This window comes from Bos indicus, chromosome 5, assembly GCF_029378745.1.
Source record: "Bos indicus isolate NIAB-ARS_2022 breed Sahiwal x Tharparkar chromosome 5, NIAB-ARS_B.indTharparkar_mat_pri_1.0, whole genome shotgun sequence".
Taxonomy (NCBI): Eukaryota; Metazoa; Chordata; class Mammalia; order Artiodactyla; family Bovidae; genus Bos; species Bos indicus.
This window is the reverse complement of record NC_091764.1, coordinates 65,840,171-66,128,528: the sequence shown is the minus strand read 5'-3', so window position 1 is coordinate 66,128,528 and position 288,358 is coordinate 65,840,171. Positions and strand designations below refer to the sequence as shown.

The window sequence follows — 288,358 nt, the reverse complement described above, 5'->3', positions numbered from 1 at the left end:
TAAAAAAACAAATACTTATCGGGGATTATTACGTGCCACACTTTTAAGTCTTACAACTTTGGGAGAGAGATACCAAACCCATTTTACAGATTACAGAAAGTAGGCACAGAGAGGTTGGGTAATTTGCTCAAAGTTACATGGATGGTAATTGGCAAAGCCAGGATTCAATCCAGGGAATCTGATTCCAGAGTCTGTGCCCTTAGTCACTAAGCTATGGTGCTACTCAAGTAGGAGATACTGAATATAAACTTCAGGTTGACTGGAAATCTCTGGAAGCCTTCTAAGAATCTCAGGGCCCAGAGGGGCTTTTAGAATCACCTCCCAATGATATCTCACCAGCAGACATTCAATTTATTCTATAATACTGCCACCAATGGAAACCCACTACTTCTCAAGGCAACTCATTGAACAGATGCAATGATTAGAAAATTTTTGGTTCTGTTAAGACAAAATCTATTTCCTTGCAGCATCCACCTATTGATTTTGATTCTGTGCTTTACCATATGTAGTAGTAATCTAAGCCCTCCTTCTCATGCCTGTCTTTCAAATATAGGAAAATTTATGTACTAGTGGGTCATTTTCTTCTCTTCTTCAATTTTGCTCTTCTCAGTTCCTTATTCAGTTGTTCCCACGTGTGGCAGAGTTTCAAAAATTATCGCTGGCCTTGTCACTGTCACATGAACACATGCTAGTTTATCTGTACACTCTTAAAGTGGGATACGTAGAATTGAACAAAGTACTAAAGTATGGTGTAATCAGGACTAGATAGAGAAATACCCTCAATTTCCTCAATTCTAGACTTCTTATAATACCATATACAAGAGTAATTAACTTTTTTGAGTAAGCCATATCATATCATCAATTCATATTGAACTTACCATTATTTTTGATAGTAAAATATGGCTTGATTCCAAAAGAGTGTAGAAAACATATGTACAGTTTTAAAAACTGGAATAAAAATGAACATCTGTGTATCCACCACTCAGCTTTGGAACTATGGGATTAAAAGTGGTTTAGAAGCCTCCATATACATCTCTCTAATTGTAGCCCTCTTTCCTTTACCCCAAAGTAACCTCTAATCTGTATATTGTGTTCATCATTTCCACACTTTTTTCATTATCCTTTTACTAACCATGTACAATATATCATTTAATTTTTTAAAATGCATTATACAAATGGAGCCGTAATGTGCATATTATTACTTCATTCAACATTATATCATTGAGATTCATCCATTTAAGTCCATTTTACACCTATTATTGAGTCTTCCCAAACTTTTCCCGTAAGTTTTTTGTTTTTGTTGTTGCTTCAAACTTTTATCGGAGTATAGTTGATCCTATAGAGTTTTATCAGGTTAAAAAAAATAATTTCATGTTCATCTCTATTACATAGAATCTACCCAATGTCTTCCATCTCAGAAAACACCTCTTATTAAATAAGTGCATGCTGTGCATGCAAAGTCACTTCAGTTTTGTCTAATTCTTTGTGACCTGTGGACTATAACTGGCCAGGCTCCTCTGTTCATGGGATTTCCCAGGCAAGAATACTGGAATGGGTTGCCATGCCCTCCTCCAGGGAATCTTCCTGACCCAGTAATCAAACCTGTGTCTCTTATGTCTCCTGTTGGCAGGTAGGTTCTTCCCCACTATTGCCACTTGGGAAGCCCAAATAAGAAGAACCTTAAATTAATACAGATATATTGTTCATACTAAAACCCTTGGATTGGTCCCCTAGGCTCCCTTTAAACCCAGAAGCCCAAAGTTTTAAAGAATTGCTTGTAAACAATTATGCTTCCATGATTTAAACCACATACTGAAAAGAATGATCTTTTATTTAAAAAAATAATAATCACATGCCTAATAAATTTAATTTTGATTAAGTTTAAAGGCAAACAATAATTTTGCAACTTACTTGTCACAGGTGTAAAGCATATATAATAAGTAATGACCAGTGGACAAAAAAGTAAAGGGAATCACTCCCTGAAACATTTCAAGTAGGAGAGACCTATCACTTCAAATTAAATGCCCCTCCTAAACTGGAAAATAAATTCTGATAAAGATATTTACCTCACTATTGCATCTGTTAAAAAGCAAGGCTAGTATATAGTACAGGGTGTTTCAAAAACCACTATCGTGTTCAATTACAAACAACCTCTCTGCCATGTCTATTCATTCCTTCAACACTTGAAGATATATGATATGTTCAATTTTGTGAAGCCACCAAGCCATCTGGAGAGATTTTCATTTTGCCATCAACTTTTTGATAGAATCTGAGTTTAGATATATAGAAAGAAGACATCAATATATTAATCTAGATAAGCAACTGTAGAAACAAACCAACCCCAAATCTCATTAGCTTGTACCAAAAAAAAAGTTCACTATGGCTCACACTACTTATCAAGGAGCTCTAATCACTTGGGTCAAGAGGGTGCCTATTCCAGGGATCCAGTTTAATAGAGGTTCTATTGGCCTTCTAGGTCAACAGGGCAAAGAAAAAGAAAGCTGTGGGTTCTTTTAAACTTTATCTAAAACACAAGCCCTTGCCCTTTCCACCCATAGTCCATTTCCATAATTGGTTATATGACTCAATCCAACTGTTAGACTCTTGGGAAATTTGGGGGAATATTACAGTTGCTGCTATACAAGAGTATCCAAATCTAAATCTAATAGTGTGGTAGAAAGCTAGCAATCTCCTTTTCATCTCCTTCTCCTACCACAAAACACCAATTAAAACCCAGTTAGTAACTGCAAGGGATTCCTAGCTGGCACTAGTGGTAAAGAACCTGCCTGCCAATGCAGGAGACATAAGAGGTGCAGGTTCAATCCCTGGGTCAGGAAGCCTGGAGCAGGGCATGGCAACCCACTCCAGTACTCTTGCCTGGAGAATCCCAGAGATGGGGGAGCCTGGTGGGCTGCAGTCCTGTGGATCACAAAGAGTCAGGCACGACTAAAGCAATTTAGCACGCATGCTGCTGCTGCTAAGTCGCTTCAGTTGTGTTCAACTCTTTGTGACCCCATAGACGGCAGCCCACCAGGGTCCCCCATCCCTGGGATTCTCCAGGCAAGAATACTGGAGTGGGTTGTCATTTCCTTCTCCAATGCATGAAAGTGAAAAGTGAACGTGAAGTCGCTCAGTTGTGTCTGACTCCTAGTGACCCCATGGACTGTAGCGTACCAGGCTCCTCCATCCATGGGATTTTCCAGGCGAGAGTACTGGAGTCGGGTGCCATTGCCTTCTCCATAGCACGCACGCAAGTAACTGCAAAGTTTCCATAGTCCTGGAAATAAGGAGTGTTAATCTATGATCTAAATTCTTTTTTAAAAAACTCTACCAGACAAATGGCAGATCACAACAACACACAATTTGAGAAAGAATCTGCCTGCCAATGCAGGAGATGCAGGTTCAATCCCTAAGCAGGGAAGATTTCCTGGAGAAGGAAACGGCAACCCACTCCAGTATTCTTACTTGGGAAATCCCTTGGACAGAGGAGCCTGGGGGCTTCAGTCACAAAAGAGCCTGGGGTCACAAAACGGTAGGACACGACTTAGCAACTAAACAACAACAACATGGATAAAAATGTTAGAATAAATCCATCTATCTAGTCCAGGTTTTTACCTTTAGAGTTTGACTTGACTGGCATTGATTAATCAAGAGTTGATGTCTAAGGTAGCCCGGGATGTTTTGCTCCCTCCTGTACCCACCTGGATAATCCAGGATAATCTCCCTATTTCAAGATCCTTAATTTCATTGCATCTTCAAAATGCCTTTTGCCATATGAGTCAGTATTCACAAGTTCCAGCAATTAGAACATGGACATCTTTGAGGAAGCCATTACTCAGTTTACCACAATTGGTAAGTTGGAAACAAGAAGACATTATAAATGTTGGATATAGAAGTTGAAAAGGAAAAGCAGTTTTCTCTACTGTACACACAACTTTCAACATCTCTGTTGCTTTTTTGGTTTCCTCCCAGAACAATTTGTTCCGGTCCTCTGCTGGACACTAACTGGGTATTCTGCAATTCAACTCAATTCTGACATTGTCTACGTGAAGCTAACTTCAGATCCCATAAATTACAAGACTGCTCCCACTTTACATACCAGTCTTGAGTAGTAGGTACCCAGATTACCCATAGTTCTGGCTGACTTGACTACGAATGAGGAGTACCCATGATCCCCTCCTTCTGCAAGTTACTATGACAGCTTGCATAGCTAAGGTAAATACTTATTTATATTTACCAGTCTGTCATAAAGGATATGATAAAGGATACAGATGAATAACCAGACAAAGAGGTACATAGAGCAAGGCACATGAGGAGGGATATGGGGTTTCTATGCCTTCTTTAGGCACACCCAGAATCTCTATGTGCTCTTAATCTCCAAACCCCCTACTTTGGAGATTTTCAGAGGCCATAGACACGATCAATGATTAATTCAGTCTCTAGCCTCATTCCCCTCCCCAGAGGATGAGGGGTGAAACTAAAAGTTCCACGCTGCTAATCATGGCTTGGTCTTTCTAGTGACCAGCCCCATTCCAGAAGCCTCTAAGAGTTACCTTGCTAGAATAAAGGATGATCCTATTGTCCAGGAAATTCCATGAGATTTAGGAGCTCTGTGTTAGGAACTGAGTTAAAGACCAAATATTGGAACAAAAGACACTCCTAGCACCTCTATCACTTAGGAAATTACAAAGATTTTAGGAGCTCTATGCAAGGGACCAAGGGTGAATGCTAGACACATATTTCTTCTTTTTGTTGTTTTTTAAAAATTTATTTATTTTTAGTTGAAGAATAGTTGCTTTACAACATCGTGTTGGTTCTTGTTACATCAGAATATCACAGAAGTAGAAACTCTGAATACACCACTAATCATTGGAGAAACTGAAATTAAAGAACTATATTCTTCAAACTCTTTGAGTTTACTAGAAAGTTAAGTAATGTGACCATGTTTGAGAGAATTCTTTTTGTGCTTATATGCATGCTAAGTTGCTTCAGTCATGTCCTACTCTGTGTGATCCTACGGACTGTAGCCCACTAGGCTCCTCTCTCCATGGGATTCTCCAGGCAAGAATACTGGAGTGGGTTGCCATGCCCTCCTCTGTGAGATCCTTCTGACCCAGCGATTGAAACTGTGTGTCCTGCATCTCCTGCACTGCAGGAAGATTCTTTACTGCTGAGCTACCAAGGTGGTTTTTGTGTGCATTGCCAAATGCCCTTCTAAAATTTTTTACCAGAGACTATCAAACATCACTAATTTCCTATGCATATTTTCTACTGCACCTCTCCACTCTACTAAGATGCCTCACAAACACCTTAGATTCAACACAGCCAAGGCTAAACTCATCATCTTTCCCCTCAACAAATTATTTCATACATGGTTTCTTATCTTTATCAGTTTTTAATATATATTTCTACAAAACCTAACCCCTCTGGCTTAAGCCAAAAGACAAAACACTACTATTATAAATCAAAAAGTCCAAAATAAAAGATGGATTCAGAAATGACTGGTTTCAGTACTTTAAGGACACCATCAGGATTTTGCTTCTCTTTCTGAGCTCTGCCTTCATTGGACTGGCTCCGTTCTCAGACAGACATTCCTGTAATGGGTTCAAGATAACTACATTAGTTCTGCCAATTTCCATGTCCATGACGTGTTTAATAGGTCCAACAAAAGCTCAGAGATTCATGCTGCCTGTACCAGTTGAGATGCTCTAACCTATCCTGATATGTCTAGAAAGAATGGAATGCATTGATTGGCTCTGCCTGGATTGTGTGCTTCACTCCCGGAAATGGAGGTAGAGTCCATTCCTTTTAGGAACAAATGGATTGAGATGGAGGAGGGAGCTACATCTGGCAGGAAATTGGGACGTAATTACCAAGAACATATGCTGAGTGGCAACAGCCAGCATTGTGCATCCACTGCACCGTTGCCTGTCTCAGCTCACATGCCATTCACACGCTCAAGCACGAAACCTGGGAATCCACCTTTAGGCCTTTCTCCTGCTCACGCCACATCTAGCACCACACTATTACTACATCCTTTTGATTCTCTCCCTGTAAACGTCTCTCCATCTCTCAAATTCTCTTTATTTTCACTGTTATACTCTAGTTCCAAACCTCCAACATCTCTCTCCTGGATGCTATACTGGCATTTTAACTGACCTCCCCGTATCCACTTTTAACTCACTTTAATACATGATCTTTGGAATCTTTAAAAAACGAAAATCTGAACATGACACACTCCCCTGCTGTGTCTTCAGTGACTCCTCATTCCTCTCAAAATAAAGTGGCCTTGTGTACCACCCCCATCCCCCTGCCCTGAACAGTATGGTACATTTGACCAAGCCTCCTGAAGTCCTTAAATGTGCCATGCTCTCTCTCCTCTATGGAAACTTTTCGTAATAGGTCCTCTGGCTACTCTGTCTGCTTGAAACTCTATTCCTCCACCCTGTCCATGAGCACATGGCAAAAGCAAACACATCCTTCAGATCCTGGCTTAGATACACTTAATCCAGAAAAACCTTCCTCATCTCCTTAGCCTGGATAAAGTGTCCCCCATTAGGTAATGGTGGCACCCTACACTACCCCATCAGAGCAGTTTTTATTGTATTATAACACCCTATGTATTTGTCTGAAGTGAAGTGAAGTCGCTCAGTTGTGCCCGACTCTTTGCAACCCCATGGATAGTAGCCTGCACCAAGCTCCTCTGTCCATGGGAATTTCAAGGCAAGAGTACTGGAGTGGGTTGCCATTTCCTTCTCCAGGGAATCTTCCCAATCCAGGGATTGAACCCAGGTGTCCCACATTGTAGACAGACACTTTACCATCTGAGCCACCAGTATTTGTCTGAATCTTGCACTAAACTGTAAATTCTATAAGAAGAGTAACTATGACTATCTTACTCACTGTGGCACCCCCAGAACTTCTAGCACAGATCAGTGTAATAGGTGCTTGACACATACTTGTTAAAAATAACAGCAAACATTTACTAAGAATTTGCTATGTGCCAGCCACTATTCTAAGTGATTGACATGTGCTAATTCTTTCAGTCCACAAACATTTAATGCAACTCCCAGTTTATAGATGAGAAAACGAAGCACAACAGGTTTAAATGAATTGCAAAGGTTATAGAGCTAAAGGTTACAGAACAAGATTTGAACCTAGGCAGTCTGGCTACAGAATCCGAGTTTTTTAACCACTACACTATATTCTTATGTATATGCAAGCACGCAAAAATGCTGTCCCAGATATTTTGGAGAACACAAAAATGACAAGGGGAGTGGAATAAGAAAGTACAGAGATACATAAAACACCCGACAGAGTATTATGTAATACGAGGCTTTTTCGCTTTTAAAACACACAAACAGTAACAAAATCTTTCTGTTTGGTAAGATGGGATTTGTCCACAGAGAAGTATTTCAGTATAAAAATTCCTGAATTCAAATGTGTTTGTGACTCAGTTACCCAGTGGCAGTTGATATTTATGTTAAAAATGAAAAACAAAACCAAGAAGTTATTCTGGGCACTAAACCATGTTTGAAACTGCTGCATTTATGTTTTTGAAATATTTTTCTATAACTACTAACCTTTCCAACAGGACTAGCTCTTTGACATTTCTTAAGAATTTCCATGCAAGGCCTATGTTTTTCTGCTTTAAAAGAAACAAAGAGATATTATGACCGTCTGGTACTTCAGTCTATAAATAATTAAAATAAAGGAGACTTCACTCAGCATGCCCCCAAATTAAGTTATATCTTAGGAGAAATATTTTATAAGTGTGTCTAATAACAAAAGTTATTGTTTAAACCTCAAATGAGTTACTTCTCTATTAAAAAATTTAATAATTTTAACTCATTTCATTATAACACTGTACAAGGTAGTTGAATCAAATATATAGAGAATAAAAACACACTTAGCATATTCAACTGAAAGAAATGTTGCTGATGGTATAATCTGTGGGTCTCTGAATTCAATTTAATGAGCTGCAGTTAAAACAACAGACTTTTCAATGACTAAGAACATCTTCCAAAAGGAACAATGGCCACTTGCTGATGATAATCCAAAATGCTCTTAGTTCTTTGAACTTTTCTAAGAAGTGTAAAATAATAATACTATCTGCTTACATTGGTGGAAAATGATAAGCTCATAGCCTATAGCATATCCATGATAAATGTAATGTGAGCAAGCTTGATTTCCTTTCTGAAAACTGGAGAGGTGAATGGATTCAATGAGACTTAACTAATATTCTTAAAATAGCAAATGTTAGGATAGTCTGCACAGAAATAGGTATTTAATCTCATTCTCTTTGGAGAAGGAAATGGCAACCCCCTCCAGTGCTCTTGCCTGGAGAATCCCAGGGATGGGGGAGCCTGGTGGGCTGCCATCTCTGGGGTTGCACAGGGTCGGACACGACTGAAGTGACTTAGCAGCAGCAAGAAGTATTTAACTGGTCCAACCACTTGAGAGTAAAAGAAGGCTTCCCTTAAAGACTGAATTGAATGACCACCTTTGAAGCCGGAATGAACATAGCAAATGATTAAAAACTTATTTAATTGGAGTTAACTTCCAATTTGGGCCTATTTAGGAAAAGAGCAATTTGAAACAGATAAAAGGCTGGACTTTGGGGTAATTTGAAATAAGGTGTTAGTATTTTGAATAATTTTTTAGTAATTTGAAAGAATATATTTAACAAAATTTTGGTGAGTAGAGATTCTTAGAATCAAGATTTAATTTTAAAAGAAAATGTAGCCAGGACCCACAATTCACTTTTCCATAGGAAAAGAGTTTATTCCCAGGTTTAAAATGCCCTCTATGCTTTTGTTTTAATAAATATTTCCTTAGGAAACCCTCTGTTCACAGGTAGCCCAAAATTAAACTTGCATTCTATCTTACACAAATGGTTATAAATTTTTAATGAAAAGAATTTCTATGCATTACAAAATTACCATGTAGCCATTTCAACATGTAAGAATATAATATCTGCAAAATAAATAGCTACTGTGACTGGTTCCAAATGGTTCAAGAGTATGACTCGTAAAACAAAAATGCAGATTTTCAATAAAAATTACATTTTTCCTAAGGAAAATGTAATGGCTGAAAAAGAAAACAGAATGTAACAACAACAAAAATTTATATGTTACTGTCTATGAATGCTAAACTTGGATAATTTATTCATTAACTTTGTTAGCTGAAGAGAAAGTAATTTTGAGTAGTTACTGTAAAAGGTCAGATGGAAAACAAATTTCCTCTGTGTCAATAGGTTAACAAAATGTTATGCTTGCTGACTCTGTATAAAAAGGGCAACTCAGAGAACACTTGACCTGATTAGCTCATCATCAGCCCATTAGGAGGTTTTTCTTGGAAAAGAAATGGGGAACCCATTTGCACCATTTTTATTCCCTTCTAGATTTTTGTATACTATTGTGTAGCTCATGTGTAGCTACTAGTAGGTACTTGATGTGAAATTATTGGAATATCTGAGTTCTGCTTTAAAGTTTCAGGAATCCTGGTGGTTTCTAGGTTCTACCAGAAACTAACAGGGCAAAATATTTCACACAAATGTTGTCTTTGTGACTAGCTTCCTTGTGTAGATACAGATTATTCATTTTCCTCTGTATATCCCAAGATATAAGATATATACAGATAAATGGTATAAGTATTTATTAATGTTTGTGTTTATTAGCCCCCAATGAGACTCTGAGCTTCTCAAGAATAAAATTTTTGTACCCCAAGTTCTAACACAGTGTCTGCCACATTGTAAGCTCAATAAATGTTTTCTGAATGTATTCTTTTATGGATTGGATATTCACAAGTACTTTCAAAAGGAATTTATTCTTTTTAAAGTGGTATCAACAGGTACACCCACTTGTTGTCTCTATCTTGCTTTAATCTTGCTCATCCCCATTTCTCTGCTTCTTTTAATGAACAAGAATTAATCAGACAAGCAGAAAGCATCTAAACACCCACATTCCTAAGGCTTGCCATAGGAATTTTCACTTCTGACTTCTTTTTTGATCCAAAAAAACTTCGCACACTTATATATACTGTTAAAAATGTTGTACACAAGTAAAAAGCTAAGGCTTAAGTACCTTCTTCCTGATGTTTAGGTTAAAAAAATTTGCATGTTTGCATGCTTCATTTCAACTGCTTTATCTTTTATTGTGGAGCAGATGTGTACATTTCATTTCCTTAGCTAGTTCTTGTCAATGGAATTCACCATTTAAATGTTTATTTTTATCCTAGTTTTTTAAATGACTATCAAAATTTTGGAAAATAAATAAATAAAATCACAATGGATCAATACAAAGATTCTGAAAACAAGGAAATATATAAGTATAGTGATTAATAACAGAAAAGAAATCATTTTCATAAAGGATTTATACCAGGAAGTAATATCCAATAAAATCACAAAAATCATAGATTCTGTAAGTACATAAAGAAATGTTACTTGAAAACAACTAACTAGTGAGGCAAAAGAGAGGTGGAAATATAAAGAAAAGCTATAATGCAGTAAATAATGTCACATAAATATCTTTACACTCCTAGAAGTAGGAATTAAAATAACAACAATGCTACAAGGGAAAAAAATCACTTATGAGATAGATAAGCCTTAGAACCCTCCTGAAATAGGAAGTAAAAGAATCCAAAAGAAGAAAATGATAAATATAAAGAACTCAGTTTCTGAAGAAGTGATTGGAAGAAAGAGAACAGAAGTGAAAAATAAAGAAATAATAAAATGAAAATTTTATTGAGCATGGAAAAAAATGTATTACGCTGGGGGAAAAAAATCTTGAAATCAAAAGATTAAAAATACTTGCTGTGCACCAGAAGTTTTTATTTTAAAAATTTATCACCTCAAAATATCTTGATGATATTTTTATAGTTCAAGGAAAAGAAAGACTCAGATAAATTTTAAAAGATTTTCTAAAACTTCCAATTCTAGAAATGACAGGCTAGGTATTTCATACCAACTCTGATTGTTAAAATAATTTTCTTAAGAGTATCAAAGAACTCAAAAGATAATGAGGATGAGATACCAAGAAAAACTAGAAAGTAAACATTTATCAAAATAAACAGCCATTAAGTTCCTTTTTTACTGAGGACATCTGCTAATCTAGGTAAGATGGAGGTGCAATTTAAATGACATCAAGGGACATGGAGTATATAAGTCAAAGTCCAGACTCCACCTGACCTGAGAAACTAAAGGGAAAATAAGTACATTAAACTGAAACTCTGCAGTAAATGCACCTTCCTAACCATAACCCACCAGCAAGAAACTTGAGGAAGGTGGGGTTTCATGTTGAGCAGAGTAGAGAGAGAAAACCAGAGAAAGAAAAACCTATTTCTTAAAAATGGTAACCACAAATGAGTTCTTGCACACATTTTTAGCCTTAACTCCTATCAAAATGTAGTCCAGAAAAACCTCAAGCTAGTTTAGTTTAAAATGGTTCTGGACTGTTTATGCCTCTGGAGATCTGACAGAAATAAATGCAAATCCTGATAGAGGGGACAACTTCATCCTAAGCCCTAAAGAATAAGCCAAAGATGGAGAAGCTCTATACAATCCACAAAAACAAGACCTGGAGCTGACTGTGGCTCAGATCTGCTGCTGCTGCTGCTGCTGTTAAGTCGCTTCAATCGTGTCCAACTCTGTGCGACCCCATAGATGGCAGCCCACCAGGTCCCTCGTCCCTGGGATTCTCCAGGCAAGAATACTGGAGTGGGTTGCCATTGCCTTCTCCAGTGGCTCAGATCATCAGCTCCTTATTGCAAAATCCAGGCTTAAATTAAAGACAGTAGGGAAAACCACTAGGCCATTCAGATATGACCTAAATCAAGTCCCTTATGATTATACAGTGGAGGTGATGAATAGATTCAAGAAATTAGATCTGGTAGACAGAGTGCCCGAAGAGCTATGGACAGAGGTCCATAACTTTATACAGGAGGCAGTGACCAAAACCATCCCAAAGAAAAAGAAATGCAAGAAGGTAAAGTGGTTGTCTGAGAAGGCCTTACAAATAGCTGAGAAATGAAGAGAAGCAAAAGGCAAAGGAGAAAGGGAGAGATATATTCATCTGAATACAGAGTTAAAGAGAATATCAAGGAGAGACAAGAAAGCCTTCTTAAGTGAACAATGCAAAGAAACAGAGGAAAACAATAGAATGGGAAGGACTAGAGATCTCTTCAGGAAGGTTGGAGATACCAAGGGAACTTTTCATGCAAAGATGGGCTCAATAAAGGACAGAAATGGCAAGGACCTAACAGAAGCAGAATAGATCAAGAGGTGGTAAGAACACACAGAAGAACTATACAAAAAGGTCTCAATGACCCAGATAACCACGATGGTGTGATCACTCACCTAGAGCCAGACATCCTGGAATGTGAAGTCAAGTGGGCCTTAAGAAGTATCACTACGAACAAAGCTAGTGGAGGTGATGGAATTCCAGTTGAGCTATTTCAAATCCTAAAAGATGATGCTGTGAAAGGGCTGTACTCAATATGCCAGCAAACTTGGAAAACTCAGCAGTGGCCACAGGATGGGAAAAGGTCAGTTTTCATTCCAATCCCAAAGAAAGGCAATGCCAAAGAATGCTCGAATTACCACACAATTGCACTCATCTCACGCGCTAGTAAAGTAATGCTCAAAATTCTCCAAGCCAGGCTTCAGCAAGCAATACATGAACCGTGAACTTCCAGATGTTCAAGCTGGTTTTAGAAAAGGCAGAGGAACAAGAGATCAAATTGCCAGCATTCACTGGATCATAGAAAAAGCAAGAGAGTTCCAGAAAAACATCTATTTGACTATGTCAAAGCCTTTGACTGTGTGGATCACAATAAACTGTGGGAAATTCCTGCCTCTTGAGAAACGTGTATGCAGGTCATGAAGCAACAGTTAGAACTGGACATGGAACAACAGACTGGTTCCAAATAGGAAAAGGAGTACGTCGAGGCTGTATATCATTACCCTGCTAATTTAACTTATATGCAGAGGACATCATGAGAAACGCTGGGCTGGAGGAAGCACAAGCTGGAATCAAGATTGCCAGGAGAAATATCAATAACCTCAGATGTGCAGATGACACCACCCTTATGGCAGAAAGTGAAGAACTAAAGAGCCTCTTGAAGAAAGTGAAAGAGGAGAGTGAAAAAGTTGGCTTAAAGCTCAACATTCAGCAAACGAAGATCATGGCATCTGGTCCCATCATTTCATGGCAAATAGATGGAGAAACAGTGGAAACAGTGGCTGAGTTTATATTTTTGGGCTCCAAAATCACTGCAGATGGTGATTGCAGCCATGAAATTAAAAGACGCTTGCTCCTTGGAAGGAATGTTATGACCAACCTAGACAGCATATTAAAAAACAGAGACATTACTTTGTCCACAAAGGTCCGTCTAGTCAAGGCTATGGTTTTTTCAGTAGTCATGTTGGATGTGAGAGTTGGACTATAAAGAAAGCTGAGCCCAAAAGAATTGATGCTTTTGAGCTGTGGTGTTGGAGAAGACTCTTGAGAGTCCCTTGGACTGCAAGGAGATCCAACCACTTCATCCTAAAGGAAATCAGTCCTGGGTGTTCATTGGAAGGACTGATATTGAAGCTGAAATTCCAATATTTTGGCCACCAGATGCAAAGAGCTGACTCACTTGAAAAGACCCTGATGCTGGGAAAGATCAAAAGCAGGAGGATGAGATGGTTGGATGGCATCACCGACTCAATGGACATGAGTTTGGATAAACTCTGGGAGTTCATGATGAACAGGGAGGCCTGGCATGCTGGATTCATGGGGTCGCAAAAAGTTGGACAAGACTGAGTGACTGAACTGACTGACTCACTGAAATAGATGAAGGAGTAGAGGTAAAGAGATTTTAATTTTTCCTTTTGCATTTACTATTCCCAAAAGCAAATATATTCATATTTTGTTATATAATTAAAAATTAAATTTTTAAAAAGTTTAAGGATGATTGAAAATTAGTAAGCATGACAACAAGAAGAATTCTTGCAAGAATTTTCATCAATGTTAAATTTAAATTCAAAGTGCCATCTTTTGCAATGCCATATTGTATTAATATTATTATTTGTTATCAGTTAAAGTACATTATTTTATGTCCAAGGTCTTTGATTCAGCCTTGATTACAATAATATTTGTATGGTAGCAATGTGTTTCAATGTTATTTAATGAGAAACTTTGAGCTGTTAGCACAAGTGCTTTTAAAAATGCAAAGCACTGAGCTAGCCATTACCGTTTGTTTTAGCTAGGTAATGAAGGAGTTTAGAGAATATTTATATACCAGTTACCATAAAATTTAAATTAAAGCTATACTTATTCTGTATCATGTTATCTTAAAGTGGAATTTCTGCCTAAGTTTACATAAGACAGTTTAAATAAGACAGTTTTCCTATAATATTCAAAAGTTTGTTTTTAATAATTTCAAGGATTGTTGATTTGTAAAATGTTGAGAATATAAATTCTTGTTATAGGAAACTACATTTTTTACAATGTTGGCCCTGGAGAATTGTCTTTGTTCACATAAAACTGTAAACCATGTTTGTCATAGTTTGCATTTGCTCACTAAGTTTACAATAGTTAAACACTCCCTGACCTTCTCCCAGCTCCACTCTTGTTACAATTAACTCAACCAGACTGGTTGACTTCTTTTGAAGAATGAAAAAAATATATTTAAGACTTTCCTTCTTGCAGAATTTATTTTTGCAATTAAACAACTGATTCAAACATCATTTTGAAGGTACAAAGCCAAATCTTATTCCATTGCACATGACTCATCAGGAACCTAATTTAATACAAAAGTTATAAAAGGAATATCACAGGATTGCAATTAACAGCTTGCTTTCCCCTTTACAACAATAAGATTTAAACATAAAAATGAAAACAAAACAAAAAGAAATACTAAGGAAAGCATGAGGTTTAAAAACAAAATATTTTGAGTAGGAAAGGTCTGACTAAAACTATAAAAGAAAAGATTGGTGAATTCAACTATATATGAATGAAAACTCTAAAGTGTCTAAAGAAATAATCAACACAAAATACAAACAATAAACTAAAAGGAAACATTTACAATACAAATTACAAAGGGTTAATTTCATAAAAGGTATAAAGAATACAAAAAGTCAGTGAGAAGAGTGAGCAAAGGTTATAAACACATAACAGAAGAAGGAGTACAAAAGAAAATACAAATTAATTTTTATTTTTTTAATATAAATTTATATTAATTGGAGGCTAATTACTTTACAATATTGTATTGGTTTTGCCATATATCAACAACAAAAAAATTAATTTGTATTTTCTTTTGTTAATTTTTATTAGAAAGAAAAACTATAATGAGATAATAATTTTTGTTTATCAGATAAGAAAAAAATTTTATGTTTGATAATAAGAGGAAGCAGGCACTCATACATTGAGGTGGGAATTTCACTTGGTATAATCCACATGAAAGCCACTGAGCAATGTCAAAATTTTAAATACACATAGTTGTCATTCTTATATTTTCTTCTAGAATCAGTACTTGGTATATTCACATAATATGCAAAGAAGTATATACAAACAATTCATTATAGCACTACCAGTAATAACACAAATCTGAAAACAACCTAAATTCCCACCAGTCGAGATTGCTTAAACAAACCACAGCGTATTTCTAGAATGGAATGTCAAACACAGCCCTGAAATAATATCCAAGACATCTTGTTATATGGATAAGGCAAGGTACAGAACTACATGTGAAATATTACTGTGGGTCTGTTTTTAGATTATATATGCATATGAGAACATGTACACATGATATCATAGGAAACAAAGAACTGATAGCAGGGGTAGGACTGCGAGGAGGGAGACCTATTTTTCATTGTATACTCGCTGATGACTTCTGCATTTTTTTACCAAGTACACATATTGTTGTTTAGTTGCTAAGTCATATCGCTGACTTCGCTGACTTTTGAAATCCCATGGGCTATAGCCCACCAAGGCTCCTCTCTCCATGGGATTTCCCAGGCAAGAATACTTGAGTGGGTTGCCATTCCCTTCTCCAGGGGATCTTCCCAATCCAGGAGACCCAAACCCGGAGACGGATTCTTTACCATTTGCACCATCAGGGAAGCTGATGTGCTGTGCTGTGCTGTGTTTAGCCGCCCAGTCTTGTACGACCCTTCACAATCCCATGTACAGCAGCCTGCCAGGCTCCTCTGTTCACTGGGATTCTCCAGGCAAGAATATTGGAGTGGGTTGCCATGCCCTCCACCAACGGATCTTCCCAGCTCAGGGATTGAACCTAGGTCTCCCGCATCGCAGGCAAATTCTTTACTGTCTGAGCCATCAGGGAAGTCCAAGAATACTGGAGTGAGTACCCTATCCCTTTCTTCAGGGGATCTTCCCAACCCAAGAATTGCACCAGGGTCTCCTGCATTGCAGATGGATTCTTTACCAGCTGAGCTACCAGAGAAGACCAGGGAAGCTGATATCTACATTCAATTCTGATCTTCCAATTATTGCCTATGTGAAAGTTAGCCACAGGCAAGTTACTCAACCTTTCCATGCATCAGGTTCCTCATTAGGAAAATGGAAATAGTAACAGTATATACCTCATAGGATTGTTGCAAGAATCTGACAGGTTCTTCAGCGAGTACCTGCTATACACTATGGGCTCAATAAATGTTAGCCACTCTTGCTATTACTAGCAACAGCAGTGTGTTTTATATAAACATTATTATTACAATCTACACATAACTACTCAGAAAATACCACTGGTTGTCCATTGCACATACTATAGTGTATTATAGCAAATTTTCATCTCCAGACCAACTTAGAAGTACATTGATGGATAACAGGGGTACTAAGGAGTTGAAAATAAAGGCTGATGTCCTGGATGGTTTTAGACAACAGATACAGAAGACAGAATGTAAAAGACGCTGTTCTGCTTACTTTTGGCTTCCTTCATAGCTCAGATGGTAAAGAATCTGCCTGCAATGAGGGAGACCCAGGTTCGATCCCTGGGTCGGAACAATCCCTCGGAGAAGGAAATGGCAACCCACTCCAGTATTCTTGCCTGGAGAATCCCATGAACAGAGGAGCCTGGAGGGCCCCGGTTCAAAGGGTTGTAAAGAGTTGAACAGGACTGACTGACTAGCACAGATACAGAAAGACAGATATAGATGACAATGTAAAAGACACTCTCCTACTTACTTTAACCCCACAGTCAGTGAAAGTTCCCTCTCTTCAAGGTAGATGACACAGTGGGAATGGATAGAAATATGCTACCATTGACCAGCTCAATCCCACATCCTTCCTCAGGCCTCTTTCCACAATCTGATTACTGGAAATTCTTCTTGGTATAGGCTAGATCTTTGGCCATTATGTTTGGGGTTTAGTGCTACTATAACTTTATATTTCCTCTACTATCTTTATTAATATTTTAAAGGGGAGTTTGGAGACTGTTTCTCCCTGCCTCCTTGTTAGGAAGATATATGGGGGAACAATAGTTATAACCTGATGTTTTCCACTAACAAACTAGTGAAAGTGTTAGCTGCTCAGTTGTGTCCAACTGTTTGTGACCCATGGACTGTGGCTTGCCAGGCTCCTCTGTCCATGGGATTTCCCAGGCAAGAATACTGGAGTGGGTTGCCATTTCCTTCTCCAGGGGATCTTCCTGACCCAGGGATCAAACTTGGGTCTCCTGCATTGCAGGCAGATTCTTTACCATCTGAGCCACCAAGGAAGCCCCCATTAAACTAGCCTCCTATGAAATAAATTACTACTCAATACTTCTTCCCACATGCTATGCTGACATCTGCCAACACGGAGGTTCAGTGTTCTCAACGTTTGACAACATGGAGCAAACAGATTGAAACAGAAAATTAAGGTCTTGCAAAGTGAAAAAGGAAAGAAAGTCACCTCAAAAATAATATAAAATATGAAACAAGCCTGTTGGGAAAAGTGGTAAAGCCTTTGAAAATGTTTGCCAAAAAAAAAAAGGACTCTATGTGATTGCACTAAAAAAAAAAAAATTAAAAACATGAAAAGAAATAAGTCATATCCTACCAGCATCATTTATCAGAGAATGTATGCCAAAACACCAATACTTGATCCATTCCTTGCTTTAAATCAATGCATAGTTATGAGCTAAATTTTGTAATGTGAAATAATTTTTAATGATTTTATTTCTTTTTCAGGCTTACACCTTAATTAAATCTTTTTTCATTGTCTTAAAATTTTTGTCACTATTTAAAATGGACTCCAATTAAAAGTACGCTTTTTCTAGGACCCATTTTGTTCTGATTGTGGTGACATAAGAGCATAACAAAAGTGGAGTCTAAGGACTTTTAAACTTAAACTGTTAAGTCCCTTTTCCTTGTTCTCATTTGAGAATCTCACACGAAATGAAAGTCTTGCCTATTTTTCCAAACCTCAAAAAACATTGCACTTAGAGAATTAGGTACAATGTGTTCAACTTTTGAACAATGTGTTCACTTCTAAATTATAAGGACAGCCTCAAAGCCATAATATTTGGAAGAAACACTAGACCAAACTTTGTAAAGCTACTTTCCACTCAAGTGATTGTTACTATATATAGCTCAATTATACATATCTGAAATGTATATGTTTAGAAAACTCAACATAGATTACAGGATTAGGGTTCACTACAGCTTTCTGACTGGATCTAAGCCTATAACAGAAATAAAGTTTCTTTTTTCCCTACACACTATCTCCATTAACCCAAAAAAAGAAACTAAACAAATCCAGACTAGTTGCTTTGATTAAAACCATAAATTCAGAGTATGCTTTGCAGACTAGCTCTGTTAGACTAACTATACCTCTAGGGGCCAGATATCACACCACCCGTCTCTGATTCAGATGTTTCCTTGTGGTTGACAAAGAAAAAGGTTCAACATGGAAACAAAAATGGGCTCAACCTTTAAGTCCTGAAGAAAAGCAGGGCAAGTTTGTTCTTAAGAGCAAGTCACTTTTTAGATCTGAAAACAACCAGACTCCACGGTTTCTGGCCTAGTTCACTCTTCTCAGATTCCACCGACTAGAATCAAATGTCTTTGCCAAAAACACCTTCTTTAAGATTCAATACCAATTAAACTAAAGCAGTATAGCAGAGAAGGATCTGAGATCAGTTCCAATGTTATTGTCTAAAAACTCTTGATTAATATGGTAGAGGGTCATGAGTGAGACTAGAATAAAGAATCTAAGACAAACATGCTCAACCTGGAGTCCAGGGGTAGAACTGGAGAGGTTTGTGATCACGCGTGGAAGACAAAAACTACATCTTTTCTTTTTCAGTAGACTCTAACTTGACATTTCCCTCAAGTACAAATACAGGCAACACATCACAGTAATATTAGCTGCATCTGTAACTGTGTTACCAATAGAAATCACAAATATTTTTATATCACATAGTTACTACAGAGATCTAAAAATATCACTTACACTGCTTCACTACTTCAAAACTATGCTAGTAGCCAACTTGTGGCTAGAATTGCATGTGATTACTATCTTCCTGCTCACATATGCTCAGCATAAAACATGGACAACTACTCACCAATTCTGCAGTTCATAGTCATCCGGCCTCCATATTTTCCAAATGTTTTACCATGGAAGCCACATGGTCTCACACAGGGGACCCAGATCCATGTTGCTTTTCAGTGTTTCCTATCTATAATGATTGGCCAATCACTGAAAGAGATGAATCAGATACTACACCAGAGTTTAATGTTCTCATTCAAGCTAAGCAACAAAAGTTTCTATTCTATAGTAATACTGTCTTTAATAAATAAAATTAGCTTTAACTTAGCTTTTTAAATGCAGTGTCTTATAATTTCATGTGTTAATGAAGTACGTATATGTCTATGCCATGAATTTAATACTTTGATAGCCGTATGTAAAATATAACATTCTCTTTGTAATTCAATGTATTTTATTTTATTCATTTAAGTTCTACCAGATGGCCAAAGGGCCCGTTGGTACCAAAAAGGTCAAGAGATGATGACTAACAGATAAGGCCACATCAGCTTTCTCAAGGAAATTTCGTTCAACCAATATAGTCAATTCTTTTTTCATTGAAATTTTATATATAATCATCCCCTCCTATACCTCAAGTACCAGCTTTTACATCGGGTAGGTAATTGCTAATAAGTTTTCTCTTAGTTATCACTGCAAGCACTATGAACCAAGGTTGGAATCCTAGAGAGTATTTCATTTAAATACCCTTCTCTCAGGTGATGCTAGTGGTAAAGAAGTCACCTGCAAATTCAGGAGATGCAGGAGACATGCGTTTGATCCCTGGGTTTGGAAGATCCCCTGGAGGAGGAAATGTCAACCCACTCCAGTATTCTCACCTGGAAAATCCCATAGATAGGGGAGCCTGGCTGGCTACAGTCCATGAGGTCACAAAGAATCAGACGTGACTAAGCATACACACACACACTCTAACCACTACCCAATATATTATACAGAAGTGCAGACACCAATGGAGAAGGCAATGGCAAGCCATTCCAGTACTCTTGCCTGGAGAATCCTGTGGACGGAGGAGCCCAGTAGGCTACACTCCATGGGGTTGCAAAGAGTCAGACACGACTGAGCAACTTCACTTTCACTTTCAAAAGAGATAATAAATGGCAGGAAGAATTTTGAGGCTCAATTTAAAATGGAATGACACAAAGAAGAATTTATTGGCATTCTGTTTACAGAACTGTTTTTCTATGTAATGTCATTTACTGGCTTTTCCCCATAATGCAATGCACACAGTCCTTTTACTCAGTAAAAGACTTTCCCTTGTTGGCCTCTGATAAATGCTCCTGAACTCTTGTCATGCCTCTTCCTGCCCCACCTGTCAATAACCCTAACCCTAATCCTAACTGTCTTAGAAAGACTTCAATTTACTGTGATACAGTCACAATTTTTTTCTTCACTTCTTTTTTGTGACTCTTCATCTAATCAGTAACCTCTTTAAATCACACTGTATAAGCTGTTTACTCCATTATATATATTAGCTGCATAAAATGTACCTCAAAGGATTTGCAGCCAGGGGAAAAACACAAAACAAAACTTCTTTTGCAAAATGCTGTTAGGGGTGCTATGCTGCTGCTGCTGTTTATTTGCTAACTTATGTCTGACTCTTTGCAACCCCATGGACTGTCACCTGCCAGGCTCCTCTGTCCATGGGATCTCCCAGGCAAGAATACCAGAGTAGGCTGCCATTCCCTTATCCATGGGATTTTCCCTGACCCAAGGACCAAACCAGGTCTCCTGTGTCTCCTGCATTGCAGGCAGATTCTTTACCACTGCACTGCCTGGGAAGCCTGATGAGTGCTATACTGCAGGATTATTTAAAGTCCACTGGAAATACAGAGAATGTAGAGATTGGCTCTGTTTGGGTAGGTCAGATTTGGTTCACAGGGAAGGCAATCTCAGAAAATGGCTTTAAAAAACAGAGCATACTCTATAATCAGAGATAGAATAAACATTTCCTGTGCTAAAAAGACATGTCTAAGGTTGAAAGGTCTCCGAAATCAGAAAGAGAGAGAAAGGTAGTTGTACATAAAAATAAAACTCAAGCTAGACAAATTATAGTTGAACCAAGAAGACAAAATTTAATGTTAATTTTGACTCACTCCTGAAACCTCACTAAAATGGGATTAAAGGAGTTTAAGATTAACAACTCACAGGTATAGAGAATAGCAGAGGACATGAAAGCAATGCAGGTTTGGAAACATGAAAGTTGATGGACAAGCAGAACTGACTAGCAGACCAGAAAAAGCTGAATCCAAACTGAAGCCCAGCACTAAACTGATCTGCGTTGCAGAATCCAAGAGAGTCTCAGAAATTGGACTCCTCAGGTATCCAGAAACTGAATGCTGGAGCTAAATAGGGGTGAACTCAATGAAAAACCTGAACAAGAAGCAGTAGGATTCCTGGGCCGCCAGTTCACTGTACAAGTTGAATGCCTATTCTTCTGCAGCTTTGGCAGAAGTTTGAAGGCTCTCTTCTGTTACACACTGAAATGGACCCTGGGCTTGGGAACACCAGTCTCATTGAGAATTGAGGTAAGGTGTGTTATTAAAAGAAGAAAATGAGAAAATATTGGAAAGAACATACTAAATGGTGATATGTGGGAGATTCCGTTCTTAACTTCATTCCCAGAATACTAATAGCCACACTTTACAACATTCAGGCAGTGAATTAAAGAACTTTGCTCTGGAGAAATTGACCCACTGGGGAAAAATCATATAAATATATATATATTATATGTATAATATGTATATATGAATATATATATATCATAATCATGATATATATACAGTTTTCCCAAAGAAATAGCCCTTTTCTATTACCCAAAAATGAAGCATATCATTTAGAACCTATACACAAACACACAGATACAGAACCTCTTAGCTCTTGAATATGATGGGACTACCAAGTTCAACAAAGCAAACAAAGACACCAATAGAGAAACTTGGAGGAAAAGGTTCAATACTGGAAACAGAATAAAACTTCAAACATAGATTAATATCTTTCATGAGGTAAGATGTAGGCGATAGGTCTCCATACTCCCTTTGATCCCCTCCCCCGTCATTCTGATTTGAATTCACTCCAGTTAGGTTTCCATCCCCAACACTCCATTGGAACTGCTAGTGTCAAGGTCATTATGACACCAGTGTTTGACAAATCCAATGGTCAATTTGCATTCTTATCTTATTTTAACTAATCAGCAAAAGTTGACACAGTCAATCATTTCCTCTTCTTTTAAACATAGTCTTCACTTGGCTTCTAGGTCATCACACACTACTAGTTTTGCTCTTACCCACTTGATGTTTCTACATGTGTTGATTCTTCCTCATCTCCCTGATACTTTACAGTTGCCCAAAGACTCAGTATTTATATTTCCTCTCAATCTATACCAACTCTTTAGATGATGCCACCCACTTCAAAGCTTTTTATATATTATTTATGTTAATGAATACCAAATTTATGTCTACAGCATGGACCTCATCCTTGAACTCGAATTTCATGTATTTAACAGCCAACCACACTTTGCTATCTGGTTACTGAATAGACATCTCAAATTTGACATGTTTAGACATATAGTTCTTACTATGATGAAATAATTTGTATCATATTTATCTTCCCACAATAAACAATTGAAAGTTGAACAAAAATAATTTTGTAACATATACAAATAGTGAATCATTATGTTGTACACCCAAAATTAATGTCAGTTGTACTTTCATAAAAATTGAACAACAATAAATGAAGAAACTACTTTAGGCATTAGACAAAACAATACAAGTACTATTCTCGAGAGAAGAAAAATGCATGAGGTGATCTTCATATGTCTCTTACTTTCTACATTTTACAAATAGCAGCACAAAGAATGGATCACAAATAGAAAGGAGAAATGTTAACAAGTAGAAACAGCAAAGTGAAATTTGTGAGCAAAGATACCAAAGAAGAGAGAGCTATATGGAATAGCCCCATATATCTGCACAGAGATCTCCTTTAGTCTCTGGATGAATACTAAGTTATGCATGGACAGAGAAAGACTCCAAGAGGTCTTATAGGGAGCAACTACTTCAGAGCCATGAGATTAATGCAGATCCCAAAGCTCTCACAATACTGAGAGATGTTCATATTTTCACAAGCCAAATGAAGAGATTTGACTGAATACCCACAGATATCTAGTTGCAACCCCAGAATGGACACACGTTAAAGGAAGGCTTATTCCATCACTAGATTAAGGACTATTCTAGACTCTCCCAAAGAAAGCTTAAAATCAAGTAGGATCAAGCTTATTGAGTAAAGTTCCTGCTAGCTAAAACAAACTTCAACATTGTTTAAAGAAAGACATAATGTTAAACACACTCTCATCAGATTTTCAACATTGTATCTTAAATGTCTGGCATACAATTAAAAATTACTAAACTGATGAAGAAGCTGGAAAAATGTATTAAAACCCAAAACTAGGAAGAAAAAGGCAGTAGAAATTCAGTAGAAAAAGTCAGTAGAAAAGTTGGTAGAGACTGCACTAATGTTGGAATTCAATAACAAGGACTTTAAAATAACTGGGGCTTCCCAAGTGGCTCAGACAGTAAAGACTTCCTGCAATGCAAGAGACACAGGTTTGATCTCTGGGTTGGGAAGATCCCCTGGAGAAGGAAATGGCAACCCATTCTTGACTGGAGAATTCCATGGACAGAGGAGCCTGGCAGGCTACAGTCCATGAGGCCACAAAAGGTCAGACATGACTGAGCAACTAACACTCTTAAAATAACTACAGTTTATCACTGAACAACAGGGATTTACACTGCATGGGTCAACTTATACACAGGCTTTTTTGATGAATATATAGTCAGCCCTCCACACCAGTATGTTCTGCATCCACAGACTGAATTAACTGTGCATCATGTATACTACATTTACAATCTGCAATGGTTCAATCTGTGGACACAAAATTTGCAGATTCAGAGCACTGACTATAGAACTTGAACATCTACAGATTTTCGTATCTACAGTGGGTCCTGGAACCAATCAATCCTCTGTGGATACCAAGGGAATACTATATTTTAAATATGTTTAAGTGTTGAGTGAATAGATGCAGAATCTAAAAAGAGAAATAAAAATCAGTGTGGGGGTGAGGGGGAGGAAAGAATGGACATTCTAGAACTCAAAAAGGAATATCTGAAATACTTAGGCTTAACTATAAACTACACATTGCAGGTGAAAAGATTAGTTTTGGAGACTGGACAAAAGGAACTATATCTAAACCAAAGCTCACAAAAAATAAAATAAGACTGAAGAAAATTAATACAGCTGCAGTGGCCTGTGAAACAATATCAAGTTATCTAACAAATATATAGTTGGAATTCTAGAAGGAGAGGGGAAAAACAGGAGCCAAAAAATTTTAAAAATTAAAGAAACAATGACCACAAATTCTTCAAGAAGCTCAACTAACGCTAGCCAGATAAACCTAAGAAAAACTAGACCTAGGCACATAATAGTCAAATTGCTGAAAACTAAAAAGTAAGAGAAAATTTGCAAAGGGACCAGAGAAAAAGAGTCCATTACATAGAGATAAATAAGATGATTGCTCACTTCTCATTAGAAATAGTACAACCAGATAACAATGAAATGGCACATTTAAAGCACTGAAAGGAAAATATCATTGACCTAGAATCCTATATCCAGAAAAAAATATGCTTTAAAATTTGAGGCAAAATATATAGTCAAATAAAATCTGAGAAAATTCATGAACAGTAGACCTGCACATCAAGCCCAAGGAAAATATCAGACAGAAATTTAGATCTGCAAGGAATGAAGAGTGACGAAAATATATATGGGCAAAAATAAATGACTTTTCTCAATTTCTCTAAAGATTTGACTATTTAAAGTAAGGATAATAGTTTCCTGTGGAGTTTATAAGATGTGCAGAACAATTCATCAAGAAGACATGACAGTTTAAAATGTGTATGTGAATAGTAACAAAGTTTCAAAAGAAATGAAGCAAAAACTAGCAGAACCAAATGAAGAAATATGTAAGTCCATACTCATAGTTTAAGGTATTAACCCTCTTCTCTATTGTCAACAGAGTAAAAAAAAAAAACAAAAAAAACCCCAAAAACTGGCAATATTAGAAAAAGATTTGAACAATATCGTGACAAGTTTTACTTTCCACAAATGTCCTCAGCAATATTCACAGCCTCATATGCTCTTCTAGAACCTCCTCACACCCCCATCAAGAGATGGAGTCAATGGACTCTCTTCTAGACTGAACAGACAGCATTCTGAGACTGCCGCTACAAACAGAACATGGCAGAAGTAAGCTTTATGACTTCCAAGGCTAAGTCAAAACAGGTAATATATCATCTACTTAGCTTTCTCCCTCTCTCATAACATGCAACTTGAGTGCTTTAAACCAACATCTTCCCTGAGCCACCATGCTGCAGAGGTCACACACTGAGACCACATTAAAATAGAGATGCCTAAGAAGCTTAAGATGATTCCAGCTTCCAACCCAGCCCCAACCAGCTAATGCTGAGTGGAACTTGCCTTTGAGATGTCCCAGCTGATGCTGGTTGGGGCACAGTAAACTGTTCCCACTAAACCTTGCTGGAACAACATTTGAGCCAAATAAATGTTGCTGTTTTAAACCACTAAATATGGGGGATATATGTTACACAGCCATTGATAACAGATATCTTTACCAGCCAACATGATCTAACTGAAAAATATAGGATGCCATACCCAAACAACTAAAGAATCTAAGTACTCACAGTACATTTCATCAATATAGATCATATGTTGGGCATAAACAAATATGAATGAGTTTAGAAGGACTAAGTCATACTAAGTTAGAAATTAATAAAGAGGGAATTCCCTGGTGGTCCAGTGGTCAGGACTCTAAGTTTTCACTTCTGAGGACACATGTTCCATCCCTGGTCAGGAAACTGGGATCTTGTGGACCATGTGGAATGGCCAAGAAAAAGAAAAAGAAATTAATGAAGAAACCGAATTAAAAATTAATAACAAATAGATATTTTAAAAATTCCCAAATATATAAAAAAATTTTTTTTAAAAAAAGGCTTCCCTGGAGAAGGAAATGGCAACCCACTCCAGTACTCTTGCCTAGAAAATCCCATGGACGGAGGAGCCTGGTGCAGGCTACTGCCCAAGGGGTCACAAATAGTCGGACACAACTGAGCGACTTAAAAAAAAAAAAAAAAGGCTTCCCCGATAGCTCAATTGGTAAAGAATCCGTCTGCAATGCAGGAGACCCTGGTTCAATTCCTGGATCCGCTGGAGAAGGGATAGGTTACCCACTCAAGTATTTTTGGGCTTCCCTTGTGGCTCAGCTGGTAAAGAATCCACATGCAATGCAGGAGACCTGGGTTCGATCCCTGGGTTGGGAAAATCCCCTGGAGAAGGGAAAGGCTACCCACTCCAGTATTCTGGCCTGGAGAATGACATGGACTCTATAGTCCATGGGGTCACAAAGAGTAGGATGCAATTAAGCACCTTTCACTTTCACTTCACTTTCACTTTCAACACTAAAAGAAGCCAACATCAGAGAAGAAATCAAAAAGAGAATTTGAAAATACTTTGAAATAAATAAGGAGAACAAATGTATCAAAAACTATGGGAGGCATCTAAAGTAGCATTTAAAAGGAAATTCATAGATGTACTGGATCTTTTCCTTTAAAAGGAAGGTTGAAAATTAACTGTCTAAACTTATACCTTAAAACTCTAGAAAAGAAAGAGTAAATGAAACCCAAAATATGAAAGTGTAGAGAATTAATAAATACAAGAGAAGAAATCAATGAAATTAAAAAGTCAAACAGTATACAAAAATCAATAAAACCAGAAGCTAGTTCTTTGAAAGTTTAATAAACTTGACATTATCTTGCCAAAACTGATCAAAAAAGAAGAGAAAACAGAGTGGGGTGGGAGAGGAAGACAGAGCATCTAGAATGAAAGTCATAACAAGCGTGATACCTCATGACTAAGTGGGGTTTATCCCAGGAAGGGAAGATTCGTTGCAGTGAAAACCAAATCAACACAATTCACCAAGTTAATAGAATAAAACAATTAACTCAGTAATTTCCCCAATAGAAGTAGAAAAAACATTTAACAAAATTAACACTTTTTCTTGATGAGAACTCGCAGCAAAATCATAATAGAAGGAAATTCCTTTAACTTTTTTCTTTATTGGCAAGTCTCCCTACTTTAGCCTTTAACTCTTAGAGCCTATTCTCAACAGAACAACAAAGTTATCTTGTTAAAATACAATTAGATTAATTTAGCTCTGTTGCCCCAAACACTCTGTTACTCCAAAGTTTGCTTCTGCATTTTGCTTAAATTGAAAAGATATTAACTTAGTTATGTACATCATAATCTCTAAAAGAAGCATTAAAAATACTAAGAGATATAGCAAGTCAATGAATTAAAATGGGTTACCAAAGAAAGAAGGTAGGAAAAGGAAAAAGGAACAAAAAACTACAGGAGACAAGCAATAAAAGCAAATAATTTATAAAGGAGACTTAAATGCAATAGTCAATAGTTACATTAATGGTAAATGATCCACATACCAATTAAAAGTCAGTGAGTATTAGATGAGAAAATCAAAATATTCTAATAGACAACTACAAAAAAGCTACTTTAATAGTAAAACAGAAGCATCCCTACTATAATCAAGAACAAGTAAAATATGTCTGCTAGATCTATTATTAGTTAACATTGTTCTGGAAAAGTTTACCGACATAATTGGGAAAAAAAATCTAAAAGTACAAATATTGGAAAGAGGAAGAAAAAGTAACATTATTTGTAGAGGACATCACTGTGTAAGTGTAAAACTGATCAAAATAATCTGAAAAGCAACCAGGGTTTATACAAAAGATTAGTAGAATAGTAATTAAAAAATAAATAAAGCTCAATATGTGTCTACATCCCAGCAATAAGAAGTTAGAAAGTAAATTGCATTCCTAATAGCAAAACATATATCACCTAAGAGTTAAACTCATGAGAAATGTACAGAATCTCTGTGAATAAAAACACAATATTGTTATTGAAGAACATAAAAGAAAACTTGTCTAAACGGAGAACTATATCATGTTACTGGGTCAGAAGATTTAATATTATCAAGATGTCATTGCTTCCCAAATAAATAAATAAACTCAGAGTAATCCCAGTGGGTTTGAGGATTTATTTTTGGAAATGCAAGAAATGATTCTGAAATTCATCTGGAAGAATAATACATGAAACTAAGTGGGATATTCAGGAAATTATAGAAATGAGAGGACTTTATTCTGCTAGGAAATAAAATGTATTCATATATAAAATAATAATTACAACATTGTAGTACTTCCATAAAAACAAGCAAGAGTGAGAGAGAATTTAAAGCTTAGAGCAATTTCTTCATAAGCATATGATTAATTTGTTAATAGTGGAATCTTAAATCAGTGAGAAAGTTAATTAGTCTATAAATAGGAATGGAGAGCTTGACTATCAATTTTGGGGAAAATAAGTTAGATTAATATTCAACATAATTCAAAATAAAGTCCAGGATTATTAGAGATTTAAATAGAAAAATAAGATCTATGCCACTAAAGAAATACATATGTGAATATATAATCTTGGTATGGTAAAGAAAATGACACCCAAGGCATACAGGAAAATATTAAACTTCTTTATATTTATTTCTATAAATAGGTTTTATTTGGCAAAATAATACATTGAATATAAAACCAAACATGCAGGTGATTAACTGAGAAAAATATACCTTTAAGAAAAAGCTCATATTAATCCATAGAAAGCTGACAAAGAGTCTTTGTCACAAATAAAAATTACTAACAGACACTGATAGAAAACTCTCAAAAGACGTAATTACCTGCCACATAATAATTAGAAGTGCAACTTAATGAGTATGCCATGTTAGAATATCAAACAGGCAAAGCTCTATATATGTATTAGTAAGGGTATAGGAAAATATACTAGTGAAAGGGTATAGATTTGTACAATTTTTTTTGAAAAATAGATTGGAATCCTTGAAATTTTGTAAATATACCATTTAAGGGAGTTAATCCTAACAAAACAATAACAGATTCCTCTAAATGGATATCCACAGTACCTGATTATAAAACATCAGACCAAAAAATGGCTCTATTCGCTTTGTTTTTTAAGAAATCAAATCAAAACAACAATGAGACAGAGAGAGAGAAGGATGATCTTTGGTGAAACCAGGATATACTTGTAACTTTGAACTATATTTGAGAAAGAGCTACCAAAGCCAGGAAAGTCAAACAGGAATGCAGGGAAATGCCTAAAGAGACATCTGCGGGAGAAGATCTCAAACAAATGAGGCAGAGCCCAGTTAATCAAAGCACGGAGCACAACATGAGGGGCAAAACCACAAGTGTTGTCTGGAACAGTGGGAATAGGATGCCTGGGTCTTTAGAGGATGTTTCCCAAACCCTGTAGAATAGAAAGACAAAAAGAAAATGAACGAGGAAACACACATTTTTTTGAGAAAAGCAATGTGTTGTTGAGGAAGGGTAAAGGACATAGAGCTTGAATTATGAGCAGTCCAGAAACTGCTGATTTCTTTGCACTGGGGAGAAATGAAGGTTAGAACAATTCACACACACACACACACACACACACACACACACACACACACTGCTGAGCCATAAAGAGCTTTACTGTGAACCAAGGAAAGTTAATGCTTGCCTGGAACACTACTCTAGGGTCTTCCCTGAAGAAATATCTCAAAAATAACTGGAAGAATTTACCTTATTCACAAAAGTAATAAGCAAAAAAAGAACCAGACAAGTATGCATGCAAAGTGATTCCAGAAAAAGGAAGAAAAATGTGGGAAAAACACACGGCAGGTGATGAACACACACCAGAAAAATATGGCCACTGCTCAGATAAAAATCATGACCAAATACATGGTCATAAATACAAGGCACCTAATGAATCAAAGAGCTTAAAGCAGAGAACTGGAGGAGATGAAACCCAAGCTGGCAGATTTAAAAAATGAATAGAAAAAAAAAAATCCATCCAAGAAATCATGGCGACATTAAGCAGTACAAAGAGCCATCATTGAAATCACACTAAAGGATAGAAGAACAGGATTAAGGAAATCAAGCAAAGTGATAGATACGAATTAGAAATGAAACCATAAATCAATACAAACAAAAAGAAAAAACAAAGGCATAATTTTGAAAAACCTGAAAACTTTAAATCTATAACTTGGCTAGCAATCCATAACACCCACCACCAAAAAAAAAGAAGCCCTCATGCAATATGATCTACACTAAAACGCATCCTAGTGATAGCATGGGACTTCAAAGATGAAGAACAAACCAGAAAACTTCGGGCGTGCAGGCAAAATGATTAAGTAACCTACAAGCCTGAGACACATTCCAATTTGTTACCCCTAAATTTACTCTTATTTCTGGCTGTATAACCACCCAACTAGACACTGCGTCTCCTAACCTTCTTTGCAATTAGTTAGGGTGGCCGTACTCTTGCCTAGAAAATCCCATGGATGGAGGAGCCTGGTGGGCTACAGTCCATGGGGCTGCGAAGAGTCAGACACGAATGAGCGACTTCACTTTCACTTTTCACTTTCATGTATTGGAGAAGGAAATGGCAACCCACTCCCGTGTTCTTGCCTGGAGAATCCCAGGGACGGGGGAGCCTGGTGGGCTGCCATCTATGGGGTCGCACAGAGTCGGACACGACTGAAGCGACTTAGCAGCAGTAGCAGTAGCAGCAGGGTGGCCGTATGAGTATGTTCTGGATAACTGGATACACACTAAAATGAAGTGTGCAAAGTAATCGAAAATTTAAAGAAAAGCTACTTTCTCTGAATGTTGCCACTTCATCTCTCTTGCAAACTGGAATATAGATGTGCCAGCAACACACCTTTAATCTTGGGAATGAAAATAATGCCCTAGGGGATGCTGGAGCAATAAGACAATAAATTGCTCCCTGGATGACTATGCAGTAGTTGCTCTGATAACAGACCAGACCAGATAGATGAGAGAGATATAAAGTTCAGTCTTATTTAAATCACTGTATCTTATACTTTGTTTCAGTATCATATTCTTTCTCATACCTAATACAAAGAGAAAAGCTAGACTGGCCTCGTATTTCACAATAATATTCAATGCTGTAGACTTAGGTATGATACTGTCTTAGTTAGGGCTCCTCTAACAGAATGGGGATTCACTGGTGGCTCGGACGGTAAAGAGTCTGCCTACAGTGCAGAATACCTGGGGTTTGATCCCTGGATTGGGATGATCCCCTGGAGAAGGGAAAGGCTACCCACTCCAGTATTCTTGCCTGGAAAATCCCAACTGGCAGGCTACAATCCATGGAGTCGCAAAGAGTTGGACATGAATGAGCGACTTCACTTTCTTTGTTTCTTTTCACTCTAATAGAATTCCATACAACGGGTGCTTATAAAAAACAGAAATTTATTTCTCACAGTTCTGAAGACTGGTAGGGCTAAGATCAAGGACAAATTAGGTGTCTGGTAAGGGCCTGCTTCCTGATCTGTAGATGGCTGTCCTTTCACTGTATCTCCCTATGGAAGAACCGGTGAGGGAGCTCCCTGGGGTCTCTTTTACCACAGCAGTAATCCCATTCCTGACAGCTCCACCCTCATGACACCATCAACTCCCCAGATCTCTACCTTCAAATACTATCACTTTAGGGATTAGTTTTCAACAAGTGAATCTTGGAAGGACACAAGCAAGACCCAATGAAAAAGCTATTACAAGATGCAAATTATTATATATATAAAAGATAAACAACAAGGTCCTACTCTACACTACAGGGAACTATATTCAGTATCCTTTGATAAACTATAATGGAAAAGAATACAAAAAAAGGATGTATACATACTGTATAATTGAATCACATTGCTGAACACTAGAAAATAACACAACTTTGTAAGTCAACTATATTTCAATAAACTAAATTTTTAGAAGAAGCTATTATAGACATATGGTATATAGATGGTATTATAAGAATACAATAGATGGTATTATAAGAATAGATAATATATAGATGGTATTATAAGAATACCATCTTTAATAAGATACTGCTCATCCTTTTCTTTTGGAGAAGGAAATGGCAACCCACTCCAGTATTCTTGCCTAGAGAATCCTGTGGACAGAGGAGCCTGGGGGCTGCTGTCCATAGGGTGGCACAGAGTCAGACACGACTGAAGTGACTTAGCATGCATTATAGACAGTCAGTTCAGTTCAGTTCATTCACTCAGTCGTGTCTGACTCTTTGCGACCCCATGGACTGCAGCACACGAGGCCTCCCTGTCCATCACCAACTCCCAAAGTGTACCCAAACTCATGTCCATTGAGTTGGTGATACCATCCAGCTATCTCATCCTCTGTCGTCCCCTTTTCCTCCTGCCTTCAATCTTTGCCAGCATCAGGGTTTTTTCAAATGAGTCAGCTCTTTGCATCAGGTGGCCAAAGTATTGGAGTTTCAGCTTCAACATCAGTCCTTCCAATGAACACCCAGGACTGATCTCCTTTAGGATGGACTGGTAGGATCTCCTTGCAGTCCAGTTCAGTTCAGTTCAGTCGCTCAGTTGGTTCCAACTCTTTGCGATCCCATGAACCACAGCACACCAGGCCTCCCTATCCATCACCAATTCCCGGAGTCCACCCAAACCCATGTCCATCAAGTCAGTGATGCCATCCAACCATCTCATCCTCTGTCGTCCCCTTCTCCTCCTGCCATCAATCTTTCCCAGCATCAGGGTCTTTACAAATGAGTCAGCTCTTCACATCAGGTGGCCAAAGTATTGGAATATCAGCTTCAACATCAGTCCTTCCAGGACTGATCTCCTTTAGGATGGACTGGTTGGATCTCCTTGCAGTCCAAGGGACTCTCAAGAGTCTTCTCCAACACCACAGTACAAAAGCATCAATTCTTTGGAGCTCAGCTTTCTTTATAGACAGTAAGAGAATTTAATAAAATGCCTAAGTTAAAAATTAATATAAAATTATTCCAGTTACAGCTTTGATAGACATTCTTATATTAAACCAAACCATAGAAAACAAACAAACCATACAAAAGCAAACAAAACCATAGAAAATTTGGATAAAATGAAAAGTACATGTTTGAAAGCATGAAGAACTATCGTCACTAGAACTTGAGAGGTGAAGTTCTACAAGAGGCAAGAAGGGTGTTGAGATAAACCCCAAATTTTGCTCCATTATTCCTCTGAATGCATTTGCTGATTCACAAGCAGTTTAGAGTTTCATGTCTGAGAATCAAGCAGAAAGGGATGGTTCTGAGGCTGGAAGCTGAACGAGACTTTCTGTGGTCTCACAAGACTGAAGGAAAAAACCTGGAATTCAACAAAACAACTAAGACTTGAAAACACAAGATCATCAGGGGGAATGGAAATGTATTAATATTAAAATGAACCCAACGTTCAGCAATGCAGTTAACCTCTAGGAATTTGCTCATTTGTAAATAATATGGAGATGAGAACATAAGAAGCCCAGCAGAAAGTGGCAACCAGGATCCTGTATCAGTTTGCTTGGGCTCCCCAAAAAAAGGACCTCAGACTAGGTGGCTAAAACAACAGAAATTTATCTTCTCAGCAATGCAGTTAACCTCTAGGAATTTGCTCATTTGTAAATAATATGGAGATTAGAACATAAGAAGCCAAGCAGAAAGTGGCAACCAGGATCCTGTATCAGTTTGCTTGGGCTCCCAAGAAAAAGGACTTCAGACTAGGTGGCTTAAACAACAGAAATTTATCTTCTCACCATTCTGAAGTTAGGAAGTCCAGGATCAAGGAGGGTATTAGCAGAGCTGGTTTCTTCTCAGGTCTCTCTCTATCTGATAGATGACCATTTTCTATCTGTGTTTTCACATGTCCCTGTGTGCATGGCTCTGTCCTAATCTCATTTTATAAGGACAGCAGTCAGATTGGACTAGGGTTCAATGTATTGACTTCATTTTTAACATAATTACCTCCTTAAAGGGTTTATCTCCTTTATCTCCCAACAGAGTCTCCTTCTGAGGTACTAGTGGTTAGAATCTCAATATATGATTTTAGGAAGGATACAGTGGAGCCCATAACAGGTCCTAAGAAGTAGAGAAAAACTTTAGGCAGTTCACTGATGGTAGAGAGACAAAAATTGGGCCTCAAGGCCCATAAAAGGGAAGGAACTCTAATAAACATGCTCAACATTTAGTTAGGTCCCCTGAGAGATTATATCTTAAAGCCAAATTGGAAATGGATTAGTCTTCACAGTGGAATCCATCTTTGAATCAGCTCAGTCCAGGCTGGATTGAAGCAAATTGCCTGTCAGAAGCAACTGCAAATCTTCTCTGAAGGAACGGACAGTATTTAGACCCTCAAATTATTTCTAAAATTTTTTCACATGCAAGTCTTATCACTCAATAAAAAATTATAAGATATATCGGGAAATAGAGACAAATAGCTGAAAATCAAGAGGAAAAGAAATAGAAGAAATACTGAAGATCCAGAGTTACTATTCTAGATAAACTATATATTTTATTTTAGTCGCTCAATCATGTCTGACTCTTTGCAACCCCATGGACTGTTTTGCAATCTCCAGCCTCCTCTGTCCATGGGATTCTCCAGGCAAGAATACTGGAGTGAGTTGCCATTTCCTTCTCCAGGGGATCTTCCTGATTCAGGAATAGAACCCAGGTTTCCTGCGTTGCAGGTAGATTCTTTACTGTCTGAGCCACCAAGGAAGCCCAAGATACATTATACTGGTTTTCAGAAGGGCCTCAAAGATATCAAATATATCTGCAAGTAAATTAACCACCTGTTGAAACAAAGTCTAACAATTCCTTAAAGAAGACAATAAAAGAAAAACACTCAACAATGTAAACCAGACAATAACCTGTGTTTAATACAAAATTAGTGGGCATGCCAAGAACAAAAATTTGACCCTAAACAAAAAATGTTTTAGAAAGACACATGTTCAGAAATTATAAAGATGATGGAACTAGCAAACAAGAGTGTTAAAATAGCTACTGTAAACTACACTGAGGGCTTCTCTGGTGGCTCAGTAGTAAAGAATCCTCCTGCCAATGCAGGAGATTCAGGTTCAATCCCTGGGTGGGAATGATCCCTTGGAGAAGGAAATAGCAACCCACTCCAGAATTTTTGCCTGGGAAATCACACAGACAGAGGAGCATGGTGGGCTACAGTCCATGGGGTTCCAGCAGAATCAGACACAACTTAGCAACTAAACAACAACACTACACTGAAGTATTTAAAGCAAAACACACACATAGTAAGAAAAGAAATTTTATAAAGTCTGGAGACAGTTTCAAAGATAGGAGAAAGCTGATAAGTTGTAGGAAACCAATGATGAAGAAAAAAGTCTTAAAAAAGCAGCTAGAAAAAAATTATGTGATAAACAGAGGAACAAAACCAGAAATAATTGAACTTATAGCTATGTAAACTGGAAGATAATTAAACAACATTTTTAAACTACTAAAAGAAAAAAGAAAACATGTCAATATAGAGTTCTACAATCAGTAAAAAATATCATTCAAAATAAAGATGAAATAAACACAGTATAATTAAAGACATACATGTTGTTGAAAGCATTTATCACCAGGATATCTGTATTAAAAGAAATGTTAAAGCTTTTCAGACAGAAGAAAAATAATACCAGGTAGAAAGTTGGATCTACAGAAAAGAATGAAGAAAAGAATAAATGATAAAGATATGGTTAAATATAAAATTTTATCTCATTTTAAAATTTTATTTAAAAGATGTCTATTTAAGGTAAAAGTCATAATAATGTATTGTGGAATTTGTAACATCCAGAAGTAAAGTGCATGGCAACAATAAGATAAAAGAGCACAGGCAAATGGAAGCATACCATTGTTTCTTACATTACATGTGAAGTGGTATATTATTTGACAGAAGAGTGTTAGAAGTTACAGATGCATGTTTCAAACCTGGAGCACCCATTAAGGCAATGAAGTTAACAATGAAGAGATACTGGAATTTGAAAAATACTCAAATCAAAAGAAGGCAGGAATGAAAAAAAAAAAAGGTAAAGACGGAAATTTCCAGATCAAATAAACATGAAAGTAACTCAAACTTCACTCATAAATTTATTAAAAAAAATTTTTAATTCAGCTGCAATGAGAAGTAATTTTTAACTTCAGTTTGACAAAAAAAAAAAAATGTCTGCTAACACTATCGTCACTCAGAAGTGGGGAAACAACCACTCCTGCATTGTTAGTAGACAGGTAAACAGGTACAACCTTATGAAGCTCAATCAGCTACATTTCTAAGGATTAGAGATGCACACAGTATTTGACCCAGGAACATTGCTTATAGATATTTACGCTACAGGTAGCTTTGTTCACCCATGAAATGATACATATGCAAAAATATGCAATAATATTAACTGCAAAATTATTTCTAATAAAAATTAGATTGGAAGCAATCTAAATGACCATCAAGAGGAGAATGGCTGGATAGGAGTAAAACTATGAACATACATACAAATAGACTACTACATATAGTAATCTACCCAAGTAATTCCACAGACTGTCTCCCTAGTTAATATGTTCCTGACAAAACAACTCTTGGGTTTTAATAACCAAACCTCAGAGATGTGTGAATCTTCCAATACAATATTTTCTAGCCAGAGTTTATATAGGAACATTTAATATGTACTTCATAAAACACAATATATTTTTTACCAAAATTACAAGCAGGGAAAGCCTCCAGTACTGTGAGACAGTAAATTTCTGTTATGTTATCCACTTTGTGGTATTTTATTACATCAAACTAACACAGCAAGGTATTACCAGAAAGAGTGGGGCTCAGAAAAGAACTGATCAATGTATAAGCAGGAATAAAAGAGAATATGTTCATAAATTTGAGGATTTACAGGGTTAGAGAAAGCAATTGCTTTTTGATACCAAATGGTAAAAATACGCAACTTAGCAATAAATACTGGTTAAAACTCAGCCTCAAGGGAAGGAGCAAACCAAAGGTATGGCCATCATATTCTTTGTTAACTTTGCTGAATAAGTGAAGATGTCCCAGAGAAAAATTGTGATGGATGCCCACTTAGTCTTTTCAGTGATAGGAAATAACTTACAAAAAAGAGATTCAGGGCACAATCTCACATCTGAAGAGTAGGGAGACAGCTCAAAGAATGCTCAGCTCTTCTCCATCCCACAGCCCAGACTCGGATAACATTAAAACCTTCAACAAAGGGGTTACCTGTTAAATAATAGCAACAGGAAAGAGAAAGGGTGGTATTTTTACATGCAGCATAAACTTCAATGGCAGTACTTTTACCCAAGGAGTTAAAATAAGTTCACCAGGAGGGCTTTGTTTTGTCTGCAATTGCATCCCCATCACCTAACCCAGAACACCTAGACTAGTAGCTGCTCACCAATATTTGCTGATTCCAAGAATAAGTAATGAAAAGGCAGCCAGAAGAATAAAGGCATTTTCTCTGCCTGCTTCTCCTAGTCCCATGACGAGGAGGGAGGGGGGAAATGGGAAGCCCACTTGAGCAGTACTCTCAGAAAGAACTGAATTTAGTGACAGTAAAAAGGTGGTGCATGTGAGCTAAATTGTGTCTGACTCTTTGTGACCATATGAACTGTAGCCCACCAAGGCTCCTCTGTCCATGGGATTCTCCAGGTAAGAATACTGGAGTGGGTTGCTATGTCCTCCTCCAGGGGATCTTCCCTACCCAAGGATTAAACCTGAGTCTCTTACATCTCCTGCATTTACAGGTTCTTTACCACTAGAACCACCTGGAAAGCCCATAAAAAAGAGGGGGCTTTTATTTGAGAAGTTTGTCTAAGATTATGTAGAAGTTCTTTGACCTTAGCCACTAATAGGCAGCCTTGCCATTAATTTATCATTTCTTCCCTAGTTTACTTCTCCCAGAACTAGTCCAGACCTCTTGTGAAGCTCACAAACTTCTTTAATCCCAACTCTAATTCACTTCACTTCACTGAGAGGACAGAAATTATTCAACATAAGTGTTCTCAATGAATCCTGTTATCATCTAAGCCCCTAAAATGGGACTCTCCCATTTCCCTACCACAGATGAGGACATGGCCCCATTTTTTTAAAGCCAGCATAGCTGTATTCATAATTCTCTGCAAAGAGGACATTTTTGCTCTTTTTTCTCTTTACATTCATGTAAAATGTCTGTTCTTTTCTGAATTTAAATTAATGCCTTGGTTCTGTGCCTTGCATCTCCCCATCCTCTGCTCCTTCAGACTAAGAAAGCTTTCTCAAGATCTTAAAGTATTTCCAAATATAGAAAATTCTTCTTCTTGGTTCTGGCTGTTAGATTAAAACTATTAAAAGTCCACATGAACTACCGTTACATATTGCATATAGGAAAGGGAACAGAAACACTAGATCTTAGTTAAAATCATTCTTCAACTGAAGCCAAAGCTGGAAATGCTTCTGAAGGTTCTTTATCTTTCACCCACTCTATTTGCAAACATTCTTGTTCACATTCACTTTCTCAGTATGCACCTTTATTAAGACAGATCTAATCACACCCCAGTTCAGCTCAAGCCATGAGAGTACTCCACAAAATAATGTTTTCTATAATGTCCTCATGCTAACTCTCGTATATTCACCCAGATGCCACCTGATCATATCCATCCCATAGGTATCTAGGTGCAGTGAGTTTAAGCCTGCAATTCTAGCCTGAGTTCTCCCCAAGATTTCTTCAAATCACCAAGAGTTCTTATGGTCTCTTCTGCTCAGTTCTCCATTATGTCAATTCAGAAGTGAAATTCAGTCTCTTCATTAATTCCCATAGAAAAGCCTCCATTCACATAAAATACAGCTTAGCTGAATACAGAAGGACCACAAGGAAGGATCATAGCCTGCACCCAGAGCAAACAGCTTCACATCAACCACTCCTCTTCACCGGGGTCCTTTCTAGTAATCCCACCACCAGGGATTTCCCAGTTGGCTCTTTACATAATCAGCACTTTACTTCATGTCTTTTTGTAAATTCCCCTCTATTCTTACTCTTTTCCCTCTCCAGAAAACTCAGACCCTGGAGGTTTCATTTTTCCCCTCCAAGGTATTTTTTCCAGACAGATACTGCTTCTTCCTTAAGAGGAATTCCAATGTAAGCTGTTAAATTTAGATTAGAATCTAAGTTAATTTTTGAAGATAATTTAATAATTCTAGTCTTGTTTCTTTTGTTCTTTGAATGAGGAAACAGAGGCCTAGAAATCTTAAGTGCCTTGCTTACTTTAGCTCTTACAACACTATTTACAGAGACCATCTGATTCAGAAACATGTGGGTGGTTTTTATAAAAAAACACTAAATTTGAGGCTGCACCTTCCATCTGCTAAACCAGGATCTACTGAAGAGCTCCCCAAATAACTTTTAGGCACACAAAGTCACTGCCTTAGAATTTAAGGACTGGGCGGGGGAGGGGGGTACAAAAAAATACTAAAGCTGTTAAAATTTAATTAAATCTGAGCTGTAAGAATGACAGTTTGGTTTCACGCAGCACCTGAAAAGACCTTAGACAATTTTGACACAGGACAAAGTAAATACTAGTGTCACTTGAGCGGAAGTAACAGCGGACTAGGAGTCAAAGCTAATGTGTAACCTTGAGCAAGTTACTTAACATCTCTGGACCTCGGGTTCCTAGGGGAAAATACTGCTTTCCCTACTTAACGCCAAGGACTATTTGAAGGGTAAAATGAGATCATGTATGTGAAAACACTTGTAGAAGGAGGAGAAAATAAATAGCTCTCTACAACTGCTAGGTATTGTTTCAAAGTCCTACTTGGGCCTGGAAAACATCAATCTTCTGCCTGTTACCAGTGTGCTAGTAATACAGGCTATGGAGTTTCTCAAGAAGCCCGCAGGATCCAAGTTAGGCAGCTCATTGCTCAGGCTGAGTAGCCAGAGAGGGGAATTCTTGATTCAAAGCAGCATCTGTTAGTGATTAAGGTTTCAGAGGCATGTGCCTGAACTGAAGGCAATGCTACAGAATTGGTCATAGCAGCAGTCCCAGTTGTAAAACAGATTCCATCCTTAAAGTGGATATGAAAGGTAAACATGAAAGCACTATTCCACAGTCACATGAAACAAAAATGATGCTTGTTTAACATCCCCCACAGCACACGTGCAAGCACACACAACAGGAAGCAACAGCCAGAGGCTTATGGGAAAGAACGAGGTTCTCCCAAGCGACAGCCACCACCATCAAACTCAGAAGAGCTCACTTGCATTCTAACAACTGCACATAATGTTTGCAAAGTGGATATCTCTGCCATTCACTCTCTGATGCTCTCTTCCTTGAAAACTCAAGTTTGATCAAATTGGCAAAAAAAAAAAAAAGAATCCCCATATCCAAAAATTACTATGAATTCTGTCTGTGTCAGAGATCTGACTATAGTTAACATGACCATGTTCACTGTGACTTAGAAGACAGGATGGACCTTGAACAAAGTCCGAAGATCTGGGCCTGGTGTGAAGAGTGATCTTAGGACTTCTAGGTAGGCTGGGTGAGAAATTCTGAGAGTGTTTGGGATAGCGGTAGAATGAGACCCCAAGATTTTTATTAATGTTGTTTTGGGAAAGTGTGCACTATCTATAAAAGTGGATGTAGTGTGTGCTTGAGTTGAACTTAGAAAGCTTAGAGAGAGGACTGTTAAAAAATTTAAAGAAAAAGTCAAGATGAGCAGTTTAAGGTGAGTCAGAATTTACTGTTCAGGCTATAAATTTCAGTTGAAGGTACATGAATAAGAAACATGATGTCCCACACCAGGGGAGAGTCCTGGTTTTTATGGGGAACACCTTGAACATACCCAGAAAGTCAGCAACTTGGATGACCTGGCTGGTTTAAGTTCAGCCTTTCTGGAAGCACTTGCGAAAAAGCAGGGAGAGCTGTACCCAAGGCCAAAGCAAGTGACCAATAAGAAAACAGAATAAGAAGCAAAAAACTGGGACTTTCCTGGTGGTCTAGCAGTTAAGACCTCGCCTTCCAATGCAAGTGGTGTGGGTTCGATATCTGGTCAGGAAGCTAAGATCCCACAGGCCTCTCACCCAAAAAAGCCAAAACATAAAACAGAAGCAATATTGTAACAAATTTGATAAAGACTTGAAAAACTTGTCTACATTAGAAAAATCTTAAAGAAAAATAAAGTGAAAGTGAAGTCGATCCCACAGGCCTCTCACCCAAAAAAGCCAAAACATAAAACAGAAGCAATATTGTAACAAATTTGATAAAGACTTGAAAAACTTGTCTACATTAGAAAAATCTTAAAGAAAAATAAAGTGAAAGTGAAGTTGCTCAGTCGTGTCCAACTCTTTGTGACCCCACGGACTGTAGCCTATTAAGCTCCTCCGTCCATGGGATTTTCCAGGCAAGAGTGCTGGAGTGGATTAGCATTTCCTTCTCCAGGGGATCTTCCCGACCCAGGAATTGAACCCAGGTCTCCCGCATTGCAGGCAGATGCTTTACCATCTGAGCCACCAGGGAAGCCCTGGTAAAAAAAGAAAAATAAAGAGTATGTTTATTTAAAAAAAAAAAAAGCACCAAAAGCTGACTGTATGAGAGATGGATCTAAGGACAATCTTAATACAAGAAAACTGCTCCAGGAAGGCAGAGCACGGGGCCTACAGGCCAGTCACTGAGGCCAAAGGAGAAACAGAGGTGAACCATAGCCATCTCTTTGGTTAGAAGTTTGTTTGTTGGTTTGTCTATTTGCTTGTTTTCCATCAGAAAATGAATGGTCATCTTGTAAACTAAATTTGCCCATAAACCACTTGAATCTATCTTATAGAAACTGTTTCTTTAGGTCATGAAACAGGCTAAGAAATAAAATTGTGGGATGCAGCAGAAAGGTCATTTAACCAGGACTGAAATACCTGGGCTCTAGTCCAAGTTATACCAATCCCTGGCTGAGGTGGTGTCTCAGGTGGGGCATTTAGCCCATGCATCTTCTGGAAGCCTGCCATGGCGGGGCTAGGAGGGAGTAAAGAGAGATGGAAAGATGATCTCCAAGGTCCCATCCAGTGAAAACAGTCATGGTTCCAGTTAGTGTATAAAATAATTGAGGAAGTCTGGAAGGTTATATATCAAAACATTACTAGAATCTACCTCAAGAGAATGGGATTAGGGCAGAGGCAGAGAGACAAAAGAAAACAATTAGGGAACCCTTTCAGTGGCGAAAAAATGCAAAGGGAGAGGGGATTATAAGTGAAATATTAAACAGGAAAAGTTCCAGTTAGCATATAAAATAATAAAGTCTGGAAGGCTATATATCAAAACATCACTAGTAGTCAGAGCATAAGCACGAATTAGAAGGAGCAAAGGCACTTGGGGGAGCTGACAGAGTGATTATTTTATTTCCCTGCTTTCTCCCCTGCCCTTCTTGGAAAAGCTCATGGTAGAGCCATTGGAAGCCTGTCAATCCCATCTAACTCCTCTTCATCCTCTGGGGCCCAACCCTCCCTGCCCACTAATGAGGGAAGGGGACATGAGAGGGAATTGCCTGGGAACATGCTCTGATGCCTCCTTTGCAATACATTGTCTGATTTTCTGGCACAATGTGAAGAAAGCTGAGCTTGGATCTTGGCCCACACTGATAGTGCTGCTTACCCTGGAGATTTCAGCATCATCAGTGTGGCTTCTTACATCATCCTGATTTCCCTCTTTCTCACTATCAACTTCAGGGTCTACAAGTTTGTCATCCAAGCTGTACAAAATTCAAAAGATCATGCAATCGAGCTAATTTCAGAAGTTTTCCATAATTATGAGAGTAACCCCATCAACATGGTCAACATGGTCCCAAAACTCATCATGTGTGTCTTTCTGGTGAAAGATCTGGCTGTCTTCATGTGGCTAATGACCAACATTGGTTTAGCTCCAATGGGATTGCCCTTCTGATCTTTGCCTAACTATAAATTTTCAGTATTCCAATGAAAAGTACAAATCCCAGTCTGACTACTATGTTATGACCAAGCCAGATGTTAAAGGGCCCAGGCAATGCGCTCTGGCATTTCAAAGAAAAAAAAAAAAGAATAAGCACATGGAAATTAAAAATCCAACAGTTACCAAAACACCATTGAAGAGTTATAACCGTGCTCTTGTGCCATTAAGGAATATGTCCAGTGTTCAACTCCAAACTTTTTTTATCTGGTGTTTTCTCACCTTCTTTAACTTACCCAAGTACTGGGTTTTAAACCAATGTCTTATAAGAGTTTTGTGCTTATTTTCAATTTAAGGAATCATGATTCCAAAAGTTGATCTGGGGGTGGGAGTGGAATAATGACTATGGAATTAACTTTTATATCTTCCTCAGACTATTCTTACCCTCCTCTGACCTCGTAACCCTGTTTCATAATATGAACAGCTACTTGTGTTATTGTCTGTCTTCTCCCGCCTCATTGGTACAAAATTTTCAATTCTGTTAATAGCTCATAGGTGATACGGATAGTCACTGAATCCTAGAATTGTTGTTATTGTTGTTGTTTAGTTACCAAGTCATGTCTGATTCTTTGTGGCCCCATGGACTGTAGGCAACCAGGCTCCTCTGTCCATGGGATTTCCCAGGTAAGAATGCTAGAGTGGGTGGCCGTTTAGTTCTCCAGGGGATTTTGTGACCCAGGATCACACCTGCGTCTCCTGCATTGGCAGGCAGATTCTTTACCACTGAGCCACCAGGGAAGCCTGAATCCTAAAACATCATCTGATAAATGAGATCAGAAGCATAAAATTGGCCCACTGAGCTGACCACCACTCCCTCTATGCTCCTGCTTAGGAAATGAAAAACCCCACCATTTGGGAAGGGGGTTTCTATTTCATTACATCTGGACATGAGTTCTGAGCTTGAGTATGAGAAAAGTGCTTCCTACCTTCTTAAATACCTGCCTCAAGCTTAATAGACAAGGCTGTGCTTATTTGTGAGCTGCTGACTCAGAGGTTAAAGTGTCTGCCTGCAATGCAGGAGACCTGGGTTCGATTCCTGGGTTGGGAAGATCCCCTGGAGAAGGAAATGGCAACCCACTCCAGTACTCTTGCCTGGAGAATCCCATAGAGGGAAGAGCCTGGTAGGATACAGGTGCTTTACTTGGGAAATTAAATGTATATAATTTCTATAAAAATAATATTAGCAGTTGCTTCTAGGTACATGGACACACACAGTTCAGTTCAGTTCAGTCATTCAGTTGTGTCTGACTCTTTGCAGCTGCATGGAGTGCAGCACGCCAGGCCTCCCTATCCGTCACTAACTCCCAGAGCGTGCTCAAACTCATAACCATCGAGTTGGTGATGCCATCCAATCATCTCATCCTCTGTTGTCCCCTTCTTCTCCTGCCTTCAATCTTTCCCAGCATCAGGGTCTTTTCCAAGGAGTCAGTTCTTCACATCAGGTGGCCAAAGTATTGGAGTTTCACCTTCAGCATCAGTCCTTCCAATGAATATTCAGGATTGGTTTCCTCTAGGACTGACTGGTTTGATCTCCTTGCAGTCCAAGGGACTCTCAATAGTCTTCTCCAACTCCATAGTTCAAAAGCATCAATTCTTCAGTGTTCAGCTTTCTTTATAGTCCAAATCTCACGCAATTCACTGTAAGTTATTTGAGAAGGTACACATGAATAAGTGATTGTAGTCAGGTGATTCATGATTTGGAAAAGAGCTTGAATATGATTAATAGAGCAGAATTTCTAGATGCTCTGTCCCTGATAAAGAAAAAATACCTACAAACTGAGGTTTATGTTCTACCACGTTTTAAAACTACTTAAAAATGGTTTAAACACTATCACCATGAACACCATGGAAAGAAGTCTTATATTTGGCCCAGTCATTGCCCTCTGGTCATCAAAACTCACTTGCCAGGGTCAGTGGTCTCCATCAGTCTGTATGGTAACTGACTGTTCTCCCCAAACATCAACACAAATATCTGATGTTTTTATGGAATGAAAATGAAATGAAAAGATGCAGAAAAATGGTGGAGTAAAGCTAATAAAATAAATAACTATACTCTCGGTCTCTTTGAGTTGATGATACTCTTAGACCTAGTTTGAAACTTCATCTATCTTTAAAGCCCAATGGATGAGACTAAATAAAAAAAGACAAGGTCAGCATTCTGGTCCACACCAATACTAATTCTGATTCCAAGATATCGTATGTGGTTCATTAAGGGAGATGTAATTTAAAGATGCGAATCCCTAAGCTTATCAAGTCTAAAACAACAATAATTAAATACATGTTCTGATAATACTAAATGGAAAAAAATCTCATGAAGCCCATGTAGCCAAGCACTGTCCTAATCTAACTTTGTTTTCCTTTCAAAAAGGTTACAGAACCCACAGAGGCAGAAACGAATGGGTTTTGTATAACCCTGGCCTTCTCTTAGAGCCTAATTATTTGTTCTCAGAAACTCAAACCACTTCACTATACCCAAACAGGCCAGAAAGTTTGCAGGTAGAGCTGAGCCAAAGAGTCTGGTTTGGTTATATTAGCCAAAACATGAGTCGACCCATTTGAGATGACTAGACACCAAGACAAAAGAAAATACAAAAATGTGTATATGTGTGTGTGTTGCTGTGTGTCATGTTTGTGTGAATGCTCACTGGAGTTGACAGGGAGGAATGACAGAGTATTTTCACTGGATTGTCTTTTCTTGGCTCATCTTTACTGTTGGAGGTAGAGCAGCAATGCTAGGTCCTGACTGATTTTAATTTGCTTACCTCATTTCTTGACAAGCAGGACGGGAAATTACAGTACTCTTTGTTATTACTGCAGCTGATAAAACCCTTTCAGTGGTGTCCCACCCCGACTCAAAGCATCCTTCTTCTCACCCAAATAGGCTTCCAAGAGTCCATGTAGTATTTGCAGCAAGAGAGAAAGTTATGTTTCATTTATTAAATAAATACTTGAGCTTCAAGTTTCATTGAACTATGCTAGGCACTGTGAAAATAAAATAAGCAAATAATAAAAAAGAAAGAATAACATAAAGTTATAAAATCTAAATGTAGGATAAGAAAGTGTTTTTAAAAAATATTTAGTTGCTTTTAAAACTTTTATTTTGTATTGGAGCATAGCCGATTAACAGATGTGGCAGTTTCAGGTGAACAGCGAAGGAACTCGGCTGTTCCTTCATACATGTAGGAACATACACATGTATCCATTCTTCCCCAAACTCCCCTCCTAATGCTTGTTAATAATGTAACATTTCCTTTAAAAAAAAAAAAAGCCCAATACAAATCCCTCTTTGATGAGCTTCCCATGTGACTGCTAGTGATAAAGAACCCGCCTGCCAATGCAGGAGATGTTAAGAGACATGGGTTAGATCTCTGGGTTGGAAAGATTCCCTGGAGGAGGGCATGGGCACCCACTCCAGTGTTCTTGCCTGGAGAATCCCATGGACAGAGGAGCCTGGCAGGCTACAGTCCATAGGGCCACATAGAGTCAAACACGACTTAAGCGATGTAGAACATATGCATCGGTATAGATGTAAATGTATAGATACAGATGAGAGATACAGATAAATAACTCCCTGTTACATAAGGATTTTCTTTCTGCATCCCATTTAGAAGCTTTTGCACACACAGTTCTGGCCCTGGACAAAAAATGAAGTGAATGACCTTCACCTTCATCACCTTCAGGGTTTCCCAACATTCCTGTAGCTTTCCTGTCCTCTCAGGGTCTGTTTTGCTCATAATTACCCTGGCTTCGAGGGGTCCTCTACTGTACCCCTTCACTCAACAGTCCACTGTGGTCCTTATAAATTTCTTTTCTTCCCATCTCCGCTGTCCAAAGAGTGCAGCTTTGTGAGGATAGTTTTTCAGATATACTAATTTTGCTAGATTACCAGAAGGCAGAAAGGTGTGGTTGTAAACATCAGTCCTGGATTGAGTTAATTATAACTGTGTGGAATCCTGGCTCAAATGCTTATCAGTTCTGTGACCTTGAACAGTTTACTTAGCTTCATGTCCCAGTTTTCTTTTAGGTAAGGTTGGATGAAGAGGAGTGGTGGCTAATACCATATTTCATTTAATCTATGATGCCATCTCTTGTCAGTCTCACCATGATTTGACAAGCCCCAAGGCTTGTAAAAGAAAAGAATGTTCTAAATTATGCTTGTAAAGACACCATTCATTCTAAAATACATCCTAATTTCACTGTGAAAATGTGGGGGGGGGGGGGGAATGAATCTTAAAATGATTAAATACAGTAGTATCAACTTCATAAAGGTATGGTAAGTATTAACTAAGATTTAGGCACTTGAATGTTAGCCAGTATTATTCATATGTTACTCCTGCCAGATAATATAGTTCATTTTTAACATTGGTTCTTTAAACACAATATACAAAGAGTCACTCAGGGCTGGGTCTGGGGTTTTAGAGCCAATGGAAACATACCTTATGGGTGGCTTAGACTTTTTTGATGCCCTCATTCAGATCACATATCTTGGAAGTCATTTTTAGGATTGCTGCTGCTGCTAAGTCACTTCAGTCGAGTCCGACTCTGTGCAACCCCATAGATGGCAGCCCACCAGGCTTCCCCGTCCCTGGGATTCTCCAGGCAAGAATACTGGAATGGGTTGCCATTTCCTTCTCCAATGCATGAAAGTGAAAAGTGTTGCTCCCACTCAAAAACTAGTGACACAAATCTGGAATCAGAACTTTTATCACAGTTTAGAGAGATTTATCCCTACATTAAATAATCAAATCATTCAAAGACTTTCATTATGAGCTGAAGTTTATAATTGCCTCGCCCAGATCACTTTCCAGGCTAAATAGCTTTCAAATACTCTTTACATCTGGAAATTTAGTCAATGCACCTATGACTATTTATCCTCAATATTCTAATTTCTGTCTTTTGATGTGTTAAATTGAAAAAGAATGTAGAAACACCAAACATGAAAGAATACCTTTTTCACTACCATAAAACATAGCTATCTTTCAGATGAGTGACATTATAGAGCAAGAATATTTTAGCAAGCACTCTAAATGACATAAATGTCACATATTTATTTATAAATCTAACTTTGTCACCTTTATGTTAAATTCAACACAGGAAATCTAAAAATGACACTCATCCAGAAGTTGGATATAATATATGTAACAAATATGGTATTCATAGAATGTTCTGTAAAGCATCATTCTTTTATAGGTCTTCAGTTTAGTCTGCAGCTTGATAACTTGTTTATGTCAGCATGCCTGTCTGCTAAGTAGTATACTGACAATATTGATGTGATTTTCCAATGATCTGAATACTAGTACAACAGTTGACAATATCTTGCCACAATTGTATAACTTCATAAAAGCTTTCATCTGCATCTTGCCAAAAATGTAGTGTCTATTTATAACTAGTCAATCATTTTCAGTGAGTCAGTCCTTTTGCATATCTCACACAAACAATATGCTGTGATCTAAGTTGATTATTAAGATAGAGTAAAAGCTTTCATAGACATTTGCTCAAAATAAATCAGTCACCCACTTTAGACCCAAGACTTGAAGGATACTGATTAACAACCACCTGCTCAGGCAATTTAGGAACAGCACATCCAAGAAGATAGTTATTCCAGTTTGCAACAGGAGGCTAGCATCTCAGTCACCCTACACTCAGTACGTCCTTCTACTGTACTACCCTTTTCATGTACTCATATGGGCTATTTACTTGCATTCCAGGTTCTCCTATGAACCAGTATGCTTCCTTGAAGACAGAAATTGTACCTTATTCATCTTCGTATGTTTATTTATTTATTAATACCTTTATTCTTCCTTTCCACAATGCTTTATGTCTAGAAGATACTTAAAATTTGCTGAATTACATGTCTCCAACCTTTTAAACATCCATTGGATCATAGAAAAAGCAAAAGAGTTACAGGAAAACATCTACTTCTCCCTTATTGACTACATCAAAGCCTTTGGCTGTATGCTGCTACTGCTGCTAAGTCGCTTCAGTCATATCCGACTCTGTGCGACCCCATAGACGGCAGCCCACCAGGCTCCCCCATCCCTGGGATTCTCTAGGCAAGAACACTGGAGTGGGTTGCCATTTCCTTCTCCAATGCATGAAAGTGAAAAGTGAAAGTGAAGTCGCTCAGTCCTATCTGACTCTTAGCGATCCCATGGACTGCAGCCTACCAGGCTCCTCTGTCCATGGGATTTTCCAGGCAAGAGTACTGGAGTGGGGTGCCAGCTGTATGGATCACAACAAACTGTGTAAAATTCTTAAAGAGATGGGAATACCAGACCACCTGACCTGCCTCCTGAGAAATCTGTATACAGGTCAAGAAGCAACAGTTAGAACTGGACATGGAACAATGGACTGGTTCCAAATTGGGAAACAAATACGTCAAGGCTATATATTGTCACCCTGCTTATTTAACTTATATGCATCATGTGAAATGTCAAGCTGGATGAAGCACAAGCTGGAATCAAGATTGCCAGGACAAATATGAATAACCTCAGATATGCAGATGACACCATCCTTATGCAGAAAGTGAAGAGGAACTAAAGAGCCTCTTGATGAAAGTGAAAGAGGAGAGTGAAAAAGCTGGCTTAAAATTCAACATTAAAAAAAACTAAAATCATGGCATCTGGTCCCATCAGTTGAGTTCAGTTGCTCAGTCATGTCTGACTCTTTGTGACCCCATGGACTTCAGCACGCCAGGCTTCCATGTCCATCACCAACTCCTAGAGTTTACTCAAACTCATGTCCATTGAGTCAGTGATGCCATCCAGCCATCTCATTCTCTGTTGTCCCCTTCTCCTCCTGCCTTCAACCTTTCCCAGCATGAGGGTCTTTTCCAAGGAGTCAGTCCTTCACATCAGGTGGCCAAAGTATTGCAGTTTCAGCTTCAGCATCAGTCCTTCCAATGAATATTCAGGACTGATTTCCTTTAGGATGGACTGGTTGGATCTCCTTGCAGTCCAAGGGACTCTCAAGAGTCTTCTCCAACACCACAGTTGAAAAGCATCAATTCTTTGCCCCTCAGCTTTCTTTATAGTCCAACTCTCACATCCACTGGAAAAACTATAGCCTTGACTAGACAGACCCTTATTGACAAAGTAATGTCTCTGCTTTTTAATATGTTGTCCAGGTTGGTCATAACTTTCCTTCCAAGGAGTAAGCATCTTTTAATTTCATGGCTGCAGTCACCATCTGCAGTGATTTTGGAGCCTGAAAAAATTAAGTCTGTCACTGTTTCCACTGTCTCCCCATCTATTTGCCATGAAGTGATGGGACCAGATGCCATGATCTTAGTTTTCCAAATGTTGAGCCTCAAGCCAACTTTTTCACTCTCTTCTTTCACTTTCATCAAGAGGCTCTTTAGTTCTGCTTCACTTTCTGCCATAAGGGTGGTATTATCTGCATATTTGAGGTTATTGTTATTTCTCCCGGCAATCTTGATTCCAGCTTGTGCTTCTTCCAGCCCAGCGTTTCTCATGATGTACTCTGCATATAAGTTAAATAAGCAGGGTGACAATATACAGCCTTGATGTACTCCTTTCACAATTTGGAACCAGTCTGTTGTTCCATGTCCAGTTCTAACTGTTGCTTCTGGACCTGCATACAGATTTCTCAAGAGGCAGGTCAGGTGGTCTGGTATTCCCATCTCTTTCAGAATTTTCCAGGTTGTTGTGGTCCACACAGTCAAAGGCTTTGGCATAGTCAATAAAGCAGAAGTAGATGTTTTTCAGGAACTCTCTTGATTTTTCTATGATTCAGCATATGTTGGCAATTTGATCTCTGGTTCCTCTGCCTTTTCTAAATCCAGCTTGAACATCTGGAAGTTCATGGTTCATGTACTGTTGAAGCCTGGCTTGGAGAATTTTGAGCATTACTTTACTAGCGTGTGAAATGAGTGCAATTGTGCAGTAGTTTGAGCATTCTCTGGCATTGCTTTTCTTTGGGATTGTAATGAAAACTGACTTTTTCCAGTCCTGTGGCCACAGCTGAGTTTTCCAAATTTGCTAGCATATTGAGTGCAGCACTTTCACTTCACATCTCTTCATGGCAAATAGATGGGGAAACAATGGAAACAGTGAAGGACTTTATTTTGGGGGGCTCCAAAATCACTGCAGATGGTGACTGTAACCATGAAATTAGAAGAAACTTGCTCCTTGGAAGAAAAGCTATGACCAACCTAGACAGTATATTCAAAAGCAGAGACATTACTTTGCCAACAAAGGTCCATCTAGTCAAAGGTATGGTTTTCCCAGTAGTCATGTATGGATGTGAAAGTTGGACTATAAAGAAAGCTGAGCATTAAAGAATTGATGCTTTTGAACTATGGAGTTGGAGAAGACTCTTGAGAGTCCCTTGTTCTGCAAGGAGATTCAACTAGCCAATTCTAAAGGAACTCAGTCCTGAATATTCATTGGAAGGACTGATGCTGAAGCTGAAACTCCAATATTTTGGCCACCTGATGTGAAGAACTGACTCCTTGGAAAAGACCCTGATGCTGGGAAAGATTGAAGGCAGGAGGAGAAGGGGACAGCAGAGAATGAGATGGCTGGATGGCATCACTGACTCAATGGACATGAGTTTGAGCAAGCTTTGGGAGCTGGTGGTGGACAGTGAGGCCTGGAATGCTGCAGTCCATGGGGTCACAAAGAGTTGGACACGACTGAGCAACTGAACTGAACTCAACCTTCTAAAAATGATTGTTCGTGAACAATGCAGGGGTTAAGGGTGCTAACTCCCCATGTAGTTGAAAATCCACACGCAAGTTTTGACTCCTCCAAAACGAACTACTAAGAGCCTATCTTGACCAGAAACCTTATCAACAGCACAGTTGGTTAACATATATTTTGTATGTTATATGTATTATATGCTGTTTCTTACAATAAAGTAAGCTAGAGAAAGAAAATGTTAATAAGAAAACCATAAGGAAAATAAAATGCATTTACAGGTCTGTACTATACAGCATTGATACTGTAAGTTTACTTCATCTGTTTATCAGATGAAATCATTTGTCTGTCAGCACCTACATTAATATTGTCTTATATAATATAAAATATAGATATCATACATATCACTAACACTAGACATCAAAAATAAAAACATAATATGCAACATAAATTCATATATATTTACAAGTACAACTGAATTCATGAATTGATGATGAGGAAGCAACAATATGATTACTTTATGGTTTTTATTTTTATGATAGCCCATAATTGATATGACTGTTTTACAGTAGTGTATCTTATACGCTAATGGCTGTATCATTATAAATTTTTATGCGATACAGTACTACTGTATGACTATATTCATAATACAGTTTTGGAAACTCATTTAAAATAAAAAACAACAGTTACCTGTGCTAATAGGCTAATTAGGCTAATAGGCTTATAAGCTTCTCCAGAGGCATACAACACAGTGACATAATTATTTGAAAGTCATAAAACCATAAGAAAACAAACACATTATTAAGTTTATATTAAATACCATTCACCTTATGCTTATGTAAAGATAAACTAGCATCTACATATATTTTATTCATTTGTGAGATACTTTTCCCTTATTTTTAAAAATATTTCTGGCTACCTGGCTTACCTGTGAATTCTTCAAATTGTTGTGAATTCCAAATTTTTTTCAATATACTTATTGAAAAAGATATGTGTGTAAGTGGACCGACACAGTTCAAACTTGTATTGTTCAAGGATCAACTGTACTTCAAAAAATATATATACACTCATTAGTTGACACCAAGTTCTTGAAACTAAAATTCTAGAAGGACTCAACACTGAATCTACCTTTAAGTTTCTCCTAGTAGAGAAGCCTTGGGTAGAGAAGAGAACATGTCAGGTAGCTGCTGCTGCAGATAAATCAAGTCAGTTGTGTCCGACTCTTTGAAACCGTATGGACCATAGTCCACCAGGCTTCTTTGTCCATGGAATTCTCCAGGCAAGAATACTAGAGTGGGTTGCCATGCCCTCCTCCAGGGGATCTTACCAACCCAGGGATCAAATCCACATCTCTTATGTCTCCCGAATAACTAATTTGTCACAAACAGCTTTCATTAACTCAAAGATTTTTGCTTGATATCCAGCTACTGGAGATTGAAAAAGGCCTCTAAAAGGATTAAAAATATAAGACATTTTCCAAGATAATGTGGGTTTAGGAACACTACTAAGAACACCCCCTAGACCATCAGTCCTCCAAAGAGATAGCTATGCCCTCAAGAAATTGTGGAATAGTCTGCTCCCTGCTGGTAAGACTCAAGTCAATCAGCTAAATACCCTAGAAACCGACACTAGAGAAATACCCTAGAAACCGACACTAGGATCGAGGAACTGGAAAGGACCTTAGAGGTCATCTGAGAATTCTAGTCAACACCCTCATTTTACAAATGAGAAATTTTTAGCCCCAAACTGGCTATATGACTTGAACAAGTTCAGAAAACTTATCAGAGGCAGAAACATGGAGAAACATTTATAAAAATATTTTCATTGAGTTGAATTTTTATTTATGTATTTTTTAAAATTTATTTATTTTAATTGGAGGTTAATTACTTTACAATATTGTATTGGTTTTGCCATACATCAACATGAATCCGCCACAGGTATACACATGTTCCCCATCCTGAACTCCCCTCCCACCTCCCTCCCCGAACCATCCCTGTCCCAGTGCACCAGCCCCAAGCACCCAGCATCATGCATCAAACCTGGACTGGCGATTCATTTCGTATATGATACTATACATGTTTCAATGCCATTCTCCCAAATCATCCCACCCTCTCCCTCTCCTACAGAGTCCAAAAGACTGTTTTATACATCTGTGTCTCTTTTGCTGTCTTGCATACAGGGTTATCATTACCATCTTTCTAAATTCCATATATATACATTAGTATACTGCATTGGTATTTTTCTTTCTGGCTTACTTCACTCTGTATAATAGGCTCCAGTTTCATCCAACTCATTAGAACTGATTCAAATGCATTATTTTTAAATGACTGGGTAATACTCCATTGTGCATATGTACCACAGGTTTCTTATCCATTCATCTGCTGATGGACATCTAGGTTGCTTCCATGTCCTGGCTATTATACCTATTTGACCAGGACACAAATTGATAAAGTTGTCTCCTAGACATGTTATGTATGTTAAAAAGAATACACTCTTCTGAGTTTGGCATCGCAGAAGAAAATACTCCAGGGGCAAATAGTAGGCTCTGCACATAAACCTACTCCAAATCACAGTGCTCCAGGAGGCAGTTCCTCAACTTGCACTGCTTGTGCATATCCTCCTCTAAAATATATCTGCCCAACTTCAACTGTTACTTAATACAGACAATATCAAAATCTTTATTACTAGTCCCAACCTTTGTCTGTCTGTCTCTGTCTCTCACAAAATTGAGCCCTGCATTTCCAACTGCTTACTTAAGAGTATGCCATCACCTCAAAAGCAATGAACCTAAAACAAAACCTATTTTTCTCCTCCAACCCCAACCCAAGCTACTTTTCACATTTCTCATTTATGAACATGAGAAATGTTTTGCAACCATTCTGACACCCAGGTCTCAAATCACACATTAAACCAAAAGATGACATTGTAAATTGTCCCTTACTTCCCACATCATATAATCTTACAGCTGTACTGATTTCTCTTTCTCTTCTTAATGATGTTTTTCTTTTCCATTTTCCTTTCCACTACTGTACACCAGACTTTTATCATTTTTTTAGGCAAGTGAAAGGGTTTTCTAATCAATTGTTCTACCTTCAGCCACTTCCTTTTCCATGTATTCAACTTATTACTACCAACATTATCTTCCTAAAACATTACTTCATTATTTCATTTCCCATTTCAAAAATATAGAATAACTCCTTGTATCTATTGGATAAAACCCAAGAGTCCTTGGCTAGCCTTCCAAAATCTGACTTTACCCTTTCTTTCAAGCTCTAATTCTCACTATTCTCTTACATTAATTCTCCCCTTCTATACTGTATTTTCAGGTCTCTGATGCCCTGATTCCTCACATATGAAACATGTAAGGAATGTTTGTATACCAAATTTGTATACCCTTCAAAGTCAGTAAAGAATTCACCTGCAGTGCAGGACATTCAGGGTCCATCCCTGGGTGGGGAAGATCCCCTGGAGAAGGGAATGGCTACCAACTCCAGTATTCTTGCCTGGAGAATTCCATGGACAGAGGAGCCTGGCGAGCTACAGTCCACTGGGTCACAAAAAGAGTCAGGCACGACCTAGTGACGAAACCACAACCACAAAGGCCAACACAAATCTCGTATTTTCCATGAATCCTCTGACCATCTCCATCTGGAAATGATTATTTCCTTGTTCAGAACTGACTGTCCCTGACACTTAGTAGGCATTTAACACTTCTATTTATTTCATTTTCTCAACCATCAGTTCACTCTTTGAGCACAGGGCTCTACATAGAGTATTTATTGATTGCCTATTAATAGCTTTGATAAATATTCAGTACCAAAAATTTAAGTCCTCAATTATTAAAGAATGTTATGCTCCTATATTTCCACTGTTAAACTGTAAACATTACAGTATCACTATTTGTTCAGAAAATAGTTCTAGGGAATCTCCAAATTTTAAAAAATTAACTAGATGTATTTACATTCTGAGAAGCAGACTTGCTTCCTGTAGTTCTAAAGTTCAAACATGAAGAAGAAAGAGTTAATTATTTATGGCATTACAGAGTGATATTTTAACAGAAACACTAATAGAAAAATTTCAAGTTACAACAAATATCATTAACCACAGCTCATCAGCTTGTGATGCGTATCTGATTTCATGTGAATTAGTTCAAATTTCACAGTAACATGATTCCATGTAATAGCAGAAACAATCACTTCAAAGGATGGTGAATGCCTAATATAATCCAACTAAAATCACGAATGAAATGCATTCCCAATTAAGAGAACCAGCCAGTTTGATAAGAATATAGATACTTTGGGGAATATGTATGTTATTTGCCAACTGGAACTTTGTCAACTTAGTCACTTAATGGGCCCAGGCAAAGTCTCTACCTAAATAAGAAAAGGCATACTTTATTAAATTCTTGGTATCTCTGAGCACACTGAGGCCCCAAATCTTCCTAAAATCCTTTGAGATTGTGTACTTCAGAAATTCAGCAGGCCCCTCTTGACTTTTTGCCCCTCCAGGCTGTCTTCTACATCTGCACAGCCTGAGGCTTGACCTCATTTTTGCTTTGCCATATCTGTTAAGTGAACAGCTATAAACAAGGTGAGCTACTCTATTGGGTATGTTTCAAAATCAACTTAAGTTTTCTAAATTATTGCAGAATGAATCCTTTTTGTATTTGTTTTTGTTCTAAGAGGTCTTCCTTGCTGATTATAGACTGGTCCATAGATACTTGAGAATCATATATATATTTTTTCTATGTTATATACCCTTGCCTGAAATATATTCTCCTGTGCTGGATATAATAAAGCCACTCAAGAAACAGTCATTAAATTGAATTCTTATCCCTGGAATAAATAAGTGGTATCCAAGTAGGATAGGGTCTAAATTATTGGGCTCTCTGTAAAGTGGAAAATTTGTTTCAGAAGTCAGCTAGGTAAAGAACTACAGTTGTTCTCCTGGGATGACTTTTGAAATGAAAACTGACCATGAGGGGAGATCACTATGACAGGCCTTAACCCTGTTGGATTTAATCACCTATGAACGATCTTTCCCTGTTGTGCACAGGAGGCTTATAAATTGGATGCAGGCAACTCAGTTGCTTTCAAAAGTGAGCTCTCTCTGAAGGAATTGGAAAGAACAGTTTCATAATTCCTATAGTAAGAGGAGCTGCCGCAGTGAAATAGCACCAGTTGGGGTTAGGTAGGCCCCTTTTCCCATGCAGATTCCCCAGTAAGTGTTTTTGTTTCTTGGTTTCGTTAAAATAAGATCCAAGTTATGGTTTCATAATTTCCCCGTCACTAGCCCTGAAATGAAGTTACTACAGCCCTTAAACTGGAACGACTCCACTGGCTGCATAGCAAACCTTTGTCCAAGATTCAAACCAAACTGAATGTTTGAGGGTTTGGGTTGTTTTGAGTTTTCTAAACTTCAAGCTTAAATTTTCATGAACCTTGTGGCACTTCCTGATCCTTTCTGGGGGAGAGAGTGGAAAAACTGACCTCCTTGGTGCCAGTGTGAGCAGCAGCCCTCCAAGCGTGGTGACTAACTGCAGGGAGAGAAGGTAGGCCTCGATAGAATAGCAAGGCGGTCAACTCTGGAACTAATTTTTTTTTTTTTTAATTTTCTATGAAGGCTTCTCTTATATTCTATTCTCCTAATATCTACCACATGATTAAAACATCCAGTGGCAAAGCTGGAGTGCAATGTTTCTAAAAACCATAGCATAATGAAAAAAGCAAGCCAGTAACTTTAGTTCAGACTTGAAATAAAATAGCTATTACCCATCATAACAATCATAACTAAGAATTAAACAAACATGGTAACATCCTCAATGCCACCTCGGAAAAAGAACTGGATAGAAAAGAGAGGGGTGCCCAGATTTAAGCCTTTGGACTTGGAACACTCACTGAAATCTACAGACCCAAAGCACAGAGAGTAAAGGAAGGAGAAATAAGATTTCATGGCAGAACCATTTGCTGTGGTGAAGACAATGTAATCCATGGATCAGACATGCAATCAAGAACTGTGTCATTCTCAATAAGTGTACTCCAGTCTATTCCTGGCTTGGGTGCACGCCAGCTCAGGGATCAGCTCCATCAATGAGAGCTCCAGAGTTCCATATTGATGGTCAAGAGAGAGTTTCAAGGAAGACCGACTCCCCAGAAAATCAAGGATGAAAAGGGCAATTGTAACCACAACATCACTAGCACTGTCTCATTTTTCATCACTATGATGATAAGTTGCTCATACAGAAATCCACAGTGTGGCTAAATACAAAGTCAAATGCATTTGAAGTTGCCATGAACTTTTGTTTAATAAACAAACATCATACTGACCCAGCCAGAGACTCTCTCTTAGGAATTGTAAAGGGAGTCATTTGCAAGCAAGCCAAATTCAGAATGAGATGCTCCACAAGTCCTACTGAACATCTTTACTGTGGAAATACTGGGACCCAGGTCACCTTATATCGTCTGATAGAAACCCCATAACCAATATAACCTAGATGTTTCTCCAAAGAGCTTAACTAGGGCAAGTCTGGTGCATTAGATTCAGATTCTTAATCTCCCCTTTCCACCAATATTGAAGAGATAAAAACTTCTTTCATTCAAATCTTTGTAAATATTATCATGAGCAGTCATAACTATCTATAACTGCTCTCTGAAGAAGAGAATGTCCAAACAAAACTGACCATAGGGCAATCATCAGATGTGCGGAATTCTAGCATCATGATGAAAGGGTCACTGACAAATCAGGAATGTTGACAGTCCAGGGAGTAGATCAAACTATGCCTCAGTACAGGAGGAGGGCAGTCTCAATCTAGAATTGTGGAATCATTGAAAATCAGTAACAGGATGGCCAGGAATAAAACTATATGAGTTACCAATCTCTACATTAAAGCACATCCCTTATATGAATCCTGATTCGATTAAAGGGAATAGAGGAGAGTTGGTTTGTTTACAGTTTATTGTTTTTATGTAAAAGATTCACTATAGAAAATATAAAATACAGATAAGCACAAATATATATAAATACTATAATCCTACTACCCAGAAATAACACTGAATATTTTAGTGTATAATATATGAGACACACACACACAAATAAATATATGCTTATAGTTTTTAAAAGCTGTCTTATAATGGTTTTATCATTTTTCCATTAAATAATATACAAAAAACATCTTTATACAAATACATACCTACATCATTCTTGGTGACAATATTGTATCATAATTTGCATAGCCAATTTCCTATTTATAGTCATTTTAAACAGTTTATAAGTTTTCAAAACACAGTTTTTTTCAGAGGTGAAAAATAAAAGTGAAGTCACTCAGTCTTGTCTGACTCTTTGCAACCGCATGGACTGTAGCCCACTAGGCTGCTCTGTCAATGGAGTTCTCCAGGCAAGAATATTGGAGTGAGTTGCCATTTCCTGCTCCAGAGGATCTTCCCAACCTAGGGATCGAACCCAGGTCCCCCACATTGCAGATTCTTTACCATCTGAGCCACCAGGAAAGTCCATGTTATATGTATACTGTACTACAATTTGATTTCATATTCTTTTCCTTTATGGTTTATTGCAGGGTATTGAATATAGTTTCCTGTGCTACACAACAGGACCTTGCTGTTTTTCCATTCTAGGTATCATAGTTTGCACCTGCTAACCCTGAATTTTCAGTCTAACCCACCCCCACTCCCCACCTCCTGCTGGCAAAACCACAATCCATTTTCTCTGTCTGTGAGTCTGTTTCTGTTTTGTAGATAAGTGCATTGTGTCATATTTTAGATTCCACATATAAATGATATATATGGAACGTGTCTTTTTTTTTTTTTTGTCTTACTTAGTGTGATAATCCTTAAGTCCATCCATGTAGCTGCAAATGGCATTGTTTCATTCTTTCTTATGGCTGAGTAATGTTCCATTGTGTGTGTGTGTGTGTGTGTGTGTGTGTATACATGTATATATCCCATCTTCTTTATCCATTCACCTCTTGATGGATCTTTAGGTTGTCAAACATATTTTGTATATATCTTGTGGCATATCTGATGATACCCTTAGCAAGGATTTCTAGATCTGGAATAGTAAAAAATACACATTGGTATTTGATAAGGATTTTCAAATTACTCCCAGAAATGCTATATCAGTATGTTTCCACTGGCAGCATATGAAAATTCATATTTACCCACATCTTCACTAATCCTAGCTTTTATCATTATTCTAAATCACTGCCAATCTAGTAGGAAATATCTAGGAGTTTATTGGAGTTTAACTTGCATTTCTTTATTGGAGGGATGGCTTCTTTTCAGTTTTGTAGATCTGCCATAGGAATCAGATTTGAATATTTACAAGGTATAAATATTTTCTCTAACAGTATAACTTTCAGATTATATATAGGTCTTTTCCTACCATGAGATCATCTAACCATTTTATGTTTTATTCAAGTCCTTTTACACTTTAGTTTTTCCTAATTTAAATATTTACATCTGGGCTGGATTTTCCTAAATGGACTAATAGGTTTCTAATTTGACTTTTCCCAAAAAGATCAGCCCACTTACTTAACACCAGTCATCAAATAAAACAACTTTTCCTCATTGACTTGAATGCAATCTTCAGCTTATACTAAATTCTAATGAATATCTGGGTATATTTCTGAGCATTCCATTTAATTCATGTATATATCTATTCCTGGCTTTCTTGGTACTATACTAATTATTATAGCTTTTAAAAAAACAAGTTTTATTATCTAGAGGTAAGGCCTTGCCCAGAACTCTTTCCTTCAAAATGTATAGGCTATTTTCTCATATGATCAAGTTTTTTATTGGGACTGTGTTAAGATTTTTAATACTCTCAGGAGAATTGATATTTTCATAAGTGCTCTCCCCTTATTCAAGTCTTCTCTTAAATTTCTCAGAAAAATTTTTACCTTTTGTTTCATCCTACTTAAAATTTTTTATAGTATTTTATAAGTGGAATATATATTACAAAGGGGCTTCCCCAGTGGTTCAGATGGTAAAGCATCTGTCTGCAATGAGGGAGACTGGGGTTCGATCCCTGGGTTGGGAAGATCCCCTGGGGAAGGAAATGACAACCCACTCTGGTACCCTTGCCTGGAAAATCCCATGGACAGATGAGCCTGGTAGGCTATAGTCCATGGGGTGGCAAAGAGTCAGACATGACTGAGAGACTTTACTTCACATCATATATTCTAAGCATTGTTTTATCACTCGGGTAAATGGGATCTTATTTTTTATAAAGGTATTCCCAATATACAGAGATGTGAGGAGTCCCCAAAATCATCCTCAAGCTCAATGGTTCACTAGGACTCCTATATAGGACCCAGAAGTTGTTATAGCCATGGTTATGGTTTATTTCAGTGAGAGAATAGAGAATAAAAGTAGGAAAAGAAAAGACCATATGGGGCATTTTCAGAGGAAACTGGGCTCAGAGTTTCAGATATCCCCTCCCAGTGGAGCCACACTGAACCCACTTAATTTCTCCAGTAACAATATGTGACAACCATACACAAAGTGTTGCCAATCAGGGAAGTTATCCCAAGTAGGCTTGAAAAGCTGCTTGAGTTTTTACTGGGGTCATTCATGTAGACATATAGCATTGCCTCACAGATTTGTTACCCAAGTTTCAGACTCCATAAAGAAAGCAGGTGTTCATCCTAAATCACATTGTTAGCATCAGTTATTTGAACAAACTGGCATAGCAAGGCTCAAGGCCTTGAGCATGGAAAGATATTAGACAGAACATTCTAAGATCTCAGCTCCCAGGAACCAACTAAAGGCCAGTCCTGAAAATGGGCCTTTCTTGGGAAAGTGCAGGGTTTGAGCAACCCAGGCTGTTAAGTTAACCCTTTCCTATATAATAGGAGCACTAATGACTTTTATATATTGACATTAGCCAGGTATTATACTGAACATATTTGTTTCTTTTTTGTTGATTTTTGTAGTCTTTCTAGCTAGACATTCATATCATCAGTGAAACACAGCAATTTTGTCTCCTGAATCCTAATAAATACCAGAATATATTATTTCTTGTTATTAAAGCATTTCCAGAACAATGATGAATAATAGCAATAACAATGAGCATCAAGTCTTGTTCCCATCAATTCTGGAAATGTTTCAAAGTTAATTATCATATTGATGTTGTTTTCTGGCTTATGTTCTTTGTCATGTCATTTCTAATTTATTTTAAAAAATTTTGAGGGGAGGAAGTCCATGGCAGTCCAGTGATTAGGATTTGGTGTTTTCATTGCTGGGGACTAAGTTTGATCCCTGGTCAAGAAACTAAGTCTCACAAGGCTTGTGGTGAGGCTCAAAAAAAATTTTTTTAATGACCATCTGTGAAGTTTAATCAAATGTTTACAGAGTATCAGTCAAGATAATCATAACTAACATGCTCAAGGAAATAAAATGTGACCTAAGAATTTTATACCCAGTAAAACTGATCTTCAATGATAAGGGGTACAAATGATTAAAAAATGGAGTGAGCATATGGAAAAAATCATACACCTTTAAAACTCTTCTCTCTATATTGGTAGTGAAAATATTAGTAATAGATTAATATTTTGAGATTGCTATATATAATTTAAAATAAATAAGTATTTACAAGATAGTCTAATATCCTTTGTATCCTTAAGAACTAGGATTTTCAGCAGGAAGAAAAGAGGAGATACAGATAAATATAGAAGAGGTAAATTAAAAATCCTGATAGCTGAATTTTAACTGGAAGCATCAGTATGAATGCATCAGATATTTTATTTAACATACTGTTTTTATTTGTTCTATCCACTGAAGAGTCTTAGAAGAAATGATCAGCCCATTAGCAATGAGCATCTCTGCTACCCAGATTGTGGCACTGAAATTCCAATTCTAACTTCAAGACTTCTTGAAGAAATGACAAATTCCAGGTTGGAGGAAAGACCTGTACAAGATGAACCTGGAATAGAATGTCACATTCTATTCCAAGATAGCAAAAAGGCTGTCAAAGACTCAAGATTCACATAAAAAAAGCTCCCATTGGCAAAAAAAAAAAAAAAAAAAAGGGACAATTTGAGTTACAAATTGGATAGTAATCTCAATGGATTGAAACACAGAAAATATGCTTAAATCTATGAATTCATATTGAAACTTAGAGAAAAGAAAGCAAATAATCACCTTTTGAGGGATGAAAGGGAACTAACTCATTGTTTTGAACACTGTAAATAAAGAAGAATAATCAGGCAATATTCTGAATATCAGCAGGGTCAGTATGTAACAATAAAAACTACACACAGATCCACCACTTTAGAGAAGCTGAAATGAAGTTGCAAAAAAAAGAAAAGAACCCTCAGAGGTGGAAATTGCATTTCATACTTCCTTTCATATTAAAGAAGAGGTACTAGAACTGAATAGCATAAACAAGCCTTGATAATTTGAAGGGGGAAATGGAACTTAAATAATCAACAATGTTAAAGTGCCAATCTTGATGGTTTATCTTCTAGAACTTTCTTGAATGTCATTGGCAACATCAGCAGCAGCATCAAAACATTTATTAGGCATCTGATTAGCTACAAATTATACAGAGTTAAGTACTGCTTGAATGAATTTGACAGCACCATCTCTGCCTCCTAGGGAACATTCATATATGCACACGTCACAACATATGAAGAATTTCAAAGACACAATGATTGCCATTAACAAGAAAAACATACTTTTTGGCAACTTCCAGGGCACATCACTTCTTTCCATCATTGGCAAGACTTTGGCTGAAATTCTTTTGGATCAGTTACTGCTCAGTGATGGCCACTGTGTACTCCCAGAATAACTGTGGCTTTAAACCACAGGGCAACTGACATAATCTTTGCTCTATGTCAGAAATAAGAAAAATACAGAAAACAGCCTGAATATTACTAAACTTATTGACTGCACTGAAAATTTTTATGTTGTCTGTAGACCTCAAATATGAATTACTACATTGCTTTTTTTGACTACAATTTGTCAGGATCTAAGAAGCAAGTAAGACTGGGCACCTTAATTAATCAGCACTCATTTAAACAGCTACTATGCACTCAGCACTATGCAGATTATAATTATTTATATGATTGTTTAATTATGGTCTCTCCCAATAGAATATAAACTTCACAGAGAAGGGTCTGAGGCTATCTTGTCCACTACTGAATTCTCAGTGCCTAGCATATATTATTAGATCCATAATAACCACTTGCTGAATGAATAAATGTACAAGTGAATTACAAGACACAATACTTATATTTCCCCCCTAGAGAGATCAAACATAAAATAATATCTTATTATCTAGATTAATCTTCAGTTTGCACTGTCTAAGGCAGTAAATCCTTCATGGATCACAGCCTTGGGGTGGCGAAGAGGCTTGTATAATTCAATGAAGCTATGAGCTATGCCATGCAGGGTCACCTAAGAAGGACAGGTCATAGTGGAGAGTTCTGACAAAACATGGTCCACTGGAGGAGGGAATGGAAAATCACTCCAGTATTCTTGTTGCAAGAACCCCATGAAGACATGGCACCAGAAGATGAGCTCTCCAGATCATAAGGTGTCCAGTATGCTGCTGGGGAAGAGCAGAGGGTGACTACTAATAGCTCCAGAAAGAAAGAAGAGGCTGTGCCAATGCAGAAATAATGCTCAGCTGTGGATGTGTCTGGTGGTGAAAGTAAAGAACAATATTAAATAGGAACCTGGAATGTTAGGTTCATGAATGAAGGTAAATTGGATGCAGTTAAGCAGGAGCTGGCAAGAATGAACATCGACATCTTAGGAATCAGTGAACTAAAATGGATGGGAATGGGAGAATTTAACTAAGATGACCATTGTATCTACCACTGTGGGCAAGAATCCCTTAAAAGAAATGGAGTAGCCCTCATAGTCAACAAAACAGTCTGAAATGCATGCGGTACTTAGGTGCAATCTCAAAAACCACACAATGATCTTCGTTCATTTCCAAGCAAGCCATTCATCATCACAGTAATCTAAGTCTATACTCCAAACAATGATGCCAGAAAAGCTGAAGTTGAACGGTTCTATGACCTTCTTGAACTAACACCAAATACATATGTCCTTTTCATCATATTTCATCAAAAATATGTCCTTTTCATCAACACCAAAAAAATATGTCCTTTTGCATTTCACTGGAATGCAAAAGTTAGATGTCAAGAGATACCTGGAGTAACAGGCAAGTTTGGCCTTTGAGCACAAAATGAAGCAGGGCAAAGGCTAACAGAGTTTTGTCAAGGGAACACACTGGTCATGGCAAACACCCTTTTCTAACAACACAAGAGATGACTCTACACATGGACATCACCAAAATGTCAATACTGAAATCAGATTGATTACATTCTTTACAGCTGAAGACAGAGACACTCTACAGTCAGCAAAAACAAAACCTGGACCTGACTGGCTCAGGTCATAAGCTCCTTATTTCAAAACTGAGGCTGAAATTGAAGAAAGCAACATGGATGGACCTAGAGATGATCATATTAAGTGAAGTAAGTCAGACAAGTATCATACCACTTATATGTGGAATCTAAAAAAAACAAAAAAGATACAAATGAACTTATTTACAAAACAGAAACAGATTCACAGACAAAGAAATAAACGTATGGTTACCAAAGGGATAGCAGGGAGGTCGGGGGAGACATAAATTAGGAGCTGGGGATTCACAACTACACACTACTATATATAAAATAGATAAACAACAAGAACCTAGTGTATAGCATAGGAAACTATATTCAGTATCTTGTAATAACCTATAATTGAAAGGAATCTGAAAAAGAATATACACATTTTATATATAGTGTTTTATATATGGTGGTATTTTATATATGGGATTCCTTGGTGGCTCAGAGGGTAAAGAGTATGCCCACAATGTGAGAGACCTGAGTTCGATCCCTGGGTCAGGAAGATCCCCTGGAGAAGAAAATGGCAACCCACTCCAGTATGCTTGCCTGGAAAATCCCATGGTCGAAGGAGCCTGATGGGCTACAGTCCATAGGCCACAGAGAGTTGGACATGACTGAGTGACTTCTCTTTCACTTATATGTATGTATGTATGAATTACTTTGCTGTACACTTGAGACTAAAACATTATAAATTAACTATACTTCAAAAGCCTCTTGATGAAAGTGAAAGTGGAGAGTGAAAAAATTGGCTTAAAGCTCCACATTCAGAAAACGAAGATCATGGCATCCGGTCCCACCACTTCATGGGAAATAGATGGGGAAACAGTGGAAACAGTGTCAGACTTTATTTTTCTGGGCTCCAAAATCACTACAGATGGTGACTGCAGCCATGAAATTAAAAGATGCTTACTCCTTGGAAGGAAAGTTATGACCAACCTAGATAGCATATTCAAAAGCAGAGACATTACTTTGCCAACAAAGGTTCGTCTAGTCAAGGCTATGGTTTTTCCTGTGCTCATGTATGGACGTGAGAGTTGGACCGTGAAGAAGGCTGAGCACCGAAGAATTGATGCTTTTGAACTGTGGTGTTGGAGAAGACTCTTGAGAGTCCCTTGGACTGCAAGGAGATCCAACCAGTCCATTCTGAAGGAGATCAGCCCTGGGATTTCTTTGGAAGGAATGATGCTAAAGCTGAAACTCCAGTACTTTGGCCACCTCATGCGAAGAGTTGACTCATTGGAAAAGACTCTGATGCTGGGAGGGATTGGGGGCAGGAGGAGAAGGGGATGACAGAGGATGAGATGGCTGGATGGCATCACTGACTCGATGGACGTGAGTCCGGGTGAACTCCGGGAGTTGGTGAGGGACAGGGAGGCCTGGCGTGCTGCGATTCATGGGGTTGCAAAGAGTCGGACACGACTGAGCAACTGATCTGATCTGATACTTCAATTTTTAAAATGGTTTTTACAAAAGGCTATACTGATTCATGGTTTTGATTCCAATTCACATCCTCCATAAATCTCTGGTTTTCCTGGAAATATTAATAGCCAAAAGAAATCTCACAGCAATTACTGTAAAATAATAGCAGCACCAGCAGAGAAGCTATGTATGAAGTGGTTAAGAGCACAGACTATGAGCTTGACTCTTACCTCTACCACTTTCGAGATGTGTGATCTTGAGCAAATGGCTTAGTCTCTACCTCATAGGGTTGTGAGGATTAAATTAGCTAAGATAAAAAATGTGTTGAACAGAGAGCTTGGCATATTAGAAATACTCAGTAGGTGTTGCTTTACAACTGTAATGATAAGTATCAAACACATACCATGTCCTATCAATTCTCACAACAATCTTTTAAAGAAGCTACCATTGTCATCTGGATTTTGCAGCAGAGGAACTAAGCAGAGAGGTTAAGTAACATGGCCACATGCATACAATAAGTGGCAAAACTGAGATTCAAACCCAGACACTCTGGCTCCACAGCACAGGATCTTAAACTATGCTGTTCTGCCTCCCACGTGCTGGAGTTGATCATATTTTGTTGTTGTTTTAGTCATTGTGTCTGACTCTTTTAGTGATCTCATGGACTGTAGCCTGCCAGCATCCTCTGTTCTCCCGGCAATACTGGAGTGGGTTGCCATTTCTTTTCCTAGGGGGTTTCCTGACCCAGGGATTGAACCTGCGTCTCCTACATTGGCAGATGGATTCTTTTACCACTGAGCCTTCTGGAAAGCCCCATATCTATGCTTACTGTAGGCCAAAAAATGGCCCCCTCACTCATGCAAATGTATTCATATCAAAAACCATCTTTGCAGATGTGACTAACTTAAGGATCTAGAGATGAAGAGATAATCCTAGATTATCCTGGTGGGCTCTAAATGCCATCACATGAATCAAAGAGGGGCAGAGGGATATTAGGGACAGACACACAGAGGACAGACACAGGTAGAAGACCATGTCAGAGCCTGTGGCCCTGACTACAGATTGACTTCAGACTTCTGGCCTGCAGAACTGTGAAAAGTAAATTTCTGTTGTTTCAAGCCATTGCATTTATGGAAATTTGTTTCAGCAGCCCTAGGAAATTAATGTAATACTCTATCACATTCTAGAACCTATATACCTTGTCCCATCTGTCCTCTTAATAAAAGTTTATTCATATATTTATCTCATTTATTGAAAGTCTGTTACATGCCAGACTCTATTCTTGATGTGCTGTGCTAAGCCGTTTCAGTCGTGTTCAATTTTTTGTGACTCCATGGGCTGTAGCCCGCCAGCATCTCTGTCCATGGGATTCTCCTGGAGTGTGTTGTCATGACCTCCTCCAGGGAATCTTCCCAACCCAGGGATCAAACACTTCTTTTATGTTTCCTGCATTACCAGGAATGTTCTTTACTACTAGAGTCACCTGGGAAACCCCTTATTCTTGATACTAGGGATAAAAAAAATAAACTCCCTACCTCAGGAACATTGGGGAAGATGGACAATAAACATGTAAATAAATAAGTTGAGAAAATAATAAGCACAGTGAAGAAAACACAGTGAAAAGAAACAGGGAATAGCTGGGAAGAAGGCTTCTTTAGGCAGTGGGGTCAAGGGAGCAATCTCAGAAAGTAAGACATTAAAAACCTCATGATGATACCCCCACAAATAAGAGAAGGAAGATGCTCCTGACAGAGGGAACAGGGCAAAGATCTGAAGCCAAAAATTATCTTGGCATATAAGAGGAAATAAAAGAAGGCCAATATGGCTGGAGAGTGATGAAAGAAGTAGAGAAGAGTAAGAAATTTAGCAAGGAAGGCGTGGGTCACACTATTTAAGATATTTGTATCAATTATCTACTGCTATAGTAATGCTGTGAACACACACAAAACTTCATTCTTGTAGCTTATGCTTCTGAGGTCAGCTGGGAGTCTGCTAGGCAGCACTTCTGACCTCAAGCGACTGACTTGCTGCACTGTCTGGTGTTTGAATGGATGACTGCTGACGATGGCCTCAGTGTGACAACTGGTGCTTTGCTCCATGTGGCCCTCTCTTCTGCAGGCTGGCAGGGGAATGACCTCTTGGTGATGGCAGAGGTTCAAGAGGGAATCCTCCAATGTACAACACTGCTTCATTAGTTAAAGCAAGTCATCCACCCAAGGCCAGAGTCAAGAGTGGGCAGGTGATCCTGCCCAAGTTGGTAAAGCAAAATTACATGGCACAGATATAGGAAACAATGAACAATTGAAGCTATCAATGCAAGTTTCTGCGGGTATGTAGGGTCTTGATAAACTTATGAATATAAACAATTATTTTCTGAATGGGATGATATTGCATTACAAATATAAGACTTAAGAAAAAGAGAAGGGTCTTGAAGAATATTTGAGATTTAGATGCATGAATCAGGGCTTCCCTGATCGCTCAGTTGGTAAAGAACCTGCCTGCAATGCAGAAGACCCCAGTTTGATTCCTGGGTGGGGAAGCTCCACTGAAGAAGGGATAGGCTACCCACTCCAGTACTCTTAGGCTTCCCTTGTGGCTCAGCTGGTAAGGAATCTGCCTGCAAAGCAGGAAACCTGGGTTCGATCCCAGGGTTGGGAAGATCCCTTGGAGAAGGGAAAGGCTACCTACTCCACTATTCTGGCCTGGAGAATTCCATGGACAGTCCATGGGATCTCAAAGAGTGAGATATGACTGAGTGACCTTCACTTTCAGATGGGTGGAGGGACAAAATGAGGGAACTGTAAGAGTGGAGAATGACATGAACAAATTTATGAAAGCAGAATAGAGTGCTGTACCTAAACAGAAAGAAAAGAATGTCATGTATATCAAGATGCTTCTATCTTGTCTAATCTGTATCACAAACAGAAGAAAATGAAGTAAAACAACTGAATCTCATATTCATCCTACATAGTAGAAACCACTGCTCTTAAAAATGTCATGAGAGTATAGAGTTCTCAATGAATGTGATAACCAGGTATGTCTGAGGCCTAGAGACAGCCATGAAGAGTACAAATATTAGAATTCCTAATACGTGTGACAATGAAGATTCAATGCAGTATTCACTGAAATGATGAAGCCTAAAATTATAAATAAACATAATCAATAATTTGTTTTGGTAACCCAATGTTAAAAGCTATAATCGGATTGTTATTTTGGAAGGATGCTATCATATGTCTCCAAAATTGCCAACAATCAAAACAATATCCAAGGATCAACTTTGAAAGAAATTGAAAAATTTATCCAGAAACATAATCTCAAGTATGTTCATAAAACTCTTGATTTTAGTTGTATCTTGATTTGTGGCATTAAGGTTTTAAGGCAATTATCAAGATACCAGTCTAATCTCTAAAATCTGGTAATGCATAATTCACTAGTTCTGGCTCTTCATTTGGCTCTTTAAACATGCTATTAATTCTGCTTATATGAAACTAATAGCAACATCTCATCTCATTATGAGACTCAGAGAAATGCCAGTCCACTAGCCTTCATAGACAAAAATGAATTCAAATTTTTATATAATTAACTAAGAGGAAAATGCATGTGAGGCAGGACCATAATTCAAATATATATTTGCAATATAAATATTTAGATCAACTCACATTTAGCAGTTGCAACAGTAGAACAAAGCTTGAGGATACCAATATTCCTACTCACCTGGGCTCATATTCACTGAACTAATTCCGATAGAACATCACCAACTCTCTCCACATCTCCCATCTACCATACCACAAACCCCCTGCATGATGGGAAGAACCCCTACCTATCTCTACTGTTTGAGCAAAATTGAAGAGTTTTATGGCCTCCACAACTCTCAGCTGGGCCCCATGCACATGAAGAGTCTCTAAACACTCCCTGCAAGGCTGGGTTCTGGAAGCCTTCAATCTCTTCTCTGAACCCTCAAATTAAAGACAGATTCAAATTGATTTTTTCTGGAAAGAGAGACAACAAAGTAACCAGATTCAAACTCTTTCAGAAGTGTAACCTCCTAATTCCACTGCAGAATTCTGAGTGGCATAAATGCCCACCCGGAGATATCTTTCTCTGCCAACTACATAAACATCAGAGAAAGAAGAGTGAACCCCCCTTCTAAGGAAATGCCAGGACTAATTCTCTTGCCAACCCAATCTACCACTCCATATACCATTATCCTTTCTCTCCATCTAAATGTGGCCCACTCCAGCCATCCATCTCCCCCATACTCTCATCTCCAAACAGCTCTGTGCTTCTCCTCTCCTCCTTCTCCAGTCTTTGCCCTGCCTCCTGGGTAATGAACACCCTATGGCCTCCATTTCACTGATCTTTTTACCACCACACATACTTAATTGTTTGGAATGGGGATGAATGTCCTTTTTATTTCATACTGTCAGTAGCTTGTAAAACCTTGTTAGTTCAATCCCACAAATTCAGCAATGCCACTTCTTTCTCTTCCTTATCATCAGGCTATATCTTCCATCTTTAAATAGAAATCTTCCCTTGGTGTCACATCCCTTTTCTGGATCCACAGCCTAATTTTTCTTCATTCCTCAGTGTAAATTATTGGCACGCTGTCTGTATTCACCATCACCACTTATTCTCTTCCCATTCTTTCTTAAATCCTCTCCTATTGGTATTTGATCACTACCAACATTGAGAAACTGCATTAAGGTCACCAATGGCTACAACACGCCCAAATCGAAGATAAATTCTCAGTACTCATCTTATACACTCAGCAGCATTTGGTGTAACTGATGCCACTGTGCTTTTCCTCACTTACTAAGACAATCATGTTTTTTCTCCTTTATTCATTTAATGTGCTGAATTTCATTGAATTTTTTTAAAAGTTAAACCATTTTACATTGCTGAAATAAACTTTACCTCGTCATGAAATGTGATCTTTTTCATAAAACTACATGAAGGTAAATGGGTTTTGCACTGTATAAATCTGAGAAGGAATTCTAAGTTTACCTATATTTTTTTGATAATGTAAGGGAGCAATCTTTGCTTTGGGACTTATAAAATTAGCCATTAAGAAATTCCGGGTTCTCAGTAAAACAATGACCAATCTCTAATTTGGGGTGCAATGAATTTATTGGCATCACATGGCAAAGGTATGTTAATTGAAGGAAAGAGAATTTTGACAAAGTGACTTACAAATATACAGTGTTAGTAGTAGTTCTTTAAAAAATTAAGATTTCATTTGATATAAACTTTTTGCCTTTCCAAGGTTTTCTGAACCACCCAAGCCCATCTGGCAATAGTTTTTCTTCTTCAAAGTTCCTCTCTACCACTTGGGGACACTTAATTTTCAGCATCAATGGAAAAGAAATCTACTATGCTCCATTGCACATCAGAGTAACCAATGTTTAAAAAAATTATCATTTAAAAAAATTGGAAACTATCTCCATAATTAAATGGTTATGGGAAAACCTCATAATGTTCAGAGACTATGACAATTTAAGCAAAATAAAGGAAAACATTAACTAACTTTTCTAAACTGTCAAAATGGTTTGGATTTGGTCCCAATTTTGGGTGAAGATCAGCCAAACCAATTCATCTGGTGGAAATTTAAAACAAAATACATAATTGCTAATATTTATTACACTTCCAGAACAACAGCTAAGAAAAAAAGGTTACCATTAACAAGGACTTTTGTAGCTTAAACAACAACCTCCAAAGCAGGTTCATACCCTGGGAAACAAACCAAGGCACGATTAGCTACATTAAAAAAATAAAGAAGCCCTAAGAGCAAAGAAGTCAGAGGACTTTGAAATCTTTTATTTATACATGTTTCATTGCCATTCTCCCAAATCTTCCCACCCTCTCCCTCTCCCACAGAGTCCATAAGACTGTTCTATACATCAGTGTCTCTTTTGCTGTCTCGTACACCGGGTTATTGTTACCATCTTTCTAAATTCCATATATATGCGTTAGTATACTGTATTTATGTTTTTCCTTCTGGCTTACTTCACTCTGTATAATAGGCTCCAGTTTCATCCACCTCATTAGAACTGATTCAAATGTATTCTTTTTAATGGCTGAGTAATACTCCATTGTGTATATGTACCACAGCTTTCTTATCCATTCATCTGCTGATGGACATCTAGGTTGCTTCCATGTCTTGGCTATTATAAACAGTGCTGCGATGAACATTGGGGTACACGTGTCTCTTTCCCTTCTGGTTTTCTCAGTGTGTATGCCCAGCAGTGGGGTTGCTGGATCATAAGGATTTATAAATACACTCTCAGGAAATATGTGCCTAATTAGATTTAAATAGTCTCCAAGAGAATTAGCAGCTAACTATACCCATCTCTGATCCAATATAAAGAAATCAGAATATTAAACACTACCATTTAAGAACCTGTAATATAGCCCCATAACATGAGTTTAAAAGGAAATAATTTAATATGCAATATATATGTACACATTTTGTGCAAGTGGATTCAAACTCACTTGTAGAGAGTATTTTCCACTGAAGAATGAACTGAGACATCCATTGCCAGCAATATGGCAGACTACTTGTGTAGAGAACACCTCTCAGTAAAAAACACCTTAAAATGCTAAGTATGGCTAGATTGGTGGTAAAATAAGGAAAGCAACAGAGGACCAGAAAAAAGGAAGTACAATATTTCACAGCAGTTAACAAGGACTAGAGCCTGCATTTTCTCTGAGAGATTCTGTGAATTCCTGGTGCCCTAGCACTTGGTGTTAATAGCCCACATATGCTGGAACAGAGGACAAAACTTAGGAATCATGTAAAATGAGAGACCAGATCAGAAACTCCCTCTTAAAGCTCAGAACCCCGCTAAGGAAGTACACTAGAAAGAAAATCAGCTAGTAGAAGGAAATGTGCCTGTGTCAGGAGTGGTTCTGAGAAAAGAGGGATAAAATTATATACACACACACATACACACACACACACACACACCCCTACATCCCAAAGAATTCATAACGACAAAAGAATATTCACTTAGTTTAGGATTTGCACTGACTCTGGGGCCTAAAAAGCCTCAAGAAGAAATTTTGGTCTGAAGTGGCCCTGGACTGATACTATTCCAGGTCCCTGGCTGAAGAAAACACAGGAATTTCAAAAATTCCTTGGGATGCAGTTCAATGAATATATGCACAAAATGAAAATTCACTGAATACATGAAGAAGATACCATGAGCTAGGATCAGCAGAAATAACAAACTGTAGAATCAAACAAGCAAAGACAGCAGACACTGGGTAACTAGATACAAATATAAAATGTTTAAAAATAAATATTAATGTTTAACAAATTTAAAGCAATAAAATAGATTGAAAATATGAGTAAAAATAGAAAATCTAACTGAACCAGGCAGATCTGAAAAGGAACCAACTAGAACTTTAAAAAAATATAAGAAGTTAAATTAAAAGCTCAATACACAGTTTAAACAGCAGATTAAATACAAGTGAAATTGTACAGGAGAACTGGAATACAATGCTGAAGAAATTATTTAAAGTGTAGCACAAAAAGAGAAAGAAAAACAGGAAACAGAGAGATATGGAGCAGGCAGGTCCAATACAATAGAACAAGAGAGAAGCAATATTCAAAGAAATAATAACTAAAAAATAAGCAAACAAAGAAAAAACAAACATCTCTTTGGGACTTCCATGGCAGTCCAGTGGTTAAGACTCTGCCCTTCTACTGCAGTGGGCATGGGTTCAATCCCTGGGCAGGGAACTAAGATCCTGCATGCTGCGCAGTGCAGCCATAAAAAAAGAAAGAAAAACAAAGAAATATTAAGTAATACTTTTCTAGAACTCATGAAAAACATCAACCCTCAGATTCAAAAATTTAAGCCGGGATAAATTTAAGGAACTCATGCCCAGACACGTCATATGAAACCGCAGAACACTGAAGCCAAAGAGAAGATTTTAAAAGCAGCTAGATAGAATACAGAGATTACCTATAAAGGAATCATGATTAAAACCAATAGCTGAATTTTCTGCAGCAACAATGAAAACCAAAAGAGCTGAAATAAAATAAAGTACTAAGGGAAAACAATTATCAAGTGAGTAATTGTATAGTCATGAAAGTATTTTTCAAGAACAACAGCAAAAGACATTTAAACAAAACTTAAAAAAATTTTTTTATCTTGTTTATTACTAACAGAACTTCACTAAGTTAGCATCTAACTTAGTATACTTTAAAAACATGTACTTCAAAAAGAAGATAAACGGTTATCCAAAGAAGATCTCAGCTATAAAAGGAAATGGTGGGAAATTATAGTAAACCTGTAGGTAAATCTAAATCAATGTTAAATGTATAAAATAATGAGTGAAAGTCACTCAGTCGTGTCCGACTCTTTGCGACCCCACGGACTGTCCATGGAATTCTCTAGGCCAGAATACTGGAGTGGATAGCCTTTCTCTTCCCCAGGGGATCTTCCAAATCCCGAATCCAAGTCTCCCACATTGCAGGTGGATTCTTTACCAGCTGAGCCACAAGGGAAGCCCAAGAATACTGGAGTGGGTAGCCTATCCCTTCTCCAGCAGATCTTCCCGACCCAGGAATCAAACCGGAGTTTCCTGCACTGCAGGCGGATTCTTTACCAACTGAGCTATCAGGGGAGCCCATAAAATAATAAAATAATCCCTAATTTGTTTCATTAAAAAATCAAGATAGAACTTAAATCTTTGAAAATAATAGCATACAAATTAGGAATAGTGGTGACCAGATTTAAAAATTTTAAGGTCTTTACATTATTTGGGAGGAGGACAAAAATACTGATAACTTTAATAAATGTATATAACTGAAGATGATACTATAATGTCTAGTGAAGTGTTAGTGAAAGTGTTATTCGCTAGGGTAGTCCTTAAAAGAATGTATATATATGGGACTATCATTGATTTACAATATTGTGTTAATTTCAGGTGTACAGCAAAAAGATTCCGTTATACACCCATATATGTATATAACTATATCCTTAAAAATTTTTTTTTCCATTTTAGGTTATTACAAGATATTGAATACAGTTGCTTCTGCTACAGAAAATCCTTCTTTACAAAGTTGGCTTTAAAACAAACCAAAAAAACCCAAGTACAACAATAACAAACATTAGTTAAAATCAATTCTACCTGAAAAGAACAAAAATATATTAAATTTAAATCAGAAGGCAATAAGCGGAAGGAGAAAATATATTAGAACCAATAAAAATCGCAAAAGAAAGTAGCACATAATATTAGTAATTCAATAAACAAGGTAAATGTAAATGGACTAAACTCTCCAAGTAAAAGACAAAAACGACAAAGACAAAATATTCCAAATTCAGCTATATGATATTTACAACAGACACATATAAAACATATACGTGATACAGGAAAAGTGATAGTAAAAGACACATTATTAAAGCTAGAGAGGGTCATGATACATGGTTTAGTTTATGGGAAAGGCAAAACAATTTCTACTTTTAATGTCCTAATAACATGCTCAAAATAAATGAAGGAAAAATTGCAAACTAGAAATAGAATTAGATAAATCCATTATCATAATGAAAGATTTGCAAATATTTCTCTATAACTGATAATTCATGCAGACAAAAAATCAGTAAGACACAAGATTTGAACAACATATTATCATGTTGGCAATAAAAGAAATAAAGGAAAATTATAAACCAGTCTCATTCGTGATAATAAATGCAAAATGTATAAATCAAATATTACCAAATTGAATTCAATAATATTTTAAAAGGTTTGTTTCATAAATACATGGTTGGTTTAATATGGGGAAAATCTGTTCATTTTCTAAATGAAAGACTGGCAGAGAAAAAATACAGTCATCTCAAGAGATGCAGAAAAAACATTCAATAACATTTAATAATTCATGATAAAAATTATTTGTAAGCTAAAAATAGAAAAGAACATCCTGCAAGTCATAAAGGGAGCCTACAAAAAAATCTAGAGCAAACATCATGTTCAAAGGTGAAAAGTTGAAAGCATTCTCTGTAAAATCAGTAATACTGCAAAGAATTGTTATTTCCATATCCAACATTCACAGGTTTCAGTCAGTCTGTTTGCACACATGGACAGACACAGAGATAAACACACACAAACACACACACTTGCAAGAAGGAAATAACATATCATTATTATTTATATAAACTGTCTTCATGGGAAATCACAAAGAATTAATATAAACTACTGATTTAAAGAATTGTTACTATTGAGTTCAAGATTTTAACAAGTGTTTTGTATATAAGAACACTAGAGAAAAGCCAACTGCATGTGTTCAAACCAGCAATAAGGTTAGAAAAGGTAAATTTTTAAAAGAATACAACTTATAATAACTAAAAATAAAGAGCTTAATTAAATTATGTAATTAATTGCCCAGTTAAGTCCGAATCTTTGCGAGGCCATGGACTATATAGCCCACCAGCCTCCTCTAACCCTGGGATTGTCCAGGCAAGAATACTGGAGTGAGTTGCCATTTCCTCCTCCAGGGGATCTTCCTGACCCAGGGATCGAACTCTAGTCTCCTGCATTGTCAGATGGGCTCTTTAGCACTAGTACGAGCTGGGAAGATTATAAACAATTATAATTCTTGACACAAAGGTATATAAGAAAAAGATATGAAGGAAACAATAAAATATCATTAAAAGATTAAGGAAGATATTAATAAATATGTAAAAGTACCATGTTCATGAATAAGTAAATTATCTTAAGAGTGTCAATTCACTTGCAAAATTAATCTGTAGAACGGATGTAATTCCCTTCAAAATTCCAAGATTTATGTGGAAAAGAAACGGACAAAATCAGCCAAGAAACTTCTACGGAAGAAAAACTGGTCACTGAGTAGAGGGCTGAGAAACTTGACCTACCAGATATCAGAAGTTATTTCAAAGTTATAACAATTAATACTGTGGATTTGGCAGTAGAATAGAGAGTTCAGAAAGAGACCTACACATACATAGGAACCTAATACACTGCAGAGATGGCATTGCAGATTGGCAGGAAGAAGATGAGTTATTTAAGAAATTAAGGACGTCTGGAGAAAGTTGAAATTTAGTTCTTAAACAGGAGATTCTAGATGAATTAAGAATTTAAATCTGAAAGTCAAAACATTTAAACTTTTAGAAAATATAGAAATAAGTTAATGATCTCAGGGTTTGGAAGGACTTCCAAATAACAGCATATTAAAAATATTAACCACAAAAACCACAAAGAAAATTAAAACATTAAAATTAAGGAGCTTGGTTCACCAAAAGACATCATGAAGGGATTCAAAAGATAAGACATAATGTAATAAAAAAATGTCAAAACACAAGAAAGAATTAATATCCAACATATATTAAACTTACATAAATCAACAAGAAAAAAATAAACAACCCAATAATGAAAATTTTTTCTTTAAATGGTATAAGCATACGAAAAGACATCCAGCCTCCTTGGTAATTAGAGAAATAAACATTAAATGACAATAAGATACCCACGTGTTAACTACAACCTACAGCAGTAAGAACTCTCATACCTTGCAGGTGGGGGCTTAAACTGGCTACTACTATTCTGTAGCCATTTCAGCATTAATAAAGCCGAAATGCACATAATATATGACACAGCAATGCCAGAACTAGAAATATGCCCTAGAAAAACTATTGCACATGTATACCAGAAGAATATATACAAGAATGTATTCTCTTACTTGGTAGGGTCACCATTAGAAATTAACTCTGAAATGTTTAACTAAAAATTATACAACACACTCATTATCTAAAATTAAGGTTTATGGATAATGTAAATATTCTCTTTGTGGACCTGCTAAATTCACTAATAAATATTAGTAATAAAAGCATCACTACGAACAAAGCTAGTGGAGGTGATGGAATTCCAGTTGAGCTATTTCAAATCCTGAAAGATGATGCTGTGAAAGTGTTGCACTCAATATGCCGGCAAATTTGGAAAACTCAGCACTGGCCACAGGACTGGAAAAGTCCCATTCCAAAAGTTTTCATTCCAATCCCAAAGAAAGGCAATGCCAAAGAATGCTCAAACTACTGCACAACTGCACTCATTTCACACTCTACTAAAGTAATGCTCAAAATTTTCCAAGCCAGGCTTCAGCAGTACATGAACCGTGAACTTCCAGATGTTCAAGCTGGCTTTAGAAAAGGCAGAGGAACCAGAGACCAAATTGCCAACATCCGCTGGATCACCAAAAAAGCAAGAGTTCCAGGAAAACATCTATTTCTGCTTTATTGACTATGCCAAAGCCTTTGACTGTGTGGATCACAGTTTATTGGTGTGAAAATTGATGTGAAAATTCTGAAAGAGATGGAAATACCAGACCACCTGACCTGCCTCTTGAGAAACCTGTATGCAGGTCAGGAAGCAACAGTTAGAACTGGACATGGAACAACAGACTGGTTCCAAATAGGAAAAGGAGTACGTCAAGGCTGTATATTGTCACCCTGCTTATTTAACTTCTATGCAGAGTACATCCTGAGAAACGCTGGGCTGGAAAAAGCACAAGCTGAAATCAAGATTGCCGGGAGAAATATCAATAACATCAGATATGCAGATGACACCACCCTTATGGCAGAAAGTGAAGAGGAACTAAAAAGCCTCTTGATGAGAGTGAAAGAGCAGAGTGAAAAGTTGGCTTAAAGCTCAACATTCAGAAAACGAAGATCATGGCATTTGGTCTCATCACTTCACGGGAAATAGATGGGGAAACAGTGGAAACAGTGTTAGACTTTATTTTTGGGGGCTCCAAAATCACTACAGATGGTGACTGCAGCCATGAAATTAAGACGCTTTCTCCTTGGAAGCAAAATTATGACCAACCTAGATAGCGTATTGAAAAGCAGAGACATTACTTTGCCAACAAAGGTCCATCTAGTCGAGGCTATGGTTTTTCCTGTGGTCACGTATGGATGTGAAAGTTGGACTGTGAAGAAAGCTGAGAGCCAAAGAATTGATGCTTTTGAACTGTGGTGTTGAAGACTCTTGAGAGTCCCTTGGACTGCAAGGAGATCCAACCAGTCCATTCTGAAGGAGATCAGCCCTGGGATTTCTTTGGAAGGAATGATGCTAAAGCTGAAACTTCAGTACTTTGGCCACCTCATGAGAAGAGTTGACTCATTGGAAAAGACTCTGATGCTGGGAGGGATTGAGGGCAGGAGGAGAAGGGGACGACAGAGGATGAGATGGCTGGATGGCATCACTGACTCGATGGACGTGAGTCTGAGTGAACTCCGGGAGTTGGTGATGGACAGGGAGGCCTGGCGTGCTGCGATTCATGGGGTCGGAGTCGAACACAACTGAGCGACTAAACTGAACTGAATCTTCTGTAAATACAAAGATAGAAACACATCTGACAGGCATATATACTTTAAACACCAAAGACTACTCCAAGCATTTATGTGTTGGGGGCCAGCGTGAGGCACTCCGCCCGTGGCAAAGGTCATGAGGAAGGAGGCTCAACATATGCAAAGGCGGGATCGAGCCTCAGGAGTCCCCCTGGAAATCCTCGAGCATCTACCCCCATAACCAGAGCCTGCCTACTTTACTACTTTGTGCTCTCACCTACACCTCTGACTTTATGGGGGGCTGTCCCCCACCACTTCTTTAGGAGAAGGAGTTAACTTAGAGCTCCAGTTAATAAAAACTCCTGGGAGTGACAAGAGTGTTTTAACCTACAAACTCCTCTGAAGGTTCTCTGGCCTGCCTGACAGGCTTGTCCGGCCACATGTGATCGCTCACAGCCTCCCAACCGTGAGAGACATGAGATGCTTTAAACCTTCTAAAAACAGGTTCCTTAGAAAAGTTAGAAAACCATTAGTATAAGTATAGTGGGCTGATTAGAAATTGTATTGAAGGGTTTTTCATTTGTTGAGCCAATGTTTGTTGCTAAGTCTCCACATCCCCTGCCCTTACACACATTAATGAATATATAGAAGAAATAAGTATTAACCTTTGATATTAATCACGTTAGACCTTAGGCTAAGTAAATTCTTTCCTTAATTAAAACCCACTACACCCTCACCCTATAGGAATGTAACTTTAACTGGTACCTTCGGAAGGTGGAGTCTTTTTTAAGAATAATCACCCCTGGAGAAATAAGTGTCCTGGTTGACTGACCGCTGTCACAAGAAGAGGGTCATAAATTGTCAGCAGGCCCCCTGGCCAGAAGATGATGTAACACCCCTAAGACCTCTGTATACATTTGTATGAAGCACCTGACTTTGATAAAAGTCAGGACTGCTGACCCTGCATGACTTTTGCATAACATCTCAGTGTATAAAAGTAGACCATGGAAAATAAAGAATTGGGATCAGTTCCTCGAAATACTGGTCTCCCCATGTCGCTCTCTCTCTCAAACTCTGGCTGCGTCTCCATCTGGAGCACGGAACCCACCAAGCTTACTAATTTTGCGCGGGCTTCTAAGATCTGACTGGGGAGGCCTCAGTGTCTCCTCTCCTTTGGGAGAACGGAAGGACGCCTGCGGCCTACGTAAGTGATGCAAACTTCTTGTCTTGAAGTTTTATTGGTCTCCCGCATAAACCAAGCTACTCAGCTTCTTTTCTCCACTGAATTTTCCTACTGAGCTATCCTCATTCTATTACTCTTTACATCTCTAATTAATATCTAACTGAAGCTATTGTATCCTGATCCTCGCCGACGCCGTCCCCACTTCGAAATCCCTGGATCAGCCGGGGATGGACCTCGGCATTTATGGGAAAAAAAATCTTTTTGAAGATTATTTCAATTTAATCAGGATTGAAAGTATTTAAACTTTGACCCTTATAATCCTAAGTGAAGGGCTTAGGTGTCAATAGTGGTAATGAATCCACCTGCCAATGCAATAGTCACAGGTTCTATCTCTGTGTTGGGATGATCCCCTGGAGTAGGAAATGGCAACCCTCTCCAGTATCCTTGCCTGGAAAATTCCAGGACAGAAAAGGCTGGTGGGCTACAGTCCATGGGGTCGCAAAAAGTTGGGCATGACTGAGCATGAGCACATACACACACACATTCTGAGTAAAAGAAGTAACTTTAGTTTTAATATTGTACTTAATTGAAAATATACAGAAGGAAACAATATAAATAAACAAGAAAAGAATATGGAGAGTCTGATGTCCTGTGGTCTTCCTTAATAAGAACTCACTTTCAAGAGACTATAATCTCCTCAACACAAAGCTTTCTACCAAGGATCCTAATAAGATTCTGAGAAAATTCACACTTAAACAATATGCCACTAAAACCAAAACAAGGTATTACCAGCTCTACAAAAGGTTGGTTTCTATCTGATGAGTCATTTCTAAAATGATGAAAGTTTTTCAAGTGCTTTCTATTCAAGCTGGAAAATATATAAAGGCAAGAATCATTTACAAAGCAGGATGACTGAGAAATTTCACTTCATTTTATACATCCTTGTTTGACTCTATGCAAACATCAAACTAAGGATGGCAAAAATGAGTTTCTCTTCCTACATATTAATACTAACTTTTTCTTTGCTTTCTCAAGGCATTTCACTTTCAGCATCCAAGTCGATAAGAAATTTAGACGATGACATGGTATTTAAAACGTTGAGGCTGGGGAAAGCCTTTCAGAAGGAAGATACCGCAGAAAAATCAATTGTTGTTCCTTCCCTGGAGCAATATAAAAATGATGAGAGCAGTTTCATGAATGATGAAGAAAACAAAAATTCAAAGGTAAGTGATAATGCGACTTGTCCTTTATTTCAATGGAAATTTGAATGATCTTTATGAATCCTTTGAAAGTAAAGTTGATACTTTTATAAGCAGAAGCACGTGAAAAAAAGTTACAGTATGCATTAGAACAATTAAACAAATTTCATACATACCAGGTTGTTCTTCCATTCTGGGAAATATCTCTTATTCAAAAAGTTTTTATTCCCTGAAAATCTTGTATCTAAAGTATTTCTTAAAGGGTAAAAACAGTGCAGGGCATATTTAAATTGATCAATAAGAATATTACACAATTGTATTATAGTTCCATTCCAAATAGAACAGTTAAAACACAAATCAACCTTTTCTTTACAGAATGCAGGTTCCAAACATAATTTCTTAAATCATGGCCTGCCACTGAATCTGGCTATAAAACCTTATCTTGCACTAAAAGGATCTGTAGCTTTTCCAGCTGAGAATGAAGTTCAAAATACTGAATCAACACAAGAAAAAAGAGAAATTGGGGATGAAGAAAACTCAGCTAAATTTCCTATAGGAAGGAGAGATTTTGACAGTGAGTAGTTTTTTTAAAATTGAATTCTTATACCTTAATATCATAAAATAGAACTTTGAATTTAATGGAATTTGGGTCCAATCATAACAAAATCAAACAAGACCATGATTCAACTTGTACTTGATACTACGTGACTCTTGCAAAAGATGTGAAATTAAAAAGTATTTAATTAGTTATTACAATTGTAATTTACTCAGATTTAGCTATACTAGATCCATTCTTTTATTTCTAATCAACTTTGTGTGATACTAGTCTTCTAAACAATTTTGTTTTTCCTTCAGTGCTTAGGTGTATGCTGGGAAGAGTCTATCGACCTTGTTGGCAAGTCTGATGCCTGTTGGTCCACATCATCATTTAAAAAGAAAGCAAAATCATTTAATTGCCTCTCGGGAAAAAAGCCCTTAATGTTGCTATGACTTGTATTATTTTAAATGTCTGTTTTAAAAGAAAGTGGTATTGTTATGCCTAAATGATTGCTTTACTTGTGCATTAAACTTTATGAATTTTATGCATAATTATGACTTACTAGTATTTTTTAAAACAACGCTTAACATGCTAACCATACGTACACTGCAGACCAAAATAATAAAGCACTATAACTTACACCTTCATTGCTTAAAAATTAAGTAGAAGAATTTGGTAAATGGTTTTATATATATATATATATATATATATATATATATTTATATACACACACAAACCTAAAGAACATAAAAGATAATTTCATAGTCTAAAAAACTGAGTCAACTTTGTCTGGCCAGTAATCAATTTGTCCTTGGTGGTACATCTATTGCTTTTTGCAACTCTGAGTAGTTTGCCATCCAATTTATTCTGCAAATCTTTTGATGTCTTAGGTATCTTAACAATTTTGTGTTGAAGTGGTTCATTTCCATTATCACAGAGAATATTTTCATCATCCAAATCCACCTGTTTCCTTTTTGAGCTTGTATTTCCTGTCAGACTACTTGATTTTCTTGCTACTTTTTCTTTTTCACTTCTGCCCAGATGAACATTTCCAGAACTTGTTCCAATTGTTGGTCTTCCAACAGAAGAATTTACACCTTCTGTTATGCAAGATGAAAAGAGGAAAGAAATTACATAATACTTAAAATTATTACACATGAGATTTTATAAACTTTTAAAGTAAAGAATATTTTAAAATTTATGATTTACAATCAAATATAAATTACATTACTAACAGATACAGCAATATTACTATCACATTTCTTTTCATTTTACCGTTTCACTTTTCATCCCTACAAACAATAAATTTGCTTTGTCTGAATGCACAACACAATCCTTAAATGCTACTACAAGTTATTTCTTAAATACATTTAACTAAATCAAACTAAGTCCTAATTCTATATACCAATTTGTACTTAGATATAACTTTTAAAATAAACTCAAGTCTTTAAAAATATAAACTTTTACATTACAAAAAAAAAATCTAGTTTTACTTAAGTTAAAACCATCAGTACACTAGAATTAAATTGTTATTCAATTGTTCAATTAGGTCAATTACCAGAAAGGTCATTTTCCATGTGAAGAACACACAAAGGCTCTGATGCTGAATTAACATTATTCCATTTATCCTTGCTTATCATGCAGTCATCTTTATAAGTACAGGCAAACTGAGATCTAATTGAGGTTTGCTTCATCTGGTAACAAGAAAGAAGAAGAAAATATGCAATTTGCCCTTTATTTTTACTTACTTTTTCATCTATATAGAAATATACTCTGTAGTAATTGAGGTACCATAAAAATTTCCCTTAAAAATTTCATTATCTATTGGGAACTTTTAATCCTTAATATTCCATAGTTTGCAAACTCATTCACTGCTACAATTAGCTTTTTTTTTTCCCAGTAATATCAGTTTTGTATATGTTTTTGATAATTTTTGTAAAAGCTTACCAAATCAATTATAAACTCTACAAAGGCCTTTGTTACACATTCCTATGTCCGAGTTGCCTTAGAAAGTGGATTTTACTGTAAGTTTAATAATGACATACATGATATACATAATCCTAGAAAAATAGAAGCTTTTAATCTTAACAAATTAACACAGTAAACTCTTTTAGGGAAAAAAAAGAAATTAAAGAAACTAAGGAAGGGAGAGACACTAGGATGAAATAGAGAAATAGGAGAAGGTAAAAGAAGCAAAAATAGGCAACTAACAAAGAAACAAGATAAAACAGTGCTGAATGAAAGGCTTTATTTCTTAATTAAAAACTTGAATATTTACAAAATTAAGAAATAAGATGGGCTTCTCTGGTGGCTCAGTAGTAAAGAATCTGCCTGCAATGCAGGAGACGTGGAATCGATCCCTGGGTTGGGAAGATCCCATGGAGAAGAAAATGGCTGCCCACTCCAGTATTCTTTCCTGGGAAATGCCATGGACAAAGAAACCTGCAGGCTACCGTCCACAGGATTGCAAGAGTCAGACAGGACTTAGTGACTAAACAACAACAAACAAGAAGATCTGACCAAGTGATTTAATAGCTGAGTATTCAAAGTATACTCCTGTAATTATCTTAAAACATGAGAAACAGGAGAAAATTAGAAGGCTAAATTTAATTCTTAAGCACTGAAAAGGATGTCAAGAAAATACTTTTGGAAATGCATTCTGTAAACATAAAACCAGTGGCTGTTTTAAGAAGAGGAATTAATTTCAAAACAAAGTAATCTACACAGATAATGCAAATTTCAACAATTGCAGCTGCTGTATAATGCCATTTAGTTATTATAATAGTGAGATTTCTCCAAATAATTAGAAATCATCTCAAATCCTTTTCAGAAATAGACAAGTTTAAATTTCAAATACATGATTAAATAAAGAGGACTTCAACAATTCAAAAATTAATACTTCAAAGTATAACTAAATCATGCTGAACAAAGCTCACAGAGCATATATTGATACATTTCACGAAGTCTAAAACAGCAAGATTTTATATTATATATTCAGTAATTATATATTGTGTTTTATATTCAGAGAGATAACTGCATTAACCCCCTCTGATGTTTGCAGAGATAATGGCAATGAAACCCACTGACTATAATTTAGAAGAAATGAGAATAGTCCCCAGTCCAGCTGCTTCATAAAAGCAAGTTTTCTCAGGATGACAAATTTTATATCTTTTTGAGTAATGGTATTTATGAGAGCCTCTAGCTCCCAGAACACTAAAAATTATGTTTAATTTGCTTGAAGATTCAGACAATTAGAATTTATCTTCCATTTAAGCACAAAAATACACAACATTGAAAAAATGTGAAAATGTAAAAGATCAAAAACTATGTTTTTAAAAAGTGAAATACAGTAGGCTTTGACAATGGATGGAGCTATAGTGCAAGATCTTCATGAATCCACAAGAATGCAACTACTCTCAAATAGGTTCTACCATGAGATGCCCTAAAATACAACTGAAGGCTTTAACTAGGGATTTAACTTTAATCCCTTTCTGGATAGTATTAATTTCATAAGTAGAGAATTAAAACAATTAGTAAAACTATTAAAATAAATAGTTAATAAAATAAAATTTATATTACATATCATTACTGTAGCAAATTATCCAAAAACTTTTACTTCCATCTACAAAACAAATACTGTTAATATATTTTTATACAATGTTTCTTTCATTTCACCAAGGTAACTGCCTATATAGAAAATTATAAATTTATTGCTTGCAAAGAGTTATAAAGAGTATGGTAAGACCATGAAAGCAAACAGACGCTAAGTGACTGGCAAGGAGCACTCCCATAATATCCAAATAGTGATGGCACCTACAGGTGGCTTGAGGGACTTCAACCTCCCACCGAAAAACCTTCATCAGTACCACTTATGTATGCGTGCTTAGTCACTCAGAAGTGTCAGATTCTTTGCGACTCCATGGACTGTAGCCCTCCAGGGTCCTCCGTTTATGAGATTCTCCAGGCAAGAATACTGGAGTGGGTAGCCATTCCCTTCTCCAGGAAATCTTCCTGACCCAGAGATCAAATCCAGGTATCCTGCAGGCAAACCCATGATCTGCAGGCAGATTCTTTACCGTCTGACCAGGGAAGCCCTAGTATCACTCATAAAACACTCTACATAAAAAGACAATAATTATATTATTGAACACAGACAACTGACATTGTCTCTTATACTTCATATGAATCTTACACTTCATATGAATAAAAATTTCTTTAGAAAGTTATTTTTACTAATTTTAAACTTACATCTGAGTAAAAACCTCTTTTTGCTATATAAATACAGTTGTAAAATAAGTTCAATAGCCCTCTTGACAACTAGATTTCTTCTCTTCAGGCCTCCAATAGAAATTCTCTAGTCCTTAGCCAGAGTAGGCCAGTTTCAGAAAACTAGAGTTATAAGGCAATGGATTCTTAAAACACTGATAACAAGTTGATATGAGAAAGGAAATTAGTTAGCCACTATATTTACCACGAAAAACATTATTTATAAACATAACAAAATACAAGAGAGAACCATAATGGTGCTATGGTAATATTGCAATATTTATATCCAAAACTGAAAGTAGTTATATTGAGGATATATTTTTTTTTTTTTTGGTAAGAGATTCTATGTGAGTTTTTTCTCTGCCCTGTACAAATATCTTTTTAAATCAATTATCACTTATTAAGTTCCAACTATGTAACAGGCACACAGAATACTAGACTACTAGGATGTATTCTATAATCACAAAGACACTCTACTTATAAAATGTGCTGTTGACACACAGCTGGAAGAAATAATAAATTGGATAACAGAATCAAGACTGAAAAGATCTCAGAAGGCTAGAACAATAAGTAGAAAATAGCAAAATGAAAATGAATGAGGATAAACAAAGTCCTATATTTAAGTTCAAAATACCAATTACAGATGTACAGGATGAGAATCTGACTTAAAAACATATGAAAAAGACCCACAGATTTTAATTGATCATGAACTTCACTGAAGCCAACACTGTGATATTGAACTAAGAAATGCACGTAAAAAGACAAGATGATATGATGCAAAAGGCATCAGATTTGCCATCAAAAGACCTGGCTTCTTATACTGGCCCTATCACTTACTAACTAGATGATCTTGGGTAAACCTAAAAATCTCTCACTTATCCACACATAAATGGGAATATTTGCCTCACAGAGTTGTCGAGATTAAGTGAAGTGAAAAATATGAAAGAGTTATATATAACTCTATATAGAGAGAGTTATATGTAACTCTAAAGATATATGTAGATACTATATAGTTACTAATGTAGTAACACATAAAGTTACTATAGAGTAGTATAGAGTAGGAAATTTCCTATAGAGTAGGAAATCTGTTGAATTAGGTTTCTCAGGACCCAGTCAACTCTAAAATGATTCTAGGAATGTAGTTCAAAAAATGAATTTACAGTCAGCTTCTTCATTTTAGTTATTAATACAATACAAGCTACACTGACTTGTATTTATAACTTAAAAGAGATTGCTTTTCCTTTGTTCATAAAAGTTGAATTTTTCTGCACCAGATTAGTGGCTACATAGAACTCAGATTACTTCCTGTTGCAAATTTTCCAAATCTCTCTGTGTATTTGATTTGGAATCACAAATAAGCAAAACAATTCCCTTCTGAAAGTGCTTTTGAAGTACTAAACAACTAAGAATAATCTTCAGATTCATACATGGCTGTTAAAATCATTTTATGTTCAAGTCACATGAGAGAAAAGGATTCAAAGTTTTCCTTTGTAGAGTGATTTCCCCTCTTTGGAAAGATTTCTATCCACAGTAAAATTGCAATGAACTTCAAACCTGCCAAGAATTGGAAAAGTCCTTTTGCCACAACTTTTTTTAAAACTGAAATTATTAGTAGGTTCCCAGTTTAAGGAAAATAGTACTTCACAAAGGAAAGCCTGACTCCAGTTAAATTAAGACAAATGAGTCAAAATATTGAAAAGTCATAGAAACTTCCAGTTAGCTGTATTAATAAGAGAATAAAATTTCTAAGCCCCCATTATACAGATATATTTCATTAACAAGTTTGGAAATTACTCAACATACTTATTTGACATATAACTACTCAAAATTTATCATTTCACTCTTACAATACCACATTTTCAAAAGAAAAGAGATCTGCTATGATTTTTTTAAAATAATTTTCTTTATTTATTTTTGATTGTGCTGGGTCTTTGTTGCTGCAGGCTTGTCTCTAGTTGTGGTGAGTGGGGCTACTCTCTAGTAGCAATGAGAGGGCTTCTCATGGTAGTGGCTTTTCTTGGTGAGGAGGACAGGCTATATAGGGCTCCTGGGCTCTAGTGCACAGGCTTAAATGTTGTAGCACATGGACTTAGTTGCTCCATGGCATGTGGGATTCTCCCAGGTAAGGGATCACACCTGTGTCTCCTGCACTGGCAGGCAGATGCTTTACCACTGAGCTACCAGGAAAGCCTGAGATTTGCTATCCTTAGTGAAATATGAACTTGTGAGTATATCAAATGATCCATTTCTTCATCAATAAAATTCCACTTAACTTTGCTAAATAATGGTAAGATAATATTATGACCTAGGTAATAGCATGATATTTTTATGACTCCTTATTATAATTACTATGCCTTCATTTACTCTTTAGAAACAGCACAAACTTTGAAGCTGTTATTGTTCAGTCACCAAGTCCTATCTGACTCTTTGCAACCCCATGGACCGCAGCACACCAGGCTTCCCTGTCCCTCACCATCTCCAGGAGTTTGCCCAATTCACGTCTATTGAACTGGTGATAACCTTCCAACCATCTCATCCTCTATTGCTCTCTTCTCCTTCTGCCTTCAATCTTTCCCAGCATCAGGGTCTTTTCCAATGAGTCGGCTCTTGGCATCACGTGGCCAAAGTATTGGAGCTTCAGCAACAGTCCTTCCACTGAGTCTTCAAGGTTGATTTCCTTTAAGATTGACTGGTTTGATTTCCTTGCTGTCCAAAGGACTCTCAAGTCTTTTCCAGCACCACAGTTCAAAAGCATCAATTCTTCAGCACTCTGCCTTCTTTATGGTCCAATTCTCACATCCATACGTGACTTCTAGAAGTTTTACATCTAAATACAATCCTTACTCTGATACTTACTAGGTATATGGACTGTAAAATAATGCCTTTTAGACTTCAGCAAGGATTAACTGGAATGAGGTATATAAAATGTCTAGTATAACACTTAGAAGGTACGCAATAAATCCCATCCTCATTCCTTCAGTCAAAATGTGTTCAAATTTTAGTTCAAACAAATATAAACATCCCATATCCATTCTAATGAAAAATACTGTTCAGTCACCTTCTTAAAGAGACTTGTACTGATCATTCTCTTTAGAACCAAAACACACACAAAGGAACATACTCTCCTTATAACCCTTCCCAGCTTTATTTCCCTCCATAGCACTGATAACCATCTAATACATTGATACAATATAATTATCTTATTTATTTTCTGCCTCTCCCAACTAAAAGGTAAGCTCCATGAACAAAACCTTAGTTTGCCAACCGATGGTGTGCTCTGGTCCTCTTATGATGCTCTTCATCCCACAGGGTGAGGAGTTAAGAGACTATGACCTCACTTTATAGATCCTGTTCCAAGTATCTAAGGGCCCCAGAATTCCTTGCTCAAACTGCCAAGGGGCTGGGCCAGCATTGGCCTCTTCCTCTAGGAAGGGCTTACTGCTTATGACAAGGGTGTTGGGGAAACATGTGTATGTTTCTGGGTGGAGGGTCTCTAAGAGCAGGGAACAGAACCAGGATTAAAGGAATTGTAGGGGCAGATCAGAACCCACTCCAGTGTTCTTGCCTGGAGAATCCCAGGGACAGGGGAGCCTGGTGGGCTACCATCTATGGGGTTGCACAGAGTCAGACACGACTGAAGCGACTTAGCAGCAGCAGCAGCAACAGGGGCAGACCAGAGATTTCCATTTATATTCTTGCACCCCAGTCCCATAAATACTGGGGGAAGACTTGTCCATCAGAGCAGGGCAGGGAGTGTCTGTTTTGTTTGCAGATGTATTTCCAATTCTTAGGACAGAGCCTGGTACTCAGTAGGCATTTAATACATGTTTGTTGAGTGAATTAAGTAAAATTATAACAGACGCTAACAGGTGTAGGCATCCGCTGCATCATGGAAAAAACCAAGAGAGTTCCAGAAAAACATCTATTTCTGCTTTATTGACTATGCCAAAGCCTTTGACTGTGTGGATCTCAATAAACTGTGGAAAATTCTGAAAGAGATGGGAATACCAGACTACCTGACCTGCCTCTTGAGAAATCTGTATGCAGGTCAGGAAGCAACAGTTAGAACTGGACATGGAACAACAGACTGGTTCCAAACAGGAAAAGGAGTACATCAAGGATGTATATTGTCACCCTGCTTATTTAACTTATATGCAGAGTACATCATGAGAAACGCTAGACTGGAAGAAACACAAGCTGGAATCAAGATTGCCGGGAGAAATATCAATAACCTCAGATATGCAGAGGACACCATCCTTATGGCAGAAAGTGAAGAGGAACTAAAAAGCCTCTTGATGAAAGTGAAAGTGGAGAGTGAAAAAGTTGGCTTAAAGCTCAACATACAAAACATGGGCCAAAGAACTAAATAGACATTTCTCCAAAGAAGACATACAGATGGCTAACAAACACATGAAAAGATGCTCAACATCACTCACTATCAGAGAAATGCAAATCAAAACCACTATGAGGTACCATTTCACACCAGTCAGAATGGCTACGATCCAAAAGTCTACACGCAATAAATGCTGGAGAGGGTGTGGAGAAAAGGGAACCCTCTTACACTGTTGGTGGGAATGCAAACTAGTACAGCCACTATGGAGAACAGTGTGGAGATTCCTTAAAAAACTGGAAATAGAACTGCCTTATGATCCAGCAATCCCACTGCTGGGCATACACACTGAGGAAACCAGAAGGGAAAGAGACATGTGTACCCCAGTGTTCATCGCAGCACTGTTTCTAATAGCCAGGACATGGAAGCAACCTAGATGTCCATCAGCAGATGAATGGATAAGCTGTGGTACATATACACAAAGGAGTATTACTCAGCCATTAAAAAGAATACATTTGAATCAGTTCTAATGAGGTGGATGAAACTGGAGCCTATTATACAGACTGAAGTAAGCCAGAAAGAAAAACACCAATACAGTATACTAACGCATATATATGGAATTTAGAAAGATGCTAACAATAACCCTGTGTACGAGACAGCAAAAGAGACAGTGATGTATAGAACAGTCTTATGGACTCTGTTGCAGAGGGAAAGGGTGGGAAGACTTGGGAGAATGGCATTGAAACATGTATAAGATCACGTATGAAACGAGTTGCCAGTCCAGGTTCGACACATGATACTGGATGCTTGGGGCAAGTGCACTGGGATGACCCAGAGGGATGGTATGGGGAGGCAGGAGGGAGGAGGGTTCAGGATGGGGAACACATGTATACCTGTGGCGGATTCATTTTGATATTTGGCAAAACTAATACAATCTGTAAAGTTTAAAAATAAAATAAAATTTTTTTTAAAAATCAAAAAAAAAAAAAAAGCTCAACATTCAGAAAATGAAGATCATGGCATCTGGTCCCATTACTTCATGGGAAATAGATGGGGAAACAGTGGAAACAGTGTCAGACTTTATTTTTTTGGGCTCCAAAATCACTGCAGATGGTGACTGCAGCCACGAAATTAAAAGACGCTTACTCCTTGGAAGGAAAGTTATGACCAACCTAGATAGCATATTCAAAAGCAGAGACATTACTTTGCCAACGAAGGTCCGTCTAGTCAAGGCTATGGTTTTTCCTGTGGTCATGTATGGATGTGAGAGTTGGACTGTGAAGAAGGCTGAGCGCTGAAGAATTGATGTTTTTGAACTGTGGTGTTGGAAAAGACTCTTGAGAGTCCCTTGGATTGCAAGGAGATCCAACCAGTCCATTCTGAAGGAGATCAGCCCTGGGATTTCTTTGGAAGGAATGATGCTGAAGCTGAAACTGCAGTACTTTGGCCACCTCATGCGAAGAGTTGACTCATTGGAAAAGACTCTGATGCTGGGAGGGATTAGGGGCAGGAGGAGAAGAGGATGACAGAGGATGAGATGGCTGGATGGCATCACTGACTCGATGGATGTGAGTTTGAGTGAACTCCGGGAGTTGGTGATGGACAGGGAGGCCTGGCATGCTGCGATTCATGGGGTCGCAAAGAGTCGCACACAACTGAGCGACTGAACTGAACAGGTGTATGTGAGCAGAAGGTATGAGGTAATAGAAACCAAGAGGAAGCAAAAGCTTAGAGGTAGAAAAAAAGATGTTCAGAGAGTAAAGAAACCACAGGGTACAGAAATGAGAGAAGTAGACTGGTAAAGAACAGCTAAATTACCCTAAGGACAAAAGCTCTGAAATAGAAAAACAGGTACAGAGTAAACTCTACTCTGTTCAGTATAGTAAAACCATTTGGTACAGAAACAAGAGAGAGATATACATGCACAGAAGAGTTATATCACATTCAAGTGGAGAGAACCATGCAGCTAAAGTCCTTAAGCCCCATTGTATCCACCATTCCTTTCAAGTTCTTCAATATTCCGCCTTTCTTAGGTTCTCATGTACATATCCTTACAATAAGCCCTACAAAAAATAACTGTTCCTTAAAACCACAAAAGCCACACCTTCCTTAATCTTCCCCACATTATTTATTCACTCTTTTTGTACACTACCGAATATACAGCTTCTTTATACTAGTAAATAAATCTAATAATTTCATCGGGTTGTTTGCTCAGCCTGAAATGCTCTCTTCCATCCTCTCTTCTTATTTAAATTCTATTTATTCTAGTCTCTCGTGGTCAGACACCATTTCTTAGTCTTATAAAGGGTTTCTAGTTATTGCATTTGCGTGTATCTTTAATCTACTAGAACTGCAACTATTTAATATGCTGGAGCTAATTAATTAAAATTCAGTTCAGTCGCTCAGTCGTGCCCGATTCTTTGTGACCCCATGAATTGCAGCATGCCAGGCCTCCCTACCATCACCAGCTCCCGGAGTTCACTCAAACTCATGTCCATCTAGTCGATGATGCCATCCAGCCATCTCATCCTCTGTCGTCCCCTTCTCCTCCTGCCCCCAATCCCTCCCAGCATCAGAGTCTTTTCCAATGAGTCAACTCTTCGCATGAGGTGGCCAAAGTACTGGAGTTTCAGCTTTAGCATCATTTCTTCCAAAGAAATCCCAGGGCTGATCTCCTTCAGAATGGACTGGTTGGATCTCCTTGCAGTCCAAGGGACTCTTCAAGAGTCTTCTCCAATAACACAGTTCAAAAGCATCAATTCTTCAGTGCTCAGCCTTCTTCACAGTCCAACTCTCATATCCATACATGACCACTGAAAAAACCATAGCCTCAACTAGACGGACCTTCTTTGGCAAAGTAATGTCTCTGCTTTGAATATGCTATCTAGGTTGGTCATAACTTTCCTTCCAAGGAGTAAGTGTCTTTTAATTTCATGGCTGCAGTCACCATCTGCAGTGATTTTGGAGCCCCAAAAAATAAAGTCTGACATTGTTTCCACTGTTTCCCCATCTATTTCCCATGAAGTGATGGGACCAGATGCCATGATCTTCATTTTCTGAATGTTGAGCTTTAAGCCAACTTTTTCACTCTCCTCTTTCACTTTCATCAAGAGGCTTTTTAGTTCCTCTTCACTTTCTGCCATAAGGGTGGTGTCATCTGCATATCTGAGGTTATTGATATTTCTCCCGGCAATCTTGATTCCAGCTTGTGCTTCTTCCAGCCCAGCGTTTCTCAGGATGTATTCTGCATGTAAGTTAAATAAGCAGGGTGACAATATACAGCCTTGACGTACTCCTTTTCCTGTTTGGAACCAGTCTGTTGTTCCATGTCCAGTTCTAACTGTTGCTTCTTGACCTCCATATAGGTTTCTCAAGAGGCAGGTCAGGTAGTCTGGTATTCCCATCTCTTTCAGAATTTTCCACAGTTTATTGAGATCCACACAGTCAAAGGCTTTGGCATAGTCAATAAAGCAGAAATAGATGTTTTTCTGGAACTCTGTTGCTTTTTTGATGATCTAGAGAATGTTGGCAATTTGATCTCTGGTTCCTCTGTCTTTTCTAAAACCAGCTTGACCATCTGGAAGTCCACGGTTCACATATTGCTGAAGCCTGGCTTGGAGAATTTTGAGAATTACTTTATTAGCGTGTGAGATGAGTGTAATTGTGCAGTAGTTTGAGCATTGTTTGGCATTGCCTTTCCAGTCCCGTGGCCACTGCTGAATTTTCCAAATTTGCTGGCATATTGAGTGCAGCACTTTCACATCACCATCTCTTAGGATTTGAAATAGCTCAACCGGAATTCCATCACTTCCACTAGCTTTGTTTGTAGTGATGCTTTCTAAGGCCCACTTGACTTCACATTCCAGGATGCCTGGCTTTAGGTGAGCGATCACACCATCGTGATTATCTTGGTCGTGAAGATCTTTTTTTGTATAGCTATTCTGTGTATTCTTGCCACCTCTTCTTAATTATACAATATTAAAAATGGAGTTCTTCAGTAGCAGTAGCACATTTCAAGTGTTCACGAGACATGTGGCTAACACCTACAATACTGGACAGCAAAAACTACACAACATTCCCACAGAGAGTTCTGTTGAACACTACTATGTAACAAAGCTTTACAATCTATTTCCCATGGTACATACATGAAGGGCAGATGGATTTTCAAAAGACTCAGGGACATTTTTTAGTTTTCTGGGTCCATAATATTGGAACCAAGATGTAGCTTTACATTGTTAAAGGATGCATCTGTTCCTCCCATCTTTAACTACTACCTGATGTGAAAGGGCCAGTTAAGCTTCAGTAAACACTACAATCATTATATCTTCAAATACTATTTCAATCCTATTTTCTCCTCTCATTCTGGGGATCCAATTAGGCATATGTTAGGCACACTCTGTGTTCTTATCTTCTCTTTTGTTTTTGCATTCCTTATTCTCTCCTTGCTTTAGTTCGTATATTATTCTAATGACCTATCTTCATGTCCACCTGTACTACCTAACGCTATGTCTGGTTTACTATTAAATTTACCTAATTATTAATTTTAGATAATGTTTTTACAGTTCTGGAAATTCTATTTGGTTTTGATTTAAAATGTTTGGTTCTCAGGAGATCCAGGTGGTCTAGGAATTAGGATTTGGCATTTTAACTGCTATGGCCTGAGTTCAAACCCTCGTCAGGGAACTGAGATCCCACAAGTTGCATGGCATGGTCCAAAACAAAAAAAAAAAATTTGCTGTTAGAATTTCCCAATTTTACATCCAATTTGCCCATATATTCCTTTAATTACTTTTAAGTGTTGAAGGACTCTGTCTTTCAAAGGTTTTTACATTGTGTTCTTTGGTCTCCCAACCCACTTCATTTCTAAATGTGGCAAATATCTTGAGAAGGCAACAACCATGTGTTTGAGGCAGGTCCCACTCCTCAAGTGAAGCCTTGTCTTCTGAGCAACTGCAAGACTGCAGGTGATTTTAGTCTACTGGACTGAGACTCCTTAACTTCCTACTCTCTCTAAAATTCAGCATAGGTATCCTAGGTAAAAATAAGTGTGCATCCAGCGCCCCAGTGTTTCCAAATTGTTGCCAGCCCCTCAAGACACCAATACATGTATTAGTTCCTCTTTGCTTCAATGAAATTCCTTTATATGGGCCAAGAGCAAACCCTGGCTCATACCCAAAATTGAAAAACTCATCCCAGAGAAGAAAACTCTGATAACAGACTGTTCACCTCAGAACTTTACCCTCTCCAGATTTTTCGTTTATTTAAACTGCTTTGCTTACACAGCTTTCCTATGTCTTTTAAACATATTTTCCCCAACTTGTCTGCCTTTTATTTTGTTACTGTAACAGAAACGGTATTTTGCAATGATCTACTACATCCTAGTTAGAAACAGAATCCTCCAAGTCTGAGTGATTTCGTGATTCTGTTCCCTCCTTGAGAGCATTTTACTTTCTCTTCAATAACATCTTGAAGACTGCATATTTTCTGTTATCCCCCATTTTTCTGTAGCCTGAAGAATGACAGAGGTAGAAGTAATGCTCAATAGAGGAGACAGATCATCTGAAAAAATATCTGGGTTGGTTCTGCACTTTCTTCTAAGAATTTATTATGTATCATATGTACTAGAAAAAGTCCCTCTACTTAGAGTCTGTATTTCATTCAAATGGAAGGTGATCATTTGGATAATTGCCACAATTCAGTATGCAGCACTAGAGCCTCCAAAGAGTCAATGTGTGAACTCCAGAGTTCATTTTCCACATTACTATGCAGTTACCACTTCTATTATTTCTCTAAAAAGGAAAAAAAATAAAAAACACCACATACTTAGCTGGCTTCTCAGTTTTGGAAATATTTCAGTAATAATTCTCAGGACGTTGTCAACTCACTAGCACACTGTATGGACACTGGAGCTAGACTGAGCTGCTGAATCATGTTGTGCCTTTTCGCTCTGAAATCAGTTTCCTTGCTTAGCCATCATTTTTGAAGTTTACAGTATCCAATTACATTACTTTCTGTTGTTTGCTTTTGGTGAATATTTTTACTAGTTTTGCTATTCTGTACTCATTTTAAGTATTGGGGAGGGAAATTCTATGACTTGAACTCAATCCACCATTTTAATTTGGATATACTCAGTTTGCAAGTATCCTAAAGGTTAAACACAGATGTCTAATTTTCTAATGCCATGAGCATTCTATTGCCTGGCTGCTTATAAAGGTACTAGAGTTAGATCCAGCCTATTTTTTCACACTATCTATGCTAGTTTTTACTGTCCCAACTATGCCAAGCTTTAAGGATCCAGTGTTTTTCTGATCTGCTGACTTAAGCTATTTAGTTAACGCTTATAATTATTCTGACATACATATAATATGAAGGAAAATACTAGACTCAGAATAAGAAAAAGAGATGTATAAACAACTTTTGAGTTGCATCTGATAAGCAAAATACTGCTAAATCAAGCTGGAAGGAACAAAACTAATTAATTTACAAGAATCTAAGAAGGTAAATATCTCTCTAAAAAATATTGTAATAAAAAAGTACGAAGGTACTTGTATAAACCACTTGGAAACTGGCAGTAAGAATGGGGATAAAGCATTTTCTAAAGGTTCCTACCAAAACCATGAAGGTTCAGGAAGAACCTTCTAATTTCCTTCACAGGGGAATTTATTTGACCATCATAGACAATTTTCCAAATAAGGTACAGTAGGAAATAAAACTTGAGCACTTAAAATGAGTTAATGAACACTTTCCAAAGTGGTTTCATAGGATTTTGTGATCAGGAGTGCCTACTTCTATTTATAAACAAGGAAATGAAAATCCAAGAAAAGTTAATTTGCCCCAAATACTAATGACATGGATATTTCACAATCAAGTATGATCTACATCAAAATTCTAAGTTCTCTAATATTATCTACTGTTGTCTTTCCAAGACAGTATTTCAAGTACAGATCATATCTTCTTTCCATGACTAAAAGAAAAGAACTAAATACCAAAAGAGAAAAAGTAACAGGATAATAAAGTAATAAAAGTTGTTAAACTACTTTTCCATAGTTACTCAGTAGTAAATATTAGCAGCATTTTTTTGTTATTCCAGCAAGTATTCAACCTGGCCATGGTTCAGCTATATACCTGGCTAAACCAATTATTTTCACACTTTGCTTTCATAAAGAGTACTGTACTATAAAATATAACCATAAACACCAATTCCTTCCTTTCTCTATTGCCATTTAGTTTCAGAGCTATGTAGACTAAGCCCACTTCACTATTAAGTAACAAAAGCAATGTAATTACAGTCTCATTAGTACTTATCCATAGCTTCACACAATGGCATAAGATACGTCCTGGTAGTTATGATACCTTGGATAAGGTGCTTTCTCAAGGATTTTGATTTCCTCATTTATAAATAAGACTGGATCAGATAAGCTGTTTTCTACTTTCCAAACTTTACAAATTGGTTAATAAATTTTATAGCAATTAGTTGACTCATCAATTTCTAAAAAGACCTTCTCTTTCTTCAGATAGATCATCTCATTTTGATTTACTTAGTTTAACAAAATATCCCAATGATCTTTAAATGAAAATATTAAAGTTTGTCATTATCCATAGAAGGAAAAAATTAAAGAATTTGTTACATTTCTGTTTCTAATCAAGCCCAAAGGATAGATTGTTTTTCAAAAATCTTATGCCTTGGCTATAAGTACTTGGGTTAACAAAGAATTGGAAAGTTTTTCCAAAGAAAAATTATGCAAAAGTCAATGATGTATTCCATAGATGTTATTTACTAATAGCTACTAATAATCAATAGAAAGATCAGGCTTATTAATCTAAATAAACTAAATGGATTTGCAGTATGTAGATGAAACAGATAACTATAAGTTTTACTAACTGGGACTAACTTGCCAAATGTGAATACAAAGAACAAATTAGAGTTCTCAAGTTTTATTAAGAGATGAATAATTATTTGATAATTTAAGGATAACTGTAAATTTTACATGAAAATTTTGTTAAATGAACAAATTCCCAACCATAGAACAGTGTCTGACATATAGCAGATATTCAATAAATATATATATATTAAATGAATAAATGAGTTAAAAATAAGCTTCTTTTTGAGACAAAGATTAAGAAAAATTTAAATGCCTAAAAACATGTTATTAACTACATATAGGCACAATGTTTCATATGTGAACAGGGATGCTAAATGAAAATATAAAGAATAGCTTTAGTGAATGAACAATGTGAAATGTTCTCCTTGTCTCAATCTACAATCAATTACATTCTGCCATTATGTCTTCAGACAGGAACAAAATTGAAACTACACAGACTCTCAAGACTCAGTTTAAGATACGAGAAATGTAAATGAGAAAACCATGTTCTCTTTATTTTCCCCTTCATTCACTGAACAGATATTTATTGACCACTTACCACAGCAGGTGCTTATTCCTTTCCTTCTTTTAGGTCCAGGGTATTGAATATGTCAGATACAGATTAGCCAAGATTGTATTAAAAGGAAAGTTTCTGTATATCAACTGTCATAATTTATTTTCCATTTAATCCCTATAGTTCCATGTATAATGTATATTTATAATATCCAGCTCAGCTTTATATATTTATTTCTTCTAAAAGCAAAACAAATTTTTATCATTTTCATGATAGTACATTAAATTGTACCTTGATTTTTTTCTCTTCCATTGACTTATAGATGCGTTCTCTTAAGGGTTTCATTGGTGAATTATCCACTTGTGTGGGAGATCTACATCCAAAAAAAGTAAACATTTACAAACCAAAGTAGCTTTTAAATTTGTTTTCACCTCTCCTCAACCCTACAGTTAGAGAATAAAAGTTTATTCTGAACCTAGTGGTTTATAGTACTATATAAAAAGTGTTCATATTCCTATTCTGAGAGTTCTAAATTTGCTTAATTCTAATAATTTGCTTAATTAATTAGTTCAGTAACTAAACACTTGAGCTTCTATTATATGTAAGGCATTGTATAAGATGTTGTGAAGAACAGAAAGTTCACTCATTCACTGACTCTGAATTCAGGAATCTTGACCTAAGCGAAATAAGATATACACATAACTAAAATTCAAAGTAAAAAAGGACAGATGCCATAGCAGGGAAATTCAAAAGAGAAGAACATAGTTTAGAAATAGGAGGGTCAGGGAAGACACAATAGAGAAGTAGACACTGGCACTTTGGAGCCAGTCAAACCTGGATTCCTCAATAAATCCATTTTTAGCTTAATAGAGCCAGAGTCATAACCCCTTGGAGTCAAAAGACCATTATATAAGAATAAAGGATAGTCTATTATAAGAAAGACTAGTTTATAACACTACATTGACTTACATTCATATACTCTGTCCTTAATTTTAACATTTCAATGCAGACCATTATTTCCTAGTGGCTCAGATGGCAAAGAATCTGCCTGCAATGCAGGAGACCTGGGTTTGTTCCCTGGGTCGGGAAGATCCTCTAGAGAAGGAAATGGCAACCCACTTCAGTATTCTGGCCTGAAGAATTCCATGAACAGAGGAGCCTGGTGGGCTACAGTCCATGCGTAGAGAGTCGGACACACCTGAGCGACTAACACACACACACACCCCCGCCATGGACTGGTACTTGTCTGCACAATGACAACTGAAAATGCTAAGGTAACTATAAACATGTGTTTGGATACATGATTGAGTAAAGAAAAGTATCTCTTTAAAATGGATATGGGGATTAATTTTGTTTAGAAAATCCTATAAACACAAAATAACTTTTTCTTAGAAAATTATATAATTCAATCTAAGAGAAAACTTAAACCATTAATATTTCTACCTAAAAGCAAACTTTGTTAAACAGAAATAAATTAACAGGAGGAGAAAAAAAAATAAGGTTCATCTTCTTTATACTGTTCTCTGGACTCCAACCCATGGTATAAGTAAATCACTGATAAAATAAACTTTTATTGTAAAGGAATTAGAAGACAACATTGAATGATAGAGAATCATGAAGTTAGTCTTTCAAGAGAAAAGACAGTGAAGCACAGGAGAAAGAGCATAAAGCAATCATGGATGGCTCTGAACAATTTTGGATGAAAGTCAGATTTCTAAAAGGTAGTTCAAGCAGAAAATAGAAAAGATCAAACAGGTCAATTTTGTAAAAATCTTTTATAATGTACTAAATACAATTTTAAATGGTTGTTCTAAAATTTTAAATGTTTCTATAAATGAATATTCATTAATTAAAATATCACCAACTTAGTGTTTTGACTAAATTGTTAAAACTGGAGAGTACCATAATGTCTTGTACAGAATACCAAAGGTAATTTAGTATTTTCTTCCTCATGTGAGGAAGAACAAGTAACTGTCAATTCCAGTGCAAGTCTGGAGTATAGCAACTCTCCTATTCTCAGGCAAAATAGCACAATCCTTGGAGCAGAGACCTCAGGTTCTGGAGAAGGACACCTCTGCCACTTGCTAACTTGGACAAATTGCTTACTATCTTTCTCAAGTCTAATTCTTTACTTATAAAGTGGGGATACTACTAAAAGAGACTCTTGTGGAGGTTGATACAAGTGAAGCATTCAGCAACATTTTTGACACAAATATCTTAGCAAACAAATATTTCCAAAACAAAAAACAAGAACGAAGAAACAAAAATTACTGGTCATAATCTCACAAAATAGCATTTTATATATGACTTCCTCACATTCAAATGTTAAATCTCCCTTTAACTAACTTTTGTTTTTTCTCTTCACACATTTTCTGTAGTTCCCAAGTTTCCTACCATAACATATAATTCTTTTATAACCAATGAGGGGCTTTTTCAAAAATTTCCTTTATAGACCTAACATTCACATACATATAACTTCCACATTACTTACCGAAAAAGTGTAAGAACAGAAGTTCCATTAGGATGAATTGTGTTTTCATTGTCATACAAAAGCTCTGCTTTGTTTTTGGTAGGAGCACTGGCTGCTTCTTCATCCAAAAGAACTAGTAAAGCTTTCACAGTATCTCTGCCACAGTATGCAGTGCCATGGTTTATGGTATGAGATTTTGGCTAGAACAAGAAATAATTTCAAGTAAATGTAAGAATCACTCCAGCTGGGTCAATCAACCATTCTTTTCCATTTCATGTGCTATTGTTATCCCTCCTCTTCTATTAAGCTATAAAAAATCAGCCACAAGAAGTGGCTTTAAGGCTTGTGAATATTTCTCCCTCGAGCCATATTAAAATCTACCTTATGAGCTTCCAGAAGCACCAAAAAATACAGAAAATAATATTATCAAATGAAGACATTAGATTTTGGACAAAATAACACTAAGATTTACGTCAAGAAGTTTAACTACAATTTATGTGACCGAGAAAGGTAACATCCAAAATCTTTCAAGCTATGCTTCACAATATGTGAACCGAGAACTTTCAGATGCACAAGCTGGATTTAGGAAAAGGCAGAGTAACCAGAGATCAAATTGCCAACATCTGCTGGATCATAGAAAAAGCAAAAGAATCCCAGAAAAACATCTACTTCTGCTTCACTGACTACGCTAAAGCCTTTGACTGTGTGGATCACAACAAACAGCAGAAAATTCTTAAAGAGGTGGGAATACCAGACCACTTTACCTGCCTCCTGAGAAACCTTATGCAGGTCAAGAACAGGACATTTAGAACGGGACACGGAACAACAGACTGGTTGAAAAATTGGGAAAGGACTATGTCAAGGCTATATATATTGTCACCCTGCTTATTTAACATATGCAGAGTACACCATTCGAAATGCTGCACTGGATGAATCAAAATCTGGACTCAAGACTGTCAGGAGAAGTATCAATAACCTCAGATATGCAGATGATACCACCCTAATGACAGAAAGTGAAAAGGAACTAAAGAGTCTTTTGATAAAGGTGAAGGAGGAGAGTGAAAAAGCCGGCTTAAAACTCAACATTCAGAAAACTAAGATCACAGCATCTGGTCCCATCACTTCATAGCAAACAGGGAAAAAATGGAAATAGCGACAGATTTTATTTTCTTGGGCTTCAAAGAAAGTCATGGACATTGACTGCAGCCATGAAATTAAAAGAAGCTTACTCTTTGGAAGAAAAGCTATGATGAAACTAGGCAGCGTATTAAAAAGCAGAGACATCACTTTGCTGACAAAGGTCCATATAGTCAAAGCTATGGTTTTTCCAGTAGTCTTGTGTGGATATGAGAGCTGGACCAGAAAGAAGGCTGAGCACTGAAGAATTGACTTTTTCGAATTGTGGTCCTGAAGAAGACTCTTGTGAGGCCCTTGGACAGCATGGAGATCAAAGCAGTCAATTCTAAAGGAAATCAACCCTGAATAGTCGTTGGAAGGACTGATGTAGAAGCTGAAGCTCCAATATTTTGACCACCTGATGTGAACAGTCAACTCACTTGAAAAGACCCTGATGCTGGGAAAGATTGAGGGCAGGAGGAGAAGGGAGCTGCAGAGGATGAGATGGTTGGATGGCATCACTGACTCAATGGACGTTAAGTTTGAGCAAACTGTGGGAGATAGTAAAAGACAGGGAAGCCTGGCGGGCTGCAGTCCATGGGGTCTCAAAGAGTCGGACATGACTGAGCACAGAACAACAACAACAGATGTGACTTCAGCCACATGACTTAATCTGTTTATTTTTTCTCTCTTATACCAGAAGTGGGATTCTGGTGATCTGAATACCAACCCCACAGATGGCTGTAAAGATCTACTCAAATGCAAAAATAAAAAGACTAGTTGACCTTCATTCTTTCAGTAATCAGCCATAAGTACATCCTAAGTCCCAAGAACTGTGTTTGAAAGGTAAAAACCAATACCTCAAGGGACCCATAGTCTCTTTGACAAAATAAACAAGTAACCAATAAAGGCATTACAGAGTGCTAAGTGCTATTTTGAAGACCATGTATACCTTATGCAGTAGGAGCACATCAAAGGAAGCACACCAATTTACCCTGGTATCAGGGATGGTTTCACAAAGGAGACACACAGGGGTAAGGAAGAATATGGTATTTTCAGTGACCAGGTAGCAAAGAAGGGTAACATAGAGGGAGTCATGTGGGATGAGGCTGGGAAAGCTTTGTATATCGGACAAAGAAGTTACAAGTCAGTCTGTTACAAAGTTAAAACCTCTTACTTTATTAAAAAAAGGAAATAAAATGATACTTCTTACATTTTAGAAAAAAGATAGCAATGATGGCAATGTATAAAATATATTCCAGGCTAAGACTGTTATTAAACATGGAGCATACATGTGTGCTCAGTCCCTAAGTTTGTATCCGACTCTTTGAGACCCTGGGGACTGTAGCCTGCCAAGCTCCTCTGTCCATGGGATTTTCCAGGCAAGAATACTGGAGTGGGTTGCCATTTCCTTCTCCAGGAGATCTTCCTGACCCAGCGATCAAACCCACATCTCCTGCTTGGCAGGCAGTTTCTTTACCACTGAGCGACCTGGGACACAGGACCACAAATTAAGAGACTGTAATAGTCCAGCTCAGAAATGAAGAAGGTAGTAACAGTGAACTAAAACAGTAGCAGTGGAGATAAAGAAATAGTAGATTAAAAGGGGAGAGCTGGAAAAACTTAGTAACTAGACAGAAGAATAGGGAAAATATATGATAATACTACACATAGATACACATTAAGAACAAACTTTGATGGCATTTCTGGCTGGGTTCATACCAACTAACTAGCTGTGTGTGCTGTAAACCTCTGGGAAAGTTGCTCAGCCTCACTGTGCTTCAGTTAAATCATAGGTAAAATAGGGATAATGATAGTGCCTAACCAGAGTGTTGCTGGACATTGTGCTATTTAAGAGCAAGAGTTGCCCTTTCGGGGTCATCTGTTATAGATGTACCATTTTTTTCAAGTTTCATCAACATGGTCTTGGCCTCCTTTCTCTACTTGGCTGACTCAGGCTACCAAGAATTGGTAGCCTGACTCTAGCTAGCTACACCAGAATTTTAACAAACTGCCTATCAAAAACTGGTACTTAATATACATGTATCATTGGCACCAAATACGTCCATACTGTTTAATACTAATTTGATTGAGAATTATAGAATTTTATTTTTCAAAGATTTTCAGTTTGGATGAAACATGAAATTAAGAACCAAGTTGTCTACATCTTCACTTCTTGTGATAGGAAATGGCAAAGACTGATGCTTTTATATATCTGCACTGTGATAGCTCCTGACATAATAAAACCTGGTGGTCATTTGAGCCAAGTTAGCCATAGGAAGTGTTAACACACACAAAATACAAGGGAAAACAACCCAGAATCTCTCCTGCCTTCAAATTAAGCTAAAAGCATGCACTGATACAGAAAACAGCTAAAAATAGTGCACAAGGACTGGAGATAAACAAATGAATTACAAAAATTAAGTGAAAGTCTTCCTTCATACACAGGCTATCACAATTACACCTAAGGAAAAGAGGATTTTGTTACCTGAACAGTTAAATTGCAACAAATGAATTATTGTAACACATACTCCAAAATTCTGTTTTAGAATTAAAAGCACAGTAGTCAATTTCCCCTATAAAACTATACTTACAAAACCTTATAATGTTTGACTATCTATGTTAAAAAAAAAAAAAAACAAGAAAGAGGTAAATTTTCTGGAACATATAATTAAAAGATTACTAAGTATAGGAAAAATTCCTAATATTAGCAGTAAACTGGCAACAGAGGTAGAAAATAAGAGATCATGGAAATAGAAAAATTCTATAGAAGAAAAATAAACTGCTGAATAAAAACCATTTCTGTGGTTTTTCTATGGAGTGCCTAGCCCTGGGATCACAACCAGAGAAACCACTCTTCTTTCACATCTGAGCATGAGGAAATAATTGTTCTGTAAAAATAATTATTGAAAAATATGACAAAACACCTTAATATCCCTCAAGAACTATAAATTTCTAGTGCTACAAGAGATGCTGAAGATTATCCAGTGCCTTCCTTTGATAAACAGAGATAATTTGTCCCATAGATGTTATGATTTCCCCAAGTTGAACATAATCCTGCATAATCCTATTGAGAAACTTACATTTTCAACAGTCTTCTGATTTAAGTAGCAATAGTAAATCATTTCTACAGCCACTAGAAAAGATAATGTTTTGTATAGAAGGATAAAATAAAAACCTCATTACCCGTGCAGGACTGATGTCAGTGGTACTAAGAGCCACATCTCCTTGTTGAGAATTGATAATATTTTTAATCCTCAAATCCAAATCTTGAGCAACTTCCTCTACTGCTTTATAAAAAGGATCCCTGCTGTTCTGGCCTTTAATCAGCTGCATCTTTATCACTGAGAGTATCCGACCCCCCGCAATGCTGAAAATAGAAATAAGATCACTTTTATAATAACATTTTGAGATGACAATATGTTTATAAGCTTGAAAATATAATGCTCAGAGTTAATCAACACTTTTCAGAGAATATGGCTTTGATCTTACAGATCAAACAGTAACACATTTAAGAAAAGCATAAGAACCATTAGAAACAAAATTTAAAAGTTTTTCTAAAAGCAAGTTACTTCAATAAGGTAAGTTACTTCTTCCTTGATTTGAAAGCTGAAGGAAATAATTTAGTTATATATGATATCTGATCAACTGGAGCCCACCCTACTGAATCACAATCTCCAGAAAAGGGTACTAAAGAGTTGCATTTATTTTGCAGTTACCACCAGTGATTCTTATGACTAGACAAGCTTGGGAAAATTTTCATGAAAAAATTAGCTCCTTGAGAAAGGAACCATATTTTACTAATCTTCACACTAACTTGGCAAACAGGAGAAATAATTGATATTTTTACTGAATAAATGACCACTATCACATGCAACAGCTTCCCTGGTGGCTCAGATGGTAAAGAATCCACCTGCAAGGCAGGAGACCTGGGTTTGATCCCTGGGTTGGAAACATCACCTGGAGGAGGGCATGGCAGCCCACTCCAATATTCTTGCCTGGAGAATCCCCATGGACAGAGCAGCCTGGTGGCCTACAGGCCATGGGGTCGCAAAGAGTTGGACATGACTGAGCAACTAAGCACAGCACAGAATAGCATCACATGCAACGGGGCTTCCTTAGTGGCTCAGTGATAAAGAACCACCTGCAATGCAGAAGATGTGGCAGCAGCTGTGGGAAGACCCCTTGGAGAAAGAAATGGCAGCCCACTCCAATATTCTTGCCTGGAAAACCACATGGGCAGAGAAACCTGGCGGGCAGCAGTCCATGGAGTCATAAAGAGTCAGACATGACTGAGCAACTAAACAACAACAATCACAAGCAACAGTCTGAAGTTTTTACTTGTAAGACAAAAGACATATGTTTTACTATTTTTATATTATTATTTGTGGTAGAAAAGCACTTAGTTTCAACTTACACTATGGCAGACTAGTTACTCTAGGGGAACATTCCACTAGGCTTGGTAGGAATCAGGGAAAATGTCCAAGTATAACCCAATTTCATCCCTAAAAAGTGACAAACAAAAGTTGGAGTGGAAAGCTGGAAGCTGTGAGTGGTAAGTAGGATGAATGAGGGTTTTCCTGAGGACAAAAAGCAATGTGATCAGGACCCAAACCCTAAGTGCAAGAAATTTCCAGAGTCTGAACCTTCCAAGTGGGTAGCAACTAGTATGAGTTTTATTTATATTTATTCTACAATATTTTGTATTTTTGAAGTTAAAAAAAATTTTTTTTTCTATTTGGTTATGGCATAGATATAAAATTTTTTATATTGATATGTGTCTAGCAACACTGTTAAACTCTACTGTTAATTTTAATAATTTGCATTTAGATTCCTGGAGTTCTCTACACATACAATCATATTCATATTATCACTAAATAGACTTTTATTTCTTTTTAATTGTTGTATCTCCTATTTCTTTTTCTTACCTTAGTACACTGAACTGGACATCCAATGTTATGCTGAAAAGAAATGAGAGCAGGAACTCTTGTCTTGTTCTAAATCTTAAATAATATGCTAAAACATTTTATCATTAAGTAGGTTTTCAAGAAACCCTATATCTTAGTTCATTTTACACTGAAAGAGTAGTAGCCCTATAAGTTGGGGATGTCCCAATAGACATCTCACCTTCAGCAATCCCTGGGCTTGTCCCCCTGCCCCTTTAGACTTTGGTGGCTATAAAAACAGACCCTCCAAATCACCAAATTCAGCAAGTACTTTCAAAATAAAAGCTGGCTTCCCTTCTTGACTTTCCTCTCTGGCTTTCTTCCTTCCCATTGTTTTTGGCCTGTATTTTCATTACATTCACCTCCTAATAAATACATTTAAGAATTGGTTTATAAATATGTTATCCAGCAATATTATTTTCAATGGAAGGGTCAATCAGGGGACCTAGTCTGCTATATATCTGTAATCAGAAGTCTGAACAAACTCTAAGAATTCTTTTATGTAAACAAACATTCATTTTACAACTGGTTTTTCTTCTTAATTTTCAATTAAAACCATACAAAATAATTGGATGAAATGTAGTCAAAATGAAAACATAGTTAAACACTGTGTGCTTTTTCTGGGAATTAATCTCTAATGGAAGAGTTCTGGCAAAGATTCAAAAGCATAATCAAATATGAAAGAGTATCATAGTGTCAGTTCTAAGAACAAAAGAAAAAGCTTTCAATAATATTAAAGGTAAAAGTCACCTTTGCCTTCTTTTCTCATTCCTTCTATAAGACCAAATATTCTAAATTTTAAAGATGATATAATCCCCTGGATGAACTGTACTTAGGAAAAATTTGTAAGATTTGTATTTCAGATGCTTGCCAAGCTCAGCATTTTGACCCTTAACAAAATCCGCAAACACTGGTGCTATGACTTCTATTGCTATACATTCATGACAAGAGCCAATACTAGCTCTTGAAATATCTGCTCAGCAACACAGTAGCATAATTTAAATTCTTGCTTCTAGTGTCTAAGAAACTCCTAAAGTTTTAACCCAAATGATGCCAGGACATTTGTGCTAAGCACTAGAGATACAAAATGAATATTTCTTTTTAAAAGGTCACAGTTGATCATTTGATACAATGAGATACGGAAGGTACAGCAGTAATTTAAGTACGGAGGTAAGAAAGAAGGGGTCTTCAGGAAAGCACTCAGAAGAAATTACTACTCTGGAAGAATGTGGGTGAGAAAGAAATAAACTAAAATTCCTGACTAATAAATGCATCCCATTAAAGCCCTGAGGCAGAAACAGAAAAATGAAGCAAGTCAGGAAAAACACAACTAAAACCTTAAAACTGAATCAAAACATAGTGACTGAAAGAGGATAATAGGCAATAATAACAAATAATTGGCAATATTTTACTATAGTTATTGACTATCTTTAGTGTATAGAATGGAGAAGGAAATGGCAACCTACTCCAGTATTCTTGCCTGGAAAATCCCATGGACGGAGGAACCTGGTAGGCTACAGTCCATGGGGTCGCAAAGAGTTGGACAAAGTGACTTCACTTTCTTTCACTTACTATATAGAATGGCTTGCCTTTTCCCTAACATCTTTAAGAATTTGGTAACTATTTGCCATAGTAAATTATATCTTTAAAAATTGAATGTGATTAAAGGTGCTATATGAAATATATAAAAATGCTTCTGAACTATTTTGAAATGAGAAATGTAACATTAGGATTCTGGACTGGCTAATTTCAATCAGACTTAACATTCTATAAATGCACAATATTTAGTCCAATAAATATAATGCAGGTGTGCACTGAAAAGTTGTGTAATAAAAATGGAAACATAGAATTTTAAACATTTGAACAACAGGGAACTAACTAATTTATGTAACCTGAAACCCCTAATTTAAGATGTTTTTCAGGTGAAAGTATAGAGTGCATTTTATGGTGGCACCTACTGGCAAAGTATAGAAATGCAGCCATACTATAGCTCAGAAGGCCTGATCAACAGCTGGCAGTGGGGAGGCAAGCGTGATCTTGATTCCTTCCCTGTCTGTCTATAGTCCACCTTTCCTTGAACTCAAAGATTACTGTGATTCCCTACCACCACCATCCTATTATAAGACAAGCTACAAGGGTTAAACATATTTTTCTCTCTGAGTTTTAAGGTTGAGAGACAGAGGCCAGGGTAAGATACAAGCAGGGGGTGGAGAGCATAGAATGTGTACATCACACTGACACTTCTGAAGTTTCATCCTGTACCTAATACTGAATCATTGAAGGGTTTTAATTAAGTGGGTAACATCTGTTGTTTTAAAAACCCTGGCAGCAGTGAGGATGACAGGATGGAGCAACTCAAGACTGGAGGCAGAATGAACAACTCAGAGATAAGTAAACAAAAAAATCCAGGCAAAAAAGGATGAAAGACTGAAAATAGACTTTCGATGAAAAAGGGGAATACGATAGGAGCAACAGGAATAGAGATTAAAAAAAAAAGAGTATAAAAAATGCTAAGTAAGAAGAATTGATGGATCTTCGTGACTGAAGGGATAGTAAAGGGGAAAAAAGTAGTTTAAGATTTGTTCCAAATTCTGTTTGGATGGCTAGAGGGAAAGAGGCTTCATCAAGCTGGGTACTTTAGGAGGATAAGCAGACTCGCCAGGACAAAGATTTAATTTGGGAGGTGCTAAGTCTGAGGTCCCTTTGAGGTAACAACATACAGGAAGTTAAAAGATGTATTTTTGAAGCTAGGAAAAGAGTTTGAATTTCACTGAAATATGGATTAGAATTTACATATATAAGTCAGAGAGGCAGATGGAAAACAAGAGAATGACACCTCAGAAGTTAATGGGAAAAGAGTTCTATGAAAGAAAACGATCAAATTTGAGGACTCAAAAGAGACCAGAAGCTATGACAGCTAGAAGATCATAAAAGATTTTTGGTAGAATAGCTTCAGTAGAGTGGAAAAGTGAATGAGTGTGAGTCAATTAAACACAGATAAATAAATATTGAGTGCCTACTCTATGCCAGAAACTGTGCTAGGGCTAGGGAATATTGGTGAAGAAAACCAATAAAGCCCTCAGAGTTTACAACCTCACGAGAAACATATTTCAAACTATTAGCACTTGGGAGGGAAAATAATTGGGAATTGGAATAAAAAACAGTATTTTTTCAAGAATTTGAGCTATAAAAGAAAGGAACTGACAAAACCAGAGAAGATGACTTGTTTTTTCTTATAATGCTTATAGACTGGGGCTAAAGGACTAGTTGGGGAAGGAAATGGCAACCCACTTCAGTATTCTTGCCTGAGAAATCCCATGGATAGATAGCCTGGCAGACTACAATCAATGGGGCCACAAGAGTCAGACACGACCAAGTGACTAAACAACAACAGAAGGGCTGGCAGAAGCTGAAATTACGAAACAAAATGAATAATCAATGAAACTCTGTCTCAACAGGTTACCTACATTAATTGTACTCACTATAGGAAATTCCTCCCTTTTCCCCATCTGAACTTCATGTCACCCCCATTCTCCATGTATGTTTAACTCTTTCAAGTTCATCCTTCAAGATTAAGCTCAATTGTAACAACCACTCAGGTAAACTCTCCTGACAATCTTATCCCTGGCTCCCACAAACTAGGTCAATTGTCCTTTCCTATGTATATCCTTCTATTATTATATAAACAGAATTTATTGCTTTGGTTTGTAATAACTTTACTATTTAAAATCATGAAATGAATATATACTTAACACATAAAAAAATCACATTATAGAAGAAAATAAGGACTACTCAAAAAACTATTTAGACACCCACTTCTTCAGTATCTTCTCTAGAATATAGAATATTAATAATTACTTGTTATGACCAAATAATCCTAAAGGAAATCAGTCCTGAATATTCATTGAAAGGACTGATGCTGAAGCTCAAACTCCCAATACTTTGGCCACCTGATACGAAGAACTGACTCCTTGAAAAAGATCCTGATGCTGGGAAAGATTGAAGGCAGGAGGAGAAGGGGACAACAGAGGATGAGATAGTTTAATGGCATCAACAACTCGATGGACATGAGTTTGAGCAAGCTCCAGGAGTTGGTGATAAACAGGGAATCCTGGCATGCTGCAATCCATGGGGTTGCAAAGAGTCAGACACAACTGAGCAACTGAACTGAACTGATGACCAAATAGGACATTCAAAATAATTGGCTGCTAAACTGAAGAACTGAAGGCTATTCTCTTATCCAAGGTGCCTCTAAAACATACTTCTACCCTGTGTACAAAAGTGTACGTACAAATGTACTTTTACCCTGTTAACTTACGCCAACCAGAAATTCCTCCAAAAAAGAATGTAATTACAACAAATGGATTAAATATATGCACTTATATCTGCTCTCTTCTAAAGTACCATTAAAGCAACAAAAAAAGGCAAAGATTTTAAATCCATAAAGAAAAAGAGTGTGAGAGAGGAGACAATAGTCGAGAGCAGAGACATGTTATGAAACTACAGAAAGACGAAGAGCAGATGGAAAAGTATAACTGACTACCCAGAACAGAGAAAGCTACAAGCCAAGTAACTGCTCAGAGAGACACCAAGAAGTAGTAATCTCAGAAACTGAAGGCAATACTGAAGGCTATGGTGAAGGTGTCACTGCAAATAAGAAAACTGATTAACAGTATATACAAGGAACACTTAGATCCCTAAATCTCCTGTCTTATTCTGAGCAGTCAGGACTAGTGAATTTCTCTCACTTCAGAATGGAAAGCAGGATCATGCTTAAGAAACTAAGCCAGGGAGGCTCCAGACCTAGAGGCACCAACAACTGAAAATAGAGAGACTGAGTACAAGTCTGCATGTTCAACTGGGCGACTCAGAAGCAAGTTACCCTACTTCAAATCCCAGAATATTGCTAGCCAGATGGACTATATTCAAAAGGAGACTAAAGGATGCCATTGTGGAAATTTGGGGATAAGTTCCAAAGGAAAGACCTGTAGTTATTTACATTTGGAGAATCCCCAATAAAAAAGCCAATTGGTGTGACTATGCTGTTCTAATCAGGCCTCATTCTTAAATATAAAACAACAGTCTAGAATCATACCACATTTTAGGAGCACCTTTAACTTGAAAGAGGGCAAAAGAAACAAAAACACTCAACTTAGATAAAACAAAGACTATTCAGGAAGCAGATAAAAATAATCTTAAAGAGATAAATAAAACATAAGACCACATACAATCACATGTGAGAATGATGATATTTTCTCCCATTTACCCTTTCTCAGGAAACTACTTGAGCAAAATAAAAGGTTTAACCAATAAAAAAATAAAGTCATGAAATCCAGGAAACAAGGCAGAGGCAAAGAAAATTCACAAGGTGATAAAGCTTCATGGGTGACACTCTGAAACAGGCCTGGCAAGCAAAAGTACATAGACTGAATGAAGAAGACAGATGACTTTCCAGAAAAAAAAGTCTGCAAGGGCAAAAATCAGAACTGATAGATGACCTAATAAAAAGAAGAAAATGTATAGTTTCACCAGCAAACTTGATAAAGAATTAATGATAAAAAAAAGAATTAATGATAAATGTATAAAAAGCAAAGCAGAAGAAAAAAGTAGATAATCATTGACTTTAGAAAAAACAAAAATGTACACAAGATAGGAAGTATAATAATAGTATATAATATAGTTTAGCTGCAGGCAATATACAGAGCTGTAACAAGTGTGCATATGTGTCTATGTGTGTGGAAGGAGGGGGAGAGGAAAAGAGGAGTGTTGGGAGGTTAGTGAGTAGGTGGCAAATCCTCATCTCCCATGGTAGGAAGTTAACAGGTAATGTCTAAACTTGAAACTCAAATATAGCTGCATAGACTGACAAGGGTTTAATACCCAAAATATACAAACAGCTCATAGAACTCACTATCAAAACCCAAATAATCCAATCAAAAAATGGGCAGAAGACTTGAATAGACATGTTTCCAAATAAGACATAGAGATGGCTAACAGACACATGAAAAGATGTTCAATATCACTAATTATTAGAGAAATGCAAATCAAAACCACAATAAGGTATCACCTCACACCTGTCAGAATGGTCATCATTAAAAGTCTATAAATAACAAGTGCTGGAGAGGATACGGAGAAAAGGGAATCCTCAAACACTGGTAGAGGGAATATAAACAGGTGCAGCCACTATGGAAGACAGTATGAAGGTGCCTTAAAAAATTAAAAATAGAACTACCATTATGATCTGGCAATTCTACTCCTGGGTAGAACTGAAAAATCTGGAAAAATTGAAAATACTAATTTGAAAAGATATAAGTAGCCTAATATTCACAGCAGCTCTATTAACACAGCCAAGACATGGAAGCAACCTTAGTGCCTAACAACAGGTAATTGGATTAAGAAAATGTGGTATATATTCACAATGGAATATTACTCAGCCATAAAAAAGAATGAAATCTTGCCATTAGCAGCAATGTGGATGGACCTAGAGAATATTATGCTTGGTAAAGTCAGAGATACTAAATGATAGCCTTCACATGTAGAATCTACAAATGAATGTATATACAAAACAGAAGGAGATTCACAGACACAAAAAACAAACGTATGGTTACCACAGTGGGTAGGGAATAAATTAGGAATATAGGATTAATAGATACTACTATACATAAAATAGATCAGCAAGAAGTATTTACTGTATAGCACAGGGAATATACACAATATCTTATAATAACCTATAATGGTATATAAACTGCAAAAATACTGAATGCTTTATACTGGAACTAACATTACATTGTAAATCAACTATTGCAGGAGACCCTGGTTTGATACTTGGGTCAGGAAGATCCGCTGAAGGGACAGGCTACCCACTCCAGTATTCTTGGGCTTCCCTGGTGGCTCAGCTGGTAAAGAATCAGCCTGTATTGAGGGAGACCTGGGTTTGATCCCTTGGTTGGGAAGATCCTCTGGAGAAGGGAACGGCTACCCACTCCAGTATTCTGGCCTGGAGAATATACAGTCCATGGGGTTGCAAAGAGTCAGACACGACTGAGTGACTTTCACTTTAGTTACTTCAGCTTTAGCTATGTAGAGACGTGGATAGACTTAAGAGTCTGTCACACAAAGTGAAGTACGTCAGGAAGAGGAAAACAAATATCATATATTAACACACATATTTGGAATCCAGAAAAATGGTACTGCTAAGTCACTTCAGTTGTGTCCGACTCTGTGTGACCCCAGAGACGGCAGCCCACCAGGCTCCCCCGTCCCTGGGATTCTCCAGGCAAGAACACTGGAGTGGGTTGCCATTTCCTTCTCCAAAATGGTACATATGAACCTATTTCCAGGACAGGGATAGAGACACACATGTAGAGAAAAGACATGTGGATGCAGGGGGGATGGGAATAATGGGATGAATTGGGTGATTAGGATTGACATACACACACTACCATGTGTAAAATAAGTAGGCAGTAGGAACCCACTACAGAGAAGCCAATGGCACCCCACTCCAGTACTCTTGCCTGGAAAATCCCATGGACGGAGGAGCCTGGTAGGCTGCAGTCCATGGGGTCGCTAAGAGTCAGACATGACTAAGCGACTTCACTTTCACTTTTCACTTTCATGTATTGGACAAGGAAATGGCAACCCACTCCACTGTTCTTGCCTGGAGAATCCCAGGGACGGGGAAGCCTGGTGGGCTGCCATCTGTGGGGTCGCCCAGAGTCAGACACAACTGAAGCGACTTAGCAGCAGCAGCAGAAACCCACCATAGAATACAGGAAGCTCAGTTCGGTGGTCTGTGATGACCTAGATGGTTGAGATGAGGGTGGGAGGGAGGTCAAAGAGGGAGAAGATATATGTATACATATAGCTGATTCACTGTATTGTAGAGCAGAAACTAACAAAATGATGTACAGCAATTATATTCCAATAAAAAAACAGTATAAAATTTCATAAAAACTGTATAAAAATTCCATTTAAATGAGGTAAATATAGAAACAAACACAAAAAATATTAAAAGTCGATTCCTCTGAGGACTTTATTACTGTAAGTCTGTAGTACCATTTGATTTTAACAAAATATACCTATTTTGTTTTACTAAAAATAAAATATTCTTTAAAATTGGGGGGAGGAACTAAGATGGCAGAGGAGCAGGACGGGGAGAACACTTTCTCCCCCACAAATTCATCAAAAGAACATTTAAACGCCAAGTAAATTCCACAAAACAACTTCTGAATGCTGGCAGAGGATATCAGGCACCCAGAAAAGCAACCCATGTCTTCGAAAGGAGATGTTTTATCAATGGTGCTGCATAGAAGGAGAAGTTTTGAAACTACTGTAAAAATAAAACCGATAACTGGAAGCAGGAGGCTTAAGTCCAAACCCTAACTCCTGGGAACTCCGGACTCCAGGGAACATTAATTGACAGAAGCTCATTAAGCACCTCCATACCTACACTGAAACCAAGCACCACACAAGGGCCAACAAGTTCCAGGGCAAGACATACCAAGCAAATTCTCCAGCAACACAGGAACACAGCCCCGAGCTCCAAGATACAGGCTGCCCAAAGTCACCCCAAAACCATAGACATCTCATAACTCATTACTGGACACTTCATTGCACTCCAGAGAGAAGAAATACAGCTCCACCCACCAGAACACTGACACAAGCTTCCTTAACCAAGAAACCTTGACAAGCCACCTGAACAAACCCACACACAGTGAGGAAACGCCACAATAAAGAGACCCGCACAAACTGCAAGAATACAGAAAGGACACCCCAAACTCAGCAATTTAAACAAGATGAAGAGACAGAGGAATACCCAGCAGGTAAAGGAACAGGATAAATGCCCACCAAACCAAACAAAAGAGGAAGAGATAGGGAATCTACCTGATAAAGAATTCTGAATAATGATAGTGAAATTGATCCAAAATCTTGAAATCAAAATGGAATCACAGATTAATAGCTTGGAGACAAGGATTGAGAAGATGCAAGAAAGGTTCAACAAGGACCTAGAAGACATAAAAAAGAGTCAATATATAATGAATAATGCAATAAATGAAATCAAAAACACTCTGGAGGCAACAAATAGTAGACTAACAGAGGCAGAAGACAGGATTAGTGAATTAGAAGATAAAATGGTAGAAATAAATGAATCAGAGAGGAAAAAAGAAAAACGAATTAAAAGACATGAGGACAAACTCAGAGACCTCCAGGACAATATTAAACGCTACAACGTTCGAATCATAAGGGTCCCAGAAGAAGAAGACAAAAAGAAAGACCATGAGAAAATACTTGAGGAGATAATAGTTGAAAACTTCCCTAAAATGGGGAAAGAAATAATCACCCAAGTCCAAGAAACCCAGAGAGTCCCAAACAGGATAAACCCAAGGCGAATCACCCCGAGACACATATTAATCAAATTAACAAAGATCGAACACTAAGAACAAATACTAACAGCAGCAAGGGAAAAACAACAAATAACACACAAGGGAATTCCCATAAGGATAACAGCTGATCTTTCAATAGAAACTCTTCAAGCCAGGAGGGAATGGCAAGACATACTTAAAATGATGAAAGAAAATAACCTACTGCCCAGATTATTGTACCCAGCAAGGATCTCATTCAAATATGAAGGAGAAATCAAAAGCTTTACAGACAAGCAAAAGCTGAGAAAATTCTGCACCACCAAACCAGCTCTCCAACAAATACTAAAGGATATTCTCTAGACAGGAAACACAAAAAGGGTGTATAAACTCGAACCCAAAACAATAAAGTAAATGGCAATGGGATCATACTTATCAATAATTACCTTAAACGTAAATGGGTTGAATGCCCCAACCAAAAGACAGACTGGCTGAATGGATACAAAAACAAGACCCCTACATACACTGTCTACAAGATACTCACCTCAAAACAGGGGACACATACACCGAAAGTGAAGGGCTGGAAAAAGATTTTCCATGCAAATAGGGACCAAAAGAAAGCAGGAGTAGCAATACTCATATCAGATAAAATAGACTTTAAAACAAAGGCTGTGAAAAGAGACAAAGAAGGTCACTACATAATGATCAAAGGATCAATCCAAGAAGAAGATATAACAATTATAAATATATATGCACCCAACATGGGAGCACCGCAATATGTAAGGCAAATGCTAACAAGTATCAAAGGACAAATTAACAATAACACAATAATAGTGGGAGACTTTAATACCCCACTAACATCTATGGATAGATCAACTAAACAGAAAATTAACAAGGAAACACAAACTTTAAACGATACAATAGACCAGTTAGACCTAATTGATATCTATAGGACATTTCATCCCAAAACAATGAATTTCACCTTTTTCTCAAGCGCACATGGAACCTTCTCCAGGATAGATCACATCCTGGGCCATAAATCTAGCCTTAGTAAATTCAAAAAAATGGAAATCATTCCAAGCATCTTTTCTGACCACAATGCAGTAAGATTAGATCTCAAAAACAGGAGAAAAACTATTAAAAATTCCAACATATCGAGGCTGAACAACACGCTGCTGAATAACCAACAAATCACAGAAGAAATCAAAAAAGAAATCAAAATTTGCATAGAAACGAATGAAAGTGAAAACACAACAACCCAAACCTGTAGGACACTGTAAAAGCAGTCCTAAAGGGAAAGTTCATAGCAATACAGGCATACCTCAAGAAACAATAAAAAAGTCAAATAAATAACCTAACTCTACACCTAAAGCAACTAGAAAAGGAAGAAATGAAGAACCCCAGGGTTAGTAGAAGGAAAGAAATCTTAAAAATTAGGGCAGAAATAAATGCAAAAAAAACAAGAGAGACCATAGCAAAAATCAACAAAGTCAAAAGCTGGTTCTTTGAAAGGATAAATAAAATTGACAAACCGTTAGCCAGACTCATCAAGAAACAAAGGGAGAAAAATCAAATCAATAAAAGTAGAAATGAAAATGGAGAGATTACAACAGACAACACAGAAATACAAAGGATCATAAGAGACTACTATCAGCAATTATATGCCAATAAAATGGACAACGTGGAAGAAATGGACAAATTCTTAGAAAAGTACAACTTCCAAAACTGAACCAGGAAGAAATAGAAAATCTTAATAGACCCATCACAAGCACAGAAATTGAAACTGTAATCAGAAATCTTCCAGCAAACAAAAGCCCAGGTCCAGATGGCTTCACAGCTGAATTCTACCAAAAATTGAGAGAAGAGCTAACACCTATCCTACTCAAACTCTTCCAGAAAATTGCAGAGGAAGGTAAAATTCCAAACTCATTATATGAGGCCACCATCACCCTAATACCAAAACCTGACAAAGATGCCACAAAAAAAGAAACCTACAGGCCAATATCACTGATGAACATAGATGCAAAAATCCTTAACAAAATTCTAGCAATCAGAATCCAACAACACATTAAAAAGATCATACACCATGACCAAGTGGGCTTTATCCCAGGGATGAAAGGATTCTTCAGTATCCGCAAATCAATCAATGTAATACTCCACATTAACAAATTGAAAAATAAAAACCATATGATTATCTCAATAGATGCAGAGAAAGCCTTTGACAAAATTCAACATTCATTTATGATAAAAACTCTCCAGAAAGCAGGAATAGAAGGAACATACCTCAACATAATAAAAGCTATATATGACAAACCCACAGCAAACATTATCCTCAATGGTGAAAAATTGAAAGCATTTCCCCTAAAGTCAGGAACAAGACAAGGGTGCCCACTTTCACCATTACTATTCAACATAGTTTTGGAAGTTTTGGCCACAGCAATCAGAGCAGAAAAAGAAATAAAAGGAATCCAAATTGGAAAAGAAGAAGTAAAACTCTCACTGTTTGCAGATGACATGATCCTCTACATAGAAAACCCTCAAGACTCCACCAGAAAATTACTAGAACTAATCAATGATTATAGTAAAGTTGCAGGATATAAAATCAACACACAGAAATCCCTTGCATTCCTATACACTAATAATGAGAAAACAGAGAAATTAAGGAAACAATTCCATTCACCATTGCAACGAAAAGAATAAAATACTCAGGAATATATCTACCTAAAGAAACTAAAGACCTATATATAGAAAACTATAAAACACTGATGAAAGAAATCAAAGAGGACACTAATAGATGGAGAAATATACCATGTTCATGGATTGGAAGAATCAATATAGTGAAAATGAGTATACTCCCCAAACCAATTTATAGATTCAATGCAATCCCTATCAAGCTACCAACGGTATTCTTCACAGAGCTAGAACAAATAATTTCACAATTTGTATGGAAATACAAAAAACCTCGAATAGCCAAAGCTATCTTGAGAAAGAAGAATGGAACTGGAGGAATCAACCTGCCTGACTTCAGGCTCTACTACAAAGCCACAGTCATCAAGACAGTATGGTATTGGCACAAAGACAGAAATATAGATCAATGGAACAAAATAGAAAGCCCAGAGATAAATCCACGCACATATGGACACCTTATCTTTGACAAAGGAGGCAAGAATATACAATGGATTAAAGACAATCTCTTTAACAAGTGGTGCTGGGAAACCTGGTCAACCACTTGTAAAAGAATGAAATTAGACCACTTTCTAACACCATACCCAAAAATAAACTCAAAATGGATTAAAGATCTCAATATAAGACCAGAAACTATAAAATTCCTAGAGGAGAACACAGGCAAAACACTCTCCGACATACATCACAGCAGGATCCTCTATGACCCACCTCCCAGAATATTGGAAATAAAAGCAAAAATAAACAAATGGGACCTAATTAAACTTAAAAGCTTCTGCACAACAAAGCAAACTATAAGCAATGTGAAAAGACAGCCTTCAGAATGGGAGAAAATAATAGCCAAGGAAGCAACTGACAAACAGCTAATCTCAAAAATATACAAGCAACTCCTACAGCTCAATTCCAGAAAATTAAATGACCCAATCAAAAAATGGGCCAAAGAACTAAGTAGACATTTCTCCAAAGAAGACATACAGATGGCTAACAAACACATGAAAAGATGCTCAACATCACTCATTATCAGAGAAATGCAAATCAAAACCACTATGAGGTACCATTTCACGCCAGTCAGAATGGCTGCGATCCAAAAGTCTACAAGTAATAAATGCTGGAGAGGATGTGGAGAAAAGAGAACCCTCTTACACTGTTGGTGGGAATGCAAACTAGTACAGCCACTATGGAGAACAATGTGGAGATTCCTTAAAAAACTGGAAATAGAACTGCCTTATGATCCAGCAATCCCACTGCTGGGCATACACACTGAGGAAACCAGAATTGAAAGAAGCACGTGTACCCCAATGTTCATCGCAGCACTGTTTCTAATAGCCAGGACATGGAAGCAACCTAGATGTCCATCAGCAGATGAATGGATAAGAAAGCTGTGGTACATATACACAATGGAGTATTACTCAGCCATTAAAAAGAATACATTTGAATCAGTTCTAATGAGGTGGATGAAACTGGAGCCTATTATACAGAGTGAAGTAAGCCAGAAGGAAAAACACCAATACAGTATACTAATGCATATATATGGAATTTAGAAAGATGCTAACAATAACCCTGTCTACGAGACAGCAAAAGAGACACTGATGTATAAACAGTCTTTTGGACTCTGTGGGAGAGAGAGAGGGTGGGATGATTTGGGAGAATGGCATTGAAATATGTATAATATCATATATGAAACGAGTCGCCAGTCCAGGTTCAATGCACGACACTGGATGCTTGAGTCTGGTGCACTGGGACGACCCAGAGGGATGGTATGGGGAGGGAGGAGGGAGGAGGGTTCAGGATGGGGAACAGGTGTATGCCTGTGGCGGATTCATTTCGATATATGGCAGAACGAATACAATATTATAAAGTTTAAAAATAAAGTAAAATTAAAAAAAAAAAGAAAAATAAAATTAATTATCTGCTGTCTGAGAAGAAATGGCCAGTCAATATATTATTTGGATGTGCAGAAGATGTCACTGATATTGACTATAAGTCATATTCAAATCCTCTTCCAAATTCACTTCACTATAATAGATATCCATATAAGAAAATAGGGATTTCCCTGGTGGCTCAGCAGCAAAGAATCCACCTGCCAATGCAGGAGACACGGGAGACGTGGGTTTGATCCCTGGGTCAGGAAGACTCCTTGGAGGAGGAAATGGCAACCCACTCCAGTATTCTTGCTGGGAAAACCCCATGGACCGAGGAGCCTGGCTATAGTCCATAGGGTCACAAAGAGTCCGACACAACTGAGTGATTTAGCACAAGCATAAGACGATAGAAGGAAACAATTCAGAACAAAATCCTGAGTATAATTCTTCCTGGAATCTTAAAATGGAAAGAAGTTTCACAGAATAAGAAACAGCGATTAAGAGAATGGGTTCCAGGGTCAGAACTGAATTCAGGTCCCAACTGTGCTACTTAACAACAATGTGACTAAATTCAGTTTCTTCCTCTCTAAATTGAGTGTTTATCTTGAATTTAGGTGGAATAGCCATGTGATTATAATTTATTAATCTAGATTTTAAAAACTGAAGTACAGTTGATTTATATGTATTCATTTCTGGTGTACAGTAAAGGGATTCAGTTACACATACACATATTCTTTTTCATATTCTTTTCCAATACAGTTTATCACAGGATATATAGTTCCCTGTACTAAACAATAGGACCTTGTGGTTTACCTGTTTCGTATATAGTATCCAATAGTTTGTATCTGCTAATCCCAAACTCCTAATTTATCCCTCCTTCCTAAATTCTGCCATCCTCCTTATCTGGACATTTTGTTTCTCATTCCTAGTTTGGTTTGATGTTTGATCATCTCAATAGCTCCTATTTTTCTATCCACTTGATTCTGTGAAGTTTTAAAGACAGACTAATAACACATATTTGTCATACCTTGGATTTGAGACTTCTCCAAGAATTTCATCTAATTTGTCAATGAAATTAATAAAATTAGACAATCCTTTTATATGTGCCCTTAAAGGATCAGATGGTGATGGTGCATATCCTTTCCCTCCAAGCTCTATTGTTCTAATAAACGATGTGGCCACCTATGAATTAAAACAGATGGTTATGTTTAATGATTTAGTAAAACTACATCTTATTTTATGAACCTAGGCACATTTACATATTTCTATGTATATAGGTAAGGTGACTCATTTTTTTATGATTCATGCTACATTTTCATTCAGAAGCAAATTAAAAAAAAACAGGTGTCATGCAGAAGCTGTGCTAGCCAGAGTGATGGCAACATACAGATAGAAACTGAGACTGAAGAGTCGAGTTAGGGACAAATTAAGGGCATAAGAATACGTTCCCAAGAGTATATCACTGTTGAGAATTCCCTGGTGGTCCAGTGGTAGGACTCCACAGTTCCGCTGTAGAAGGGACAGGTTCAGTCCCTGGTCTGGGAGCTTTACAGTGCAGCAGCAGCAAAAAAATAAAAGAAAGTATATCACTGTCTATAAAGCATTAGACAGTGATATTCTATAAAGAATAAATATATTCTTCAACAGATTAACTACTGGCTACTGGAATTGTTATATGGAACAAAAGGATTTTTCAGTGCCAACTGTGTTGAGTTATTCAAGGTTGGACAATTAATTCTACTCTCCTAAATCTTAGCTTCTTTATTTGTAAAATAAAGATTTAGATGAGATAATTACTAAGCCCCATCTAGCTTTCACATTTCAGGATTATTTGACCATGTGTAGTTCAAAAGGCCTTGCTTTTACTATGATAAAAAATACATGCTTGATGGTTATACATTAGGCCATCTCCATCTAAAACAAAATGTTATAAAGCTGCATTTTCCAAAGTATATCCAAAGAAAGAAAAAGAAAAATCTCTGAAATTTAAATAATCTGAGAAAAGTTCCATAGTTAAATTATTTAGGAAACAACAAATTAAATAGCAAGGTTAACTTAAGCCGAGTTCCTTATGGCAGGACTTCTCAGAGCTTTTGATATAAACTCATGCGTTCTGTATATCCAAAAAGGGTATACATGATTTCCAACTTTTTGCCCTTGGAAATATTTATTCAAAGAACACTTAATAGGAAATTCTGCCTCTGGAAATTATTTATTTCAGGAAAATTTAACTGCACTAGCATTCTACAGAACACATGTAGGCAAACACTGCTTTAGAAAATATTCCCTTATTAACTTTGAAGGATATAGTAAGGAAAAAAATACCGAAGACTTTCAAATACATGAGGTAGAACACATATTCACAATTTAAAAGTTGTTATATCATAGTTACAAGAACTCTACATTAAGGTACATGGATCCACAGTTCAGAATCTCTAAAAAATCTTGAAAATATAACATGTCCATACCAAAAAGATAGACATCTGTTTCTCTCGAGCAGCATGTTTCAAATCAGTGAAGGCTTCTCTTCCAAGTCCTCTATCAGGAATATTGAGAATATGAGCCAGAGCCAAGTCATTCTTCGAATTCACTAGCAGGTTTAAATATGAGTAGATAATTTTCTTTGCTAGTAACTGTACCTGTACAATAAAATATTTCCTTTATTGAAGATTTCTAAATTCACAAATAATCTTTTTAATATGCAGTAAAATACTTATGATCACTCAATGACAAATGCTTACTCAGCTCTTTGGGAAATGAGAATTGCCATATAAACCAAAAATTTGGTTTGAACAAAGAACATATCCTTGCTCATGAAACTAACTTGCCATCAATGAAAATCTATAAATAACAACTATCATAATTGCTGGAAAATGTCTTCTTAGAAATGATATAAAAGGTACAGCTGCATTTCTGATGAGACCTGATCTCATTCCCCTACATACATTTGCCACTAAATAGTAACCAATAATGAAGTCCCCTGAAGCATAAGGGACGGGCCTATGGGCACTATTTGGTCCTATACCCATGCCTCTTTACAGGGCAAGATATAAGGGCTGAAGTTAACTTGCTCAATTTTTTAAGAATTACAAGATACTGACTTTCATAATACCAAGAAACCAACTGAGTATTAAAAGAGATTCAACCAAATGTTAGCAAATAATAGCAAGTAGCTGTTGTTGGCATTAACTACCCTAAAACACAGAACTATAGACTGTTGAAGCACAAGATAAAAATAATATTTGGGAGAACTTGATATGTTCATCAGTTCTTTCATATATGAATAATCCTTCACAGTCAAATGATAAACCAGGGCATTCAAAGATCTTTTTTGTTCAAATTAGCTAATCATAGCTTTTCAAGGCCTTGCAACTTCTACTACTACAGAATTAATAATATGAATTCCCACAGGTAACAACTACAAAATATTAGGTAAATTTTTTAAAACCTAACTATGTAAAGACATGGACAGCATCCAAGAGCAGACACAAGCTGGAGAAGAACTTAATTTTAGAAGAACTGCAACAAATAGGGTAAGAATTTCAAGTTTGTGGTTATTCAATAATAGGGGAATTGTGATTTCCAGTAATAGTGACTGATCATGTGAACCCCTTAAATAACAAACATTAAATACTAAATTAAAATTTTTAAATACTACTAAAAGATACTGGGAAGTATCCAAAAAATAGAAGCTGGAGAAACATTTGGTTTTAAAAGAATTGCAATAAGAAGGGTATGAATTAAGTTTGAGGTTTACTGGCCCAAGTTTCATGACTGTGGCTGTGGAAAACAGACGTGACTAAAGGTGCCAGAGATTAGAATTCAGGGCTGGGAAAACAGCTAGAAATTTAAAATAGGAAATTCTGGAAACAACTGAGATTATAAATAGCCAAAATCCCTAGCTGACAGCAAAACTATGCAAGCATAGGGAAGATTTCACAGGCTCCATCTAAAACACAGACAGTAATCAGAAAGAAATATATGCTAGAAAGATTGAATTATAAAGAACTGGAGCTATGGGTCTGAAGGTTTCTTAAACCAAGTGCACTCCACAACTGTGTATAGCTTAAGTGACAGAGAGCTGAAGCTGGACAGGCTTGAAATATTAAATATACAAAGCCAAAACCTGTCCGAACAACTGGAAAATTCAGGAAAATCCCTAGGAAAAAGGAATCCATGGAAAGAATAAGCTCCATATCATTCCCAAATACTTGGCTAACTGCCAAATTTGGCAGGCAGAGGGAAAGGTTACAAAAGCCAAGCTGAAAAAAAAAGAAAAACACACACACACACAGTAAAGGGAAATCATAAGAGAGTTATTCAAAAAGCTGCAAGCCACCAAGGAGACAAAATATAAAGTTGGAATCCAGGCAAGTCACCTGCATACCAGAACAAAAAACCAATGTTCACAAGAAAAAACTAGAGTTTGTATAAAATACTACCTATGTCTTGGTTTCATCCAAAAATTACTAGACAGTCAAAGAAAAAGGAAAGTGTGACTCCTTTTCATGATAAAAAGCAGTCAATAGAAAATGTCACCAAGTGGACCTACGTATTAGAATTTAGCTGAAAGAAGATCAAAGAAACTGCTATAGTCAAAGAACTAAAATAAAATGTGTTCAGTGAATTAAAGCAAAGTATGTTATTGGTGACTGAGAGGAAATGACAACAGAAAAGTGGACACTATAACGGAAGAAAATTCTAGAGATAAAAAGTACAGTAACCAAAACACAATATTTGCCAGGTGTGCTCAACAGCAATTTGGAGAAAGTAAAAGAAACTATGCAAACATACAGATATATCAATAGAAATTACCAAATCTGAAAAACAAAAGAGAAGGAAAAAAAAAAGAAGAAAGAATCAACGTATCTGTAATTGAAATCTCTGTAGAGGCGTGAAAGAGACAGAAAATATATTTGCTGAAATTATAGACAAAAGCATCCCAGATTTGATGGAAAACATCAATTTATTGATCTAAGAAGCTACTCAAGCAGGAAAACACAAAGAAACTCACTCCTGTAACTTACAATTGAACTCTGACATCCAAAGATGAAAACTCTTAAGAGCAGCCAGAGCAAAATGACATATTACATATGCAAGATAAGGTTAACAGATCATCAAAAATTAAGTAAGCCAGAAGAAATAGAAACAACATATTAAATATGCTGAGACATGATCTTAAAAATTACAATTACAGTAGTCAAGATGGCATAGTATTGATTTCCTTCCCATGGCAGAAACTTTGGAACCTAAGTGATACTCAGTCTTAACTTTCCTATTTCCTTGAGGCACTAAGGGGTGCTCCCCCTCTTATTTTTTAACAGATACTTTAAATAGACTGGAAAATATGTTTTAATGAAAAGACTTCTCACAGGAGTATATATATTCTTGGAAAACACACAAATCTTATTATAAATTGCTAATATGTTACAATTTAATTCCACCTTCTATGAAAAAAAGGAAAATATATTACATAATGAGCATCAGGAAATTTTCAGGCCTATAAAGATGGACTTGACCTGTCTTCATATAAACACTAATATAAGCATTCTAATATAAAAACCTTACAATTTAGTCATTCCCCTAATGAGGATCATTTAGATTCCTCCAAATTTTTATTATAAACATTGCTGCATGTATATTCTAATACATGATCTCCCAGTATACATGTTGAGTGTTTTTACTGTACTACTTTTTTAATTTTAATACATACTGCCAAGTGTTGTTCACTTGTACCTACTTATACCCTCACCTATAGTGTAGGAGAGTTCCCATTTTCCTATACCCTGGCCAATGCTTAGTGTTGTAAAACTAAAATTTTTACCTATTTCCTCTCATTACCAAGAAGACTAAGCATCTTTTTAAAATTGTGGTGGCCATCTTTATTTTTTTTCATATTAATTGACTGCTCTTTCTTTTGCATAACTTTCTATTGTGTAATTTGTTTGCTTTCTTATTATTAACAGTAGTTCTTTTTATACCCCGGCAAAGATCTTCTCTCAGTCTGTTGCTTACTTTTTACTACTGTTAACAGAACAGGTCAAGAAATTTATACTTTGTAATGATTAAATTCATTAATCTTTTCCCTAATCTTTTTTGCTTTCTGGGTCTTAAGAAGCCTTCTCAACCTTGAGATTATAAATATTTCTTTTTAATAAGTAAATAAAAATTGTTAAAAAAAAAAAAAAGATGGCACAGTATTTACAAAGAGACAGACACTCAGATAAATGAAACAGAACAGTCCAGGAAGACACCCAACTCAGAGAGTGGCGGCAATTGATAATCTACATATAAAACAAATGAACCTCACCTATACCTCACATCTTTTATAAAAATTAACTCAAAGTAGACCACAGACCTAAATGTACCAGAAGAAAACAGGACAATATCTTCATGAATTTGAATTAGGAAGAGTTATTACATATGACACCAAAGGTACAATCCATAATATGAAAAAAAATTGATAAATTGGATTTCATCAAAATTAAATTACCTGTATGTGCTCTCATCTTATTCTCACCCTTTCAACTACTTTCACCTGCTCTGGAATCCAGTTTTTATTTTCTTCTTTTAAATTCTTAGATGTTTCTCTCAGAATCTTCACTTGAAATCCTCCCCTTGGCTATTATCTTAGGAAAATGGACTCAGAAAGTCTAACCTCAACTTGTGTTCAAAACTTATGAAATTCATAAACTATGCAGTGACTGATAACTTAGCTAAAGATTCAATAATTTATCATCTGTAAACTCTAAGAAAATATTTTCCTTATTAAAATTAAGATTTCTTCATATTCTGTCTAATCTCATTAAGAAGCATAAGAGAGTTACAAGGTAGAAATAAAAACTTACAAATCAATAGCAAGTTTCTTAGACAATTATTAAGGAAGCTTCAAGTTCATATACATACTAAAAGCAATTTTAAAGATAACATGCTTTGGGATTACTTAAGTTTTATGTGAAAAAAAAAATTATTGAAACATGGGAGGCAGTCAAGGTCAATTAAAAAAATCTCAATGGACAGGAAAAGGTTACCTTAAATATGGACTCAAAATATAATTTAAGCAAATCTGATTAAAACAGTTTGAATATTAACTCTACAAAATTATTTTTCTTAAGTATTAAAGAAACTAAATGTTACCTTTGCAGAGAGGATCTCTGACTTTCCAGTATAAAGTAGCAATTCACATATTCTCCTTCTTATTACCTGTTATAACTCTGCATATCAATCAATTATAATTCTCTACATAAGTATCAATACTTTCTAATACTTTGTTTTCTTAAGTCTTTCTATTATTTTATGGGTTCCATGAGAGCCAATGATGTATCCTCAGGGCCTAAAAGAATAACTGGCATTATAGCAGGTAATTAATCCATTTTTATTAATAGGTTCTCAATCTGCTTTTATTCAATGGTAAATGAAGGAAAAACTAATACATGTAGCTGGCCCTTTTAGATTATTTCAAAATTGAAATTAATAATAAAAACTTGTGTGCTAAGTCACTTCAGGTGTGTCTGACTCTTTGCGACCCAATGCACCATAGCTAACCAGGCTTCTCTGTCCATGGGATTCTCCAGGCAAGAATACTGGAGTGGTTTGCCATGCACTCCTTTGAGGGATCTTCCAGACCCAGGGATCAAACCCATGTCTCTTATGTCTCCTGCATTGGCAGGTGGGTTCTTTACCACTAGCATCACCTGGGAAGCCCTTATCTGGGATCAAATTAGTGCTTACATATTTTTTATTACATTGGCTTACAAAGAAAAGTACTGAGGTACAACTAAATTAAAATCATCTTTAAGATCTATTCTAAAATTTTATTTTAATAAAAGGTATAACATAGTTTTCTGCTTTATTTCAAAAGTCCTTTTATCTCTACTTTCACAGTAAGTCATAATATATCATGTGCATCTATAATACAAGTTACCATTTTAACCTCACAGTGCAACAGTCTAAAACACACAGCAAGGGTGACACAAATTCCCAAAAATCAGAGCAGAGAAAAGAGACATTGTAATCAGAAACTTTTTTACTCTTTCTACATTTAATTTCATGCAATCTCTGTTTCCCTTTGCTTCTCCTGTCCAAAAACAATGAGAGTTTACCAATATGTGTATGTGTGATCCTCACTGGGTATAAAACCAGGGCTTAAACTCCCACATCTCCAGCTATAGGAGATTTTCTTTAGAGTTAGAAAATTCTGTCCTTTTGTGATGTTAGGAAAACATCAGGCAAAAACATCTTGGAGTCCTCACAGAGTGTTTCTTTTAACTCATGGCTACAATTGGAAATCTATCCCTATCATTATGGTCAGATAACATGGCAGTTATGGTTTCCCTGCTCTTGTATTTGCAAGTGGGTTTTAAAGTGGCTCTCTGGAAAAGCATTCCACATAAATACAGTTATGATATCCAGAAGCAAGGGCCTAAATTGAAAAAATCCACAAGATTGAAGCTTTTACCAAGATACCAAAAATAAAGATACTGTTCCATTTATTTGTTTAATAAACTGATTCTATCCATACCACAAAATACTTGCAATGTTTGTTTAGAAGTTGAACAATTTTTTTTAAACTTTCTGAGAACTTCAAGTTTCTTTTCCTATCCCTTAACTATTATTGAAATGCATATATACTCAATCTTAATTTAAAGAAAGTCAGTTTTTCTAAGTTGAGATTAAAATTTATACAAGTATTTTTTTTATTTCTTGGTCAATACATAAATTCTTACATTTAATGAACAAAAAAAATTGGACTAGAACTAATATACTTGTAGAATTTTTTATTTAACTGATTATTTTCTTTTGTGGCCTTTATTCTATTTTTCCCTTCATTACTACAGAATTTCTAAAGCAATAGTTTAATACTTCAGGGGGGAAAAATGAAGCAAAATAAAATAAGGAAACAAAAACAGTGTTTCTCCAACTCATTCCATTCATCTACTTGAGGAACTGGTGTGGCATTAGTAGGCACACTTGGTGATCAAAATATATGTTTGCAAGAATACAGCCCAAAAACTTATTTTGGAATTTTAATAGAAATATATTGCCTTCCAAAAATACTCTGCAAAAGAAAAATTAGAATTCTGCAAGTAACAGAAAAATGGTTGAGAGGATGGCTGTTACTTTAATAGTCCTCATAAAATTGAATTCATCAGCTAACTGGTGGATAAAAATCTCTCAGAAAATATAATCCAAGAAGGCAAAAGATTAAAAGTAGAGGATTAACACTAAGAAACTACCATTGTTATTGTTTTTTTGTTTTTTGTTTTTTAATTGGAGACTAATTACAATATTGTAGTGGTTTTTGCCATACATTGACATGAATCAGCCATGGGTGTACATGTGTTCCCCATTCTGAACCCCCCTCCCACCTCCCTCCCCATCCAATCCCTCTGGGTCATCCCAGTGCACGAGCCCTGAGCACCCTGTCTCATGCACAGAACCTGGACTGGCAATCTATTTCACATATAGTAATATACATGTTTCAATGCCATTCTCTCAATGCTATTCTCTTTGCCTTCTCCCACAGAGCCCAAGAGTCTGTTCTTTATATCTGTGTCTCTTTTGCTGTCTTGTATATAGGGTCATCGTTACCATCTTTCTAAATTCCACATATATGTGTTAATATACTGTATTGGTGTTTTTCTTTGACTTACTTCCATTTTCATCCACCTCATTAGAACTGATTCAAATGCATTCTTTTTAATAGCTGAGTAATATTCCATTGTGTATATGTACCACAGCTTTCTTATCCATTCGTCTGCTGATGGACATCTAGGTTGCTTCCATGTCCTGGCTATTGTAAACAGTGCTGCGATGAACACTGGGGTACACATGTCTCTTTCAGTTCTGGTTTCCTTGGTGTGTATCCCCAGCAGTGGGATTGCTGGGTCGTATGGCAGTTCTATTTCCAGTTTTTTAAGAAATCTCCACACTGTTCTCCATAGTGGCTGTACTAGTTTGCATTCTCACCAACAGTGTAAGAGGGTTCCCTTTTTTTTTAATAAAAAACTAAAGGCTTACAATGAAGGCCTTCAGTTTCTATGTACCAAGTACACAAAAAGTTCGTTCCAGTTCTCCTGTAGGCTATTAATAAAATCCTTTTTCATGGTTATCCCTTTAAGATAATTTTTTATTGTAAAATAAGTTTAGTGGTGATAACTTTATATAATTCACTCCCAGAATTTGAAGCTACAAATATTAGGGTCTTTGAGTTATGCTGGATTCTTATATGCAACTGGCATAAACCCCATTATTTGAGCTCTCTTAATCACTTTTATAATTTCTTTTTGTTTCTTCTAACAAAGACCTATTATATCCCTTCCATAAATTCATCTAGTAAATAGAGAAATAAACTGGGATAAAGCTGTACATTCTTATAATCTACCCATTTTCCACATAAGATACAATTTTTTAAGAGGCTCCTTAATAGGATTTTCCATTGGAACAGGCAGGACCTCACTGCTGGTCATTTAGGTCATTTTACATGTATAATCCTCTTAAGTAAAAGGCACAATAACAATTATTGCTTCCTCCCTATAGTCTTTAAGATAGATCAAAAAGATCTATAAGTGATCTACCATCTTGAGGGGGAAAGTACTCCTTAAGTATCACAAGAAAAGATGAGGCAATTTGGTAAGCATCTTGTCAAGGTAGGAGGAAAAAACAAGCAAGCAAGAGAAAACAGTTACAATCACTAAAAGAAACTATGCCTAAGCAGGAAACAATCAAAGGTGGGCTTGGATATTTTCTTGTACCAGAAAAGAAGGAAGTGCTCAAAAGTCTAAGAGGGCCCAAATTGAAGTGGACCTCTACATTTTAGCACCAAAGATTAATGACTAATTGATTTTAAAATTCTGAATAAATAAAAATTTCTAAGTACATAGTAATATAAACACACATAAAAAGAGAAAGAAAATATTAAAAAAATCTATTTGCTTCCTATAAGTAACTATTACACTAACTCCTAAACTGGTAATTAAAGGGAAAGAATTAAATAGTGATCATGCCATTTTTAGGGAACTGCACTTCATCCCAGTTAATGAGATAAAGCTCTTCTTCACTGAGAAATGACAGCAAATTAGTGCAAAGACATGACAGACTTGGAAACTAACCATTCTGCAAATTCTAAAATAATAACTGATTCATACCAGGATTATCAATGCACGCTCAAAACCATGTGGTGAAACGTAATTGGGAAACGGGACATTTACAGTGTCAGACTATCACTAGATCTTTTTTGACAGCAAAAGAAAAACTACATCTTTATATTGGAAAGACCTCACAAATTCAGGACAACTTGAGTTTGTTATGCCCTCATTTTTAAATTTTTTCTTAAAAGAGTAAATGGCATTTCTGGAAAGATCCATAAAATACTATTAAGGGACCGTCTTTGTGGAAGGTGACTGGACACCTAGGGTGGGAAGGAGATCAAGTTTTCAGTGTTCATCTTTTAAAAAATCATTTTAACATACCACATTTTCAATTTAAAAAGAGAATAAAAAATAAAGCAAGTATGTTAGTGATACACAGCCTTTGACTCTCTTCAACTGTCATCTTGAAGTGACATTTAAATCTTTTCTTTTTTGGGGGGTGGGGGTGGGGAGGGAACAATGCTTTGCCACTTGGCATGTGAGATCCTAGCTCACCTGTGAGACCAGGGATTGACTCTCACGCCCCCTGCAGTGGAAGCAGAAATCTAACCACTGGACTGCGAAGGATGTACCTAAAGTGAAGTGAAGTCGCTCAGTCATGTCTGACTCTTTGCCACCCCGTGGACTGTAGCCCACCAGGCTTATTGGTAGCTTAGTTGTGTCAGACTCTTTGAGACCCCATGGACTGGAATCCACCAGGCTCCTCTGTCCATGGAATTCTCCAGGCAAGAATACTGGAGTGGGTTGCCATTTCCTCCTCCAGAGGATACTCCCCATCCAGGGATCAAACTCACATCTCCTGCTTGGCAGGTGGATTCGTTACCACTGAGCCACCTGGGAAGAACACAAAGTACATTATTCAGTTTAAAAAGTAAGCATACAGGTATTTACCTGAGGGTTAGTCACTCAGTCATGTCTGACTCTTAGAGACCACATGGACTGTAGCCCACCAGGCTCCTCTGTCCATAGGATTCTCCAGGCAAGAATACTGGAGTGGGTTGCCATTCCCTTCTTCAGAGTAACTTCCCAAACCAGGGATCGAACCCAGGTCTCCCACATTACCAAAATTTTTTACTATCTGAGCTACCAGGGAATCCCACAGTGATAAAATATATTTTTAAAACTGCAATCTGGAAAATATCCTGGTAGTCCAGTGGTTAAGACTCCGTACTTTCACTGCTGAGGGCCAGGGTTTAATCCCTGGTCTGAGAACTAAGATTTCAAAAGCTTCAAGGAGCAGTTTAAAGAAAAAAAAGTGGGGGGGAGAGGGGGGGAGCCGGAGATTACTACTGTAATTAGGAATCTAGTATACTGTTCAACTGAAGGCAAATTACATTAGACCAAGCCTGTATTACTTTTCTATGGTTTGTTTGCACAACAAATCCTGTTATCAGAACTCATGATACATCAGTTGTTCTGCTGCAAAGAGTAGAGAACAGATTTTTCAATTGTACATATCCTCCTAAGAATCAACCATTTAAAATGCTAACTGGGAAGTATACCAAATACAAAAATTCAAAGAACTCTGGCAACCTGTATCTTTAACTACTTTTCTGATACTTAGAGAGATACCTATTTTGCACAGTGCCTGTTACCATGGTACAAAACAATAAACTGATTATTATTGATACCATGCTCTTGCCAGTCTCTAATGTACTATTCTTTGCAAATATTTTTACTCAACAAATTAAAAACTTGTAAAAAGTAAAAAAAATAACTGTAATACACAATCAAATTCATAGTGATTTGAAGAGGATCATATCCAGCTTTCATTTACTCACCTTTTCATTTTCCTGGTTGTGTTTACTCATTGGTGATACTGGTTCAGAAAAATCAGTCTCATCATCTACTGTGTATTCTCTGCCAGACAGAAAATCCAATAGGCGACTCTGTAAGAATTACACAATATTACTACAATCAGCTGAGAATTCCACTGCTGCTCCATAAGGAGTAGTACATGTGTGCTAAGTCACTTCAGTTGTGTCTGACTCTGTGCAACCCCATAGACTGTAGCCTGCCAGGCTCCTCTGTCCATGGGATTCTCCTGGCAAGAATACTGGAGTGGGTTACCATGCCCTCCTCCAGGGATCTTCCTGACCCAGGGATCGAATCTGCATCTCCTGCATTGGCAGGCAGGTTCTTTATCACCAGCATCACCTGGGAAGCCCCCATAAGGAGTAGAGATCATTTCAACTTCCATTATTCATAGAACTGTCATCATTTAATATACCTAAACAGTCAACTGAATCCCAAAGAGCTTTTTTTCACTAGTTCTTTGAGGCTCAGCTGACTGTAGAGAAATAAACAGGCTGCCAGTCACCTGCTTAAGCTGAGAAAGTCTTCTTGTGGTCTCTCAAGCCTCACCAACAGTAAAACCATCTGTTGGGCTACTTAATGGCTTCCTGAGAGTCTGGGAACCCTGGCACACTCATAGAAGGCATGTATTGATCTTCCCGAGATCTCTAAGGACTGCTAAGCTCGTCTCAGGACTTTTCTCATAGCCCAGTTGGCAAAGAATCCGCCTATAGTGCAGGAGTCTGCCTGCAGTGAAGAAGTGTGCCTGCAATGCAAGAGACTGGGGTTCAATTCCTGGGTTGGGAAGATCCCCTGGAGAAGGAAATGGCAACCCACTCCAGCATTCTTACCTGGGAAATCCCATGGACAGAGGAGCCTGGAGGGCTACAGTCCATGGCATCGTAAGAGTCAGACATGACTTAGTGCCTAAACCACCACCACCACCACCACCACTACCAACAAGCTCTTCTCAAGATTCACCATATTTGCTCCTCAGCCTAGGTCTCTGATTTCGTCCTCCAGATAATTGCTCAGCTTATGAAAGCAATCGCTGTTCCAGTTCTCCCTAGAGTTCAGTTAGAATAAAGACTTCTATGCTCCTAGACGGGGCTTCCTTACTAGCTCAGAGGGTAAAGCGTCTGCCTGCAGTGCGGAAGACCTGGGATCAACCCCTGGGTCAGAAAGATCCCCCTGGAGAAGGAAATGGCAACTCACTCCGGTACTCTTGTCTGGAAAATCCCATGGTCAGAGAAGCCTGGTAGGCTACAGTCCATGGGGCTGTAAAGAGTCGGACACAACTCAGCAACTTCACTTTATGCTCCTATATGCCCATGGGGCCCTGCACCCATATCCCTCAGGAGAGGAATTATAAAAGTAGGAAATAAAAGGGAGAGGGGCATCATTCAAATTATGTTCCCAGAACTTCCCTGCATTATCTTTATCTTAACTCCTTATAATTCTTACCTTATTTAGGCTACAATAAATCAAAAACAAAGAACGCCTTTCAGGATCATGAAATTTCAGGATCTTTCAGAAATATTTAGAACTTTATGATATGTATCTTTAAAGATACTTTAAATTAAGATATTTAGCATTATTTTTTTAAAAAATCAATCTAAGAATATTTTCCTGCTCATTTTTTCCTCACTGAAAGTTTCCTTTGCGTAATGTAAGTATCAACCAAGTTGTTAGTCTTCTAAGATTTAAATGCAGAAAATGTTCTACTTCACATATTACTATCTCAGCAGTTCCCACTTCTTTCCTGATGTTCTACAGAGGAGACATACTGATATTTGGAGGCAGAACATCTTCAAATGCAGAACCTTATATATCTCACACTATTAGTTAATTCACTTAAATGAAGAAACATGTTAGAGAACTTAGAGGCAAAGGATAAAATGAAAACAAAGACCTCAGACAGATAATACTCTCACTGGCTTTTCAGAAATTCTTGTTTGTTATTCCTACAATCTAAAACTTGTGTTTCATTAGTCTCTCTAAATTAACTTTGTGAAAAATAGTTAAAAATCATCTCTAAAAGTAAGCAAATAAAATATAACTAGAGGGGAATTATAAAAAAAACTGTCTTCATTCACAAGTATCCTTAGTATGGTGGGGGTGTGTATGCCAAGGTATGCATGTACGTAAATGTATTTTGAGAAGGTTAAAAATGGGCAAGGATTCTCATGATGGCCCCATGAGGCAAGGACAACAAACCATATGCCAGTATCCATTCTCCCCTTCTTCCTTAGTATCTGAGCTTTCTTTTCGTTTCTGGCATGTTACTACACAGAATAAAAACTATATTCTCCATCCTGGCTAGCATCTTGGTGTGGCCATGTGACTAAGCTTTGGCTAGTGAGATGCAAGCCAAAGAGGTACACCACTTAAAAGGAAAAGAGACTGTCCTCCCTTACCACTTCCTGCTGCAAGAAATGCTGATACAACATCTGGAGGTCCAACAATTACCTTGAACCACAAGTGATCTTGAGAGTAGAAGTGAAGAACTAAGATGGGAGAGAGGGCAGAATGACAGAAAACTCCTAGGTATCTGATAACCATGAACCAATCATACACGTCCTAGATGCTTACTTACCTTTAGACATCTTTTACAAAAGAATGAAACAAACTTCCATTATCTTAAACAACTGTTATTATGGAGGTTTCTATTCTAAGAAGCCAAACATTACTGCCAAGTTATTGAAAAGAAATATTTGTAAAATATTTTATATGTTAGAAATTCCAGTAAACATTTTCTTCTAATTATGGCTACAATTTTTTTTTTTATTACCACTGTTTAATTACTACTTTAGTGGCACTTGGTAAATATTAAGATAAATATCTTTTCAATATGTTAAAACATACTAGATATATTCAAATATATTCTAGAATAGTATATCACCAAGCTATGAAGGATGATACTACATTAACTTTAAAATTTATACTCTATAAAAAAATAAGGCAATGAATATGTCTGCAAAAAATGAATAGAATATTACCTCATGCAGAGAGTATCATACTGAACATTCTCATTAAATCATACTCCACCCTAGTAAAAAACTATTAGTCCACAGTCATAGCAATTATTTATACTATATATGCCAAATGAACAGATGCACCCTAAACCAAGAAAGTAAAATACAAAAGCAATCCTTGACATTATTCAAAAAGAAATCACACATTTGGTATTGATTTACTAACAATGTTTTAATCTAATAAGTAGCTGTTCTTATAATTTAACAAAATATTAATAACACAAGTTCAACAAAATTTACCACCAAAATATTCCCCTCAAGTAATGACTAACTTTCAGGTAGCTAAATTTTCCATTCTTAACATGATCCAAAAAGCAAAAGCATTATCAAGTTACTATAAATGCTAATACCATCACTTAAAATAAAAATAAATCTAGCCAAATTTTAATTCAACTAAGACAGAATTATTTAAAAAATACTTACAGGAGATATGTTCGCATAATTTTCACAATTCGAAGTCAAATCACTACATTTTTTATAAACATCAATCAGATCTAACATGTTACTATTCTTTAAGAAATCATCATAAATCTTCCTGATGTCCTCATAATGGTCAATCACTTTTATATTTTCAACTGGTAAGTTTAATTTCTCATGTAGAAAGTATTTCCAGGTCAATATGATATCACTGAGAGAGACTGTAAACTCTCCACTATGCTGAAAGAGAATAAAAATTAAAAATTACCAAAAATAAAATGATTAAGTTGGATGCTAGTTACTCATTAACTTACAACTAAGATCAGTTCAATTCAGTTGCAAAGTCATATCTGACTCTGCAACCCCAAGGACTGCAGCATGCCAGGCCTCCCTGTCCATCACCAACTCCCTGAGTTTACTCAAACTCATGTCCATTGAGTCGGTGACGCCATCCAACCATCTCATCCTCCGTCGTCCCCTTTTCCTCCTGCCTTCAATCATTCCCAGCATCAGGGTCTTTTCAAATGAATCAGTTCCTCGAATCAGGAGGCCAAGCTACTGGAGTTTCAGCCTCAACATCAGTCCTTCCAATGAACACCTAGGACTGATCTCCTTTAGGATGGACTGGTTGGATCTCCTTACAGTCCAAGGGACTCTCAAGAGTCTTCTCCAACACCACAGTTCAAAAGCATCAATTCTTCGGCACTCAGCTTTCTTCACAGTCCAACTCTCACATCCATACATGACTACTGGAAAAACCAAAGCCTTGACTAGATGGACCTTTGTTGGCAAAGTAATGTCTCTGCTTTTTAATATGCTGTCTATGTTGGTCATAACTTTTCTTCCAAGGAGTAGCATCTTTTTATTTCATGGCTGCAGTCACCATCTGCAGTGATTTTGGAGCCCAAAAATAAAGTCTGCCACCATTCCCACTGTTTCTCCATCTATTTGCCATGAAGTGATGGGACCAGATGCCATGATCTTTGTTTTCTGAATGTTACAAATTGAATTTTGTCATAAAAAACTCTACATTGAATTCCACCGGATTTTAAAAGAATATCCAAACTGAACTAAAGAATAATATTAATACCTGATATAAAAGAAAAAGATTTTGATGATGTAAAGTAAAAAATAATAATAATAAAATAAATACTATCAACTATAAAAAGTTTGCACTTGATAAAGTTAACAAATATGAAAGAAAGTGAAAGCGTTAGTCGCTTAATCGTGTTCAGTCCTTTGAAACTCCATGGTCTGTAGCCCGTTAGGTTCCTCTGTTCATGGAATTTCCCAGCCAGGAATACTGGAGTGGGTTGCCATTCCCTTCTCCAGGGGATCTTCCCCACCCAGGGATCAAACCCAGGTCTCCTGCATTGCAGGCAGATTGTTTCACATCAAAGCCACAAAGGAAAGCCTTAACAAATATAGTCATCTTATTTCCTTAACTTTACTAAATTTCTCTACCAAAAGTGGGGGAGGATGGGTGAGTACTGAGCTGTACTTAAGTGCTATTGATTAAGGAAACATTAATTCCTTTTAGTTCTTTTTGCTAAGGTATTTTTAGTCTCTTATTTAAAACTTCAATGCCACACTGGATTCCTACATACCACATTATCCCAAATGTTAGTCTTAAAGCATGATCATAAAACTTAAATTTTTAAAAATTATGTTTTATTACTATTTCCAAGGAAGCTAAAATATCTGCTAAAATTTAGGGTCAGTGAAGAATTTTGAACCTTCCCTGCTTATCATCACACATAACTATCACAAATAAATGCTAAAAAGCAACAGGTCAGGTTTCTTTCTATAAGTTGTCAGATGTTACTATTTAGGCAAAATTGTTCTTTTTTTCCTCTTCTTCAATATCTTCATGATAAATTATCTCAGTGGACATGTTGAAGATTTTTTTTAATTGACTGTATTCTGTTCCACTTAAGTATCCCAGATATTAACAATGATGCCCTCCAAAACATGCTAGACCTAATTTAGTTAAAAAAAAAAAAATCTAACTACTGTTTTCCAATGCAGTATGAGTAACAAATATTTTTAAGTATCTGTATGTGGTTTTGAGAAATATATTTTGCTGCCCTCTTCCACAGCTAAGTTTAACATGTTAGCATTTTTTGCTAACACCAATATCTTTCCATTAATAAAGCATTTTAAAATGGCTGGGTATTTAAATACCATTCATTGGAACTAATACCATTCATTGGAACATTCACTGGAACATTAAATACCATTCATTGGAACTAAATTGTAACATCATCTTTAGCCAATGAAGATAAATAGAAAGAAAGAAAAGGAAGCCAAATAATATGTTATTTTCTACATATCTGATTCTTTCAAATCTCTGTATCTTTTATAAAAAGTAGCCATATTTTCTAATTAATATCCAAATTTAAGACAAGGTGACCAAACTGCCTTAAAATAAGTAACTTTTTATTTATCCATATGGCAGCAACTAAGAAAATTATCTTTATTGTCTTTAAAGTAAGGATCCATTATATAAAAATTATTAAAATTAATTATATTTCATGAAATTAGTTCAATGTACAATCAAAAAAAAAATCATTAACTCTCAAACACTGGAACCATAACCCAGATGTAAGACAGATTTGTAATTTCTCAGCATTGCATCAAAATTGTATACTTTACTTCCCAATCCCACAAAGGTTACTTACACACCAAAGAATTTCCAAATGGTATTTAAGTTAAACTAACTAATTTAATTAAATTAGTTAAATTAATTCAATTATTTAGAGTTTCAAAACTAAACTGTTATATCTCAAAAATTCCTAACAACTATTTTGGAATAACAACCTTCATATTAAAAATAAATTAAGATTTTGCCTAATATAAATGTACAGATTTCATCCTAATGACTCTGTGCTGTCCTCAGTCATGTCTGACTCTTTGCAACCCCATGGACTGAAGCCTGCCAGGCTCCTCTGTCCATGGAATTCTCCAGGCAAGAATGCTGGAGAAGGTTGCCATTTCCAACTCCAGGGGATCTTCACAACCCAGGGACTGAACCCAAGTCTCGTGTGTCTCCTGCACTGGCAGGTGGAGTCTTTACCACTGCACCACCTGGGAAGTCCTATCCTAATGACTATAACGAAAGGAAACCATACAAGTTCTTAATCTTGTGAGAAAAGGTTTTGACTACGTTAACAGTGTTTATACTGGGATTGTAAAAACATTTTAAATCCAAATAAAAATGCACTCCAAATATCAGTTTTCACGATCAGGTGCCCATCATGACAGCATATTCTATTATTCAAACCAGTAACAACTGATTGAGAGTTTGCAGTCAAATCAGAAAATGTTTTGCTAAGAAAACATGCCAGCTGGCGAATATTTGAAGGAAGTTCAAAACGTTCAATCCTTTAGTTCTCTGATGGACATAAGAAGGATTGTATTTCACAAGAATAAAATGAGAAAAAGCGAGTTACACTTATCAGAGTACTTGTACTTTTTACATTTTCCCGAATATATACTTGTATAATTATTATACTTATATAATTATTCAAAATTTTAAATAAACTTTATTTTTTAACTAACTGGAATTCTTGTTATTGAAAGAGAATAGATAGCAAGTTTACTTAAGAGCATTAATTGGATGTATGACCTTGAATGAGATATTGAAATCCCTGAGTCAGCTTCCTCGGTTATAAAGTAAGATTGTACATATTAAATAACACATGATAAACTGTAAGCAATCAAAACTGTCAGTTTCCTTTCTCTTTTATTATTCAATGTAAAATAACAGTTTGTTGTGGGAAGTGTGGTAGATAAATAGAATATAATTTTTAAAACTCTTTCTTCCTATTTGTTATATCACTATTGGATCATTTTCAAATCTGACAGTCAACCGCAGGTGCTGCGACAGCTTTCCACAAAGTTATAAAATTAATATCTTTGTTTTATTCAAAGGAATATTCATAGGGTTCTTAAGGCTAGTTAAGTTGAAAAACAGCCCTAATAGGGCAACGGCCAGACAAATTAAATCTATAGAACCAATTCCAAAGAAAGGAAAGGCTAAAATTTTATTTGCAATGTAGTAATGAAGATCTGATAGAGTGCCTGATGAACTATGGACAGAGGTTTGTGACATTGTATAGGAGACAGGGATCAAGACCATCCCCATGGAAAAAAGCAAAAAAGCAAAATAGCTGTCTGAGGAGGCCTTACAAATAGCTGTGAAAAGAAGAAAAGTGAAAAGCAAAGGAGAAAAGGAAAGATATAAGCATCTGAATACAGAGTTTCAGAGAATAGTAAGGAGAGATGAGAAAGCCTTCCTCAGCGATCAATGCAAAGAAACAGAGGAAAACAATAGAATGGGAAAGACTAGAAATCTCTTCAAGAAAATTAGAAATACCAAGGGAACATTTCATGCAAAGATGGGCTCGATAAAGGACAGGAATGGTATGGAACTAACAGAAGCAGAAGATAATAAGAAGAGGTGGCAAAAATACACAGAATAGCTGTACAAAAAAGATCTTCACGACCAAGATAATCACAATGGTGTGATCACTCACCTAGAGCCAGACATCCTGGAAGGTGAAGTCAAGTGGGCCTTAGAAAGCATCACTACGAACAAAGCTAGTGGAAGTGATGGAATTCCAGTTGAGCTGTTTCAAATCCTGAAAGGTGCTGCTGTGAAAGTGCTGCACTCAATATGCCAGCAAATTTGGAAAACTCAGCAGTGGCCACAGGACTGGAAAAGGTCAGTTTTCATTCCAATCCCAAAGAAAGGCAATGCCAAAGAATGCTCAAACTACCGCACAATTGCACTCATCTCATACGTTAGTTGGAGAAGGCAATGGCACCCCACTCCAGATCTCTTGCCTGGAAAATCCTGTGGACGGAGGAGCCTGGTAGGCTGCAGTCCATGGGGTCGCTAAGAGTCGGACATGACTGAGCGACTTCACTTTCACTTTTCACTTTCATGCATTGGAGAAGGAAATGGCAACCCACTCCAGTGTTCTTGCCTGGAGAATCCCAGGGATGGGGGATCCTGGTGGGCTTCCGTCTATGGGGTCGCACAGAGTCGGACACGACTGTAGTGACTTAGCAGTAGCAGCATATGAAATTTAAAAGTCTGGGAACTACTGACATACAGAATTAAAATAATTCATCAGAATGTCATTTCACTATCTAGCCCAATAGACCCATTGAAAACATTTTACCCTTCAAAAATTTTCTTCTCTAGTCAAGATAATGCTAAGTCTCCTGACCATTTTCAAACCATCATTATTTTAAATCCCCTGGATGCTTACTCTGAACTGATAATCTTCTTCCTTCACCACTTCTTCAAATTCTTCCCATCTGAAGACTTCCCTCTTTTAAGTATATTATATAAAGTCCAAGAAGACTTTCCTTACCACTCCAACCTAGATTCATCCTTCTTTCATCTGAACATCTCTCAACCCTTAAGCAGAACTTATTCCAAACACTCTTACCCAAGCCAACTGTGCAAAAATCACTTCCGGTTATAAAGATTAAAAATTTGCTTAAAAAATAAGACAATTTCCAGGGTCTCAGTCAAGATCAGGAAAATCAGTGTCCAAGATTAGGGCACAGGAGCCAGTACTTTTTAAAAGCCTTCCCAAGTGATTCTGCTTCACAGCCTGGCTTAGGAATAATTAATCTATACCACAGAGTCTGAAATTAGTCATAAAATACTTGATTACATTTAAATAAACACTATTTATGTGTGTCTTCTAGAACTTTTTGCAGAAGTCTTATAAAAATAATTTTTAACCATAATAATCATAATAGTTGTATGTTTACCTTAAAATTGGCATCACCGACTCGATGGACGTGAGTTTGAGTGAACTCAGGGAGTTGGTGATAGACAGGGAGGCCTGGCATGCTGCGATTCATGGGGTCACAAAGAGTCGGACACGACTCAGCGACTGAACTGAACTGAACTACCTTAAAATTATAAATTAAACATCAAATGTGCACGTCACACATTAAATTATACATATAAAAGTTTCACTTTTGACAAATTAACAAATCATTTCAAATCCAATGGCAATATTTTGACACAGACACACAGAGGCATTTGTGAATATAGTATAATGACATTATCATAGAAGGGCACATATTGCTCAGAAATTAATGCAATTAAGCTTATTCAAATGGGCAGCAACCAAAATTCACTTTTAAAAAAAAGTTAACCTAAATACAGTCTACTAACCTGTTTGTTGTTCTCTGCCATGGAAAGCTGCAATGCCAAGAGCATGGAGTCTGCACCACACACAGTAGTTCTCTCAGAGTTACAAAGAGTGTGCCAGTTCCTTCTGAACTCTTTAATCATATCCAAGATAGACTTCTGATTAAGCCCAGCCATGCTCTTAATGTAGGACAGAATGCAATGTTAAAAAGCCATATTTTAATTGGAAATTAACATTTAACATGTGTAAGGAAGCAGAGTAAGAGAAAAATAGTGAACAAGAGGTCATTTCATATTTACTACGACTGCTTTTAATTAAATTTAGAAAAACAGAGTGATACAATTTCCACCCAATCATACTTTCCTCTCCTTTAGTTTTCTTAAACCAAATTTTGTAAAACAATGAAATCCAACCATCGATCTGAGAATACAAAACAGATAAAGGCAAATTCTGCAAACATGATTATAGACACAAACATAGCAAGCTGTATTTTTTAAATATTTATTTTGAAATAGATGGTGATATCTACGGCAGAAGACAAAACAAAGAAAGTCAATTTCCTCTCATCCCTGTGTTATCCCAAAAGGGGTGGTCTATTTTCCACCCCTTTGAATCTGGGTTAGCCTTGTAACTTGATTTGATCAATAGAACGTGACAAGAATGACATCACAGGAATTCCAAGCCTAGATCTAGTTCCCAAAGGCCCATGCAGAAAGAGTTAATATGGCAGACCCGACTATTATCTTTTAAAAAGCATGTTTACAGGGTTGGCCCTTGGTTGGCATCTGGAAACTTAAGATTTCAGGAAGATTTTCAGTAAGAATGGTTCATTGCACTTAAACTATTTGTACAAACAATATAGCTTATGCTGATAGGCTTTTCTTTTTAGTCTAGAATTTCGGAACATAGAAGATATATACATGTTCAAACCCCAATAAAAAGCCTGGGCACTGAATCTCTAAAGAGCTACCCTGACAGACAACATTTCATGTGCTGTCATAACTTGTTGCTGGGAGACTTAACTATATCCTATGTGACTCCCCAAAGAGAAGACTTTTGGAAGTTTGTGCGTGATTTCTCCTGGAGTTCACCCCCATGTACCTTCTCCCTTTGCTGATTTTGCTTGGCATCTTTTTGCTGTAATATATTATAGCATGAGTACAACTACATGCTGAGTCCTTTGAGTCCTCTTAGCAAATTATCCAACCTGGGGTAATCTTGGGGGCCTCCTGACACAAGCCTACAGTTTTAGCTCTTACTCTCTCATTATTCTCAGAATGCCATATGAAGAACTGCAAATGAGCCTGCTGGAAAGGCTGTGTGGAGGAGAATCAGCTGATAGGCTGCTGCTGCTGCTGCATCGCTTCAGTCGTGTCCGACTCTGTGCAACCCCACAGATGGCAGCCCACCAGGTTCCTCCGTCCCTGGGATTCTCCAGGCAAGAATATTGGAGTGGGTTGCCATTTCCTTCTCCAAGCTGATAGGCACTCCAGCTGATAACCAACACCATGAACAGACATGTGAGTGAAGCTATCACAGATTATCTAGACCCAATCAACCTGTCAGATGACATACAGCACCCTAAGTGACCCTAGGCAAGACCAGCAGAACCATGTAGCTGAGTACAGCCCAAATCGTTGATCCTCAGAATCATAACATTTAAAATGGCTGTTGTTTAACACCACTTAAACTTCAGAGTGGTTTGTTACACGGCAATAGACAACCAAAACAATAATAGCTAATACTTAGAAGGTTTCTTGGAGCCAGGTACTTTTCAAAAGCTTAATATTTATTACCTCATTTAATCTTCACAAGAGTCCTGAGGAAGGTCTGTTATCCTCATTTTACACCTGAAGAAACTGACACCCTATGCTGCTGAGGTAGCAAATGGCCAAACAAACCTAAATTCAAGACGCCTAACTCCAAAAGTGGTGCGCTTTTATATCACTACGACTTTTTTTCCCCACTTTATTTTAAGTACCCTAGTCTCCAACATAGTCACATGCCATTATCTTATTTTGGGTATTTTACTATTCACATTCAATCAATTTACTCCGTTATCTTTTTCTTCCTTTTTTTATATGACATAAACAGAATCCAGGATGTTTACTAGGTATCTTGGGTTTGCATGATTAAAAAAAATAAATGGGTATGTGCCATTTACAAAACAATAATTTGCAGACATAATCAGGGATGCAATTTAAAGATACAGGTAGAAGACTATAAAGTATCTACAAAAATACAAATCCAAGTAAACAATAAAATTGTCTTCAAAATATCACCTTCATCTCTTATAAGAAAAAAATATAAAGTGAAGAAATAAAGTTTCAGTAACATGATCAGTTTGCCTAGAATCAATATTTAGTAGTAAATTATTTACTGGTATTATTTAAACATACTACGAGTTCGGATTGCTAAGAATGAAAACTAATCTGGAATTAGACTGTTTTGAATTCTAGCTCCACCACTTACAAGCTGTTAGAACTCCAAGTTATGTCCCCTCTCTCTGCCTCAGCTTCCTTGTGAAGCTTCCTTGTGAAACCTTCCTTCCTTTTGTTTTCCAACTGAAAACAAAAATAATAATAGTACTATCTCAGAGGGTTTTGTGAAAAGTAAATGACATAAGTACAAGGTAAGATTTTAGAACAACGCCTCGCACATATAAAAGTCCATCTTATTCAGGAGTTAGAACACTTTTGGAAAGGTTCCAACAGTAAACAGTGAGGTGTGCAGGACATAAGGTCTCTTACAACTATTCAAACTTCACCTTGCAGGGTGAAACTAGCCACAGACAATACATAAACAAATGAGTACAGCTCGGCTTTAGCAAAATTTTACAGAAATTTAAAGATCATAAAATTTTCACATATTATAAAATATTATTCTGCTGGACTTTTTTTTTTTTTTCCCAACCAACCAAACACGTAAAATTAGCTCACGAACTGGCTGCACAAAAACAGGCAGTACCACCAGTTAGCCAAGCCTCTAGCCTTGACTCTTTCAGTAGCTAGCTGGCTGTGTGAGTCTAAGCAATAAGCCCTGACTGCCTAGGAAGATGTAGAATACTTCCAGAAATCAAGGAGACAATAATTATGCAAGTGCTCTGAGTGTCAGGCTGCACCATACAAAGAGTAGTAGAAGATAGCAGCAATAATAAACACTTGTTTTTAGCATTTGGATTCCAAGCTGGACTGCAGCAAAAATTGTAAGGCAGGAAAATGTCACTTGGGAGCCAGTGTGAGATGGATAAAAGAGATATACCAAGGTCCCCATTTACTGGCTGTATGTCCTTCAGTATTTAAAACCTCTGATGAGCATAAATTTCTTCATCTGTAAAACGGAAATGATTATCTCCTAGTTCATAAAATTAGGACACGTTAGTGAGACAGTAAATAATCGACCTAGTGCTGGACACTTAGGAGGTGCTCAGTAAAAAAAGGGCATCGTTGCTGCTCATGGTATGCAGGTCCTAACAGTTCTTTGGGCGGAAGTAAAAGGGAGAGGGAGAAAGTGGAGTCTACCTAAGCCTGGTTTCCTGCCTAACTAAGTAATCTAAGTAGGGCTCTGTAGACCTTATTCTTCCAGTCAGCAGATGATCCCTCAGCACCTTCCAGCTCCATCAATGGAACATAAGAACTCTGTTCAATACCCCCAGACCAAAACCAGACCCCGGAGCAAAAACACTCCACAAATATTACTCTAGGCAACCACATGGCGCTCTGCTGTTACCGAAAAACCCTCACAAGTCGCAGCTTAAAGCCTGCAGACGGACGAGGAAAAGGTGACACTCACCTGGCTCGGGGAGAACCCAAGTAGGTGCAGACTCCCCTGAAGAACGCTCCAGCTGGCTGCACAAGGGCGACTGTTCCAGAGATCGCGGGTTTACATTTTAAATCTCGCGGGAGGGCCCGACAGCCAATCGCAGCTCCCGCCCTCTGACCCGGAAGCAGAGCCGGCGCGCGCCGCAGCAGCCCAAGGTGAACAGCAGCTCGGCTTTAGCCGCTTCCAGGCGCCCTCCGGTGCGTATCGCGCGTGAGCCCAAGGGGCATCCCTGCTCGGCTGCCGGTCGCCACGCGCCTCCAATCTATCCCTGGGAGTTCCTCCTCTCTTTGGGCCGTTCCCCACCCCTGTTCCTTTCGATCTCGGGCTCCGGGAGGTAGTGGCGGGGTCTCGCGGTATTTGCGTGGCTCTGAAAGAGATGTCAGGGCTATGCGGGGACTTCTCTTGTTCCCTCCCTCCCCTGTTTTCGCAATTTTAGAGGGGCGAGTCCAGCCCGCTTTGTACAGTGAGACCCTGAGACTGTAATTAGACTGGTCACTGCTTTAATGAACAGTTAGAAACCAAGTTTCCTATTCTGGAATCTTTTGCACTTCCCACCCTGCTGCCTTACCTGTTGGTCACTTTTTACAACTGTTTAGTCCCAGATGCCCACTCTTAAGGTTACTAGGTTATAGACTTCCCGAGGTGGAACTCATATGATTTCTTAGTAGATACTCATCAGATACTTGACGTGTTTGCTATCAAGCCCAGCTGTTTTCAGGACAACTACCGTCCCATTAAAAAAAAAAACAAACCAAAAAAGTGACCTCTTCAGAATCTATAAGTCTCATCTGGGAATGCTACTTTCAGAATGCACACCAGGCCATGAAACATTAGCTGAAGTTTTGTGCCTGGTTTTATGAATACTATTTTGTGTCCCATTTTGGCATTCCTTTCTCCAGATTGTATATTTTGTATCTGCTTATGTTATAGTACTGTTCACACTAAATCATAAATAACCCTGGATTGTGAGCTCTTTCAAAACAGGCTTTTGTGTTTCTCTTTATTGTACTGGTGCCCAGCACTTAGAAAGTCTCACATTCTGGCTCCTCTTATGAAATTGGCAAGCGAGTTAACCATGTGAAGTCTCGATTTCTTCATCTGTAAAAAGGGGATCATAGTACCTCCTTCTTAGGTTTGTGCAAGTATTAGGCATGGTAATGTTAGTAAAATACTTAATGGTGGCGCTTGCAGGTAGAGCTCCATAATGTTAATGATCATTAATTTTTTATGAGTATATTTTCTAGTAATGTAATTCCATCTTTAAGTACTCCCTGTCCTTTAAATAATCTAAACAGAATTTTGTAGTGACTTTCTCTGCAAGTACCATTCACAAAGTAGTTGAATAATTTTTTTTTTGAGCTGCCTGTCATCACATCCTAACACTTTGATGGTTTCTGTTTCTGTGCTGTAATCCACAGTTCTGTGACCTTGTCCAATAGAAGGCCGTTTTTGCAGCTGCACAAGTTTTGCCATACAAGATGAAGCAAGATGCCACAAGAAATGCTGCCTACACTGTGGATTGTGAAGATTATGTGCACGTGGTAGAATTCAATCCCTTTGAGAGTGGGGATTCAGGAAACCTAATTGCATATGGTGGCAATAATTTTGTGTTCGTTGGCACCTGTACATTTCAGGTTAGTGTACAAAACTGCACTGAGTGACAGTGAAGATGTTACACTGAAAAGAAAACTTATACAAACTTTGGTAATTTTCACTAAACTTTGAAAGCATGCTGAGCTTAAATGTAAAAAAAAATGAGATGAAGAACTACTGAGAAAGACATTCCTAGTAATATATGCCTAATATTTGTGCAAACACTGAATAAGTATTGAAAAGGAAGAATACAGTTGACCTTTAAACAACACAGATTTGAACTGCATAGTTCACTTATACATGGATTTTTTTTTTTTTTTTTCAGTAATAAATACTAGGATACTATGGAATCTGCAGTTAGTTGAATCTGCAGATGCCGAGGAACTGCCCACAGGGAGAAAAATGAAAGTATTAGTCTCTCAGTGGTGTCAGACTCTTTGCGACACCATGGACTATAGCCTGCCAAGCTCTTCCTCTGTCCATGGAATTCTCCAGGCAAGGATACTGGAGTAGGTTGCCATTCCCTCCTCCAGAGGATCTTCCTGACCCAAGGATCGAACTGGATCTCTCGCATTGTCGGCAGATTCTTTACTATCTGAGCCACCAGGGAGGCTTACTGCAAGTTACACCAGGATTTTCAACTGTGTGGAGTCACTGCCCTAACCCCCATTATTCAGGGGCAAGGCCATATACATATATAAGGCTCCTCTTATGCTTCATGATTAGAAATGGAATATTCTAGTAATTGAAGGTTATAATTAACTATACCTTGTTATGTGCAGGGAAAATACCAATTAAATGAGATCTGATTAATTACTAAATCCAGCTTTTCTGTATTCCACTTTGACATAGAAAAAAAAAACAAAAACAAGCTAGTAGTATTGAGAGCTTAAAAATGATCTTCCAGGAGACTTTATAGCTGTGATGATATCAGCTTTCCTAGTTGCTCTCATGCTTTTTATATATCTAGAGTATACAGAGTATGAGATCTACAATTGAACAGGCAATTCAGCATAGTCATTAAGACCGTGAACTCTGGAGCCAAAATGCCTGGGTTTTTGTGCCTGCCTACCTCTTAATAGCTAGATGACCTTGAGCAGGTACTTAACGTCTCTTCTATAAAAATGAGAACAATTATACACTTGACTCTTAAACATTGTGGAGGTAAGGGCTGCCAATGGATGCAGTCAACATCCAGGTGTAACTATAGTTCCCTGATTTCTCATCCATGGATTCAATCAACAGCAAATCATATAGTCCTCTAGTAGGTATGTTTTGAAAAATATCTGTATATAAGTGGACACAGTTCAAAATCATGGTTTTCAAGGGTCAGCTGTACTTAACAGGGTTTTGTATGAATGTCATAAGTTAGCATGTACAGTTCCTACGTAGTATCTGACACATTTAATACATATGACTGTCATCGATTTGGTCAGGCATGCTCAGGCACAGCCCCATATTTAATGGTGTGGCACACATCACATTTTCTCACAGGAAAGCTAGTTCTACGTGTCAGAGAGAATTTGAACAATGGGAGGTCAACCCTCAGGAACCTCTGATTAATCCTTTGTTTATCAGAGTGTTATCTATATAACACTGTTTCCTAGATTAAGGTTAATCAGTGAGGTAATTTGGCAATGACCAATTTTCAAAGATTTTAAATAACTTTATCACCAAAGTGATATTATAAACATTGTAAATATTATTTCCTCTTTTACTGAGGAGGCAGTTTATTATCTTACAGTATTTTAACATCATAAATGCAATTTGACATTTTACAGTGGCATAAATGTATTAGGTTATACACAACTAGACTGCATGTATATTTATCCTAAAAAGAAAGTATGAATTAAAAGCTTCCGTTGGTTGGTGTCTGAGTAGAACACATGAGTTCTTACATTATCTCACATTGCCTCTTAGAGTTGGGGTAGGAATTTCTAGCTTTTAGGCTGAATATGACCTTCAGCCTGATCTCAGCTGGACCAGGTTAAGATCTCATCAGGTTAGGATCATAAAAAGTCACATAGTTAGGAGAAATAATACAACACACTCTTGAAAAAAACCAAAGGGAAACCATTTTTCTAATGCACACTACTAACCTACAAAAGAAAAAAGCAGCCTCCTACAAATGAAATTAAATTTTGTTTCAGTGCTTTAGAAATTAATAGCTAATTGTATTCAAAAGTACTGAAAAAAAATATGCTTTGCTTTATGTTCACCTAAGAAATTCTGAGGGAGAAAGTCAAGAAGAGAGGAAAAAGAAGGCAAAGAAGTGATGGGTAGCAGAGAGAAAAAGGGAGCAAAAGGTGGAAAGTGACAAAATGAGGGGAAAAAAAAGAGCAAAACATTTGTATTGCTCTGTAACTGTGGTCATAGACATTATCCCTGTGGACCCTTAGACTGTGAGGCTGGCAATGTGGGTCTTAACCCCAAATAACCTAAGGAAAGAATTAGACTTTTATTAACTTATCAAGCAGTGAACACAAATTATCTTCTGTGCCAGGTATTGGGGATACAGTTAAACAACTGTCTCTGTCCTCATGGAGTTTCCATTCTACTTTAAAGGAATGCAAGGATTTATCTGACTAATAACTGAAAAAACAAACTCTATACCAGATTTTTAAACCACTGTTCTTTTCCTCCTATGCTGCTATTCAGAGAGGTTGAAGCCATAGTTCAAACAGTTCTAGAGAAATGGTTCCAGTACTTTGCCAGGGGAGATTCAGATTGCTTCTTCTGAAATTATTTTTTTATCTAATTAAGCACTGTTGAACATTGTTCCTAGTCTCTCATGTTAGAACTTTCAAGTTCTGTAGCGCTCAGTTCTTATCTTCAAAAAAAAAACTAGGAAAAACTGAATTGAAAGATTTCACATTGCTGTCAGAAAGGCAATCCTCACTCTAAGACTATTAGGAAAACACTGCTGATATAGTAAATTTGAATTTCAACAAAGCATTTTTCAGAATTTCATGATATTCTTTTGAATATGTTGGAAATTTGAGCCAAGTGATAGTACTGTTGGTTGGTGTCATATATTTGTCAGATACTCATTAATTGCAGATCAGGTGCTGGGAACTAACAATACATATTTTAAAAAAATCAAGGACCCTGCCCTCAAGGAGATGTTTAAATGTAATGCAATAAGATAATACTATAAAAGTAAAGAGTAGAGGGAGCATGAAGGTTTCTAATTCTGTTTAAAGGGTGGTCAATAATAAATTGCATACACCTGAAACTAATACAACATTGTAAATCTGTTGTAAATCAACTATACTCTAATAAAATTAATTTAAAAAAATAATGAATTGCAACCTCTACTGGGACTTGGATGAGAAGACTTGGACAAGCACATTGAATTTATATAGAACATGAAGTTGAAAAGGCTACCTAATGCTTTGGGTGACAGACTTAATTTAACAAATTTTTATTGAGCACCTGTTATATGCCAGACTCTCTGCTCAGAATCCAAATATTGTTTTAATAGATCCAATCCAAAATTAGATTAAACTGCCAAAGGAACTTAATTCAGTGCTGTCCAATAAAAATAGAATGTGAGCCACAAGTATAAATTTCAATGTTGTAGTAACCACATTATGAAAAGTAAAAAGCAGGTGAAATTAATTTTAATAATGTATTTTTTACCCAGCATATCCAATATATTTTATGTGTGTAACGAATATAAAAATTATTAATGAAATCCTTACATATTCCTTTTATACTAAGTCTATGAAATCTGGTGTGGATTTTGCACTTTATAAAGTGTGCGTCTTGGACCAGCCACATTTTTCCAGTGCTTAATAGCCCCATGGGGCTAATGGCCACCAGATTGGACACCACAGCTCTATATCCTGTGCTGTAAATTGACAGTAATATCTAGTGTTTACTTCAGTTCTTAGCAGTGTATTATGATTCAAAGGAGATAATGTATTTGAAGACAGATTTCAAAGTGGCATTAAAAAGTTTAAAACCGTCATGTGAAAGAGGGATTAGCCTCAAAATGGTAACTTTTATGTCATCAATTCTTTTTGAGTGGAGTTGTTACTTACGGTGCTTTAGGACTAAGGCTGAAACTGCCTGTTTGAGTGTGTTCACCTAGTGAAGGTCAGTTAATGACCAGACATGTGTTGTCACTGAGTTAAACTACCTCAGTGATGGTTCCAAAGAGCAGAATTCGGAGCAATGAATAGAATTTACATGGAAACAGATTTTGGTTTAATGTTAACGAGAACTGTTGTAATAATTAGAACTACCCCCAAACTGAATAAAGTCCCCACAAAAGTAGCTAGTTCTCTCTCACTTGGAAATATTCACAGAAGGATTATGTAAACTTTTTTAAAAATGTTCTAGTAGAGATTTAAGCATTAGATGAAAGAAGGAGACTAGGTAAACTTTACAGTCTCATCCAACTAAAATTCTATATTTGGCCTTAAATGGGTGTGGTGGGAAGAACAGCCAATTTCAAACCCTTAGAATAGCCCTTTCATCAGCCTGGCTTTGCCCCAACCTCAAATATACTGGAGACTTGTATAATGATGCGCATTATAGCGAGTTTTCCAAAGTATCTTAATTTCCTGCCTATACAATACTGCCTACACCTCAAGCTAAACCCAAAATAGCATTCATCTCTGCCTATACCACACGCACACACCCTGGCCTTTTAGTTGGCTCAGTGGTAGACATTGCTGCCAGGAAAAATGGTTTCACTGGTGATACATAAAATGCAGACTGTATAGTCACTGGGATTTCTTTATCCCCATGACCACCCAATAACTCCATATGTACTTTAATAACAAATTATGTTATTAATTGTAACCTAATTGTCAATACTGTTGTTACATTAGCAAAAATAGTGTGTTTGATGGTAAAAAGTTCATTTTTAAAGATTAGTTTGTCAGTGTGGAAAGATAGATATAACCCAATCTATAAAGTCAGCTGTGATTAGGCTCCTAACCTTATTTTTAAGTTCCTTAGTGATTGCTGCCTTGGCATATCTAGCTGTTAACTATACAGTTAATATACAGACAAATTATGAAGTAATAAAATTTGACTGTTTTTTTTTTCCTTGATAAATACATTTGTTTCCCTTTTTATGGTTTTATGGAAAAACTTTTTTCTGTTAAGTTCACCTGAAATGTAAAGTTATTTTCAAAGGGTATCTGAATCATGTAGAGAAAGGTATATGTAATGTTTGTGAAATGATTCTGCTAGGATTCCAAAGGCTATCCTGGAAAAATCAACACATCCACTAGGATCCAATTAAAGTACACATTGTAAAACTTTGGATTTAGATTCAGGATGAATGGAATTCTTAGAACAATCCTTCATATAACTTCTATCTATATAGACATATCAGTCAGTCAGTCAGTTCAGTCGCTCAGTTGTGTCCAGCTCTTTGTGACCCCATGAATCGCAGCACGCCAGGCCTCCCTGCCCATCACCAACTCCCGGAGTTCACTCAGACTCACGTCCATCAAGTCAGTGATGCCATCCAGCCATCTCATCCTCTGTCGTCCCCTTCTCCTCTTGCCCCCTATCCTCCCAGCATCAGAGTCTTTTCCAGTGAGTCAACTCTTCGCATGAGGTGGCCAAAGTACTGGAGTTTCAGCTTTAGCATCTTTCCTTCCAAAGAAATCCCAGGGCTGATCTCCTTCAGAATGGACTGGTTGGATCTCCTTGCAGTCCAAGGGACTCTCAAGAGTCTTCTCCAGCCCCACAGTTCAAAAGCATCAATTCTTCGGCGCTCAGCCTTCACAGCCCAACTCTCACATCCATACATGACCACAGGAAAAACCATAGCCTTGACTAGATGAACCTTTGTTGGCAAAGTAATGTCTCTGATTTTGAATATGCTATCTAGGTTGGTCGTAACTTTCCTTCCAAGGAGTAAGCGTCTTTTAATTTCATGGCTGCAGTCACCATCTGCAGTGATTTTGGAGCCCAGAAAAATAAAGTCTGACACTGTTTCCACTCTTTCCCCATCTATTTCCCATGAAGTGATGGGACCAGATGCCATGATCTTCGTTTTCTGAATGTTGAGCTTCAAGCCAACTTTTTCACTCTCCACTTTCACTTTCATCAAGAGGCTTTTTAGTTCCTCTTCACTTTCTGCCATAAGGGTGGTGTCCTCTGCATATCTGAGGTTATTGATATTTCTCCCGGCAATCTTGATTCCAGCTTGTATTTCTTCCATTCCAGCATTTCTCATGATGTATTCTGCATAGAAGTTAAATAAGCAGGATGACAATATACAGCCTTGACGTACTCCTTTTCCTATTTGGGACCAGTCTGTTGTTCCATGTCCAGTTCTTACTGTTGCTTCCTAACCTGCATGTAGGTTTCTCAAGAGGCAGGTCAAGTGGTCTGGTATTCCCATCTCTTTCAGAATTTTCCAGTTTATTGTGATCCATAGAGTCAAAGGCTTTGGCATAGTCAATAAAGGAGAAATAAATGTTTTCTTGGAACTCTTGCTTTTTCGATGATCCAGTGGATGTTGGCAATTTGATCTCTGGTTCCTCTGCCTTTTCTAAAACCAGCTTGAACATCTGGAAGTTCATGGTTCACATATTGCTGAAGCCTGGCTTGGAGAATTTTGAGCATTACTTTACTAGCGTGTGAGATGAGTGCAATTGTGTGGTAGTTTGAGCATTCTTTGGCATTGCCTTTCTTTGGGATTGGAATGAAAACTGACCTTTTCCAGTCCTGTGGCCACTGCTGAGTTTTCCAAATTTGCTGGCATATTGAGTGCAGCACTTTCACAGCATCATCTTTCAGGATTTGAAATAGCTCAACTGGAATCTATCACCTCCACTAGCTTTGTTCGTAGTGATACTTTCTAAGGCCCACTTGACTTCACATTCCAGGATGTCTGGCTCTAGGTCAGTGATCACACCATCATGATTATCTGGGTCGTGAAGATCTTTTTTGTACAGTTCTTCTGTGTATTCTTGCCATTTCTTCTTAATATCTTATGCTTCTGTTAGGTCCATACCATTTCTGTCCTTTCTCAGCTTGTGGGCCATACCAAAGCAGACCATAGGCCATATTTGGCTCCTTGGTCATAGTTTGCCAGCCCGTGCTTTAGAAGATCCTTTAGTGAGACTTTATTGATGCCAATCGTTGGTTTTGGTTTTTATGAAAATTCCTTTAAAACAGCTTCATTCTTGAAACACTAGTTTGTTGTGGCTACAGTTCAACAGTTTTTTGTATCATTTTGAAGATATTTCACTGACTTCCTGCATTTGTTTCTGCTATGAAGCTGATGGTTGTTCTAATTATTACTCTTTTATAGGACATCTACCTTTTCTTTCTGATTGCTGTTACTAAGACCCTTATCTCACTCTTGCTCCTTCTCCCTCACTCCCCCCTTCTCACATATATGCACACCCATATGTGAGAGAGTGTGTGTTCTGAAGTTTTACTGTATAGTGTCTAGCTGCAGATTTCTTTTTAAGCTGCCTGGGATTTATTATTTTTTATGAATATACATATTGGTGCTTGTAATCAAGTATGAAGAATCCTTTACCATTATCTCTTCAAATCTTGCCTCTTCCCCCATTCCCTTGACTGCTTTCTCCTACAACCCAAATTAGCTATATGGTGGAACTGCTCACTGAATCCCTCTTAACATCTCTTTTTGTCTTAACTACATTCTGAATAAGTTTTTCAAATCTGTCTTCCAGCTTCTCTGACCATTGTTTATTTTTTTCTCATGATAGTATTTTCATCTATATGTTTTCATTTCGTTCTTTAATACCTGTCTGGTCACTTTGGGTAATCTCATGTTGCTTAGTCATATTTTTTGATTCTCTCATCTACATCCTCAAAAATACATTTTTTTAATCTGATTTTTTAATGTCTCCAGGTTGATTCTTCTGTTTGTGGTATTTTGTTTTCATATGTAGTAGTGCATGCATGTAAGATCATATTTGATTGAACTATATCTGTGAGAATTTTGAGACCTGGGTAGAGGAAGTTCATCCAAAAAGAATGTGCCTTTATCCATCAAGTGCTTGGGGCCACTAACAACATATGGACATTTTGAAATAAGTTTTCATTTTCTGGAGCACATAGTTAATGGGAATTCAAGCCCCAAACTTATGTTAGGGCCAGCCAATGGTTGAGATTTCTCACGTTACTTTTTTCTTTTTCTTGGCCTTCAGCCATGGTACATATTTTGCATGGCACTTTTGATTTTGATTTGAAGTAGTTTTCCCTACTTCCACTTTAAAGGTCCTGGATCTATGCACAGGTCCCTGATCCCCATCCCTCTTTGTGTAGGCACTAAGTTTTGTCTTCTGTCCCCTACAAACAAAAGTTATTAATTATTGGATGTGGGCAGATGTCCTTAAGATAGCTTTCTGCCTCTGTGCTAAGTTGCTTCTCTGGATTTGAATTTTTGCATTATTTTTGTGGTCAGAAAGCTTTTCAGGTTATTGTCCATATTGCCAGACAAAGATGACTTGACTTTTCAAAATTCATTCTTGTCTTCCCATGAGAATAAACTGAAATCATTTTAGTAGTACTAAATCAAATAGATAAGCTGACTTTATTAAACAGCTTATCCAGAATCAAATATCTAAAAGACTTATCAGTAATTTGCACATCCACTGTTCATAGTAATGGTATAGATGAACAACAGTTTGTTCAGTCCCACACATGTATGAAAGTGAAAGTGTTAGTTGCTGAGTTGTGTCCAACTATTTCCATGTATAATACTATGTGAAAATCATTGATACTCTTTATAATGACTTTGAGGCATCGTAACATAGTAGTAGTAAGGTACAAGGTATCTTATACATAATCAAAACTGTGTTCAGTATATATTTTTGATATTGTTATTTGATAATCCATGCATGTTACTTCATTTACCTAGAACGTTCTGATTCTTAGAGCATTCCATTTTCATTGTGTTTGATGTGAAATATATTTTCTATTAGGAATAAAATGTCTTTTTAGATAAAGTATAACAAGTATATTGTTTTTAGTTATCTTAGAGAGTTATTTTGTAACACTTAGACAGCTTTGAATATTTTTGTTGTTCAATAAACTGGTTGAAAGAAAGTAAAAGTGAAATCACTCAGTCGTGTCTCACTCTTTGCGACCCCATGGATTATAGCCTAACATCTAATCTGCTTAATATCTAATCCACTTTTTGAACTTCTCAAAAGAATATTCATGGCCCCCTGACAAATTCTTCATTATAATAAAATACACGGTTTTATACTGTTTTTCTCATGACTTATTTAAACACTTACTGTGTATGCTTAGGAGGAAGAAGCAGATGTTGAAGGAATTCAGTATAAAACACTACGAACATTTCACCATGGAGTCAGAGTTGATGGCATAGCTTGGAGCCCAGAGACTAGACTTGATTCATTGCCTCCAGTAATCAAGTAAGTTGAAAGTTATTAAATGCAGCATTTATTAATATCCTTTGTGTTAAGTGATCTGAAGCCTCTGATCATGGGGACGTTTTTCCTCCATCACCGCAACTCCAGGTATTAGGTATTTTAATATTTGCTATTATTTCATAATTTAAGCTTATTGTTTACATTTGTGACTTATATGCAGACGTAACAGTGATGCCTTGAAGCATGTGTTTGAGCCTGACTACAAAGCTGTTTATGTGAGATTCCTATGAATCATAAATTCTTCACTGATTTACCACTTATTGAAAGTGCAGCTTTGTTAAAATAACTAAATTTGATTGAGTCATTAATCACCCTTACTGCCCCATACATAAAATGAGGAAAGAAAAGTGAAGGCGCTCAGTCATGTCCAACTCTTTGCGACCCCGTGGACTGTAACTTACCAGGCTCCTCTGTTCATAGGATTGTCCAGGCAAGAATCCTGGAGTGGGTTGCCATTTCCTTCTCCAGGAGATCTTCGCAACCCAGGGATTGAACCCGGGTCTCCCGCATTGTAGGCAGATGCTTTACCATCTGAGCCACCAACTGTAGTTCTAATCCTTGGGCTTCAGTTTTGTGGAAAGCATTTGAAAAGAATGACTGCTTTTTGAGAAAAAAATTAACACACTTGCTGAGGCCTTCTTCACAAAGGCAATGATATGTCAGGTTATTTAAGGTCTGTTACAAAACACTAACCTTATTTCCATAAATGTCAAATCTAAAATGTATGTCTTCTTTTAGTAAACAGTATTTAACAATCATAATTTAGCTCTTACTGAGCTAACCTAATTTTTTTAAATTAAGGAATAATTTACATACAGTAAACTCAATTCTTAAAGGAACAGTTTGATCAGTGTTGACAAATACATGTACTTTTATAACCTAGATGCTAGTAATACATAGCATTTCTGTGACCCCCAAAAGATTCTTTGTGCTCCTTCTGGTTAATCTCTGTACCCCGTCCCCTGCCCAAGCAACTATTCATCCAATTTCTGTTATCAGAAATTAGTTTTGCCTAATTGATCTATTTCTGCCAATGACTCTTAATTAATCATTGAAAAGGCATGGTACCAGAGATTTACCAACATATCTGGATTTCTAGATTGGGAGACTTGTTTTAACTTAAGCTTCATTTAAATTAAATTAGATGTTTTAGGTGAGAAAAAAATATTAGCTTTAATGCAGTCAAAACTTGAGGAATTTAGATCCATATGATACTCATTTACCTAAAGACAATTGGAAATAAGCTCTGTTTTTCAATATAGACATACAAAGGCTTCCCAGCTGGCTCAGTGGTAAAGAATCCACCTACCAATGCAGGAGACATGGGTTTGATACCTAGAGGGAAGATCTCCTGGAGGAGGAAATGGCAACTGTTCTGGTGGAAATGGCAACCCCCTCCAGTATTCTTGCCTAGAGAATCCTGTGAACAGAGGAGCCTGGTGGGCTGCTGTCCATAGGGTCGCATAGATTCGCACACGATTGAAGCGACTTTGCATGCATGCATGCATTGGAGAAGGAAATGGCAACCCACTCCAGTATTCTTGCCTGGAGAATCCCAGGGACGGAGGAGCCTGGTGGGCTGCCGTCTAGGGGGTCACACAGAGTCGGACACGACTGAAGCGACTTACAGCAGCAGCCAGTGTTCTTGCCTGAAAAATCCCATGGACAGAGCTGCCTGGCAGGCTATAATCCTTGGGGTCTCAGAGAGTCAGACACGACTGAGAGATTGAACAGATACACGTACATACAGATGTATAAGTTATTTCTTCCTCAGCCATAATCTGCCATGCTAAGAATCTAAGAATTTTAGGATTAATGGCAAACTAGTTAAAAAATAGTTGTTTATTGCTTAGTTTGTTTTGTAATATACATTGATGTACATCTAAACAATAACCTTAATAGGGTCAATATGATAATACTCCAACTTTTAGTAATAAATACACCAGCGTTATTAGGTATAAAAAGATTATTATCTTTCATCTAATTTAGTGAATTTAGTGTATCTTAAAGTAAGAAGGCTTAAAGATAACTGAAGGAGGCAAAGACTAAGATAGATGTATAACTATATTTTTATACCTTATATTGACCTAGCTAAAAGAAGATACTTTTTTAAACCCATTATTTTAAACCTTTAAGAAAAAGTTAAATGTTGTGATTTATAATAAAATTCTATGCTTTTATAATTAAAGAGACAAATCTAATATACTAATATTTTTATGTTTTCCAAAAGAAATTTGTGTCCCCTACTTTCAGCCATAGTTGTATAACAGATTTTACAGTGGAGCCATAGCATCCCCCTTCTGCCCAAACAAAAGCATGATTATGAGTCATGAAGATAGCTCTGGTGCTTAAAGGTGGGAAGCACTTACCTAGACTAAAAATGGCCTTATTTTTGTTTTCTTACTTCCAGATTTTGTACTTCTGCTGCTGATATGAAAATTAGATTATTTACTTCAGATCTTCAAGATAAAAATGAATACAAGGTATGTTGACAAGTTTAATTGTAAATCTGTTTTAAAACACTTATTATTTCTGCTTTTTTATTGAATTTATCCCAATTTAAAATGGCTTTATGGTTGTCTTTGAAATATGTAGTTTAGAATCTCATTAATTCTATTTTAGGCTATAGTAAGGAACTAGTATCATAGTAAGGACTGCGAATTATAAATCTAATATCACTTATTAAATTACAGTAGTAGGTAAGCACAGAAATGAGAGGGAACTAGAAACTTTGTGTAATAGACATGAACACACATAGAGTAAGAGGTAAACTTGACAGGAACAAGCTCAGTACAGCGCAGTGCAAGGCAGGACCACAAAGTGGTTAAAAGCACAGACACAGGAGCCAGAACATCTGGTTTGAAGCCCAGCTGTGCCACCTTAGTAACAGTATGACTTTGGTCAAATTCCCAATCTCTTGTTCTCATTTCCTTACCTGTAAAATGAGGATGATCATAGCATCTGCTTCATGGGATTATGAGCATTGGCTAAGCTAATTCATATAAAACACTTAGAACAGTGCTTTTTACATAGTAAGCCCTGTATGTGAGTTTTCTATTGGTATGATCAATAACCCTGTAAGATAAGTCAGATGGAGAAAGACAAATACTATATGATTGCACTTACGTGAGGAGCTCTTCTTAAAGCTGAACTCATAGAAACAGAAAATAGAGTGGTGGTTGTCAGGGCCTGGAGGGAGGAAATGGGGAGACAATGATGGAAGGGTACAGACCTCCAGTTTTAAGAGAAGTAAGTTCGGGGGGGGGGGTCTACTGTATGTCATGATGAGTATAGTTAACAATACTGTATTATATCTTGCAAGTTGCTAAAAGACTAGATCTTAAATATTCTCACCGCAAAACAAAAGTAATTTTGTGAGGTGATAGAAGTATTAACTAACCCTATCATGGTAGTCATTTAACTAACCCTGTTACGGTAATCATTTCACAGTGTATGTTTGTATCATCATGTACTAATCATCATGTTATACACCTTAAACTTACATAGTGTTATATATCTCAATAAAGTGGGGAGAAATTCATTAAATACCTCTCAGTTTGGATTGAAATTGAGTCATGTTTTTTTATAAGAACAGTATTGCCTTCCTGACTTTCTAGTAAATAAAACCTATGAATAATATTATAAAACAAAGGTAAACTATAAACCTAATCATTTAGAAAACAGTAAAAAGTTATGCTCTAAGTTATATACAGTAGGCTATATACAATTTTACCGTAATAAATGCACTGTATATATTAGTTTATTTAAAGCCATATCAGTGAACATCTAAGTGTACAGTGACACATAGAATTTTGACCCATTAAAAGTCAATAGTTATTAACTATTATTGCCAGTTTGAAAAGACATTAAATAGTTAATGTGATGTGGCGTAAAAACTGTGAGATAAGCTCTGAAGAAGGACCTGGACTTGTTAAACTTACACCAGAATGTTTGAATGAAATCCTTTTTTTCTCCCTCATTTCCAAATAGTTCAGTTCAGTTCAGTCGCTCAGTCGTGTCTGACTCTTTGCGACCCCGTGAATCGCAGCATACCAGCCCTCCCTGTCCATCACCAACTCCCGGAGTTCACTCAGTAGTACCAAATAGAATTACTTTATTAATCTTAGAACTAAGATCAAATTCAAGTGTCTAAAAGGTAAATAGGAAACAAAAACAATATCCATTAAATTATTTAAATATCTGATATCTGACAGGCCTGGTCAGGATTTCAGTTTTAAAGATTTAGACTAATTGGACCTTAACCTGCATGCATAGTCCTCTAACTTACAACTTCCCATTTGCTCCTTCTGTGGCCAAAAGAGGGTTTCTGGGTTATTGTGATAATGGGCTTATAATTCTAGCTGTCTAAAGTGCTGGCAGTCACATTGAACAAATAAATAAAAACTGTAGAAGATGAAGTCCTTGCTATGTGTTTATTAGGTAGCAGCCAGTGTACAGAGCAGCAGGTATGAGATAGAAAATCAAAAGGGGACTCTTATTTCAGGGCTCCTAGAAAGTTCTCCTGGCTTTAACTTTTGTATAAGCTTTATGTAATAAGTGAGAAATGAGGTGATTTGAGGACAGGTACAGTTAAAAAAATAAAAACAAAGAATGTGTGTTTTTGTAAGAAATGCATACTAGAAAAGATCAAGCTAATAACAGTGTGTTGAATGATCAGCTTCTTTCCAAGATAAACCTTCCAAAAAAGTGGGTGTATAAATCATGTTTTAAAAATAGCAGATTACTTAAGAAATATTTATAGAAAAGAGAAGCATGCAGTGAAGTAAAAATATTAGGTCGGAATATTGTAGATTATTTTCTTGTGTTCTTACTAACTTTTCCCCTGATGTCAGGTTTTAGAAGGCCATTCAGATTTCATTAATGGTTTGGTATTTGATCCCAGAGAAGGCCAAGAAATTGCAAGTGTGAGTGATGATCATACATGCAGGTATGTTGCTTACAACAAAATTTTTGAATTTTCATCTTATGTTAATGAGAATTACATTTTAAAAATTAAAGAATGTAAATTTCTACATATATTCCACAAAATGTTATAAAAGAAGCATACTTTATTTAAAGTGTAAGTATGGCACCAACAGGAGTTTCAAAACCAGTACGTTGAATTCTCATCTCAGTTAATGGAAAATTCCCTAGCTAGTTCTTGAGTGCCTCTCTCCCTCTTATTTTAGGTTTGCGCGTTTATGAAATCTAAGTATATATCAGGTCAAACATTGAACAGGATCAGTAGGCTAATAAAAGGCATTTGCCATTCTGTGAAATTATTTCACAGATTATATCTGGTAAGTTAATGTTTAATAATGAACTGAGAACCTCATTTACTAAAGCAAGACTCATAAGGAATTTAGTGTTTTGACAAATTCAAAAGTCTCTTTCTAAAGCTTTTCTGTAGATATTCAATATTATATTCTTCCACCTTACCACCCCCACCCCTCACCCCTGCCTAGATTGAACAGATGAGGTAGCTATAACATTTTACTAGTGCCTAAAGCTGGAGAATATCACAAGTAAAGAACAAGATGAAGACCAAGTGTAGGAGGTGGAAATAAGCTAAGGAATCAGAAGTAAAGCAGTCATTAGAGGAATGCCAGTTGCCTCGTTTGCTTTAACAGTGCTGTGAGCAAACTGAACGCCACACACACACACACACAAAGAAAACAAAAATCACTGCTCTGCTATTTTGCATAGTTTTAATATTTGATAAAACTATGTCAAAATTGCTGCTGCTGCTAAGTCGCTTCAGTCGTATCCGACTCTGTGCGACCCCATAGACGGCAGCCCACCAGGCCCCACCGTCCTTGGAATTCTCCAGGCAAGAATACTGGAGTGGGTTGCCATTTCCTTCTCCAATGCATGAAAGTGAAAAGTCAAAGTGAAGTCGTTCAGTCGTGTCCAACTCTTAGCGACCTCATGGACTGCAGCCTACGAGGCTCCTCCGTCCATGGGATTTTCCAGGCAAGAGTACTGGAGTGGGGTGCCATTGCCTTCTCCGTTGTCAAAATTGCTAGTATTTATAAATACTTGTACAAATATAAAACTACTAAGTATGTGTCCTTTCACATTGGAAGTAAAGCCACTAACTTCTTTTTAAATTTTAATCTTCTCAGTAGCTCTTTTTAAAGTTATAGAGTCATAGGCCATCATTTTTTATGTACTGCCTGTTAAGATTTTCATGTCAGAGACATAAAAGATTTACATAACATTAAGATACTAGAGTCCCAAGTGTTAAAAAACTGAGTTTGTATAGAGACGAAAGAGTTAGTGGGACTATTTTTTAATGTAAAACTTAAATTAGATCACTAGAAAGAAATAATGACACTTTAGTTCTCTAACACATGGAGTTTCCTAATCACAGCATTTGGAATAATGAAATCTTTGAAGGGGGAAAATGAGTGTCTTTGCAAGCCAAGGAATATCCTTTGAATAGTGAATACCCACCAGAGACTTGGGATTACATTCAGAGGTCTGTGATTTTTTATTTCTTGTAGGATACTTTGGGATCTTTGTAGAATAGTAAAATTGTCCTAAAATTTGGGGGACTAGCAGAGGGTTGCCACCTTTTTATTTTGTCAAGTGATAAGAATTTTTTTAAAGTCTACTGCCTTCTATTATTATCATTTTATTTAAAAAAAATCATTATTACTCTAAATAGGAGAAAGGACTTAACTTCAAAATGAGACCTTTAATTTAAATCAATTTAACTTAAAATTTATTATGTTGCTCCTAATTGTCTTGCTTTGCTAGCCTGTGGTTGATGGTATTACTGTTGAGTAAATACTTACTCTCCCATCCATGCTCCTGCGGACAGAGACTTTGCTTGCTCTGTTGACCTTAGCCATGAGACTTGTTGAAGCCACTGTAATGTTAGCAGATGTGACTCAACCAGACACTTTAAATAAACATGTCCTAGATAGCTACTGGCCCCAGAGTGAGAAATACATTAAGCAGAGATGGACCCATCTGGCATTATGAAATAAGAGTGTCCCCAGACCCATAAGCAATAAATGCATGCCTATTTTTGTAAGTCTGAGATACTTGAGGTTGATAATATCATTGCAGCAGTGGCTGGGGAGCTAAATATAGTATTTATCAGCTTAATTTGCCAACCAGAGGGACAATTCTGATTGGCTTTCAGAGTCAAACCTCTTGGACTAAAAGCTAAACTATATAGATAAGATCTTTAAAAGAAACAGAAGATGTAGCTAAATCAAGAAGTTTAAGAAAGAGTAGTAACATGCACTCTCAAGTAACAAAGAAAGTAGGAATTCTGAGGGGACAAACTACCATAGAAAAATGTTTCAGTACAACTGTCTCCATTAACTCAAAGTATACAATTACCGAGTGACAAAGACACCAGCCAAATGGCAGCTCTGCAATTTGGGTAGAAGAAATAGCCAAATATATCCCAGGAATCATTCCTATCATTGTACTAAAGTGATGTCTACTGGAGTCTGGATCTGTGTATGTTGGTGATAAAGGTACCTTAGTGAAATCCTTGTGCAATCATATTCAAAACCTGTGTCATCTTGGATTTAGAATTGTATGCCGGTGATACCATGCTTTTAAAGAACATGCTAAATAGAATAACTAGGTCAATAAAGAAGTAGAGGATTTTAACATTTTAAACAAGCTGTACCTAACAGACATATATAAAACATCCAAACACTCCCAACATCAGCCAAATGTACATTCTTCTCAAGTGCACCTGGAACACATAAAAATAAACCATCTATTAGTCCTCAAAGCTAGGTTTTTAATCACACAAAGTGTCTTCTTTAATCACAGTGTAATGAACTAAAAACCTTTAACAGAAGGAAAAGCTACAGGTACATGGAAAGTGAATAACACACTCTCATTAAACAGCCAATAAGTCAAAAAGGAAATCACAAAGGAAATTAGATTTCACTTTGAGATGAGTGAAGAAACATAATATCCAGAATTTATAGGATGCAGTAAAAGCAGTGCTCAGAGGGAAATTTATAGCTGTGAACACTTACATTAAAAAGAACTCAAATTAATAACCTAAATTGATACCTTACAAAGCTTAAAAAGAAGAAACCCAAAACTAACACGAGTAAGGAAATAAGAAAGATTAGAACAAAGATTAACAAAATAGGGAATGGAGAATAATAGAGTCAATGACATCAAAAGAGGTTCTTTGAAAATATATAACAAAATGAGCAAACCTTTAGCTAGAGAAACAAAGAGAGAATACTATAAGTGGTAAAAATCAGGAAAAGTGGGAACATTACTACTAACCTTACAGAAATAAAAAGGATTATAAGAGAGTACTATAAATAGTTAAATACCAACAAATCAGATAACCTAGGTGTCTTGGACAAATTCTTAGAAACACAAAACTGCCAAAACTCAAGGGGAAAAAAAAAAGAAAATCTAAATAGACCTATAAAAAATAAAGAAACAATCGATAATCAAAAATTGCTCAACTAAGAAAGCCCAGGACAAGATTCTTCACTGGTAAATTCTGCCAAACATTTAAGGAAGAATTAACACCTGTCTCTCAAATGCTTACAGAAAGTAGAATAGGAGGAAACACTTTCTGACTCATTCTGTGAGGCCATCATTATCCTGATAACCAAAGCCAGACAAAGACTTCATAAAAAAAGAAAACTGCACACCAGTATTCCTTACAAATATAGATGCAAAATCCTCAATAATACACAGCTAAAACTAGAAAACTCTTAGAAGAAGAAAGCAGGGACAAAGCTTTAGTATCTTGGATTTGGTAATAGTTTCTTAAATATGACAAAAAAAAACACATCTATTAAAAATAAATAAATTGGGCTTCATCAGAATTTATAACTTTTGAATACCAGAGGACCCTGTCAAGGGAGTGAAAAGATATTCCACTGAATGGGAAAATGTATTTGCAAATTATATATCTAATAAAAGTGTCATCCAAGATATACAAGAAACTCTTCTAATTCAATTATAAAGAGACAAACAACCCAATTTAGAAAAAAATATATGCAAAATACATGAATAGATGATTCTTCTGAGAAGATATATAAATTGTTGACAAGCACATGAAAAGATGCTGAATGTCATTAGGGAAATGAAAATCAAAATAAAGTACCACTGAGCACTAAGATAACTATAAACACAAAGGAAAAAGCAAGTGTTGACAAGAATGTGAAGAAACTGAAACCCTGAAACCCTCATACTTTGCTGGTAGGAATGTAAAATGGTGTAGCCATCATGGAATAGAGTTTGGCAGTTCCTCAAAATGTTAAACATGTAACCCAGCATTTCCAATCCTTGGTATAGACCCAAGAGAATTAAAAACAGGTGTTTATTCAAATGAAAACTTACAAAGGAATGTTCCTAGCAGCACTATTCACAATAGCTAAAAGGTGAGGCAACCCAGATGTCCATCAGTAAATGAATGGACAAATAAATGTATATCCATACATGGGCTTCCCTGATGGCTCAGATGGTAAAGAATCTGCCTATAATGCAAGAGACTTGGGTTCGATCCCCTGGGTTGGGAAGATCCCATGGAGGAGAGTATGGCAACCTGCTCCAATATTCTTGTCTGGAGAATCCCCATGGCCAGAGGAGTCTGTCAGGCTACAGTCCATGAGGTCACAAAGAGTTGGACATGACTGAGCGACTAAGCACAGATATCCACACATTGAAATACTATTCACCTGTAAACAAAAATGAATATAGATACATGCTACACCATAGATGAAACTTGAAAACACTATGTTAAGTGAAAGTAGCCAGAGATAAAATACTCTGTGTTTCCATTAGGTAAATTCTCCAGAAGCAGCAGATCATTAGACAAAACAGATTAGTGGCTGCCAGGAAGTTGGAGGACCAGACATAGGAATGACTGCTTAATGAGTCCAGTGTTTCCTTTTGGGATTATGAAAATGTTCTAGAACTAGATAGTGGTGGTGGTTGCACAACATTGTGAATGTGCTAAGTGCTCCTGAACTATTTTAAAACTATTTAAATGGTGAATAAAATTTTTTAAATACTAAGCTTTATTATGTAATTCAACAATATGAAACAGTGCTACAAGATGGATTCTTAACGTTTTGTACTATAAAGAGCAGAAAGAATGTTTCTTTCTGCAACTCAAAAAAAAAAAAAAATTCTTTTTCATACACTGTTGATCTGTGCATATCTTCAGATGTTTGACTTTGACCTTTTCAAGGAGACACAATATTATAATCAGCTAAGAGATTTGTGGCCTTAGGGACACCATTTCAAAACACTCTATCCTTTCAAGAGGTTCATAAAACTTAACCTATTTTATTGAAAATTCCCAAATTCTGATTCAGAATGAAGATGGTCTCACTTGTACTAATGTCTCAATCTATCCATTAAAAGTTGGCACTTGTTTGTCTCTTGATACAGAGACTGAATGTATAGCGAATAAATGAATATGTAGACTAATTCATCCAGACAGCCAATGTCAAGTATCTACTATGTGCCAGGCACTGTGCTAGGTTCTTGGTAATCACCGATATATTTTTAAACCTGTGAATAATCATTTCAGAACCATTTTAAGCTTCTCTAAGACTCACACAGGTGTTTTATTTCCTGTAAATGAATTATAATAAAAATAATATTACTAAATATTTTATGGAGTACTTTACTGCATACTAACCAACACTGAGTGCCTTACCTATGTAAGTTTATTTAATTTTTACAACACGTCTGAGATAGGTTATATTTTTACCTTCCATTTATAAGATGAGGATACAGGGCATAGAGAGGCTAATAATTTGTGGAAAGGGACATAGCTGTTAAGGAGAGGAACTCGAGTATCAGGCAGTCTGACTGTACTACCTGCACTCTTAATTCATTCACCCTTCTCAGTGGCAATTTTCAAATTCATCCTGTGAGAAGATAGTATTTGTATCTAATAATATTTTAGATACTTCTTACTAATGTGCATTCTGTAATATGACTTTTTATTTAAGATTTCATCTAGTTTTAATATTCTGTAATATCTGCAAGTTCTTAAGAAAATTGAGTTCTCATTTAAAAGTTCTTTATCTGTCCCAATATTACCTTTTTTAAACATTTTCTAAAGTGTACTATACAATTTTGGGGGGCAGTCCTAAGATGGCAGAGGAATAGGACGGGGAGACCACTTTCTCCCCCACAAATTCATCAAAAGAACATTTGAACGCTGATTAAATTCCACAAAACAACTTCTGAATGCAGGCAGAGGACATCAGGCACCCAGAAAAGCAGCCCATTGTCTTCAAAAGGAGGTAGGAAAAAATATAAAAGGTAAAAAGAGAGACAAAAGAGGTAGGGATGGAGATCCGTCCCGGGAAGGGAGTCTTAAAAAAGAGAGAAGTTTCCAAACACCAAGAAACATTCTCACTGGTGAGTCTGTGGCAAGCCTTGGAACCTCAGAGGGCAACATAACCGGGAGGAAAAATAAATAAATAATTAAAACCCACACATTAAGTGCCCAACAGTAACTCCCAGCAGAGAAGCAGCGCAGATGCCTGTATCCACCACTAGCAAGTGGGGGCTGGGCAGGGAGGCACGGGCTGCATTGCTTAGAGTAAGGACCCCGCCTGAATTGCCCCGAGGGCTATCTGATGGAACTAACTAGAGATAGCAAACCAGACTGCAGGATACCCACCCCGCGAAAAGCCCTAACGTAAAACACTGCCAGGCCTGCTCACCAAACAAAGGACTGATTAGAGCTAGCTGGCTGTGGACAGACCCATCCCCCACTGGAGACAAGCAGGTGAGGGCAGCCAGAGCCAGAAGGGATCAGTCATGCCCCAGAGAGGCATCATCTACCAAACTGCAAGCAGGCTTCGTTGCTAACCAAGACTTCTTGGGATTCTGAACGGTCAACATCCACCTGAGAAGGTGCGCTGGTTGTATACCCAGAAAACTGAGTGGCAGGGACGTGGGAAGCCATAAGTCACAGAAACTGCACTAGCCAAACACCTGGTCACCTGAGCTGGTCAGACCTGGGAACAGCACAAAACGCAGGCCCAACCAAGTCTGTGCCTTTGTGGACTACCTGAGTACCTGAACCTGAGTGGCTTAGACCTGGAAAGTGCATACAACCCAGGGCCGGCCTCAGACAGTTCTCAGCAGAGTAACCTAGAGCCTAAGCAGTGTAGACAGGAAAACACACATACGGTGAGCGGGGGCAAACCCAGTGTAGCCGAGACACTGGGACCACTCCCCACAGATGCCAGTGTTATTTGTTTGCAGTGTTCCTCCCTCCCCACAGCATGACTGAACAAGTGAGCCTAAAAAAGTGTCTACCACCACCCCCTTGTATGAGGGCAGAAATTAGACACTGAAGAGACCAGCAAACAGAAGAAGCTAAAACAGATGGAACCGCCTTGGAAGTGACAGGCGACTTGGAGAAGTCTTGAGGCTACTGTAAGAATGAAAACCAGAAGCAGGAGGCTTAAGTCCAAATCCTGAGAACACCAGAGAACTCCTGACTCCAGGGAACATTAATGGACAAGAGCTCATCCAAAAGCCTCCATACCTACACTGAAACCAAGCTCCACCCAAGGGCCAGCAAGCTCCAGAGCAAGACATACCACGCAAGTTCTCCAGCAACACAGGAACATAGCCCTGAGCTTCAATTTACAGGCTGCCAAAGTCACTCAAAACCCACTGACATTTCATAACTTATTACTGGACACTTCATTGCACTCCAGAGAGAAAAAATCCAGCTCCACCCACCAGAACACCCGACACAAGCGTCCCTAACCAGGAAACCTTGACAAGCCACCTATCCAACGCCACCCACAGCCAGGAAACTGCACAATAAAGAGAACTCCACAAACTGCCAGAAGACGGAAAGGCCACCCCAAACACAGCAGTATAAGCAAGATGAAGGGGCAGAGAAATACCCAGCAGGTAAAGGAACAGGATAAATGCCCACCAAACCAAACAAAAGAGGAAGAGATAGGGAATCTACCTGATAAAGAATTCCGAATAATGATAGTGAAAATGATCCAAAATCTTGAAAACAAAATGGAGTTACAGATAAAAAGCCTGGAGACAAGGATTGAGACGATGCAAGAAAGGTTTAACAAGGACGTAGAAGAAATAAAAAAGAGTCAATATATAATGAATAATGCAATAAATGAGATCAAAAACACTGGAGGGAACCAACAGTAGAATAATTGAGGCAGAAGATAGGATAAGTGAGGTAGAAGATACAATGGTAGAAATAAATGAAACAGAGAGGAAAAAAGAAAAACGAATTAAAAGACATGAGGACAATCTCAGAGACCTCTGGGACAATGTTAAATGCCCCCACATTCGAATCAGGAGTCCCAGAAGAAGAAGACAAAAGAAAGACCATGAGAAAATACTTGAGGAGATAATAGTTGAAAACTTCCCTAAAATGGAGAAGGAAATAATCACCCAAGTCCAAGAAGCCCAGAGAGTCCCAAACAGGATAAACCCAAGGCGAATCACCCCAAGACACATATTAGTCAAATTAACAAAGATCAAATACAAAGAACAAATATTAAAAGCAGCAAGGGAAAAACAATAAATAACACACAAGGGGATTCCTATAAGGATAACAGCTGATCTTTCAACAGAAACTCTTCAGGCCAGGAGGGAATGGCAGGACATACTTAAAGTGATGAAAGAAAATAACCTACAGCCCAGATTACTGTACCCTGCAAGGATCTCACTCACATATGAAGGAGGAATCAAAAGCTTTACAGACAAGCAAAAGCTGAGAGAATTCAGCACCACCAAACCAGCTCTCCAACAAATGCTAAAGGATCTTCTCTAGACAGGAAACACAGAAAGGGTGTATAAACTCGAACCCAAAACAATAAAATAAATGGCAGTGGGATCATACTTATCAATAATTACCTTAAATGTAAATGGGTTGAATGCCCCAACCAAAAGACAAAGACTGGCTGAATGGGTACAAAAAGAAGACCCCTGTATATGTTGTCTACAAGAGACCCACCTCAAAACAAGGGAAACATACGAACTGAAAGTGAAGGGCTGGAAAAAGATATTCCATGCAAACAGAGACCAAAAGAAAGCAGGGGTAGCAATACTCATATCAGGCAAAATACACTTTAAAACAAAGAGTGTGAAAAGAGACGAAGGACACTACATAATGATCAAAGGATCAATCCAAGAAGAAGATACAACAATTATATATGCACCCAACAGAGGAGCACCACAATATGTAAGACAAATGCTAACAAGTATGAAAGGGGAAATTAACAATAACTCAATAATAGTGGGAGACTTTAATACCCCACTCACACCTATGGATAGATCAACTAAACAGAAAAGTAACAAGGAAACACAAACTTTAAATGATACATAGACCAGTTAGACCTAATTGATATCTATAGGACATTTCACCCCAAAACAACGAATTTCACCTTTTCTCAAGCACACATGGAAGCTTCTCCAGAATAGATCACATCCTGGGCCATAAATCCACCCTTGGTAAATTCAAAAAAATTGAAACCATTCCAAGCATCTTTTCTGACCACAATGCAGTAAGATTAGATCTCAATTACAGGAGAAAAACTATTAAAAATTCCAACATATGGACGCTAAACAACACGCTGCTGAATAACCAACAAATCACAGAAGAAATCAAAAAAGAAATCAAAATATGCATAGAAAAGAATGAAAATGAAAGCACAACAACCCAAAACCTGCGGGATACTGTAGAAGCAGTGCTAAGGGGAAGGTTCATAGCAATACAGGCATACCTGGAGAAACAAGAAAAAAGTCAAATAACCTAACTCTACTCCTAAAACAACTAGAAAAGGAAGAAATGAAGAACCCCAGGGTTAGTAGAAGGAAAGAAATCTTAAAAATTAGGGCAGCAGCTGCTGCTGCTGCTGCTGTGTCACTTCAGTTGTGTCTGACTCTGTGCAACCCCATAGACGGCAGCCCACCAGATTGTCCCATCCCTGGGATTCTCCAGGCAAGAGTACTGGAGTGGGGTGCCATCGCCTTCTCTGAAAATTAGGGCAGAAATAAATGCAAAAGAAACAAAAGAGACTATAGCAAAAATCAACAAAGCCAAAAGCTGGTTCTTTGAGAAGATAAATAAAATTGACAAACCATTAGCCAGACTCATCAAGAAACAAAGGGAGAAAAATAAAATCAATAAAAGTAGAAATGAAAATGGAGAGATCACAACAGACAACACAGAAATACAAAGGATCATAAGAGACTACTATCAGCAAGTATATGCCAATAAAGTGGGCAACTTGGAAGAAATGGACAAAATTCTTAGAAAGGTATAACTTTCCAAAACTGAACCACGAAGAAGTAGAAAATCTTAACAGACCCATCACAAGCACGGAAATTGAAATTGTAATCAGAAATCTTCCAGCAAACAAAACCCCAGGTACACACGGCTTCACAGCTGAATTCTACCAAAAATTGAGAGAAGAGCTAACACCTATCCTACTCAAACTCTTCCAGAAAATTGCAGAGGAAGGTAAACTTCCAAACTCATTCTATGAGGCCACCATCACCCTAATGCCAAAACCTGACAAAGATGCCACAAAAAAAGAAAACTACAGGCCAATATCACTGATGAACATAGATGCAAAAATCCTTTACAAAATTCTAGCAATCAAGCAATCAGAATCCAACACATTAAACAGATCATACATCATGCCCAAGTGGGCTTTATCCCAGGGATGCAAGAATTCTTCAATATCCACAAATCAATCAATGTAATACACCACATTAACAAATTGATAAGTAAAAGTCATATGACTATCTCAATAGATGCAGAGAAAGCCTTTGACAAAATTCAACATCCATTTATGATAAAAACCCTCCAGAAAGCAGGAATAGAAGGAACATACCTCAACATAATAAAAGCTATGTATGACAAACCCACAGCAAACCCATTATCCTCAATGGTGAAAACTGAAAGCATTTCCCCTAAAGTCAGGAACCAGAGAAGGGTGCCCACTATCACCACTTACTATTCAACATACTTTTGGAGGTTTGGCCACAGCAATCAGAACAGAAAAAGAAATAAAAGGAATCCAAATTGGAAAAGAAGTAAAACTCTCACTGTTTGCAGATGACATGATCCTCTACATAGAAAACCCTCAAGACTCCACCAGAAAATTACTAGAGCTAATCAATGAATATAGTAAAGTTGCAGGATATAAAATCAACACACAGAAATCCCTTGCATTCGTATACACTAACAATGAGAAAACAGAGAAATTAAGGAAACAATTCCATTCACCATTGCAATGAAAAGAATAAAATCAGATCAGATCAGATCAGTCGCTCAGTTGTGTCCGACTCTTTTGACCCCGTGAATCGCAGCACGCCAGGCCTCCCTGTCCATCACCAGCTCCCGGAATTCACTCAGACTCACGTCCATCGAGTCAGTGATGCCATCCAGCCATCTCATCCTCTGTCGTCTCCTTCTCCTCCTGCCCCCAATCCCTCCCAGCATCAGAGTCTTTTCCAGTGAGTCAACTCTTCGCATGAGGTGGCCAAAGTACTGGAGCTTCAGCTTCAGCATCATTCCTTCCAAAGAACACCCAGGGCTGATCTCCTTCAGAATGGACTGGTTGGATCTCCTTGCAGTCCAAGGGACCCTCAAGAGTCTTCTCCAACACCACAGTTCAAAAGCATCAATTCTTCGGCGCTCAGCTTTCTTCACAGTCCAACTCTCACATCCGTACATGACCACTGGAAAAATCATAGCCTTGACTAGACGGACCTTTGTTGGCAAAGTAATGTCTCTGCTTTTGAATATGCTATCTAGGTTGGTCATAACTTTCCTTCCAAGGAGTAAGCGTCTTTTAATTTCATGGCTGCAGTCACCATCTGCAGTGATTTTGGAGCCCAGAAAAATAAAGTCTGACACTGTTTCTACTGTTTCCCCATCTATTTCCCATGAAGTGGTAAAATACTCAGGAATATATCTACCTAAAGAAACAAAAGACCTATATATAGAAAACTATAAAACACTGATGAAAGAAATCAAAGAGGACACTAATAGATGGAGAAATATACTGTGTTCGTGGATTGGAAGAATCAATATAGTGAAAATGAGTATACTCCCCAAAGCAATCTGTAGATTCAGTGCAATCCCTATCAAGCTACCAATGGTATTTTTCACAGAGCTAGAACAAATAATTTCACAATTTGTATGGAAATACAAAAAACCTCAAATAGCCAAAGCAATCTTGAGAAAGAAGTATGGAACTGGAGCAATCAACCTGCCTGACTTCAGGCTCTACTACAAAGCCACAGTCATCAAGACAGTATGGTATTGGCACAAAGACAGAAATATAAATCAATGGAACAAAATAAAAAACCCAGAAATAAATCCACGCACCTATGTACACCTTATCTTTGACAAAGCAGGCAAGAATATACAATGGATTAAAGACAATCTCCTTAACAAGTGGTGCTGGGAAAACTGGTCAACCACTTGTAAAAGAATGAAATTAGAACACTTTCTAACACCATACACAAAAATAAACTCAAAATGGATTAAAGATCTAAACGTAAGACCAGAAACTATAAACTCCTAGAGGAGAACATAGGCAAAACACTCTCCGACATACATCACAGTAGGATCCTCTATGACCCACCTCCCAGAATATTGGAAATAAGAGCAAAAATAAACAAATTGGACTTAATTAAAATTAAAAGCTTCTGCACAAAAAAGGAAACTATAAGCAAGGTGAAAAGACAGCCTTCAGAATGGGAGAAAATAATAGCCAAGGAAGCAACTGACAAAGAATTAATCTCAAAAATATACAAGCAACTCCTGCAGCTCAATTCCAGAAAAATAAATGACCCAATAAAAAAATGCGCCAAAGAACTAAACAGACATTTCTCCAGAGAAGACATACAGATGGCTAACAAACACATGAAAAGATGCTCAACATCACTCATTATCAGAGAAATGCAAATCAAAACCACAATGAGTACCATTTCACGCCAGTCAGAATGGCTGCGATCCAAAAGTCTACAAGCAATAAATGCTGGAGAGGGTGTGGAGAAAAGGGAACCCTCTTACACTGTTGGTGGGAATGCAAACTAGTACAGCCACTATGGAGAACAGTGTGGAGATTCCTTAAAAAACTGGAAATAGAACTGGCATAGGACCCAGCAATCCCACTGCTGGGCATACACACCGAGGAAACCAAAATTGAAAGAAACACGTGTACCCCAGTGTTCGTCGCACCATTATTGTTTACAATAGCCAGGACATGGAAGCAACCTAGATGTCCATCAGCAGATGAATGGATAAGAAAGCTGTGGTGGCCCTGGGGGCGGGGCCTCCGCCGCCTCCTCAGCTTGGGCAGAGCAGTGATGGCGGCCACCACCGGGTCGGGGAGGCCGCAGGGGGTGGGGAACCAGGTCAGCGGAAGCTGCTGCCGCCGCCTCCTCAGCCCCATACTCCTCCACCGCCTCCCCAGCCGCTGCAGAAAGAGGCGGCAGCCCCTATGGATGATGGGTTCCTGAGCCTGGACTCGCCCACCTATGTCCTGTACAGGGACAGAGCAGAATGGCCTGATATAGATCCAGTGTCACAGAATGATGGCCCCAATCCAGTGGTCCAGATCATTTATAGTGAGAAATTTCAGGACGTCTGTGATTATTTCTGGGCTGTCCTGCAGCGGGACGAGAGAAGTGAGCAGGCTTTTAAATTAATCAGAGATGCTATTGAGTTAAATGCAGCCAGTTACATAGTGTGGCATTTCCAGAGTGTTCTCTCAAAGTCACTTCAGAAGGATCTACATGAGGAAATGAACTACACGTCTCGGCAATAATTGAGCAGCGGCCCAAAAACTATCAAGTTTGGCATCATAGGTGAGTGCTGGTGGAATGGCTGAGAGACCCATCTCAGGAGCTTGAGTTTATTGCGGATATTCTTACTCAGGGTGCAAAGAATTACCATGCCTGGCAACACCGACAGGTTATTCAGGAATTTAAACTTTGGATAATGAGTTGCAGTATGTAGACCAACTTCTCAAAGAGGATGTGAGAAATAACTGTCTGGAACCAAAGATATTTCATAATTTCTAACAGTACGGGCTACAATGATCATGCTATATTGGAGAGAGAAATCCAGTACACTCTAGAAATGATCAAACTAGTCCCACATAATGAAAGTGCGTGGAATTATTTGAAAGAGATTTTGCAGGGTCATGGTCTTTTCAAATATCCCAATCTTTTAAATCAATTACTTGCTTTACAACCAAGTCACAGCTCTCCCTACTTAATTGCTTTTCTCATGGACATCTATGAAGACATGCTAGAAAACCAATGTGACAACAAGGAGGAAATTCTTAATAAAGCATTAGAGGTAAAAACAAAAAAAAGGCTGTGGTACATATACACAATGGAGTATTACTCAGCCATTAAAAAGAATACATTTGAATCAGTTCTAATGAGGTGGATGAAATTGGAGCCTATTTCAGAGTGAAGTAAGCCAGAAAGAGAAACACCAATACAGTATACTAACACATATATATGGAATTTAGAAAGGTATTAACGATAACCCTGTATGCGAGACAGCAAAAGAGACACAGATGTATAGAACAGTCTTTTGGACTCTGGGAGAGGGCGAGGGTGGGATGATTTGGGAGGATGGCATTGAAACATGTATAATATCATATGTGAAACGATGAAACGATGAACCTGAACCAGTCCAGGTTCAATGCATGATACAGGATGCTTGGGGCTGGTGCACTGGGATGACCCAGAGGGATGGTATGAGGAGGGAGGTGGGAGGGGGATTCAGGATGGGGAGTGCATTTACACCAGTGGCATATTCATGTCAGTGTATGGCAAAACCAATAGAATATTGTAAAGTAAAAAAGAATGAGGAAAAAAAAAGTGTACTATACAATTTTGAATGAACCTCATAGAAAATATAACCTATCAAAATATATAATGATAAAAATATTTTGATTGTACATTTCTCTAAAATATTTTAATATTACATAAGTGTTTTAATTATATTACATATATCTATAAAAAAACAAGTAGTTATAGAATAGCAGTACAGTGTATATGTGTTCAGACATGACCACATAAGATATAGTAACATGTAGTCTTTGTCACTCTTTACAAGGAATAAATTTGAGTATTAGAAACATAAGATAACAGGAAAATGTAAGGCAGAGGCAAAGCTGCCAAGCTGCACAATTCCAGGGCTATGGCTTACAGAGTACAATGTAAATAGTGCCATCTGGAGTTCTGCAATGTGATAACCTTGAGCAAAACTTGGTATTAGACTAAAAACTGAAGTCAGTAGTAATAATAAAAAAAAAAATGTAGTATGGGAAGTGAAAGAGTATGGAAATAAAGGCTAATCAAAATAGAAATAACTTGACAAGACAGATTATAGGATGTCAAGTTGAAAAAATAGGGAAGGATAATATTCTTGCAAAGTAGCCAATTTTTATATGGATGGTGTCAGAGTAATTCACTGTTATGACATGGGATGGAACACTAACAAAGATTGAAAAAAATATATTTCCTATCTTGAAATGGCCCCACCTAGTATTTCTCAATTTTACTGTGACATGCAAAAGTCATGTAGAATGGCTAGCATCCCTGATTCCCTTTCACTAAATGCTTGTAGCACCCCACTCATTAGGACAATCAGAAATGTTGTAACTAGGTGTTGGAACCATGCCCTGTTGAGAAATTTTGATTCAGTTAATAGTAAGTGATCATACTAAGTGTTTTATATAAATTAATTCATTTACTCCTCAAAAATACTATTTGGTAGATTCTCCAATTGAAGTTTTGATCTTTTTATATTATTGAAAAAGCAAATGTTCATATTATTTCTATGCCCTGATCAAAATCAAGCGTTATGTAGGGTTTAATAAAATTGATAGAATTATACTTAGTGTAATGTGTACAGACATGTTATCATCTTCTGCTTGGGAAGAATTTATCATTTTTGAAAGATACCTTTGCTAAAACACTCCAGTACCAACTCTTGAAACAAAGATGTCATATTCATTCATATGTCATTAGGCCAACTTTCAGATAAGGAGCAAGAAAGGAGAAACGGAGTTTTGTAAAGGACAAGGAAAATGATCCTAGAGTAGACTGCCCTTTTCACTAAGGGATTTTACAGGATCAGCCATGCTTGACTACCCTAGAGTCATCCCAGCCCTAGAAGAGTACCCTCTTAAGTATTTAGTGAGTGAGTGAAGGAATGAATACAATCCTTTATCTGTCACCATGTCTTTATAAAAAAAATGCCATTACCAAACAAACATCTGACAGATGTGTTTAAGAAAAGAATTCCCAAGTAAATCATAGGATTGCTAGTCATTCGGCCTCATGTTAGAACACCATTCTTTTTATGGTCCCTCTTCATGTTCTCCATATATAGATCTATCATATACATACATTTATGTACAGGAAAATATAAGTACTAGTACTTCAAATTATGACCTAGAATCATCTGAAGAAAGTTAAAATTATTATTTTTGAGAGGTAAGTAAATGCATATTTAGAAAGATTTATTATCCCCCTCCTTCCCAAAGAAGGTAAAAATGGTGTTTAAGTATTTACTGGGTTAAGCTTATTATTTTAAAAACTCACTAATACAGAACATTTCATTCCTAGTCAGTGCCAAATAACAGATGTTCTTGTATATTAAAAACAGTACCGTTCTGTAAGAACAAGTCAGATCAACAAGTATTTATTAAACATGTTTAGTATAGCCAACATTTAGTACTTTGGGGGATACAAAAGAAATAGAAGATGCAGTACTCACTGTAACTACAGAAGATGTCAGAACTAAATACATTTCCTCCTCCTCCTCCCCAGTAATCTTTTAAAATATTAGATAAAATTTATGGTGAAGGAAAAGTGGCTTCCAAAAACCAAGGAATTCTTAGTTCAAGACTAAAATAATAGAGGCGTGTAGTGTGCCATTCACTTTGTCTATAAAACACAGAATATTGGTAGTTGTCATGCTCTAGCTGTCATCAATTTAACTAAAATGGGAGGAAGGGTAAGACATAAAAAATAATGATTTTTTTAGGAATATAACCAAATTGCTAGATAAGGGAATACTAAATTACCTTAGATATCCACTAAGCCAATAATGCTGTTTTTTGAAAATTATTACGAGAGAAATAGAATGTTTATCAACTGTCTTCTATATATCCCATGTTAGCTAAATTCTTCCCATAATACTTCTGCTCATGTATATTTGCATCTTTAAGATCCACAGTTAAGACAGTGTTCCTCCCCGAACCCCACCCCAGCTAAGATCACAAAATAAGTGATTTACTTAAAATTAGTCCTTATGGGAAAGAGAGAAGAATGAAGACTGAGAACCTTCTTAAGACAGGCCAAGAGAGCATTGCTTGGAAGATCAATCTGCATTTAGGAGCAGTTAAATGATGCCTGATAATTACAGGTACAAAGTGAAATCAGGAGAATGTATACTATTCATTATAATGTATGGTTAAATAATTACAGAAATAAAGTTTTCTGCTTGTCTTCTAAAATTTCCTCTAGTTTTTTATAACATTTTGAATCAAGATTAATTATTTCATAGTTCTAATAAGAGCTTTAAGAATGAGATAAAAGAGACAGCTTGTATTGAATTTACCTCTAGTGAGTGAAACATAAGGATTTAATGTCTTTATAAGAACCATCCAAAAATTATAGTAAACTCTTTTGATCACCTTTGCAGATCTCTGTTATGTCGAAGCCATGAAATAGTGTGTTAATAAAAGATTGTAATAGAGTGAAAAGTTATAAAATGATGAATTTTCTGAAATTTTATATGATCGTGTACTGGTAATACCACTGTGGTGTTCAGCCCTTTGGTCTCTCACGTGCTCTTGCAGATGAAATATAAAACCAGTGCTTCATAAAGCGTATTACCCTATCCATGACTGCAGTAACTTAAGCTTGCTTTTTAGCCATTGTAGCCATTGTGTGGTTGTAAGAAGTGAATTGTACAAATAATAACCATATTCTTGAAACATATCCATTCAGGTTTATTTTGAAAGTCCACTAATGTAACTGATAAGGAGTACCTTCCCTCTTTTGTAGCATATAGTTAAATAACTTACAAAGTATATCAAAATTTTTCTTCAAAGTAATGAAAGGGGATTATTTCCTGGGTAGTATTACTGGTGTTTGTGTTAAGGTTTATGTTAGTTAAAGGAAAAGTCCTTTTATTCTGAATTCCTTGAAGATGAAATAACTAAATATCTGTTTGAAAACTACCATATGCTATTTCTTTGCAGTTGAGAGTTTAATTTCGAGGTTTATTTTTAAATCTGACAAAATATCTCACAATTCCTATGCTTCAGAAATGTTTGTCTTTGTAAGTTAAATAAGATGTCACTTCTCCTCTGGGGTGGCCCTCAGGTATGATAAATTGGTAGTTTCTGCTGCATTTGTTTATAATTTTAAGGAAAAAAATGAAGGAATGACATGTAAATGTGTAAGATTTTTTAACCCCTCCGAAGCTTCATGATGTATAATAGTAGATTGTTGTTTGTGTGATAAAGTTGGTTTATTAGTATTATATTTGAAACAGGCCACTTCCTCTCTCCTTCAAAGTACAGCCTTTGATTATTGACTCTATTTTTGACTTATAAATTTTTGTGTTCATAAATTTTAATATTATTTGTAGACAAGTGAGTATAAAGATATCACAGCTTAGATGTACAAATAATAGAGCATGAATGTTCCTATCATGGATTACACCTTTTTCTTAAGCACTCATTAATGTGATTTTCAGAAACCACTTAGTTTAGTCTTTTTAGTTAAAACATCTTAGTTATTCTGTTTTAATAGTCTTTTGTGGGTAGTAACCCAGAAGGTAATTTACTTCTCAGGATATCTCCTTGCCCTTCTTCCTTCCCAAAACACTTCCTGGGTACAGGGAGAATCTAATAAAACTTCTGGGCACGAGGAGGGATAGCTGTGTATCTGGCCTTCACACTGTCCTCTGGTTGATTCATGATTTTTAATTATTGAAGGATAAAATAGCATAAGTAATTATCTTTCATTTTCATCCTTATAATTGTTCTTACTCTTGTCAGTAAAATTTCTGGTAGTCCATTTCATCTGTTATTAATACTATTTGCTTAGTAGTATCAAGTATTGATTTTTTTAAAAAAGCAGAATTAGTCTAATATTTTTTCTGAGTATATTTGAAACACTAACATATCCTGAAAGTATCCTTTGCAAAATTTTTATTTTATACTGTCATACCATTTTGTGGGCTTCCCTGGTAGCTCAGCTGGTAAAGAATCCACCTGCAATGCAGGAGACCCCAGTTCAATTCCTGGGTCGGGAAGTGGAGTGGCTACCCACTCCAGTATTCTGGCCTGGAAAATTCCGTGGACTGTATACTCCATGGGATTGCAAAGAGTCGGACACAATTGAGCGACTTTCACTTTTTTCACCATTTTGTCACCTCCACTGTTAAAGCCTTTCCCTTTAAAGGGAATAGAGAATCAGAGTTCTCTATAGTCTAAGCCACAAGCTGACAGTTTATTCATTCATCTCTTTAACCTCCCATATCCCTGTCAAGATTTGTCCACCTAATCCCTAGATTTGTGCTTTCAATTAAGTGATTCCCCACCTCTGAACTCCTTTTCAACTTAAAACCAGATATTTTAGTACTGAATATTTTTGTATTTGTTTCACTCTTCCTCCTATTTGTGTGTTCACTTACTGTGGAAAGATACCACATTTTCCCCTTTTTTGAATCATCCATAGCATGATGAGTGACTTAGTGATTGATTAGTAGGAAATGATGGGGGAGAATCTTCATTTTGCTGTCACAAACTCAGTGAAAATTATGTTTCTTGTCTAGGAGTGTTGAAGGTCGCTTTCCTGTACAAGTAACATTTGTAAAGTGCCTTCTCATCTTTATAACTACATCTAAGTATTGCTTTTATTCTTTTATATTTAATTAATCAACACAGTGATTCATGTGTTCCAGTCCTGTCTTTTAAAAGGATTATGGTTTGTATTTTTCACTTTACCAGTTAGAAAGGGCCAAATGAATACAGATGTGTCATTTAATGTCATCTATTCCTTCTTTTGTCTGTTGTAAACATTTGGTAGCAGAAATTTCCTTCTGTGATGAACTCCTTAATAGACAATGAGCTGCCAATTAAAAATGGAAAATAAAATTATCCAGGAAATTTCCTTTTGAATTTTCAGAGGGAACACCTCCCTCTAAGCAAAAGACCTCTTGAGACTATCTAGGCTATCCCCTATATGCCAGCACCTAATTTATGAGACGTTTTTATTAATTAAATGGGACACTTAACATTTAAGTACCATATGGTTGCTGCTGCTACTAAGTCACCTCAGTTGTATCCGACTGTGCAACCGCATAGATGGCAGCCCACCAGGTTCCCCCGTCCCCGGGATTCTCCAGGCAAGAACACTGGAGTGGGTTGCCATTTCCTTCTCCAACCATATGGTTAGGAATACTTAATATTCTACTGAAAAGTACTCAGCCTGAAATGAAGCAATAATTTTACAATAAACTACCAAAAGTAAGATAAGTTCCTAATCTTAGATCAGCATACCTCTTCACCTGTACATCAAAGAACTAAATCTGAGAGTTCTACTTAAGACCACAGAGTTGAGAGGGGTGGGGAAGTTATAGTCATAGTCAAATTGCATCAAAACTGTCATTTACCTCAAGAGTAATGCTGTCTGTATCCAGTGCCCTTAGATTCAGTCTATATTATTGATTTCTTAATATGTCAGCATTACCTTAAAAGCTTTTGTTTTGAAATTTCCCTTGCAAACATTTGAATAGGTATACATATATGTTTTATATAGGTCCTGATTTTTGACCATGGTAGTTTAACTTGATAATGTTATATTTTTAGGAGAAGGCAAAGGCACCCCACTCCAGTACTCTTGCCTGGAAAAATCCCATGGACGGAGGGCCTGGTGGGCTGTAGTCCATGGGGTCGCTAAGAGTCAGACACGACTGAGCGACTTCACTTTCACTTTTCACTTTCATGCGTTGGAGAAGGAAATGGCAACCCATTTTTATACTTTGATGAAGTGTCTATTATCTTTCAATATGTTTTATTATGTATATTAAAGTTATAAACCCTTATAGCTTTTCTATTTCTTGCTATACCTCTTGCCTGAAAAGTGTGCTTCTTCAGTTATAATGAACTTTTAGGTAATTTTACAAATTATAAACAAATATACTAGCAATAAATTTGGAAATATTAAAATGTGAATTTATGGGTTTTTTTTTCCAATTATAGTAGAAACTCTTATCTGACATGGTCTGAACTTGCAGTTCCTTAGATAACCAAAAAGTCAACAAACTCAGGAAATCATTTTAAAGGAATGTCTACCTAACTTATTTAATTTACTTCTTTGATTTTTGTTTGCACTTGATCTTTGTTGCTGCACGTGGGCTGGTTGCGGAGAACAGGGGCTGCTGTCTAGTTGCGGCATGTGGGCTTCTCGTTGCTGTGGCTGCTCTTGTGCAGAGCACAGGCTCTGAGCCTGCCGGTTTCAGTAGTTGCAGCTCACAGGCTCTAGAGCACAGGCTCAGTAGTTACAGCGCAGAGGCCTAATTGTTTCGTGGCATGTGGAATCTTCTTAGACCAGGAATTGAACTCATACCCCATGCATGGGCAGATGGGTTCTTATCCAGGGCACCACCAGGGAAGTCTTACCTTATTTTAATAAATAATATATATATGAAAATTTGCCAGTTTTTTGGTATAGACCAAGGATTTTTGTTTTTCTTAAATTATGTATCCATTGATTTGCTTTGGACTTCTTTTTTGCATAAACCACACCCTAATCCAGTGTCTACAATGAAAACAAAATTTGTCAAGCAGTCATAATTCAAATATAGCTATGTTTTTGTTTCAACTGTTTAATCTTTTATAACTGTCATGCATGCCTAATTTAAGAGCATTTTTTCATTTAGAAACTTACCTTCATTTAGTTACCATCAACTTAGTTCCATTGAAACAGTTCTTTCACATTCATATTTTGCCAGCTTATATAATTATGTAATTACAATAGACTAATAAACATGGATTTACATGACTTACAAGCAGCAGTTCACTAAGCCCATTTTTCTGTGAGGTAAGCCTACAACAGATGCACATGTGAGCTATTAGAAAATAATCTTACTCTTGTCAGTTCTGGAGAGAGAAAAAGTAATCTTTCAGAAGGAGGTCAATTAAGAGAGTTTTTACTATATACTGTGTTCACTACATTTTAAAACTGATGGAAATTTATTCATTTACAAATACATGAAAATAACAAAAAATGCAAGTGGAAAGGGAATGATTTGAGAAATCAGCCTTACAGATAAGCTCAACTGAAAAATTGTGCCTTTTGCTATTGAGACAAATAATTCTTTTAAGATTGTTTTGTCAGAAAATTTGTCAGAGAAAGTTTAGGCATTTTCAGTTGGTGATTACAAAGAAAGATGAAAGGGGAAAGAAGATAAATGAGGTACAGCCAGTCTGGAAACCTGTTTGACAGTATACTTGCTAAAGTTGAATGTATTTGTAAGCTATGATCTAGTGAGTATCCAGAAAGTGGAGGTGGAAAAATGTGGGCATGTGTCTATGTAAGAGTGGAATGAGTGTGTGGATGTCTATATTCACTAAAAGACATGTACAGGAAAATCTGATTGGAAACAACCTGAATGTCTGTCAGCAGTAGAATGGGTAAATACTTGGCAGTGTACTTAATTAATGGAACACTATGTACAGCAATGAGAATGAACAAAGGACAACATGCAGCAATGTTAGTAACTTTAACAAGATTTAATAGTGAATTAAAGATGCCAGACCAAGAAAATACACTGGATAGTATTTTCCATAGGATTCCATATTTATGATATCCCAAACCAGCAGAAGTCAGGATGGTGGGTACTTTTTGTGAGAAGGCAAGAAAACAGGAAAAGGGGGTGGCAGAGAATGAAATGGTTAGATAGCATCACTGACTCAATGGATGTGAATCTGAGCAAACTCCAGGAGATAGTGAAGAACAGAGGAGCCTGCCAGGCTACAGTCCATGGGGTCAAAAAGAGTCGGATGTGACTTAGCAACTGAATAGCAACGACGACAACAAAGGAAATAGGGACTATAAGGAAGCACAGATGACATTTGAAGTTCTGGAAATGCTATCTTAATCTGGATGCTTCAGGTGTGTTCTCTTTGAGCTGCATGCTTAAGATTTATGTATTTTTATTATTTATGGTATACTGCAAAAAAAGAAATGTGATTTCATCTGATGGGACTATGTTAACTAGATGAGATATGTAGTAAAGACACAGGAAAATAAGTTGAGCTCCACAAAAGGATTTGAGAGAAGCTTAATTATAGAATCTATCAAAATGGGAAATAAAACCTAACAAGTTAAAGTGTACCATCTGTAGCTAATTTAGCTGTGATAACTCATTTCAGCCCAGTTGGTTGTATTTTGCATGCTTAGTACTTGGATTATGCAACTGCTGAGAATTATTTAATAAGCATATAATTATAAGCTATAAATCATTTTACCCTAATCCCATAAAGTAATCTGGATCACTCTCCTCATTTTTTAAATCAGTTTGGTTTGTTTGTTTTGTTTTTTCCCAAAATGTATCAGATTCTGTTCAGGCTAAATACTGTTTAAAAATGAGATTAAAATTTGGTTCAGTGGACAAGAATATACTTCATCAATTGGCCTGTTTTTAAAGAATATCCATTTTTTAAATCTCTTTGGTTTCCTTCATTTGAAATTAAAAAGTCATGAAAATATCCTGGTCTGTATTCATTCAATATAATAGCAAACAAAAGTTAAATACATATGAGAATAAAATCAAAAGAATGGAGCCTTTAAACCATTCTCTCATGGGATTCATTGAATATGCAAGACAAATTTCTGCTACTTCAATAGTGGTAAAATATATGCTAGCCCACTACTTTATTGTATAAACGGTAATAAGGAAGAAAGAAATATTCAGTTGCCTTGACTAATAATCTTATGTATTGTGGAAAGTGGAAACACAATTGAATAAACCCATAGGAAATGTGATTCCAACCTCCTCAGTTAAATTGTAGTTGTCTCGCTATGTAGTAAATACAGATGAAGTGTTAATTTAGCGAGAGGAAAAAAAGTGTATGCTGCTTCTATTTAATCAAGTAGATAATCATTTTAAAGCATATTTATGTTAGTTTATATGTAACTAAGATATTTAAAGATTGGAGATCCTATAATTTCTATAGAAAGGAAAAATATTTAAATCCTGTGGTTTGGCACAGAATAGTAGAGGCATTGTAAAATAAATATGTCTGCTTTCTTTGAAATAAAATTTTGCTTCAACCTTAAAAACATTCCCTAAGTTTCTTGAAACTGTTTTATGGTCCCTAATGAGATATGAACTATAATATAGAAGAAAAACTCCAAGGCATTCTAATAAATGCATTCAGTTCTTAAGGACTAGATTCTGTGGACACTTTGCCAGCTACTCTTTACCTTCTGTCTCATGCCATCCTAACTCTATGCCACACTCTGTACCAGTGAGATATAACAAAGATAGAATGTGAAGAATGAGCTCAAAAACCAGTAGTCTAGATGAAGAATAGGACTTCTCACAAGTCATTACTGAGACTTCGGAATCTTGAGCTCTCCTCTGGGGATGGGAAAAAATTGAGATGGAAATTGAGTAGGTTTGTTTTAAGTATTGAAGAGAGGGAGAGTACAGGGAACCAGATGCTTGTTCCTTCAGCCATTCTATCCTTTAATTTTTTATTAGTCAAGGCTTGTTAGAGAAGAATTTAGGAAGTGAGCCATATCAGAAAAGGTAAATGATAGGAAATAGCCCTTGGCCTGGGAACCCAAAGGCAGAAGGAGTGAGCAACTCCTATCTCCCTAAATTCACATCACCTCATACTAGCTTCTTTATGTTTAAAATGGGAGCTCTGGGGTGGAAGAGAGGGGTACAGGTGTATGTTTTAAGTACCCCTGGTAGAAATTATTGTTAATTGAAGTGACTACTGAAGGGGCTTCCCTGGTGACTCAGATGGTATGTATACAATGCAGGAGACCTGGGTTCGATCCCTGGTTGGGCAGATCCCCTGGAGAAGGAAATGGCAACCCACTTCAGTACTCTTGCCTGGAAAATCCAATGGACGGAGGAGCCTGGTAGGCTACATAGAGTCCATGGGGTTGCAAAGAATCAGACACAACTGAGCGACTTCACTTTCACTCACTGAAGTAGGAATACAACCTGATTAGTGACCTACAAAAACCTCAAGATTCTGTCCACAAAAGAAAGAGTTCATGAATAATTTAATTTGGTTTCTGTGTTATGGTATTGCTGTAGTAGATTAATTAGAAAATGTATGTGCCTGTTTTTCCATTATTGAATGTGGTAAAACTTAAATTCTTCATACTGATTTTACATTTTCTAAAATAATTATAATTGTTATAATTTTCTATAAAAGATGCTTTAAATACAGATATCTACCCTATAATCTCTAGTTGATAGCCTTGAATAAATTTAGGGAATTTCTTTTTTTTAGTAACATATCAAAAATATTTAACATTATACTCCTGTTCTTTTATTAGGATTTGGAACTTGGAAGGAATACAGACAGCTCATTTTGTTCTTCATTCCCCTGGAATGAGTGTGTGCTGGCATCCTGAAGAAACTTTTAAGGTTATTATTTATAACTTAGCTTTCTTTTATCAAGCAGAAAAGACATACAGATGTGAAATACCTGCACAGAGAAGAAAAAAAATATTAATGATTTGTTTTTCACCTCAGAGACTCTTGTCACAAATGCATTTAGGTTAGTCTGCTGCTAAGTCCCTTCAGTAGTGTCCGACTCTAGCAACCCCATGGACTGCAGCCTACCAGGCTCCTCCATCCATGGGATTTTCTAGGCAAAAGTACTGGAGTGGGGTGTCATTGCCTTTCCGAGGTTAGTCTAGAACGTTTTAAGTTCTCTGTAATCAAGTTTTTATTTGACAACCATCATCTATTTACTCAGAGTATACTTTTCATGCCTTTTGATAGGTTATAATCTAAACACTAATGCCTGGACTATCTAATAAGCAGTATTTGTTTTTAAAAAAATATATTAAATCCATACTTGTGAGCCATAGTGTGTAAACAGAAAGCATCAGGGTGTAAGACAAATTTGACCTAGCTGCAGTGGTATTCAATTTCTATTCAGACTAAAGCTTTCTAAAATTCTAAAAAGACACTATTGAGTTATTATCAGTTGGCCTAAATTCCATTGAGAAGGTAGGAGCCATTCAATACAAGAGTTCTGTCATTTGCCAGTATCTTCTCCTGGGCATTACTCTACATTCCAGAATCTAAAACGTTGCCACATTCATCTTCTTAAGGTGAGTTCTTCCACTGTCCAGAGTTCCTGTTAGTTTGTAGGCATCCTGCTTTTCATAGCCCTCTAAGGTCTTCATACTTCTCCATGACTTTTCTGTCCTCACACTTGCACAAAAAGATAAACTTGACTAATCACAGCAGATTAATAATACCTACTTATGTTTGGCTCATGGTCAGCATTTCATGTAGTTAGTTCATTTAAACCACAAGCCTTATGAGATGGGTACTGTGATGATCTCATTTTACACATAGGGAAACCAAAGCTCAGAAAAGTTAAGTAACTTGCCCAGGTTCACACAGCTACTAACTGGAAAAATGGACATTTGTCCCCCAGCAGCCTACTCCATAGGCCTTACTCTTAACCCTAGCATTCTTGTTTCCCCATTTCAGTCTATCACCTTCGCATTTTTATTTCTGAATATTTGAACCCATCACATCTTTGAACTTCAGTTCCTCTTTACCCATCCCATGATCTAAATCTCCTCTACTCTCTCAGAAATCATCAGTGATATTTTTAACAAATCCAATGGGCTTTTCTTCCATTCTTAATCCCAAGGCAGCATTTATACTGTTGATCATTTCTGCCTCGAAACGCTGCTCACTTGGTCTTTAAAGCTGCATTATTCTAGCCATCTTGAACATCTGTGCATGTATATTTCCTTTCTCTTTCTCCTCTGCTAACTATTCTTTCACTATGTATTTATCAGATCAGATCAGATCAGTCGCTCAGTCGTGTCCGACTCTTTGCGACCCCATGAATCACAGCACAAATTGTTGTAAAGAGTATTTCTCACCTACACTGTACTCTTTATTATAATAGAGCATAAAAGAATGAAGTCCTTGTCACTGAGTTACACACTGACTTATAAGAAAGAAAAACATGTAAATACAGTTACACAGACTTTAAGTGTTGGAATCAAACATCTAGTTAAGTAAACTGATGACATAAAGAAGGATTAATCATATACACTCACAGCCTTCAAAGTAATCCTGAACTGAGATGCCCCAGACTACATTAGTGTGTTCTCTGAACCCTGAGATACCATGAAATCTTGTTTCAGACCTATTGGATATTTTATCAGTAGAATTATATTCTGTATGTGAAGATGAGTGAAATTTTGTAATTTATTTATATTACATGTATAGGGCTTATTTCCATGTGTATATTATTTCTGAATCCAGATTCTAAATTTTATTTTACGTCTAGATTTCTCCTTTGCAGCAGTGAGTCTACATGAAGCGTAATCCAAGAGTCTACCAGAATGTTAATATTACCATGTATAAATATAATAGGCTACTTTTTAAAAAGTATGACCCAAAAAAGCAAAAACCTGTGACCTAGATGAGAAATGAGAATGTTTATTGTAATCTCTATCCCAAAATTTATATCTTAATACTTAATTCATGATTATTTAAGATTCCTTTCTTCCATATGCTTTTAGTTTCTATTAATCTTCTCTATGTCTTTGAAATTTCACCCTACCCATCTCCTTGTTTTTCTTGTTTCCCTGACTTCAGAATGTTTGGAAGTCCCTGCTCTAAATTGCATCGACTCAGTATCCTAAAGGAGATCAGTCCAGGGTGTTCAGTGGAAGGACTGATGTTGAAGCTGAAACTCCAGTACTTTGGCCACCTGATGCGAAGAGCTGACTCATTTGAAAAGACCCTGATGCTGGGAAAGATTGAGGGCAGGAGGAGAAGGGGACAACAGGATGAGATGGTTGGATAGCATCACTGACTCAATGGACATGGGTTTGGGTGAACTCCCAGGAATTGGTGATGGACAGGGAGGCCTGGCATGCTGTGGTTCATGGGGTCGCAAAGAGTCGGACTTGACTGAGTGACTGAACTGAACTGAACAATATCCTAAAATCATCTTTGATATCTTCCTTTCCTATATGCAAGTTTTTCCAAATCTTTAAAGTTTTTCTTCACTGTCTCTAGAATACATTCCTCTTAGTCATTAATGTGTATTCTTCACCTTTCTATTCCCACAGGTAATCCCTATCAATCCTTAGCTTGTTTCTAAAATCTTTGGCTCTTCAATCTGATTCTTCTTGCCTACTTTAGTTAAGACTGACCTTTAAATATCAGTTTAACTGTGTCACTACTTAACTCAGAAACCTATAATTATAGAAAGGCAACACAATAGCAGTTAAAAGTATGGGCTCTTGAGTTAACTGCCTAGAGTCAGTGCCCAGTTCCACCACTTACTAGCTAAATGATCTTTGGCAAGTCACAAAATCTCTTCTCAATCACTTCTTCATCTTATAAAAAGGAAGCTTATGAAGATTAAAAGAGTGAACACTTATAAAGTCCTTAAAAGAAAACCTGATGCATCATAAGCACTCAGTCAGTTTCAGCTGCTTGTCATTGTTCACACGATCATTACTACTAAATGTAGTAGGTGGTGGTTCTCATTGGTCTGTCAGATCAAACCCAAAATTTTTGTTCTGTTTTGCTTGATCTTGATAAAAACGAGGCAGCCAGAGAAGAAAGGTAAGTCTGTGATCACCTATCTCTTAAAATTCTTATGAAAGTCTTCAGTTCAGTTCAGTTGCTCAGTCATGCCCACCTCTTTGTGACCCCATTGACTGCAGTACTCCAGGCCTCCCTGTCCCATCACCAATTCCCGGACCTTACTCAAACTCATGTCCATTAAGTCGGTGATGCCATCCAACCATCTCATCCTCTGTCCTCCCCTTCTCCTCCTGCCTTCAATCATTCCCAGCATCGGGATCTTTTCAAATGAGTCAGTTACAAATTACACAAGAGAGCCATGTAATCTAGAAAGCACCACGCAAATGCCAGTAATTAATAATAAAGTTACAGGGAATTCCTTGGCAGTCCAACGGTCAGGACTCAGTGCTTTCCCTCTCAGGGCCCAAGTTCGATCCCTGGTCAAGCAGCTGAGATCCCTCAGGCCACATGCACAGCCGTTGATAGTAGTAGGATTTCCCTGGTGGTACAGTGGATAAGAATCCACATGACTAAAGAAGCTGTGCTATTAACCCACCATGCTTTATTGCCTGTCCAAATTGAGGTCCAGACAGACTTGGCCCTTCCATAGCTCATAAGTTAAACCTGAAATTCTCAAGACTTTTGGAGACAGATTCAAAATCTCAAGTGTTTTTACTAGGTCCAAAATAAATCTTCCTGGTCTTCTCCCGTTTCCAGTCCTTCCCGACCTGTGACTTTACACAGCCCACCAGATCACTCCTCAATCTCATAACCTAGTCTTGTAGTAAGGAACACACATGGTGCTGTAGTTAGACCTGGGTTCAAACCCAGGCTCTGCCACAGGCTTAGTGATGAGATCTTCCACAAGTTACTTTAATCACTCTGCACCTCAGTCTCCTTTCTGAAAAATGGGATTGATGATAGCAGTTTCCTCAGATAGTGGTCATGACGACTAAATATTTTTATATATTACAAATTATACTAATACTGTATATATACAACAAATTATTTTTGTTGTGTATTTGTCACTGACCTCATCTTATTGAGAATAGTTTTAAATTCCACCTTTTCTCTTAAGAATCCCCTACTTTTAAAGACTGCCTGTGTTCTAAATAATTGCTCTTCCTTTTGCATCCCACTGTATGTCCCCTTAAATTATAGTCAGTTTTTTTTTTTTTTTTTTCATGATTCTCTCTCGATGGAAAGTTTCTAAAGATCAAGGATCATGTCATTTACCTTTACTGAACATAGCATGGTGTTTTATATACAAGTGTTTATATGGTTGATCTTCATTATTCACAGATCCTACATTTGCAAGTATGCCTACTCACTAAAATTTATTTGTAACCCCAAAATTAATACTCATCACTCTGACGGTCACAGACATGCATGGGGCAACACAAAATTTGAGTTGACTGATATGCACATTCCCAGCTAGGGCTGAATGAGGCAGTACTCTGCCTTCTTGTCTTAGCCCTCATACTGTAAGTTCAGTTCAGTTCAGTTCAGTTCAGTCGCTCAGTCGTGTCCGACTCTTTGCAACCCCGTGAATTGCGGCACACCAGGCCTCCCTGTCCAACTCCCGGAGTTCACTCAAACTCATGTCCATCTAGTCGGTGATGCCATCCAGCCATCTCATCCTCTGTCGTCTCCTTCTCCTCCTGCCCCCAATCCCTCCCAGCATCAGAGTCTTTTCCAATGAGTCAACTCTTCGCATGAGGTGGCCAAAGTACTGGAGTTTCAGCTTTAGCATCATTCCTTCCAAAGAACACCCAGGACTGATCTCCGTTAGAATGGACTGGTTGGATCTCCTTGCAGTCCATGGGACTCTCAAGAGTCTTCTCCAACACCACAGTTCAAAAGCATCAATTCTTCGGCACTCAGCTTTCTTCACAGTCCAACTCTCATATCCATACATAACTACTGGAAAAACCATAGCCTTCACTAGACGGACCTTTGTTGGCAAAGAAATGTCTCTGCTTTTGAATATGCTATCTAGGTTGGTCATAACCAAGGAGTAAGCGTCTTTTTAATTTTATGGCTGCAGTCACCATCTGCAGTGATTTTGGAGCCCAAAAAAATAAAGTCTGACACTGTTTCCACTGTTCCCCATCTATTTCCCATGAAGTGATGGGACCAGATGCCATGATCTTCGTTTTCTGAATGTTGAGCTTTAAGCCAACTTTTTCACTCTCCACTTTCACTTTCATCAAGAGGCTTTTTAGTTCCTCTTCACTTTCTGCTATAAGGGTGGTGTCATCTGCATGTCTGAGGTTATTGATATTTCTCCCAGCAATCTTGATTCCAGCTTGTGCTTCTTCCAGCCCAGCTTTTCTCATGATGTACTCGGCATATAAGTTAAATAAGCAGGGTGATAATATACAGCCTTGACATACTCCTTTCCCAATTTGAAACCAGTCTGTTGTTCCATGTCCAGTTCTAACTGTTACTTCCTGACCTGCATATAGGTTTCTCAAGAGGCCGGTCAGGTGGTCTGGTATTCCCATCTCTTGAAGAATTTTCCACAGTTTATTGTGATCCACACAGTCAAAGGCTTTGGCATAGTCAATAAAGAGCTACTTAGTATTCCTAAATGCAGGAAGACTGTGAGACGCCTTACGGAGAAAATACATGTTAGATAAGCTTTGTTCAGACATGAGTTGCAGTGCTGTTGCCTGTGACTTCTATGTTAATAAATCAATATGTATTAAATAAGATGTCTATAAACAGAAACAAGATTGTGTATTGATAAGTTGACAAAAATGTTGTGGTCAGAGACTCACAGGAACACAACCCTTTAATTTCCTTTAGGATCAGTGATTTGATAATTCACTAACTCAATGTTTGCAGCAACTTTATAAAGCCTTAACTACTGTGAATAACTCAACTGTGTATGTGTATATATATGTATATACTTAGAGTGAATCTTTATGCTCTTCTTCCTGGGGACTGTGTATAGTCATTTAAAATTGTACCCAGTTTTCTTGTGTCTTTCGTTTTGCCAGTTTCTTGTGAAGTTTTTTAATATTTGATACTCTTTTTTTCACCTAGGCTTATCTTATTTCCTTTGCATTTTACCTCCCTTTTGTAATATATACACATGTTTACATGTTACTGTATAAATGACATTGAATCTCTGTCTCCTTCTCAGATTTGACTAGTAAATTAGGTCGTTGAATTCTCTCTGTTTTTCTTACAGCTGATGGTTGCAGAGAAGAATGGAACAATTCGGTTTTATGATCTTTTGGCTCAACAGGCTATTTTATCACTTGAATCAGAACAGATGCCATTAATGTCAGCACACTGGTGCTTAAAAAACACCTTCAAAGTTGGAGCTGTTGCAGGGAATGATTGGTTAATTTGGGATATTACTCGATCCAGGTACTTCCTTAGTATATTTATCTATTATTTACCAAAAAATCAGTCACTATTGCTAAATGATCCATTGACCTATTCTTGTATACCTGGGCCACATTGTAAAGCAAAAATAAGACTCTCCTACAAAAGGGCCAGAGTTAATGGGCTTTTACATAACAGTCATGGGTTTTACAGATTTACTTTGAGAGTAACAGAAAGAATAATGCAGAGGAGATCTTTCATTGAGGGGTGTGTGTGTGTGTGTGTGTGTGTGTGTAGGTGCACGTGCACACACACAGTCATGTCTGACTCTTTGCGACCCCATAAGACTGTAGCCCAACAGGCTCCCCTGTCCATGGAATTTTCCAAGCAAGAATACTGGAGCAAGTTGCCATTTCCTACTCCAGGGAATCTTCCTGACCCAGGGATCCAACTTGCATCTCCTGCATTGGCAGGTGGATTCTTTTACCACTGAGCTACCTGGGAATCCATTAAGCAATGTTTGCTTATGTTTAAAAAAAAAATAAGAACACTGACCCTGTTAAATGATGTTGTTCTATAATGGTTCTAAATCATGTTCATATCTTCAGCTATTTTAATTCAGTACTTATTTGGAATTTTGTCACAGTTTAAGTACCTTGGGCATTGTGTCCTTTAAAGAGAAAATAACCCTGTAATCCTTAATTTAAGTTCACCTACCTGAGAACAACACATAATTCATAAGATACAAAATAATATCTTTTAGTTACCCTCAAGATAAGAGACCTGTCCACATGGATCGAGCCTGCTTATTCAGGTAATGTACCATTGTTGGGGGGGGGGGGGGCAGTTATAATTTGATTTTTGTATTTGATTACTTTGTTCATGCTGTGCCAACTTCTAGAATATGTTTCTAGTCCTCTCCTTTGCACTGAATTTTTCTTTTTTTCTGGTTATTTTATAAATGGATGTTTTGCTTTGTTGTTTTTTTTTTGTTTTGTTTTTTTTTTTTGGTCTGGATGAGAGATTGTTTTCCAATATTTTCTTTGAAAATGTTTATAAAATACAGAATGTTACTACTCCACTAATTCCACCTCAACAATTGAGAGCATATGCTTTTGTAATTTTTCTGCTGATAAAGATGTAAAATGTAGGTGGGCCCATGTCTATGCATGTAAACTACATCCATTATTGTCCTCAAGTGAGAACACACTGGATATTATAGACCTGTGGCTTTTTTTCCACTTAATGTGCTTGTTTTTCATTTCATTCATTTTTACATAATATTGCACTGTATAGTGTAGTCTTGGAAATTTACTAACAGAGACTAAAATCAGTAGAACATTTATTATATGCTGCTGCTGCTGCTAAGTTGCTTCAGTCGTGTCCGACTCTGTGCGACCCCATGGACTGCAGCCCACCAGGCTTCTCTGTCCATGGGATTCTCCAGGCAAGAACACTGGAGTGGGTTGCCATTTCCTCCTCCAGTGCATGAAAGTGAAAAGTGAAAGTGAAGTCGCTCAGTCGTATCCGATTCTTAGCGACCCCGTGGACTGCAGCCTACCAGGCTCCTCTGTCCATGGGATTTTCCAGGCAAGAGTACTGTATTTCATCAAATCTAAAATACCCCCAATGAAACTGTAGAACCTAAGGACAGTATTATTTTCTGTATTCCTAAGAAAAAAATGTATTCAACTAAATGTAAGCATGGCCTAGATTATAAGGTGAATCTTGATTTCAGAGATGTGAGCAAATACACATTTTTAAATCAACAAACTCTAGACTCACAGACATAGAAAACTTTTGGTTACAAAAGGGGAAAGAGGGGGAGAAGAGGAGATAAACTTGGAGTTTGGGATTAACACATACACACTATTATATATAAAATAGATTACCAAAAAGGATCTGCTGTATAGCACAGGGGATATTTTGTAATCACCTATAAAGGAAAAGAATTTGAAAAGAAATACATATATATGTATATATAAAATATATGAATAACTGAATAACCGTACTGTACACCTAAAACTAACATAATATTATAGATCAACTATACTTCAGTTTTAATTTTTTTTTCCCAGTTGCTAAAAATAAAACCAGCAAACTATGGTACTTAAGTCTAAAGGAGGTCATCTCAGAATTGGTTTATGTCATTAAGTATTCAGATCTTTCCATCTGTTATCCTCAGTGGCAAGGCTTTGACTTGGTGCTTCCCAGTTGCAAGATGACTTTCAGTGTTCCAGACACCATAGCCTCATACCATGTTGTCCAAAATAAGAGGAGAGGAAGGAGCCACTCCCCTTTTATTGGGGATTGCTATCTTTGCCTTATACCAATTGTCTCTTACCCCTTGGGGTCAGACACCCTGTGCCAGGCCCCAGCTGGGGTTTAGTTAGCTCAGAAACAGGGCAGAATGCCTGTTGGACAGCAACTAATAATATCTACCACACATTAAAGTATTAGCTAGACTTATAGCCTTTTTTTTTTTTTTTTTGGTCAAGGAATCTTTTTTTTTTCCCCTCATAGCTCCCCTACTGCACTTATTATTGTGGCACACTTGTTGCTGGAGGTCCATTAACACTTGGTGGTTCATTGATTCAGTGTATTCCAATGTCTGTTTTGCCTTAATACTTGAATATTTAAACATCTATGTATTCTAGGTGTTTACTTGATTCAAAGGAATTTAAACTCATGAGCTTATCATTTATTTTAAAACAAATATCAATAAGAATTTTAAATGTATTGGGTTTTTAATGTATTGTGCTGTGAAATATTTTTTGTCTGATTCCTTGTTTGTATCTCCTGCCATATTGTCAGACTTTTGGGATCTGCTGACTTTGTGTAACCCTGAAATTTAATGAAGTGACCCATGATAAGCAATTAATAAACATTCACAGAATGAGAAAATATTTATAGCTAACTTCCCTGAAATTCCCAGTCTGATGGTAAATCCATATTATCAAATTTAGACTTATAAAATTAGCATTTTGGTACAAAGAGAAATAACCAATTTTAGAAAACCTTGTGTTTGTGTATAGGATTCTGTACTTATTTTCATCCTTTGTCTTTTCTTAGATGGTCCACAGTTAATGAAAACTTATTTGCAACCACTGGTTATCCTGGCAAAATGATGAGTCAATTTCAGATTCATCATTTAGGACATCCTCAGGTAATGTGGTGATGTTTGATGGCATATGTGTTTTTAAATTTGTGTTTTCTACTTTTCCACTTACAGCTCCCCAGATTTGTAATACGTAAGTAACTAAAGGATTTATGAAAGAAGAGAAATTTCTCTCTTCTTTCATAAAAAAACATCAAAAAAGAGAAAGCCTTTTTTGATGTTTAAATCACCAATGGTAACGGACTTTTTGCTAATATTCACATACGAAGTATTTTATTTCTTCTATTTCCTCCTTCATTTAAATATAATTGTGCTTGCCTGGTTGGTTTAGACTCTGAAAATGTTTGTGTCTAGGCTGCACCAGTTATCCGTAGTTGATTTGTACACTTCATTCCAGTCAGTTACAAACAAATACTATGTATTTCACCTATGAGGGAGCACATTTTTTAATTCTGTTGCCACTATAAACAAAGACAGTTTTTCAACGTACTTCTTGTTTTTGAAAGGTAGTTTTTATTTATTAATGTTGGTGATGTATTGAACTTCTTTAATCCTTCACATATTTTATAGCCCATCCTCATTGGCTCTGTGGCTGTTGGATCTGGCCTTTCCTGGCATAGAACTCTTCCACTGTGTGCAATCGGAAGTGACCACAAGCTGTTGTTTTGGGTGACTGAAATGTAGAATAAATTTTCTATGTACTTAGATCCATAAAACTGTATTATTAGTACATATTTTAGAGAATTTCTTATTTTTATATCAAATATATACTGTAAGATCTAGAAATGTTCCAGTTGTTGGCTTTTGTTAAATAAAATATTGATGGTTTGAAAAATCATTTTCCTGTTCTATTCTATGTATGTGTGTGGTTTTCTTTTTTTTTTTTTTTCTAAGTCAGCTTTTAAGACTATGACTAACTCAGCAGCTCTAGGAAAGAGAGATGATTAGGGAAGCTTAATGCTTTTGATTTTATCACAGGATTTTCCAAACTGTATCTTATGTTCTATACCTTAAATATATGCTACTTTCCTAATTCTCAAAGACATAAACATTTACAAAAGGGAAAAAAGGCCTCTCCTTTCACCATTATTCTGGAAATTGGTTGAATGTATTAAATGTATGTGTGGGTAAATGTATAGGCATTTTCTGTTACTATATACATACACAGGAGACATAAGAGACGTGTGTTCAGTCCCTGGATAGGGAAGATCCCCTGTAGGAGGAAATAACAACCACTCCAATATTCTTGTCTAGAAAATTCCATGGGCAGAGGAGCCTGGCAGGCTACAGTCCATAGAGTCACAAAGAGTCAGACACAACTGAGCGACTTTAACCTCATAAATATAGGAGTCTTATTACAACTTTCTCAGTAATTATAAAGGATTACTATTCAATTTAATATAAGAAATGATTTTCTTATATCATGTTATCAGTCTGCTTATTACTATATACTAATTCCTTTTGATTGGGTGTCTCATCATTCTCAGAACATTTGGTATATGGGATAAAGCTTACCCTAGAAAATAACTTATGATGTAATAACGTTAACAATCTCCACCTTTTATAAATCTTCACCATTCTTAGCAAAGTTGAATGTTTTTGAGATGGCACCTGGTGGCAATAGAACTACATGCACCCTCTTCACAGTCATTGAAGTAAACATTGTTTAAGGCAGCCATGTCATGTGATCTAGTCAGAAGCATATAATACAGCTAAATAAATTTCTACAAACTCTCCATTCCTACAAATTAATGCCCTCTCTGAAGCTGCATTTCCACCTATAAAATGGAGATGGGAATCACTGTCTCATGGAGTTACTGTGAGGATTAAGTAAAGGTGAATGAAGATACCTAACATGTCCAGCACAGATTTGTAAGTAATTTATTTCAGAGATGAATAATTCTTATTTTTGAAGAACTGGAGATTAATGCAAATAAATGTTCAAGTTTTCTTTTCATAAGACATCTTAAGTATCTTATGACACATCTTATGAAATCAAAATTATCTTTGAGAGATACAGAATTGTTACAGGTAAATTTTTTTTTTTTTTTTTAGTAAAATCTTGTAATCATGTACATGTATAAACTGCTACATGTGTTTAATTATAAGGAAAAGTTGTATAGCATAGCAGTTCAGTTCAGTCACTCAGTCATGTCCGACTCTTTGCGACCCCATGGACTACAGCACGCCAGGCTTCCCTGTCCATCACCAACTCCTGGAGCTACTCAAACTCATGTCCATCGAGTCAGTGATGCCATCCAACCATCTCATCCTTTGTTGTCCCCTTCTCCTCCTGCCTTCAATCCCAGCATGGGGGTCTTTTCCAGTGAGTCAATTCTTCACATCAGGTTGAATAGCATAGCAGTTCCCAAGTTAAGTATTGAATACAGTAAAATATTATTACCAAATATTAAAAATATTTTACCCCTTCATAAGTAGATTTTTAACTTAAGGCAAAGTTGAAGGAATTTTGACATGGTTACCTTTTACAGTCTCTGTGAGGGGATAGAGAACCCTAAAAGCGTGAAGATAGACCAAAGACTTTGTAAGAGTTTGTCATTTTAGGGTGTATTTCAAAAATGATAAATTGGGTCAGTATATTTGAAAATTGTCTTATACTTAGGAATTGAGTGGACTTAGGAATAGAGGTTGGAGAAGTATGTTGGGGCTTGGGTATTGGGGTATCTTGGAGATGGATCCTCTGGAATAAGGGCTTACCCATTTATAAAAGTTATCCAATGAAACTACCCACTGGGCCTGGTGTCTGTAGGGAACATACTGGGGGAAAACTCATGGTGATTGTGTGAATACAGTTCTGCCAAAGAGAGGCAGGAAGTGTTACCCTCAAAAGAGAAAAGGTGATTACATCTGTAAATTAAGGTGACTCTGAGATAAGACATTCTCAAGAAATGAGAGGGATGTCTTTAGCCCTTTGGGAGTGGTATGCATTTTATCCTGAGTAAACTTGAGACTATTTCAGATCCTAAAAGGTGATGCTGTGAAAGTGCGCACTCAATATGCCAGCAAATTTGGAAAACTCAGCAGTGGCCACAGGACTGGAAAAGGTCAGTTTTCATTCCAGTCCCTAAGAAAGGCAATGTCAAAGGATGCTCAAACTACTGCACAGTTGCACTCATCTTAACATGCTAGCATGTTAAGTACTGCTCAAAATTTTAAGCATCTTAACATGCTAGCATGTTAAAGTACTGCTCAAAATTTTCCAAGCCGAGCTTCAACAGTGTGAACCATGAACTTCCAGATGTTCAAGCTGGATTTAGAAAAGGCAGAGGAAGCAGAGATCAAATTGCCAACATCTGTTGGATCATTGAAAAAGCAAGAGAGTTCCAGAAAAACATCTGCTTTATTGACTATGCCAAAGTCTTTGTGTGGATCACAGTAAACTGTGGAAAATTCTTCAAGAGGTGGGAATACCAGACCACCTGACCTACCTCCTGAGAAATCTGTATGCAAATCAGGAAGCAACAGTTAGAACTGGACATGGAACAACAGACTGCTTCCAAATAGGGAAAGGAGTACGTCAAGGCTGTATATTGTCACCCTGCTTATTTAACTTCTGTGCAGAGTACATCATGAGAAATGCTGGGCTGGAAGAAGCACAAGTTGGAATCAAGATGCTGGGAGAAATATCAATGACCTCAGATATGCAGATGACACCACACTTATGGCAGAAAGGGAAGAAGAACTAAAGAGCCTCTTGATGAAAGAGGAGAGTGAAAAAGTTGGCTTAAAGCTCAACATTCAGAAAACTTAAGATCATGGTATCTGGTCCCATCACTTCATGGCAAATAGATGGGGAAACGATGGAAACAGTGACAAACGTTATTTTCTTGGTCTCCAAAGTCACTGCAGATGGTGACTGCAGCCATGAAATTCAAAGACGCTTGCTCCTTTGAAGAAAAGCTATGATAGACCTAGACAGCATATTAAAAAGCAGAGACATTACTTTGCCAGCAAAGGTTCATCTAGTCAAAGCTTTGGTTTTTCTAGTAATCAGGTATAGATGTGAGACTTGGACTATAAAGACAGCCGAACACCAAAGAACTGATGGTTTTGAACTGTGGTTTTGGAGAAGACTCTTGAGAGTCACTTGGACAGCAAGGAGATCCAACCAGTCTATCCTAAAGGAAATCAGTCCTGACTATTCATTGGAAGGACTGATGCTGAAGCTGAAACTCCAATACTTTGGTCACCTAATGTGAAGAACTGATTCATTTGAAAAGACCCTGATGCTTGGAAAGAATGAAGGTGGGAGGACAAGGGGATGACAGAGGATGAGATGGTTGGATGGCCTCACTGACTCAATGGACATGAGTTTGCGTAAACTCTGGGATTGGTGATGGACAGGGAAGCCTGGTGTGCTGCAATCCATGGGGTCAGAGTCTGACACGACTGAGGAACTGAACTGAACTGACTGAAGCATTGAGAATTCTAACCTCTTTGTTTAGATCTCATATATAGGCTATTTGACCATTTCCCAGCTTCTACTTTGTTAAACTTACTGTGTTCAGTTATTGGGTTGGCCAACAAGTACTTTAAATGGTACAAAGATATTCTTTTTCCTTAGTAAACTTTGTTCTTAGTAAACTGTGTTTAAATTAAACTAAGATGGGAGGAAATGTTTGATGGGGAATTAACTATTGGTCATCACTTCTAATTCCTGATAAATAATACAAGACCTGATTGTGTATGTGTCCCCTGGTTTTAGTTTTTCCATATTTGTTTATAAATATGCTTAAGAGGTTTCTCTTTGTTGAATAAGTTTTCCTCAGGATTCCTTCTCTTACAAACATTTTAGAAAGAAGAAAAAAAGGTTGTGCTTATGTTCTAAAACTTGTATTATTTAGGACTGTTGAAGCAAAAGTCAGGACATCACAAATCTGCAAGATGTCAGAACTAAATCCTACCCTTTCAAAATGATGGGATCATAAGTCTCATTTTATTTTTATGATTTGGCTTTTATGTTATGAGTATTTCAATGTCTCTCCCATGCCAAAAACACAAAATCGTACACCCGTGCTCTCCAATTTGTTTCTTTGGTAATTTGTGACTACATATTGACACTGACCTTGAAATGTTCCTGTTGCTGTTTTAAATCTCATGTCAGTGGAGAAGAAATTGAAATCTGGTTTCCACATTTGTGTCTGGTTTTCTGTAATTGTCCAAAATCTGACATTATCCCAGAAATGCTGATTGGGAGGTTATGAGACAGTATTGTGCCCAAGACTAATTTCTGAAGAGAGAAATTTGCTCCAAATTATTCCCCATATTTTTTGTACCTCAAAAAATTAAACTCAGTTTAACCCAACTTTAGACCATACCAGTAATATCCTTGGTTCTAGGCCCAAATAAAAATTTTTAAGTAAAAACGATCATTATGATAGTCCATTTCCATACATTCTTGATGAGAGCTTGCTCAGGCCCTCAGAAGCAGCATTCTGTTCCAGTATATTCTATCAAGCTATTGTTTTGCTCAACAGCAGGGACAGGAGAGAACAACAACCTTGCTGGTTCAAAAACATTTATGTTTAACAGGCATCTAAAAAGAATTTCAAACAAGCTAACATTTGTTTCTAATTATACATCTAAAGAAATGTGCTATTTAAAACATAGGTAGAAGTTTTGTTATTATTAATGTGGCTTTAATTTATAGCTACCATTTGTTCACTAAGCACAGTAACACAACAAAATAATTAGGATATCAGCTTTGAGGATCTCATTTCACAAAAGGAAAAACGAGCGCACATTTGATGACATATCCATTACTCAGACTCAACAGAACCAATTTCTTTTGCATGCACTGACACAGACTTCATGGGAAATCAGAAACATTGAATTGTCTTGCTGACCTACTCGGCTGTTCTTTAAACTACATTAGTAAAAACAATTGTTGACCTTATGAGGATCCAGTTACATTTGCCTGACAATTTCTCTGGATGACCTTATTTCTGTTTTCACTTATGTCTTTGTTATATAGCTATTTGCCTTGTTGACCAACTTGTAACAGAATACACTACCTTGGGACTTGTAACACACACAAAGCTTATAAAATCCATATGAACACTGGTAAGTGAAAGTGAGGTCACCAGGTTTCTCAGCCTTTGCAAACAGTTTGAGTAACCGATAGACTTAAAGATCTATGAAACAAGCATTTCTATCAACTGCAGTTTTAGTGTTGTATTGAACTGAGTGTTTCCTCCCTTTGTAATAAAAGACAGTAAATGCTGTTGATCCCTTTGCTTCTAATGGTGGCTAAACACAAAACTTTCATCTTTCTTATAAACACAGCTGTTGTCCTATCAGTAAGCCAAATCCAGACAAGATTAGACTTTGGCCAAAATTAAGGTTAATCTCTGCAACCATGTGAAAAAGAACTTTCTAATACTGTTTTAGGAAATCTGTTTTTGAGACTGTATAAAGGAAATCAGACCCAGACAACTAACTTCCAAATAAGCCAGAGACAACTAGTGGTAAATTAGACCACAGTGATAAGGTAGAGACTGTCTAAACAAATTTTTGGTTCATTTTTACTTAGACTATAACTGTAAGAAATTAATTTCTTAGTTGACGTTTAAGTTTAAACCAGACCAATAGAAATTTTCTCTGAAATGGATGCTGGCAATTTGGTCTCTGGTTCCTCTGCCTTTTCTAAATCCGGCTTGTACATCTAGAGGTACTAGGTTCACATACCATTGAAGCCTAGGTGGAAGGATTTTGAGGGTTACCTTGCTAGCATGTGAAAAGAGTGCAATTGTACAGTAGTTTGAACATCCTTTGGCATTACTTTCTTTGGGATTGCAATGAAAACAGCTTTTCCAGTCCTGTAGTCACTAATGAGTTTTCCAAATTTGATGGCATATTCAGTGCAGCACTTAAACAGCATTATCTTTTAGGATTTTGCCAACATCTGGTGGATTGTAGAAAAAGCAAGGAAATTCCAGAAAAATATCTATTTCTGCTTCATTGACTATGCTGAAGCCTTTGACTGTGTGAATCACAACAAACTGTGGAATATTCTTTAAAAAATGAGAATACCAAACCCTTTAAAAAGCTGGCTTAAACCTCAACATTCAAAAAACTAAGATCATGGCAGCCAGTCCCATTACTTCATGGCAAATAGATGGGGAAACAATGGAAACCATGACAAACTTTATTTTCTTGGGCTCCAAAATCACTGCAGATGGTGACTGCAGCCATGAAATTAAAAGACACTTGCTCCTTGGAAGAAAAGCTATGACAGACCTAGACAGCATATTAAAAAGCAGAGACATTACTTTGCCAGCAAAGGTCCGCAAAGTCAAAGCTACGGTTTTTCCAGTAATCATGTATAAATGTGAGAGACCACAAAGAAGTATGAGCTCTGAAGAATGAATGCTTTTGAACTGTAGTGTGGGAGAAGACTCTTGAGAGTCCCTTGGACTGCAACGAGGTCAAACCAGACAATCCTAAAAGAAATCAACCCTGAACATTCATTGGAAGGACTGATGCTAAAGCTGAAGCTCCAACAATTTGGCCACCTGATGTGAAGAGCTGACTCATTTGAAAAGACCCTGATGCTGGGAAAGATTGAGGGCAGGAGAAGGGGATGACAGAGGACAAGATGGTTGGATGGCATCACCGACTCAATAGACATGAGTTTGAGCAAGCTCTGGGAGATGGTGAAGGACAAGGAAGCCTGGAGTGCTGCAGTCCATGGGGTCACAAAGAGTCGGACATGACGGAGCAACTGAACAACAACAATACCAGACCACCTTATCTGTCTCCAGAGAAATCTATATGCAGGTCAAGAAGCAACAGTTAAAAACCAGACATGAAACAATGGACTAGTTCAAAATTGGGAAAGGAGTACATCAAGGATGTAAATTGTCACCCTGCTTATTTAACTTATATATGGACTACACCATGAGAAATGCCACGCTGGATGAATCACAAGCTGGAATCAAGATTGCTGGGAGAAATATCAAGAACCTCAGATATGCAGATGATACCACTCTAATGGCAGAAAGCAAAAAGGAACTAAAGAGCTTTTTGATGAGGGTGAAAAACGAGAGTGAAAAGGGTACCTTAAAACTCAACATTTAAAAAACATGGCATCTGGTCTCATCACTTAAAGGCAAATAGATAGGGGAAAAGTGGAAACAGTAGCAGATTTAATTTTCTTGGGCTCAAAAATCGCTGTGAGTGCAGCCATAAAATTAAAAGATGCTTGCACCTTGAAGAAAAGCTATGACAAACCTAAACAGTGTATTAATAAGCAGAGACATCACTTTGCCAACAAAGATCCATTTAGTCAAAGCTATGGTTTTTCCAGTAGTCATGTACAGATGCAAGAGTTGGACTGTAAAGAAAGGTGAGTACCGAAGAATTGATGCTGTTGAACTGTGGTATTGGAGAAGACTCTTGAGAGTCCCTCGGACCGCAACGAGATCAAACCAGTCCATCTTAAAGGAAATCAATCCTGAATATTCATTGGAAAGACTGATGCTGCAAATGAAGCTCCAATAATTTGGCCACCTGATGCTAAGAGCCGACTCATTGGAAAAGACCTTGATGCTAGGAAAGATTGAAGACAGGAGGAGAAGGGAGAAACAGAGGATGAGATGGTTGGATGGCATCACTAACTTGATAGACATGAGTTTGTACAAACTCTGGGAGATGTTGAATGGCAAGGAATCCTGGAGTGCTGCAGTTCATGGGGTGACAAAGAGCCAAAATGACTTAGAGACTGAAAAACAACAACAAAGTGTTTATATATAACAGATAAAATAACTAAGACACATTTTATTATGAAAGTAAAAGTCACTCAGTTGTGTCCGACTCTTTGTCATCCCATGGAATAGTCTATGGAATTCTCCAGGCCAGTATACTGAAGTGGGTAGCTGTTCCCTTCTCCAGGGGATCCTCCCTACCCAAGGATTGAACCCAGGTCTGCCACACTGCAGGCAGATTCTCTACCAGGTGAGCCACCAGGGAAGCCCATGTTTTATTATAATTGTGTAATAGCTTGGCTTGGTTTCCAGCCTACCAAAAAAGGGGGTGGGGGGAGAGGATTCCATTAAGATGTAAATTCTCTGGCATTTTAGATACTTTGCTAAAAGTTCTGTAGGACTGATCCTCCTGCACGTTGGACACAAGTGCCTCCAGCTGTGTTGTGAGCAGCTAACTTTGCTCTGTTCTCTCCAAATTGATGTACTAAAGAGAACATTTGTGGGAGCATCCTTCACTTGAAATCTGTAGAGTTCTAATGAGATTTGCCTGGGAAAGTAAAAAACCTGATCATATATACAGCTAGCTGCTTCAGCGGTCTCACCCCATCCTGGACCTCCCCACACCAAGTACATTAACCCATGTACTTGGACCCATGGAGCAATTCTGAAATTCTGTTAGTGTTTTTGACCTATTCCTTTCCCTATCATTCTACCCACCTACCACAGTAACTAAGATGTGTTTGCATGTATGTATAATCTTTACAAAACCCTGGGTCATTGCTTCCCAACCTGTTGATTGCAAATAACTGGGAGAATATGAAATATTGGAAGAGTTTGTCAATCATCTTACCACTATCAAAATCCTCTTCTTCCTTGGAAGCTGTGAACTCCTGGGGTGCTAAGATAACACAGATGGCCCCCAAATCAAACTGCCCACATAATTCTAACAGACGTTGACCTAAAGTGTCCTGCCATTTCCCACTTCCTCCCCCAAAACATCCATTAACAGTAGAAGGAATGAGCCTGCCAATGAGGCCTTCCCTCCAGTTCAAAGAGTCTGGCTTTTGAAGATCTCATTCAGAATTCTTGAGAGGGTTAAAAAGTTCCCAGATACATCAAGGTGTGCCTGTCATCTTGATAACTGTTTTGTGACCCAAGGTTTGGCTTGAGTTCAGATGAAAGCTAGAATACTTTATCCCTGCCTATGTAATATGTAAGGCAAGATTTTCTAAAGCAGGATATATTACAGGAAAATGAGTAGGACCTGGCCTAGAAAATAAAAGGAATTGAAATACTATCTTTGAATGAAAACTTGGCATTTTAAGATGGATTTCCAATATAGTTAACCGATTTCCATTTAATATTCTCACTTTAAATCCTCAACAGTGTATATGTATTTATTCAACAAATATTAAATATCGAGCCACAATCATCTGGGGTTCCTCAATATATATTTTTCTATTAAAAACAGCTTCTCATGCTGGAAAATATTGTGAACCACTTTGCTAGACTAACTGGCTCATACCTTCTGGCCCAATCATTTTTTAAAGGGTAATAGAAAAGGTTCTAACATGATCATTTTGAATTCTAGAAACAAGGCTACATGAAGAAATGTTGACATTGAACTTACAGAGTAGTGTTAAGTGATTTTATGAGGTTGTGATTCAAAATAACCTGACTGCTTTAAGGAGTCCAGGTGCTGAGTCATTTACTGAAACTGCCAGAGGAGAATTAATTAGAAGCAGCTGATAGTGGCATCATTTGCTGCTTTTTTTTTTAATAAATAGAGAAGCTTATTCTGAGAAGAAGACAGGGTACTATAGAAGGTGTACAAAGCTAATGACTGAAGCCTGCCTCATTAATACCCCCACCAATGGGGAAAAGAAAAAAATCTGACTTAGGAATTCAAGATAAAAATACCTTGGCTCTATCAAAATGGTAATGGTTAGTTCTAAGAAGAGTTATTGTGGGTTACATTCTTCCTTCCTATGCTTTTTTTCCTTTATGTTTTCCATAAATAAACATTTCACTTTCAATAATAAATTCTTAACTTAAAAATAAGCAGATTCTGCTATCATGTGCATGGCTCTGTAACAGATACAAGGGTATAAAGAAATGGACTCCTTGGACTGCAAGATCAAACCAGTCAATCCTAAAGGAAAACAATCCTGAATATTCATTGGAAGGACTGATGCTGAAGCTCCAATACTTTGGCCACCTGATGCGAAGAGCTGACTCATTTGAAAAGACCCTGATGTTGGGAAAGATTGAAGGCAGGAGGAGAAGGTGATGACAGAGGATGAAATGGTTGGATGACTATCACTAACTCAATGGACACGAGTTTGAGCAAACTCCAGGAGATTGTTAACGACAGGGAATTCTGGCATGCTGCAGTCCGTGGGATCACAAAGAGTCAGACACGACTGAGCAACTGAACAACAATAACAAAGAAATGGAAACTGGCCTGTGACCTCTAGGAAGTTACAAAGAGGTTAACAATACCACATGGTCACAATGTGTTGGGTATCAAGTGAGTGATGAAAGCAAGGTGCTTTATGGACTAAAAGAGAAGTGACAGTTTAGAAGACACTTGGATGGGGGGCACCAGTTCTTCAGAAGTGGGGTGCAATGTTTTCAGTTCAGTTCAGTTGCTCAGTCGTGTCCGACTCTTTGCGACCCCATGAATTGCAGCACACCAGGCCTTCCTGTCCATCACCAACTCCCCGAAGTTCACTCAAACTCAAATCCATCGAGTCGGTGATACCATCCAGCCATCTCATCCTCTGTTGTCCCCTTCTCCTCCTGCCCCCAATCCCTCCCAGCATCAGAGTCTTTTCCAATGAGTCAACTCTTCGCATCAGGTAGCCAAAGTACTGGAGTTTCAGCTTCAGCATCATTCCTTCCAAAGAAATCCCAGGGCTGATCTCCTTCAGAATGGACTGGTTGGATCTCCTTGCAGTCCAAGGGCCTCTCAAGAGTCTTCTCCAACACCACAGTTCAAAAGCATCAATTCTTCGGCACTCAGCCTTCTTCACAGTCCAACTCTCACATCCATACATGACTACTGGAAAAACTATAGCCTTGACTAGATGGACCTTTGTTGGCAAAGCAATGTTTTAGGGATTGTTAAAACAGGAGGTTTAATTGAGAGTCTGGATAAGGGATGATTAGACCCTGTCTCCCCATAGTTTCCGTAGCCAGCAGCTACTCCTTCCCCTCTGATCACTTCTTGAGAAACTGAATGAGGCTCTAGATCCAGAAGTGAGGTGCCTTTCTGAAACTGTTACCTGAAAGGCGAGTGTTCTGTGTTTTCTTGGATTCTGTAATTATCTTTTTAGCACATATTCATCACATAAAGTTATATTAATTAAATGTATGAAAGTGAAAGTGAAGTTGCTCAGTCATGTCCTACTCTTTGCGACCCTGTGGACTGTAGCCTGCCAGGCTCCTCTGTCCATGGGATTCTCCAGGCAAGAATACTGGAGTGGGTTACCATTTCCTTCTCCAGGGGATCTTCCTGACCCAGGGATCGAACCCCGGAGTCCCGCACTGGAGGCAGACACTTTAAACTCTGAGCCACCAGGGAAGCCCCAATTATATGTATAATTATATATAAATATATGTAACTATATATATAACTTTAATATATATAACATTTATGTATATACATATACACACATATATACATACATATATATATATATATAAATTTCTGTATCCCTGAAGCTCTGACATTTGTGGACTTAAAGATCCTGGGAAAGACAAGCATCTACCAGGACTAGCTAATTCCCAAAGTTAATCAAACAATTTACTTGCAAGCACGTTTTTCATACACAAACCAACCAATCTGAGACCATTACCCCCAACCACCTCCTTATCTAAACTTTTACACCAAGCCAATATTTCCCCTGCCATAATTTAACCCAGGTCAAGGTACAGACAAAAGGGACAACTCCTGTGCCCTAAACCCACTGGAATTATTCACACCATCCAGCCTTCACCTGTTTCTCCTGTCCTGCCTTGCCTTTCAACCGAAATCACAATAAAGGATATGGCATAGACTTTCCCCTGGCTTTTGCTTCTGTCTGCCTCCCAACCAAAATTTGGTATTTCCCCTACAACCTGTGTGGCATCACGGGTCCCCTTCTCTTGGGAAACATAAGTAACCTTCTTTCAATGGTAATTACCATTCAGTCATCACTCATCAACTACGTAAGTTAAAGTCCCAGAGCACAACATAGCAAAAGGACCTCCCCCGTACTAAGCAAGCTTTCTTAATCATTAAGCTATATGCTGTTTTATTGGGCCCCCCTAACTGTAAATATATCCAGATATCTTCTCCTGAGGTAATCCACTTTTTAGGGACTACTGCCTACAAAAGCCTAGAACCCAATTTTGTAGGCACAATTAAAAGGCACAATTTAAGAAGGAAACTGAAACAATGGATTCTTAACTAGGTTAGGTTATATCTAGCCTAGAATGAATAAAGAGGCTAGAATTCCTTTACTTAACCAAGTCCCAATAGATGATTGAATCCGCCTGCAATGCAGGAGACCCTGGTTAGATTCCTGGGTCAGAAGGAAACCCTGGAGAAGGCATTGGCTACCCAAGAATCTGCCTGCAATGCAGAAGACCTGGGTTCGATCCCTGGGTTGGGAAGATCCCCTGGAGGAGGGCATGGCAATCCACTCCAGTATTCTTGCCTGGAGAATCCCCACAGACAGAGAAGCCTGGTGGGCTACAGTCTATGGGGTCACAACAAATCAGACACATCTGAGTGATCTACGCACAGCATCACTCCTGGGGGAAGGGGAGAGCAGGGTAGCGGGTATTTAAATTTATTTTCCCACTATGCTGAACCAATACTATACTCCTCTAATTGTTTGTTCATCCTGAAGCAGAGCAGAAAGAAAAACAAAAAAATAGGACCCCAGTCTCATTTCCCCCACCTAAGAACTGATTCATGATAAAAATGACTTTCTAGTTATCTGCTATGGAAACAAAGGTAACTATTAAAAGATTCTTAAATACTTTAATTTAATGGCTATATGCAGGTGGCATTTAAAATGTCTGACTCCTCAAATCAGTATTCATTACAATTTACTTGCTTTGTCTCCAGAATTTAGTACAATGAGTGAAATCCAATGAGAGAAACTCTAGAGGAAGGATTATATATTCCAGAGGATTTCTGGCAGTTGTCCAAAACTTCTAGATATTGTTTTTAACAGCCCTGGAAATTCAGTTAAGTTGTGAGTGGCACTGCTGTCAGGAGCTATGGATGATTGATGAACACTAATGATCAAGGATCCTAGGAGACGGAGAGACACTCCCACTTTTCTGTTAACTAGAAATTACATCTCATAGCATTATATTTCTTTTCTTTTTTAAAGAGCACTTTGAAAAAAACATTTTTGTCAATCGTCCAATTTAGGATAACGTTTCTATAGTTCTCTGCTGCTGCTGCTGCTGCTGCTAACTCGCTTCAGTCGTGTCTGACTCTGTGCGACTCCATAGACGGCAGCCCACCAGGCTCCCCCATCCCTGGGATTCTCCAGGCAAGAACACTACAGTGGGTTGCCATTTCCTTCTCCAATGCATAGTTCTCTATATAGACACATATGCTAAACCGCATTCAATCTTTGTTTTCACCACAAGGCCTAACTCAGAGTATCTGGCACTTAATTTTTTTTTTTTTAATTAACGAATAAATTAGCTGCATATATAACACACCAGACTAAGCAGAGATAAACTCAAACAGACCCCACGGTTTACTTTTTAATTTTGGAGTGGGGGCAGACTAGAGGTAGGTAATTAAGACTACTGGATTACAGCCTTCTCCACCCGACCCCGCCTTGTTTGACGTCACAATCCGGAGCTGGAACTACCATTCCCAGAATGCTGTGCGAATGGGCTGGCTCTCTGGAAGGCGCCGAGTGATTGGCGGGAGGAGGCGTTTCCTTCCGGCGTTTCCCCGGACCGGGAGGCGTGGACCAGGAGAGGGGTTCGGACGCTATTACCGGGTTGGGCGGGCCGGGCTTGGGAGGGGTTTGTGGGTGAGCCCTTAGTCCCCCGCCCGCTGAGGAGATGGATGAGGATGGGCTTCCTCTCATGGGCTCAGGCATAGACCTGACTAAGGTTTGTAAAGATGGAGTTGGATTTCGGCAACCTGGGAGGAGGATGGGGAAGGGACGCTGGGTTCCCAGAAAGACCCCACCTCTCTGCCCAGCCCTGGTCTATGCTTGTCTTCCCCCTCTCTTGGGAGGGAGGGTTCCACAGTTCACCTTAAAAAGGGGTCCTTTCCGAGCCTTCTAAGGTGGGGCGGGAGTAGTATGCCTCTCCTCCTTCCTTTCCCGAGTCACGAGTTCTTATGTTCAAGGGTAAGAACTCTTACCCCTTCCGACCTCTAACCCGACCTCTTTTATATTTGGCCCTTTCAGTTTTTCGTGTGTTTATGTGGGTTGCCTTTACCTGCCAAAGTTCGCATCTGTGAATCCAGAACCCGTTCTCAAACTTTGCAGCCTCTGTCGTTTTGGACACCCCACCCCCACAGTTTAGGAAAACAAATTAATGACTATTCTCAGTACTTCCAGTAATTGTATCACACAGGAGAACGCCTCCTTATTATTAATATCAAGGTGATTGCGTGGTGTACGTTTCGTCCTGTACGGATCATGTTTATTTTTACGTAAAACAGGTGCCAGCTATTCAACAGAAAAGAACGGTGGCATTTCTAAACCAGTTTGTGGTGCACACTGTGCAGTTCCTCAACCGATTTTCTACAGTTTGTGAGGAGGTAGGTCCTTTGATACTGGTTTAATGAGTGGCCCAGTGTCACCTTGCACTTAAGAAGGTAACAAATGAGTAAAGTAAGAATTACGGTGTATGCAATCATGTACTATGACCGCTTGTCCCCCAGTTACTCTGTTGACATAGCTTAAATCCTCTTTGATTCTATTACAGTCAGTTCTTACAGCCCATCTCTGCTGAATGAACTTTCTGGAGGTTTTGTGAAATAGTTCAGTAAGGTTTATTGTGATTAAACAACAAAAGCAGTTCCAAGATTTCACAAAAACATTTTTTCTTTTTAAATTTTGAAGTTGGTTATGTTTTCCCTAAGGATTGCATTTTAAATATATACTGTTTCAGTTTCTATTAAAATTATGTTACATTGCTTGATGAAAAAGATGATTTGGGAGGTAGCCTAGAAACATAACTTGGGCATCAAATATCATGATAGAAGTAAAAATACTTTCTGCAAATGAGTTGTGAATTAAGGATCAAGTAACCCAATGACCCAGGTGGCACAGTGGTAAAAGAGTCTGTCTGCCAATGCAGGAGACATGGGCTTGATGCCTGGGTAGGGAAGATCCCCTGGATTAGGAAATGGCAACCCACTCCAGTATTCTTGCCTGGGAAGTCCCGTGGATAGAGGAGCCTGGCAGGCTACAGTTCATGGGATCGCAAAGGGCTGGAAACAACTGAGTGTGCACACACAACCCAGTGACAGGTTAGGCACCAGATCCAGGGACACCTGTCTTAACAAAAAACTAAAAAAGAGAGTGGGAAGGAAGATGGGAAGCATGACTTGAAATTGGTTTGAAGAAAGGAGAAAAAGAGGACAAGGAAGTGGGACAGTCATCTAAAACCAAAAGGTTCTTGATCAGTTTCCTTTACTACTTGAGGATCGTGTTAAACCTTAGGGCTCCACTTTGGGGTCATGAACTACCTGAGTGCTGAAATTACTATTCATCATTTGAGTATCCCCCACAATCCAGTCCTTGAATGAGACTTTTGTAGCTCAGTTGGTTAAGAATCTGCCTGCAGTGCAGGAGACCTGGGTTCAATCCCTGGGTCAGGGAAGATTCCCTGGAGAAGGAAATGGCAACCCACTCCAGTATTCTTGCTTGGAAAATCTCATGGACACAGGAGCCTGGTGGGCGGCAGTCCATGGGGTCGCAAAGAGTCGGGCACGACTGAGTGACTAACACTTACTTACACAATCCAGTCCTTGAATGAGACTTTTCATAGAGGGGTGGTTCCTGCCTAAAAAGTATGGGAATATAGATGTCCTTGGGGCCATTATTCTGTGTTAAGAACAGGATACACTTATATACACTTTAATATATTAAAATCATTGTGCTCAGTTCAGAGGCTAGAGAAAATTCCCACACAGATACAACAGTATTTCTCCATAAGCTTGCAAATTCTACTTTACAAAAGTTCAGTGACCACTTAAAATTAAATACCCTTTCAGTGGGGAATCCCTGATGGCTCAGCTGAATCTGCCAGCAGTGCAGGAGACAGGAGATGCAGGTTTGATCCCTAGGTGAGGAAGATCCCCTGGAGGAGGAAAATAGCAACCCACTCCAGTATTCTTGCCCAAAATATCTCACGGACAGAGGAGCGTGGTGGGCTGCAGTCCACAGGGTCTCAAAGAGTCAGGTCTCTGAGAGTTGGGCCTCAAAGAATTGGACACAACTGAGCACACATACAGATAAAGTATAACAATAAATGTCTTGTTGATTGCTTATCCATTATCAAAGCCGCATGATTCATTCTTTCCTCCCTTCTGTTCCTCTCAACTACCCTCCTCTAACTGTTTTGACTATATCACTATTTCCTACTTCCTTGAACCCCAGAAAAAACTTTGTTGACAAAAATTGATGAAATTTAAAAGTAGCTAATTGCCTTTTTCTCCTTAATGGATGGTAATTTAAGATTGACTGTCACTCATTATTTAGAATTCAGCTTGTAGCATTCATCTTGGATATTTATGTCAGTTGTAGACTTTTTACTTGGTGTGATGACAGTAATATTTATTCTGTGCTAGGCATTGTGCTAAGTGCTTTACATGTACTTAATTATCACAGCCCAGACCTTTAAGAAAGGTCCAATTATCTCTTTTTTAGAAATACAGAAACTGAGATGTAGAAAGGCTTAAATCATTTACTTATTCATGCACTCATCGTATACTTGAGGGCATAGTATTTATAGCTGCAGTAGCTATTTGCCTACATTCAAATAGCTAGAAAGTAAGAGCTGGGATTCCAATTCTGAAATGTTAACTGATTGCAATCTTCTGTTCTGTTGCACCATCTGATCTGAATAAGAGGCGTGTTTATATCATTTTCGAGTGAGAGATTACACTGTCTTCTTTATAGTTATTTCAAAATTTAGTTTTTAGATTTGTGTTCTCTTCTTTACCATGCCATTTCTATTTAATATAATGTCTTATATATGATAAACTCCAGGGATATAATATACATATTCATACATGAAGGGCCATTTTCTCCCAAGTTAAGATCAATTTCCAAACTGGGTTGTTATTTGTTTATAGCAGCTATTAAACCTGTGGTCTTTGTTTAGTTAAAGCCTTAAACAAGGACCAAAACCACTCTGTTTCCCTCCAAAAAAAAAAAATTTGAACTTCAGCTGTTACTTTTTGAACTTAAAGTGAACTGGAGGGAAAAGAAAACCTGGTGGGTTTTGGTTTGTTTGGGTTTTTTTGTGAGGGGGGGAGCTGTTGGGGTTTTTTTGTTTTAACTTTTTTACCTAAATTTTAAATAGGAAGTACGTGGAGAATAGCACAAGTTCTGTGCATAGCATAGATAAGACTGAGTGGAAGTTTAACCTTATTGTGAATTTTAAAGTTAAAGGTATTACCAGCAAACAGGGCAATCAGGTATATTTGACTCAGACTTGTAACATGCCTAGAATACTGGGATTTTAGTCATTTCTAAATATTCTAAAACATTTCTTTAAAAAAAAACAAACAAACTTTAAATACAAGCAAAAGCTCTGAGAATTTTTACATGACCTAAAAAAAAATTTAGTGCTTATCTTCTATGTCCAATTTTTAGGCCCACCATCAGACTTCACCTTAAACCAAATAAGGTTTTGCTGAAAACCCTATTTACTGCTATAACTTTTACAACTGCTTTTAAAACTTTTACAACTGCTGGATTAAGTGTCAGATGAAGCTTAGTAAAACCATCAGTTTCTTCCCTCTCTGGCTTCTAGGACATACTCAACCCAAAATGATGTACCAGGAGATCCATTCACTTAAAATACTGTTTCTCTTTTAAAGAACCGGATCTGCAAATGGGATATTTTACAAACCTGAAGTCCCACAGTACTTTTTTTTCCCGTGTTCAACTTTTAGCTCCATAGTTCTTCCTCCTTTTTTTTTTTCACTTGAGTAAAATGCACTGCCTTGCAAATAGGTGGGTGGTGCATCAAGAACTCTTCAACTTTATCTGAAAAACTAGGAACCTTGGAAATTCCCCTGTTGTCCCAACTCAAGATATTTCAGGTTTGCTTTAAATCCTTACAAAGAGGATGGATGGTTAAATGGATGGGAAAGTAGACATACCTTTCTGTTTCCTCTCTGCTGAAACTTTCAGAGGTTGGGGACAATTACTGTTATTGATCATGTTACTTATATCCATAGTCATCTACACTTCAGAGTAGTGGTTCTCAACCAAGGAACATTTGGCAATGTCTAGAGACATTTTTCGTTGTTGCAGTTGGGGAGTTTTTGTGGCAATTAGTGGGTAGAGGTCAGAGATTCTGCTAACTATCCTATAGTGCACAGGATAGACCTTTACAACAAAGAATTATCCAACCCACAATGGAGCCAGTCAATAGAGCTCAGTCAATAGAGCCAAGACTGAGAAACCTGCTTTCTGGTGGTCTAGGAGTTTAGAAGGAAAATGCAGAAGACATAAACATCATAGAAATGAGCTTTAGCAGCCCATGAATGAAACCAGGTGTATTTTGTCAAATGACAGTGACATTTTAGAAAGTACATATTTATGTGTGTTATAGCAGTAATTACACAGGAACAGACTCAAAAACATTTATTATGCTGAATAATCTTTGAAAAGCAGAGGTTCTTAATTTTGCCATGGATCCTTTGGCAGTCTAGTGAAATGAAATTAATGTTTTTCAATGCATAAAATAAAATGTGTGGGATTATAAATGATATCAAGTGCATACTTTAAAATGGAGAAGGACATGGCAACCCACTCCAGTATTCTTGCCTGGAGAATCCCACGGACAGAGGAGCCTAGCAGGTTACAGTCCATGGGGTCACAAATAGTCAGACATGACTGAGCAACTAACACACAACATGTAATTGGCTCATGTAATGGTACAGAATAACTAGAGCATGGTAAGCTCTTGGTTCTGGTTTATCTTGGGTTTTAATTTTGGTTGATTCCTTTTGCTTTTTTAGTATTATTTTTTTTCTTTGTTTTAATTATTCCCGACATTAACTACTTATCTTCCAATTTCATCTTTTTTTACTTTTCAAACTTGGAAAGTTTGAATTCGGGACTAATTGTATATATTTCTGTGTTTAAGTGATATACAAAGGCAGACCCTGCTCCTTTCTGTTTGGGGCTAGTTTTTAATCCTGTGTTCTATGAAGAATTCCTTCATTCAGCAACAAGTAATTATTGGGCTCCTGTTAAGTGTCAAGTACTGCTCTGGTCACAAGGGGTATAACAGTGAATAAAAAACTCTGTCTTCAGAGGAGTTTACATTCTGGTCCCAGTGATTGATTATGGCTCTGATAATGAGTTTCATAAGACTGAAAATGTAACTTCTTCTCTATGAATACAGTTTTATAAAATAACCATGAAACATGCTAATGAAGATAATTGAATACTTGAGTTTCAAATCTTACTCATGTAAATAAGAGAGTAGTATATTAGAAAATCACAAATATTTAAACCATAGTTTTTAACTTTATCCTTTCGTTTCTAATCTTTCTTTTTCAGAAACTAGCAGACCTTTCTCTTCGTATCCAGCAGATTGAAACAACTCTCAATATTTTAGATGCAAAGGTTTGTATTTCTGAGTAATTTATAGGATAAACTTGCTCTACATATATCAACTTTCTCAGTCACATTTAACTTTAATTGTATTTAGGAATGAATTCAGTTTAGCTCCTACATCCATGACGTGGTGCAGTGCTTTCATTTGTTTAATTTATTATAATTGCAAAGGAAATAATCTTCATTATGAACCACTAACTGAGTCTGTTTAAATATATATGTGGGTCGAGGTTTCTTTCCTTATTTAATCAAAAACATAATGAGTAACATGTTAACAAATTGAATGTTATATAGTTTGCTTCATTTAATGGAAAACTCACAAGTATCTTAATAGTAGTCATTGATAACACAGGAAAAATTCTATAAAACTTTACATGTCTCCAGAACAAAATTTGGAGAAAATCTCAGCTATTTTCCATTTGTAAAAAATCCCATGGACAGAGGAGCCTGGTGGGCTGAGTCCATGGGGTCGCTAAGAGTCGGACATGACTAAGCGACTTCACTCTCACTTTTCACTTTCATGCATTGGAGAAGGAAATGGCAGCCCACTCCAGTGTTCTTGCCTGGAGAATCCCAGGGACGGGGAAGCCTGGTGGGCTGCCGTCTACGGGGTCACACAGAGTCGGACACGACTGAAGCGACTTAGCAGCAGCAGCAGCAGCAGCAGTGAGTAGTACCAGTTCTGATGTCAGAAATCACAAAAGGTAACTGTCATATAAAAGCAAAAATAGAAGTTTGTTTCAATTTGAAAGCTTGCAGGTTTTGTATGCTTTTTCTTATATATAAATAATGGAGATGCTAATATATTTTTGTGACTTTGTTCTTTTATCAAAAAAAATTGACACAAAAAAATATGTATTGACTATTTATAATCCACGGGATTGCCAAGAGTTGGACACGACTGAGTGACTGAACTGAACTGAAGGAAGTGAAATTACTAATATCTTCTAGCATAGGGATCAGAATGTCTGGTTTAGGCTTTCTACATCTTCCTGTGGTCTTCAGCTACTGTATTTCCCTCAGAACATTTCCTTAGCTTGTAATTTAGGATATTTGGCCTTGAACATGTTCAAAATAGTTTCTTAGCAGCCATACCCACTTGAAACTATTAGGGCCATGGCCACTGTGCTAAATACTGTCATCAGTCAACAGTTTTCAATGAATATTGCTGCTTTAGATCTTATTGCCATTGCTTCTTCATTATTCTTTATTATGAATATGTGTATTATTTTAATGTTTGTGGAATTCTTGAGTTAGAGTCCACGGTCACAAGTTAAGTTGCCATGTGGACAGGTTAACCTTAATTATTTCCATGACCATAAGTTAATCCTCAAAGTTAGCCAAACATTTGACAGATGTGTGTCACTGATATCAGGATGAAATCAGAAAAGAATGTGTGCATGGATCTTGGAAATCCGACCTAAAATGCCTAACCACTGACATCATGCTCATTGTTTGTGTATGGAAAATAACACATTGTAGTAACATTCAGTGATATTACTTAAAGAAAGAAGAAAAGAATAAGCTGCGTCATATGTTAACATGTGGCAAGAGTTTTCTCATTTCCCAGATTATTCAAACTTAAAATGTGCTGCAGAGCACATTTTGAAGGGGAACAAAATATATTTAATCAAAATCTTTTTACAAGTTTGGGATGTAAGTTTTCTCATCCCCCACTTTACAGGTGAGAAAATTGAGGCCTAGGAAGATATGCATAGAGTTACGTATGTTGTGACTTAAACCTTGGCAATCTGACTCCAAAGCCCATGCTCTCATTCCTTACAGTAGGATTCCTTATTTAAAAAAAAAAATAATTCCTGAGAAAGAATGGTGACAAGCTAAATTAGATTAGTGAGAAATTCTTCAGAAATATTTTATTTGTCAATGCCTTTCACTTTTAAGTAGTTTATGGCATGGAGAATTTCAACCAAAGATGAGATTTTATAAAACCACTTCTATAGCTTTAAAACTTAAGAAAACTATTTAAAACACAACACATACTTAGAAACTTAGTCTTTAAAGATCTAATATTATCCTCATATACCAACATTAATTTTCTCCTCTCAGTTATCATCTATCCCGGGCCTAGATGATGTCACATTTGAAGTATCTCCTGTAAATGTCACTAGGATCACAAATGGAACACATTCTGAAGCCACTTCAGAGCAATCACAGGTATGTAATTAAGTTCCAGGAAGCATGAGCACCTCTTCTTGGGTGAACCAGATAGACCAAATCTGTAGGTTCAAATAAAGTTAAATAAAAATGTAGCACTTGACTAGTAATATTTTAAACTTTAAGATAAAAAATAAGGTTTGAAAAAAGTTACTAGCTTTTCATTTTGTTATTCTGAACAGTTTCCTGAAGTTAATATTTTTCTTGCCTATAAAAAAGAAAATGGACCTATACAGGACTAGGAATAGTCTTGAATATAACTACTTTCTTCAAGTTCACTCTGGAAATTTTTTTCTTAGTTCTTGTAAGAAATGTGTCTTTTAAATGTTTTAGTATGACACTTTCACACATGAATAAAAATAGAATAGTACAAAGACTAACCAAGCGCCCATTACCTGGATTCACCAGTTAAGATTTTGTTGCAATTGCTTCATCTGTCTTTTTTTGTCACTGAAGTGAATTCCAGGCATCATGTCTTTTCACCCATGTATAATTCCCTGAGCATCTGTGAAAAGTTCTGACATTTTCTTGTATAACCACAGTGCCTTTATCATATACAGTATAATGAGCAGTAATTCCCTGATAATATCTAACTCTTTGTTACCAAAACTCTGCTCCATGGGCCAGCAACCTACCTGAGAACTTGTTAGAAATACAGAATCTCAGGTTCTACCCCAGACCCACTGAGTCAGAATTTTCATTTTAACAAGATCCGTATGTGATTTGAAGGCTCTTGAAATTTGAGAGGTCCTAATCTAAGAAACACCACTTGTCTAAAAAAGTGTGTTTGGGGAGTTGATTTGTTCAAATCAACATCCTTGTAAGGCCCACACTCTGTTTGGCTCTTATGTTTTAATGTTCATTTATGCTCTGTATAAATTTAAATTGTGTATTACTTTTTATTTCAAGAAATAAAAATTCTTCATTGTTTAAGAATAATCACTAGTGTATCTCAGTGAGGTATTAAAATCCAAAATAAAATAATCACTAAAATGGTGGCCTAACAAGTAATACCAAATAAACAGACTTCCTATGTATATGGAATTTTGCATTTGTACCTGGAGGTACTTTTTATGGGATATCTTTTAGATCATAATAACGTTGACCGTGATTATAATACCTCCCATATAAAGGTTTCTGACTGTATGTGTGGTGTGTTAAGTGCTTTTTATAAATTAACTCATTTAATTCTCACAACAGCCCTATGAAGTAAATACTTTTATCAGTTCTGTTAATACTTTACAGATATGTCAAATGAGGTGCACAGAGGTTAACTTGTTGAAGGTCAGACAATAAATGTAAGAGCTAGAATTTTTACCCAAACAATCTGGTGTCAAGAATCCTATCTCTTATCTGCTACACTGCACTGTCTCTAGCACCTGTGTTGAACTCAGAAAACATAACCCACTTCAGAGTTCTTGCATGGAAAATTTCATGGGCAGAGGAGTCTGACGGGCTACAGTCCATGGGATCACAGAGTCAGCCACAACTGAGCAACTGAGCACATGTGGTCTAAGGCTCTGTGTGGGAGGAGCCATATATTTAGAAATATTGTGTATTTGGCAGATGAATTAGATGACCGTTTACTTAACAGTTAGGGCTTCCCTGATAGCTCGGTTGTAAAGAATCCACCTGCAATGCAGGAGACCCCGGTTTGATTCCTGGGTTGGGAGGATCTCCTGGTGACAGGAAAGGCTACCCACTCCAGTATTCTGGCCTAGAGAGGTCCATGGGGCCGCAAAGAGTTGGACACAACTGAGTGACTTTCACTTCACTTCATTTTACTTAACAATTAGGTATTAGAAAATTTAACATCCATTTAATTAATATAACAAATTCCATTGTGATGATCACTGGAATATATATAATATACAAAAATAAATTCAAATGTTTAGAGGAATTTAACTTTACAAGGTTTTATCAATTAAAGATGAACCATCCTTTTTCTAAAACAAGGCATATGTAAAAACTATTACATGTTTCCATTCTACCTAGTAGTTATTCTTTGGTGGATACTAACCATTATTATATTTCTGTAAATTTATAAAATGGTATCTGACTTTCAGTATTAACTTTTCCAGGTGTTACTGTGCACGCCTATATATAATATGTATTTAAAACTTGTGCAGTTGTGTTGGTCTTGCCTGTTTAAAGTCTCAAAAAATTGATTATGAGTAATCACAACTGAATTATCTAAAATTCAGAATTACTTAATATTCTAGCAATTTTATTGAAAAATAGTTATTAATTCATTTGGAGGATATATGAAGTGCTGTTGGCTTCCTGAATTTAAAAAATGTGGTAAAGTTGTGTATTGATTGGCTTAATATAATTGTTCAGCATGTTCTTAATATTGAAATCAACTTTTTATTTCTCTTCATTGTTTCTAATTGGTATATTTTATGTAAAATATTTTGAAATGGACTGAAATATTGCTTAACACAGAATTTCCATTGACATTACAGTCAACTTGCTTATCAATTAAAAGATAATCATGAACTTTTTTTTAAATCATCCATTCATTGCAATCTCCAGTCTGTATATGAGTCAAAGACCCAAGGTTTGCATACTGATTTTTCTGCACCTTTAATTTCATGGTTCAGATCTTATCATTACTCACAGGAGAACATCTAATTGTACAGATTGAGATTAATTTGAGAATAAAATGAAGGACAGTTGAGAGATATGATAGAATATTTAATGGGTCATACAAATAGCAAAGGTGTAAGACCTGATATAATTAAACCTTGTTGAGCTCTTGGTTATTAGGCTAAAGTTAAAGGCTGAGTTTTAAAATCCAGTGGTCTTATATGTAATTACCATTTGCTCCATTGTACTATTGTATGAGTTTATTGTCCTTATTTTTTTAAAAGCATACATGGGTCTTGTTGAAATTTTTTGTTTAATTAAATGTTTTGGACGTTTTGTAATTAATGTATTTTGCAGATGGATGTGTATATGTATATACATATTTACACACACACACACACACATATGCACTTTTGTACACTTGACACTGTCGTATAACTGGAGTAACCTAAAGAATTTGGGGATATTTTACTTGCTTCAGCATTTAAAAGAGATTTAATTTATATTTGAATTATCTGGCGAAAAACCTTAACATATAATTTATATTCTAATAACTAGGAATACCGAAAGATTTTTTTTATTTATTTATTTACACTTCAACAGAGATATGCTTCAACAGACATAAAATTGATATCATTCAGTTAAGGAATGTTAATGCTAACATACAGTAAGTCACTAAGTAGACTTACTATAAATGTTTAGGTTAATAGAAAAATCAAGAATTATATACAGTCTTGGCTTTGTACTTAAATGAAGATAGGATTCCAGTTTGGATGAGTTACCGTTTACACGGTACCATGCAAAGTTGAGAACTGTCTATATGATGAAACCATTTTGATCCAAAAAGACCATTCCCCATTATTCTTCATTATAAGTAGTATTTATAATCTTAACCACTCTTTGGAGAATATTAATAATTCCATCAGTAGCTGAAATATATATAAACATAATTTTGTTTGAGAAATGAGCTTCTCTTCCACAAATTCTCCAGGCCTTGCCTTTAGAGATGTTAGAATAGCCATATCCACTTAGAACAAGATATTCAATGAATGAGAAGTATAATTGTGTAGATGGTATAGATACCTAGAAAACCGATTTTCTGTCCACTGGAGTTGAACAATTGACAAATCAAATAGCTTTACTAGCTTTATTAAAAGTTTTATTAAAATAATAGGTCCATAAATAATTCATGTTTTGTATCCATACTCAAGGGACAAATAAAGCAGAATTTTAATTTTTAATGCCTTGAATATGTTTGCACTTTTATGGGAACAATATAGTGTTGACATTACATGTAACTTCCTCTGCAATCATATTTAAGTATTTGTAAATATTTGGAAACATATATCCTATAATTACATTATTGGTATTTAAATTTAGAAATATGATTTTTTCTGATATTGTTTGCTTTAGAATAATAAAAAGAAACATCCCTTTTAAGTAACATGATGGACCCCTTTTGTGAATTGTCTAAAGATTTATACACCATGCTCTCTACAGCAGAACAGTTTACAAGACTCTGGACCACAGGAAAGTGAAGTAACACCAGAAAATATCTTAACTGTAGCCAAGGATCCAAGATATGCCAGATATCTCAAAATGGTTCAAGTGGTAAGCTGATTTGGTCTATCTTCTCTGTCTTGCAGCCTCCTTTGAAATTCTTAACCCTGGAGGTTTCATTGTTATTTTTTCAGTCTGAGAAAACTGCTAAACCAAGTGACCAAGTTTTCTGTCCTCTTACTTCTTTCCTATGTTTAATGAATGCCCTGATAAAGAGTAAGCAAAAGTCAAATCTTTCTAATGAAAACTGATCTCACACTTCAAAATTAGTATAGTTTGATATAGATTTATATAAACTTTTTGCCTTTCATAATCTTTGCAAATCTTGGATGTATCAGATAGAAGAATGAAAGTGCATTATTCACTTAGTACATCATATGACTTTAGCTTAATTTCCTGTATTCTAACACATGGGTTTTTTGTGTATTTTTATTCTGAATTTCACCTATCAATAGTTTGGTTCACAGAAAAGAGCATAAGTTACTTGGCCATATAAAGTAATGCTTTTAATATTATGACTTGAGAATGGGTAATTTTTCTAAGAAATCATCATTACATGGTATGATGCAAAAAAATATAACACAATATTTGCTGTTTTGTAACTGCAGAAGTTAGTTTCTTTTCATTCCTGTAGAAAGTCCTATTACAGTAGTGGAAGGAGCTAACTGTCCTTTTTCAGTTGATCAAAAAATTTAATGCTTTTGTAAAATTTTTGTTATCAGGCACAAGAAGTATACTAACATTAAATAAGAACAGTTTTGCTGACCTTGGCATTATCACCAAAATAATTTAAAAACAAAGACTATCTGACAACCAAAAAGAGTAGATTGGCTTATTTAGAAGCTACAGTGGTGACAATGGAGAGAAGAAAGTGCATTCACTTTTTCTAACTGTCAGAAGAAATGGCTTTGTCACTTTCAAAATTCTTCACTGGCAGCCACAACTCTGTGTTTTAGGCTTTGGGGAGAAAAAAACAGACTTTGGAGTAAAAATGTATAAATTTTTTAAACTAATAAAGATAAAATGGCACTAGTTTGAGTGTGAATCATGATGAATGAATTTTTAAAACTAGAACCGATGAAAGCTTAAGCTAAGCTTAAAATATGAACTGTTAAAAACTATGTCTTTGACTCTTTCAAACAAAAGAAAACTCAAAAGTTTTAGAGTAACTGTGAAAGGCTTTTTATTTAGTCTCTTCTTGCCTAACTGATATAATTAGGAAATAGTAAAATCTACTTTGTATCTGTAAGACTACCATGAAATATTTAATAAAAGACCCCATTTTAGGGTAACTGTTATATTCTTAACACATTGCCTCAAATTTTACAAGAATTTGAAAAACTTTCAATCTCCTTTTTCAGTGTAAATTCATTTCCATTTATTCCACAAATATTTATTAAACACTTGTTCTAAAGTACCATATTAAGTATTGTCTAGATTTATTTGGCCAGCTAAGGTTTCCAGACACCACTTAACATTTTTATTTTTGTTATTAATTACTTAGACAAGTTTCATTGTTTTTCAGAAGCTCATATATCATATGTTTGTATGTATATCTGTAAATGGATTCTTTACATATTCATTCTTCTAATCATATAGCTTATCATCTCACTAGGAATAACAGCCAAAGTCCTTCACAGGCCTGTGAGATCCTGTACAATTCAGCTCCCTTATTACCTTTTTAATCTCTTATCTTCACTCACTGTGCTCCAGCTCTATGGGCCTCCTTGGTGTATCTTAAATAAATCAATGGACAGTTGCCTAACTCAGGGCCTTTGCATCTGTTCTCTCTCCCTGAAACACTTTTCGCAAATATCTTTATCATTTTTTCCTTTTCTTACTTCAAATATTTGCAGAAATACTACCTTCTTTCTGGTCCCACTCCCTTGACTCCTTCCCAACTGTATTTTTCTTCATATGACCATTCAGTTATGTGCAAAATACTACATATTTTACATACATTATTGGTGTCTCTCCTGCTTCTAGAATATAAACTCCACAAGGGTGGGGGATTTTTCATTTACTTTGGTATTCCCAGAGCCTAGAACCATACCAGACACATAGGATATACCTATGAATGAAAATGAAATGCCACTTTAACCTTTGATAGGTTTTGGTGATAGATTACTTTTTTTACACTAGCTCAGTGGTCTTCAGAGTAAGAAGCTTTCTGGATACAGGTTGCTAGTTCCCACCCATTAAACGAGAATCTCTGTAGTTGAGACTTGGAGCCAGAGCATATGTGTTTTGGAAAATGCTCTTCTGATTAAGAACTGTTTACAAATATTTTACACTGTTTTATAACATCATTCAAGTAATTTTTATCTAAAAACATTTAAGAAGCAATAAATTGTTGTTTTTCTTATTTTTAAAACTATTTCCTTATTTCTTAAACTATTTTTTAAAATTAGTTTTTTAAACTATTTTATTCTATAGTGGTACCTGGCTCTTAGCTCAAGCCCATCCTTTTTGTTTGGTGTGGCCATGAGCAGGAGTTTAATTTCTTCTGCCTCAGTGTTTTTGCTGTTTTTAACCCAACATTCTTGATTTTGGTCCTCTGCCCCCTTCTGCCTTTGGTACGGGTGTTTCTAATTCCTAAACATTTCCAGGGTTCTGGAAGTGCTGCTTCTTTGTGGTATCCTCCTCTTCAGGCACATGGACTTGGCCTTCCTTTGCTCTGCTAAGTCATCATTCTTTTATCTGCTTTTAATTTCCATTTATTGTGGTTCATGGATGCCTCTTAGTCATTAAAATTGGAGTTCATGTTATTTCTTTTTTGCCTTAGTATTTGGGGGTAATAATTTTCAAGAAGAAAGCAGGGACCAACATCTTTGCTTTGAAATTATAAGTTCATCCAAGTTAAATTTAATTTTATTGTTTTTAGTTCATTGTGCCAACCTGTATCCCAGAACCTTATTACCCAACTTTTGTATCCTATTGCTCCCTGTCCTACATTTCATTCTTCAGACAAAACCACAAAACTTTCTCAATATAAGCTCCATGCTTTTCCACCTCTGAATCTCGATCCTCCTCTTGATCACTACCTGTCCGGATTCTACTCATCTGACACGTTCCTATGAACACTTTAACTACATTACCTTGGATCCTGAACCCACTGACATACAAAGCCAGAGGTGATGTCTCCCTTCATTTATCTGTTCAACCGCTTTATCTGTATTTTTTTTTATTACTTCATATCTTGTTTCTTGATAATTTAAAAATATTTTTATCTACTGTGTTTAAAAGAAAATCATGAGCAAAAGACCTATGCCTTGACCAATCTTTATATTCACTTTAACACCTTGCCTATAAGGTTGCTCAATCAACATCTGTTTTTTTGTTGTTGTTCTTTTTTGTTTTTGTTTGACCACACTGAGTGGCATGTGGGATCATACTACCCTAGTCAGGGATCAAGCCACCACCTCCTGAAGTGAAAGTGTGGAGTCTTAACCACTGGACCACCAGGGAAGTCCCAGTATTTGTTGAATGTACTATTTTATCCTGCATATTAACTCTTTCCCAATTTGTATCCCCTGGAAGTGTATAAATGTCCTATTTTTTCAAGTTATTGATTTAAAATATTTTATAGACCCAAACCAAAAATAGACCCTCAAGGTTGATGTGAACCTGCCTATCATTACTCTTCAGATGACAGTTACTAAGCTATCTATAAATCCACTATTTTTCCTGTCTCCTAAGAACATCATGAGTGACCTTCAAAATATCCAATTGCAGATGTAGCAACTTGTTTGACAGAGCCCAGAATTGTCTTTCATTGGCATGGTCACTCTAGATTTCTTGTCACTTCTGCATCATCATTTAGTTCTGGCTTTTTGTTTAAACTTAAGTATGAAATCATTAAATCAGTTCCCCTCATTGCTTCCTTTGTTGAAGGATGCAGTTTTCAACAGGGTAACTTAGGAGTCTGTCAGATGCTCTGATTTGAATGAAATTAAAGCTGCCAGTACATATAAAGAGCTAATGTCACCTGCCCATCATGGTTGTATCTCATCCTTGTGTTTGTTTGCAACCTGTTTCAGGAAAACTTGACCTAAATCCTCCATCTGATCAGGTGACCAAAAAGTACGTCCCCTCTGGTAATGCAGCCTTTACCTTTTTTTAACTTAGCTTGATGATTCCTTTATCCCATGTTCAAGAATCTCCAAGTAGTTCATATGAATTGGTTTAAAGGTATCTTCTGCCTTCCATTATATAACATTGTAACATACTCCTTTCAAATGTCAGTTGCCACTCATGAATTCCTTCCCACTAATGTTAGTCCCTAAAATTCACTTATTTGAAATTTCAAGTTTGTTATGTACGAATACACACACACACTTCTTTTTAGGTGGTTGGATTTGTTTTCTGTTTGTTTATATCTCTTAACTTCATAGTTCTTCTACTTTATTTTTCTCTCCTATGATGTTGTTATTGTTCGTAGTCTCAGAGTTGTAGTTGAGGAATTTTCTTATCCTTTTATTTCAGTTTAAAGCCCCTTGATCATACCTGTGGGTCTTGCTAAGCATAATTTTGGTTCTTCTAAATTATTTAACACTTTTCCAAGAGTATAATCATTCTAGTGTCATAAGTCATCCCTAAAATATGATTCAGCAACATGTACATAGCTAGTTGTGTTTCCTTTATCATTGTCTTTACAAAACTATAGCTTTAAAGTACAATACCACCCTCCTTTAGAAAATACCTCACACAAGTGGAGAAGAGTCATTAGACACCCTTGGCAATCTGTGGCTTTGAATCCTTCAGTTTCTGTCATTAGCATGAGAATAATCTAGATAGCTTTGTATCTCTGTACTCCAGGATAGTAAATTACCTTCCTATTCTAAACAGTTGTTTATTCTTCCAAGATGATTCAGTTCCTTGACAGTGACTGAGAGCAAGGAATATAAGAAAGAAAAATAAATTTGATGTCAGAGCTTAACCCCAGCTAATTCTAGAGGGTAGCTTTATTAGAAATTATCTTATCAATACTAGAAAATGTTTCACTTTCCCAAGAACATTGTGGATTTTCATTAAAATGCCCATTTTTTCCTCAACTTCTGAGAGTAAGATTTTCTTGCTTATCCACTTACTAAAAATTTAGTTACTAACATAGAGAAAGACCATATCTGCATAATTCATCAAACGAGTTTTACTTTGTCTTATTGTTATGATCTTAAGTAGTTTGTCACTCACCATACACATTACTACATGTTATCAAAGCTGAATTTTAGAAGCCTGCATTCTGGAATTTAAGGAATTGTTTGTATCAAAAAAAGGAAAGAGAGCATGGTCTGCAGAAAACCTGTCTTTCTGAAAGAAATCTCTATATACCAACAGTAAAAATAAATCTACGCCTACGATCCCCAAAATAACCATTCTGTACTCAAAAGGGAGTTAACAGTGCCGCAGGACACTAATTTGAGGGCAGTAATATGATTTCTTTCGTTTTTAATTGTCTTTATATTTTTGTCATTTAAAATTTGAGTTACTGCTCCATAAGCAGTGTCATTTTTTTGTAAATTAATTTATTTTAATTGGAGGCTAATTACTTTACAATATTGTAGTGGTTTTTGCCATACATTCACATGAATCAGCCATGGGTATACATGTGTCCCCCATCCTAAACCTCCCTCCCACATCCACCCTCATCCCATCCCTCAGGGTCGTCCCAGTGCACCAGCCCTGAGTGCCCTGTCTCATGGATCGAACCTGGACTGGCAATCTATTTCACATGTGGTAATATACATGTTTCAATGCTATTCTCTCAAATCATCCCACCCTCGCCTTCTCCCAGAGTCCAACAGTCTGCTCTTTACATCTGTGTCTCTTTTGCTGTCTCGCATATAGGGTCATCATCACCATCTTTCTAAATTCCATATATATGTGTTAGTATACTGTATTGGTGTTTTTATTTTTTTTTTACTTTACAATATTGTATTGGTTTTGCCATACATCAACATGCATCTGCCACGGGTGTACACATGTTCCTCATCCTGAACCCCCCTCCCTCCTCCCTCCCCATACCATCCCTCTGGGTCATCCCAGTGCACCAGCCCCAAGCTTCCTGTATCCTGCATCGAACCTGGACTGGCGATTCGTTTCTTATATGATACTATACATGTTTTAATGCCATTCTCCCAAATCATCCCCCACCTCCCTCTCCCACAGAGTCCAAAAGACTGTTCTATACATCTGTGTCTCTTTTGCTGTCTCGCATACAGGGTTGTTGTTACCATCTTTCTAAATTCCATATATATGCATTAGTATACTGTATTGGTGTTTTTCTTTCTGACTTACTTCACTCTGTATAACAGGCTCCAGTTTCATCCACCTCATTAGAACTGATTCAAATGCATTCTTTTTAATAGTTGAGTAATATTCCATTGTGTATATGTACCACAGCTTTCTTATCCATTCATCTGCCGATGGACATCTAGGTTGCTTCCATGTCCTGGCTATTGTAAACAACACTGTGATGAACATTGGGGTACACATGTCTCTTTCAATTCTTGTTTCCTTGGTGTGTATGCCCAGCAGTGGGATTGCTGGGTTGTATGGCAGTTCTATTTCCAGTTTTTTAAGGAATCTCCCCACTGTTCTTCATACTGGCTGTTCTAGTTTGCATTCCCACCAACAGTGTAAGAGGGTTCCCTTTTCTCTGCACCCTCTCCAGCATTTATTGTTTGTAGCCTTTTTGATTGCAGCCATTCTGACCAGAGTGAGATGATAGCTCATTGTGGTTTTGATTTGCATTTCTCTGATAATGAGTGATGTTGAGCATCTTTTCATGTGTTTGTTAACCATCTCTATGTCTTCTTTGGAGAAATGTCTGTTTAGTTCTTTGGCCCATTTTTTAATTGGGTTGTTTATTTTTCTGGAATTGAGCTGCATGAGCTGCTTGTATAATTTTGAGATTAATTCTTTGTCAGTTGCTTCATTTGCTATTATTTTCTCCCATTCTGAAGACTGTCTTTACACCTTGCTTATAGTTTCCTTCATTGTGCAAAAGATTTTAAGTTTAATTAGGTCCCATTTGTTTATTTTTGTTTTTATTTCCATTACTGTGGGAGGTGGGTCATAGAGAATCCTGCTGTGATTTATGTCGGAGGGTGTCTTGCCTATGTTTTCCTCAAGGAGTTTTATAGTTTCTGGTCTTATGTTTAGATCTTTAATCCATTTTGAGTTTATTTTTGTGTATGGTGTTAGAAAGTGTTCTCATTTCATTCTTTTACAAGTGGTTGACCAGTTTTCCCAGCATCACTTGTTGAAGAGATTGTCTTATCTCCATTGTACATAAGCAGTGTCTTATACCTGTAATCCCACATATACTGTTTCTCATCTTTTTCCAAAATCTTAATGCTTACTAGGCCCTCAACCCTCTTGTAATCTTTGCTTTTCCTTCCTTCCTGAATTTTACTTAGAACCATGCCATTCTCTCTCAGAAGACAGTGAGTGTGTTTCTCAAGCTCTTTAAGCTTCTCCATTTGTATAGAAGTTTGAATTTGCTGACTTCCAATGTAGTGATCACTTGGAAGACACAGAAAATCCTATAACTTACAAACACAAACTTAAAAAAAAAAAAAATTCAGGCTTTCTGGGTATCAGGATGACTACAGTCTTTTCTGGCTTTCTTTGTAAGCTACCCTGGAAACTTCCTCTTCCCGTGTCCTAGATGTCTCCTGGAGTGTGCTGCTTTTATATTAATATTGGCCTTGCTTCTCTTGTCACGTCCCTGTAAATCCACTTTAGAGATGCGGTAATTAAAACTACTTAATTAATATAAACTGCTTTAAACAGAAGCCAACAGAGTCTTTGAAAAATCACAAGTACCAATGCACAGGGAAATAAACAGTACCTTGCTTTTTAGTCTCATTTGTTTTTTCTTTCACCCCTGGATTACTGCCTTCTGTGAGATACAAGAATGACTACAGTTCCAGGAACCAGTTACCTCTGAGACCATTCACGTGCCTCCGAGGACACCCAGATCTTTACGCTGTACTTCCGGATGCATCACGCTATACTTTGTTAGCTTTGTCACGCAATCCCACGTGACCATATTCTGACCATATTGCCTCTTAAGATCTCAGTCCCTTCATTCATAAAACGATATCTAAAGTTCTTTCTAGATTTTTGACCCATTAATTGATCTCCAAATTGGATCTCATTATTAAAGAATGTTCCTAGAACACCTGCTGGCTTTTTCTGATTTTTTTTTTTCCTTTTAAAGGAAGTTTTGCACAAGGTTTTTCAGTGAGTAATATTGTTGTGTTCCAAATGTGGCACATAATTGATTCTGATTTAACGTTTGTTGTCATAATAGTGCAGCGCAAGTCTTTACTAAATTACATATTGCATTTATAACTTAACTGGAATTGTGTGCCTAGATCACTTTTCCAACAATTCCCCCCTTTTTTTACTGGCAGAGCTTGGTGAATACTTTGCCAGTAATAAATTGTTCATTGGGAAAATCCGACTTCCACATTAAGAAGCTAATGACTTGTATTTTTTGAAAACATATTTGCCAAAACAGTCTCTTCGGACACTTAGTGTTTTTTTTGTTTTTTTTTTTTAACCTCTGTTTTCTTTGGCTGGCTTTAAATGTGAATTGAATAATCTCCTTGGTTCTGGTGGTTCTGATGTATCTGTTGCCAGCCTGGATGTTGGCCTGGGGAAATGTGACTTCCATTACCTAAGGAAAGCATCTCCAACTGATTCTTAAAATGTGCATCAAGAAATTATACACCTTGGACCTGGGGAAACTAATCAAGCATAAAGTAGAATGCTTTTTAGGTAAGGCATAGGTTTTTAAGAGTGGCTCAGGGCTTTAAAACCTCATTTGTGATATGACCTCCATGTGACTTCCTATGGTGTAGAGAGTTCCAGGATAGGTTTCTCATCACTGATTAACAATATAGTCAAAAGGAGAAGCTGCTGGTTCATATGTAGTCAAAGGTATGGAAAGCAGTATTGCAGATGTAGTTTTAACAACTCTATATCACTTTAAAAAAATTTCTAATTCTGTAGGTATTTTAATATGTGTTTTGTTTCCTTTATAATAGCTAAAGTTTACTGATCAGTATCAAGGTCAATATTTTTTCATTACAAAAAGGTTTAGGGGCAGACAGTTTTCTCCAGTGTTTTAGTATCACACTGTTCATTGAAGGTAAAAGCTGGCATGGACAGTGACTGATTACCCACACATATGAATGTAGATAAAGAAAAGATAAAAGTGAACATATTTGTCTGTTTAATTGTGTAATTTAGCCAACTTTGAAAATGGAAAAGGGAAAATATTTTTCCTTCCCAGTTTCATTTCCATTTGACTGTAACTTTCTTCCCATTTGAAATAAAGAAGCAAAGCTTAGCAGAATGATAAACCGCATGAGTAGTTACTTTGAGTTGACATAAGTAGAACTCAGGGCTTTCTAGGTGGCGCAATGGTAAAGAATCCACCTGCCATTGAAGGAGACGGTTCGATCCCTGGGTCAGGAAGATCTCCTGGAGAAGGAAATGGCACCCCACTCCAGTATTCTTGCCTGGGAAATCACACGGACAGAGGAGCCGGATGGACTATAGTCCATGGGGTCTGTAGGCAAAGATTTGGACACAACTGAGCACTGAGCATGCACAATGGAACTCAGTGACCACAGTCATCCTGTTTCCTCTACATTCTGTCTTTCATCAAACCTAAGAAAGATTGGATAAAGACTTTTCCTAAGCTAATGTGACAATTAGCTGCCAATGGAGAGCCCCTGAGGTAACAACCCATCCTTTGCCATGGCCTGAGTAATTAGAAAACCTAGAACAGGTACTTTTTATTGTATTTGGCAAAGAAAAAAAAAAGCGCTACTGAAATTACTTATTCTCAGATAAAGTCAGTGAACCAGCCTCTAAGGAAACCACATGTAAAGAATTATCATGCCAGGTTTCCAGATTACGATTTTTCAATATTTTGGCTGTTTTTTGAATCCTTCCCATGTTGTCTTGAAATTGAAAGTTTGGAAGGTCAGAACCAGTCTTGCCATGTACACATTTAAAGTTAAGAAATTTTGCTTTTATGATGTATTTGCTCTTATGTTTATTCCTTGCTATTTTATTTTTCTTACATGTTTTTGTTAGAGCAGTAAACAACAGTATTGCTAAATTCAGGTTTGAAATTTCTTGCTTTTCCTTATGTATCTGTTTTCCTGATTTCTTGTTTTCCTTAGAACACTGAAGGGAATGCATGTAGTGGGCAGAGACTACTAAGTTGAATGGTTGTCAGTATCCATTTGGTGATTCACCTGCCTTGGTGCTTATCTGTTCCTCATATAATCTTCACTAATACCACTTTTGCCCATAACCATACAGCTCAGAATGTTAATGCTTGCATATTTTTTCATTATAGCTATCTTTGTGTAGCCTTCAGTTGCCATGAAAGTATTGATTTCAATAATTTGTTTATGGGAACTAGTTGTTTAACCATAACTATTTTTATTTATGGTGTTTATAATCTCTAGAAATATATACATGTTTTGAACTGTATACTTCAGGAGGGTTTAGAATTCTTAGTCATATTTGATGAATGGTCACCCACCAACAAGTTGATCTACACAGATGTCTATCTCCTGTAGAGTTGTAGAGGGTTATTTGGCTGCTGTATGAATTCTTTGTTTTTTAGTAATGTATCAGATAATTTGAATTAGTGTAAATAAAAACTTTTTAAAGGAGGAATAAGTGCCACATAAGAGAATTGGGAACACACAATAATCCTCTTTTAAAAATAATTCATAAGGTAATAAATTTAGGGTGCTAAATTTGTCAAATCAGTTTTTTTTTAACAGTAGATATGAAAAGATTATATTTCTGTAAGAATTTATTCTCCACATCATATTTTGTATCTTCAGTCTCATAAGTAAAATAATTCAGGTAATGTGTGGGACAGCTTATCTGAAACAGTTCTTTCAGATTTAATTCCTTGTTTCAGTTTATTTATTTTGCTAAGCACCAATAAACTTTTCTTCATCTGCGTTACATTCATTATAACACCAGAATAGTACACAAAAGAAAGAAAAAGAAGTAGAAGTAAGCAATCTAATACAGGGGAGAGAATTTTTAGAGAATAAGCTTAGTTCAGTTCAGTTCAGTCGCTCAGTCGTATCCGACTCTTTGCGACCCCATGAATCATAGTACGCCAGGCCTCCCTGTCCATCACCATCTCCCGGAGTTCACTCAAACTCACGTCCATCGAGTCGGTGATGCCATCCAGCCATCTCATCCTCTGTCGTCCCCTTTTCCTCCTGCCCCCAATCCCTCCCAGCATCAGAGTCTTTTCCATTGAGTCAGCTCTTCGCATGAGGTGGCCAAAGTACTGGAATTTCAGCTTTAGCATCATTCCTTCCAAAGAACACCCAGGGCTGATCTCCTTCAGAATGGACTGGTTGGATCTCCTTGCAGTCCAAGGGCCTCTCAAGAGTCTTCTCCAACACCACAGTTCAAAAGCATCAATTCTTCAGCACTCAGCTTTCTTCACGGTCCAACTCTCGCATCCATACATGAGCACTGGAAAAACCATAGCCTTGACTAAACGGACCTTCTGCTTTTCAATATGCTCTCTAGGTTGGTCATAACTTTTCTTCCAAGGAATAAGGGTCTTTTAATTTCATGGCTGCAGAGGATAAGCTTAAGGTAGTTTTAAATTTAGTAGGAATTTCCTTTAAAAAGTTTTTTAGGGATTTTTTTAAGTGATGTATAAATGGGAAATAATAAAGACCAGGGGATTTAGCAGAAAAATATTTTTATCTTTTGACTTCATATCTTTCATTCCAACTAATGTAAACAACTCCTTAACTCTTACGATAGAAGTTGTGACAGAAAGAACAGTACACCACTATTAAAGTTCATAAGGAAGCTTTTGAAGATTTACTAAGAATGACAGTTTTTATATTTGCTGAAATGTGTGGTATGGTTCTTTTACTCTGAAACCAACTATAATTTGGGTATTTTTTAGTTACCCAGCTGATTTCCCCATCTGTGTTTTTTCCTGCTGACCACCTATGACAGAAGTAAGGGCCCTCACATAAAAGTTTTACAGATTGGTAAGGAGGAAATAATAGTAATGTAAATTAAGTAGTTGCTTACTCTTTTTAGAAATTTTGTGATTTTCACCTTAATTATAAAGAAGTTGTCTAAGATGTGTAAATTAATGGGAGAAAAAGTAAAGACCAGAGAAGCAAACGAGCTTTAATAACTAAATGGGCTCACCTCAGGTAGGATAAAGTGTCATAGAGGTTTTAGAGACCATCAACTTGAGGAAAGCATTTTTTTTTTAAAGTTTATTTACTGGCTGTGTTGGGTCTTTGTCATCCTGTATGGGATCTTTATTTGCGACATGTGGGATCTAGTTCCCTGACCAGGGATCAAACCTAGGCCCACTGCACTGGGAAATGGAGTCTTAGCCACTGGACCACCAGGAAAGTCCCAGGAAGGCACTTTTGGTACCACACTCTAACAAGGATCTCAGCATAAGCATTCACAAGGAGGTGGTCAGTCCTAGTATAGAAGATAATTTGTCTTGAATTGATAACATCATTTGTGAATTAATTTTTTGGTAAGTATTATGCTACAATTTGGAGAAAATGCTAATATTAACTATGTTTTAAAGGGAAATAAAGTAGATTTTAAAATACTGAATTTTATTGGGGAAAAAAATGAAAGTTATCTTTACCTGAAGATATCTACCTCTTTTGTAAACTTAATACTGAAGTTTTTAAAAAAAAATTCCAGATGTACCTATATTTTACCAAAGTTTTTCATAAGACAGCATCCTAACTTCTCTCTTCTTGTTCTTTTTCTAGCCCAAGTTCATGAATGACTTTCATTCAGTTGGTTGGTTAGACCATGTGCTTGATGACCAATTGATTCAGTCCCTTTCATTGTGGTTCTTAACCCACATAGAATGCCTCATCTTTGTCATCTTTCTTTGAATGCATCACTAGGAGCACTGAATGAAAGACTCCTGAAACACTAATTCAAACACATTACCACTATGAGACTTCGGAAGTAAATATTCTGTGATTTTGATCAGTAGAATATCCTTATAATTAACTACTAAGAATTCTGGTATGTGTATAGCTTTTATTACCATATTTGCAGGTATTTCATTGAGTCCTTTTTAATAGGCATATATAATAATGTTTTCAAAAACTGAACAGGAGTCCATCTGAATTTATTACACTTTTAAGCAACAAATTCCAAAATGATTTGCTATAGAAGTTCTTTTGACGTTTTTAATTGCTTGAAAGCAAAAGTATAATTAAATTTAGAAAATGCTATTAATACATATTTCAGAGAACAAATATCACTTGAGTGAAATTAGGGATTGTAGTGTAGCTGACGTTTATAATGGAGTTATAGCATTAATTGACCTAACAAAGCAAGACTTCAAATTATAGATATTACCATTGCATTGTAATGAAGGGGGGAAATGAGTCTTCCACAGAGTACTGTGAAATCAACAATTACTTGAGTACAAAGAAAACAGCATGTGCTTTTTTGGTCATTACACCTAATAGTTACCATATTACAGGAGTATCCTGGGGGAAGATCAACACATGAGGAAATCGATACAGCTGTATTGTGAATTATCTCATGATAATATATCCCTCAGTTTTTGAAATAATTTCTTTAAGGGTTTTTCTTGATAGGCATTTAGGTTAACTTTAGTTCACATTTCTAAAAGCTATAGATGGAACTGCTAACGTATTTATTTTATGAATGAAGTAATAATAACTGCTTGGGCCTTGGTCATCATGGCTGGTGTCATTTTTGTCCATTTTATCGTGTGATTTGTTCTTACATCTTTAAAGATAGCTGATGGGCAGTCAGTGGGAAACACTTTCTCACTGGGATAATAATCACTTGAGATAATCACTGAAAAAGAAATTACTCTTTAGCTCCATAGAAACAACTGTATTTAGTGCTAGTCAAGATTTGTAAAGAAGGAAATGTCAACCCACTCCAGTGTTCTTGCGTGGAGAATCCCAGGGACGGGGGAGCCTGGTGGGCTGCCGTCTATGGGGTCGCACGAGTCTGACACTACTGAAGTGACTTAGCAGCTTAGCAAGATTTTTGAGCCTCTTCTTTGACCACATTTTTAGGTTCAAATTAATGATCCTTGGTGGCAGCAGTATGAGAGTTAATATCAGCATCATAGCATTTTCTAAATCTGTACGTCATTAGAAATGAAGCTTGCTTTTTTTTAGATAGCCATCATCCATTTTACAGTGATTAAGATAAGAGATTTATTTAAATAAATTTTATATCCCTTCATGGAAAGCTTTCACAAGGAGATAATTGAGCATGTAATTGTTTTTATGTTATTTGTTCAGTAAACATTTATTATCTATTATATAGACTACTTCACCTAAAATTTATATTCTAAATGTAATACCTTATATTGCATATAATGGAATAGATATTTTAAATACAGCACTATTGAAAATCAGAAGGCAAAGGAATGGTTGAATCCATTTACCTAAATTAAAATTTAAGTAAACACAGCCTGATTGGAGGACTGGCTGCTTTTTTCTAACCCATAGCATTTTTTCAATTCCTACTCACTCCCTCTTCCTTCCCATAACAAAAAGTACCATCTACCTATCAACTCCATAGATCCTTATTGTTTACCTAAATAAGAGATAACATATTTTCCATCTTTCATAACTGAATTGTGATACAAGCTCATAAACTGAGAGGAAAAAACTTGAAAATATGTATATTATTATTTTTAAAAAGGAAAATCATTTATTTCTGTTAGATTGAGTAAGAGGGTTATTTTTTTCCCCTCCCTCTTCTAATCATAAACTGTAGGAGAATTTCAACAGGATTTATAAAGGAATTTAGTATCTTGGTTTTCATTAACATAATAATAAATAGATGTAAATACTGGCAGTCCTATAATCCTCCCAACAGTTTTTGTGATATAAGAAAGTAGTGTTTAACTATTAGTATTGCCATCATAATTTCATTAGTGTGGCTTTTTTACACACTTTCTCCAGTGACGCAAATACAGACATGAGTTTTTGGAACATCAGGCTTATGGCTGCCTTCTCTCTTCTTCATTACTTATGTTGGACAAACTATCATTATCACTTGCCAAAAATAATCCCACAGTTTAGTAGACTTCAGTTTTGAGGTCTCTCATGTCCTCCTTAGACCACCAGTAGCTTTGTCTTTTGGAGATCAGAAATTGGACGCTTCTTTTTGATGTCTAACAAGCCAGACTGTTTCTTAACCTCCAAGGAAGAATATAGCAAAACAACATTTTCTAAGCAACATCTCTGGAAACATAGCAGCAAATCTCTTTGAAATAGATTGTTTGCAACATAGGCCAAATTATTTTTGTATTGCGCTTTAATCAGATTTGTGTTAAGGTAATGATAATAGAAAAGTCTTTAATATAGGGTAAGATAGTTGTATGTATTTTTCTTTATATTCATATACAGAAATGACTAAAGATGCACCAAATTTTGATAATAGCTATATTCTCATGATGTAACCAGTTTTAAGAAACTAAGGATAAAATACAGAGCTTACAGATTCAGGCTTCTCTTATTCTTATACTATAACCATTTCCAGGAAACTAATGTTAAAATAGGAAGCTTTTCTAGTTTTACCAACTTCTCTGTTCCCCATTTCTCCCTTTCCACCCACTACCTCCCCTCTCCAATCCCGTAACACACTTACTCTGCTGTATTTTAGGAAACTTTTTTTTCAATCCTCATTTCTCCTCCCTTCTGTTTTCTCGGCTTTATAACTTATTTATATAACCTTTCCAATGATATCCTGTGGATTATGCTAAATTATAATAAATAAATCATGTAGTTGAGTTTCAAAGACCTTATACCATCAAACCATAGTTAATAAAAACTGAAAGTTTTTTTAAAGTATGACCTTAACTCTGCTCTTTTCCCATTTCTCCCTAGCAATTCAGTGTTTTTTATGCAGTGTTTCAAACTCCTAACTTTCCCTGTTATACAAAAGAGTTGAGTGGCATTTAAATTATCAAGTAAAAATTTCCAAACTTGTATTTCAAGTGATCAGCTTTCTCCTCTACTGTTAAATAATTTTTATTAAAAAGTTATTATTAAGTACATTTTATTTCAAAATCTTTCAAGTCTTAGCTCCAGGTAATATATTTTTAAAGTCGTGCAAGTTTTAATCTTGAGCATACTTTATTCCAAATGTTAGAGTCTGTTCACACTGGATGCCCTAAAGCAAGTAATTGCCTTTTTTCTCCCTATCTTTCATTTATCCTTAAACCTCATAAGCTAGCAAAAGATCCAAACTTTTGTCTTCTATCTCCTTTGTCTTCTAAACCTACCATATTTCACTTTGCAGAATACCTTAAAAGATTGCCCCATGGAACAGTATTGTTTTGAGAAGTATGGTTTTGAAGAGAATTCTACAATGATGCTATTTATTTTCATCCATCTAGTATTTAGGATGCATTAAAGTATCTGTTGCTATCAGAGTCTTAATAGATTAGACATAACAAATTTATAATATAAAATGTAGCAGTTATGAAGGTGAATATGTAGATGGGCCGGTAAATGGCAGCCTTGCCTCTTCCACAAGAGAGTCTTCCTGGTAACCTGTGAATCTGAAAGCCTTTGCTTTCCCAGCCTCCTCTAACCTAGCAAGCTGTAGAGACCTCAACTTTTTCTCCTCCATAGCCAAAATAAGAGATTATAGTTGTAGAAGGCATCTCTGACTCTTGCTACAGCTCTCTTTTCTGGGCTTTTTTTCTTTTTAAGTGAGGATTAAATTTTTTAATACATTTTCTGATTTTAAAAATAAAGATTGTAATTAAAAATAATTTGAACTTAATTTGGCAAGATCTGTCCCACTTCTTTCCCATTCTGTTGTTTTCCTCTATTTCTTTGCATTGATCTCTGAGGAAGGCTTTCTTATCTCTCCTTGCTGTTCTTTGGAACTCTGCAATCAAACGGTATATCTTTACTTTTCTCCTTTGCCTTTCGCTTCTTTTCACAGCTATTTGTTAAGGCCTCCTCAGACAACCATTTTGCCTTTTTGCATTTCTTTTTCTTGGGAATGGTCTTGATCACTGCCTCGTATACAGTGTCACAAACCTCTGTCCATAGTTCTTCAGGCACTCTGTCTGTCAGATCTAATCCCTTGAATCTATTTCTCACTTCCACTGTATAATTGTAAGAGATTTGAGTTAGGTCATACCTGAATGATCTAGTGGTTTTCCCTACTTTCTTCAATTTAAGTCTGAATTTGTCAATAAGGAGGTCATGATCTGAGCCACAGTCAGCTCCTGGTCTTGTTTTTGCTGACTGTATAGAGCTTCTCCATCTTTGGCTGCAAAGAATATAATCAATCGGATTTTGGTATTGACCACCTGGTTATGTCCATGTGTAGTCTTCTCTTGTGTTGTTGGAAGACAAAGTTTGCTATGACCAGTGCGTTCTCATGGCAAAACACTACTAGCCTTTGCCCTGCTTCATTCTGTACTTCAAGGCCAAATTTGCCTGTTACTCCAGGTATTTCTTGACTTTTCTACTTTTGCATTCCAGTCAACTATAATGAAAAGACAAGAGATCTCTTCAAGAAAATTGGAGATACCAAGGGAACATTTCATGCAAAGATGGGCTCAATAAAGGACAGAAATGGTATGGACCTAATAGAAACAAAAGATATTAAGAAGAGGTGGCAAGAATACACAGAAGAATTATACAAAAAAGATCTTCATGACCCAGATAACCACAATGGTGTGATCACTCACCTAGAACCAGATATCCTGGAATGTGAAGTCAAGTGGGCCTTAGGAATCATCATTACAAACAAAGATAGTGGAGGTGATGGAATTCCAGTTGAGCTATTTCAAATCCTGAAAGATGATGCTGTGAAAGTGCTGCACTCAATATGCCAACAAATTTGGAAAACTCAGCAATGGCCACAGGACTGGAAAAGGTCAGTTTTCATTCCAACCCCAAAGAAAGGCAATGCCAAAGAATGCTCAAACTACCACACAATTGCACTCATCTCACACGCTAGTAAAGTAATGCTCAAAATTCTCCAAGCCAGGCTTCAGCAATGCATGAACTGTGAACTTCCAGATGTTCACGCTGGTTTTAGAAAAGGCAGAGGAACCAGAGATCAAATTGCCAACATCCATTGGATCATCGAAAAAGCAAAAGAGAGTTCCAGAAAAACATCTACTTCTGCTTTATTTATTACACCAAAATCTTTGACTGTGTGGATCAGAACAAACTTGAAAATTCTTAAAAGAGATGGGAATACCAGACCACATGATCTGCCTCTTGAGAAATTTGTATGCAGGTCAGGAAGTACCAGTTAGAACTGGACATGGAACAACAGACTGGTTCCAAATTGGGAAAGGAGTTCGTCAAGGCTGTATATTGTCACCCTGCTTATTTAACTTATATGCAGAGTACATCATGAGAAATGCTGGACTGGATGAAGTACAAGCTGGAATCAAGATTGCTGGGAGAAATATCAATAACCTCAGATATGCAGATGACACCACACTTATGGCAGATAGGGAAGAAGAACTGAAGAGCCTCTTGATGAAAGTGAAAGAGGAGAGTGAAAAAGTTGGCTTGAAACTCAGCATTTAGAAAACTAAGATCATGGCATCTGGTCCATCACTTCATGGCAACTAGATGGGGAAACAATGGAAACAGTGACAGACTTTTATTTTGCGGGAGCTCCAAAATCACAGCAGATGGTGACTGCAGCCTTGAAATTAAGACACTTGCTTCTTGGAAGAAAAGTTATGACCAACCGAGACAGCATATTAAAAAGCAGAGACATTACTTTGCCAACAAAGGTCTGTCTCGTCAAAGCTGTGGTTTTTCCACTAGTCATGTATGGATGTGAGAGTTGGACTATAAAGAAAGCTGAGTGCCAAAGAATTGATGCTTTTAAACTGTGGTGTTGGAGAAGACTCTTGAGAGTCCCTTGGACTGCAAGAAGATCCAACCAGCCCATCCTAAAGGAAATCAGTCCTGAATATTCATTGGAAGGACTGATGCTAAAGCTGAAACTCCAATACTTTGGCCACCTCATGGGAAGAACTGACTCATTTGAAAAGACCCTGATGGTGGGGAAGATTTGAGGCAGGAGGAGAAGGGGATGACAGAGGATGGGATGGTTGGATGGCATCACCGACTCAATGGACATGAGTTAAAGTAGACTCCAGGAGTTGGTGACAGAAGGGGAAGCCTGCCTTGCTGCAGTCCATGGGGTTGCAAAGAGTCAGACATGACTGAGCGACTAAACTGAACTGTACCACTTTGGTGACAGGTATATGGTTATTAACTTTGAAATCTCTGCATATAAATTTATGATCCATTTTTGTCAGAGTCCAGCCACAGCAGGATCTAAAGGTACCCTCAGAATGGACGGCGTTGGCGAATGAATGACAGGGGAAGGCCAAGCTTTGGTGAGCGAGACCCGTAACTTTATTTTTAAAAGGAGCTTTTATACCCTGACAGAGGATGAGATGGCTGGATGGCATCACTGACTCGATGGACATGAGTCTGAGTGAACTCCGGGAGTTGGTGATGGACAGGGAGGCCTGGCGTGCTGTGATTCATGGGGTCGCAAAGAGTCGTACACGACTGAGCAACTGAACTGAACTGAACTGATACCCTGACTTGTACATAGAGGGAAATGAAAGATGCAAGGTGATTCAGAGTCAGCCCAAACACTCCAGCAGTTTTGTCCTTATTGAAACCAGGATTTTTTTTTTTGTATTGCCTTTTTATAAACAAGGGTCTTATGCTATGTACATTATCTTCTGACCTGGAGGCCTGTTGACATTTTATGAACCTTTTTTGATAAAGGTTGATCAACCAGAAAACTTGTTTTCCCTTGAAGTGTTTTTTCTTTATATTTCTAATCTGTGTCAGCCTCAGAAAGTACTAAACAGTTACATTTTCACGGAGCAAAGGTGCAGTGGGTCACAACAAAGAAAGAACTTATTGGCTCAAAGGTCTGATGTGGTTAATAGCAAGGCTACTACTTGTTTGTCTTACATTTCAACTACATTAACTAATGCACTCCCAGGTGCACAATGGATAAGGGATATGGGAACTTGGCTGCAAGCATTGGCCCAATAATAAAGCCCTTTACCAGTACTATTTTAATAGTTCTTCACCCCTTAAAGGACTCTATGCTCATTAGGACTTTTACAATGTTTAGGCTTCCCGTGCCTTTCATGGTTGGGAAGTTGTGAACAATCATGTGCGTTAGTTATAAGAGTAAAAGAAAACCTGTCAAGCAAGCTAGAATGCCAACAGAGGGGTTAAAATAAAAATATTCCTTTCATGCCCAGGAGACTTATCAATTTAGAGCCCTAAGTTGATTTTCTCTAAAAAAAAGGTGGTCAGAGATAGCCCCCTGCTAATATCAAAAGAGTGATTGAAAGACATAATACAGTAAACAGTAGAGAGACAGATTTTGGTTTCGGGGTAGATGCTCGAGCAGGTCTAGGGAATCCCTCGAGTCCTAATCTGCCTTTGCCTGTCAGGTCTTCTCCGCATGACCTTTGTCATGGGTGGGATCTCCCGTGGTGGCTCCTGACACATTTTACTCTCATATTTTTATATATACTTGCCTGGATCTCAATACATATTTATTGGGTGAAATGTAAAATAAAATCAGCCTTCTGGAGAGAAATACCTATATTTGTTCTTTAAAATATTTTTGAAACAAGTTTATGTATAATAGATTATTTGAAGATTTATATATATTTCTAAGTCTTTGTGTTTTGTTTGTTTTTAATAAATTCCTGTCCCCTCTTTAAGACTCACCTCAGCGAATTTTTTGCTGGTTCTCACTCAGTCTTCCTTTCCTTGGATCTCACCTTGCCCATTGTGCAGATCTCTGTTACCAATTTTATGACTGTACTGTGATCATCTTTTTAACACATCTATTAGACTATACTCTCTGATGGCAGGGGCTGATTATGTCTTTATTTTCTCATCATAAAGCACTGCGCTGCCATTGTGGTGTTAAACACTGAGGTGTGGGATTGTGATAGTAGAATTCTACTGCTAACCCCAGTAAATTTATTTTCACCCTGTAAGATCCCTGAGACCAGAAAACATACAAGGAAAAACTACAGAAGAAAGCAGGGGAGCCTTATCTAGGTTAGTGCCCAGAAATTTCCGGGTAAGGCTCTGTGAAATTGGACTGGAATTTCTGCCTCTTCTATACGTTAGGTTCAAAACTGAATGTCACAACCGACTAGTGACAAGGGAGGGCCAAAGAGAAGAGCACACAACACCATAGAGAGGTGATTGAGATTTTCCCATGTGGACCCTGGCTCAGCTTAGCCTTTCTGCCATGTGGGATGAAGCAATATGAGGGAGAAGGGTCCCACCATATGTACAACCTTTTAAAGCTTGGTGACCTTAATTACTTTTGAAGGTGATACAATCCAGGTCCTAAAATTTAACACATCAGATTAGTGTTTCCTCATCTTTTGGGAAAGCAGAGGAGTTGACAAAGAGACTTGATTGCATCTGCTCCCCGTAGAGCTGTATAAGTGAGCTTTCAATAAATGTTTATATCAAATCAGTCCCCTTTTCAAGTAAATTTATATTTATTTCTGACATATCCTCTTCTGTTTTGATGTTCTTATCCTGAACTTTGAAATTCACATGTTCTCAATATTTTTGTGACTTACACACTTCTAGGATTATCATTACATTGTGTTTGTATTGGTATCGAGACAATATATAATGTAATCCCAGAAGAGTTCTTGAATTCTGTTTGACCTTTGTGCGTAATGTGTCCAAGTGAAATTGGACCGTTTGCTTATGAAAGGAACATTGACATAGCTATACTTAGGAGGAGAAGGCCCTGAAATCTTGATTTGAAAAGACATTTATTCATATTGTTAAGTGTTCATGGCACCATCCCGGCCAAGGCCTTAATCATTTGACTTATCAGTGTTTTCTTTTTTTTGGTGATATAAGAAGAGTGAGAATATGATATCTGGCTTCTATCCAGCAGATCAGTAATGGATAAATTAAAATGATTTAATTTGGGCTTATGTGGTATTGGATAGCACTGATTCCATTAAGTCATTTAAAATATATACCTTATTAGATTATTCAAGTGCTATGCACATATTACTATAAAAGCAAAATAAGAGTTATTTAAAATAATGAACCATATAGAAGGAGGCCTTTTTTCTGGCTTCTGTATTTTTCCAGTTTTATTGAGAAATAATTGACATGCCTCACAATATAAATTTAAGATGTATGATGTTTTGGTTCACTTTTGTCATGAAATGATTACGACGCTAGGTTTAGTTAATATCCAGAACCTCATATAGCTGCAATATAAAGAAAAGAAAAAAGTTCACTTGTAATGAGAATTCTTAGGATTTACTGTTAGATGGCCCAGACGGTAAAGAATATGCCTGCAGTGCAGGAGACCTGGGTTCAATCCCTGGGTTGGGAAGATCCCCTGGTGAAGGGAATGACTACCCACTACAGTATTCTTGCCTTGAGAATTCAATGAACAGAGGATCCTGGTGGGCTACAGTCCATGGGGTTGCAAAGAGTCAGACACGACTGAGTGACTAACACTTTCATATCATATACAAGTATTATCTGTAGTCATCCTGTTGTATGTTACATCCCTAGTCCATGTTTATTTATAACTCTTACTAGTTTGTACCTTTTGACCATCTTCCTCCAATTTCTCCTGCCCCTCCTGTCTGTCTCTGGAACCACAAGTCTGATCTCTTTGTCTAGGAGTTTGGCTTTTTGTTTTGTGTTTAGATTCCACATATTAGTGAGATCATACAGTATTTGTCTTTCTCTGTCTGATTTATTTCACCTAGCATTATGCTTTCAAAATCCACCCATGTTGTCACAAATAGTAGGATTCTGTTGGTTTTTATGGCTGAATAATATTCCATTGTGTGTATATGTATATACACTCTTTATTCATTCATCCTTCAGTAGACATGTTGATTGTTTCCATGTCTTGGCTATTATAAATGGTGCTGCTGTGAACATGAGGATGCAGACATTGGTTCAAGTTAGTGTTTTGGAGGTTTTTGGATATGCTCTCAGAACTGGAATTGCTGGACCATGTGGTAGTTCTCCTTTTAATTTTTTTGAGAATTATATACAATACTGTTTTCCACAGTGGCTGTACCATTTTACAGTGTCACAAACGGTGCGCAGGGTTTTCTTTTTTCCATATCCACACTAGCATTTGTTATCTTCTGTCTTTTAATCATGGCCATTCTAACAGGCATGAGGTGATATCTCATTGTGATTTTAATTTGCATTTCTCTAGTGGCTAGTGATGTTGAGCATCTTTTCATGTATCTGTTGACCATTGATATATCTTCTTTGGAAAGATGTTTCTTCAAGTTCTTTGCCCATTTTTTGTTTAATTTTTTTTTTTTTTTGCTCTTGAGTTTTATGAATTCTTTATATATTTTAGATACTAACCTCTTATCAGGAATATGATTTACAAATATTTTTCCCACTTCATAGGTTGTCTTTTCACTTTGCTGATGGTTTCTTCTGCTGTGTAGCTTTTTAGTTTGATGTAGTCTCACCTGTTTACTTTTTACATTGTCTCTTAATCTTTAGGTATGATTTCTGTAAAACCATTACTAGACCCATGTCACGGAGCTTTCTGTGTTTTCTTCTGGGAATTTCATGGTTTGGGGTCTTACATTTAAGTCTTTAACCCATTTAAAGTTAGTTTTTATGGGTGGTACAAGATAGTGGTCAAGTTTTATTCTTTTACCTGTGAATATCTAATTTTTCCAGCACCATTTATTGAAGAGACTCTTTTCTCCACTGAGTATTCTTGGCTCTCTTGTCCAATATTAGTTGCTTGGGTTTATTTCTGGGCTTTCAGTTCTGTTCCATTGGTTTATTTGTATGTCTTTATGAAGGAGGCATATTTAATAATTGAATTATCTTGTGTTCTTTGTTTAGGGTGTTCCAGTGATGGCAATAAGAAACAAAATGATATCAGAAGGACTAGACCCAGATCTTCTTGAGTAAGTAGTTCTAATGATATAATGATATTACTATCAAGGTGTTGAATTTATCAGTCTTTATAAAAACATTTCAAGCTCTATATATGTTTTTCCTGTACATTGTTTTATGGTCAAGGAAACCTCCTCCACAAATAATGTGTCTGCTATGTTTAAAAAGTGAAAAATCTATGCTATACTACTAAAACTAGCCTTAAAACATTTTAGGAGTATTTTCAATAAATTGGTGATGAACCTGTATATGCAAAAGAGATGGAAATTGATGACATTTTTGTTTGACAGCAGTAGTATCCACAAGAAGCATTGTTCCTTTTCTTCCTGTGCTGCATTTTTTCTCTCTCCGTCCCTCCCCATCCTCTTTTTCTTATTTCTAATTTGTTGTTGTTCAGTCACTCAGCAGTTTTTTATGTATGAGACCTTAGTATATAGGAAATTTACTCTACATGACCTAGGTTGAGCCAGATGGGAAAATAAATAGAGTAGTCTATGGTAATGGTTATTATGGAACTAGATATTGTTTGTGTGAGTTTTATAAAAATTTTTTTTGAAAAGTTGTGACTCAAAAATTTGACAGTTACGTTTTCCATCCAGGCAAACCTGGCTACACAGCTCATCCTGGATAAGATGTATCTTAATGGATTATTCAGAACTATTCTCTTTTGCAAGTATCTAGACACATGTAAAGAGTCTTTCCAGTTTGGGGGTTTTAGTTCACCCCACTGTATTTAGCTATGTTAGCTCTCCAGGCATTCATACTATACTAGCAGTATACTTTGGAATTCTTGGCCTTGAGCCCTTCAAGAAAATATATGCATTTTTTTCTTTCATATATGCAATCCTTTTCTCATTTTATCTTTCAAAATATGAAATTTAAAAACATATTTTGAAGTCTAGAAGAACAGATTTCCTTCACATATCTCCATTTAGTATATATTTCAGTAGCAAACAGTTCAAGTACAATGGTATGGATTGGTAATTTGAACCAAACATCTCCAGGATATTTGGCATTTGTTCTGGAAATTGTTTCTGACACACTTTAAAAGCAGATGGATTGTGACACATACTTTAATGTGAATTGAGCATATGGGTCCAATCCATTTTGGTACTCATTGGAATATATGTTGTAAATATATCTAACATTGACCATGACCTCTTTTTTGCTTCTGGAAATACACAGTAGAGCATCGGTACTAACAGAGAGCTAAAATGACCTTTTAAATGATGATTTTTCTCTCTAGAGAAAATGTAATAAATGGGAAATTAGCAGCCTTATAAGCATCAGCGTATGCTAGTTCTCCATTCCCTCCACCCGCTCCTGGCTGCATTGCATCCCCTGCCTAGCCTAAAACTCCTTCATAATCCTTTACTTCAACTGGCTACCCACACTAGCAACTTGAAAGTCACCCTTGATTCTGCCCTCCTCCCTTCCCCTCACTATGTCAGTCACTGTGGTTTCCTCATTTTTAATCTCACATCTGACCATATGCCTCCATGCCATTGCTGTTTAGTTCAAGCCTTCATCATTTCTCACCTGATTTATTTTAATTGCTCCATTTTGGTTTTCTATTCTCTTTCAGTCCATCACTAAAAACTTAAGTGGATGTCTTCATATAGTTCATCTGTTCATACATACAAGTCTTCCTGTGACTCTCTGCTGTCCCTAACATATGCTCTGACATCTTAGAATTGCAAATAAATACATTTATCATCAAGACTCTGGCTTCATTTCTTGCCAATCATCCATGCATCCCTGTCTCTTACAGCTGTAGCAGACTACTTATATAGTTCTCAGACTGTACCATTTTCCTGGTGTCTTTGAAAGTTTGTATTCTTCCCCATGAAACTTCCTTCCCCCATGTTATTGGCCAAGCTGATTTGATATTCTTTAAGATCCCATTTAGGTATCACCTTTTTAAGAAGTTAGTGGATAATTACCAAGGGGAGAACCCCTAGGACCTCCAGTACTTTCTTGATGTATCTCACTTAGCAAGTTTGAGCGCGCGTCATTGTCTGTAAATGTTGAGAAACATTCAGCTGCAAGGTGGTGCCAAGTTTTAGGGTAGAATTCCAGTAACAGTTAACATTGTCTTACAGAAAAGCTGCTCCTCAACCACAGCCTGGAGCCTGAATTCTGACCCATTACCTCATGAGTACATGCCATTGGTCACAAGGGGCACTGGTTGGAGTAGGGTGACTCACTATAACCTATCACCACTACCACTAGAAAACCAGCTGCAACTACATTTAGCTAGATATGATAAGTGGAATCAACCACCTTGTTAAAGAGGACTTCTGTCACTTTAGGAATCATGTTTACATAAAAGTTAAGGAGCCTTGCTTTAAGGGGAAAGTCTGAGATGAAGAAGAAAATGTGCCATCCAAGGAAAGAGTGTGCTTTTATTTAAAATATTAGGTACATATTAAGCCTAAGCCAAGAACTTTCAGTAAAGATGGTTCTTTTCTCTTTTAAAGTATAAACATAAACTTTTTTTTTAGCCCTAGGTAGTGAGACAGACTTACGTAACTGTAGGAAGAAGTAGTCTAAATCTGTTTGCGCTGAACAAAGAGTAAAACTGAGGTTAATATAGGAATAAATACTGATCAGAAAATACACTGTTACTCAATTAGCTTGTGTTTAGAACAGTTTGGAAACTAAGAGTATGTAACTTTGAACCAAAACAGTTTACTTGATAAGAGAGAAGAGAGCCTGGCTATTTTCCTACAAAAATTACTATCACTGAATTTTAGAAACTCTATAAAACTGAAGAAAATGCCAGATAATTACCAAATAAATAGTATTTGTTTGCTACTTCTTAGTGATTATTTAATCTTCTTAAAAATCTAAGTTTTTAAAAATGATGATCAGATCAGATCAGATCAGTCGCTCAGTCGTGTCCGACACTTTGCGACCCCATGAATCACAGCACGCCAGGCCTCCCTGTCCATCACGAACTCCCGGAGTTCACTCAGACTCACGTCCATTGAGTCAGTGATGCCATCCAGCAATCTCATCCTCTGTCGTCCCCTTCTCCTCCTGCCCCCAATCCCTCCCAGCATCAGAGTCTTTTCCAGTGAGTCGACTCTTCGCATGAGATGGCCAAAGTACTGGAGTTTCAGCTTTAGCATCATTCCTTCCAAAGAACACCCAGGGCTGATCTCCTTCAGAATGGACTGGTTGGATCTTCTTGCAGTCCAAGGGACTCTCAAGAGTCTTCTCCAACACCACAGTTCAAAAGCATCAATTCTTTGGCGCTCAGCCTTCTTCACAGTCCAACTCTCACATCCATACATGACCACAGGAAAAACCATAGCCTTGACTAGATGAACCTTTGTTGACAAAGTAACGTCTCTGCTTTTGAACATGCTATCTAAGTTGGTCATAACTTTCCTTCCAAGGAGTAAGCGTCTTTTAATTTCATGGCTGCAGTCACCATCCGCAGTGATTTTGGAGCCCAGAAAAATAAAGTCTGACACTGTTTCCACTGTTTCCCCATCTATTTCCCATGAAGTGGTGGGACCGGATGCCATGATCTTCATTTTCTGAATGTTGAGCTTTAAGCCAACTTTTTCACTCTCCACTTTCACTTTCATCAAGAGGCTTTTGAGTTCCTCTTCACTTTCTGCCATAAAGGTGGTGTCATCTGCATATCTGAGGTTATTGATATTTCTCCCGGCAATCTTGATTCCAGCTTGTGTTTCTTCCAGTCCAGCGTTTCTCATGATGTACTCTGCATATAAGTTAAATAAACAGTGTGACAATATACAGCCTTGATGAACTCCTTTTCCTATTTGGAACCAGTCTGTTGTTCCATGTCCAGATCTAACTGTTGCTTCCTGACCTGCATACAAATTTCTCAAGAGGCAGATCAGGTGGTCTGGTATTCCCATCTCTTTCAGAATTTTCCACAGTTTATTGTGATCCACACAGTCAAAGGCTTTGGCATAGTCAATAAAGCAGAAATAGATGTTTTTCTGGAACTCTCTTTCTTTTTCCATGATCCAGCAGATGTTGTCAATTTGGTCTCTGGTTCCTCTGCCTTTTCTAAAACCAGCTTGAACATCAGGAAGTTCACGGTTCACTTATTGCTGAAGCCTGGCTTGGAGAATTTTGAGCATTACTTTACTAGCGTATGAGATGAGTGCAATTATGCGATAGTTTGAGCATTCTTTGGCATTGCCTTTCTTTGGGATTGGAATGAAAACTGACCTTTTCCAGTCCTGTGGCCACTGCTGAGTTTTCCAAATGTGCTGGCATATTGAGTGCAGCACTTTCACAGCATCATCTTTCAGGATTTGAACTAGCTCAACTGGAATTCCATCACCTCTACTAGCTTTGTTCGTAGTGATGCTTTCTAAGGCCCACTTGACTTCACATTCCAGGATGTCTGGCTCTAGGTCAGTGATCACAGGGCTTATATAACCAAGACTTAGTTCTTGGTTCTAGCTTGTAAAAATTAGTTTTTAGCTTGTAAAAATTAGTTTTTAAAAATGCAGTAAATTAAAAAGATGTGAAAGAGTACCTTTGTCACCTTTGTCATCATACACACAAGTTGATGGAAAGGAAAGAAAATAGAAAATTTTCAGGTTGATCTGTTTTAGAAATACAGAGCAGATAAATCATGCCTTATAAATTTTTTCAGTCAATGCCTAGATTCTCTTACCAAGAAAAAGGAAAAATGTTTCTCCCTCTCCTATTCTATGGTTTCATTTATGTCCCATAACTAAGGTTACTATTACTAGTAATTACTGCTTTTACTACTCTAAGATAAATAGTCTAGCCTCTGAACGTGTCTAGCAAGAGATGAAATCCGTGGTGGTTAAGTCTCAGTCTAAGGCAGACTTTAGAAATGGTCTACTTGCTGAGGTCCAGATTCTGCACTGCCCCTTTCTAGCTGTATGACCCTGAACTAATTACCTAATCAATCTGTGCATCCGTTTCCTCGTAAATGTGAAATAGAAGAGTTCACCCTTTATAGATTCATTCAGACTAAGTAAGCACTCAGTGCAGCTCTGAACAAGCAGTAAATGTTCAGTAAATGTTAGTTGTGATTTATGAATGTTTTAATGGAAGAATATGTAGCAAGTTCTAAACAACTGGATTTACCAGGCTCTCAGATCACAATTTGTTTATAGTCCCGTAGTTGCCTGTATACCATTGTGGTCTCAACACAGACATATATAATGTACACAGAGTAATTATCCTTTTGAGTTATATTCTCTGTTTTCCCAAACTGAAAAGTCTGTATTTTCAACTTTGTAGTAAAGAACAGACTTCTGAAATTTAAATTTAACTGGTCACATTCTTAATGTTAGTAGGAGAGTGCAGTTTGCAGCATACTGATTTGGCTAAAAAAATCGAGTTATGCAGGCTTTAAACAGAACCAGCTCAGTTGGCATTTGTCCTGGATATATCTATTCAAAAGACATTTATACCCTTTTCTCAGACTGTGCAGTGACCATGATTGTGGTTACCAGGAATAAAAGTAACCACTTCAGCCTACTTATCACTGAGACGAGAGGAGATTTATTAGTGATAAACAAAAGGATACTGGAAAGCAAGAAAACTTTATTTAATTATATTCAAGGCATATCCAGCAGAGTTTCCTGCCCTCTAAAAGAATTCCTTATCTGCCGATGATTTGCCTGTCTCCTGCTACTGAACAACATAAGGGATTAAAGGTTGGATTTTGACTAGTTGAGCGTAGAATTGATCTCAGTTCCCCAAATGAGCAATTCCAGAAACAGGTTTTTTTATTTGTTCCATTTTTCTAGTTCTTGCTTAACTGGTATTCCATTCAAGGTAGTTACCAGTCGTTAGTGACAGAGGATGAAACAGAGGGGCAACAGAGGATGAGATGGTTGGATGATACCACCTACTCAACAGACGTGAATTTGAGCAAACTCGGGGAGATAGTGAAAGACAGGGAAGCCTGGTGTGCTGTAGTTCATGGGGTCACAAACAGTCAGACATGACTTAGCAAGCGAACAACAACCGGTCCTTGACCACTGGCTGGCATACTGGCTAGAAAGTATAGGACAGGAAAAAACACTGTCAGAAAACTGTGATTAGTCCACTGTTGGAGACTTAGATCACAAGAGTCAGTTCAGTTCAGGTGCTCAGTCGTGTCCGACTCTTTGCGACACCATGAACCACAGCACGCCAGGCCTCCCTGTCCATCACCAACTCCCGGAGTCCATCCAAACCCATGTCCATTGAGTCAGTGATGCCATCCAACCATCTCATCCTCTGTCATCCCCTTCTCTTCCTGCTCTCAATCTTTACCAGCATCAGGGTCTTTTCAAATGAGTCAGCTCTTCGCATCAGGTGGCCAAAGTATTGGAGTTTCAGCTTCAACATCAGTCCTTCCAATGAACACCCAGGACCGATCTCCTTTAGCATGGACTGGTTGGATCTCCTTGCAGTCCAAGGGACTCTCAAGAGTCTTCTCCAACACCACAGTTCAAAAGCATCAATTCTTGGGCACTCAGCTTTCTTTATAATCCAACTCTCACACCCATACATGACCACTGGAAAAAACCATAGCCTTGACTAGATGGACCTTTGTTGACAAAGTAATGTCTCTGCTTTTTAACATGCTGTCTAGGTTGGTCATAACTTCCCTTCCAAGGAGTAAGCATCTTTTAATTTCATGGCTGCAGTCACCATCTGCAGTGATTTTGGAGCCCCCCAAAAATAAAGTCAGCCACTGTTTCCACTGTTTCCCCATCTATTTTCCATGAAGTGATGGGACCAGATGCCATGATCTTTGTTTCCTGAATGTTGAACTTTAAGCCAACTTTTTCACTCTCCTCTTTTTCACTTTCATCAAGAGGCTCTTTAGTTCTTCTTTGCTTTCTGCCATAAGGGTAGTGTCATCTGCATATCTGAGGTTATTGATATTTTCCCTGCAATCTTGATTCCAGCTTGTGCTTCTTCCAGCCCAGCGTTTCTCATGATGTACTCTGCATATAAGTTAAATAAGCAGGGTGACAATATACAGCCTTGATGTACTCCTTTCCCAATTTGGAACCAGTCTGTTGTTCCATGTCCAGTTCTAACTTTTGCTTCACAACAGTAAGAGATAAGAGATAATAAAAATATTGAAGAAGTAGTGTTAAAAACAGTTGGGGTCTGCCAGTGTCTAGCAAGCAAGAAGTTAGGGGAGCTGTTGGGATGTAAGAACCCCAAGACAAATGGCAGAAACCCATCTTACCTAGAATAGCTAGCTTTCTTTTTCTTTATCATATTAGGCATTATGTCATTTCTCTGGCTGGGGAATCTGCTTACCACAGCAAAGAACAGGTATACCTGCCTTGATGGGCATTCAGAATAGAAAAGACCAAACTGTGTAGTTTGAGTAAGTGTAATGCTGAAATAAGTCTTACTAGTTACTGTAGTCAAAATTGTCTCTTTTTTTTTTAACTATCCCAAATGTCTTTATATAGTCAATGTAATCTTAGTTCAAGAATTCAGTGTTTGGCTGTTTCCTTAAGACCACTTATTGCTATTGCATAGGTGGCTCAGATGGTAAAGAATCTGCCTGCAACACAGGCAGACCTGAGTTCGATCGCTGGGTCAGGAAGATCCCCTGGAGAAGGGAATGGCAACCCACTCCAGTATTCTTGCCTGGAGAATCCCATGGACAGAGGAATATGGTGGGCTACAGTCCATGGGGTCAAAAAGAGTGACATGACTGAGCAACTAACACTGAGAACGACGCTAATCAACAAGTATCATGTGACATTATAACTGTGTGTGCTGTAGCTGATATTGAAAAGTGATTTGAATAACTATCACACCCTATCCCCCCAACCCTGCTACTCAGCAATATTTGTACTAACAATGTTTTTGGCACTTCATCTGCTTTAAATTCCACTGTTTTAAATTGAAAGAAAATGAAAAATATCTTTAAACTATTTACCTACATAAATAAATGTTTTTCTAAAGAATGTTTATAATGTTTGCCATCAAAGTGGTTTTGATTTTAAGCACAAATGTAAATCTGTTTTTAATGAAAACAAATCAGATCGATGATATTCATATTTTAAGACTCCTTTATGTACAGGAGGATCACAGAAACATAACTCAAACTACCTAAAGTAAAAAGGGAAGTTATTGACTCACATCCCTAAGAAGTCTAAGCAGTACAAAATCAGGGCCACAGCACTATTATTGCTGGCTGGTTGGTATTTTCTCTCACCTGTTCCTCGGTCTGCCTTTAATCAAACGTGGCATAATAATCCACTTTTCTCCTACTGCTGATGAGCTACCTCCTGGAAAACAAGGAGTTAGCAAATAATATTTGCTTTATATTTTAAATGGCTATAATATTGCTAGTTTCACCAACTGAAAGGAAAGAGAACCCCTTCTCCATAGTCCATAGCTCATTTCTAGGGAAGCATTCTGATTGTCCCCATTTGGTTTATGAGCCTTCCCTTACACTGGTCTCTACAGAGAATGATTCTCCTGACCTGCCAGTCCTGGATTATGTGACTGAAACAAGAAACGGTATAAGGAAAGGATGAAGACAGCAGGGATTGTGGTTGACAGTCTTGTTTATGTAAATGGGAGAAAGATGACAGAAATAACATACACACAGCATCCTGTTTGCTAAAAAGTACTGATTTGTATATGGTTAGTCCTTTCAGAGAAGGCAATGGCAACCCACTCCAGTACTCTTGCCTAGAAAATCCCATGAGCGGAGGAGCCTGGTAGGCTGCAGTCCACGGGGTCGCTAAGAGTTGGACACGACTGAGCGACTTCGCTTTCACTTTTCACTTTCATGCACTGGAGAAGGAAGTGGCAACCCACTCCAGTGTTCTTGCCTGGAGAATCCCAGGGGCGGGGGAGCCTGGTGGGCTGCTGTCTCTGGGGTCTTACTGAGTCGGACACGACTGAAGTGACTTAGCAGCAGCAGCAGCAGTCCTTTCCTTTCTAAATTTTGGCTCAGTTTTAGTTGAGGTCAACCTAGTAATCTTTGAAAATATCTCTTTTTAAAGAAATTAAACAATAAGAAGTTTAAAGTTAAGCTTTAAAAATTTTGCTTTTACTAAGACTTTTATTGATAATCTTAATGCCACAAATTATATAAATATGCTTATTAAAATATAGCTACCAAGATAACCACTAAAGATTGAGATTTTTAAAAATATATACATGATAAATCATGAATTTGACTTCATATTTTTTTCTGCATTTTGCTGACGAAGTCTTTTGTAGTGATTCATTTATATGTTTAAAACACTGAGAGTATTATGAAATCTTCATTTCCACATTTTAGTAGTGAAGTGTGACTAGTAGTTTAAAGTTGCAACCATTTAAAACATATCTTTAAAACTTCTTTCTGTGAAAGAAAATTAAAAGGTATGTGCATGCACGTGCGCACACACACACACACACACAATCAAGCCAGAGCAGTTCTGATCATTAAAAAGCCAAATACTATTCCCCCTAAGAATATTAATATGAATATCCAGTCTGGAAATGCTGTTAAGAGTTTTATTATTACAGTAACATTTTTAAAGCATTATAACTTATAAAATGTTTTCATGTTTTAACCTCATTTGATTTTCACAATTTTTTAAGTTTTTTATATAACAAAAGGAACTCGAGTATGTAGCTTTTCTTTTGTTTTCATAGCAATTACAATTCAAAGTAGCTTTAAATTTATTTTAAAAATGAATGAGGGCAAGCAAAGAAGTATCAGTAAGAATATGGAGAAATTGTAACCCTTGTGCACTCTGGGTGGGAATGTAAAATTATAATTGCTATGGAAAACAGTATGGCAATTTCTCCAAAAATCACTTCTCAGCATATATATACTCAAAAAAGTGAAAGCAGGGACTCAAATAGATACTTGTATACTCATGTTCATAGCAGCATTTTTCACAATAGTCCAAAAGTAGAAACAACCCAAATGCCCATCCACAAGTGAATGGATAAACAAAATGTATTATCTGCATACAATGAAGTATTATTAATCCTAAAATTGAAAAGAAATTGTGATACATGGTACAATATGGATGAATCTTGAAGACATGAGAAATGAAAGAAGACAGTCACAAAAAGACAGGTATTGTATAATTCCACCTACATGAGGTACCTAGAGTAGACAAAGTCATAGAGACAGAAAGTAGAGGAGTGGTTGTCACGAGCTAGAAGGAGAGAGAAATGAGGAGTTATTGTTTAACTGGTACAGAGTTTCAGTTTTGCAACATGAAAAGAATTCTGGAGGTTGGTTAAGTGGTGATGATTGCACAATACCGTGAATGTACTCAGCACCACTAAACTGTACACTTTTAAATGGTTAAGATGGTAAGTTTTATGTTACGTGTATTATACCACAATAAAAGAAATGAGAAAAGGAAGAAATGAACGAAGACAGAGAATAACAAGTGTTGGCAAGGATATGGAGAAATTATAACTCATATTCTGATGGTGGAAATGTAAAATGATGCATTCACTGGGGGAAACAGTTTGACAGTTCCTCAAAAAGTCAAACATGGAGTAATCACATGACTCAGCAGTTCTACTTGAGGTTTGTACTCAAGTATTCTAAACATACATTCACACAAAAACTTGTACACAAATGTTCCACTAGCATTACTCATAACAGCCAAAAAGTAGAAATAACCTAAATGTTCATCAACTGATGAATGGATAAACAAATTGATATATCCATGCAATGGAATAATATTCGGCCATAAAAAGGAATGAAGTACTGATAAATGCTACAACATGGAAGAACCTTGAAAACATTTTATTAAGTGAAAGAATCCTGACAAAAAGGTTAAATAGCCTTGATCCTATTTATATGAAATGTCCTGAATAGACAAATCCATAGACACAGAAAAGTAGATTCATGGTCATCAGAGGATGAGAGTGAAAGGAAATGGAATGTGTCTGCTAATGAGTTTTAGGTTTCTTTTTGGAGTAATTAAAATATTCTAGAATTAGATAGCAGTAATGGTTGTACAACCTTGTGAATATACTAAAAAAAAAACTCTAATTTGTACAATTTTAAATGGTGAATTTTATGGTATGTGAATTATATCTCAATTAAAAAAATAAATGACTTCTTAAGTGTCCATCAGCAGATGAATGGTTTTATATATATATATATATATATATATATATATAGGTATATATATCCAATAGAATATTATTCAACCATACAGAAGAATGAAGTTTTGCCATTTGGATGGACTTGGAGGGTATTATGCTAAGTGAAGCAAGTCAGGCAGAGAAAGACAAATACTGTATGACAGCACTTATACGTGTGGAATCTGAAAAAAATCAACAAACTACTGAGTATAACAAAAAAGATGCAAACTCACAGATATAGAGAGCAAACTAGTGGTTACCAGTTGGGGGAGAGAGGTGGGGAGGGGCAATATCGAGAGGGGATTAAAAGGTTCAAACTTATGTATAATATAAGTAAGTTACAAGGATATATTGTACAGCACAGAGTATATAGCCAATATTTTATGACTATAAATAGAATATTACCTTTAAAAATTATGAATCACTGCATTGTACACCTGTGACTTATATAATTACGTACACCAACCATACTTAAATTTTTTAAAAAATGACTTCTTAAAATTTCTAAACTTAGTTGTGTAATTTCACTGAAAGCTGACATTTCATATAACTTCTCTCCACTCTCCACCTGTTGTCCCTACCAAATGACCTAATCTCATCTACTGTTTTACCCCAGTTACTTTCCTACACCCTAGCTACCAAAAGATTTATAGGTCCCAAATGCACTGTGCTGCACCATCCCTGTTTTTTTCTTTATTCAGAATGCTCTCATCCCCACGTATTCCCACATTTTCTGTTCCTGACAAATTCATGCCTATCCCAACATCCTTCACAAGTGTATTGACCTTTCTTGAGTTTTCTGTGACTAACGCTAGTAGAATGAATTACCTTTTCCTTTCAAACAAGTGTAGTTAGTACAACTATATTTTGTGTATCACACTGTATAAGAATAGTTTGTTTATTTCTGTCTCCCCCACTAAATTATCAACTTCAGAGCAGCAACTACTTACTATTTGTTTCTGTACCTGCAGCACCTAAAAACTTTCTTGACCAAGTAGTAGGTACATGGTAACAATGAGAATTATAATCATAATAATAGATAGCCATTATTTAATATACCTACTATGTGCCACATGACAAATCTTGACAGCGTATTAAAAAGCAGAGACATCACTCTGCTGACAAAGGTCAGTATAGTCAAAGCTATGGTTTTTGCAGTAGTCATGTACAGGTGTGAGAGTTGAACAATAAAAAAGGCTGAGCACTGAAGAATTGATGCTTTTGAACTGTGGTGTTGGAGAAGACTCTTGAGAGTCCCTTGGACTGCACGGAGATCAAACCAGTCAATCCTAAAGGGAATCAGTCCTGAATATTCATTGGAAGGACTGATGCTGAAGCTGAAGCTCCAATACTTCAGCCACCTGATGCAAAGAGCCAATTCATTGGAAAAGACTCTGATGCTGAGAAAGACTGAAGGCAAGAGGAGAAGAGGACGAGATGGTTGGATGGCATCACCCTCTCAATAGACATGAGTTTGAGCAAATTCTGGGAGATGTTGAAGGACAGGGAAGCCTAGCATGCTACAGTTCATGGAGTCACAGAGAGTCGAGGCACCACCGAGTGACTGAACAACAACAATGTGCCACGTATTGTTTAGTGTATTTTGCAGTTAGTAATTCATCCTAATATTCACAACAATCCAGTCAGTCAGTTGGGTACACAGTCTAGTTAAATAGCTTCCCCAAAGTTGCTCAGAAACTACATAGCAAGGCTAAGATTTTAACCCAGTATTTATACCCACTACTAATAGAGTTCTTGCTTCTGTGGAGAATAATGAAGCCTGTTCCCATGTTAGCATTTTAGGCAGTGGAGCATCAGTCAAAACCACTAAATACTGTACTTAGCTCTAACACTTTATTATACTGAGTACATGTGACTTCCTCATGGGCATAATCTAAAATTTTTTTTAATTTATTTATTTTAATTGGAGGCTAATTACTTTACAGTATTGTAGTGGTTTTGCCATACATTGACATGAATCACCCATGGGTGTACATGTGTTCCCCATCCTGAACCCCCTTCCCACCTCCCTTCCCATCCCATCCCTCAGGGTCATCCCAGTGCACTAGCCCAGAGCACCCTGTCTCATGCATCAAACCTGGACTGGTAATCTGTTCCACATATAATAATATACATGTTTCAGTGCTATTCTCTCAAATCATCCCACCCTCGCCTTCTCCCACAGAATCCAAAAGACTGTTCTATACAACTGTGTCTCCTTTGCTGTCTTGCATATAGAGTCATCATTATCATCTTTATAAATTCCATATATATGCATATTAGTATACTGTATTGGTGTTTTTCTTTCTGACTTACTTCACTCTGTATAATAGGCTCCAGTTTCATCCACCTCATTAGAACTGATTCAAATGTATTCTTTTTAATGGCTGAGTAATATTCCCTTGTGTTTATGTACCACAACTTTCTTAACCATTTGTCTGCTGATGGACACCTAGGTTACTTCCATGTCCTGGCTATTATAAACAGTGCTGCGATGAACATTGAAGTACACATGTCTCTTTCAATTCTTGTTTCCTCGGTGTGTATGCCCAGTAGTGGGATTGCTGGGTCATAAGGCAGTTCTAGTTCCAGTTTTTTAAGGAATCTCCACACTGTTCTCCATAGTGGCCGTACTAGTTTGCATTCCCACCAACTGTGTAACAGGGTTCCCTTTTCTCCACACCCTCTCCAGCATTTATTGCTTGTAGACTTTTGGATACCAGCCATTCTGACCAGTGTGAGTGAGATGGTACCTCATTGTGGTTTTGATTTGCATTTCTCTGATAATAAGTGATGTTGAGCATCTTTTCATGTGTTTGTTAACCATCTCTATGTCTTCTTTAGAGAAATGTCTGTTTGGTTCATTTGCCCATTTTTTGATTGGGTCGTTTATTTTTCTGGAATTGAGCTGCAGGAGCTGCTTATACATTTTTGAGATTACTTTTTTGTCAGTTGCTTTGTTTGCTATTATTTTCTCCAATTCTGAAGGCTGTCTTTTCACCTTGCTTATAGTTTCCTTCGTTGTGCAAAAGCTTTTAAGTTTAATTAGGTCCCATTTAATTTTGCTTTTATTTCCATTACTCTGGAAAGTGGGTCATAGAGAATCCTGCTGTGATTTATGTCGCAGAGTGTCTTGCCTATGTTTTCCTCAAGGAGTTTTATAGTTTCTGGTCTTACGTTGAGATCTTTAATCCATTTTGAGTTTATTTTTGTGTATGGTGTTAGAAAGTGTTCTCATTTCATTCTTTTACAAGTGGTTGACCAGTTTTCCCAGCACCACTTGTTCAAGAGATTGTCTTTTCTCCATTATATATTCTTGGCCTTCTTTGTCAAAGACAAGGTGTCCATAGGTGCGTGGATTTATCTCTGGGCTTTCTATTTTGTTCCATTAATCTATATTTCTGTCTTTGTGCCAGTACCATAGTGTTGATTCCTCTAGGTCCATATTTTCATACAAATTGTGAAATTATTTGTTCTGGTTCTGTGGAAAAAAACTGTTGGTAGCTTGATAGGGATTGCATTGAATCTATAGATTCCTTTGGGTAGTATACTCATTTTCACTATATTGATTCTTCCAATCCATGAACATGGTATATTTCTCCATCTATTTGTGTCGTCTTTGACTTCTTTCATCAGTGTTTTATAGTTTTCTATATATAGGTCTTTTGTTTCTTTAGGTAGATATATTCTCGAGTATTTTATTCTTTTTGTTGCAATGGTGAATGGAATTGTTTCCTTAGTTTCTCTGTTTTCTCGTTGTTAGTGTATAGGAATGCAAGGAATTTCTGTGTGTTAATTTTATATCCTGCAACTTTACTGTATTCATTGATTAGCTCTAGTAATTTTCTGGTAGAGTCTTGAGGGTTTTCTATGTAGAGGATCATGTCATCTGCAAACAGTGAGAGTTTTACTTCTTCTTTTCCAATCTGGATTCCTTTTATTTCTGTTTCTTCTCTGATTGCTATGGCTAAAACTTCCAAAACTATGTTGAATAGTAGTGGTGAAAGTGGGCACCCTTGTCTTGTTCCTGACTTTAGAGGAAATGCTTTGAATTTTTCACCATTGAGGATAATGGGTTTGCTGTGGGTTTGTCATATATAGCTTTTATTGTGTTGAGGGATGGCATCACCAACTCGATGGACATGAGTTTGGATAAACTCCGGGAGTTGGTGATAGACAGGGAGGCCTGGCATGCTGTGATTCATGGGGTCACAAAGAGTCGGACACGAGTGAGCGATTGAATTGAACTGAACTGAAATGATGTTCCTTCTATTCCTGCTTTCTGGAGGGTTTTTATCATAAATGGATGTTAAATTTTGTCAAAGGCTTTCTCTGCATCTATTGAGATAATCATATGGTTTTTATCTTTCAATTTGTTGATGTGGTGTTTTACATTGATTTGCGGATATTAAAGAATCCTTGCATTCCTGGGATCAAGCCCACTTGGGCATGATGTATGATCTTTTTAATATGTTGTTGGATTCTGTTTGCTAGGATTTTGTTAAGGATTTTTGCATCTATGTTTATCAGTGATATTGGCCTGTAGTTTTCTTTTTTTGTGGCATCTTTTTCTGATTTTGGTATTAGGGTGATGGTGGACTCATGGAGTGAGTTTGGAAGTTTACCTTCCTCTGCAATTTTCTGGAAGAGTGTGAGTAGGATAGGTGTTAGCTCTTTTCTAAATTTTTGGTAGAATTCAGCTGTGAAGCTGTCTGGTCCTGGGCTTTTGTTTGCTGGAAGATGTCTGATTACAGTTTCAATTTCTGTGCTTATGATGCGTCTGTTAAGATTTTCTGTTTCTTCCTGGTTCAGTTTTGGAAAGTTATACTTTTCTAAGAATGTGTCCATTACTTCCAAGTTGTCCATTTTATTGGCATATAGTTGCTGATAGTAGTCTCTTATGATCCTTTGTCTTTCATTGTTGTCTGTTGTGATCTCTCCATTTTCATTTCTAATTTTGTTGATCTGATTCTACTCCCTTTGTTTCTTGATGAGTCTGGCTAATGGTTTGTCTATTTTATTTATCTTCTCAAAGAACCAGCTTTTGGCTTTGGTGATTTTTGCTATGGTCTCTTTTGCTTCTTTTGCATTTATTTCTGCCCTAATTTTTATGATTTCTTTCCCTCTGCTAACCCTGGGGTTCTTCATTTCTTCCCTTTCTAGTTGCTTTAGGTTTAGAGTTAGGTTATTTATTTGACTTTTTTCTTATTTCCTGAGGTAAGCTTGTATTGCTATGAACCTTCCCCTTAGCACTGCTTTTACTGAGTCCCATAGGTTTTGGGTTATTGTGTTTTCAATTTCATTCATTTCTATACAGATTTTGATTTCTTTTTTTATTTCTTCTGTGATTTGTTGGTTATTCAGAAGCATATTGGATAGCCTCCATGTGTTGGAATTTTTAACAGTTTTTTCTCTGTACTTGACATCTAATCTTCTGCATTGTGATCAGATAAGATGCTTGGAATGATTTCAGTTTTTTTCAGTTTACCAAGGCTAGATTTATGGCCCAGGATGTGACCTGTTCTGGAGAAGGTTCTGTGTGCACTTGAGAAAAAGGTGAAATTCATTGTTTTGGGGTGAAATGTCCTATAGATATTAGGTCTAACTGGTCTACTGTATCATTTAAAGTTTGTGTTCCCTTGCTAATTTTGTTTAGTTGATCTATCCATAGATGTGAGTGGGGTATTAAAGTCTCCCACTATTATTGTGTTACTGTTAATTTCCCCTTTCATACTTGTTAGCGTTTGCCTTACATATTGTGGTGCTCCTTTGTTGGGTGCATATATATTTATAATTGTTATATCTTCTTCTTGGATTGATCCTTTGATCATTATGTAGGGTCCTTCTTTGTCTTCTTTCACAGAGTTTACTTCAAAGTCTATTTTATCTGATATGAGTATTGCTACTCCTGCTTTCTTTTGGTCTCCATTTGCATGAATATCTTTTTCCAGCCCTTCACTTTCAGTCTGTATGTGTCCCTTGTTTTGAGGTGGATCTCTTGTAGACAGCATATATAGGGGTCTTGTTTTTGTATCCATCAGCCAGTCTTTGTCTTTTGGTTGGGGCATTCAACCCATTTACATTTAAGGTAATTATTGATAAGTATGATCCCGTTGCCATTTACTTTATTGTTTTGGGTTTGAGTTTATACACCCTTTTTGTGTTTCCTGTCTAGAGAAGATCCTTTAGCATTTGTTGCAGAGCTGGTTTGGTGGTGCTGAATTCTCTCAGCTTTTGCTTGTCTGTAAAGCTTTTGATTCCTCCTTCATATTTGAGTGAGATCCTTGCAGGGTACAGTAATCTGGGCTGTAGGTTTTTCACTTTCATCACTTTAAGTATGTCCTGCCATTCCCTCCTGGCCTGAAGAGTTTCTGTTGAAAGATTAGCTGTTATCCTTATGGCAATCCCTTTGTGTGTTATTTATTGTTTTTCCCTTGCTGCTTTTAGTATTTGTTCTTTGTATTTGATCTTTGTTAATTTGATTAATATGTTTCTTGGGGTGATTCGCCTTGGGTTTATCCTGTTTGGGACTCTCTGGGTTTCTTGGACTTGGGTGGCTATTTCCTTCCCCATTGTAGGGAAGTTTTCAACTACTATCTCAAGTATTTTCTCATGGTCTTTCTTTTTGTCTTCTTCTTCTGGGACTCCTATGATTCAAATGTTGGGGCGTTTGACATTGTCCCAGAGGTCTCTGAGGTTGTCCTCATTTCTTTTAATTCTTTTTTCTTTTTTCCTCTCTGCTTCATTTATTTCCACCATTGTATCTTCCACCTCACTTAACCTATCTTCTGCCTCAATTATTCTACTGTTGGTTCCCTCCAGAGTGTTTTTGATCTCATTTATTGCATTATTCATTATTGATTGACTCATTTTTATTTCTTCTAGGTCCTTGTTAAACATTTCTTGCATCTTCTCAATCCTTGTCTCCAGGCTATTTATCTGTAACTCCATTTTGTTTTCAAGATTTTGGATCATTTTTACTATCATTATTCTGAATTCTTTTTCAGGTAGACTCCCTATCTCCTCCTCTTTTGTTTGATTCAGCGGGCATTTATCATGTTCCTTTACCTGCTGAGTATTTCTCTGCCTTGTTTAGATTGCTGTGTTTGGGGTGGTCTTTCTGTATTCTCACAGTTCGTGGTTCTTGTTTATTGTGGAGGTTTCTCCTGTGTGTGGGGTTGGACGAGTGGCTTGTCAAGGTTTCCTGGTTAGGGAAGCTTGTGTCAGTGTTCTGGTGGGTGGAGCTGGATTTCTTCTCTCTGGAGTGCAATGAAGTGTCCAGTAGTGAGTTTTGAGATGTCTTGCGTTTGGTGTGGCCTTCGGCAGCCTGTATATTAAAGCTCAGGGCTATGTTCCTGTGTTGCTGGAGAATTTGCGTGGTATGTCTTGTTGCTCTGGAACTTGTTGGTTCTTGGGTGCAGCTTGGTTTCAGTGTAGGTATGGAGGCTTTTGGATGAGCTCTTATATATCAATGTTCCATGGAGTCAGGAGTTCTCTGGTGTTCTTAGGTTTTGGGTTTAAGCTCCTGCCTCTTGTTTTCAGTCTTATTCTTATAGTAGCCTCAAGACTTCTCCATTCATAAGCACTGTTGATAAAACATCTAGGTTAATGTAGAAAAGATTCTCCACAGTGAGGGACACCCAGAAAGGTTCACTGAGTTACGTGGAAAAGAGAAGAGGGAGGAGGAAGATAAAGGTGACCAGGAGGAGGAGAGGGGAATCAAAGGGGAGAGAGCAATCTAGCCAGTAATCAAATCCCTATGTGCTCTCCACCGCCTGGAACACCCAGAGAGGTTTACGGAGTTATATAGAGAAGAGGAGGAAGGAGATAGAGATGAACAGGATGAGAAGAGAGGGGGTCAAAAGGAGAGAGACAGACCTAGCCAGTAATCAGTTCCCTAAGTGTTCTCCACAGCCCGCAATACCCAAAGAAATTCACAGAGTTAAGCGAGAAGAGAAGGGGAGAGGGAGGAGATAGAGGTGACCTAGGGGATAAAAAGAGTCAAAAGGGGGAGAGGGCAATCAAGCCAGTAATCACACTCCTAAGTAAAAATGGGTACTGAAGATTGGATTCTTAATGGTACAAAATTGATGATAAATACCGAAAAGCAAAAATTAAAAATGTAGAGTAGAGGTTAGACTCTCAAAAATACAATATTAAAAAAACAAAATCACAAAAATTGTATTAAAAAATAGATGAAATTTGCTTTAAAAATAGGGTCTTTTTTTCTTGCAAGGTAATAGTAGGTTGTAAAAATGAAAATTAACGGAGTAATAAAGGACTTAAAATTTTTTTAATTAAAAAAATGATAATAGAAAAATATAGGAATTTCTCTGGAGCTGTTGCAGGCAGTGTGGGGTCAGTTCAGTTTCAGATAGTTCCTTGTTCCAACTTATACTTCTCAAGGTCTATAAGTCCCTTCCAATGTAGTCAGTGCTAACTACAGGATTTTAATCTGTTGCACCTGTCACTTCCAAAGAGGTTCCCTCTGTTTATTTTGGCTTCTTCTGTTTGCAAGTCTCCGGTGTCTAATTTCCACCCTGACACAAGGGGGCGGTGGTGATCACTTATTTAGGCTCACTTGTTCAGTCATGCTGTGGGGAGGGAGGAACACTGCAAATAAATATCACTGGCGTGTGTGGGGAGTGCTCGCATTGTCAGGGCCACACTGGGTTTGCCCCTGCTCATGGCGTGTGTGCTTTCCCAGTCTACACTGCTCAGGCTCCAGGTTGCTCTGCAGGCGAACTGTCTAAAGTGGGCCCTGGGTTGCATGCACTTCCCAGGTCTAAGCCGCTCAGGTTCAGGTTCTCCTGTATTCCACAAAGGCGCAGAGTCGGTTGGGCCTGCGTTTTGTGCCTTTCCTAGGTCTGAGCAGCTCAGGCGACCAGGTGCTTGGCGAGCGCACTCTCCCCAGGTGGGGTGGGGCATCTTATCACCTCCCCTGTCCCAGCCTCTGGGTTTCCTGGATGCACAGCGGGAGCACCGTCTCACGAGTGCTGTGTGTGTGTCTCCTCTGGGGAATTGATCTCTGGCTGCAGTCTTCCTGGCGGATGTCAATCGTCCAGGATTCCAGGAAGACTTGGTTAGCAACTGGGAGCCGGCTCACAGTTTGGTATAGGATGCTGTCTCTGGGGCGGAGATTGCCCCTTTCTGGTTCTGGCTATTGCCCGCCTGCCTCCCTGCCTCCAGAACAAAATGGGCCAGTCCAAAGCCGGCTAGCTCTCCTGTGGTATTAGCTCAGTCCTTTGTTCTGTGAGCAGGCTGGCAGTGCTTTAGGTTAGAGCTTTTCACGGGAAAGTTCTCTCTCTCTCTCTCTCTCTCTCTCTCTCTCTGTCTCTTCTCTCTTCTCTCTTCTCTCTCTCTGGCTATCACACGTTTGCGTTGCTGTCTCATGTTAGCTCCCTCAGATTGCCCTCAGGGCATTCGGGCTCAGTCCCTACCCTAAACAGTGCAGCCCGTGCCTCCCGTTTAGCCCCGCCTTGCTGGTGGTAGATACGAGTATCTGGGCTACTTCTCTGCTGGGAGTTGCGGTTAGGCACGTAATCTGTGGGTTTTATTTATTTATTTTTCCTCCCAGTTATGTTGCCCTCTGAGATTCCAAAACTCCCCACAGACCCGCCAGTGAGAGGGTTTCCTGATGTTTGGAAACTTCTCTTTTAGGACTCCCTCCCCAGAATGGGTCTCCATCCCTCACTCTTTGTCTCTCTTTTTATCTTTTATCTTTTGTCCTACCTCCTTTCAAAGACAATGGGCTGCCTTTCTGGCTGCCTGGTGTCCTCTGCCAATGTTCAGAAGTTGTTTTGTGGAATTTGCTCAGCATTCAACTTATCTTTCAATGAATTTGTGGGGGAGAAAGTGGTCTCCCTGTCCTATTCCTCGACCATCTTAGGACCACCCCCCCATAATCTAAAATTGTACAGTAGAGCAAAGGGGTTTATGTTTGACCCATTGCTAGGGAGCAATGCCAGCATTTCTTCTGTTTCATAGCACGACAGACATGGTATTAAAAACTAAGTCAGAATTCGGCCATAATTCATAATAACTAATAACATAATTCATAATAACAAGTAAGTAGGAGACTATACATTTTATTTTAGCAATAATTATTATATTTGTGGCAAAGAAGAGTTTTGTTTGTTGGTATCTTAAATCTTATTAAGAATTAAGGAGCCTGAGAGAAAAATAAGTTTTGTAGCTTTTAATTACTAAAACAGAGCAGCTGTATTAGTCTTCCTTTCCCTCTTAGTTTCCCCCAGGTATACTTTGCTTAATTGCTTTTTTGGTTAGAGTGAATGGGTGCTGAGTGATTGTGCTGCCACATTGATTAAAATGATTTATTAACAAACACTATGAAACCTATCAATTTGACTGTTTTAATGACACCAATAAATTTCCTGTGTTTTTTTTTATAGCACATCTATACAAAGCTGGAGTTTAACCATTCTCACATCATCTTCTGCCTAGGGAATCTTCAAGACATTATTTTTATGAACTAATTCTTCTTATGTTTATCTGATGATAAAGCATATAAGTGAAAACACTCAGCAGATATTAAGAACCACCTTTGAACAGTCACTCTCCTCCCCCACAAGATTTCTGTATGGCCTGTTTTTCTTACTGGCCATTCTTGAAATCTCTTCCATTTTTAAATTACTCCCTTCAGCTTTCCTGAACATGAAAGTTTTCTTTTTTTCCCACTTCTAGCTTTCCTCTCTCTGTACCGTACAGACACTTGGAGGCTGCAAGGATTTAGCACTGGTCATGCCAGCCTCTCCAGATCACATCTCTGTCTGTCATTGGGTCTCCGTGGTAATGAGAAGCAGAAAGTGCTGAAGTAGCACACTGTGTAAGGACTGGCAGGAGGAAGTGGTGCCATGGCCTGTATAGGAATAGCACTGAATCCCCATGGTACTGGAGAAGCCTGTGAGAAGCATGCTGTGGTAGAGAGCAGGAGGCTCTCAGTTAAGTATGCAGCCTTGGCAGATTTATTAGCAGCAATATTCTAGGATGAACCTAATTTACAGTAAGTGATTTTTTTTTCAACTAGAAAAACCATTAAATTTCTTTTTTTTTTTTTTCCTTCTCTTTCAGGAGGCCAGATGCTCCAGTGCCTGATGGTGAAGGTGAAAAAAACACAGAAGAAAGTTCAGATAGTGAATCTTCTTTTAGTGACTAAGCTTAATTTTCATAACAATTACATGTACATGTGTTAGTGCACCTTTACATTCTATAAGAGAGCCTGAACTGTAATTCTTAGTTATAAAAACATCAAGTGGCTACAGATCTGCCACCAAGCTTCCTCTGTGTTAAAAAATAAATAAAGCATTTATAATAAGTTGGCAGTATGTCTTGTTACCAAAATAAAGGTCCCTGCTGAGAAATAGAATAGCCTAAATAAAGTACCAAGATGGAGTATTTCAGAGATGCAAGGAGCATGTAGAATGAAGTTAGTGTGAGGTTAGTGATCAAAAATAGACTCAATGCAGAAAAAAAAAAAAAAAAAAGTGAATTTGGCAAAGTGAATGATTCAATTTTTGTGAATACTTTAGCATGAAAAGTATTATGTACACTTGTATCATAAGAGTTGTTAAATTTCTGGCAGAAAGTAATACTGGATTGAAATTTTTTGTGACAACTGGAAGCTTATATATCACGTTTATTGTGGGTCTGGAACTTATTGGTAGTATTTATTAGCATGTAAAGCTTTTCACAGCTTGTGCATTAGTTAGATATACCATCAAATTCAGATATTTGTCATCAGAGATTAAATTGTAGGTAGTTTCAATGTGGTTCAGAGTGAGCTGATGGCAGAAGCTGACAAAAGGATGTGATGTGGGACAAAAGAAGTGTTTCCTGCTGTCTACCCCTTGCCTATTCAGAATTGAGTCCCATGTTAAGTCTACCCATCACCATATCTTCAAAGTGATGACGAGTCACAGTCTGTTGAAGACTACCCAGGAGGATTAGTGAGACAAGCTATCGCTCCTGTTGCTACAACTGAACCAAAGACCAAAACTCATATTCATCATCCTCTTCCTGCACTACCAATTTGAGACTTTGCTTGCTCTCTTCCAGAAACTTTGCTTGCTCTCTTGCAGAAATTCAGCAGGTCTAGTTTAGCTGCCTAGTAGAGTGACCCAGACCTTCATCCTTTCAGAGATCTAGGGCCTTGGTTACTGTGCCCCTTTTCAGCTACAGTTACCACATTTGTCTGTTTGCTGTTCACACCAGGCATGGAAGCATCAGGAATCAGGCAAATCACTGAATTGCATGAGTTCCGGATACATTTTCCTTGTTTCATTTTGTAGTTTTAATTTTAGCTCCTTGTTAACCAACACATTAACTCCCCTTTTTTTTTGCTTGTTGCCCCAGAGACATGAGCAGTCCAGCAGGATCAGTTGGCAGCAGTTCTGTTTAAATCTTACTGTGCTTCTTGATAGAAATGTGCTAGCTTTTTCCTGTTCCCCTGAAATAACCTCCAATCCCGTGGTAAGGTGACCACCTTGCCACCTTATCAAGGTGACCACCTTGGTGACCTCCAAGATGGTAAGGGTGGGAAGCACCATTATGCCTGTAGGTCTCTGAGAATGCTGGAGGGCCAGTCCTCTTTCTATCCCCTTGGCTCTTAGCTGCATGAATCCTAGCAGTTGGGGATGTGGAATCACATACTGGCTTTTGGAACAGTGCATGTATCCCATCCTGAAAAACAGCACCCCAACCCTGCACGCTGTCATCTCCAAGCTGGTGTCTAAGCAGCTGGTGTCTAAGTAATAGTTCATTTTGTGGTTCCTTTTTGACTGCTTCTAGATAATGCTGCATATGTTAGGATCATGGATCCAGTAATTCATGGTGCTCTTCATTTGCCACAAAATAGTTCTTGATCAGAGGTGAAGTAATGCAAGATACCATGTTGGTAGTAGGCATTCTGTAGACTATCAGTAATGATGACAGAGGGACTGATGAAAGGGAAAACAAGAACACAAATTAATTACAATGGGAGAGAGTTGCTTCCTCCTCCAAGATGGAAGAAAATTAATGCAAATAACTTGCTCCCAAGTGACTAATTTATCTTCTGGAGTGTTACAAAATCACTGGTCTCTACTGCTGACAGATCGCGTATTCAATAGTGACATAACTATATTAGCCTTAGAAAAAGCCCAAGTTGTTGCATTCATGCATAACCTCTGTCTCTGCCATCACACTTACTTCACTTATGGGTTTGTTGTGCAAGCCTCAAGTGGTCAAGGGCAAGGCTGGCTGAAATCTACTGAAAGAATCATCCTGTCCACCTTATCTTTGCCTCCTCAGCTGAATACTCTTTTGTTGACATTCCATGATACAAAAATCTACACACTTCCCTGTAAAAAAAAAAAAAATGTTATAGAAAAATTTATATTTATCCTTAACTCAAGCCACGTCTTTCTCCATCACCATGAATGACCCAAGTACGCTATCTGAAGCTGTGTCTGTAGGAAGATTTTTTCCCAGTCACTAATCCTTCTAGCCACCTCTGAGAGAGGCTAAGTGTGAAAACCAGCCATTTTTGGCTCACACCAAATATCAAACTGGTCCACCCAGGAACAAGGCCCACATTTTCCTTCTCTGCCATCTGGTATTTAACACCTCAGCAGTAGCCTTACTTCTTCACTTCTCCCTGTCTCCATGCCCTTTCTCATAAAATTCCATTGCTTTTGCTTTCTGGGTGGAACATTCTGCCTCACTTGAGACTTTGAACTTAGACATGTGATTTTCTTTGAGTCAATAGAATGTTAATAAATCTGATCCAAGCAAAAACTTGAAAAATACTTGAATGATTGGTCTGCCTTCTCTCATGCTTTTGCCACTGATATGGGAACATGACGGATAGTCTGATGAAGAAAGAGATGCGTGGAGCAGAACTAAGTCGTTCTAGTGACTTAGCAGCTAATCCTAGGATGTGAGAAAGCCCAGTCAAGATCAGAAAACCTCCCTAGCCAATTCTCACCTGGCCCTTGACACCTCAATAATGAATGCTTATGGTTGAGTATCAAAGATTTTTTTGGTTATTACAAAACATTATTGCACCAATAAATAGTGATACAACTGACCATAGGGGATTCTCCATGGATCACAGGAGTAGGTTAAGGAGATACATCACTGCATGAGAAGTAAATGATACGGGAACCTAGGCTACTTGTGTATGTAACTTACATGTGCCCTCTGGACTTACTCAGGCTTGATCCCAGATGTATCATTTGCATCAAATAATGGATTGTTACTGTTACTATCTGACCTTATGATTTGATGAACCTGACACCTAGCTCATGATGGGTAGCTCTGGTTCATAACTTGATATCATATGGGAGCACATTCTGAGAGTCTGTTAGGCACAGAGGCATGCCAAGGGTTGCTTTTCAAACAATGAGAGGGCAGGCCTTTGTTCCAGAACCTAATGGCTGTACTGTTAGTCTTCCGTTGGAGCTTGTCAGAGATGCCATACAATGTTCTACCACAGATCTTTGTAGCATTGATAATCTGTCTTATAGCCTGAGCAGGAGAGCCACTTGCATCACAGCCTGAGCCTGCAGAAGAGTACTCTGTCTTGCTCTGAGTCCCACTTCAAACGAGAAGCTTCCAACTCTTCCCCAAATATGAGTGAGAGCAGCATTTAACTTCAAGAGTCAAAGTTACCATCTTAATGTCCTTAACTTGGAGGGCATGTCCCAGCATCCTCCAGACCATTGGACCCCTAAAATCTGAAGGGTCTGAATCTTCCATTCTCTGGCTTGTGTGTGTCTTATAGAGCACCAGGAGTCTTTTCCACTTCCTTTCACCAGATATGATCAGCCTGATTTATCAGCATAGGGGAACAGAACAAGGTTCCGTGGAATAACAAGATGAACAAGATACCTGCAGGCTTCCCTGTGGAAGAGAGAAGAGGAGAGTGACAATAGGTTAACATGCATTGTGCTATCCTTCCTATGTTAACATAAACACTTTTGATGTTCTTAATGATTGAAAAAAAAGTTTGTCAAATCAGCAGCCACATGCCATGCCAGAGCTTGCATTGATACGTTCCAGAAAAAAGTATATTAACTGTATATTAGCCACGATCAGTTCTGACACTTTGTTGAGTTTATGGTAGTCAGCTGTCTCCTACCATGATGCTTGTGGTTTTAGCAGGGGCCTTACAGGTGAATGCAGAAGGTGCTACCTCTGCATTCTTTACATCTTTGAAGGTGGTGCCCATCTCTGCAGTTCTACTCAGAGTGCAATATTGGTTTTGGATTACTATCTTACCTGAGGGAAAGGAGTACGATTTTAGAGATTTCTGCCTGATCCTCCCCACCATATGGATTTTATTCCACATGGCAGGGAACCAATGTAAAACTGTTAAGAAAATTCCAGGGACCCATCTGACTGCTACAGGGACCCATCTGGATCAATTGAAACTACTGTAAGATGGACTGGAGCCAGGACTTCATTTATTACCTGGCATCCATAAGTTCCCACTCTTAAGTGTGGGACATGACATTTTATTTTATTTTTTAACAATATTGTTTTACAATTTATTGTTTTACAATATTGTGTTTGTTTTGCCATATATCAACATGAATCCACCACAGGTATACACGTGTTCCCCATCCTGAACCCTCCTCCCTCCTCCCTCCCCGTACCATCCCTCTGCGAGACAGCAAAAGAGACACTGATGTATAGAACAGTCTTTTGGACTCTGTGGGAGAGGGAGAAGGTGGGATGATTTGGGAGAATGGCACTGAAACATGTATAATATATGAAACGGGACTTGACATTTTAGATCACTTGGTATCAAGTCAATTCAGCCCTCTTATCCAACTACCTTTGAAAGGATTGCATTTTAAAGTTACTTTGATAAGTTGCTTATGGTACTCTAGAGAAAGTAGGTAAATATTTATTCTATATATTTGTAGTGGCTTAGATAGCATCCTTCAAAGAGCACTGGCCACCTTTCCAACCAATGGACATAAAATAATAGTTATAGGATAACACTTTCCCATTATATAACAGTTGACATCAACTTTCTGCTAACCAACTCTTGCTTTTTTGGGTTTTATAAGTAAAACTACACTCTACCGCCTTCCACCTTGAACATGAGGTACACTGTGCTCCCTACACATCAAGGAACCTCAGTTGCCCCTTCAGCTTTGCTGCTACTTTGCCAGAGATATTTGGAGTACCACTACCTGCCCCTGCCGTTACTCTATCATCTCAATTAATGCAAGAGAGCCCAATCTTGTGACATCATTTCCTACTGTGAATTCTGGTCTAGATAAGTCTAATTTTCTCAAAGATATTATTGCCATTCTCATTAATACAGTCTTTCATGCCTTAGTAAACAGAGTGGCCTCTGGGCTCTTCCTGGGAAAACAGTAGGCTAGTTTTCTCAACACATGACATAAATCCATTCTAACATTCCTGCCTCTTTGAGTCATTAACCTCTTCTTTAGTACTTTGACAAGGCAATTCCAGCCTCTCCATCTCATTTGGTGTAGGCCACCAAATTTCAAGAAGTCATTCCAATACCCTGTTAGCACCAACTCTCCTTGCCAGGTTGTTAAATCTTAAATCATAAGAGTGTGTTCCCATGTCAATAAACTCTCCTCTATCCAGTCTTATATTCTGCCACTCTGGTCCAGCACATTCAAGATCTATTCCCACACATGTTCTCCAAACTCCTGCCAGTAATTATTAGCCAGTTCCTACAGTTCTTTCAGTAAAAGCTATCTGTTCCCAGATCAAGAACTATGTTTTCTCTCTCAGCTCAGACTTGGCATTAGTTATTCTTCTCATGGCAATTGTAGAAAAAAGGTTCAATTTTGAGGTCATTAGAGTCATCTTACAAGACATCTTCTTCCGGTGGCCACTGCATAGTCTCCAGCTAAGGGGAGGCTGCTCTTCTCTAGAGAGGGAGAAAGAGCTGCTTTGTCTGGTGTGGAAGATTCAGAGAAAACCAGGAATTCAAGCTGTTCAAGCACATCTCCCAAAATTGTCTAACCCAAGCATCAGTCCCTTTCCTTTGCTATCAGAGCTATGATACTGGCAAAGGAGACTTGTGCAAGCTGCAAATTTCATCTCCTTTGCAGCTCTGCCACCCTTACTATTACACTCTGAGCCTAATTATTCCTTTGCAGCTCTGCCACCCTTAAAATTATACTCTGAGCCTGATTATCATTATGGAAGTCCTATGGCTAAGGAGATATTGGTCACTCTAAACACTGCCAAGGTGACCTTCTGGCTTTCAGTGTGCCCTAATTTGACAGTTGGCTGATCAGAATTTGTTACTTTCTTTTTTCAAGGCTTCCAAGGCAGTTAACAAATGCTAACGAATTCCACAATCCTTTACCCCCAAACCATTCTAGGGACAGAGATACTGGATAACCCATTTCTTCTTGTTTCATTCCATCCCAGGTGAGATTCCCAGAAATTGAGATGCAGGCCAGGGATTACCACCACCCTGCTTATCCTATCAGTGAGGTAAGTGATCCCATTCCAGAATCCCATCCTCATGGTCTGTTTGTGAGGATCACTCTCAAACCAAAGTCATGTGTTATAGTCCTCTGAAACAGACCTTGAGACAAACATTTGGGTACAAGTAGTTGATCTTGGAATTAATCCTAGGGAGTGGGAGAGCAGAAAGAATGAGAGAGGGAAGAAAATGTGACACAAGGACGTATTATCAAGATTTCTGTTGGGAGTGTTTGGGACTTGATTCCAGGACAAGCACCTGTTTATTTATTTATTTATTTATTGGCTGAGCTGGCTCTTCGTTGCTGCCTGGGCTTTCATCTAGTTGCAGTGAGTGGGGGCTACTCTCTAGTTTTGATGCGTGGGCTTCTCCTCGCTGTGGCCTCTCTCGTTGAGGAGCACAGGCTCTAGAGCACTCAGGCTTCAGTAGTTGTGGCTCCCAGGCTCTAGAGCACAGGCTCAGTAGTTGTGGCGCATGGGGCTTAGTTGCTCCACAGCATGTGGGATCTCCCCAGATCAGGGATCAAATCCACTTCTTCTGCCTTGGCAGATGGATTCTTTACCATTGAGCCACCAGGGACATGCCCAGCACCCCTTTAGAAATGAGCAGGTGCTTCTCAGACCTGTCCACCAGAAGAACTACAGGTTGGATCATATATCCACTAGTCTGGACCCTTTAGTTGAGGACAGTTCTCCTCTCCACTTTGGGGATACATTTGCCTTTAGGCCTCAAGGGCTCCCATGGCCTGGAAAAGGACACTATCGGGAAGTGGAGAGATGGGGCATTCATTTGAGGGGGGTGGTTGTCAGTGAGAGGTGAGTCTGAGGTTGAGGTGAACTGTCCACTACCTGTGGCTGAAGTCTAACGTGGTCCTGGGGGAGGCGTTTCAAGGCACTACCAGGAGCATCCACTACAGCTTCCAAAACACCAAACTGACCTGAACCTGGGTGTGGGCTAAGTCGCTTCAATCGTGCCTGACTCTGAACGACTGTATGGACTGTAGCCCACCAGGCTCCTCTGTCCATGCATGGGATTCTCCAGACAAGAATACTGGAGTGGGTTGCCATGCCCTCCTCCAGGGATCTTCCCAAGCCAGGGATTGAACCCGTGTCTCTTCCATCTCCTGCACTGACAGGCAAGTTCTTTGTCACTAGCACTAACTGGGAAGCCCAACCTGAGCTTAACTTTATTTAAAATGTGTAATTTTCTTCTGGGATAGAAAGACAAACTGAGTGGTAAGCCACCCTCAAGATTTCCAGAACCTTTTCCTTAAAATGTTTAATTTTTAGTTTTAAAAATCTTCCAAGAATGAGCAAAGGAGAAACAATGACTTAATCTATATCTTTATACAGTATGTTGTAATCATAATATGATTTTTAAACGTTTCCTTTTAAATATATCCTACCAAGATCCTCTGTGAAACTTTTTTATCTGAACTAGAGCATGGCTCTCATCAAAGAATAAATTGTGTCCATGTGCTGGTGAAGAGTGCCCAGACAATGTAACATTCAGCGAAAACTGTTTTGTTTCTGATCAAGTTCTGCCCCAAAACAAACTTGATTTCTAGAATTCCTGAAGAACTTAAATTCCCACAATTTAACCCTGTACTTTAAACAAATGCTGCAATGGTGCCAAGGTGTCCTTTCAAAAACATTCCATTTTACCTCTCTTGTTAGTAAGATTAATAAACAAAAGAACTGACACTAAAGCAAGTGTCCCTCTGGCTTTGCTTTCAGATAGATAGCTTTAAATTAAGCATTTATCTTCCTTTGGAACATGGAGTGTAACAATTTTATTTGTGACCCCATTTCTTCTCTTCCCCAAACAATATTACTTTCAATTGGCAGCTTACAAATAAATAAATTTGGAAAAAAATCATTTCACACTCTCTACAAAGTATTTACTAGGTATCTGTGTATACTTATGTTTAAACTAACATAATTAGGTTAAAGCACTTTAAAAATAAATACTTTGATTCACAGTTAACATCACAAGCTTTTTTCATGGTAAGTTCTAAGTATTGAAATAATAACATTCTAGAAGAAATGTTAGAAAATATCTAGTCTAATTGCCTCATTTTTACCAGTGAATAAATTGAAGCCCAGAGGAGTTGAATGATTACCCCAAGAAATGTAAAAAGGAAAACAGGTTAATTTATATAAACAGAAGTGCTTAATCTATCAGTAATATTCTTATCTTAAGTATTAATACTTATAGTTACTAATAGTGATTAATACAATAATACTAATAGTTATTCATACCAAAACAAAATACTTAAAATTTCAGTAATCTTATTAAAATATCAAATTGTAATCTGCAAAATAGAGCTGTGAAAAATGTTTTATAGTTAAAGATATTCTAATATCAATATCTCAATTTTTTTTACTTATATTAAAATATGTGACCCCATGACAATCAAGTAATACTACTTTTACATTTTCTTCAGTTCAGTTCAGTTCAGTCACTCAGTCGTGTCCAACTCTTTGCGACCCCATGAATTGCAGCACGCCAGGCCTCCCTGTCCATCACCAACTCCCAGAGCTCACTCAGACTCACGTCCATCGAGTCAGTGATGCCATCCAGCCATCTCATCCTCTGTCGTCCCCTTCTCCTCCTGCCCCCAATCCCTCCCAGCATCAGAGTCTTTTCCAATGAGTCAACTCTTCACATGAGGTGGCCAAAGCACTGGAGTTTCAGCTTTAGCATCATTCCTCCAAGGCTGATCTCCTTCAGAATGGACTGGTTGGATCTCCTTGCAGTCCAAGGGACTCTCAAGAGTCTTCTCCAAAACCACAGTTCAAAAGCATCAATTCTTTGGTCCTCACCTTTCTTCACAGTCCAACTCTCAGATCCATACATGACCACTAGAAAAACCATAGCCTTGACTAGACAGACCTTTGTTGGCAAAGTAATGTCTCTGCTTCTCAGTATGCTATCTAGGTTGGTCATAACTTTTCTTCCAAGGAGTAAGTGTCTTTTAATTTCATGGCTGCAGTCACCATCTGCAGTGATTTTGGAGCCCCCCAAAAATAAAGTCTGACACTGTTTCCACTGTTTCCCCATCTATTTCCCATGAAGTGATGGGACCAGATGCCATGATCTTTGTTTTCTGAATGTTGAGCTTTAAGCCAACTTTTTCACTCTCCACTTTCACTTTCATCAAGAGGCTTTTGAGTTCCTCTTCACTTTCTGCCATAAGGATGGTGTCATCTTTGGGACATCTTAACCGTACTAGTCTATACACTGTTATGCTATCAGTCTAGTTTTCCAAATCAAACCTTAGAAAATTCTAAGAAACTATCAGCATAGTTTTTAAATTAAATGGCCTATATAAACACAGAGTATCTAGAGAGCAAAATTTTTAAAACCCCAAGGGTAAAATCTATGAAAAAATTCCATGAAAGAGACAAACTATCAAAAATCACTCCAAAAGAAATAAATAGTCTGAATAGCCTTATATTTATAAAAGAAATTGAATGTATAGTTTAAAAGATTCCCATAAAGAAAACTGGACACCCACATGGATTCATTGGTGAATCCTCCCAAACATTTAAGGAAAAAATAATGCCAATTCTACACAAACTCTTCCAGAACATTGGAAAGGAAAAACCACTTCCCAGTTCATTCTGTGAGACCAAAATTAATAGGATACCCAAAGCAGACAGACATTGTAATAAGACTATAGACTAATATCCTTCATGAAAACAGAGGTAAATTTTCTTTAAAATGTCTTAGCAAATTGAATCTGTTATTAATGAAGATATCCAGATGTCTAATAAAAATATGAAAATTGCTCATCATCATATATCATTAGGAAATTGCAAATTGAAACTACAATGTGATTATACCACCTACCTATTAAAATGATTAAAATCCAAAACACTTACGGGGCTTCCCTGCTGGGCCCGTGGCTACTCCCAATGCAGGGGACCTGGATCCAATCCTTGGCCAGGACACTAGATGCCACATGGTGAAACTAAGAGTTCACATGCCACTACTAAAGATCCCATGTGCCACAACTAAGACCTGGATCAGCCAAATAAATAAATAAATTGTAAAAATTGTAAAAATCAAGATGAATGTTCCACAAAGAATACATGTGGAATATTTTATGGGTGTACTGAGGAAGGACATCTAATCTCACCTTGGAGAAGGGAAGTATCAGGGAAATTGTTTAGGTGGAGCAGTGTGTGATATGAGTGTTAAAGAATGCCATGAAGAGGGGGCAAGATCAGTAGAAAGAGCTTCAAGGACAAATACCAGGATATATGAGACACTATGAGGCATCCAAGGAACTGGGTAATTCTGGATGAAGAGAGAGAGGAGGTGGGCAGGTGGGGCATTATGGGTCATGATATGAGTTTTGAGTTTTATCTGGACATCTGTGGAGAGCTATCAAAAGATATTCAATTAGAGATATGAAAGTGACATAATTGGGTTCCACTTTAGATGCATCTGCTTGATGCATGGACCTGACTGAAAGAAACCAAGGCCAGAAGCAGGGAGGTAGGACTAATGGATCCAAAAGAGAAATTATAAGATTGAATTAAGGCACTGGCTATAGGAATAAAGACTCATTTGAGACCCATCAAAGCAAATCAATACAATTTGGTGACCAACTGGTTGTGAGATTTGAAGGACAGAGACATTGAGGATGATGCCAAGGTTTAAGGCTATGATGACAAGGTACCGTGTACTAATTTAAGGACTACAAAGGAGAACAAATTTAGGGTAAATAATAATTCGATTTGAGACTTGTTTATTTTGGACCACTTGTGGACATCCACATGAAGCTGTTCAGTAGAGCAAGTCTGGAGCTTAGGAGAAAACTCTGGACTGAAGATATAGGTTTGGTTGTATCAGCCTGTAGTACAAAGATGGAACCATGGACCTGGATGAGATCATGTGGAAACTTGAGATATAGATTCAGAAGGCTGCCAAGGAAGGAACCAGAAGGAAAGGAACCCCTGTGATCACAGGACAGGTAGAGGAAGAGCAGGCCAGCAAAAGGCCATTAAGGCACAGTCAGGTAAAGAGGGTCCAGAAAAGATGGCATCTCAGAAGCCAATATCAGAGTTGTTCAGATAGGAGGGAGCAGCCACCATCAACTAAGGCCATATCTTGTTACGTAATTGAGTTCTGTGCCAGACTTGAGCTCTAGAAGGACATCTGTACTTCTTACCATCATATTTCCAGCTCCATGTGCACAGTATATATTTAATAAATTTTGTTGAATAAACAAAGATTAAAGCTTAAAACACCTGCTGGATTTGGTAGCAAATAGGCAACTGGGCAACTGAACAACAGCAACAGGTAACCGGAGACCTTTATGAGAACAATTTTAGGAAAGTGGTGAGGTTAAAACCGTAAAGCAGTGGGTGGAGGTATAAGTGGCACTGCGAAAAAAAGGAGAATCTTTTCAGAGATTTAGCTGAGAAGAGGAAGAGATGAAACAACAGCTAGGAGTCAAGTAGGGCGGAAGGAACATGGGAGGGTTTTAGTCGTAAACCTTTAAAATTTTTTAGCAATAGTAGATACCTGAATAGGAAAAGAGGAGACTATTCTGAAGGTAGAAGGGATAGAATCCAGAGCTTGGGTGGAAGAAAGACATAAATATGGCAACCCACTCCAGTTATTCTTGCCTGGAGAATCCCATGGACAGAGGAGCCTGGCAGGTTGCGAAGAGTCGGACACGACTGAACACACACACACACACACAAATGCTACACATAGAAACAGTTATGCAAGAACTCCTGTCAGCATGATTAATTGTCAAACAAATAGTGGTTAAAAGGGATCCATGTCAGGAAAGAATGAAATCAGTTGCATGGGACTGGGAACTTTTGGGGAGACTGTGGGATTTGAGCTGGATCTTAAAAGTCTGTGCTGGGGGGCGGTCCTAAGATGGTGGAGGAATAGGACAGGGAGACCACTTTCTCCTCCACAAATTCATCGAAAGAACATTTGAACGCTGAGCAAATTCCACAACACAAGTTCTGAATGCTGGCAGAGGACATCAGGCACACAGAAAGGCAGCCCATTGTCTTCGAAAGGACGTAGGACAAAAGATAAAAGATAAAAAGAGAGACAAAAGAGGCAGGGGAGGAGATCTGTCATGGGAAGGGAGTCTTAAAAAAGAGAGAAGTTTCCAAACACCAGGAAACACTCTCACTGATGGGTCTGTGGTGAGCCTTGGAATTTCAGAGGGCAACATAACTGGGAGAAAAAATAAATAAATAAATAAAACCCACAGATTATGTGCCTAACAGCAACTCCCAGCAGAGAAGCAGCCCAGACGCTTACATCCGCCACTAGCAAGCAGGGGCTGGACAGGGAGGCAGGGGCTGCATTGCTTAGGGTAAGGACCGGGTCTGAATGCCCTGAGGGCAATCTGAGGGAACTAACGAGATAGCAACCCAGACTGTGGGATAGCTATCCCACGAAAAGCCCTAACCTAAGACACTGCCAAGCCCGCTCACAGAACAAAGGACTGAGCAGAGCTAGTGGCTGCGGACCGGCCCATCCCCCGCCAGAGACAGGCAGGTAAGGGCAGCCAGAGTTGGAAACCGGGCAATCGCGGCCCCAGAAAGACATCCTCTACCAACTGCAAGCAGGCTTCGTTGCTAACCAAGACTTCCTGGGATTCTGGATGGTTGACATCTGCCAGGAGGGTCGCAGCCAGAGATCAGCTCCCCAGAAAGACACATGGCACACCTGAGAATGCGCGCTGGTTGTACACCCAGAAAAACGAGTGGCTCGGACAGGGGAGGCGATAAGATGCAGCCTCCAGCTGGGGGCGCCTGCGCTCACCAAGCAACCTGGTCACCTGAGCTTCTCAGACCTGGGAAGGGCACAAAACACAGGCCCAACCAAGTCTGTGCCTTTGTGGAGTACCCAAGAACCTGAACCTGAGCAGCTTAGACCTGGGAAGTGCACGCAACCCAGAGCTTGCCTCAGACAGTTCTCGGCAGAGCAACGTAGAGCCTGAGCAGTGTAGACTGGGAAAGCACACATGCCGTGAGCAGGGGGCAAACCCAGTGTGGCCAAAAACTGCGAGCACTCCCCACACATGCCAGTGATATTTGTTTGCAGTATTTCTCCCTCCCCACAGCACGACTGAACAAGTGAGCCTAAAAAAGTGACCACCACCGCCCCCTTGCATCAGGGCAGACACTGAAGAGACCAGCAAACAGAAGAAGCTAAAATAGAGGGAATAATTTTGGAAGTGACAGGTGCAATAGATTAAAACCCTGTAGTTAGCACCGACTACATAGGAAGGGGCCTATAGATCTTGAGAAGTATAAGCTGGATCAAGGAACTATCTGAAAATGAACTGACCCCACATTGTCTACAATAGCTCCAGAGAAAGTCCTAGATATATTTTTACTATTATCATTTTTTAAATTTTTTTAAATTTTGTTTTTTACTTTTAAGTCCTCTATTACTCATTTAATTTTCATTTTTATAACCTATTTTTACCTTGCAAAAAAAAGATGCTATTTTTAAAGCAAACTTCATATATATATATATTTTATAATTTTTGTTACTTTGTTTTGTTTTTTTAATATTGTATTTTTGAGAGTCTAGCCTCTACTCTAGATTTTTAATCTTTGCTTTTTGGCATTTGTTATCAATTTTGTACCTTTAAGAACCCAATCTTCAGTACCCATTTTTACTTGGGAGTGAGATTACTGGCTTGATTGCTCTCTCCCCCTTTTGACTCTCCTTTTTCTCCGCCAGGTTGCCTCTGTCTCCTCCCTCCCTCTTCTCTTCTCTACCCAACTCTGTGAATCTCTTTGTGTATTCTTGGCTGTGAAGAACACTTAGGGAACTGATTACTGTCTGGATCTCTTTCCTTTTGATTCCCCCTTTTATCCTCCTGGCCACCTCTGTCTCCTTCCTCCCTCTTCTCTTCTCTGTGTAACTCCATGAACATCTCTGAGGGATCCAGACTGTGGAGAGCACATAGGGAAGAGATAACTGGCTAGCTTACTCTCCCCCCTTTTGATTCCCCCTCTTCTCTTCCTGGTCACCTCTATCTTCCTCCTCCCTCTTTTCTTCTCCATGTAACTCTGTGTCCCTCTCCACAGTCCCTCACTGTGGAGAAACTTTTCATCATTAACCTAGATGTTTTATCATTGATGCTGTGTAGATGGAGAAGTCTTGAGGCTACTATAAGAATTAGACCAAAAACCAGAGGCAGGAGGCTTAAGTCCAAATCCTGAGAACACCAAAGAACTCCTGACTCCAGGGAACATTATCGATAGGAGCTCATCAAAAGCCTCCATACCTACACTGAAACCAAGCACCACCCAAGGGCCAGCAAGTTCCAGAGCAAGACATACCATACAAATTCTCCAGAAACACAGGAACATAGCCCTGAGTTTCAATATACAGGCTCCCAAAGTCACACCAAACCCATTGGCATCTCAGAACACACTACTGGACA

General features: G+C 37.4%; 4 protein-coding genes and 1 pseudogene across 8 annotated transcripts; 4 read left to right on the top strand and 1 right to left on the bottom strand.

Annotated features, from left to right (window-relative positions):
* Window positions 1-82,459: 82,459 nt before the first annotated feature.
* PMCH (pro-melanin concentrating hormone) lies at window positions 82,460-83,773 on the top strand. The gene is made up of 3 exons (XM_019961181.2): window positions 82,460-82,708; window positions 83,060-83,258; window positions 83,540-83,773. The coding sequence occupies exons 1-3, from the start codon at window positions 82,460-82,462 to the stop codon at window positions 83,587-83,589; spliced, it is 498 nt and encodes a 165-aa protein (XP_019816740.2). The 3' UTR covers window positions 83,590-83,773.
* On the bottom strand, window positions 82,710-149,106 carry PARPBP (PARP1 binding protein). 2 transcript variants are annotated; one of them, XM_019961180.2, is made up of 11 exons: window positions 149,000-149,106; window positions 145,231-145,386; window positions 139,032-139,265; window positions 135,561-135,668; window positions 125,098-125,268; window positions 123,657-123,811; window positions 106,967-107,150; window positions 102,686-102,864; window positions 100,486-100,567; window positions 84,781-84,916; window positions 82,710-84,322 (listed from the first exon to the last, which is right to left on the bottom strand). In XM_019961180.2, the coding sequence occupies exons 2-11, from the start codon at window positions 145,381-145,383 to the stop codon at window positions 83,982-83,984; spliced, it is 1,743 nt and encodes a 580-aa protein (XP_019816739.2). In that variant the 5' UTR covers window positions 145,384-145,386; window positions 149,000-149,106; the 3' UTR covers window positions 82,710-83,981. The 2 variants fall into 2 exon arrangements, with proteins under 2 accessions (XP_019816739.2, XP_070645733.1); XM_070789632.1 differs by lacking the exon at window positions 149,000-149,106 and adding an exon at window positions 147,680-148,941.
* A 34-nt stretch (window positions 149,107-149,140) lies between these two features.
* Window positions 149,141-201,195, top strand: NUP37 (nucleoporin 37). Its single transcript, XM_019961179.2, has 10 exons — window positions 149,141-149,226; window positions 150,448-150,663; window positions 159,890-160,014; window positions 162,443-162,515; window positions 164,886-164,980; window positions 190,657-190,747; window positions 197,100-197,281; window positions 198,003-198,053; window positions 200,312-200,405; window positions 200,928-201,195. Exons 2-10 carry the CDS (start codon window positions 150,508-150,510, stop codon window positions 201,039-201,041), a joined length of 981 nt encoding a protein of 326 aa, XP_019816738.1. The 5' UTR covers window positions 149,141-149,226; window positions 150,448-150,507; the 3' UTR covers window positions 201,042-201,195.
* Window positions 164,990-190,649, top strand: LOC139183159 (protein farnesyltransferase/geranylgeranyltransferase type-1 subunit alpha pseudogene; annotated as a pseudogene).
* A 13,866-nt stretch (window positions 201,196-215,061) lies between the features above and the next one.
* WASHC3 (WASH complex subunit 3) lies at window positions 215,062-273,759 on the top strand. 4 transcript variants are annotated; one of them, XM_019961176.2, is made up of 7 exons: window positions 215,063-215,218; window positions 215,778-215,876; window positions 220,867-220,932; window positions 222,991-223,098; window positions 227,191-227,298; window positions 251,259-251,323; window positions 273,516-273,759. In XM_019961176.2, exons 1-7 carry the CDS (start codon window positions 215,168-215,170, stop codon window positions 273,598-273,600), a joined length of 582 nt encoding a protein of 193 aa, XP_019816735.1. In that variant the 5' UTR covers window positions 215,063-215,167; the 3' UTR covers window positions 273,601-273,759. The 4 variants fall into 4 exon arrangements, with proteins under 4 accessions (XP_019816737.1, XP_019816735.1, XP_019816734.1 ...); XM_019961175.2 differs by having other exon boundaries at window positions 227,188-227,298; XM_019961177.2 differs by lacking the exon at window positions 273,516-273,759 and adding an exon at window positions 273,153-273,414 and having other exon boundaries at window positions 227,188-227,298.
* Window positions 273,760-288,358: the final 14,599 nt, after the last annotated feature.

Coding starts and splice junctions, on each gene's coding strand:
- PMCH (XM_019961181.2), top strand. CDS start 82,460: ATGGCAAAAATGAGTTTCTCTTCCTACATATTAATACTAACTTTTTCT. Junction 82,709..83,059: donor AAGAAAACAAAAATTCAAAG/GTAAGTGATAAT, acceptor TTTTCTTTACAG/AATGCAGGTTCCAAACATAA. Junction 83,259..83,539: donor AGGAAGGAGAGATTTTGACA/GTGAGTAGTTTT, acceptor TTTTTCCTTCAG/TGCTTAGGTGTATGCTGGGA.
- PARPBP (XM_019961180.2), bottom strand. CDS start 145,383: ATGGCTGGGCTTAATCAGAAGTCTATCTTGGATATGATTAAAGAGTTC. Junction 135,669..139,031: donor ATTATGCGAACATATCTCCT/GTAAGTATTTTT, acceptor TAATTCTTACAG/AGTCGCCTATTGGATTTTCT. Junction 100,568..102,685: donor TCTGTTCTTACACTTTTTCG/GTAAGTAATGTG, acceptor TTTTGGATGTAG/ATCTCCCACACAAGTGGATA.
- NUP37 (XM_019961179.2), top strand. CDS start 150,508: ATGAAGCAAGATGCCACAAGAAATGCTGCCTACACTGTGGATTGTGAA. Junction 164,981..190,656: donor AGTGATGATCATACATGCAG/GTATGTTGCTTA, acceptor TTCTTTTATTAG/GATTTGGAACTTGGAAGGAA. Junction 200,406..200,927: donor ATCATTTAGGACATCCTCAG/GTAATGTGGTGA, acceptor CATATTTTATAG/CCCATCCTCATTGGCTCTGT.
- WASHC3 (XM_019961175.2), top strand. CDS start 215,168: ATGGATGAGGATGGGCTTCCTCTCATGGGCTCAGGCATAGACCTGACT. Junction 215,219..215,777: donor CAGGCATAGACCTGACTAAG/GTTTGTAAAGAT, acceptor TACGTAAAACAG/GTGCCAGCTATTCAACAGAA. Junction 227,299..251,258: donor ATCTCAAAATGGTTCAAGTG/GTAAGCTGATTT, acceptor TTCTTTGTTTAG/GGTGTTCCAGTGATGGCAAT.